Source organism: Carcharhinus amblyrhynchos, unplaced genomic scaffold (assembly GCF_965287045.1).
Source record: "Carcharhinus amblyrhynchos unplaced genomic scaffold, sCarAmb.v2.hapA scaffold_38, whole genome shotgun sequence".
NCBI classification, from domain to species: Eukaryota; Metazoa; Chordata; class Chondrichthyes; order Carcharhiniformes; family Carcharhinidae; genus Carcharhinus; species Carcharhinus amblyrhynchos.
In genome coordinates this window covers 7147510-7372009 of record NW_027649779.1, presented here as the reverse complement: position 1 = coordinate 7372009, position 224500 = coordinate 7147510, and the positions used below count along the sequence as shown (strand labels likewise).

The 224500-nt window shown below is 44.9% G+C and overlaps 14 protein-coding genes, 1 long non-coding RNA gene, 5 other non-coding genes and 1 gene segment (V, D, J or C); 11 read left to right on the top strand and 10 right to left on the bottom strand.

Annotated features, from left to right (window-relative positions):
• The first annotated feature begins 7343 nt into the window (after positions 1-7343).
• LOC145362539 (uncharacterized) lies at positions 7344-11201 on the top strand. The gene is made up of 3 exons (XM_080218561.1): positions 7344-7450; positions 9805-10539; positions 10619-11201. The coding sequence occupies exons 2-3, from the start codon at positions 10109-10111 to the stop codon at positions 11115-11117; spliced, it is 930 nt and encodes a 309-aa protein (XP_080074687.1). The 5' UTR covers positions 7344-7450; positions 9805-10108; the 3' UTR covers positions 11118-11201.
• Positions 11202-13402: 2201 nt separating this feature from the next.
• LOC145362489 (uncharacterized) lies at positions 13403-60216 on the top strand. 4 transcript variants are annotated; one of them, XM_080218504.1, is made up of 7 exons: positions 13403-13476; positions 14834-15510; positions 20420-20427; positions 33295-33528; positions 36619-37409; positions 44113-44118; positions 58856-60216. In XM_080218504.1, exons 2-7 carry the CDS (start codon positions 15009-15011, stop codon positions 59964-59966), a joined length of 2652 nt encoding a protein of 883 aa, XP_080074630.1. In that variant the 5' UTR covers positions 13403-13476; positions 14834-15008; the 3' UTR covers positions 59967-60216. The 4 variants fall into 4 exon arrangements, with proteins under 4 accessions (XP_080074630.1, XP_080074631.1, XP_080074633.1 ...); XM_080218505.1 differs by lacking the exons at positions 13403-13476; positions 14834-15510; positions 20420-20427; ... (1 more) ...; positions 36619-37409; positions 44113-44118 and adding an exon at positions 55301-55381 and having other exon boundaries at positions 58556-60216; XM_080218507.1 differs by lacking the exons at positions 13403-13476; positions 14834-15510; positions 20420-20427; ... (1 more) ...; positions 36619-37409; positions 44113-44118 and adding an exon at positions 55302-55344 and having other exon boundaries at positions 58556-60216.
• LOC145362491 (uncharacterized) lies at positions 21358-28067 on the bottom strand. Its single transcript, XM_080218510.1, has 2 exons — positions 26685-28067; positions 21358-22146 (listed from the first exon to the last, which is right to left on the bottom strand). Exons 1-2 carry the CDS (start codon positions 27782-27784, stop codon positions 21396-21398), a joined length of 1851 nt encoding a protein of 616 aa, XP_080074636.1. The 5' UTR covers positions 27785-28067; the 3' UTR covers positions 21358-21395.
• Positions 29949-32840, top strand: LOC145362548 (uncharacterized). The gene is made up of 3 exons (XR_013889999.1): positions 29949-30049; positions 30282-30404; positions 32820-32840. It is a non-coding gene; the product is annotated as an uncharacterized LOC145362548 (long non-coding RNA).
• On the bottom strand, positions 40832-42092 carry LOC145362310 (uncharacterized). Its single transcript, XM_080218391.1, has one exon. The coding sequence runs from the start codon at positions 41843-41845 to the stop codon at positions 40832-40834; it is 1014 nt and encodes a 337-aa protein (XP_080074517.1). The 5' UTR covers positions 41846-42092.
• LOC145362507 (uncharacterized) lies at positions 52560-53905 on the bottom strand. Its single transcript, XM_080218527.1, has one exon. It carries the CDS (start codon positions 53782-53784, stop codon positions 52636-52638), a length of 1149 nt encoding a protein of 382 aa, XP_080074653.1. The 5' UTR covers positions 53785-53905; the 3' UTR covers positions 52560-52635.
• Positions 60217-69312: 9096 nt separating the features above from the next.
• On the top strand, positions 69313-115691 carry LOC145362493 (uncharacterized). Of its 2 annotated transcripts, XM_080218513.1 has the most exons (8): positions 69313-70319; positions 72380-72847; positions 79338-80441; positions 98048-98830; positions 102217-103146; positions 103800-103805; positions 110583-111138; positions 114204-115691. In XM_080218513.1, the coding sequence occupies exons 1-8, from the start codon at positions 69313-69315 to the stop codon at positions 115005-115007; spliced, it is 5658 nt and encodes a 1885-aa protein (XP_080074639.1). In that variant the 3' UTR covers positions 115008-115691. The 2 variants fall into 2 exon arrangements, with proteins under 2 accessions (XP_080074639.1, XP_080074638.1); XM_080218512.1 differs by lacking the exons at positions 98048-98830; positions 102217-103146; positions 103800-103805; positions 110583-111138; positions 114204-115691 and having other exon boundaries at positions 69313-70010; positions 72575-72876; positions 79790-80639.
• On the bottom strand, positions 93456-94900 carry LOC145362309 (uncharacterized). Its single transcript, XM_080218390.1, has one exon. The coding sequence runs from the start codon at positions 94548-94550 to the stop codon at positions 93456-93458; it is 1095 nt and encodes a 364-aa protein (XP_080074516.1). The 5' UTR covers positions 94551-94900.
• A 2807-nt stretch (positions 115692-118498) lies between the features above and the next one.
• On the top strand, positions 118499-121633 carry LOC145362524 (uncharacterized). The gene is made up of 2 exons (XM_080218544.1): positions 118499-118572; positions 119658-121633. Exon 2 carries the CDS (start codon positions 119882-119884, stop codon positions 120716-120718), a length of 837 nt encoding a protein of 278 aa, XP_080074670.1. The 5' UTR covers positions 118499-118572; positions 119658-119881; the 3' UTR covers positions 120719-121633.
• Positions 121634-126068: 4435 nt separating this feature from the next.
• Positions 126069-128485, bottom strand: LOC145362497 (uncharacterized). The gene is made up of 2 exons (XM_080218517.1): positions 128420-128485; positions 126069-127695 (listed from the first exon to the last, which is right to left on the bottom strand). The coding sequence occupies exon 2, from the start codon at positions 127592-127594 to the stop codon at positions 126248-126250; it is 1347 nt and encodes a 448-aa protein (XP_080074643.1). The 5' UTR covers positions 127595-127695; positions 128420-128485; the 3' UTR covers positions 126069-126247.
• A 1974-nt stretch (positions 128486-130459) lies between these two features.
• LOC145362517 (uncharacterized) lies at positions 130460-132588 on the top strand. The gene is made up of 2 exons (XM_080218536.1): positions 130460-130513; positions 131282-132588. Exon 2 carries the CDS (start codon positions 131643-131645, stop codon positions 132579-132581), a length of 939 nt encoding a protein of 312 aa, XP_080074662.1. The 5' UTR covers positions 130460-130513; positions 131282-131642; the 3' UTR covers positions 132582-132588.
• Positions 132589-138292: 5704 nt separating this feature from the next.
• On the top strand, positions 138293-147978 carry LOC145362538 (uncharacterized). Its single transcript, XM_080218559.1, has 2 exons — positions 138293-139236; positions 146339-147978. The coding sequence occupies exons 1-2, from the start codon at positions 138638-138640 to the stop codon at positions 146925-146927; spliced, it is 1188 nt and encodes a 395-aa protein (XP_080074685.1). The 5' UTR covers positions 138293-138637; the 3' UTR covers positions 146928-147978.
• LOC145362532 (uncharacterized) lies at positions 147188-168503 on the top strand. The gene is given in 5 exon segments (XM_080218554.1): positions 147188-147270; positions 151890-153392; positions 161878-161884; positions 161964-162760; positions 166515-168503. Coding segments are annotated over 4 exon segments (3114 nt in total). The 5' UTR covers positions 147188-147270; positions 151890-152157; the 3' UTR covers positions 167590-168503.
• LOC145362525 (uncharacterized) lies at positions 155062-160252 on the bottom strand. Its single transcript, XM_080218545.1, has 2 exons — positions 159000-160252; positions 155062-155894 (listed from the first exon to the last, which is right to left on the bottom strand). The coding sequence occupies exon 1, from the start codon at positions 159764-159766 to the stop codon at positions 159008-159010; it is 759 nt and encodes a 252-aa protein (XP_080074671.1). The 5' UTR covers positions 159767-160252; the 3' UTR covers positions 155062-155894; positions 159000-159007.
• Positions 168504-173293: 4790 nt separating the features above from the next.
• LOC145362440 (uncharacterized) lies at positions 173294-183926 on the top strand. The gene is made up of 3 exons (XM_080218466.1): positions 173294-174376; positions 178663-178706; positions 182489-183926. Exons 1-3 carry the CDS (start codon positions 173706-173708, stop codon positions 183352-183354), a joined length of 1581 nt encoding a protein of 526 aa, XP_080074592.1. The 5' UTR covers positions 173294-173705; the 3' UTR covers positions 183355-183926.
• Positions 183927-187826: 3900 nt separating this feature from the next.
• trnat-ugu (transfer RNA threonine (anticodon UGU)) lies at positions 187827-187899 on the bottom strand. Its single transcript has one exon. It is a non-coding gene; the product is annotated as a tRNA-Thr (tRNA).
• A 1056-nt stretch (positions 187900-188955) lies between these two features.
• Positions 188956-189028, top strand: trnav-aac (transfer RNA valine (anticodon AAC)). Its single transcript has one exon. It is a non-coding gene; the product is annotated as a tRNA-Val (tRNA).
• A 747-nt stretch (positions 189029-189775) lies between these two features.
• trnan-auu (transfer RNA asparagine (anticodon AUU)) lies at positions 189776-189849 on the top strand. Its single transcript has one exon. It is a non-coding gene; the product is annotated as a tRNA-Asn (tRNA).
• Positions 189850-192981: 3132 nt separating this feature from the next.
• On the bottom strand, positions 192982-193054 carry trnaf-gaa (transfer RNA phenylalanine (anticodon GAA)). The gene has a single exon. It is a non-coding gene; the product is annotated as a tRNA-Phe (tRNA).
• Positions 193055-193315: 261 nt separating this feature from the next.
• Positions 193316-193397, bottom strand: trnal-aag (transfer RNA leucine (anticodon AAG)). The gene has a single exon. It is a non-coding gene; the product is annotated as a tRNA-Leu (tRNA).
• Positions 193398-196199: 2802 nt separating this feature from the next.
• On the bottom strand, positions 196200-223970 carry LOC145362439 (Ig heavy chain C region, secreted form-like). The segment is given in 8 exon segments: positions 196200-196294; positions 200098-200232; positions 206225-206413; positions 207444-207614; positions 208562-208867; positions 222208-222259; positions 223466-223791; positions 223925-223970. Coding segments are annotated over 8 exon segments (1320 nt in total).
• Between the last annotated feature and the right edge of the window lie 530 nt (positions 223971-224500).

Below are 224500 nucleotides of genomic sequence, written 5' to 3'. Positions count from 1 at the left end.
ATTGAGACGTATAAGATGATGAAAGGGATGGATAGGATAGAGGTGGAGAGACTCTTCCCACTCAGAAAGGACAGCTGGACTAGAGGGCACAGCCTCAAGATAAATTTAGATCAGAGTTGAGGAGGAACTTCTTCACTCAAAGGGTGGTGAATCTCTAGAATTCTCTGCCTGTTGAAGTGGTGGAAGCTACCTCGCTAAATATATTTAAGTCACGGGTGGATAGATTTCTGATAGACAGGGGAATTAAGGGTTATGGGGAGAAAGCGAGAAAGTGGAACTGATCCACTTCAGATCAGCCATGATCTTATTGAATGGCGGGGCAGGCTCGAAGGGCTAAATGGCCTACTCCTGCTCCTATTTCTTATGTTCTTATGTTCTTACTTCAACGGGCAGAGAATTCCAGAGATTCACCACCCTTCTCAACTCTGATCTAAACTGGTCCCCCCCCCCACCCACCTTATTTTGAGGCTGTGCCCTCCAGTCCTGCTATCCTTTCTGAGTGGGAAGAATCTGTCTACCTCTACCCTATCCATCCCCTGTAATACATATAAGTAATAGGTGTGTGGCCCAGTACATAACCTCTTATTCCTTTAGCACCTATGATACTCTCCTCAGTCAACAAGGGGGAGAAATATTCATTTAAAAACTCAGTGATCTCCTGTGGTTCCACACACAGATGGCCACGCTGATTTTTAAGGAGATCTATTCTCTCTGTAGCCACACTTTTATTCTTAATATAGCTACAGAGCCTCTTGGGATTTTCTTTAATCTTATCTGCCAGATCCATATCATACCCTCTTTTCGCCCTCCTGACTGCCCTCTGAAGTGTTCCCTTACACTTTGTAATCACATGGAGTGATTCACTTGTCCCTGTTCATCTAAACCCAACGTATGTTTCCTCTTTTATCTGAGCGGAGCCTCGATATTCCTTGTCAGCCAGGGAATCCCTGGCGACGTGACCTGATGTGGAGATGCCGGCGTTGGACTGGGGTAAACACAGTAAGAAGTCTGATAACACCAGGTTTAAGTCCAACCAATTTATTTGATAGTAAACTCACAAGCTTTTGAGGGGACTCCCTCTTCGTCAGGTGAATGGAGAGTTCCGGCCTCACACAGAGCATATAAAGCACAGACAGTTTAGAGATTACTGATTAGAATGCAAATCTTTACACCTAACCTGCTGTTCAAGTCTTAAAGAGGTTGACAATGTGTGTGGAAGGAGCATTGAGCACAGGTTAAAGAGATGTGTATTGTCTCCAGACAGTACAGTGAGTGAGGTTTTGCAAACCCAGGCAAGTCACGGGGGTTACAGATAGTGCAACATGAACCCAAGATCCCTGTTGAGACCGTCCTCATGTGTGTGGAACTTGGCTATCAGTCTCTGCTCAGCGACTCTGCGCTGTCGTGTGTCGTGAAGGCCACCTTGGAGAATGTCTACCTGAAGATCAGACGCCGAATGCCCGGCCTTCACGACACACGACAGCGCAGAGTCGCTGAGCAGAGACTGATAGCCAAGTTCCGCACACATGAGGACGGTCTCAACAGGGATCTTGCGTTCATGTCGCACTATCTGTAACCCCCGTGACTTGCCTGGGTTTGCAAAACCTCACTCACTGTGCTGTCTGGAGACAATACACATCTCTTTAACCTGTGCTTAATGCTCTTTCCACTCACATTGTCAACCTCTTTAAGACTTGAACAGCAGGTTAGGTGTAGAGATTCACATTCTAATCAGTAATCTGTAAACTGTCTGTGCTGTTCTATGCTCTGTCTGAGGCCAGAACTCTCCATTCACTTGACGAAGAGGGGAACCTCGAAAGCTAGTGAGTTTCCTATCAAATAAATCGGTTGGACTAAAACCTGGTGTTGTCAGATTTCTTACTGCCTTCCTGAACTGCTACAATGCCTGTAAATACACCCACAGTGCTGTTAGGGAGTGATTTCCAGCTACACGTTCCAGACTTTCACTAACTGTAGGTGGATACCAGATTGATATATTCCATTCAACCACACCCAAGCTGAGTTATCCCAATTATTGTCCAGGACAATATATTCACAATCCTCATTGATCCTTGGGAGTACTGAAGAGAGGCAGATATTTGTAAGAGGAGAGCTTGAGAGTAAGTTAGAGCGATTTTTAAAACTAACTTTGCTAGTTTTTTTCTCTTTAAATTTTATTCCAGAAACCAGAAGCAGTTTGCAAAGAGACTTGGGTAGTTTTTTTTCCTTATCATAAATTGGAACGGTGAGGAATCCCGATACTCTACACAGGTAGAGTATCCTACCCTCCCACCTCCTCTAACCCAAAAAAGAGAGAGAGAGAGAGAGAGAGGCTCAGAGTGAGAGCAGGAAAGTTTGTTTTCGTGTGAGCTGGAAGGGCTTTGACTCAGAGGGCCTCAGCGAAAAGGGTGTGGCAAGGTAAGTTTATAAGTATTTTTAATTACTGTTTTCTCTGTGTTTCTAAAAAGGGCAAGTATGAGTGTGAGGCCAGTATGTTGCTCCCAATGCAACATGTGGGAGGTCCTGAAGGCTCCTGGTCTTCCAGACATCCATACGTGTGCTCGGTGTGTGGAGCTGCAGTCCCTACAGGACCTGGTAAAGGAACTGGAAATGCAGCTCGAGGACCTTCATCTCATTAGAGAGAATGAGGAGATAATTGACAGGAGCTACCGGCAACTGGTCACAGCGGGGCAATGGGAAGAAGGCAAGTGGGTAACGGTTAGGAAGGGGAAAGCTCACGTGATGGAGAGCACGCCGGTGGATGTCCCCCTCTAAAATAAGTACTCCTGTCTGAGTACTGCTGGCGGGGACAGCTCACCTCGGGAAGGAAGCAGTGGCCAGGTCTCTGGAGCCGAGCCCGACCCAGTACTCCAAAAAAGTAAGGAAAAGAGCAGCAAGGCAGTGTTAATAGGAGACTCCATAGTGAGGGGATCAGACAGGCGTTTTTGCGGATGCAGATGGGAGTCACGGATGGTGGTTTGCCTCCCTGGAGCTGGGATCCGGGATGTGTCTGGACGCTTCCCAGACATCTTGAAAGGGGAGGGTGAGGAGCCGAAGGTTGTGGTTTATACAGGTACTGCTGACATAGGCAGGAAGAGGGAAGGGGTCACGAAAAGGGATTATAGGGAATTGGGAAGACAGCTGAGAAAGAGGAACGCAAAGGTAGTAATCTCAGGATTGCTGCCTGCGCCACAGAGTGAGAGCAGGAATGGAATGAGGTGGAGGGTGAGTGCGTGGCTGAGGGACTGGAGCAGGGGGCAGGGATTCCGGTTCCTGGATCATTGGGACCCCTTTAGGGGCAGGTGTGACCTGTACAGTAAAGACGTGTGGCACTTGAATCCCAGGGGGACCAATATCTTGGTGGGAAGACTGGCTAGGGCTACTGGGGGGACTTTAAACTAGAAAGGTTGCGGGGAAGGAATAGAGATGAGGAGACTGAGAGCGAGGAGGTTAGCTCCCGAGTAGGGAAGGACTGCAGGCAGTATGAGAGGGTTAGACGGGTGATGGAGAAGAGAAATGTCCAGACCGAGGGGCTGAGGTGTGTCTATTTTAACGCCAGGAGTGTAGTAAATAAGGTAGATGAGCTTAGGGCGTGGATTGCTGCTTGGGAATGTGATGTGGTGGCCATTACAGAGACTTGGATGTCTCAGGGACAGGACTGGGTACTTCAGGTGCCAGGATTCAGATACTTCAGGAAGGACAGCATGGCATCTATCCCAGGCTGCTAAGGGAGGTGAGGGATGAAATTGCTGGGCCTCTGACGCAAATCTTTGTGTCTTCTTTGGACACAGGTGAGGTCCCAGAGGATTGGCGCATTGCAAATGTAGTACCGTTGTTTAAGAAGGGTCAGAGGGATAACCCAGGGAATTATAGGCCGGTGAGCTTGACTTCAGTTATAGGCAAGCTAATGGAGAGGATCCTCAAGGATAGGATGTATGAACATCTGGAGCGCTGCAATCTGATCAGGGATATGCAGCATGGCTTCGTTACAGGGAGGTCGTGCCTTACGAATCTAGTGGAATTTTTTGAAGAGGTGACAAAAACGGTTGACGAAGGACAAGCCGTTGATGTCATCTATATGGATTTCAGTAAGGCGTTTGACAAGGTCCCTCATGGTAGGCTGATAGAAAAGGTGAAGGCTCATGGGATACAAGGCCAGGTATGTAGATGGGTGGAGAACTGGCTTGGGAGGAGGAGACAGCGGGTAGTAGTGGAAGGCTCCTTTTCCAATTGGAGGTCTGTCACCAGTGGTGTGCCGCAGGGCTCGGTACTAGGACCTCTTCTATTTGTGGTATATATTAATGACTTGGAAGAGGGGGTAGGTGGTGTGATCAGCAAATTTGCTGATGACACTAAGATGGTTGGATTGGCGGGTACTGAGGAGCAGTACTGAGGACATAGACAGGCTGGTAGATTGGGCAGATAGATGGCAAATGGAATTTAATCCGGAGAAATGCGAGGTGATGCACTTTGGCCGGAATAATGTGGAGGGGAGTTATACGATAAAAGGTAGAACTATCCGGAGTATAGATACGCAGAGAGACCTGGGGGTGCAAGTGCACAAGTCCCTGAAGGTGTCGGTGCAGGTGCAGAATGTGATGAGGAAAGCGTATGGTATGTTAGCCTTCATAGGAAGAGGTATAGAATATAAGAGTAGGAGTCTGATGTTGCAGTTGTATAGAACGTTGGTTAGGCCTCACTTGGAGTACTGCGTCCAGTTCTGGTCGCCGTACTACCGGAAGGATGTAGAGATCCTGGAGAGAGTGCAGAGGAGATTTACCAGGATGCTGCCTGGTATGGAAGGGCTGTCTTACGAGGAAAGATTGAATGAACTTGGGCTGTTTTCCCTTGAGAGACGTCGGCTGAGGAGGGATCTAATAGAGGTTTATAAGATTATGAAGGGGATAGATAGAGTAAATGGTGGTAAGCTTTTTCCGCTATTAGAAATGGATAGAACGAGGGGTCACGGGCTTAGGGTGAGGGGGGCTAGGTATAAGACAAATATTAGAGGGCAGTTTTTCACGCAAAGGGTAGTGGGGGTGTGGAATGCACTGCCGAGTAAGGTGGTGGAAGCAGGCATGCTAGGGTTGTTTAAGAGTCACTTAGACAGCCACATGAGCGGGCTACATATAGGGGGATATAGTAGGCCTTACTAAACATTGTAGGCTTGGGAATACGTTTTGCCTCAGGGATGTTACAGTCTTTGCCTGTTTAATAATGAATTTTTTTGTCTCCACAGGCATTTAAGTCCAGCAAGGGGCATGCATGCGGCAGGTTGTAGTGGGCTGCTCTTGGACGTTGCTTCGGGAGTTGCTTAAACTGGACCATCTCGAGGGCAACATGACAGCTCAGAGACTATCTCTGTTGCTGTGCAGACACATGGATTTGGGCCTGTGTCTGTGGGAGTTTGCACGTTGTCCCCGTGGTTGCGTGGGTTTCCTCCGGGTACTCCGGTTTCCTCCCACATCCCCAAAGATGTGCTTTTAGGCTGATTGATTGGGTACTAAATTGTCCCTAAATTGGACCTCCCTGATCCTCGCACATTAGGCGTAGACTAAAATCATGAATAGGTCACTGAGACAGTGGGATGGCGGCGCGGGCTCGTTGGGCCGAAGGGCCTGTTTCCCGTTCTGTGTTGTTCTTTTGTTTTTGACAGGGTTGGGGGCAAAAGAGGTGGCGGAGTGGCACTGTTGATCAGGGACAGTGTCACGGCTTAGAGAAGGAGGATGCCGTGGAGGGACTGTCTACGGAGTCTCTGTGGGTGGAAGTTAGGAACAGCAAAAGGTCGATAACTTTGCTGGGTGTTTTCTATAGGCTGCCCAATAGTGATAGGGAAGTTGAGGTGCAGATAGGGAAACAGATCCTAGAGAGATGTAGTAATACATGTAGTAATCCCAGCCTGCAGGTGCAGCAGGTGGTCAGGAAGGCGAATGGGATGCTGGCCTTCATAGCGAGGGGGATTGAATATAAAAGTAGGGAGGTCTTGCTGCAGCTGTATAGGGCATTGGTGAGGCCGCAGCTGGAGTACTGTGTGCAGTTTTGGGCGCCGCACCTGCGCAAGGATATTTTGGCCTTGGACGGAGTGCAGAGGAGGTTTACTAGGCTGATACCGGAGTTGAGGGGGTTGAGCTATGAGGAGAGGCTGAATAAACTAGGCTTGTACTCGTTAGAGTTTAGAAGAATGAGGGGAGATCTCATTGAGACGTATAAGATGATGAATGGGATGGATAGGATAGAGGTGGAAAGACTCTTCCCGCTCAAAAAAGACAGTAGGACTAGGGGGCACAGCCTCAAGATAAAGGGGGGGCGGTTCAGAACGGAGTTGAGGAGGAACTTCTTCACTCAAAGGGTGGTGAATCTCTGGAATTCTCTGCCCGTTGAAGTGGTGGAGGCTGCCTCGCTAAATATTTTTAAGAAGCGGGTTGATGGGTTTTTGATAAGAGAAGGGATTAAGGGTTATGGGGAGAGGGCGGGAAAGTGGAACTGAGCCACGACAGATCAGCCATGATCTTATTGAATGGCGGGGCAGGCTCGAAGGGCCAGATGGCCTACTCCTGCTCCTATTTCTTATGTTCTTATGTTCTTATGTTCTTATAACAGAGTTGTCGTGATGGGAGACTTCAATTTCCCAAACATCGACTGGAATATCCCTAGGGTAAGGGGTTTGGATGGGGAGGAGTTTGTTAGGTGTGTTCAGGAGGGGTTCCTGACACAGTACGTGGATAAGCCTACGAGAGGAGAGGCTGTGCTTGACCTGGTGCTGGTGAATGAACCAGGACAGGTGACGGATCTCAGTGTTTTATTCTCAGATGTTGGAAACAGGAAGAATTTTCAATCTGTCTGTTGCCCCATCTTCATTCACCCAAAAACCCACGCTCTGATTGGCTGGAAGAACAGCGACCTTCCGGTCCTCCAATTCTTCCCATTGGCCAGAGCTGGTGAGGGGGCAGTGAATCAAAGGTGCGCATGTGCGGGTGTTTGGAGTGACTTCGCATGTGCGGATTTTTGGAGTGAATGCGCAAGTGCGGGTTTTTGGAGTGAATGCGCATGTGCGGTGGGGCGGGACCGGCGCCCTGACCATTGTCTTCCAGCCTTTCCCATTGGACAGCAGCTCAGCGCGACTGGGACGGCATGTCCCACCCCGCCCCCGCCAAAGCAGGCCTCCGCCCCCCCATTGTCTGTCTGCGGGTGGATTGGCCAATGGGAACTCTGGAGGACCGGAAGGACTGTGCTGCGATCGCTGTCTCTCAATCCTTCTGGCCAATGGGAAAAGCTGGAGGACCGGAAGGAATCTGGTCCTCCAGCCAATCAAAGCTCCGCCATTGTCTGAATGCGGAAGTTGGTCAGTGAGCTTGTTGAGCTGCTCATTCCTGCACAGGAAAGGTGCTGCTCTCTCTGAATAAAGATTGAGCTTCAGACTGAGTCAGACTTCCTCCTGTCTCCAACATCTGTGAGTAAAACACTTTCTTTTCTCCCCCCTTTCCATTCATTAGGAGTAATAGAAGCAGGAATGGCCACCAGGCCCTTCAAGCCTGTCCAGCCACTCAATCCGATCATTGGCTGAACCATACGGCCTTCAACTCCTTGCCTTTTCCCAATGATCGAGGAAAAGGCTTATCAACTATTTATCCACCTCCACTCCGAATGATCCAGCCTCCACAACCCCTCTGGGGCAGAGAATACCAGGGATGCAAGAAGAAATTTCTACACACCTCAATTTTAAATGACTGACTCTTTATCTTATTCGGGGCTATCTGAAAATATCTCATCGTCTACCCTGTCAAGCTCCTTCAGGATCTTATATGTTTCAATAAAGTCACCTCTTTATCTTCAAAGCTTCAAGGAATAAATAGACAATTTATTTGCTCTTAATAGGACAACCCGCTCATCCCAGGAATTAGCCTGGTGAACCTCTGTTGGACGACTTCTAATATTACTATAATCCTTGTTTAAGTAAGGGGGATCAAAACTGTGCGCAGTATTCCAGGCAAGGCCTCACCAACACCCTGTGCAGTTGCCACAAAACCTCCCTGTTTTTAAACTCCAATCCTTTGCAATAAAGGTCAAAATTCCATTTTCCTTTTTAGCGATTGTGGGACTTGGCTGGTAGCTTTTTGTGGTTCGTGCACAAGAACACTTCGATCCCTCTGTACTTCACTCACCCTGCAGTGTCTCCCCACGTAGATAATCTCCATTTTGATTCTTCCTGCTGAAATACATGACCTCACACTTCCCCACGTTGAAGTCCGTTTGCCAGGTTTTCATCACCCAATCTATCCATATCCCACTGCAGAATCAAAATATCCTCGTCATAACATGTCCATTCACCTATCTTTGTATCATTCTATTCCTTCTCCAGGTTTCCACTCTGAAAGTGACCCGTTGGTTCCAACTCCCTGTTTTCTATGTGACAGCCAGTTTTCAATCCATGTTAACACACTTGCACCAATTCCATTGGCCTTTACTTAATGCACCAGCCTCTTATGTGGCATTTTGACAAATGCCTTTTGGAAATCATAGAATCCCTACAGTGCAGTAGGAGGCTGTTTGGCCCATCTCGTCTGCACTGACTCATGAACAGAGCATCTTTCCCAGGCCCTAATCTCATCACCCTACACTTTTTCCCCACTAATCCCCCAATTCTAAATCTAAGGGCTAATTTAGTGTGGCCAATCAACCTGACCTGCACATTTTTGGACTGTGGGAAGAAACTGGAGCACTTGGTGGAAACGCACACAGACATGGGGAGAATGTGCAGACTCCACACAGACAGTGACCCAAGGCTGGAATTGAACCCTTGTCCCAGGCACTGTGAGGCAGCAGTGTTAAGCACTGTGCCAACCTATCTAAATACACAACATCTATAGATTACTCTCCGTTTACTTGACCTCTTGCATCCTCAAAGAAGTTGAGCAAATTTGTCAAACTTTCATAAAACCGCTGCTAAATTAAATGGGGCAGCACGGGATGGCTTGTTGGCACAGTGGTTGGCACTGCTGCCCCACAGCGCCAGGGACCTGTGGAGTTTGCATGTTCTCCCCATGTCTGCGTGGGTTTTCTCTGGGTGCTCCGATTTCCTACCTCATTCCAAAGAAATGCAGGTTAGATTGATTGGCCGTGATGAATTGTCCCTTAGTGTTGACACATTAAGAGGGTAAATACTTGGGGTTGCGGGAATCGAACCTGGATGGGATTGTTGTCAGTGCAGGCTTGATGGGCCAAATGTACTGTAGATTCTATGATTTTATAAACCGGTTTATAGTCCACTTCCTTCTGCCTTTCTCCCTCTTTGAACAAAGGCATCACATTGGCAGTTTTCCAATCTTCTGATACCCCCCCAGAATTTAACACGTTACAAAAAATTTTAACCAAAGTATCCACCATCTCTTCAGCAACCTCCAAAGAAAGCCTAGTGTGCAGTTCACTGGGCCCTGGTAACTTGTTTGTCCTTAGCCGCTGAAGGGAAAGGAAGTGAGTCCAGTGTGTATATTCCACACATTGTTAGTCCAGTCGTATGGGCATAGATCTGTCTGGCAGCCTGCCTGGAGATTTTCAGCTGTGTGTGTCCAGGACAGGAAGCAGTGAGCATGGATCTGTCAATCAGACTCAATCAGCACCTTCAGGAGAATTGGGAGGGTGAATATTAGATACAGCAGAGTGAGAGTGGAGGGAGAGTGTGTGGGATGGAGATTTATACCTTTTGGGGAATGAGAGAGAAAAGAATGTTCTACAGAAACTCAAATTGTCTGTTCTGTATTTCTATTCTGTACTGATACCAATCACTTTTGTAAACTCCTTTTACAGGATATTTGAAGGTACGGATTTACAGACAGAAATCTCAAACCAAATGTCCCATCAACATCTGACAGAGTCACTCAATCCATTGGGACCTCAATATCATCGGCCTTTAAATCTAGAAGGAGAAATGTTTCTCTGAGCTGCCTGTTTGTGGAGATTTTAAGCATCAGTGCAACTGGAAATGTACCAAGACACACACCTGAGTGAGTGTGTTCCAGAGTCTGAAAATACATGGCAGCGTTCACAGCGGGGAGAGAGTGTAGCCGTGTTGTGTGTGAGATTTAACTGATTGGAGAGTCACACCCGCACCATGGAGAAACCGTGGAAATGTGGGGACTGTGGGAAGGGATTCATGGTCCCATCTCGGCTGGAAGTTCATCAGCGCAGTCACTCTGGGGAGAGACCGTTCACCTGCCCTGTGTGTGGGAAGGGATTCACTGACTTACCGAATCTGCAAAGACACCAGCGAGTTCACACCGGGGAGAGGCCGTTCACCTGCTCTGACTGTGGGAAAGGATTCACTCAGTTATCCCACCTGCTGAGTCACAATGTCACTCACACCAACGAGAGACCCTTTAAATGTTCTGACTGTGGGAGTGGTTTCAAAAGCTCTGGAGAGCTGGTGTCCCACCAGCGCACTCACACTGAGGAGAGACCGTTCGGCTGCTCTCACTGCGCCAAGAGATTCAGAACATCGTCCAACCTGCAGACACACCAGCGAGTTCACACCGGGGAGAGACCGTTCACCTGCTCTGACTGGGATGGGATTTACTCAGTTATCCCACCTGCTGAGTCACAAAGTCACTCACACCAATGAGAGAAACTTTAAATGCTCTGAGTGTGGGAGTTCCTTCAAACATGCTTCAGATCTGAGGGTCCACAAGCGCATTCACACCGGGGACAGACCGTTCAGCTGCTGTCACTGCACAAAGAGGTTTAGAACGTCCTCGCACTTGCAGGTACACCAGCGCACTCACACCGGGGAGAAACCATTTATCTGCTGTGTGTGTGGGAAGGGCTTCACTCAGTCATCTGCCCTGTCGACGCACACAGTCACTCACACCCAGGACAGACCCTTTAAATGCTCTGACTGCGGGAGGGATTTCAAAAGCTCTCAGGAACTGTTGGTCCACCAGCGCGTTCACACCGAGGAGAGACCCTTCGGCTGCTCTCACTGCTCAAAGAGGTTTAGAACAGCGTCCAACCTGCAGAGACACCAGCGAGTTCACACCGGGGAGAGACCGTTCACCTGCTCGGTGTGTGGGAAGAGATTCACTGTTTCATCCTCTCTGCAGAGACACCAGCGAGTTCACGAGTGATAACAGGAGTTGGATTCTGCTGTTATTGTTTCTGCTCTGAATTATAGCAAGGTCTGCAATTTATTCATTCTGACAGTAGGTCACTGGCGAGGGTTTCTTTCTGCTGGACTGGCCGCTCTCATGACTTTGCTCCCAGTGGGCTGATGCTCTTTGAACCTGGGAGAGCACATTTCCCACTGAAATGATCCACAAAAGCTGATGAAGGACATTTGTTTTTTTTCCGGGTTAGTAAATAGCCTCTTCCCCTTAACTACAGCTAGATCAAAAATAAATCAGAAAGAACCGGAAAAATGCAGCAAGTCTGGCAGCAACAGTGGAGAGGGAAACCGAGTTAATGTTTCACGCCCAACGTAACTCAACCTCAGAACGAGAGGGGGAAATGGGATGGGTTTGATGCTGGTAAGAAAGAAGGGAGGGTCAGGGAGAACAAAAGGGAAAATCAGGGATTGGTTAGAGAGCGGGTGAGATTAAATGACAAAAATGTCCTAGAACAAAAGGCGAAGGGAGAGGTAATAGTTGTAATAAAGACACAAAGCATTGGTCCAGAGTAAGTGTTAATGGCAGAATAAAGGACAGCTCTGTCTGGAAGCAAAAAAAAGGAAAACAAGGACTTCAATGCGGATAAATGTGTAGTGGTCCATCTTGGCAGCTCCAATGGGATGCAGGAGTACAATATCAAGGGTAGGAGTCTTAGCTGTGTTGAAGAGCAGAAGGATCTTGGGGTCCGGGTCCATAGGACTCTTAAATCGGCCTCGCAGGTGGAGGATGTGGTCAAGAAGGCGTATGGTGTACTGGCCTTCATTAATCGAGGGACTGAGTTTAGGAGTCGGGAGGTAATGCTGCAACTTTATAAGACCCTTGTCAGACCCCACTTGGAGTACTGTGCGCAGTTCTGGTTGCCTCAGTACAGGAGGGATGTGGAAGCTATTGAGAGGGTGCAGAGGAGATTTACAAGGATGTTCCCTGGATTGGGGGGCATGCCTTATGAAGATAGGTTGAGGGAGCTAGGTCTCTTCTCCCTGGAGAGACGAAGGTTGAGAGGTGATCTGATGGAGGTTTATAAAATGTTGAGAGGAATAGATAGGGTGGATTCTCGGAGGCAATTTCCCAGGGTTTTATTTTACATGGTCTCCCCAATGTACGCTACGACAGCGACAACGGATGAATGAACATCGCTCGACAATCACCAGACAAGACTGTTCCCTTCCTGTTGGCGAACACTTCAGTGGTCACGGGCATTCAGCCTCTGACCTTCGGGTAAGCATTCTCCAAGGCGGCCTTCACGACACACAATAGCGCAGAGTTGCTGAGCAGAGACTGATAGCCAAGTTCCACACACATGAGGACGGTCTCAACAGGGATCTTGGGTTCATGTCGCACTATCTGTAACCCCCATGACTTGCCTGGGTTTGCAAAACCTCAGTCACTGTGCTGTCTGGAGACAATACACATCTCTTTAACCTGTGATCAGTGCTCCTTCCACACACATTGTCAGCCACTTTAAGACTTGAACAGCAGGTTAGGTGTAAAGATTTGCATTCTAACCAGTAATCTCTAAACTGTCTGTGCTTTATATGCTCTGTCTGAGGCCAGAACTCTCCATTCACCTGACGAAGAGGGAGTCCCCTCGAAAGCTTGTGAGTTTACTATCAAATAAATCGGTTGGACCAAAACCTGGTGTTGTCAGACTTTTTACTGTGTTTACCCCAGTCCAACGCCAGCACATCCACATCATGGGTTCAGTTCTCCAGTCTGCAGACTGACAATAAAACCAATGGGTCTTATGGGGGTGTTGCATCCTCCAGCGGGTGTTTGTGAATCCTCCCAGGGTTTCCTTCCCAGAGATCAGAGTCCTCATTGATTTGAGGCCAAAATGAAACCTCTTATTTACTGTCCCCCTCCCCCATCCTCTGATGTGAACCACCCTCCAGTGGCTGAGCCAAAATGGGGCCGTTAACCTGGGTCTGTTCCCAGGAGGGAGAGGCCCCGCAGCTGCAAACCAGGGAGCTGACAATGATTCTGAAGCGGATCCACAAAGTGTTTCCAGACCCGCCCAGCCACCGCCTAACGCTGACTCCGCTTCTCCGGGACAAACCAGCACCAAGGACACTGCGCATGCTGCACATCACAATGCCCGGGGAACTGATTGACGGCAGCTACGGACCAATAGGAAGAGGGGGCGGGGCTGGAGGACCGAGCGGTAGAGGCTGGTCCTCCAACCAATCGGAGTGAATGAGGGGCGGGGCTGGAGTTCACCGTACGGAAGGAATGCACATGCGCAGTCAGCAACGGCGTTTGCAGCACGCGCAGTGTGGGTGACCGCATTCGGAGCGAAGTTCCTCTGTCTCATCAGCAGCCGGTAAGGATGGGGAAATATAGAGGGAGCAATGGAACGGGCGGATGAACGTAAAGGGTTTCTAAATATCTGGTGAAGGTCTCAAACCTCGAATATGAGCCCGTAGGTCCCGTGTTTGCAGCTTCCGGTCTTTTTTCGGAGACGAATCTCAGGTTAACGGCCGCCATCTTGATTGAGCAAGGAGCAGAGCGCATGCGCTGGTGTCTTGGTGACGCAACCATGAGTGGGTGGGTCTTTGTGTTTCTGCTCCCACCGGGTCCTAGTGCTCGGGGTGCACTGGGCCATGAGTAACAGGTTTTCAAACAGCTTCACCCACTCCCAGGCTGCACCTGACATTTGCAGCCGGGAGAAGTTTATGGGTCATGTACATATTCAGTATGAGTGGTTGCATCCCTGTATAGTTACCTGAATCAGATATACGGCTTTTGTACTCGTTGGAGTTTAGAAGGATGAGGGGGGAATCTTATTGAAAGTTACAGGATGCTGTGAGGCCCTGGATAGAGTGGACATGGAGAGGATGTTTCCACTAGTAGGAAAAACTAGAATCAGAGAGGGCACAACCTTAGACTAAAGGGACAATCCTTTAAAACAGACGAGGAGGGATCTCTTCAGCCAGAGAATGGGAAATGTGTGGAACTCTTTGCTGCAGAGAAGGCTGGGTCATTGAGTGTCTTTAAGACAGAGATAGATAGGTTCTTGATTAATAAGGGGATCAGGGAGTTGTGGGGAAAAGATAGGAGAATGGGAATGAGAAAAATATCAGCCATGCCTGAATGGTGGAGTAGACTCGATGGGCAGAGTGGCCTAATTCTGCTCCTATGTCTTATGGTTGTTTTGGTTACACTTCTGCCCCAGGCTCTTAATGTTTACACAGAAACATAGATAGAAAATAGAAACGGAAGTAGGCCATTCAGCCCTTTGAGCATTCCCTGCCATTCATTATGGTCATGGCTGATCCTCAGATTCAATTCCTAATCCACCCCCCACCATTAAATCCCCTTAGCCCCAAGAGATATATCTAATTGAAACCAAGGTCTACTTCCACTTTTGAGGAACAGCGCTCCAAAGATAGCATTAACAACATAACCCAAATTATTTACCCCACTAATCTCCCTAACCTACACATCCTGGGGGGGAAATAATGGATAATTTAACATGGTCAATTCACCTAACCTGAATATCTGGACTGTGGGAGAAAACTGGAGCACCCGGAGGAAACCCACACAGACAAGTGGAGAATGTGTAAACTCCACACAGATAGGTAACCAAGGCTGGAATCGAACCCAAGTCCCTGGCACTGTGAGGCAGGAGTACTAACCACTTTGCCAGTCATGTAATTCTTTATAAACTAATTTTACAGGAAATAGAAGAGGGGGATTTGCAGTCTGGACAAACAAATCTCACGTCAGACAGAGTGAAGCAGTTCATTGGGATTTGTACATCTGAGGGGATTTAATTGACCATCTCAGTTGGAAACTGGTGAGAATCTGTTTCCTTTCTCCTCCTGTGGGAAGGGATTGATACAGCTGGAAAACATGCTGACACGACAGCGAGCTCGCAATAGTGAGAGTTCATTCACCTGCTCCGTGTGTGGGAAGAAATTCATGTGTTCGTCCAACCTGCTGGCTCACCAACTCAACCACATTATTCAAAAGCCTCTTCAAAGCTCTGACTCTGGGGAAAGCATTGAAACCTCTGAGGAACAGGCCCAACAGCAGCTCCTTCGCACTGCCGAGAGACCGTTCAGCTGCTCCCACTGCGGGAAGAGGTTCACTCAATCCTCCCGCCTCGCAGAGCACCAGCTCCTTCACACACACGAGAGACCTTTCAGCTGCTCCCACTGTGGGGAGTCGTTCAGTGACTCAGTGCATCTCACTGAGCATCAACAAGTTCACACCAAGGACAGGCCATTCAGCTGCTCCCAATGTGGGAAGAGATTCACTCAGTCCTCCCACTGCACCGTTCACCAACAGGTTCATTTTCAGAAGAGACATTTTAAATGCTTTAAATGTGAGAAGACCTTCAAAAGGAGGATTAGTCTGCTGATACACCAGGGCACTCACACTGGGGAGAGGCTGTACGTTTGCCCTGTGTGTGGGAAAGCGTTTCCTTCTTTACAGCATCTGCTAAGTCACCGGCGTATTCACACCGCGGAGAGGGCATTCATCTGCTCTGTGTGTGGGAAGGCTTTCACAGAGTCATCCAGCCTCCGGAGACACCGCCGCACTCACACAGGGGAGAAGCCATTCTCCTGTTCCATTTGTGGCAAAAGATTTGCTCAGTTTTCCTACTGCAATCAACACCAACACATTCACTCTGATAAGAGACCTTTTCAGTGCTCAGAATGCAATAAGAGCTTTAAAAGAAGTGATGATCTGCTGAAACACAAACGCATTCACACCGGGGAGAGACCGTTCCTGTGCTCTGTGTGTGGAAAGAGATTCGCTCAGTCGTCTGGCCTGCTGAGGCACCAACGCATTCACACCAGGGAGAAACCGTTCACCTGCTCTGTGTGTGGGAAGGGATTCACTGATTCATCCTATATGCTGAAACACCAGCGAGCTCACACTGCGACAGAACCGTTCACCTGTTCCCTGTGTGGGAAGGGATTCACTGATCCATCCCGCCTGCAGAGACACCAGCGAGTTCACACTGGGTCGAAACCGTTCAACTGCTCCATGTGTGGGAAGGGATTTAATCAGTATTACAGCCTGCTGAAACATAGACGACTTCATGTGTGACCCACAAAGCAGGATTCTGTTGTTCCTGCACCCTGAGATAAACAATAACAATTGGATCAATAGGGGAGGCAGTGACCCAGTGGAATTATCACTGGGCTCAGGGTAAGGCTCTGGGGACCCAGGTTCGAATCCCACCGCAGTCGATGGTGAAATTTGTGTTCAATTAAAATCTGGAATTAAAAGTCTACTGACAAACCTTAACCATTGTCAATTGTGGTAAAAACCCATTTGATTCAGTAACGTCCTTTAGAAAAGGAAAGCTGCCGTCCTTACCTGGCCTGATCTACATGTGAACTCCAGACTGACAGCAATGTGGTTGATTCTCAAATACCCTCTGAAATGGAGGGCAGTTAGGGACGGGCAAGAAATGCTGGCCCAGCAAATGAAGCCTACATCCCGTAACAATGAATAACAAAATATTCCCGTGGCCCTATTCCAGAGCCACTTAATCCTTTTGGTGATCTCCCAGTAGCTGTATATTTTGCTTTTGTTTTCAATTAATGTTACCCCCTCACACAGAGATATCTGTCTCGTGAGTTTTATATTGTCTATAGTTGAAGACTATCTCAAATTGTCAAATTACCCACAACATTAGTCATAATTTGGAAATTTGTAATCGATGATGTGTTTAAGTGAAATACACCTCAATTTCTTCGTTTCACGACATGATTTGTATATCTGTTCTGTATGTTTCCTCTATCCAGCTTGTGGTTTGCCTGTCTGGGAAGTATTTCATCGGATGACATAAAGAGAGATACAGTCTGGTAACCCACCCTATGGTGACACTGATAACAGTTTTCTATGCACTGCCTCTTGAAAAAAAACGATCTTCTGTCACACAGTGTCCTGCATTGGCCTCGAATGAAGATGACATTTTGCTGTTTAGGATTACCTGAAACTCGTCAGTGACAGACCAGTTTATGTGTGAAATCGCCGTGGTTCTCTGCATTATTCACTCACGTCTCTGGATTTTATCATGAAAAGGCAGAGATGAATGTGTATTTAAACGGATGGGTCACTGGGTGGCAGAGTGGCTCTTTCACTGAAGGGTCTTGAGTTCAACCACATGCCACACTTGACTGGGAAAAATCCCTGCCTGGGAAAGAGGGGAAAACCGTATAATAGGGAAAATGGGGCAGAGCTGATGGGTTTTGAAGAGAAAGGAATTAATCCAAGCCAGAGTAAGTTAAAATTTCATTCAATATTTATTTTAAAAATTCAGAGAATATTTTACAGCGACATTTGTTTTAAGCTAGAAAAGTGAACATAACTATCGAGCTTCACATTGAGAACAGGACACATGCACAGGGAATCCATCAATATTTGTACATCTGGTACATACACCAGAAAGAGGAAACAGGATCTTAATAGAAAGAGGAATTATCAGATGCGAATGAGGAATGAGAAAAGTTTCTTAATTATACATGATATTTAAACTATTAACCACAATTACTTTCTAACAAAAATGCCTCGTACATTTCACACTGGAAACTGAAATAATGTCTATCATTACCTCAGATACAGATTCAGAATGACAAGCTGAGAATTTTTTTTACTGATAGTCACTGAGAGCAGATATTGTATCTGTGTCATCCAAAGATTTTGATAATCATCTGTGGTAAATCTACTGCGTTCAAAATTCAACTCATTGTTTGATCTGTAAAAGAAAGATACAATATTGAAGCAGATGTTTATGATGCGGGATATTAATGTTAGAGTTTTTAATCAGTGAAACGTTGAGAGATTTTCAAATCCATTTCTGCCAGTTTGAAACGTGAGTGAATTGAATCATCTCACCTTCACCAGAGTGACGGCAGTGCAGTAGGACATGCTCAGGAAGAACAGGACGATGACTGTGGAAGCGGTTGTCCAGATGTTGCTGTTATCACCCTCATTGCCTTCAATCCAGATGTGATTGGTGAAGTCTAGGGGATGGACACCAGGAAATGAAATTAGATTACTTTATTGATCCAGGGAATCTTATTGTTATTTTTCTTTTCCCGTTCTCCTTCATAAACTGTTAATGTATTCTCTGTATAATTTTCGATATATATCTACGATTAAGTTCAGGGCACTCAGTAGCCGATCTCCATAATTATTTTCACAGCTGATCTTTCTTTACATTCCTTGGGCAGTCCATGTCAGAAGGACTGAAGATGTTTTCTTGAGTGTCAGTTCATTTTTGAACATTTCATAGCATTGAAGAATGTTATGACTGATGTAGAGGAATGTTCACTGATCAATGATTGTTTTCACAGATGTTTACTGATCTGTAAACAGTGAATGTTGCTGTTTAAGAGCCGGGATGTAATTTCCGATCTTTTCTCATTGGTGGAAATGCTTAGTAGATCATGAGCTTAAATTCAGTTTCTCAACGTGTTTATCGATGCAATTTGCGTTTGTGTGCATATGCATGAGAATCTCGTGGTCTGCATTAACGTTTGGTCCTGCGTTAATGTGTGTGCATGAGGGTTAATGAACATGTTCATTTTCTTGTGCTTGTTGATTTGTGTTGTTGTGTGTCTGCGTCTGTGTATATTTTATTTGGCTGATATTGTGGATGCATGGCTCTTATTGGGTGAAGTTGATACATATTTACTAATGTCACGCACAATGTGTGCATGCGTTCATGCCTACTTTAATATGTTGATTTCTGTCACACGGGGATGGTTTCCTTCCCATTCTGTGTGAGCCTGTTCCTCGGTCTTTTTGTGCGCATGTCTGTTAACATATTACTGTCTGTATATCCGTGTTGATATCTTCATAACGATGTTTGTGTTTCCGTGTGAAGCAATGTGTGCTATGGTGTTCTGTTCTATTTGAGCATGGTAATGTTTTGCGTGTAAAAGTTTGACTGTCTGGCCATCTGTGTGCAGTGTGTTAATGTGTACATATGTATTTTCCATGTTTGCGTGTTAATCTATATTCCTGTCAGTGTGAATATCTAATAACATGTATTCATCTGAATGTATGTATGTGTTTGTGTATGTATGTGGATCTGCATGTATGTGCTTCTGTCCGGAATGTGAATATGCATGTATCTGTTTGAGCTTGGATCTGTGTACCTATTTGCATATGTTTATGCGTGTGTTGTACTTGTGTGTTTGCATTTCTCTGTGTGTGTATGTGTGTTTGTACATATTTGATTATTTACGTGCATGTTGTTTTTCTGCCTGTTTGTACAAATTCATGTCAATGAGTGCATGTGTATATGTGTGTGTGTGAGTATGCGTGTGTAAGTGTGTGTGTGGTGAGGGAGAGAATGAATGTATGTGTGCCTCTATACATTTGTGCATGGAAGTATTTGTGTCAGAGCGTATTTGTGTGTGTGTGTGTGTGTGTATTTTTGTTCGCGTATGTGTTGCCCATGAGTGTATTTGCGTGTGTGTGCTTGTTTGTGTTCGTTTGTGTATATCTTGCATGAACTTATGGTGTATGAATACATATTTGTATGCATGCATGTTTCTCTGTGTTTTGTGAATGTATTTACGTGTGTTGTGCACGTGTGTGCCTTTGTGTTTGTAAGTGAATGTGCTTGTCCGTTTTTCTATATGTCTATGCCACCCCTTTTTTTAAATGACGAAGCTAGTCCCAATTGCCTGCATTTGGCCCATATCCCTTGATAGCAATCTTACTCGTAACAGTCTAAATGTTTTTCAAAAGACAAAATTGCACCCCCCTCGACTACTACCTCTGGCAATTTGTTCCAGACACTCACCATGCTGTGTCTGAAAAGTCACCCCTCTGGACCCTTTTGTATCTCTCCCCTCTCATCTTAAACCTATGGCCTCTAGTTTTAGACTTCCCCACCTTTGGAAAAAGATATTGACTATCTAGCTGATCTATGCCCCTCATTATTTTATAAATTTCTATAAGATCACCCCTAAGCCTCCTATGCGCCAGAGGAAAAACATCCCAGTCTATCCAGCGTCTCCTTATAACTCAAACCATCAACTCCCAGAAGCATCCTAATAAATCTTTTCTGCATTCTTTCTAGTTTAATAATATCCTGTCTATAATAAGGTGACCGGAACTGTATACAGTATTACAAGTGGTCTTAGCAATGTCTTGTGCAACTTCAACAAGACGTCCCAACTCCTGTATTCAATGTTCTGACCAATGAAACCAAGCATGCCGAATGCCTTCTTCACCACCCTGTCCATCTGTGACTCCACTTTCAATGAGCTATGAACATGTACCCCTAGATCTCTTTGTTCTACAACTCTCCCCAATTCACTACCATTAACTAAGCCCTACCCTGGTTCGATCTATCAAAATGCATCACCTCGCATTAAATTAAATTCCATCTGTCAATCGTCAGCCCACTGGCCCAATTGATCAAGAACCCACTGCAATCCGAACTAACCTTCTTCACTGTCCACTAAGCCACTCACCTTGGTGTTATCTGCAAACTTAGTAATCATGTCTCCTAAATTCTCATCCAAATCATTAATACAAATGACAAATAACAGTGGACCCAGCACCGATCCCTGAGGCACACCGCTGGTCACAGGCTTCCAGTTTGAAAAACAACTCTCTACATCTACCCTCTGGTTTCTGTCATCAAGCTAATTTTGCATCCATTTAGCTACCTCACATTGGATCCCGTGAGATTTAATCTGATGCAACAACCTACTATGTGGTATCTTATCAAAGGCCTTGCTAAAGTTCATGTAGACAACATCAACTGCACTGCCCTCATCTACCTTCTTGGTTACCCTTTCAAAAAACTCAAACTTCTGAGACATGATTTTCCACTCACAAAGCCATGCTGACTGTCCCTAATCAGTCCTTGCCTCTTTAAATGCCTGTAGATTCTGTCTCTCAGAATACCTTCTACCAGCGTAACCACTACAGATGTGAGGCTCTTTAAAGTGCATCAAGGTAGATAAATCCCCAGGGCCTAATGAAGTGTATCCCAGGACATTGTGGGAGGCTAGGGAGGAAATTGCAAGTCCCCGAGCAGAGATATTTGAACTGACATCCACAGGTGAGGTGCCTGAAGATTGGAGGGTGGCAAATGTTGTGCCTTTGTTTAAAAACAGGGAAGCAAAGTTGTGAGACCGGCCAGTTCAGCAGAAAGAAACTCACTGACCCTCCCACTTCAACTGTCAGAGTCAACATATTTCAGTGCTGGATGTGATTAACAGCAGCAATAACAGCAGAATCCAACGACTGGAATCAATTATGAACTCGCTGGTGTCTCAACAGGGTAGATGACTGAGTGAATCCTTTCCCACAGTCAGAGCAGGTGAATGGTCTCTCCCCAGTGTGGACTCGTTGGTGTCTTCTCAGGTTGGACAAATCTCGGAACTGCTTCCCACAATCAGAGCAGGTGAATGGTCTCTCCCCAGTGTGAACTCGCTGGTGTTTTTGCAGAGTGGATGAATCTTTGAATTTCTTTGTGCACACTGTGCAGATGAACGGCTTCTCCTCAGTGTGAATTCGTTGGTGTGTCAGCAGATGGGTTGAATTTTTGAATCCCTTCCCACAGTCAGAACAGATGAATGACCTCTCCTCGGTGTGAACCTGTCGGTGTCGCATCAGGTTGGATAACCATCTAAACCTTCTCGCGCAGAGAGAGCAGCTGAATTGTTTCTGCTCAGTGTGAACTCGCTGGTGTGTCTGCAGGTTGGATGACTGACTGAATCCCTTTCCACACTGAGAGCAGGTAAACGGCCTCTCCCCAGTGTGAGCTCGCTGGTGTGTCAGCAAATCGGATAACTGATTGAATCTCTTCCCACACTCAGAGCAGCTAAATGGCCTCTCCCCAGTGTGAATTCGCTGATGTGTCTGCAAGTTGGATAACTGAGTGAATCCTTTCCCACACTCAGAGCAAGTAAATGGCCTCTCCCCAGAGTGAACTCGCTGATGTATCTTCAGGGTGGATGAATGTTTGAAACCTTTCCCACATGCTGTGCAGGTGAATGGCCTTTCCTTCACGTGAATTCGCTGGTGTGTCAGCAGGTGGGATGAATTTGTGAATCCCTTCCCACAATCAGAGCAGGTAAACGGCCGCTCCCCAGTGTGAATACGTCGATGAGTTTCTAGTTTTGAGGGGGTTATGAATCTCTTTCCACAGTCCTCACATTTCCACGGTTTCTCCATGGTGTAGGTGTCCTCGTGTCTCTCCATGTTCAACAATCAAATTAAGTTTCCGCACACTGGACACACATAGGGTCTTTCCTAGCTCCAAACGGGAATGTTTTTTCAAGCTGTGTAACTGGTTAAGGCTGGAACAATCAGTTCAAAGTGTGTGTGCTGATGCTTTTCGAGTCACACTGAGAATTAATAACCGATGAAGCTGATAGAGCAGACAATTATTTCTCCATCTAGATTCAAAGGCCACTGATCTTCACTTTGCAATGAATCAACTGAAACTTTCAGATCCTGATGCAACGTTTGGTTTGAGATTTCTGGCTTAAATCCTCATTTCTAACATCTGTAAAAGAAGTTGACAAAAGTAATCAGCGTTAGTACAGGATAGACATTCAGAACAGGCAATTCTAGTTTCTCTGGAGCATTTTTTCCCCCTTTCATTCCCCAAAAGCTGTAAGTTTCCATCTCACACATTGAGAGGCAATTCCCTAGTGGTATTATCGCTAGACTATTAATCCAAAATTCAGCTAATGTTTGGGGACCCAGGTTTGAATCCTGCCACGGCAAATGGTAGAATTTGAATTCAATACAAACATGTGGAATTAAGAATCTATTGATGATTGTGAAACTATTGTAGATTGTCGGAAAACCCCATCACTCATGCTTTTTAGGGAAGGAAATCTGCCATCCTCACCTGGCATGGCCTACATGTGCCACCAAAGGCACAGTAATGTGCTGATTCACATTGCCCTCTGAAACGCCGCAGTAAACCAATTGGTTCAAGGGCACTGAGGGATGGGCAATAAATGCTGGCCAGCCAGCAATGATGTGGAGATGCCGGCGTTGGACTGGGGTAAATACAGTCAGACAATTCACAACACCAGGTTAAAAGTCCAACAGGTTCATTTGGTAGCAAAAGCCAGCTTGCTCATATCTCATGAATGAAGAAAAAATAACTCTCCTTCCATTCTCATTCTGCTGGATATAATACTGAGCCTCCACAGGCTGATTGACAGAGCTGGGCCAAACTTTCCAGAGCCTACAACCTCCCTAGATTCACTTCCTTTCCCTTTCGTTGCAGCAAGTCAACAATTCCCCCAGAATGAGAAGAAATAGAAAGTATTTTACTCACAGATGTTGGTCTCTTTTAGGTATGGCTTGTTATCCAACTGACCAACAAAAGAGGACATTTCAGTCTGTCTGAAGTTCAATCTGCATTGTCACAAAGATCGCGCTCTGATTGGCTGGAGGGCCACAGTCCTTCCGGTCCTCCAACTCTTCCCATTGGTCAACAATTCAACGTGAAGGTCAGAGGGTGGGCTCTCCCCGGAACACGCGCAGCTCCCCCCCCCCCCCCCTTGGACATGCGCAGCCCAGGGCCGTGGGGGAGGGGGAGATCACCGAGCGGCTTCTCGCTCTGGCCGGAGCCGCTTGTCTGGAAACCTTGGCTCGAGGAGAGGCAGGGGGAGGGGAGCAATGGGTGGGGGCGGGGCTCCCGGGTCCGCGCAGGCCCCGGCCTGCGCACTGGGACCCGCAGCCGTCACCGCGGAGCAGTGATTCCTATTGGTTGTTTCAGTGATGGCTCCGTTGTGACGTCACAAAGCGGAAGTTGGCCGGTGATGATGTAATTTAAACAATGTCTGAGATCCCCTTTTCAGCCCAGTGCAACTTGGAGCACACTGTGTGAGCAATAGGTAAAGATGCTGTTAACACATATATTTGTAGAGCATAGAGAAATAGCTTAAAGTTAAATAGATTGGATATAGTCAGGCACATTGATAACCCACTTTATGGAAACAACTGTGAGTTTAGTCACAAACATAGGACATAAGGTTCGATGCTGCTAACACAGCAATAATTAGGGATAATAAAAAGACTGCCTGTAATGTAGAGATAACATCAGAGATGCGATGTGCAGTGAAGCATACACCACATCCTGCAGGAATGTAAGAGGCCCACATTATAAAAAGCAAATGGTCTGCAAGATGTGTTGTTTCTACAACTAAGCATAAAAGGGGAAAAGGTCACTGAGATAGTCGGGACAGCAGTGATTAAGTTGGCAAAGGATTGATTACTGCCAATCTGAACTGGACATGTAACAGTGTTGGATAAGATGGATGAGTTTGCTAATGCACTCTTGTGATAACAGGAGACATGGTTAGATGGAGAGTAGAGGGGATGGGAACTTGGGGCACCTCGAGCCAATAGGGGAATGACAACACATAGATGGGACAGGGACCACCAATTAGGGGAGAACAACACATTGTAAAGCCATTACAATGCTTGTGAAAAAAAGTATAAAATGTGCTGCAAATCTATGCAAGGTGTGCCTATTTCGCTAGAAACCCGGTCTTGCAAGAACGTCAAATAAAATCTTGCTCCTTCAGAACTTGACTTGACTAAATTGTTTAACTGTGAGCTGTGTTTCTCACAACTGTTAATTCACCGGCTGCTGGGTTACAGGTCCTTCACAGCTCTTACCACAAATTCATGATGAAATAATTTAAATAATGCCTGAAAACACTTTACTTCTTGCTCTGACCCCTTTTTCAGCGCAGTGCTATTTGGAGTATACCATCAGTGCATCGACTCTTGGGTTGCAAGTCCTTACAGTTCTTATCACAAATTTATGATGAAATAATTTAAACAATGCCTGAAAACACTTCTTCTTCATCAACTACCTACCACTGTTTCTTGATTGATTACAGCTTTGGGTATCTCAATCGCTGAACACCAGCCAGTCCTGGAATAAGTTTAATTCTAACTCATTCTAAGTAAATATTCTCACCCGGCCCTCTGTTGAGACCCTGCTAAGCAGCTTTAATGGTTCATTGTAGCACAAACTGAGCAGTCATAGGAATGTGGTCAAGATAGTCCAGTCCCATCATGCCTCACATTCAATCTGCAGTCCTTCAGTTATGACAGTATATGTGCCTGTATGTAGCTGTCTTGGCTATTGTCAATCCCGACACTGCCATTTCGAACGACTACAATGCGTGAGATGTAAATACGCCCACCGTGTTGTTAGGGAGGTATTTCCAGCCACACATTCCAGATTTCCTCTGGACTGTAGGTGGATACCAGATTGATACATTTCATTCAACCACACCCAAGCTGAGTTATTCAAATCTCTTTATTGTACAGAACAATATATTCACAATATCTTTAACACAGAATTTAAACATTCCAGTTTTGATTTCAAGTATTAAGATATTCTGTTAGTTTTTTTTATTGTCGATGTCAGGCCTCTGTTGTTCTCCTTGGAACAAAGGAGGTTGAGGGGAGATTTGACAGAGGTGGACAAAATTCTGACAGGTTTAGATAAGGTGGACAAAGAAAAGCTGTTCCTATTAGCTGATGGGAAAAGGACGGGGTGGGGGTGGGGGTTGGGAGGCTGGGAACACAGATTTAAGGTTTTGGATCAGAGATACTGGGGAGGATGTGAGGAAGAATATTTTGATACAGCGAATTGTAATGACCTGGAACTCACTGCCTATGAGGGAGGAGGAAGTGGAGACAATAAACAATTACAAAGGAAAGTGGATGGGCATTTGGGGGGTTTGAAACAGAAATGCTGACTATCTCTGAACTTCCTAATACCCTGTCACTCTGTGATCCTTGTGAAATTTGAAACCAGGTGTTCGCAACAAGACTCAAAGAGCATCAGCTCACTGGAGGCAAAGTTGTGAGACCGGCCAGTCCAGCAGAAGGTTGTGAATCTGTGGAATTCCCTGCACAGTGAGCAGTTGAGGCTACCTCATTGAATGCTTTTAAGGCAAGGATTGATGAGATTTTAACAGTAAAGGGATTAAGGGCTATGCTGAGCAGGCAGGTAAGTGGAGTTGAGTCCACAGAAAGAACAGCCATGATCTTATTGAATGGCGCAGCAGGCTCGAGGGGCCAGATGGCCCACTCCTGCTCCTAGTTCTTATGTTCTTAAAGTCACCCTCTGCCCCTCCCCAGTGACCAACTGTAAGAATGAAAAAAAAGCAGCCCTTGACATAAGACAGCAGAAACAATAACTGCAGAATCCCACCCCTGGAATCACTCATGGTGTCTCAGCAGGGCGGACAAAGTTCTTAATCCTTTCCCACACTGACAGCAGGTGAATGGCCTCTCCCCACTGTGAACTTGCTGGTGTTGCAGCAGGCTGGATGAGTCAGTGAACCCCTTCCCACACTAACAGCAGATATTTTTAAGACGCGGGTTGATGGGTTTTTGATAGGAGAGGGGATTAAGGGTTATGGGGAGAGGGCGGGAAAGTGGAACTGAGCAGCGACAGATCAGCCATGATCTTATTGAATGGCGGGGCAGGCTCGAAGGGCTGGATGGCCTACTCCTGCTCCTATTTCTTATGTTCTTATGTACAGCCTCTCCCCAGTGTGAACTCGCTTGTGTGACTGCAGGCTGGATGACCGAGTGAATCCCTTTCCACACTGAGAGCACGTGAATGGCCTCTCCCCAGTGTGAACTCGCTGGTGTCTCTGCAAGTGGGTTAACTGACTGAATCCGAATCCACACTGAGAGCAGGTGAATGGCCTGTCCCCAGTGTGAACTCGCTTGTGTCTCTGCAAGTGGGATAACTGGTTGAAACTCTTCCTGCACTGACAGCAGGTGAACGGCCTCTCCCCAGTGTGAACTCGCTCATGTATCTGCAGGCTGGATGAGTCAATGAATCTCTTCCCACACTGACAGCAGGGGAATGGCTTCTCCCCAGTGTGAATTCGCTGGTGTCTCCGCAGATGGGATAACACAGTGAATCCAGTTCCACACTGAGAGCAGGTGAACGGTCTCTCCCCAGTGTGAGTTCGCTGGTGTTTCTGCAAAGTGGATAACAGAGTGAATCCCTTTCCACACTGAGAGCACGTGAATGGCCTCTCCCCAGTGTGAACTTGCTGGTGTCTCTGCAAGTGGGACAACTGAATGAATCTCTCTCCACACTGAGAGCAGGTGAATGGCCTGTCCCCAGTGTGAACTTGCTGGTGTCTCTGCAAGTGGGACAACTGAATGAATCTCTCTCCACACTGAGAGCAGGTGAACGGCCTCTCCCCAGTGTGAACTCGCTCATGTATCTGCAGGCTGGTTGAGTCAATGAATCTCTTCCCACAGTGACAGCAGATGAATGGCCTCTCCCCAGTGTGAATTCGCTGGTGTCTCTGCAGTTGGAATAACACAGTGAATCCCTTTCCACACTGAGAGCAGGTGAACGGTCTCTCCCCAGTGTGAACTCGCTGGTGTCTCTGCAAAGTGGATAATCGAGGGAATCCCTTTCCACACTGAAAGCAGGTGAATGGCCTCTCCCCAGTGTGAACTTGCTGGTGTCTCTGCAAGTGGAATAACTGGTTGAATCCCTTCCCACACTGAGAGCAGGTGAATGGTCTCTCTTCAGTGTGGATGTGCCGATGAGCATCCAGCAGAGATGGGGCTCTGTATCTCTTCCCACAGTCTGCACATTTCCATGGTTTCTCCATGGTGCAGGTGTCCTTGCCTCTCCCTTGGGTGGACAATCAGGTGAAGCCTCGCCCACACACAATACGTGTACAGTCTCTCCCCACTGTGAATGGTGTGATATTTATTCAGGCTGTGTAACTGGTTAAAGCTCTTCAGTCAGTGCTCTGGAACACATTCACTTGAATTTGGCAGTGTGTTGATGCTTTTCCAGTCACACTGATGTTTGAAATCTTTTCAAATCTCTTTCCGGATTCAATGGCCGATGATATTCAGATCCTGAGGAATATGACTCTGCCAGATCTAGATGTGATGTTTGAGATTACAGCCTATGATTCCTCTTTCAATATCCTGTAAAACAAATTGATACAAGTCATCAGTGTCAGTACAAGATAGAAATTCAGAACAATTCTAGTTTCTATGCAATTTTTTTTTCCTCTCTCATTCCCCAAAAGCTGTAAATCTCCATCCCACACACTCTCCCTCCATTCTCACTCTGCTGTATCTAATATTCGCCCTCCCAATTCTCCTGAACGTGCTGATTGACAGATCTATGCTCAATCAGGCTCACTGCTTCCTGTCCTGGAGACTCACAGCTGAAAATCTCCATGCAGGCTGCCAGACAGATCTACGCCGATATGACTGGACTGAAAATGTGTGGAATATACAGACTGGATTCACTTCCTTTCCCTTCAGTTGCTGCAAGTCCCCAATTTTTCCCAGAATGAGAAAAGAAATGGAAAGGGGGAAACATTGATTTCCTCCCAGATGTTGCCCAGAGGAGGAAGTTTCACTCTGAAGCTCATTGGCTGACTTCTGCATTATGACTCTTTCTCAAAGACATTGACATCCTTTGCTCCCTCAGCTTGACACATTTATTTGTCTGGCTAAAAGGATGGTCTCTTTCCTAATGTTCACAATTAAAGGGCTGGTTTCCCTCGGAGATGGCTGACATTTGAGAGAATAATAAATTATTAGAGGACAGAGATATGCCGAGTGTTGTTAATATTGTGGATCTGATATACTATTTATGGTTCTGTAACAAAGTACATTTAGTATTTCTCATCTTGTAATGAGGCAGTGTAGCTCTGTATGTTTCCACTCATCGAGTCATTATAGCACAGAAGGAATCCATTCAGTAACTCAAGTCCATGCTGACTTCTGTCGAACAATCCAGTCAGTCCCATTCCCCTTCAAGTTTATGTCCTTCATGTGCCCATCTCATTTCTGAAATATATTAAAGGGGACAGTATACTAATACAGGACAGAGACGTGTCTGATATTTTTATATGGCAGAGATTAGATATATTATTTATGGCTCTGTAATAAAATGCACTTATCTGGTTGTATAACATTGGACTGGAGCGACATTATATATTTGGACAAATCTCTTCCCTCAGAGAATTGTTAGTATCTGGATTCCTCTCCATGGGGACCAGTGGAGGCATTGAATATCTTCAAGGATGAGTTAGCCAGTTTTTGAATGACAAGGGAGTCAAGACTTATTGGAACAGGCTGGAAAATGGAGAGAAAGCTCAGATGAGGAAGGATTTCTTCACTCAAGGATGTGGTGAAGTTTTGGATCCCATTTTTGCAAATCCTTCCACGACATTATTGTTTCCTATTTCCAGTCACACAAGTGTTTGGATCTTTTTTCTACAGACATACTTACATTCAGGTTCTGATGAAAGGAGTGGACTCTGTCAGGTTTTGATCTGATGTCTGGTTTGAGTTTGCCTTCAAATTTTGTCATCAAATTTCCTGTAAAAGATCATCACCGTCAGTCAAGAATGGAAATTAAGCGAGGAACGTTTCTCTTGGGGTTGAGTTTTCTGTGTGTAAATCCTCCCCCTCTAACTCCCTGTAAAAGGAGGTTCCAAACAAAGTCCCTCCCTGTCAGTCCCGGATAGAAATTCACAACATTCTCTCCTCCTGCTGGCAGGGAGCTCCGCGCATGCGCAGCGCTTCCCTCAGGATGACAGCCGTTAACTCGGGGCCTCCAACTCCGGCATCTGTGCTCGCGGTCCCCAATGGGACGAAGGCGGCACCCAGCAGTTATTACTCGGGGTTTCCTGTCTCCACTGGGTGCTGATGAAGCCTCCCCACCCACCCCACCGCCTCCATTACCCTCCAGAATCAGCCGTTTCCCTGGAAACCCGGAGCCGATAAAACCGCCTTCCCGCGAGCGCAGCAGCAACACCCACTGCGCATGCGTTTCAGATCTACAGTGCGCATGCGCAAGACCTGTCCCGGGACGAGGTCTTATTCTGGTTCCCTGTGAATGCTGGGTAAGATAGCCGCCATTGAAGGGTGCTATTGCATCAAAATAATCATGTTTTGTGATTCAATTACAATTGAAGCTGAAGCACCAAGGTATAAAATTTAAATAACTAACGCAGTAGCTAGTGTCAACAGGCAGCACAGCTCTGTCCTGAGTTTAGTTAGTTGTGAAACAAGCGTCTACACCTGAAGATGAACTTCTATCCTGGACTGACAGTGATGGTTTCTGTAAATTTACAGGGTGCTGGAAGTGGAGAATTGACAGACGGGAAACACAAATCAAACATCACATTGTGATCTGACTGAGTCATTCAACACAACAGGACCTGAATGTCAGCAGAATCTGAATGTGGAATGTTACAGGTTTGTTGATTCTGTCAGAGAGAAAATTTCAGGTCTTTCTATGACTGGAAAAGCCCAGAGATTCACAAATCCTGGTTAAGAAGCACCTCTACTCAGGATGGTAGAGGTTTAGAACTCTGTCCTACAGAAGGCAGTTGATGTTAAATTAGTTGCTCCCTTTAAATCTTGAGATAGATAAATTTTTGTCAAACCCTCTTCAATCCCTCTTCAACTCCCCCTCAGCCCCGTACCCCCCTCACTGCCCAAACCCTCCTCACTGTCCAAACCCTCGTCAATTCCCCTCCAAATCCCCCTCAGCCCCGTACCCCCCTCACTGCCCAAACACTCCTCACTGCCCAAATCCTCTCCAATTCCCCTCCAAAATCCCTCTCAGCTCCGTACCTCCCACCACTGCCCAAACCCTCTTCAATCCCCCTCCAACTCCCCCTCAGCCCCGTACCCCCCTCACTGCCCAAACCCTCCTCACTGTCCAAACCCTCGACAATTCCCCTCCAAATCCCTCTCAGCTCCATACCCACCACTGCCCAAACCCTCTTCAATCCCCCTCGAAATCCCTCTCAACCATTCAAAATAAAACCTCACAATCAAAAGAGAAATGAGAGAGGGAGAGCACGAAAATCCACACTCCCATCCTGAAGTGGCTGCTGCACAGTTTATTGAACCACGGAATCCAGCCACTTAAACCCTGGTGGGGAATGCAAAAGGGCTCCTGAGAATTAGTCCTTGAAGTGAGGCCTAGTCACAGAGGCTGCATTATACCTCAGCTAGAAAGAACAAATCTCCCTCTCCCCAGTTAACCAGAACAATCCTCTCCATCCACACCCACAAATCCCAGCGCCCTGTCTAAAAACACAAGCAGGACTCTGGGATTGAGACCAAGCCTTTCCCCCAGGCTCAGGAATTTGAATTTCAGCTCCCTCTCCCTCCTGAGTGCTTTACAGTGAGAGGGAGAGAGAGAGAGAGACTGAGAATGTTACAATCCGGATCCCACAAGGAATCTCACACTGCAGGAGGACACCCCCACCCTCAGAGCCTCTGTCTCTGTCCCCAACCCCCGTTCCCTGACCCCCCAACACTCCCCACCCCTTCTCCATTCCCCCTGTTTCTCTCTGCTACCCCACCCTCCTTCTTCTTCTCCATCTTTTTTACATTTAAATTGTGGGGCATAGTCACAGTGTGAGAAATGTGGAGGGGGAGGGGGGGAGAAACACAGAACATGAGTGCACAGCAAGATCCCACACAGCCTGAACAGGGCCAGATACAAAGTAATATTGTCAGGATTGGGGTCAAGTGAGTGGGAAATAAGGGAATCAGACATCTTCCTCTCTCTCCCTCTCCACACGAGACCCCACCCCCAGATTCTGTATCTCTTCTCACCCCCTAACCGCAACCCCCACAAGCCTCACCTTTTGCTGTCTTTTCCTATTTTCCCCTCACTCTGCCCTGCCTTTTTCCCATGTCTCTTTCTCTCTCCATCTCTCTCCCTGCCTGTCTGTCTCTTTCCCCCCCATCAAATATTGTAATGAAGTTGCATATATTAGGAAAAAAATGTGGTGTTTGCCCCATATAAATATTGAAAGGAAATGCTGAGAAAACTAAAATAACCCATCCAGCGTTGAGTCTTTCGAAAGCCTGTGTCTTTGGGATTTTAAACTGCAGAAAGCAGGCTGCAGAAGACAACTTTATAACATCTGTGTCCAAAGCAGCAGCCAGAATCCCAGCAGCAAAACAGGCTTTCAATTGGACCAATGGTTTTAAAACAAGCTCTCAAACACACATAACCAACAGACAGTTTCATTTTACAGATATTTAATTTACGCTTTGCCACCCACCAAAGGGTTAACCTGTTTGTGACTAATTACAAAGCCGGGCTATTTTAACCCCAGGGTTTCCGGCTCCAGGCCCCCCCCCAGCCCACAATCTAACCAGAACTGGTTCATCCGAGAGCCGGGGGAAAGGACAGAGTCTGGAAGCACACCCCCCCCCACCCCACCCTACCTCCCCTTCTCCCTCCTCCAGTCCCTGGAAAGAGCTAAACTCCCCTCTTTAACCTGGTAACAAGCTGTGTCCATCCCCTTAGGGAGAGACTTTCTAAAATCACCCTCCCAGCATTGATTTATTTTTATCGATCAGTCACACCATTGTGGGCTTCCTGAGACTTTTCTCCAGAGACTGGGAGCTGGGCACTGACTCCACACGAGAGACCACTCCCACCCCCTCCCCTCACCCTCCCCCAGATCCTGTGTCTCTTCCCACCCCCTCACTGTCACACCCCACAAACTTCACTTCTTGTTGTCTTTTGCTCATCCTCAGTGGGGAAGAAGAGAGGAAAAAATGTCCTTAGAAACTAGAATTGTCTGTTCTGGATTTCTATCCTGTTCTGACACTGCTGACTTGTGTCACCTTGTTTTACAGGACATTGAAAGAGGAACCAGAGGCTGAAATCTCAAACGTCAAGTCTAGATCTGGCAGAGTCATATTCCTCGGGACCTGAATATCATTGGCCATTGAATCTGGAAGAAGATTTGAAAAGATTTTAAACATCAGTGTGACTGGAAAAGCATCAACACACTGCCAAATTCAAGTGAGAGTTTTCCAGAGCACTGACTGAAGAGATTTAACCAGTTACACAGCCTGAATAAATATCACACCATTCACAGCGGGGAGAGACTACACGTGTTGTGTGTGTGGACAAGGCTTCAACTGATTGTCCACCCAAGGCAGAGGCAAGGACGCCTGCATCATGGATAAACCATGGAACTGTGCAGACTGTGGAAAGAAATACAGTATCCCCTCTCTGCTGGAAGCTCATCGGCGCAACCACACTGGGGAGAGGCCATTCATCTGCTCTCAGTGTGGGAAGGGATTCATGCAGTTCCCCCAACTGCAGAGACACCAGCGAGTTCACACTGGGGAGAGGCCATTCACCTGCTCTGTGTGTGGAAAGGGATTCACTCGGTTATCCCACTTGCAGACACACCAGCGAGTTCACACTGGGGAGAAGCCGTTCACGTGTTGTCAGTGTGGGAAGGGATTCACTGATTCATCCAGCCTGCAGATACACCAGCGAGTTCACACTGGAGACAGACCATTCACCTGCTCTCAGTGTGGGAAGGGATTCACTGTGTTATCCACTTTGCAGAGACACCAGTGAATTCACACTGGGGAGATGCCGTTCACCTGCTCTCAGTGTGGGGAAGGATTCACTGTGTTATCCACTTTGCAGACACACCAGCGAGTTCACACTGGGGAGATGCCGTTCACCTGCTCTCAGTGTGGGGAAGGATTCACTGTGTTATCCACTTTGCAGACACACCAGCGAGTTCACACTGGGGAGAGACCGTTCACCTGCTCTCAGTGTGGGAAGGGATTCACTCGAATATCCGACCTGTGGATACACCAGCGAGTTCACACTGGGGAGAGACCATTCACCTGCTCTCAGCATGGGAAAGGATTCACTCGAATATCCGACCTGTGGATACACCAGCGAGTTCACACTGGGGAGAGGCCATTCACCTGCTCTCCGTGTGGGGAGGGATTCACTCTGTTATCCAGCCTGTGGACACACCAGTGAGTTCACACTGCGGAGAGGCCGTTTACCTGCTTTCAGTGTGGGAAGGGATTCAGAGTTTCATCCCAGCTGCTGAGACACCAACAAGTTCACGAGTGATATTCAGGGTTGGATTCTGCTGTTACTGTTTCAGCTCTCAATTACATCCAGGACTGCATTTTGTTCATTCTCATGGTTGGTCAATGGGGAGGATCAGAGTATTTCTGCTGGGGTGGCCGGTCTCACAACCATGGTATGGTACATTGGGGAGACCATGCAGACGCTACGTCAACGGATGAATGAACACTGCTTGACAATCACCAGGCAAGACTGTTCTCTTCCTGTTGGGGAACACTTCAGCAGTCATGGGCATTCGGCTTCTGGTCTTCGGGTAAGCGTTCTCCAAGGCATCCTTCACGATGCACGATAGCGCAGAGTCGCTGAGCAGAGACTGATAGCCAAGTTCTGCACATGAGGATGGCCTCAACTGGGATCTTGGGTTTATTTCACACTATCTGTAACCCCCATGACTTTCCTGGACTTGCAAAATCTCACAAACAGTCTGAATGGAGACAATACACATCTCTTTAACTTGTGCTCATGCTCTCTCCACTTACATTGTACCTTTAAGCTGTAAAGTCTGGTGTTTCAATCACTATTCTGTGATTGAGTTTGTGTCTTTGTATGCTCTGTTTGTGAAAAAATCTCCCAATCACCTGACGAAGGAGCAGCAAGCGAAAGCTAATGGTGTTTGCTACTAAATAAACCCGTTGGACTTTAACCTGGTGTTGTAAGACTTCTTACTATTGGAATATTTGATGCCTTAGCTAAAAAAGATATGTATCCCATATCCATTCTTAACCACTTTATCAGTCTGGTCCTGATGGGTTGATGGGTTTTTGATAGGAGAGGGGATTAAGGGTTATGGGGAGAGGGCGGGAAAGTGGAACTGAGCAGCGACAGATCAGCCATGATCTTATTGAATGGCGGGGCAGGCTCGAAGGGCTGGATGGCCTACTCCTGCTCCTATTTCTTATGTTCTTATGGTCCTGCTGTCTTCAGGATCCGATGGACATGCACCCCAAGATCCCTCTGCTCCTCTGTACTTCCTGGTGTCCTATTCTTCATTGTGTATTCCCTGCCTTGTAGTTCTTCCAAAATGCATCACCTCAGACATTTCGGGGTTAAATGACATTTGCCACTGTTCTGTCCATCTAACCAGCCAGTCATACCGTCCTGTAATCCAAGGCTTTCCTCTTCACTATTGACCACAACACCAATTTTTCTATCATCAGCAAACTTACTGATCGAACCCCCACATTCATGTCCACAGGAAGCTCCGCGCGGACATTGATACAAGACTCTGATTGGCTGGAGGACCAGCGCCACGCGGTCCTCCACGCGTTGCCATTGGTCAATCTCCCGCATGAGGACAATGAGGAGACGGAACCCGAACCCACGTGGCGGTGGGCGGGGCTTTGACCGCCAGCCCTGAGCTGGTGTCCAATCCGCAGTGTTTTGCTTCGATGACCTTTGCTCGACCGGGGGGGCGGGGGAGAGCGAGGGGGGCGGGGCTGCTGGGTTCGTGTGCCCGGGCGTGCGCACTGAAATCCTAGGACGTCACCGCGGAGTGATTCCTATTGGCTGATTCAGGCAGTGCTCGATTGTGACGTCACAATACGGAAGTTGGCCAATGAGCTTTAGAAGACACTTCCTCCTCTGGGAGGAAATCAGTGTCTCCCCCTTTCCATTTCTATTCTCATTCTGGGGGAAATTGGGGACCTGCAGCAACTGAAGGGTAAGGGAGTGAATCCAGTCTGTATATTCCACACGTTTTTAGTCCAGTCATATCTGTCTGGCAGCCTGCATGGAGATTTTCAGCTAGTGACGTTTGCTACCAAATAAACCTTTGGACTTTAACCTGGTGTTGTAAGACTTCTTACTGTGTTAACCCCAGTCCAACACCGACATCTCCACATCCAGGACAGGAATCAGTGAGTATGAATCTGTCAATCAGCCTCAATCATCAACTTCAGGAGAATTGGGAGGGTGAATGTTAGATACAGCAGAGTGAGAATGGAGGGAGAGTGTGGGATGGAGATTTGCAGCTTTTGGGGAATGAGAGAGAAAGAATGTTCCATAGAAACTAGAATTGTCTGTTCTGAATTTCGATCCTGTACTGACACTGATGACTTGTGTCAACTTGTTTTACAGGATATTGAAAGAGGAATCACAGGCTGAAATTTCAAAAGTCAGGTCTAGATCTGGCAGAGTCATGTTCCTCGGGACCTGAATATCATCAACCATTGAATCTGGAAGGAGATTTGAAAAGATTTCAAACATCAGTGTGACTAGAAAAGCATCAACACACTTCCACATTCAAGTGAGAGTGTTCCAGTGCACTGACTGAAGAGCTTTAACCAGTTACACAGCCTGAATAAATATCACACCATTCACAGCAGGGAGAGACTGTACATGTATTGTGCGTGTGAACGAGTCTTCAACTGATTGTCCATCCAAGGCAGAGGCAAGGACGCCTGCACCATGGAGAAACCATGGAAATGTGCGGACTGTGGAAAGAGATACAGATTCCCATCTCTGCTGGATGCTCATCGGCGCAGCCACACTGGGGAGAGGCCATTCATCTGCTCTCAGTGTGGGGAGGGATTCATTCGACTCCCCCACCTGCAGTCACACAAGCGAGTTCACACTGGAGAAAGACCATTCACCTGCTCTCAGTGTGGAAAAGGATTCACTGTGTTAACCACTTTGCAGAGACACCAGCGAATTCACACTGGGGAGAGGCCGTTCACCTGCTCTCAGTGTGGGAAGGGATTCAACCAGTTGTCCAATCTGCGGACACACCAGCGAGTTCACACTGGGGAGAGGCCATTCACCTGCTCTCAGTGTGAGAAGAGGTTCACTCGGTTATCCGACCTGCAGGCACATCAGCGCATCCACACTGGGGAGAGGCCGTTCACCTGCTCTCAGTGTGGGAAGAGATTCACTGTGTCATCCACCTTGCAGAGGCACAAACAAATTCACAATGGGGAGAGGCCATTCATCTGCTCTCAGTGTGGGAAGGGATTCATTCAATTGTCCAGCCTGCAGACACACCAGCGTGTTCATACTGGGGAGAGGCTGTTCATCTGCTCTCAGTGTGGGAAGGGATTCACTCAATTCTCCAGCCTGCAGACACACCAGCGAGTTCATACTGGGGAGAGACCGTTCACCTGCTCTCAGTGTGGGAAGGGATTCACTCGACAATTCCACCTGCAGACACACCAGCGAGTTCACACTGGGGAGAAGCCGTTTACCTGCTCTCAGTGTGGGAAGGGTTTCAGTCAGTTATCCAACCTGCAGAGACATCAGCGAGTTCACACTGGGGAGAAGCCGTTTACCTGCTCTCAGTGTGGGAAGGAATTCACTCAGTTATCCCACCTGCTGAGACATCAGTGAGGTTACACTGGGGAGAAACTGTTCACCTGCTCAGTGTATAAAAAGGGTTCAGAGTTTTATCACAGCTGCTGAGGCACCAACAAGATCACAGAGATTGGATTCTGCTGTTATTGTTTCTGCTCTCAATTACGTCCAGGACGGCATTTTGTTCATTCTCACAGTTAGTCAATGGGGAGGGCCAGAGGGTTTCTTTCTGCTGGACTGGCCAGTCTCACGACTTTGCCTCCAGTGGGCTGATGCTCTTTGAGTCTTGTTGCGAATACCTGGTTTTAAATTTCACAAGGATCACAGAGTGACAGGGTGTTAGGAAGTTCAGAGATATTTAGTCAATATTTCTGTTTGAAACCCCCCCCCCCCCAAAATGTGCATCCAGTTTCCTTTGTAATTGTTTAGTGTCTCCATTTCCTCCACCCTCGGAGGCAGCGAGTTCCAGGTCATTACCATTCGCTGCATCAAAATATTCTTCCTCACATTCCTCCCCCTACATCTCTGACCCAAAACTTTAAATCTGTGTCCCCCTCGTCCTTGTCCCATCAGCGAATGGGAACAACTTTACTTTGTCCACCTTATTTAAACCTGTCAGAATCTTGTCCACCTCGTTCAAATCTCCCCTCAACCTCCTTTGCTCCAAGGGGAACAACCCCAGCCTGACATCGACAATAAAGAACAAACTAACAGAATATGTTAGTACCTGAAATCAAATGGCAATGTTTAATTCCTGTTTTATAGATATTGTGAATATATTGTCCTGGACAATAATTGGGATAACTCAGCTTGGGTGTGGTTGAATGGAATATATCAATCTGTTAACCACCTACAGTTAGTGAAAGTCTGGAACGTGTAGCTGGAAATCACTCCCTAACAGCACTGTGGGTGTATTTACAGGCATTGTAGCAGTTCAGGAAGGCAGTGTTGGGGTTGACCATGGCCGAGGCAGCTACAGACAGACATATATTCTGTTATAATGGAAGGAGTGCAGATTGAATGTGAGGCATTATGGGACTGGACTGTCTTGACCACGTTCCTCTGACAGCTCAGTTTCTGCAATTACTGACCATTAAAGCTGCTGAGCAGGGCCCCCAGGGAGGACCTGGTGGGAATATTTACTGGGAATGAGTTGGAATTAAACTTATCCCAGGACCAGCTGGTGTTCAGTGGTTGAGATACCCGAATCTGTAAAAAGGGGAGTCTGACCAATTAACAAACAGTGGTAGGTAGTTGGATAAGAAATTAAGAAGCATTCTCAGGCATTGTTTAAATTAATTTATCCTAAATTTGTGATTAAAAACTGACTGATTTGTGACCCGATAGTTAGTGAAGTGATGGTATACTCCAAGTAGCACAGGACTGAAAAGCGGACCCTCTGAGAGATTCTAATGGTTATTATCTTACCCCATCATGGCCAGTGAAAAATCAGAGCTCAATTGGGTACCAGACAGGTCACTTACCTGCCATTTGGAAAGTAAGAACACAAAATCTATCAATAAAATAGAGCCATTTTGATGGCTCAGATTTGAGACATTGATTCTATTCTCTCTCCACAGATGCTGTCAGACCTGCGCAAGGATATTTTGGCCCTGGAGGGAGTGCAGAGGAGGTTTACTAGGCTGATACCGGAGTTGAGGGGGTTGAGCTATGAGGAGAGGCTGAATAAACTAGGCTTGTACTCGTTAGAGTTTAGAAGAATGAGGGGAGATCTCATTGAGACGTATAAGATGATGAATGGGATGGATAGGATAGAGGTGGAGAGACTCTTCCCGCTCAAAAAAGACAGTAGGACTAGGGGGCACAGCCTCAAGATAAAGGGGAGGCGGTTTAGAACGGAGTTGAGGAGGAACTTCTTCACTCAAAGGGTGGTGAATCTCTGGAATTCTCTGCCCGTTGAAGTGGTGGAGGCTGCCTCGTTAAATATTTTTAAGACGCGGGTTGATGGGTTCTTGATAAGAGAGGGGATTAAGGGTTATGGGGAGAGGGCGGGAAAGTGGAACTGAACCACAACAGATCAGCCATGATCTTATTGAGTGGCGGGGCAGGCTCGAAGGGCTAGATGGCCTACTCCTGCTCCTATTTCTTATGTTCTTATGTTATGTTCTTATGATTTTCCAGCATTTTGTGTTTTTGTTTCAGATTCCAGCATCTGCAGTATTTCACTTTTATGATAAAATGAGATTTGGAATCCCCACGACCCTCCCCCAAAACAGAGGGAGTGGTGGGAGAGGAAAATAAGGATAAGAATGAAGAAGTCTGGCTTCTGAGTCTCCAAGCCCATGTAGAATTAACAAAATGAGTGAATCAGTTTATAAAGCACAAAAGTTACCCATCCCTAACAATAACTGACCAAATTACAATAATTAGGTTGAAGAATGTAACAAAAAAATGAATAATGAAGTTTAAAATTGAGTTTGTTTTGTTAGAAAAGTTTTTTTTAAATCATGTAAAATGCCTTAATTGAGTGCCAAGTTTTTTTTTTCTCACTTGCTTTAGGCTCTGTACAAAAGGCTCTGTAGAAAAGTTAACCCTTTCAGCAATCAGTTGATTTATTTTTAAATCGCTCAGAAACTCATGTCTATTTTGGTTTATAATTGTGGATTTATTTGAACCAGTTAAATCTGGAAATTTTAAACGTAGCCTGGAGGAATTTGGAATAACTGAAGATTCTCTTGTTGTCACTTCAACCCCAGATAAAGAACAACAATCTAACAGGTGGTAATGGTAACTCAATAAACTGTTTGTTGATTGAATCCTTGAGTGTTGAATGATTCTTCTGAGTTCATTGCCCCCAACACACTGGGTACTTTACCACTGGAGACCAGGTATTACCAAAACCTTCAGACAATACAAAGACTCACGAAAGCCAGTGTCCCAGTTTACAGACTTATCTTTTATTTGACCAACGATCGCAGGGAAACATTATCGGACAGTGTAATAACTCTAAGAGAAGCGTTCTGATCTCTGCAATAACACTGACGTAAATGCTTAGGATAGATCAATTATACATTCTTCATGTCAAATTCTCCTGCCTTTCATTAGGTGTGAACCAATCATTTCCCATATAAAAAAATCATTAATTACGTTTGTCATTTATTTCAGCAAATTTCATTTTATCCTCTGACACAATGGGATTTAATTTGTCCATAGAATCCGGACACTTCCTCCCCCTATTGCTGACATCCTTCCCCTATTGCTTAGGTTTTGGGGGATGTGAGGAAAAATGTTTTCACCCAGAAGGTGGTGGGAATCTGGAATTCACTGTCTGGGAGGGTAGTAGAGGCAGGAAACCTCACAATCTTTAAAAAGCACATTGACAAGCACTTGAATGTTTTGACAGTTCAAACTCTATCAGCCAAGTGCTGGAAAATGGATTAGTGTAAATTTAGTATGGTGTTGTCAGTGCAGACTCAATGGGCTGAAACTATGACTATGACTTGTGAACTCGCTGGTGTTTCTGCAGTCGGGATGACTGAGCGAATCCCGTCCCACACACGGTGCAGGTGAACGGTCTCTCCCCAGTGTGAACTCGCTGGTGTTTCTGCAGTCGGGATGACTGAGCGAATCCCGTCCCACACACGGTGCAGGTGAACGGTCTCTCCCCAGTGTGAACTCGCTGGTGTTTCTGCAGTCGGGATGACTGAGTGAATCCCGTCCCACACACAGTGCAGGTGAACGGTCTCTCCCCAGTGTGAACTCGCTGGTGTTTCTGCAGTCGGGATGACTGAGTGAATCCCGTCCCACACACAGTGCAGGTGAACGGTCTCTCCCCAGTGTGAACTCGCTGGTGTGTCCGCAGGGCAGATGATGATCTGAATCTCTTTGTGCAGTGAGAGCAGCTGAACGGTCTCTCCTCAGTGTGAATGCGCTGGTGGGACATCATTAGCTGAGAGCTTTTGAAATCCCTCCCACAGTCGGAGCATTTAAAGGGTCTCTCCTGGGTGTGAGTGACATTGTGCCTCAGCAAGTAGGGCAGTTGACTGAAACCCTTCCCACACACAGAGCAAGTGAACGGCCTCTCCCCAGTGTGAACTAACTGGTGTCTCCGCAGACCTGATGCCACACTGAATCCTTTCCCACACTCAGTGCAGGTGAACGGCCTCTCCCCAGTGTGAACTCGCTGATGGCTCTGCAAATCAATTAACTGAGTGAATCCCTTCCCACACACAGAGCAGGTGAAAGGTCTCTCCCCAGTGTGAAATCGATGGTGTCTCTGCAGACTGGATAACCGAGTGAATCCTTTCCCACACACAGAGCAGGTGAATGGCCTCCCCCCAGTGTGAACTCGCTGGTGTCTCTGTAAATCAATTATCTGAATGTATCCCTTCCCACACACAGAGCAGGTGAACGGCCTCTCCCCAGAGTGACTGCGCCAATGAATTTCCAGCTGAGATGGAAAACTGAATCCTTTCCCACAATCACCACATTTCCATGGGTTTTCCATGTTGCAGGTGTCCTTGTGACTCTCCAGGTTAAACAATCAGTTAAATCTCACACAGATCATGGGTACAGTCTCTCCCCGCTGTGAATGCTGAGATGTATTTTCAGGCTGTGTAACTGGTTAAAGCTCTTTCCATACTCAGTGCACTGGAACACTCTGACTCAACTGTGTTTGTGCATCTCGCTGCTTTTCCAGTCACACTGATGCTTAAAATCTCCTTAAGCAGACAGAACAAAGAAACATTTCTCCTTCTAGATCCAAAGGCCGATGACATTGAGGTCCCGATGAATTGAGTGACTCTGTCAGATCTTGATGTGATGTTTGGTTTGAGATTTCTGTATATAAATCCTCACCTTCTGTTCCCCTATAAAACAAATTTACAAAAGTCATCTGTGTCATAGAAATTCAGAACAGACAATTCTAGTTTCTATGGAACATTCTTTCCTCTCTCATTCCCCAGAAGCTGTAAATCTCCATCCCACACACTCTCCTTCCATTCTCACTCTGCTGTATCTAATATTCACCCTCCCAATTCTCCTGAAGGGGCTGATTGACAGATCCATGCTCACTGCTTCCCGTCCTGGATACAGAGAGCTGAAAATCTCCATGCAGGCTGCCAGACAGATGTCTATAATACTGGATAAAAGTGTAATTATTAACTGAGATGTGGTAGAATGGGGATTTGAGGAAGATTTATATCTAGGTAGGGAGAGCACATATCTAGAACTCGCTGCCTATGAGGATGGTGGAACAGAAGATGTTCAATCATTTCAAAATGAAATTGGGTGGGCACTTGAAGGGAATAAACTTGCAGAGGAATATTGATAGAGAGAAAGAAAAGGACTGATTGGTTCGTTCTGCAGAGAATCAATCTGCAGTCTGTAAGGTGATGTGGAGATGTCGAAGGTGGACAGTGGTGGGCACACAACACCAGGTTCATCAGGTGAGTGGCCACTCCCCTGAAGGAGCAGTGCTCCGAAAGCTCCTGGTAACAAATAAACCCGTTGGACTTTAACCTGGTATTGTGAGACTTCTTACTGTCCATAAGATGTACAGGTTAGGTTGATTAGCCCTACTCAATTGCCACTCAGTGTCCCAGGATGTGTGGGTTGGGGGGATTACCAGGATAAATCTGTCATACTGCAGGGAGAGAGTCTCTGAAGAATGCTCTGTTGGAGAGTCAGTGCAGACTTGATGGGCCGAAAGGCCTCCTTCTGCACTGTAGGGATTCCATGACTCAAGTTGCCCAATAGACTCCTGTGCTGCAATGAGTTTATGACTGGAAATATATAATATGGCTACAGTAATATATTACAGAACTAGAAATAATAAGAAATGGAAAGGGGGTGGGGGAAGGAAAGTGTTTGACTCACAAATGTTGGAGACAGCAGCAAGTTTTAGGTTTTCTGAAGCTCAATCTTCACTCACACAAAGCCCGTGATTGGCTGGAGGACCAGAGTTCTTCCAGTCCTCCAACTCTCCCATCTAAGCTTGCTGGTCACGGAAGAGGTGGACACAGCCCCGCACATGCACAGGTTCCCCTCTCCCTTGGACATGCGCACTCCTGGGCCGGGGGGAGGGGTAGATCACCGAGTGGCTTCTCGCTCTGGCTGGAGCCGCCAGCCGCTTGTCTGGAAACCTTGGCTCGAGGAGGAGAAGGGGAACAGTGAGTGGGGGCGGGGCTCCCGGGAGGGGGAGGGGAACAGTGAGTGGGGGCGGGGCTCCTGGGAGGGGGAGGGGAGCAGTGGGTGGGGGGTGGGGATCCCGGGTAGGAGACTGGAACAATGGGTGGGGGCGGGGCTCCGGGGAGGGGGAGGGGAGCAGTGGGTGGGGGCGGGGCTCCGGGGAGGGGGAGGGGAGCAGCGGGTGGGGGCGGGGCTCCCGGGTCCGCGCGCCTGCGCACTGGAATCCGGAGATGTCACCGCAGAGCAGAGTGATTCCTACTGGCTGATTTAATTCGGGCTCCAATGTGATGTCACAATGCGGATGTTAGCCAATGAGCTTCAGGGTAAAGCTTCCTCTGTGCAACAAATGATCATAGAATCCCTTCAGTGCAGAAAGAGGCCCTTCGGCCCATCGAGTCTGCACTCACCACAATCCCACCCAGGCCCTACCCCTTCATCCCTACATATTTACCCGCTAATCCCTCGAACCTATGCATCTCAGGACTCGAAGGGGCAATTGTTAGCATGGCCAATCAACCTAACCTGCACATCTTTGGACCGTGGGAGGAAACAGGAGCACCCAAAGAAAACCCACGCAGACACAAGGAGACTGTGCAAACTCCACACGGACAGTGACCCAAGCCGGGAATCAAACCCAGATCCCTGGAGCTGTGAAGCAGCAGTGCTAACCACTGTGCTACCATGCAACCCATCTGGGGGGGAACATCTGGGAGGAAATCAATGTTTTCCATTTTCCATTTCTTTTCTCATTCTGGGGAAAATTGGGGACTTGCAGCAACTGAAGGGAAAGGAGGTGGATCCAGTCTATATATTCCACACATTTGTAGTCCAGTCATATAGATGTATATCTGTATGACAGCCTGTATGGAGATTTTCAGCTATGTGCCTCCAGAACAGGAAGCGTGGATCCGTCAATCAGCCTCAATCAGCACCTTCAGGAGAATTGGGAGGGTGAATATTAGATACAGCAGGGTGAGAATGGAGGGACAGTGTGTGGGATAGAGATTTACAACTTTTGGGGAATGAGAGGGGAAAGAATGTTCCATAGAAATTACAATTACCTGTCCTGAATTTCTATGCTGTACTGACACTGATTATTTCTGTAAAGCCCTCTTTCAGGATCTTATAAACTCCTATTAAGTCGCCTCTCATCCTCCTCCGCTTTAAAGAGAAAAGCTGCAGCTCCCTCAACCTTTCCTCATAAGACCTATCCCCCAAAGCAGGCAGCTTCCTGGTAAATCTCCTCTGCACTCTCTCAAATGTTTCCACATCCTTCTTATAGTGAGGTGACCAGAATTGAACACAATATTCCAAATGTGGTCTTACCAAGGTCCTGTATAGTTGCAGCATAACCCCACTGCTCTTAAACTCAAACCCCCTGTTAATAAACACTAACACACTATAGGCCTTCTTCACAGCTCTATCCACTTGAGTGGCAACCTTCAGAGATCTGTGGATATGAACCCCAAGATCTCTTTGTTCCTCCATATTCCTCAGAACCCTGCTGTTGGCTCTGTAATCCGCATTCAAGTTTGTCCTACCAAAATGAATCACTTTGCACCTCAGCCCAGCTCTGCATCCTATCAATGTCTCCTTGCGGCCTATAAGAGCCCTCCACCTCACCCACTACTCCACCAATCATGGTATCATCGGCAAATTTACTAACCCCCCCTTCAGCTCCCTCTTCCAACTCATTGATAAAAGTCACAAATAGCAGAGGACCCAGCACTGATCCCTGTGGTACACCGCTGGTAACTGGCCTCCAGTCTGAAAATTTTCCCTCCACCACCACCCTCTGTCTTCTATGAGATAGCCAGTTACTTATCAAACCAGCAAATTTCCTTCTATCCCACACCTCCCTATTTTCTTCATGAGCCTACCATGGGGAACCTTATCAAATGCCTTACTAAAATCCATGTATACGACATCAAATGCTCTACTTTTGTCCTCACACTTAGTTACCTACTCATAGAATTCAATCAAATTTGTGAGGCAAGACTTAGCCCCTCACAAATCCGAGCTGACCATCCCAGATTAAGCTGCATCTTTCCAAATGGTCATAAATGCTATCCTTCAGGAACTTTTCCATTAACTTACCGACCACTGAAGTAAGACTAACTGGCCTATAATTACAAGAAGAATTTTTTTTTTACTCGGTTTTGAACCGAGGACTTGCTGTGTGGGAAGCGAACATGATAACCACTACACCACAGAAATAGCTGACACTGTGCATGGATGTTAGGGAACTTGAGGAAATAAATAGTGATGTTTTGAGGAGTGTACATATAACGAAGAAGGAGGTGCTGGATCGCTTAAAGCACATCAAGATACATAAATCCCCTGGACGTGATGAAGAGTATCCCAGGACATTGTGGGAGGCTAGGGAGGAAATTGTGGGTCCCCTCGCAATGATATTTGGATCATCGATAATCATAGACGAGGTGCCTGAAGATTGGAGGGTGGCAAATGTTGTGCCTTTGTTTAAAAAGGGCTGCAGGGAAAAGCCTGGGAACTACAGGCCAGTGAGCCTTTCATCTGTAGTGGGTAAGCTGTTAGAAGATATTTTGAGACAGGATCCACAGGCATTTAAAAACGCAGGGACTGATTAGGGACAGTCAGCATGGCTTTGTGAGTGTCTCACAGATTTGATTGAGTTTTTTGAAGGGGTAACCAAGAAAGTTGATGAGGGGAATGCAGTTGATGTTGTCAACCTGGACTTTAGCAAGCCAAAAGAGAAAATTCTGGAAAATCTCAGCAGATCTGGCAGCATCTGTACAGATTAAAAGGACTTTAGCAAGGCATTTGACAAGGTACCGCATGGGAGGTTGTTGCACAAGGTTAAATCTTACGGGATCCACGATAAGGTAGCTAAATGGATACAAAATTGGCTTGATGACAGAAGCCAGAGAGTGGATGTTGTTTCTCAGATTGGAACTCTGTGACCAGCAGTGTGCCTCAGGGATCAGTGTTGGGTCCACTGTTATTTGTCATTTATATTAATTATTTGGATGAGAATATAGGAGGCATGGTTAGTAAGTTTGCAGATGACACCAAGATTGCTGGCATAGTGGACAGTGAAGAAGGTTATCTAGGATTGCAATGAGATCTTGATCAATTGGGCCAGTGGGCTGACGAATGGCGTGAGTTAGCCTTGATAAATTGGGGAGAGTTACTTAAACAGATGACAGTGGATAGGTGGCACAGGGAGCAATCCTGTGATTACAACCGAAGAGGTCTTGCTTTTTAACTTTCCACCTAACTCCCTTAACTGCTGTTGTAGGACCTCGTCCTACCTTTGTACCAATATGTACCATGACCACTGGCTGTTCACCCTCTCGTTTCAGAATGCTTTCTGCCCTTTTAGAGACTTCCTGGACCCTGACATCAGGGAGGCAACACAACATCCTGGAGTCTCTTTCATTTCCACAGATGCACCTATCTGCACCCCTAAGTATAGAGCCCCTTGTAATTATTGTTCTAGTGGTCTTTGTACCTCCCTGCCTAACAACAAAGCCAGCCGTGGCGCCAGGTCTCTGGCTGCTCTATTTATCCCCTGATAAGCTATACCCCCTCCCAATAGTATCCAAACGGTATATTTGTTAGAGAAGGAGACGACCACAGGGGATTCCTGTACTGACTGCCTGCCCCTTCTAGCAGTCACGCATCTATCTGCCTGCACCTTGAGTGTGACCATGTCTCTAACGCTCCTAACTGTGAGACTTTCCACCACCTTCATTCTCCAAAATGCATCCAACTGCAGCTCCAACCTATCCATGTGGTACGTAAGGAGCAGCAATTGGGTACACTTCCTGTAGACGTAGTCATCTATGACGCTGGAAGCATCACAGATCTCCCACATCTCACAAGTGCAGCTCTTAACCCCACAGACTGACATTTCGAGTACCAATTATTTAAGAAAATTTATAAAACTCTTACTTTCACTTTTACCTTGTTGCAGTGTCTTTCTTTTAAGATAAATCGGGGTTGTTTTCCTTGGAACAAAGTAGATTGATAGAGGTGTACAAAGGTACATGGAGGTGTGGAAGTTTACATGCTCTGTTTACACATGTACAAGCTTTAAGGATCATCCAGTCTCAAAACGTTGGTTCTATTCTCTCTGACGTGGAGATGGTGGCGTTGGACTGGGGTAAACCCAGTAAGAAGTCTCACTGCACCAGATTAAAGTCCAATGGGTTTATTTGATAGCAAAATCCACGAGCTTTCGGAGCGATGCTTCTTTGTCAGGTGAGTGGGAGTTCTGTCCACAAACAAGGCATAGAAAGACACAAACTCAATTCACAAAATAATGATTGGAATGCAAATTTTTACAGGTAATCAAGTCTTAAAGGTACAGACAATGTGAGTGGAGAGAGCGTTCTATTCTCTCTCCACAGATGCTGTCAGATCTGCTGAGATTTTCCAGCATTTTCTGTTTTTATTTCCCTTTATTTTTCCTTCCCTGTCACCGCTCTGCCTCATCAATGAGACATTGGGACTCAGAGGGTTGATGCAGTTTGATGGACAAGTTGTCTCCATTCTGAACAATGGGAAACAAGCTCCTCCCACTTAATGACATCATTGCCCTCGACAAACATGGCGGCAGAGCGCGCACCGCTGTGTGTGTGCGTGTGTGTGTGTTGCCCCCAATAAAGATGGCGAACGTTAACCCGGAGCGAACCAGAGGAGCTGCGGCCCTGCTCGGTACAAACTGGGTCCGGGAAGCTCTCTTCCGCGGTTTGCTGCTTACACCACATGCTTACGCAGCGTTTTCACCCACCTGGGCGATCCATTGCTCTCTCCGTACCGCCAATCACCTCTAACAGATTTCCGAGCCCAAAACAAAAGCCGATTTCCATCGCCATTACTCACACTGCGCATGCTCCAGTCAAAGTTGGCCCCGCCCCTCATTCCCTCCTATTGGTTGGAAGACCGATTGCTCCCGGTCGGTCCTCCAGCACTATCCCCTCTTCCCATTGGTCCAGGCCACCGTCAATCAGCCGGGCATTGTGACGGTGACTTGCTGCTTGTCCAATAATAAGAGTCTCAGTGTAACAATGACACATACACAGGCTCCAGTCCAATCAGAGTGGAGATGGAGCACAGAGAAAACCCAGCAAAACACTGACTGACTCTGAGTGTAACATAAACAGTGTTTGTTCACATAATAAGAGTCACATTGCAGTATGTTAGTGAACACAGCATTAGATCCAATGTAATGATAATACAGTCAGTATCCAGTGCACTATAACCAAAGTTTAGGTTTCATTTGATAGTGTGAGTGAGTCATGGTCTATTGATATAATGTATTTAAATTCCAGTGTGTGTTACTCTGCCACTGTCAGTATCAAACAATAACCTGTCTGTTATTCCAATTCTGCTGTATTTTACAACGTCGATGGTAGTCATGACTTAGAGATGCTGGCGTTGGACTGGGGTAAACACAGTAAGAAGTCTCCCAACACTAGGTTTAAGTTCAACCAGTTTATTTGATAGTAATCCCACAAGCTTTACTATCAAATAAGCTGGTTGAACTTAAACCTGGTGTTGTGAGACTTCTTACTGTATTTTACAACTGCAGCTCCTGGGGCTGACTGGAATCTGGTATAATAATAATCTCAAAGGTCGGTTTGTGTCCCTGAGGTCATTTGAACTGCAGGTAATCTGACCTTAAGGGAGACAAGAGGCCCAACAAACATTCGATTATAATAGGAGGACAAGATGTAAGGGAGCAATGATATTTTAAGGTGTCTGTGTTATGGTGAGTGTCACTGGGAGGTGAGTGATAAAATAGAAGTGGAAACATCGTAACAGAGACACATGTGACTGACTTGGCCTGACTGACAGCTGTTATATTTGAGAAGAGGATAATGAGGAAATGAGGATCTCCTGAGATTTCTGATATCTGAAGTGTATCTGTTAGAGGAATTGAAAATAATCAGTTCCTTTTCATGGTTATCTGCAGTTCTCAAGTTACAAAGATACATAGGAAACAGATCTGACAGCTCATCAAACCCAATGTTTAAATCTTCTGCTTGAGACACATGGTGACTGAAAAGATCAAATATCAAAACCTTAGGGGAGAAACATTCAGACTGTCATAAAGATGAATGAAGTATCTAATTAATCCCATTCACCATAACTCTGTCAGTATTTATCCAATTCCCTTTGAAAATTACTATTAAACCTGCTTCTAGCAACCAGTCAGTTTGTGCACTCCAGATCATTTCAATTTATTGTGTAAAAAAAATTCTCCTTTTCACCCCCTTCAATTCTGTTGACAATTATATCAAATCTCTGTGTCCTCTGCTTACAGAGCCTCCTGCACCTGGGAAATTGATTCTCTCCATTGACAGACCCTCCTGCTCCTTGGACATAGTTTCTTTCCATTGACATTTGTCACTTTAAACACCTTTATTAAATCTCCCCATCATATTCCCCAATCTAAGATGGATAACACATGTTTCTCTTGCCCTGAAGAATTATATGAACTCAAAATTATTATTTTATAATATGAACTGTTCCTCTCGCAACAGATGCCACGAGACCTGTTGGGCTTTTTTGCTTTTCTCCCTGTCTTTCCTTCTATAATCAATCAGAAACTCTCCATGATCTTGAACGTCTCGATTAAATAGGAACACACTCAGCCTGAGAAAGATACAGAGGAAAGGGGAGACAGAAAGACTGAGAGAAAAATTGAGAAATATTTTAAAAAGCAGAAAGATGGGGCGGTCAAAGATAAAAGCTGAGAAACAGCGGAAACAAGCAATACAGAGAGAATAATATAGAATATAAGGGAGCAGGCTATCAGTTCTTGGCTATGGGGAGTACAGGGAACTCAGCAATTGATCCACAGACACAGCTGGTTATATCTGTGAATGGAAACTCTGAACAGAAATAACTGGCTCATTTGTAAATGTCACCACAATGTGACCTGTGTGATTCTGCCCTGACCCTGTGAACAGATATAGGCTGCACTGACAGATGTTCTCACCAGATTGTGGTCCCTGGATTTATTTTCTGCTCAGAAGTGAGATGTGCGGTTTGGAACTGGCAGAGAAACAGGAAGTTGTGTTACCTGAGAATGAAACAGCTGAGGTCAGTTTGCTGTTATCATCGTGAACAGTCTTCCTGCCTGTGAGGGTGAACTCACTCTGACAGCATCAAGAACGACCACACAGATTGCTGCTGGTCTCAGCATTACATTCACCTCCATTCCTATGTTAAACAATCAAGAAAGGGGATAATTTGGATTTTTAACACAGTCATTGAATTGGGAGATGGATTGAGGGTCATCACTGGGAGAAATGTGGAGGAATTAGAGAACAAATGAGTTTTCCCAAAGAGAGTTATTAGAAAAGAGATTTAAAGTGAGTCAGGGCCTGTCGGAGGAAGTGGGAGAGAGAAACAGAGAAGATTGAATCTCCATCAATGGGATGTTTTCTCAGACATCAAAGTGATGAAGTGTTTGTGCTTTTTCAGAGAGGTAACGAGAGAGAGAAAACAATGATTAAGTTTAAGCATTATCTGAAATAGGAAGGTTAAATGAGAGAGTGTTTGAAAGAAAGATAGAGAGACATTAAGTGACAAAGACAGAACCTGAGAGGAGAGAGGTTGAGTGAATGTGAGAGAGGACCGAGGTTAGAGTGTGAGAGAGGTGGAAGGTAAGTGTGAGTGAATGCCTGGAGAGAAAGAGCAACGTTCAGTGAATGTGAAAGAGATGAGGGGTGTTAAATATTGAGTTTCTGAGAGAGAGATGTTAAGTGAGTGAATGTCTGAAAGAGAGGAGAACAGGTTCACATACCTAGGGATCACTGACAATGATCAAAATAAGGAGAAGACCCAGAAAACTACCAACAGGAAACTTCAGCTAAACAAGTCACTCATTCTTAAATGGTCAGTCAGGACTCTGATGCTGCTCAGCTTCTCTCTGTTCTGTTTATAATGGTTAAAGGCTATTAGGAGTGATGCTTATTTAAAACGATAGTGTGTGGGAAGCACACATCATCAAAACTGAGAATTCTTGGACACATACTGCAGCTCTTTCTCTATTCATCTGAGAATCAAAATTGTTGTCTAATTGTCCCAGCAGTTACCTGGCTCCTTTGAACTCAGTAAAAAGTCTGACAACACCAGGTTTTAGTCCAACCTATTTATTTGATAATATACTCACAAGCTTTCGGGGTTAGCCCCTTCGTCAGGTGAATGGAGAGTTCTGAGAGGATCTCCAAGAAGATTGCGCATATCGACACAGACATCAAGTTTTTACAGAGATGCAAGAAAGCAGAAGGATTCGCATTCTAATCAGTAATCTCTAAACTGTCTGTGCTTTATATGCTCTGACTGAGGCCAGAACTCTCCATTCACCTGATGAAGGGGCTAACCCCGAAAGCTTGTGAGTATATTATCAAATAAATAGGTTGGACTAAAACCTGGTGTTGTCAGACTTTTTACTGTGTTTACGCCAGTCCAACGCCGGCATACCCACATCATGACATCCTTTGAACTTCTCCACCTGCTAAGTTAATGCAGACTTCAACCAATTTATTTTAAGCCAGTTTCTGTTCAATAAACCATGACTGACACACACGCACACACATTAAAACGTTTCAGACTTTTTTGCATTTTTAGTCTGGAAACCTAAACCTGCCGTTTCATTCTCAGTCAGGAATAGATCCCAGTTTTACACCAATCTTTGACAGCATGTTTCCAGCATTCACCATTGTTCTTCCTGACTCTAAACACAGTTGTAAAGGAGCTTCTGTTCCACGTCCAGAGGCTCTGAACATTGGAAAAGAGCGACTGGGACACATTTCTTACATACCTCAGGATTCACCCACATGGGGACTCCGCTGTCAGGGAAAAGTGACGAGAAAGACCAAAGTGTTGTGTGTTCCCCTTAGCGTGACCATGGAGGACTGTGTCAAGAATGAAGTTCTGTTTACTGTATGATCCTCCCTCAGACTGCCCTTTCTGAGCTGCAGCTTGGTGATGTTGAACACTCAAATGGAAAAGACAAAAATATACAACAATAATTCAATCAAATGTCTATTTCACATTTATTCAGAATATCAAACCTCAATAGAAGAAAAAAGTCAGAGTGAACATAATTCAGTCCTGGGTATGATTAACAGCATCAATACGTGTAGAATCCAAACCTTGCAATCTCTTGTGAACTCGCTGGTGTGTTAGCAGGTGGGATGACTGAATAAATCCCTTTCCACAGACAGTACAGGAGAACGGCCTCTCCCCAGTGTGAACTCGCTGGTGTTGCAGAAGATAAGATAAATGAGAAAATCCCTTCCCACATACAGAGCAGGTAAATGGCTTCTCCCCACTGTGAACTCTCTGATGTGTCAGCAGGTTGGATGACTGACTGAATCCTTTCCCACACACAGAGCAGGTGAACGGCCTCTCCCCAGTGTGAACTTGCTGGTGATTCAATAGGTTGGATGAACGAGTGAATCCCTTCCCACACACGGAGCAAGTGAATGGCCTCTCCACACTGTGAACCTGCTGGTGAGTCAGAAGGTTGTATGAACGGGTGAATCCCTTCCCACATTCAGAGCAGGTGAACGGTCGATCCCCTGTATGGAGCTGCTGGTGTATCAGAAGATTGGATGAATTAATGAATCCCTTCCCACAGACTGAGCAGGTGAAGGGCCTCTCCCCAGTGTGAATTCTCTGGTGGTTCAGTAGGGCAGATGGACGGCTGAATCCCTTCCCACACACACAGCAGGTGAACGGCCTCTCCCCAGTGTGTGTATATTGGTGTGTTAGCAGATCCTTTTTGTTTTTAAAGCTCTTCTCACAGTCAGAACAATTAAAAAGTTTGTTGTCAGAGTGAACAAGTTGATGTGTCTGCAGGTGGGATGACTGAATGAATCCTTTCCCACACACAGAGCAGGTGAACGGTCTCTCCCCAGTGTGAATGCGTTGGTGTGTCAGCAGATCTTTTTCGCATTTAAAACTCTTCCCACAGTCAGAACATCTAAACAGTCTCTCATCAGTGTGAACAAGTTGGTGTGTCACAATGTGAGATGAACGAGTGAATCTCTTCCCACACACAGGGCAGGTGAACGGTCTCTCCCCAGTGTGAACTCGATGGTGTGTTAAAAGGTTGTACGAATGGGTGAATCCCTTCCCACAGACGGAGCAGGTGAATGGTCTCTCCCCAGTGTGACTGCGCCGATGAACTTCCAGTTGTGACGGGAAACCAAATCCCTTCCCGCACTCCACACATTTCCATGGTTTCTCCATGGTGCTGGTGCTCTTGTGTTTCTCCAGGTTGGATGAACAGTAGAAGCCTCACCCACACTCACATGTATATAGTTTCACGCTGCTGTGAATGGTGTGATGATTTTTCAGGCTGTGTAACTGGTTAAAGCTCTTTCCACAGTCAGTTCACTGGACCATTCTCACTTGGGTGCATGTTTGTCTTGATGCTTTTCCGGTCACAGTATGTTTAAAATCTTTGCCCACAGACAGAATAGACAAACATTTCTCCTTCCACATTCAAAGACCGATGATATTCAGCTCCTGATGAACCAAATGACTTTGTCAGACGTGATGTTCAGTTTCCGTTTTCCATCTGCCAATCCTCCACTTCCAATATCCTGTAAAAAGTTGAGAAAACTCATCACCGTCAGTCCAGGATAGAAATTCCGAACAAACAATTCTAGTTTCTCTGCAACATTTTTTCCTCACCTGTTCTCCCAAATCTGTAATTCCCCACCCCACAAACTCTCCCCCCTCCCTGGGCTGAAATCCAAATCTATCTCACCATCTCCACCATTTCTTTCCTCCACTCCCAGTTTTCTCCCTCCCTCTTCTCTGTCTGGGTTCAGTTCAGTAAAAAGTCTGACAACACCAGGTTTTAGTCCAACCGATTTATTTGGTAATAGACTCACAAGCTTTCGGGGTTAGTCCCTTCGTCAGGTGAATGGAGAGTTCTGGCCTCAGACAGAGCATATACTTTATATACTTTATATGCTCTGTCTGAGGCCAGAACTCTCCATTCACCTGACGAAGGGACTAACCCCGAAAGCTTGTGAGTCTATTATCAAATAAATCGGTTGGACTAAAACCTGGTGTTGTCAGACTTTTTACTGTGTTTACGCCAGTCCAACGCCGGCACATCCACATCCACATCATGGGTTCAGTTCTCCAGTTCCTCTCTGCAGACTGACAATAAAACCAATGGGTCTTATTGGGGGTGTTGGGGCCTCCGGTGGGTGTTTGTGAATCCTCCCAGGGTTTCCTTCCCAGAGATCAGAGTCCTCATTGATTTGAGGCCAAAGTGAAACCTCTTGTTTACTGTCCCCCTCCCCCATCCTCTGATGTGAACCATCCTCCAGTGGCTGAGCCAGGATGGGGCCGTTAACCTGGGTCTGTTCCCGGGAGGGAGGGAGAAGCCTCTCAGCTGCAAACCAGGGAGCTGACAATGATTCTGAAGCGAATCCACAAAGTGTTTCCAGACCCGCCCAGCCACCGCCGAACGCTGACTCCGCTTCTCCGGGACAAACCAGCGCCAAGGCCAGCAATGACACTGCGCATGCTCCACATCACAATGCCCAGGGACTGATTGACGGCGGCTCCGGACCAATAGGAAGAGGGGGGTGGGCCTGGAGGACTGAGCGGAAGAAGGGGCTGGTCCTCCAACCAATCGGAGTGAATGAGGGGCGGGCCTTCAGGATCGAGCTGGAGCGGCCGATCCTCTAACCAATCAGAGTGAAAGAGGGGGGCGTGACCTGAAGCATGCGCATTGCGGGTAATGGCGATGGATGGACAGTTTTAGTTTGGAAGCGAGATCGATACGAGGTAGAGGGTGACGTGCGGGGAACGATAAATATGGCGGGTGGGTGGAGAGGCTTCTTAAACTCAACTCCCGAAAAGAACTTTCCGGTCCCCTCCCCCCCGTTTGTATCAAATGGAGCCGCAGGTGGTAGTGTTGGGCCCGGGCTGACTGCCGCCATTGAGGCTGAATGTGGGAGGCCGGCAGATTGTGAATGAAGAGTGAAGCCCTGACGTCACAATGGAATGGGTGAGAGTGTGACGTCACAATGGAAGTGGGTGAGAATGTGCTGTCACAGTGGAATATAGAAGGGTAGGAGAAACTATGAAGCTGGGCTAGCGCTTAATATAAAAAAGGATAGCAAGAGTTTTTATAAATATATAAAAAGGAAGAGGCTGGCTAGGGTGAACGTTGGTCCTTTAGAGGATGAGAAAGGTGACCTAGTGGTAGGGGATGGGGATATGGCTAAGGTATTGAATAACTTTTTTGTTTCTGTCTTCACGGAGGAGGACGTGAATAATTTGCCGGGTGTTAGCGATGGAAAGGTGGTAGGACTGGAGGGTCTTAATGACATTACTGTTACTAGAGAGGCGGTGCTCGACAGACTGGAGGGGCTGATTGTGGACAAGTCCTCAGGACCGGATGGAATGCATCCGAGGGTTCTGAAAGAAATGGCGGAGGTGATAGTGGATGCCTTGGTGGTTATTTTCCAGACGTCGCTGGATTCCGGGGAAGTGCCGGATGATTGGAAAACGGCTAATGTTACGCCGTTGTTTAAGAAGGGTGCCAGGCAAAAGGCGGGGAATTATAGGCCGGTTAGTTTAACGTCTGTGGTAGGTAAAATGTTAGAATCTGTCATTAAGGAGGAAATTGCAAGGCATCTTGAAGGGAATTGCTTGATAGAGCAGACGCAGCATGGTTTCATTAAAGGGAAGTCGTGTCTGACAAATTTACTGGAATTCTATGAGGATGTGTCTAGGGCGGTGGATAGAGGAGAGCCGGTGGATGTGGTCTTTCTGGATTTTCAGAAGGCGTTTGACAAAGTACCTCACAAGAGGTTATTGCAGAAGGTCGAGGGACATGGAGTTGGGGGTAGGGTGTTAGCGTGGATAGAGGATTGGTTGTCAAATAGGAGGCAGAGAGTGGGGATCAACGGGTGCTATTCGGATTGGCGGATGGTGACTAGTGGAGTGCCCCAGGGGTCGGTGCTGGGGCCTCAGCTTTTTACCATTTATATAGATGATCTGGAGGAGGGAACCGAGTGTAGGGTGTCGAAATTTGCTGATGACACCAAGATTGGGGGAACGGCAAATTGTGCAGAGGGTGTGGAGAGTCTGCAGAAGGATCTAGATAGGCTGGGGGAATGGGCCAGGAAATGGCAAATGGAATTTAATGTTGGCAAGTGTGAGGTGGTCCACTTTGGTAGGAATAATGGTAGGAAGGACTATTACTTACGGGGCGAAAAACTGCAGCAGGCGACGGTGCAGAGGGACCTCGGGGTCCTTGTGCATGAGTCGCAAAAACCCAGCTTGCCGGTGCAGCAGGTGGTCAGGAAGGCGAATGGGATGCTGGCCTTCATAGCGAGGGGGATTGAATATAAAAGTAGGGAGGTCTTGCTGCAGCTGTATAGGGCATCGGTGAGGCCGCAGCTGGAGTACTGTGTGCAGTTTTGGGCGCCGCACCTGCGCAAAGATATTTTGGCCTTGGAAGGAGTGCAGAGGAGGTTTACTAGGCTGATACCGGAGTTGAGGGGGTTGAGCTATGAGGAGAGGCTGAATAAACTAGGCTTGTACTCGTTAGAGTTTAGAAGAATGAGGGGAGATCTCATTGAGACGTATAAGATGATGAATGGGATGGATAGGATAGAGGTGGAGAGACTCTTCCCGCTCAAAAAAGACAGTAGGACTAGGGGGCACAGTCTCAAGATAAAGGGGGGGCGGTTTAGAACGGAGTTGAGGAGGAACTTCTTCACTCAAAAGGTGGTGAATCTCTGGAATTCTCTGCCCGTTGAAGTGGTGGAGGCTGCCTCGCTAAATATTTTTAAGAAGCGGGTTGATGGGTTTTTGATAAGAGAGAGGATTAAGGGTTATGGGGAGAGGGCGGGAAAGTGGAACTGAGTCGCGACAGATCAGCCATGATCTTATTGAATGGCGGGGCAGGCTCGAAGGGCTAGATGGCCTACTCCTGCTCCTATTCCTTATGTTCTTATGAATGATTGAATGTGTGACGTCACAATGGGTGAGGTCTCCAGATGAGTTGAGACTTGGGTGGACTCGGGCGATGGCACTGACATGTGGCCCGGTGTCACAGTGGTTAGCACAGCTGCCTAACAGTGCCAGGGACCCAGGTGGAATTCCGGCCTCGGGGCACTATGAGGAGTTTGCACATTCTCCTTGTGGCTGTGTGGGTTTTCTCCAGGTGCTCCAGTTTCCTCCCATAGCCCAAAGATGTGCAGGTTAGATGGATTGGCCAGGCTAAATTAACCCTTGGCATCAACAGGATTAACAAGGTAAAAACATAGGATAAATGGGGATGATAGGGCTTGGATGGGATTGTTGTCAGTGCAGGCTCGATGGGCCAAATGGCCTCCTCACACTAGGGTTTCAATGAATGAAGATGGAAATAGGCAGTCTTGATGATGATGTGGATATGTGGCTGGGAGCTCCTCCTAGAGTGAAATATTTCACCAGGGTTGTGAACAGCCTAGTTCAGCCTCAGACAGTTGCCAGGAAGCAGGATAGAGTTGCTGGTGACGAAGTGGAGTTTGTGATAGGGACGGAACACAATGGGTTCAGTCTTCCCAGTATTGAAAGAAATTTCTGTTCGTTAATACTGGCTATCAGACAAGTCAAGACATGAGTTGGAGGGGAACTTGGAGTTGATGTTCACATCTACCTGCTATCTTGATCCTTTGAGATGGTGGAGGTTGAGGGTTTGGGAGATTCTGTCAGTGTTCTCATTGAGTTGTAGATGTATAAAATCCCTCTCCTTCATCCCCGATCTCTCCTATTTCTCTGTCTTTTTCCATAGTGCCCAGACTGGATGGTAGGTTCCCTTCCCTGAAGGACATAAGGAAATCAATTGGGTTTTTTGACAATCCAGCAGTTTTCATAGTCACCTTTTCCCAGTGCCGTCCCCACAAATTACCAGATTCTTTCAGCTCAGTTTCACAACTTGCCGTTGTGTTTTTGTGGGTTCACTCTCACTTCCTTTTTCTATTTTAAATCAATTTCACAGGGTATTAGAAGAGGAGGTTTTGCAGTTTGGAAACTGAAACCAAGCTTGGTATCAGCACCTTATGGAGCCAGCCAATTTATTGCAATCTGAATATCAATGTGTTTTGAACATGGAAGAAAATAGCATCATTCACAGTGGAGAGAAACTATACACGTGTTCTGTGTGTGGACAAGACTTCAGCCAATCATCTGACCTTTTGGAACATAATTGCAGTCACAACAGAGAGAAACTGTTGTGGAAATGTGGGGACTGTGAGAAGGGATTCAAATCCCCATCCTTGCTGGAAATTCATCTACGTAGTCACACTGGGGAGAGGCCATTCACCTGCTCCCAGTGTGGGAAAAGATTCACTCAATCATCCAGTTTACATATTCACCAGAGGACTCACACTGAGGAGAGGCCATTCACCTGCTCTGTGTGTGGGAAGGCATTCAATCGGTCATTCAGCCTAGCCTTGCACAAGCGAACTCACACGGGGGAGAAACCGTTCACCTGCTCTGTGTGTGGGAAGGAATTCAATCAGTCATCAAACCTAGCAAAACACCAGCGAGTTCACAGTGAGGACAGACCATTCACCTGCTGTGTGTGTGGGAAGGGCTTCAAAGCATCATCCATGTTAACAAAACACCACCGCGTTCACAATGGGGAGAGGCCATTCAGCTGTTCTCAATGTGGGAGGAGATTCGCGCTCTCAGCCAACCTGCTGACACACCAGCGAATTCACACTGGGGAGAGGCCGTTCATCTGCTCCCAGTGTGGGAAAGGATTCACTCAGTCATCCAGTTTACATATACACCAGAGGACCCACACTGGGGAGAGACCATTCACCTGTTCTGTGTGTGGGAAGGCATTCAGTCAGTCATCTAACCTAACATTACACCAGCAAGTTCACACTGGGGAAAAGCCATTCACTTGCTCCCAGTGTGGGAAGGGTTTTGCTCGCTCATCCAATCTCCTGATACACCTGCGAGTTCACACTGGGGAGAGGCCGTTAACTTGCTCCCAATGTGGGAAGCGATTCACTGACTCATCTCACCTGCTGGCACACCAGCGAACTCACACCGGGGAGAGGCCTTTCATCTGCTCCCAGTGTGGGAAGGGATTTGCACACTCAGGCAATCTGTGGACACACCAGCGAGTTCACACCAGGGAGAAACCGTTCATCTGTTCCCAGTGTGGGAAGGGATTTAGTCAATCATCCAACTTAGCAATACACCAACGGATTCACACTGGGGAGAGGATGTTCACTTGTTCCCAATGTGGGAAGGGCTTTGCTCACTCACACACGCTGCAGGCTCACCAGCGAGTTCACACTGGAGAGAAGCCATTCACTTGCTCTGTGTGTGGGAAGGGATTCAGTCAGTCATCAAATCTATTGAAACACCAGCGAATTCACAAGGAACTATTGTGATTGAATTTTGCTGTGAATCATATTCAGACTGAACCATGTCCATTTGGGTCAGTTCTGCTGAATTGAAAAGTGACTCCAGCCCTGCTACAGGTGTTAATATAGTTCGTCTGAGAAAGGGAGGATTTGGGGGTCAGGAAACTCACGGAAAATGTCAGATCAGGATTGGATGGAGCCACACAATTTATCGTAACCTAAACAGTGGAGAATTTTGAACCTGGAAGGAAACAACACCATTCACAACCACAGTCACATTAGGGAGACAGTGGAGGCAGAGAGTGGGGGTCAATGGGTGCTATTCGGATTGGCGGTTGGTGACTAGTGGGGTGCCCCAGGGGTCGGTGCTGGGGCCTCAGCTATTTACAATTTATATAGATGATCTGGAGGAGGGAACCGAGTGTAGGGTGTCGAAATTTGCTGATGACACCAAGATTGGGGGAAAGGCAAATTGTGTGGAGGGTGTGGAGAGTCTGCAGAAGGATCTAGATAGGCTGGGCGAATGGGCCAGGAAATGGCAAATGGAATTTAATGTTGGCAAGTGTGAGGTGGTCCACTTTGGTAGGAAGAATGGTAGGAAGGACTATTACTTACGTGGCGAAAAACTGCAGCAGGCGACGGTGCAGAGGGACCTCGGGGTCCTTGTGCATGAGTCGCAAAAACCCAGCCTGCAGGTGCAGCAGGTGGTCAGGAAGGCGAATGGGATGCTGGCCTTCATAGCGAGGGGGATTGAATATAAAAGTAGGGAGGTCTTGCTGCAGCTGTATAGGGCATTGGTGAGGCCGCAGCTGGAGTACTGTGTGCAGTTTTGGGCGCCGCACCTGCGCAAGGATATTTTGGCCTTGGAGGGAGTGCAGAGGAGGTTTACTAGGCTGATACCGGAGTTGAGGGGGTTGAGCTATGAGGAGAGGCTGAATAAACTAGGCTTGTACTCGTTAGAGTTTAGAAGAATGAGGGGAGATCTCATTGAGACGTATAAGATGATGAATGGGATGGATAGGATAGAGGTGGAAAGACTCTTCCCGCTCAAAAAAGACAGTAGGACTAGGGGGCACAGCCTCAAGATAAAGGGGGGGCGGTTCAGAACGGAGTTGAGGAGGAACTTCTTCACTCAAAGGGTGGTGAATCTCTGGAATTCTCTGCCCGTTGAAGTGGTGGAGGCTGCCTCGCTAAATATTTTTAAGAAGCGGGTTGATGGGTTTTTGATAAGAGAGGGGATTAAGGGTTATGGGGAGAGGGCGGGAAAGTGGAACTGAGCCACGACAGATCAGCCATGATCTTATTGAATGGCGGGGCAGGCTCGAAGGGCCAGATGGCCTACTCCTGCTCCTATTTCTTATGTTCTTATGTTCTTATGTTCTTATGAAATGTGGAGACTCTGAGGAGAGACTCAGTTACTTGTCAGAGCTAGAAACTCAGCAGTGCACTCACACTGGGGGGAGGCCATTCACCCGCTCTGAGTGTGGGAATGGATTCACTCAGTCTTCTGAGCTGACTACACACCAGTGAGTTCAGACTGGGGAGAAACCATTCAACTGCCCTGAGTTTCAGAAGAGATACAGTCGGCCATCCACACTGCTGAGTCACCAGCGAGTTTACAACTAACCACAATGATTGGATTTATCTGTTAATCACATCAAGGACTGAGCTGTGTTCAGTGTAAGTGAACCAGCAAATGAGGTTAAGGGACAGGTCAATAGAGGTGCAGTGGCAGATATTGAAAGGGATATTTCAGAAAACCCAGAACAGATACTGATTCCAATGAGAAAGAAAAATTCCAAGAGGAGGATCCACCGTCGTGGTTCATTAGAGAAGTTAAAGATAGTATAAAACTTAAAGAAAAAAGCCAAGAATTGCACAAAGACGGGTGGCAGGTCAGAAAACTAGACAGAATATAAACAGCAAAGAATGATAAAAAGATTAATAAGGAGAGAAGAATTTGAGTACGAGAGAAGGCAGTTAGAAATATAAAGATAGATAGTAAATGTTTCTCTGGATATTTAAATAAAAAAGAGTTAACAAAGTGAATGTTGGTCCAGGAGAAAGTGATTCTGGGGAATTAATAATAGAAAGTAAGGAGATGGAAGATGAATTCAACAGGCATTCTGCAACAGTCTTCACTGTAGTTTAATACTGTATCCGATAGGATATAACTTCTATCCTCGATACTATCAGGGTGTGGAAAGGAGGGAGAAACTCAGGAAAACTGCTGTCACTTATGAAGTGGTACAGAGCAAATGGTTGGAGCTGTGGGCTGACAAATCCTGGGCCTTGATGTACTCCATTCTAGGCTCTTAAAAGAAGTAGCTCATAAACTAGAAGCAAAGTACTGTGGATTCTGATAATCTTAATTGAAAACAGAAAATGCTGGAAAGACTCAGCAGGTCGGGCAGCATCTGTGAAGGGAGAAACAGAGTTGACGTTTTGAGGCCATGAGGCTGTTCTTCAGCTGAAGACGGGTAGAAATGACTGGTGAGATCATTGATGCATTGTTTTTAATTTTCCAAAATTCTCTGGTTTTGGTGGAAGTTCCATTAGATTGGAAAGTAGCAAATGTAACTCCTTTATTCAAAAGAGAGAGGCAAAAAGCAGGAAACTACAGAACAGTTAACATGTCATAGGAAAAATGTTAGAAGTTATTATTAAATATGTTACAGCATGGTAGTGAGAAAAAAATCTGGCTATGAAGGAGAATCAACACGGTTTTGAGACAGGGAAATCATATTCAATCTATTTTTTCAGTTCTTTGAAGGATTCACATGTGCCGTGGATAAAGGGGAACCAGAGGTGCGTAAAGGTGAATGTACTGAGATTTCCAGAATGCATTTGTAAGCTACCACATCAAAGGTTATTGTGGAAAATGAAAACTCCTCATGGGGCGGGGGGGGAATGGTAACATATTGACACAGAAAGAAGATTGGCTAGTTAATAGGAAATGGTTGGCATAAATGGGTCTTTTTTCTAGTTGGCTGTATGTGAAGAGTGGTGTGCCACAGGGATCAATGCTGGGACCTCAACCTTTTTACCATTTGTCTCAATGACTCCGATAAGGGAATTGAAGATATCGTTGTTAAATTTGCTGATGATATAAAGCTAGCTGGAAAAGTAAGTAATGAAAAGGATGGAAGGAGGCTATAAAGGGACATAGGTTAAGCGAGTGGGCAAAGAACCAGTAAATATAATATAAATGTGGACAAATGTGAAATTGTCCATTTTGGTAGGAAGAATAAAAACAAAGTATATCATCAAAACAGTGAAGGATTCAGAGGGATCTGTGTGTCTTTGTGCATGAATCACAAAAGGCAGGTCCAGCAAGTAATCAGGAAAGTTAATGGAATGTTATTGTTTATTGTGAAAAGAATTAGTTACAAAAGAAGAGACGTTATTCGTCAGTTATACAGAACACTGATGTGACCACAGTTGGAGTATTATTCATCTCCTTAAGGATATATATGTGTAAGAAGCAGTTCAGAGAAGGTCCACTGCACTAATACCTGGGATAGATGGCGAAAGGGTTAAAAATCATTCAATGCAGCAAAGTTCCTGAGAAACTGCTCGAGCTGCAAGATACAGCCGCAAAAACAATCGACATGGGGCCTTTGATGGACCACAGGAGGGCTGTAACTACAACATCATTGCTTTCAGATAACAGACTGCAGTGTATTTTGACAGAAATCATAAGTCACCACTCAGATTGCCAAACAGTCAAGGACCACATTCATGTGTTTATTGATAATGTAACTGTGTAGATGTGCCCTGTTGACTGAATATTGTAATTAGGCAACCGTAGGGCTGCTGTCATTGGTAAAACACTAATGTGGAAAACAAATGAAGTAATCAGAACTATTAGTTGGGATTGGATATTGAGTACATTTGAATAAGTTTACAACTTTGATTTGTGTGTTAATGACTCATAGTTGATGTTAAAGACATAATTGCTGTTGTATTCCTTTGCTCTGGGAGCCTGTATGTCACGTGTGGAATCAGGTTTCCCCTGCTATTAGATTGAATAAAGGCGAATTTTAAACTTTGAAAATATTTGTCTGGATTCTCGGGGGAGTGAAGAATGGGACAGTTAGTAAAGTTCCCTAACAAAGGGTATGGAGAAAAGGCAGGAGAATGGCAATAAGCCATAATGTTTGTTTGGAGGGCCAGTGTAAACATGATGGGCCAAGTGGTCTCCTGCACCACCATTCTGTGAAATTCAGGTCCTGGTGGATCGAGTGACCCTGTCGAATTTTGATCTAATGTTTGGTTTTAATTTCCTATCATTAAATCCTTCCCTTTTAATTTAAAAAAAGGAGTTGACGGTGTCAGTGTCACTGTCAATGCAGAATAGAAATTCAAAACAGATAATTCCAGTTTCTCTGGAACACTCTTCCCCCTCGTTTCCCCAAACTTATAGTTCAATCAAACTAAAAGACCAAAATCAACAACAAAGTCCCAACAGAATCTCCCTCTTCAGGGCCACCTGGGCACAGACAAAGACCACAGAAGATCAACCAGAGTGACCCCTGTCTCCCCCTTCAGCCCCTCCTATCCTGGATCTACAGATTACTGTTCTAACCAGGGTCCAGAGCAGGTCCAGGAGAACATGCTCCCACTCACCCACTCCCTCCACACTATACAGCCTTCAGGACTCAACATTCAGTCCATCAATTTCAGAGAGTAAACTCTCAGCCCATTCTGTTTCTTTGTCTTTGATTGTTTCATTTTTCCTCCTTTCAGTCAACAACCAACCCCTCCCCCCCCCACCCCCCCACTCCCCTGGTCCTGACACAGCTTTTGTTTTTTTTCCCACTCCATCTCCATTCCCTCTGGCTCTGGGGGATTTACTTTTCTCTCATTCAATCTCTCCTGTCTTCCACCCTGTCACAGACTTTCCTTTAGTCCATGTCACACTCCTCCGCTTTCTCCAAACCTGTTACATTTCTAACTTTTCCCAGTTCTGATGAGAGGTCACAGACCTGAAATATTAACACTGTTTCTTTCTCTGCACAGATGCTGCCTCACCTGCTGAGTTTTATTCCAGCATTTTTGTGCTTTTCAAGATTTCACAGAATCACCAAATAGCTTTGGTGCAGAAGGAGGCCACATGACCCATTATGTCTGCCCCGGTTCTCCGAACGCATAACTCAACTAGCCACCTTCGCCCTGTATTTCTGCACATTCTTCCTATTCAAATGATGTCACATTGCCCTTTGAATACTTCAATTGAATCTGTCTGCACCACACAATCAGAAGTGCATTACAGACCCTAACTTGTGTGTGAAGGGATTCGCTCAGTCATCCTGCCTCACTGAAATTCTTCACACTGAAAATAGTCCTCTTAAATGTTTTAAATGTGTAAAAATTTTAAAAGCAGACAAGAAGTGTTGAAACACCAACTCATTCGTGATTAATAAGGGAATCAAGGGTTATGGGGAAAAGGCAGAAGAATGGGGGTGAGAAAAATATCAGCCATGACTGAATGGCAGAGCAGACTTGATGGGTCGAGTGGCCGAATTCTGCTCCTATGTCTTATGATCTTATGCTCATTCATTCAAGGGTGATGTCATTCATCTGCTCCATATGTGGGAAAGGATTTGCCCTTTCAACCTGTTGAGACCCCAGTGAGCTCACACAGGGAAGAGCTTCATTCAGTCACCCAACCTGATTAAACACCAGTGAGATCACATGTGACTACAGAGATTGGCTTCTATTGACATTACTACTTTTTTTTAAGTTTATTTAGTAGTGTCACAAGTAGGTTTACATTAACTCTGCAATGAAGTTACTCTGAAAATTCCCTAGTTGCCCCACTCCAGTGTCCGGATACACTGAATTTTGGAGAATTTAGCATGGCCAATGCACCTAACCAGCACATTTTTCGGAATGTGGGAGGAAACCAAAGCACCCAGAGGAAACTTATGCAGATACAGAGAGAACGTGCTGACTCCATAAGACAGTGGCTCAAGCTGGGAATCGCACCTGGGTCCCTAACGCTATGAGACAGCAGTGCTAGCCACAGTGCCACCATGCCACCCAGTTGGACTGAACAATGTTCATTCTGAGAGTCAGGTTTTGTTTCTGACAGTAATAACCATCCTAACTTGACTGGAGAATATGAAATTAGTCAACTCTTTTTCAAAATTATTCTTCTGGATTTTTTCTTTTGGAGAGTTATTACATATTTCTGCTGTGAAATGAGAACTCCCACAACTTGCCTGGACTTGCAAAATCTCAGTAACTGTCCTGGCTGGAGACAATTCACACCTCTTTAACCTGTGCTTAACCCTCTCTCCACTCACATTGTCTGTACCTGTAAAGACTTGATTACCTGTAAAGACTCGCATTCCAACCGTTAACTTGTAAATTGAGTCTGTGTCTATGTTTGCCCTGTTTGTGAACACAATTCTTCACTCAACTGAAGGAAGAACACTCCAAAAGCTTGTGCTACCAAATAAACCTGTTGGACTTTAACCTGGTATTGTGAGACCTTTGTGCTCACCCCAGTTCAACGCCGACATCTCCACATCATAATTGAACCCAGCCAGAATCAACACAATCAAGGAAGGAGTGAGAGGGGAAACGTTAAAAAAAGCTTTGATACCTCTGTGTGATCCACAGCAGAACTTCCAGAAATGGAGCACAGAAGATCACCAATTCACAATATTTTGTTAATTTATCTCAAATGTTAACAATTTTATTTTGTATTAACTCTTTGAAATTTCAGTGGTGCAGTTATCACCCAGCATTCGCTGCGGGTGTGAAAGTCCCCTATTCACTCCACAGGTGGCCAGTACGCAGGCGCGGTGCTGCCTCTGGAGCATGCGCAGTGTCACTTTCCTCGGAGCTTGCGAGTGTGGGAGACGGTTTTTTTTAGCGGGTGAGAGTCGGTGGGGTGGAGGGAGAAATGGAACTGGGAGTCGAGGTGGGGAGGGAGCGGAGGCTTCACAAACACCCGCTGTAGACCGCAAGGTCCGAATCAGAGCCTGCGGGTCCCGGGTTTGCAGCTGCGGGGATTTTATCGGGGATTCGGCCCCGCGCCGCGGCCGCCATCTTTGTTCAGCGGGGAACAGAGCGCATGCGCGGTCAGTGGGCGGAGCTAAAGCAGACAATGCTGGAAAATCTCAGCAGGTCTGACAGCTTCTGTGGGGAGAAAATAGAGGTAATGTTTCCAGTCTGGATGATCCTATGTCAGAGCTAAGGGTAAAGAGAATCAAAAAAAATTATACTATGGGGTGGAATGGGTTGAAGGGAATGTAAGTGAGGATAAAGATGACTGAGAAGTTGCTAAAAATCAGAGAATCAGAATCTTACAGTGCAGAAGGCGGCCATTTGGCCCCCTCGAGTCTGCACTGATCACAGTCCCACCCAGCCCCTATCCCCATAAGCTCATGCACTTACCAAGCTAGTACCCCTAATACGAAGGGGCAATTTAGCATGGCCATTCCACCTAACCTGCACATCTTGGGTCTGTGGGAGGAAACCTGAGCACCTGGACAAAACCCACACAGACATGGGGAGAACGTGCCAACTCCACACAGACAGTGACCCAAGCTGGGAATTGAACCCTGGTGCTGTGAGGCAGCAGTGCAACCACTGTGCCACCATGCTGCCCACTGTGGCACAGTGGTTAGCAGTGACCATTAAGAGATCAGAATGTTTTGTTTGGCAGAGCAGAGGTATAGATGGTTAAGGCAGTTGGCCTGGAGTGGGGAGGCACAAGAAGGAGAGTGGGAATAGGGAAGTGGAAAAATGGAAGAGAGAAAGAAGAATGATACAAATGGATGAAAGAGATGAAAAAATGAAACAAAATTAAGTAAAACTAATGGAAATTCACTGGTGGTGGAGAGAGATCACACTGTAAAGTTGTTCACTCAATGTTCAGTTCAGAAGGCTGTGAAGTGCCCATTCGGAAGATGAGGTACTGTCCTTTTGGTTTGCTTTGGGGTTCAATTGAACATTGCAAAAGGCCAAGGATGGATGTGTGGACAGGAAGTCAGGGTGGTGTGTTCAAGTGGTAAGCATCTTTGTCTTAGAGCTTTATTTTTAAATGACCTGGTGTTCTAGATTCACCGTTGAGGAGAAACATCCTTTCAGGACTTATTTTGTCAAGCACCCAGATAATTTTATATGCTTCAATAAGTTAGAATCTCATTTCTCTAAACTTCAATGATTATAGATGCACCCTGCCCAAACTTTCTTCATAAAACAAACCCATCTGTGTCCCAAATCAGCTTAACGTACCTTGTCTGAACTACTCCCAATTTAAACATATTGATCTTAAATCATCCTACATTAGGAAACAGGAGGAGAGAATATTCCCTGTTTCTATCCTGGACTGAATGATGGATTTGGAAACTCCTTTTCCAGGGGTTTAGAAGGGGAGGATTTACACAGCAATCTCAAACAAAGAAAAATGTTTATCTCGTAATTTCAAACCACAGTTGACACATGACTCTTGTAATTTGCTTTTAAAGGGAGTGAGAAGATTTAGAGACTGCAATTTTTCTCTGACTCCAGTGCTTCTGACATCTTTCCAGCTGCAGGCTCCAGCAGCAAGTTTAAATTTGAAAATAGTGAAATTGTTCCAGAAGTGAGTATTATTGAACACTCATCTACAGTTCAGAGTTTTTAGTGCTGTGCTCTGTTATCTGTGTGAGATTCCATGGCTCTGGGGCTGGTGTGATTCACCAGCAAGTTCACACTGAGGAAAGGCTGATCACCTGCACTTTGTGTGGGGAGGGTTCAGTCGGTCATTCCACCTGCTGACACATTGGTGAGTTCGCGTTGGTGAGGGGCCATTTACCTGTTCTGACTATGGGAAGGAATTCACTCAGTCGTTCCACCTGCTGAGATACGAGCAAGTTCACAAGTGATGACAGGGGTTGGATTCTGCTGTTATTGCTGCTGTTAATTATGTCTAGGATTGAACCATGTTCATTCATCCAAGTCATCGGTGCAGACTTGATGCAGTTCCTGCACTGCAAGGGTTCTATGGATTCTAAAATTCTGTACAAATTGAACACAATTTCATTATTTCTGATTTCTGTACATCTGGAGATAAATTCTACTCCTATGTGAGCATTTTGATTGATTTGCTGACTCGCAGTGATGTTTTAAATTCATTATTCACTTTAAACCAGTGAAGGATATTCCACAGCAACTAGGGTTGCCTATTCTCAGTTTCTGAGCTGTACTGACTGTGATGACATTTGTAAACTCCTTTTACAGGATGTTAAAAGGGGAGGATTTGCCATCCGAAATCTCAAACAAAATTTCACGTCAAGCTCCGATAGAGTCATTCATTACATTGGGGAAACCATCAGAGTGACAGGAAAAGCACTGAGATGCAGACACCCATACCATGGGAAAACTGTGGAAATGTGGGGATTGTGGAAAGCGATTCAAATTCCCGTCTGGGCTGGAAACACATCAACGCCGTCACACTGGGGAGAAACCGTTCACCTGCTCCAATTGTGGGAAAGGATTCACAGATTCCTCCACCCTACTGGCACACCAGCGAGTTCACACTGGGGAGAAACCGTTCACCTGCTCCAATTGTGGGAAAGGATTCAATCAGTCTTCCAACTTGCTGAAACACCAGCGAGTTCACACTGGGGAGAGACTGTTCACCTGTTCCAGTTGTGGGAAGGGATTCACTCAGTCATCCCATCTGCTGACACACCAGCTCGTTCACACTGGGGAGAGACCGTTCACCTGCTCCGTGTGCGGGAAAGGATTCGGAGATTCCTCCAGCCTGCTGAGACACAAGAGAGTTCATACTGGAGAGAGACCGTTCATCTGCTCCAATTGTGGGAAGGGATTCTCTCGGTCATCCACTCTGCTGACACACCAGCGAGTTCACACTGGGGAGAGACCATTTACCTGTTCCAGTTGTGGGAAAGGATTCACCCAGTTAGCCACCCTGCTGACACATCAGCGAGTTCACACTGGGGAGAAGCCATTCTCCTGCTCTGTGTGTGGAAAGGGGTTCATTCGGTCATTCCACCTGTTGAGACACCAGCGAGTTCACACTGGGGAGAGGCCATTTACCTGCTCAGAGCGTGAGAAGGGATTCAGTGATTTATCTGCGCTGCAGACACACCAGCGAGTTCATACTGGAGAGAGACCATTTACCTGTTCTGATTATGGGAAGGGATTCACTCGGACATCCACGCTGCTGATGCACCAGCGAGTTCACACTGGGGAGAGACCATTCACCTGCTCTAACTGTGGGAAGGGATTCACTCAGTCATCCACCCTGCTGTCACATCAGCGAATCCACACTGGAGAGAAGCCATTTACCTGCTCTGTGTGTGGGAAGGGATTCACTCAGTTATCCACCTTGTTGAAACATCAGCCCATTCACAAGTGATGACAGGAGTTGGATTCTGCTGTTATTGCTGCTGTTAATCATATCCCGGACTGAAGCATGTTCATTCTGACAGTTGGTGAAGTGGGAGGTCAGAGGGTTTCTTGCTGTTGGACTGGCCGGTCTCTCAATTTTCATTCCTGTGGCTGATTCCCTTTGAGCGATGGCACATTCCCACTGAAATGATCCACGAAAGCAGATGTCAGATGAGACTGAGATGAGGAAAAAATTCATAATTCAAAGGACAGTGACCGTGGGGAATTCTCTATCACAGAAAGCTGTGGAATTCAAATTACTGAATATATTCAAGGAAGAGATAGTTTTTGTTTTAGATTTTAATGGCTTCAGGTGGTATGGGGAGGATATAGCATTGAGGTAGTGGATCAGCCATGATCATATTGAATGGTGGAGCAGACTCAAATGGCCTGCCCTTAGTTTCTATATAGTACATTAACTTTATACTGGATCATAAATAGTCTTTTTCCGACCACTACAGGTCGTAGAAGAATCGTAGAATCTCTACTGCACCAACCACAATCCCACCCAGGTCCTACCCCCATATCCCTTCATAGTTACCCACTAATTCCTCTAACCTACGCACCTCAGGACACTAAGGGGCAATTCTGTAGCATGTCCAATCAACCTAACCCGCAAATCTTTGGATTGTGGGAGGAAACCGGAGCACCCGGAGGAAACCCATGCAGACAAGAGGAGAATGTGCAAACTCCACACAAACAGGTGTGGTGTCTTTTATCCATCCTCATTCGGAGTGCGGAGTTGGCCGCACTCTGAACAATTTTTTCCAATTTATATTCTCTGGAATTTAGAAGAATGAGGGAAGATCAGATTGAGGTATACAAGATTATAAAAGGTGTGGATAAAGTAGATGTGGAGCAGATACTTTCTCTTGTGGGGCATTCTAGGATGAGAGGTCGTAGTCTAAGGATAAGGGATAGCAAATTTAAGATAGAGTTGAGGTGAAACCACTTCTCCTAAAGGGCTGTGAATCTGTGGAATTCACTACCCCAAAGTGCGATGGATGCTGGGATAGTGAGTAAATTTTAAGGAGGAGTTAGACAGATTTTTAATTGGTAATGGGTTGAAGGGTTATGGGGAGAAAGCAGGAAAATGAGGAGGAGGAGCATATCAGCCATGATCGAATGGCAGAGAAAATTCGATGGGCCGAATGGCCTAATTCTGCTCCTATATCTTACAAACTTATGAACACAGTTTTAAGATTTTGGAAAGAGAGACAGGGAAAATGAGGACTTCTTTTAAAAAGTAAATGGTAATGAGCTGGAACTCAACTGTTAAACTCAAAGGCTGATAATATCCAGACCCTGATGAATGGGGTTTGCCCTGAATGTTGAGGTCTCCCCTCCCACTTACTGCCCCTAACGCTGCCTCTGCTTAACCACCTCCTTCCCACCTGAAGGTGAAACTAACAAGTGTCTGTCCCTGGACATGAGCCGCACTGCACGTGCCCCGTGTCACAATGCCCGGGGCTGATTGATGGCTGATTTGAACCAATAGGAAGAGAACCGAGGGAGAGCGGCTCATCCTCCAACCAATCAGAGTGAATGAGGGGCGGGGTCTTAAGTGGTGCCCAGAGCTTTATAAATATTCAGAATAACTTCCCTGTTTATATATCAATATCACACTTTATGAAGCTCGGGGTCAAATTTGCTTTGCTGACTACTCTCTTAGTATGTCTTGTAGATATAAAAAATCTCTCTCCTTCACCTCTTTCTCTCACCTCCCATAGAGGCCAGTTGGGTTTTTGTGACAATCAAGCAGTTTTCATGGTCATTTTTTCCTACTGCCAGCTTCACAAATTACCAGATTCGTTCAGCTCGATTTCACAACCTGCCTTTGTGTTTTGTGGGTTCTCTCTCATTCCCTTTTTTTCTGTTTTAAATCAATTTCACAGGGGTATTGGAAGTTGAGGATTTACAGTTGGGAAATTTGAACATCATCTCAGGATCTGAGAGTCACCCAATTCATCAGAACTTCAGTATCATCAGAATTTGAACATGGAAGGTAAAAGCACCGTTAAGAGTGGGGAGAAACCGTACACGTGTTCTGAGTGTGGGCAAGGCTACAGCCGATCATCTGGCTTGTTGAGACACAAGCACGTTCACACTGGAGAGAGACCCTATAAATGTGGGGACTGTGGGAAGGGATTCAGTTACCCATTTGAACTGAAAGCTCATGGGCGAAATCACACTGGGGAACGACAGTTCACCTGCCCGGTGTGTGGGAAGGGATTCACTCAGTCATCCAGTCTGGTGACACATCAGCGAATTCACACTGGAGAGAGGCCGTTCATCTGCTCTGACTGTGGAAAGCGATTCACTCATTCATACAACCTGCTGAACCACCAGAGAGTTCACACCGGGGAGAGGCCATTCCTCTGCTCTGACTGTGGGATGGGATTCACTCACTCATCGAACCTGCTGGCACATGAGCGAGTTCACACTGGGGAGAAACCATTCACCTGCCCCGAGTGTGGGAAAGGATTCACTCGGTTAGCCAACCTGCGGAAACACCAGCGCAGTCACACTGATAAGAAATGTGTTTGAATGCTCAACTCCAGGAAGTGCCGTGGAAGATTGGAGGAACCGATGTCCTGTCAATGTGTTCACACTGATAAGAGACTATTCAGATGCTCTCGCTGTAGGACTGAGTTCAGACAATCATCTCAACTCACTGTAAACCAGCACACTGATGCTGGGGAGAGGCTGTTTACTGCTCAGTGTGTAGGAAGGGATTTATCTGTTTACCCAACCTATTGACAGACCTGAGAGTTCACATGTAATTACTGAGATTGGATTCTTCTGTTAATAACATCCAGGACTGAACTATGTTCTTTGGGTCTGTTTCTGATGTTAATGAGTTCCATTTCAGATAGAGATTAATATTCTGGATAAAGGACAAATAAATCAGCTTTGTGTTAAACATAGTGTGACAAGTCCTTTTATTGTCACCAACATAAGTTAGTTCCTTTTCAAATTCTCTCCCTCCCCCGTTTCCTCCAACAAGAGTGAGGAGCTCATGGAGCTTCTTTGTCACTAAGATTGAGACAATCTGATCAGCTGCCTCTGCTGATTCATTCCCTTCCATTGGGCCAAACTGTCTCTAAAATCTCCTTCTTCCCTGAGCCTTAAACTTGCCTGTTTCTTTAGTTTTTCTCCTATCTCCTCTCATCCCCTCTAGAGCTCGCCTTCTCCGTGAGACTCACCCTCTGCTCCCTTCACTCTATTCTCACTAGGTTGCTGACCATCACCTTCCCTGTCTGAGCTGATTGTTTTAATTGTTCCCTTGCCTCGGCTCCTGTCACTATCTGCAAAACTGCCAACATCACCCCCTCCTCAAAGAACCAGCTCTTGCTCCCACCGTCCGAGCAAACTACTACCGATTTTCAACTTCCCATTCCTCTCTAAAATCACTGAATGTCTTGGAAAATGGAGAATGCGGGGAAACTCACAGGAAAAAATTCAAATTAAAGTTTCTCCAAGTTTATAAAATGGGAAAGAGAAGCTGAAGTGAGCATTGGTTCCTTGGCAGGTGAGACGAAGCGGCGCAGTGGTTAACACTGTGCCTCACGCTGCCAGGAAATTGGGTTCAATTCCCGGTTTGGGTCACTGTCTGTATGGAGTTTGCACGTCCTCCCTGTGTCTGCGTGGGTTTCCTCCGGGTGCTCCGGTTTCCTCCCACAGTCAAAAGACCTGTTGGTTAGGTGCATTGACCTGAACTGGCACCATAGAGTGCCAACTAGGGGAATTTCACAGTAACTTCATTGCTGTGTTAATGTAAGCCTTACTTGTGACTAATAAACTTTAAACTTTAAGACTGAGCAATAAATGATGGAATGGCCCAGACTCTGAACAAATATTTGTTCCTGTTTTCAGTAAAAGGCACAAAATACAATTGTGTTGGAAACAGTTCAGAGAAGGTTCACTGGGCTGATTCCTGGGATGAAGGGATTATTTTATGTGGAAAGGTTGGGTCTGACCACAGAGTTTATCAGAATGAGAGATGATCTTATTGAAACCTAAGATTCTGAGGGGGTTTGACAGGGTGGATGCTGAGAGGATGTTTTCCCTTCTGGAAATCTCAAACTGGAAGCGCAGTTTAATAATAATTGGGGAGGTGAGGAGGAATTAAACGAGAGGAGAGGAGGAATTTCTTCTCATTCACTTTTGGAATTCTCTCTCCTTAGAGAGCAGCGGAGGCTGGGTCATTGAATATATTCAAGGCTGAGTTCCCCAGAGCTTTGATCAAAAGGGAGTCGAAGGTAACGGGAGCAAGGCAGGAATGTGGAGTTCAGGCTGCAATCAGCCATAATCTGACCAGCCACAATCTCATTGATTGGCAGAGCAATCTCGGTGGGTGAAATGGCCGAATCCTGCTCCTATTTCTTATACATATCTGAAAAGGAAGGAGCTGCAGGTTGTATCCAATAATTTCCTGTTTTAATGATGTGCCACCATAAATAAAATACAAGATGTGGAACATCCATGAGAATGCAATCCTGACAATTACTTACAGAAAGGATTGAATCAGGCATCTCATCTTCTGAGACACCAGTGAGCTCACATTTCACTTGTGATGCTACTGTGCATTTAAGGAATGTATTTTAATTCTATTTCTGTGTTTTTTCTTTCATTGCCTGATGTCTGATGAAAGCACAATTGGCCTTTTTATTTGTAATTTGGGCCTAATGGAATGTCCTGTAGTTTTCTGAGTTTACATCCCTTTTGAATTGTTGTGGGAAGATTGATTGACAGGTCAAGGTCAGGTGGTTCCTTCACAGAAGAATCCAAGGATTCACTTTCAGTTTTAGTTAAAAGCTATTGGACTCCAGACTGGGAAGCAGAACTTCTGTGTCTCTCCCTGGTATTAGAAATTCTGCTGACTAGATGGAACCGTAATAATTAACAATCATCTTTCAGCCCTGAAATTTAAACCCACTGTTTCACTCTCGGTCAGGAATAGATCCCAGTTTTACACCGATCTCTGATTTGTCAGCATGTTTCCAGCCTTCACCTTTGTCCTTCCTGACTCTAAGCCCAGATGTAAAGGAGCTCCTGTTCTGTGTCTAGGAGCCCAAAGCTTTGGGTGAAGTCACAAGGCACTGAGTGCTGGAGGGACAGTATTTCCAATATTCACTCCTCCAGTTTCCAGGTCGGATCTGTACCTCACTCAATGTCTGTTGTATCATTGTCCCAGCGGTTAACAGGCTCCGGTGAATTCCTCCATCTGATATTTTAATGCAGACTTTTATAAATTAGTTTGAATGGGTTTATTTTAAATTAGTAACATCAGCCTTAAAGTCACTGATTCAAGACAGTCACAAAAACATGTTAAATCATCAATGGCTACTGAGTACAACCAGGCCTGAGGCAAGGGTTTCAGAGTCGATTCTGTGCAATGGAATATCTTATCAGTGTTGCCATGGTGAGCTGTCTGCAGTAAAGAGCCTGTTTGACTCTCTAACTCAGACTAAACTATTTTCTCCCACAGCGCACAAAATATTACACCCTGTACCTCAATAAATTTCCACCAAGTTATAAAGGGTTTAGACACAGAAATCATTCAAGCTGGAGGGTGTGTTTAAAAAAATCATCTGACATTTTATAAAATAAACTTCTCAACAATGGTTCAGCTGCTGTTTGAGAATTGAGTCAGGTTTTGGGGATCTGACACCAGGAAGGCCATGACACATGGTGCAGAACAGATTCACCACAGCTCAGAAAGAAGCCACTCTACCATTGCTGTAATTATGATGTGGAGATGCTGGCATTGGACTGGGGTAAACACAGTAAGAAGTCTCACAACACCAGGTTAAAGTCCAACAGGTTTATTTGATAGTAAACCCACAAGCTTTCGGGGTTTGCCCCTTCGTCTGGTGAGTGGAGAGTTCTGGTCTGAAACAGAGCATATAAAGGCACACACAGTTTACAGAATACTGATTAGAATGTGAGTCTTTACAGTTAATCAATTCTTAAAGGTGCAGACAATGTGAGTGGAGATAGCATTAAGCACAGGTTAAAGAGATGTGTATTGTCTCTAGACAGGACAGAAAGTGAGATGTTGCAAGCCCAGGCAAGTCATGGAGGTTACAGATAGTGTGACATGAACCCAAGATCCCACTTGAGGCCGTCCTCATGTGTGCGAAACTTGGCTATCAGTTTCTGCGCAGCGACTCTGCGCTGTCGTATGTCATGAAGGCCACCTTGGAGAACATTTACCCAAAGATCAGAGGCCAAATGCCCATGACCACTGAAATCCCGAGGCATAGTACATTAAGGAGACCATGCAGACACTACGACAACGGATGAATGAACATCGCTCGACAATCACCAGGCAAGACTGTTCCCTTCCTGTTGGCGAACACTTCAGCGGTCAAGGCCAGATCCTGCCTTATTTTACTAAAATCCACTCTCCCCACCCGTCCCACATTTTTTTTGCAAGTCATTGAGTACTTTGTCCATAACAAACTTTTGTTCTATCTGATCCTCCCCCATCAACAAACTCACCACATTTCTCCTGCTCTTTAGTTCTGAAGTAGAGTTACATCATGAAACATTAACACTGTTTCTCTCTCCACAGATGTTGCCAAACCTGCTGCTTTTTTCCAGCTCTCTCTGTATTTATGGGTGGGAAAAACACTATTTACCATCCAGGATAACATAAATGTCCTTCTTCAGCTTCTGTGGATCATTTCAGTGGAAATGTGCTCTCCCAGGCTCAAAGAGCATCAGCCCACTGGAAGCAAAGTTTTGAAACTGCCAAGTCCAGCAGAAAGAAACCCTCCGACCCTCCCACTTCACCAACTGTCAGAATGAACATGGTGCAGTCTTGGATGTGATTAACAGCAGCAATAACAGCAGAATACACTCCTGGTCATCACTTGTGAACTTGCTGGTGTGTTACCAGGTGGGATGACTGAAAGAATCCCTTCCCACACACAAATGGTCTCTTTCCAGTGTGAACCCACTGGTGTGCCCGCAAGCTGGATAATCTTCTAAACTTCTTTGTGCAGTGAGAGCAGCTGAACGATCTCTCCTTAGTGTGAATGTCACAATGGGACACCAGTTGCCAATATCTTTTGAAGCCGCTCCCACTGTCAGAACATTTAAAGGGTCTTCATTGCTGTGAGTGACAGTGTGTTTCAACAAGTGAGAGTAACTGAGTGAATCCCTTCCCACTCACAGAGCAGGTGAATGGCCTCACCCCAGTGTGAATGCGTTGGTGAATTTCCAGTCAACATGGGTGTCTGAATCCTTTCCCACAGTCCACACATTTCCATGGTTTCTCCATGCTGTGGGTGTCCTTGTGACTCTTCAGATTAAACGATCAGTTAAATCTCACACAGAGCACAGGTACAGTCTGTCCTTGCTATGATTGCTGCAATGTATTTTCAGGCTATGTAACTGATTAAAGTTCTTTTTCCACATTCAGTGTACTGGAAAACTCTCACTTGGGTGTCTGCATATCTCGGAGTTTTCACAATCTCACTTATTTTAAAGTATTCTGAAGCAGACAATACAGAGCAACATTTTTCCTGCTTGATTCAACAGTCAATGATGGTCAGGCCCCGATGAATCAAGCGACTCTGTCAGATCTAGATATGATGTTTATTTTAGATTTCGGTCTGTAAATTGTCACCTTCTGATGTCCTGTAGAATGAGTTTACAAAAGTCATCGTGTCAGTACAGGATAGAAATTCAGAACAGACAATTCTAGTTGCTATGAAACATTCTATCCTCTCTCATTCCCCAAAAGCTGTAAATCCCCATCTCACACACTCTCCCTCCATTCTCACCCTGCTGTATCTAATATTCACCCTCCCAATTCTCCTGAAGGTGCTGATTGAGGCTGATTAACAGATCCATTCTCACTTCTTCCTGTCCTGGACACAGAGAGTTGAAAATCTTCAAGCTGACAACCATGTTAAAGTTTTACATTTGGACATAAATGAACAGACTAATCACGGAATCTTAGAATGCTTACAGTGCAGGAGATCATTTGGTCCATTGAGTCTGCAATGACTCTGACAGAGAATCCCACCTAGACACCATTCCTATTTACCCCGCCATTCCCTCTCACCTACACATCTTTGGAGGTAAGGGACAATTTAGCATGTTCAATCAGCCTAAGCTGCACATCTTTAGAGTGTGGAAGAGAATTGGAGCACCCAGAAGAAGTCCATGAAGACACAGGGAAAATCTGCAGATCTGCTCAGACAGTGACCCAAGCCGGAGAATCGAACCAGTGTCCCTGGATCAGTGAAGCAGCTGTGCCAGCCTCTGCCACGGTGCCGCTGCAACGATGTGTATAATACAAAGCAAGAGATACATGAAAAATGTAAGGAGGATCCTAATTTAGGCAACAAGTGATGATCAGGAAGTTAAAAATTAAAGACTAGAGAAAGAGAAAAAAAGTGTTTTATTCGCAAATGTTGGAGACATAAGGAAGTTTGAATCTGTCTAAAGCTCAATCTTCATTCAGAGAGAGAGAGCAGCAGCAGCTTTGCTGGCCAGGAGTGAGCCGCTGAACAAGCCCATTGTCCATTTCCGCATTCAGACAGAGGAGCGGTGATTGGCTGGGGGAACAGAGTCCTTCCGGTCCTCCAGAGTTCCCATTGGTCAATCCCCCGCATACAGACAATGGGAGGCGGAGCCCCACGTGGGGGTAGGCGGGACTTTGCCTTCCAGCCGCGCTGAGCGGCTGTCCAATGGGAAAGGCTGGAAGACCCGGACAGACAATGGTCAGTGCGCCGGCTTTGTCCCGGGCCCCGCCCCACACACCCGCACATGCGCATTCCCCAAATTCCGCCAATGTGCACTTCCGACTCACTGCCTCTCACCGTAGCTGGCCAATGGGAAGTGTTAGAACACCGGAAGGACTCTTGTCCTCCAGCCAATCAGATTGTCCACCCAAGGGAGAGGCAAGGACACCTGCACCATGGAGAAACCATGGAAATGTGGGGACTGTGGGAAGAGATACAGATTCCCATCAGAGCTGGAGGTTCACCGGCGCATCCACACTGGGGAGAGACCATTCACCTGCTCTCAGTGTGGGAAGGGATTCACTCAGTTATCCCACCTGCGGACACACCAGCGAATTCACACTGGGGAGAGGCCATTCACCTGCTCTCAGTGTGGGAAGAGATTCACACAATCGTCCCATCTACAGTCACACCAGTGTGTTCACGCTGGGGAGAGGCCATTCACCTGCTCTCAGTGTGGGAAGGGATTCACACAATCGTCCCATCTACAGTCACACCAGTGTGTTCACGCTGGGGAGAGGCCATTCACCTGCTCTCAGTGTGGGAAGGGATTCACACAATCGTCCCATCTACAGTCACACCAGTGTGTTCACGCTGGGGAGAGGCCATTCACCTGCTCTCAGTGTGGGAAGGGATTCAGTCAGTTATCCAACCTGCAGAGACACCAGCGAGTTCACAGTGGGGAGAGACCGTTCACCTGCTCTCAGTGTGAGAAGGGATTCACACAATCGTCCCATCTACAGTCACACCAGTGTGTTCACACTGGGGAGAGGCCATTCACCTGCTCTCAGTGTGGGAAGGGATTCAGTCAGTTATCCAGCCTGCAGAGACACCAGCGAGTTCACAGTGGGGAGAGGCCATTCACCTGCTCTCAGTGTGAGAAGGAATTCACTCATTTATCGAGCCTGCAGACACACCAGCGAGTTCACATTGGGGAGAGACCGTTCACCTGCTCTCAGTGTGAGAAGGAATTCACTCATTTATCGAGCCTGCAGATACACCAGCGAGTTCACACTGGAGAGAGACCATTCACGTGCTCTCAGTGTGGCAAGGGATTCAGTGATTCATCCAACATGCGGAGACACCAGCGAGTTCACACTGGGGAGAAGCCATTCATCTGCTCTCAGTGTGAGAAGGGATTCACTCAGATATCCAGTCTGCGGACACACGAGCGAATTCACACTGGGGAGAAACCATTCATCTGCCCTCAGTGTGGGAAGGGATTCACTGACCTATCCAACCTGTGCACACACCAGCGAGTTCACAGTGGGGAGAGGCCGTTCATCTGCTCTCAGTGTGGGAAGGGTTTTAGACTTTCATCCCAGCTGTTGAGACACCAACAAGTTCACGAGTGATTCCAGGGGTTGGATTCTGTTTATTGTTTCTGCTCTCAATTACATCCAGGACTGCATTTTGTTCATTCTCACAGTTGGACAATGGGGAATGTTGGAGGGTTTCTTTCAGCTGGACTGGCTGGCCTCATGACATTGCATCCAGTGGGTTAATGATCTTTGAGACTTGTTGCAAATACCTGCTTTCAAATTTCACAAAAGTATCATCAGTGACAGGATGTTAGGAAGTTCAGAGATAATTAGTAAGGATTTCTGTTTGGAACCCCCAAATGCCCATCCAATTTTCTTTGAAATTATTTATTGTCTCCACTTTCTCCACCTTCTTAGGCAGCGAGTTCCAGGTCATCACCATTCGCTACATCAAATTATTCTTCCTCACATCCCCCCCATCTCTGACTCAAAACTTTAAATCTATGACCCCGCCTTGTTCTTGTCCCACCAACGAATGGGAACAGCTTTTCTTTGTCCACCTGATTTAAACCTGTCAGAATCTTGTCAGGAATGTGTAGCTGGAAATCCCTCCCTAATAGCACTGTGGGCATACTTACACCTTAGGCATTGTAGCAGTTCAAGAAGGCAGTGTTGGGGTTGACCATGGCCGAGGCAGCTACATACAGCCACATATTCTGTTATAAAAGGACTGCAGATTATGGGACTGGACTCTCTTGACCACATTCTTGTGACTACTCAGTTTCTGCAATCACAGATCATTAAAGCTGCTTAGCAAGGCTCCAAAAGAGGACCTGGTGAGAATATTTACACAGAATGCATTAGCATTAAACTTACTCCATAAGTTTGAGCAGCATGGTAGCACAGTGGTTAGCACTGCTATCTCATAGGATTTGATTCCTGGCTTATGTCACTATCTGTGTGGAGTCTGCACATTCTCCCCATGTCCTCCTTTCCTCCGGGTGCTCCAGTTTCCTCCCAAAGTCTAAAGATGTGCAGATTAGGTGGATTGGCCGTGTTAAATTGCCCCTTAGTATCAGGGGGACTAGCTAGGGTAAATGCATGGGAGATAGGGCCTGGGTGTGATTGTGGTCGGTGCAGACTCAATGGGCCAAATGGCCTCCTTCTGCACTATAAGATTCTATGAATCTATGAATAACCAGCTGGTGTTCAGCGGCTGAGATGTCCGAAACTGTAAAAAAGCGGGTCTGACCAATCAACAAACGATGGTAGGTAGTAGATTAAGAAGCGTTCTCAGGCATTGCTTCAATTATTTTATCATAGATTTGTGATAAGAACTGCGAAGGTTTTGTTATCCGGTAGTCAGTGAAGTGACAATACACTCCAAGCAGCACTGGACTGAAAAGTTGACCTCTAAGAGTGGATTCTAATGGTTATAATCCGACCCAAGCGTGGACAGTGAAAAATTCACAGCTCGAGTGGGCACCAGACAGATTTCTTATCTGCGTTTTGGAAACTAAGAGCCAGAAACTTATCGATAAAATGATTTGAGAATAGAGCCAACATTTTGAGTCTGGATGACACTTCATAGGACCTCTCGTGAAGGGTCATCCAGACTTGAAAAGTTGGCTCTATGCTCTCATAAGAACACGGATCTTGCACCTCGACACGGATGCTGTCAGACCTGCTGGGATTTTCCAACATTTTCTGTTTTTGTTTGACTTTTATAATAAATGATTAAGTCTGATTGGAATCCCCACGACCCTCCTGCAATACAGAGAGAAATTGGTGACAAAAGGAGAAGAAGGATATGGATGATAAAGTGTGGGTTCTGATTCTCTGAGCCCGTGTAGAATTAAGAAAATGAGTGAACCAGTTGAGAAGAACAGAAATTACCCATCCCTAACAAAAACTGATCAAATTAAAATAGTTTGAGGAATATAACAAAAAAAATTAATAGATGAAGTTTAAAATCAAGTTTCTTTTGTTGTTAGAGAGGGGGTTTCTCACAATAACTTCATTGCAGTGAAGCCTACTTGAGACTAATTATAAGCTTTAAGTTTGTTAAAATTATTTTGTTATATGGGTTCAGAATACCTTGAGATTAAAAACTAATAAAGGCTATTGAAACAGGGTGGACTGACTTAGACTAACGTAGAATAAGGACCACAGTGTGCCTTATTTATATAATACAAAGGTACTGTCTGCATAGAGACACATAGAGAATTTAAACATGTATTTCAGATTTAAATATGTACTTTTTTTACTAAAATGTGTACCTTGGCCAAACTGCAGACCGCATAAAGTATAATGGGATAAAAACTGAGTGAGACAGGCCACATTCTTTCAGAATAGTGAAGCCACAGAACACAGTTTTTATCAGTATGAGTTATAAAAGTACACGCTTCCCAGACATTAGAATGAATAGAATTATTCATTTTTTACTGATAAGGGATGGCTAAGCAGGTAGTGGAAAGAAACTTTTGAACTCTATAAGCTGTGTAATAGAAGTTGCTGAGAATCAGTTAGAAAGCAACCTTTGAACCCTGTGGACCTCCATAAGTGAAAGTTGCAAAGTAACAGTGGGCAGGAACTTTCAGATTCTACAGACCAATGAATTCCCATTCTTCCAAAAGATGGAACGTTATTGGCCAAGGTAAATATTGTGCACGAACATGATTGGAGCATCCAGTTGGGATGACAGAGTGGGTGGGTGAAATGAACCTTCAAAATAGTATAACTATATGGCCAATGAATAACTTTATAAAGGAGTTGGACTGCCCAGCTGCCTTTCTCCCAGTGCGCGTTGGTCAATAAAGAATGTCTTAAACCAATACAGTGTCTTCCGCAAATCTTTGTATGAACTGGGTTCATCCCAACACTTGGCTTCTGAGAAAAACTCCCATCATATGTAAAGTGATGTAATTGTGTGCCAAGTTTTTTTTGCTCACTCCCCACCCCTTTAAGTTCTGTAGAAAAGCTAACACTTTCAGTGAACAGTTGGTTTGTTTGTAAATCACCTGGTAGTTTTTGATTGAGGATTTATGGGAACCAGTTAAATGTAGAAATTTTAAGCGTAGCCTGGAGGAACTTGGAATAACTGAGACTTTTATTGTGTTGTCAACCCAGTCCCAGATAAAGAACAAATATTTTACACCTGCAACATGTTTGGGATTTTAAATTAACAAAGACTAGATGTTGCCTCTAAAATCAGCCTTGGAGGTCGGCTTAAAAATAAGGTTGTTATAATGAAGGGGAATGAAGGATCTTACATCTTATTTAATCAAGGCGTTGTGAGCTTAGACCATAAGACATAGGAGCAGAATTAGGCCACTCAGTCCATCAAGTCTTCTCCACTATTCAATCATGACTGATATTTTTCTCATCCCCATTCCCCATAATCCCTGATCCCTTATTAATCAAGAACCTATCTATCTCTGTCTTACAGACTCTCGATGAGCTGGCCTTCACAGCTTTATGTGGTAAAGTGTTCCACAGATTCACCACTCTCTGGCTGAAGAAATTGCTCCTCATCTTTGTTTTAAAGGATTATCCCTTTAGCCTGAGGTTGTGCCCTCTAGTTCTAGTTTTTTACTAAGTTTCAATAAGATCCTCCCTCATCCTTCTTAACTCCAATGAATACAAACCCAGAGACCTCAACCATTCTTCACATAGCTCTTCATTCCAGAGATCATTCTTGTGAACCTCCTCCAGATTCTTTCCGAGACCAGCATATCCTTCCTTAGGTGTGTGGCCCAAAACTGCTCACAATACTCCAGATGGGGCCTGACCAGAGCCTTATACAGTCTCAGAAGTATATCGCTGCTCTTGTATTCTAGCCTTCTTGACATGAATGCTAACATTGCATTTGCCTTCCTAACTGCTGACTAAACCTGCATGTTAGCTTTAAAAGAATCTTGAACAATAACTCCCAAGTCCCTTTGTGCTTTTGATTTTCAAAGCATTTCCCCATTTAGAAAATAGTCTATGCCTCCAATCCTCCTACCCAAGTGTATAATCTCACGGTTGTCCAGATTGTATTCCACCTGCCACTTCTTTGCCCACTTTCCTAGCCCATCAAAGTCCTTCTGCAGCCCTCCTGCTTCCCCAGTACTACCTGTCCCTCCACATATCTTTGTATCATCTGCAGACCATCCAGTGGCACTGCTGCCTTAAAAAAGCAAATACAACAATGGTTTTGGCATATACTAGAAGGCAACAGTACCTTCTTTTCCATCTTCCAATCATTAAAGTATATTGTGAAATGTTTGTGGCGCTCTGTCACTTTAAGAAGCTAAAGCTGTGAGAGAAAATGCTGAGGATTCATTGTTTGAAATTTACGAGCTGTGAGAATTGGTGTGTTTTGTTTGTTTTGGTGGATGTTTGTAGATGTGTTTTATCATTGTTTTGGGCTACATTTGTTAAGGCTTATCTTTCAGGGGAATTAACCTTATCTTGAGTCTTTATTTAAAGGCATTCCTGGAAGTTTAGAAACAGAACCACAAGAACGTTTAAGGAATTCATTCTGGTTATTGTTGTTATACAGCTAATACTATGTTTCTCTGGGTAAGGATAATATTTGTGGGTTGAATGCTTCAAGCTTTGAGGTTTTCTGTCTGTGATTTAAGTCAAACAGATTTAAATAAAGGAAGTGTAATAAATAAAGCTTTTTTTTCACAGAAGTTGTGAACCTAGAGCCATATTCACTGGCCAGAGACATGATTCCAGGAGACTTTTCTAAATTTGTGGGGACTTTAATCCAGATCCAAACTCACACATGTGAGTATGAGAGAATTTTAATTGTAATGGTTATTTAAAATTTGGGACACGTGAAAAGATTACATGGAACAGCACAGCACAGTACAGGCCCATTGGCCCTCAATGTTGTGCTGAGCTATGTCCAAACCCAAGATCAAGCTATCCCACTCCCTATAATTCTGACCAATCCTGTGTTCATTGAATCATAGAATCTCTCCAGCGCAGAAGGGACCATTCAGATTATCCAGTCTGCTCCATCTCTGTAACAGAGCATCTTACACAGGCCCTGACCCTGCCCTGTCCCTGTAATCTCACACATTTACCATGGTTAACCTTTCTAACCCACACAGCTTGGGATACTAAGAGGGAATTCAACACTGCAAATCCACCAAACCTGGGCATCTTTGGTCTGTGGGTGGAAACTGGAGCAGCTGGAAGAAGCCCATGCAGACACAGAGAGAACGTGCAAACTCCACACAGACACTCACCCAAGGCTGGAATTAAATGCGGGGCATTGCGAGGTAGCAGTGCTAACCTCTTTGCAACCATATCACCCTATAGTTGAGGCCAAAACATTGTCTGATTTCAAGAAGATGTGATATATACTCTTGGGGCTAAAGGGATCAAGGGATATGGGAGGTGGTGGGGGTGGGGGAGAAACAGGATATTGAATTCGAAGGTCATGATCAAGATGAATGGTGTAGCAGGCGCAAAGGGCCAAATGGCCTACTCCTGCTTCTAGTTTCTATGTTTCTCTCCACTGTGCCAGCAATCCATCCAGTGGCACAGTGGTTAGCATTGCTGCCTTAAAAAAGCAAACACAACAATGGCTTTGGCATAAACTAGAATGTGACTGACAGTTTCACAATGGAGTCAAGGGCATCAGGAGCAAAAGATACCTTGGGAGGTGTAGAAGAAAGTGACAGAGATTACGAGTGGGTCCTTGGTAGGTTTTCTAAAGAGATTCCCAAAGGAAGTAGCAAGTTGGAAAAAGTCCAGAATAAATTAATCTACAGTTGCACTGGAAACTGTGCCTTACAACTGAATACAAAATACAAAGGGTTCAGGGAACTGGTGGATAAACTGCATAATGGACCTGATTGCTGGCAGGAGAGCATGTCTGTCCTGGGCAATCAGTTACATTGGGAACAGGGGACAGATGATAGGGTGAGTGGTGCTCAGAAAAACCTACTGCTGTTCGGCCAAACCTTGGAACAAGATATTGATTTACAGTCAGAAAATATCAGATCCAGTGAAGAGTTCGAAGATGGCATGGGGACTTTGAGGGAGCTAATTCAGCCACAAAGTGACACCTCCCTGAAGCAGTCCACTCCCTGTGTTTAGCTAAAACCAAACAACTTGAGACACAAATGAGTCACCAGCCAGCAGATGTAGTTGTTTTCTTCAAAAAAAGAATCACTAAAAGTACTCCCACCTCTCCTGTGTGATAAGGGAATGCCAGTGTGTGTGTGATTAGCCATGACTTTTGCACTGTCATGATCCACAACACTTACTCCAAGTTTGTTTGCTCAGCTGAAGGAATACCGTACATTTGAGTCATAATTGTTGAAGCAGAGTGTTGTTTGCAAGCATCGCAGATTTGAAGAATTAGTTTGGAAAGGGAATGAAAATTAATTTAATTTGAACTGCTGTGTGTTTCTATTTGAAATAAATACAGACTGTACCTAAATATAAAAGGAATGATTTGGGTTTGAAATTAAGTTGTTCAAGGTTAGGATTGTGAAGGCCAATTTTGCTCCCAAAACATGAAGATAAGGCTGCAAACCAGTTTCAACTTTCCAAAACATTTGAATTAAAATTGTTGAGATTCAATTAACAATACATTTCACAAAGTACTTCTTTCAACTTTGATTAAATAGCAAATATTGAAAATTGAAATTGGTGTTCAAAAAAGGATAAAAGAGATGAAATTTGAAGAAAATAACACGAGAGAAGTTTCTTAAATTATGTAATTTATTTGCATGCCAAATTTCCTCTGCCCACTCCCCACCTCTCTAGGTTCTACAGAAAAGTTAACCCTTTCAGTAGACAGTTGATTGTTATAAATCGACACACAGCCTTTGTTTTTTTTAATGTAACCTATGATTGGACACATTAACTCACTGAGATCTTGACCAGAGCCAGATGGATTGTTTGTGTTTTTTGTTTAAACAGGTGATGATGGTTTCCAGCTCTGAGTGAAGGCAGCAGTTTTGAGAATGAAAGCAGAGAATAAAAGACTTTACCTTTCAGAAAGCCAACAAGACTGCTTTTGGGATTGGAATTGATAAATATCTGACATGAGTTGCTATTTCAAGCATTTGAAATGGAAATTACCTGGTGTTTAAAGGAAAGAATAAAATTGATAATGCCTGGAATCAAATGGAAATGTTTAATTTCTGTAAAAACATATTATAAGAATACTTAATAATTTATTTGACTCTAAAGATTCTCCAGAACTCCTGAAAGTGTAGTTTAAATCCATACATTTGGGTGTTTATGAAGATTTGAGTGAAAGGGACGTCTCGATGAGATGAATGAGGTGACAGTTTTCTCTTGGAGATACTTGTTTCTTTGTCTATGAACTATTTGAGAAAAATGAATTTGATAATCTGGCCACCATCTAAAACACTGGGACTGTACAGGAGGAAACAAGTAAAGACATTGAGATGAAGGACACCTGTAAACCTGACTTTGGATTTTCTTTTGAAGACTCTGACAGAATTATTGAATGGTGCATCCTTTGTAAGACAGTGGAATCCAGGATGATGAAACTAATTGGTAAAATAGACAGCACAATCCCAAAAGACCTGATAATCCTTCCACAAATGCAAAACAATGATTTGTGGGAGAGGGCAGAGAGATGCCAACAAGTAGGGCAAAAGAACACTGTCTGGTTTGAAAGAAAATGAGTGACAACATTTAACAGGGAGGGAAATAAGTGAAGGTGAGATTCCAACAGAGAATTAAAGAAGAAATTGGAACACCGATGTGAGACTGCAGAAATGGTTTGTAAATTGGGAATTAACTTACATCCGAGAGTACACGGTGCAGCTGCACTGAAAAGTGAAGGGCAGTCCAGTGGCAGAGTGGTTAACACTACTCCCTTACAGCGCCAAGGACCTGGATTCAATTCCAGCCTTGGATGACTGCCTGTATAGAGTTTACACATTCTCCTTGGGTCTGCGTGGATTTCCTTTAGGTGTTCCAGTTTTTTGCCTTCATCCAAAGATGTGCGGGTTGATTGGCCATAGTAAATTGTGCCTTATTGCCAGCTGGACTAGCAGGGTAAATAAGTGGGGTTATGGGGATATGGCCTGGATGGGATTGTGGTCTGTGCAGCCTTGATGGGCCTCCTTCTGCACTGTAATGATTCTATGATTTAAATGGGACTTTCTCAGCTACTTGACCAACAGCATGACATGAAATGGTTAATATGGTCTGAAGAGTAAGAAATCACTTTGAAATGATAAAGGCACTGACACATACTCCATAGAGAAACTGATTGTAAGACCAAACTAAATGGAATTTTTGATTAGATCAAATGAAGCCGAGGGAGAAATAATAGTTAATCAGAATGAATTACAAGATGGATACAGGTGAAGGAACAGCTTTGAGAATTTTTTTTAAGTCTATGCAATTTGTATAGGAATTATATGTTATCACTGCTTTTATATCCAATTATACCGGTTCAATTATATCTAAAAATTAGTTATGAGAAGAAGATTGTAAAGGGAAAGGAAGTTGGCTATCTTGGACAAGGCCAATGAACAAAAGGGGGGAAATATCAGAGTGAATTAATAGATTTCATAAAAGAGGTGATAGATGTAATACCCCTGCATTCGAGTAAAATCACATGTTTGTCAAATGCTCTACGTCAAGGTTCTAATATCAGCAAGGTTGTTTACTTGTTTGAGGAACAAACAATTTCTAGATTACAGACAAGCCTTGGGTGAAGTTTTAATAATAAACCTACATTGGCAAGGTAGGAATTTTAGAACAATGTTTTGTGTTTTGACTAACAGTATAGCATTGATATCTGTATTGCAGCTGAGAGCGGTGTTGGAAAGCTCAGTGGGATTGGTGAGTGAATTTGGGCTTTGCAGGTTGGACTCTGGTTGTGGAGGTACTGAATGCCCCGGGGGCAGGATTTTGGGAAATCGCCTTTGGTTCAGGAACCTGAGGAAAATTCATATTTCTACAGGGATGGCCACCCAACTGAAGTGATTAAAGTCGCTTGTCTAGTTCACCATTGTACCTTAAAATAAATTTCAATTCATTTGCTGTTTCAGAGGCTTTTCTTGATGGTTAAGTCCCTTTCAAACTAAAGCATTTAGAGGGTCAATATGGAACTGAGTTACCATGCTGTTGTAACCAAATCAAATTGTGTCTAAATATTAATAGTATATCCCTGTAAAGCTGACAGAAAAGCTTTACGAAGGTTCAAATAAGATTCACAAGGATGTTAACAGAGCTGAGTGTGTTTAAGTCACAGGATAGATTGAATAGGCTGGGGATAATTTTGCCAGGAAAGAGAAGGCTGAAGACTGACCTGACAGAGATTTTAATGGGTGTGATAGGATTGATATCATCAAGTCATCACTGTGATTACAGGATAGAAATCTGGAACTGACAATTCTAGTTCTCACAGAAAATCGTTCTTCATCTCAAATTATAAATATATGTCCCCACACACTCCGTCTTTTCTGAAGTAAAGTTTATTTATCAGTCAAAAGCAAAGTTTACTTTAAGACTGCAATGAATTTGAGAACATAAGAAAGAACATAAGAAATAGGAGCAGGAGTAGGCCATCTAGCCCCCGAGCCTGCCCCGCCATTCAATAAGATCATGGCTGATCTGTCGTGGCTCAGTTCCACATTCCCACCCTCTCCCCATAACCCTTAATCCCCTCTCTTATCAAAAACCCATCAACCCGCGTCTTAAAAATATTTAGCGAGGCAGCCTCCACCACTTCAACGGGCAGAGAATTCCAGAGATTCACCACCCTTTGAGTGAAGAAGTTCCTCCTCAACTCCGTTCTAAACCGCCCCCCCCTTTATCTTGAGGCTGTGCCCCCTAGTCCTACTGTCTTTTTTGAGCGGGAAGAGTCTCTCCACCTCTATCCTATCCATCCCATTCATCATCTTATATGTCTCAATGAGATACAGTGAAATTTCCCTAATCGCCACATTACAGCGCCTGTTCGGGTCAATGCACCTAACCAGTACATCTTTCAGACTGTGAGAAGTAACCAGAGCCCCGGGAAAAATCCGTGCAGACCTATTGATTGTAAAATTACGTCATCCTACTATCCTCCTCTTGCTTTTTCTCCAATTTTCCTCCCCTGAAGGTGTTGCCTCTCGACTTCAGTCTCATACTCACCTATTGTCCTCCCCAATATGTCACCCAGTTCTCTAAGTCATTCCATCTAAATTTAACAACCTATTTTACTATAAGGTGACATTCCAATCCAATCCAGTGATATCCCATTGTACTTTATGAAAGGGCGGGGTCACTGCGCCCAACTTTCCATTCCAGTCCCAGGGTTTTGGATACTGCGGTCTGGATGCGTAATGGCGGCTGCATCTCCCACACTCCATCGCGCCGCAGAAACCACTCTATCCGCCGCGCAGGCGGGCGGTCTGGGACTGCGCATGTCCAAGGGAGAGGAGAAGCTGCGCGTGTGCCGATGAGCGCCCACCCCCTGACCCTCGTGCTGAGGTGTTGGCCAATGGAAAAAGTTGGAGGACCGGAAGGACTCTGCTCCTCCAGCCAATCAGTGTATGAGCTTTGTGTGACTGAAGATGGAGTTTCAGAAACATTAAAACTTCCTCCTGTGAGTAAAACACTTTCTTTTCTCCCCCTTTCCATTTCTTTTCCCATTCTGGGGGGTCAGTGGGGACTTGCAGCAACTGAAGGGTAAGGAAGTGAGTCCAGTCTGTATATTCCACACATTGTCAGTCCAGTCAGATAGACAGATATCTGTCTGCAGCCTGCATGGAGATTTTCAGCTCTCTGTTTGTCCAGGACAGGCAGCAGTGAGCATGGATCTGTCAATCAGCCTCAATCAGCACCTTCAGGAGAATTGGGAGGGTGAACATTAGATACAGCAGAGTGAGAATGGAGGGAGAGTGTGTGGGATGGAGATTTACAGCTTTTAGGGAATGAGAGAGGAAAGAATGTTCCACAGAAACTAGAATTATTATTGTAAAAGACTGAGTTTTATTTGCTGTAAAAATGTAAGAGTTTAATTGCTGTGTATGTAAAGAATGTGCAATGAAGATAAACGTACTGACAAGAGAGACCTTCAAACTCTGATTCGCCTGAACATTTAAAACTGTGTAAATAAGGGATTGTACAGAATCAGCTAAAGGGATATATTGAACCAGTTCTCTTGTATTCCTGTCTAAGATAATGAGAGAAGGTGGTGTGTCAGTAATTTAGGATCCAGTTAAATTAATCGACTGATCAAATGGACCAATAGTCACGTAACAACAGCCCCAACTCTGACATGAGGTAATCATCACTTTGGGGATAAAAGTAGAGATTCTGAAGGTCTTCCTTGCGAACCAAATATTGAAGACTCCCGAGGCTGAGTTCCAAGGAAATTCTTGTCAGAAAAGGAGTCAGACTCCCGAGGCTGAACTCCTGTGAAAGAAGGAGCCAGACAGGGGTACGCTTCTACAGACTGATCACCCACATGAAGTGGTAAAAGTCAATGTCTTGAAGTGGTTCAGTAAAACTTTTTCATTCAATAAACTTTTTTAAATTTACTAATTCACATTTGGACCTGATGTCCTTGACTCAGTTGTCATATTGTCAGTCACATTCTAGCACATAGCAAAGCCAATGTTGTATTTGCTTTTATAGTATAGAAACATAGGAACTATAAGCAGGAGTAGGAGAGTCTGCTCCACCATTCATCTTGATCATGGCTGATCACCAAATTCAATATCCTGATCCCCCCCTTTCTCCCATATTCCTTGATCCTCTTACCCCAAGAGCTGTATCTAATTTCTTCTTGAAATCAATCAGTGTTTTGGCCTCAACTATAGGGTGGCACAGTGCCAAGCACTGCTGCCTCACAGCGCCAGGGACCCACCTTCAATTCCAGACTTGAGTGACTGTGCGAGTTTGCACGTTCTCCATGTCTGCATGGGCTTCCTCCAAGTGCTCCAGTTTCCGACCACAGACCAAAGGTGTGCAGGTTGGGTGGATTTGCAATGCGAAATTCCATCTTCGTGTTCCAAGATGTGTAGGTTGGATGGATTAGCCATGTTAAGTGTGTGAGGTTATGGGCATAGGGTGGGACAAAGGGCCTGGGTAAGGTCACTGTTCGAGAGAGTCGGTGCAGACCTGATGGGCTGAATGGTCTTCTAGATTATAGGGATTCGATGATTTACTATCTACAATCTGGGGTGTTGTTAGAACATAGATCCATAGAACATTACAGCACAGAAACAGGCCTTTTGGCCCTTCTTGGTTGCGTCAAATCATTTTTCTGCCTAATCCCACTGACATGCACCTGGACCATATCCCTCCAAACCCCTCTCATCCATGTTCCTGTCCAAGTTTTTCTTAAATGTTAAAAGTGAGCACTCTTCATGGCACTCTATTCTTCTTTTCCTGATGACATTCTATCACTGCCCATCTCTGTGGAGTTTGACTTTGGACCTGAATAGTTCTTATCAACTTGCTTACATGCTGTTTCTTTTGGGTGTCTGGTCTCCCAGTGCAACTTTCTATAACTCTGCTATTTGTCTGGTACATCTATGATTCATTCACAATGTGACTTTAAGGCTATTACTTAACTATGTCCACCCAGGCATGCCAAATATTGACCCTTGCAACAGAGTCAACTAAGGACACAGGGACACTCACATGAGAAATTTGTGAGGGATTCATTTTCTGTTGAAGAACTTGCCAATTCGTCTCACTCAGTTTACAAACATTGCATCAATCTACTCTCTTTTTTTGGCCAAGTGGCAGCCTGCATCTTGTTTTCATGTTTTTTTGCTGCCAGATGGAGCTGTCCTTTGTTCTGCCACTAACACCTTATTCTGGACCAATGCTTTGTTTCTTTGCAACAACCATTACCTCTCCCTTTCGTTCCAGGACATTTTTGTCATTTGATCTCACTCACCCTCTCACCAATCCCTAACTTAAACATCAATCTACTGAAAGCAAAGTAGTGAGACCGGCCATTCCAGCAGAAAGAAACCTTCCGACCCTCCCACTTCACCCACTATCAGAATGAACATGGTTCTGTCCTGGATATAATTAACTGCAGCAATAACAGCAGAATCCAACTCCTGTCATCACTTATGAACTTGTTGGTGTCTCAGCAGGGCAGATGACTGAGTGAATCCCTTCCCACAGTCAGTGCAGGTGAAAGGCCTCTCCCCGGTGTGAACTCGCTGGTGTGTCCGCAGGGCGGATGATGTTCTAAACCTCTTTGTACAGTGAGAGCAGCTGAACGGTCTCTCCCCAGTGTGAAAGCGCTGGTGAATCATCAGTACCTGGGAGCTTTTGAATCCCCGCCCACAGTCGGTGCATCTAAAGGGTCTCTCGTTGGTGTGAGTGACTTTGTGTCTCAGCAGGGCGGATGACTGAGCAAAACGCTGTCCACACACAAAGCAGGTGAATGGCCTCTGCCCAGTGTGAACTCGTTGGTGTGTCTGTAAGGTGGATGAATCACTGAATCCCTTCTCACAGTGAGAACAGGTGAATGGTTTCTCCCCAGTGTGAACTCGCTGGTGCACCCGGAGGTGTGATGATGTTTTGAATCTCTTTGTGCAGTGAGAGCAGCTGAACGGTCTCTCCTCAGTGTGACTGCGCTGATGGGACATCAGCTCCTGAGACCTTTTGAAACCACGCCCACAGTGGGAGCATTTAAAGGGTTTCTCATTGGTTTGAGTGACTTTGTGCATCAGCAGATGGGATGACTGAGTGAACTCATTCCCACACTTGGTGCCATTGAATGACCCGACTCCAGTGTGAACCTGCTGGTGTGTCAGGAGGCTGGATGACCGCGTGAAGCATTTCCCACATTTGGAGCAGGTAAACGGTTTCTCACCAGTGTGAACTCGCTGATGTGTCTGCAAGTGAGATAACTGAGTGAATCCCTTCCCACATTGAGAGCAGGTGAATGGCCTCTCCCCAGAATGAACACGCTGGTGTGTCTGCATATTGGAAAACTGAGTGAATCCCTTCCCACACATTGTGCAAGTGAACGGTCTCTCCTTGGTGTGAACTCGCTGGTGAATCCGCAGGCTGGATGAATCACTGAATCCCTTCCCACACTGAGGGCAGGTGAATGGCCTCAACCCAGTGTGACTGTGCTGATGTGTTTCCAGTTTGGATGGATACTTAAACCCCTTCCCACAGTCCCCACATTTCCAACGTTTCTCCATGATGCAGGTGTCCTTGTGTCTCTCCAGGTCAGACAATCAGTCAAAGCTACAGAGGGTTACAGTTCCCCCCGCTGCTGGTAACCATGTGGTTTTCGTTCAGGCTGTAGAACTGGTTAAAGCTCTTTCCACAGTCAGTTCACTGGAGCACTCGTACTCGGAAGTGTATGTGTCTTGGTCCTTTTCCAGCCACACTGATGTTTAAAGCCTTCTGAAGCAAACAGAACAGACAAAGACATTCACCTTCTAGAATCAGAGGCCGTTGATATTCACTTTGCAATGAATCAAATGCAAATGCCAGATCCTGACATGACGTTTGGTTTGAGGTTTCTTGCTGAAAATTCTTCCCTTCTAATATCCTGTAAAAGAGTTTACAAAAGGCATTACTGTCAGTACGGGGTAGAAATTCAGAACAGACAATTCTAGTTTCTATGGAACATTTTTTCCTCATTCATTCCCCAAAAGCTGTAAATCTCCATCCCCCACCCTCTCCTTCCCTTCTCATTCTGTTGTATCTAATATTCACCCTCCCAATTCACCAAAGATCCTCAGACAGCACCTTCCAAAACCAGGACCATTTCCATCTGAAGGATAAGGGCAGCAGTTACTTGGGAGTTCCCCTCCAAGCCACTCACTATCCTGACTTGGAAATATATCGCCATTCGGAATGCCCTGCCTGCTGCAGTTGTAAATGCACCTAGTTTGGGGGCGTTTAAGAGATCTATGGATAGGTTTATGGACGAAAAGGGATTGGTATAGGCTAGTGGGTCATTGTTTTTGTAACTGGTCGGCGCAACATCGTGGGCCGAAGGGCCTGTTCTGCGCTGTAATGTTCTATGTTCTATTCCTTTTCAGTCACTGGGTCAAAATCCAGAAATTCTCTCCCTACCAGCAGTGTGGGTTAACACAGTGAGAAGTCTGACAACACCAGTTTAAAGGTGAGTGGAGTTCACTCTCCACACACCTGACGAAGGGGCAAACCCCTAAAGCTTGTGGGTTTACTATCAAATAAACCTGTTGGACTTTAACTTGGCATTGTGAGACTTCTTAGTGTGTTTACCCCAATCCAATGCCGGCATCTCCACATCATTGTGGGTTAACCCACAAATAGAGACTGTAGCGATTCAAGATTTTAGCTCACCATCACTTTCTCAATGGCAACTAGGGATGGGCAATAAATGCTGACCAGTCAGCGACATCCATGTCTCATGAATGAGTAAATTAAAAGATTTCCCTGAGGGTGCTGATTGAGGCTGATTGATAGATCCATGCTCACTGCTTCCTGTCCTGGACACAGAGAGCTGAAAATCTTTAAGCTGACAGCCACGTTACAGTTTTACATTTGGCCATTAATGAGCAGACTGATGATGTTTGTAATACACTGTATTACCTGGTTACAGACTCATGAAGAATGTGAGGAGGGTCTTTATTTAGGCAGCGAGAGTGACCGGGAAGTTAAAAAAAACTGAAGCCCAGAATGAGAAAAGAAATGGAAAGGGGGGGGAAAGAAAGTGTTTTACTCACAAATGTTGGAGACAGAAGGAAGTTTGATTCTGCCTGAAGCTCAGTCTTCATTCAGAGACAGAGCAGCAGCAGCAGCTTTGCTGGGCAGGAATGAGCAGCTCAACAAGCTCAATGTCCACGTCCGCATTCAGACAATGGGGAGCTCTGATTGGCTGGAGGACCAGCGTCCTTCCGGTCCTCCAGCTCTTCTCATTGGTCAATACCTCAGCGCGACGGCCGAGGAAGGGGGACACGCCCCGCACATGCGCAGTTTCCCCTCTCCATTGGACATGCGCAGTCCGGACCAGGGGGGCAGGGGGAGACCACCGAGCGGCTTCTCGCTCTGGGCGGAGCCGCCAGCCGCTTGTCTGGAAACCTTGGCTCGAGGAGGGGGAGGGGAACAATGGGTGGGGGCGGGGCTCCCGGGTCCGCGAGCCTGGGCCTGCGCACTGGAACCCCGAGACGTCACCGCGGAGCAGAGTGATTCCTATTGGCTGATTTGGGCTCTGTCGTGGCGTCACGAGTTGTCCACTGAGTTTCCGAGTGAAACTTCCTCCTCTGGGCAACATCCGGGAGGGAATCAATGTCTCCCCCTTTCCATTTCTATTCTCATTCTGGGGGAAATTGGGGACCTGCAGCAACTGAAGGGTAAGGGAGTGAATCCAGTGAGGCTGCAGACTCTGGAAACATTAAAGACGAACATTGGAATGAGGAGCAGGAGCAGCCCAGGCCCAGGTATCTCTCATTCTCTCTCAAAGACATTGACATCCTTTAGCTCTCTCACTGTGACACGTTTATATATCTGGCTAATCGGATGGCCTCTTACCCAATGTTCATAATTCAAGGGGGAGTTTTCCCAGGAGAGGGCTAACATTTTAATGAACAGTAAATTTGTATGGGAGAGAAATATGTTTAATGTATACGATATACATGGTATGTACTATGTTATTTACTATTCCCTATTTCTTGTCTTAAAATATGTAGCAGTGTATCAACATGATCTATTTCCAGTGATGGAAACATTACAACATGGAAGGCACCCATTTGGCAACTCAAATCCATGCCAATCTCTGTAGAGCAATTAGGTCAATCCCATTCCCTCTCTGTATCCCCATTCCCCCGTGTTTCATGTCACAATGGAAGTTCCAAAGGAGTGGAGTTGGGTCATGGCACTGAGGTGCAAATAGGTGGTCTTAATGATGTGGCAATGTGGCTGGAAGCTCAACTTGGGCTGAAATATTTTACCATGGTTGTAAAGAGATTGGTTCAGCCTCAGACAGCTGCCAGAAAGAGGGAGAGATTTGCTGATGAGGGAGTGGAGTTTGTAGTGGGGACTGAAGACAATGGGTTCAGTCTTCCCAGTGTTTATATGAAAGAAATTTCTGTTCTTTTGCTACTGGATGTCAGACAAGTCAGGATGGTGTGTGAGTTGGAGGGGAACTTGAAGGTGATGGTGTTCCCATCTGTTTGCTACACTGGTCCTTCTAGATGGGTGGAGGTTGAGGGTTTGGGAAACTTTCTGCCAAAGTCCTAATTGAGTTGTCAGTGTCCAAATCCCTCTCCTACTTCTCTCTATCTTCTCTCACAGTGTCCAGAGTCTTGTGTCCAGACCGTGTGGTAGATTTCCTAACCTGAAGGATATCAGTGAACCCACTGGGTTTTTATGACAATCCAGCAGCTTTTATGATCACTTTTTTCCTCGTGCCAGCCCCACAAATGACCAGATTCATTCACAATTTCACAACCTGCCTTTGTGTTTTTGTAGGTTCTCTCACTTTTTTTTCTGTTTTAAATCAGTTTCACAGGGTTTTAGAAGAGGAGGATTTGCAGTTGGGAAACTGAAACCAAATATTATATCAAAGCCTGGTGGAGCTAACCAATTTATTGTAACCTGAATATCAGTGTGTTTCGAACATGGAAGGAAATAGCACCATTCATAATGAAGCAAAACTGTACACGTGTTCTGTGTGTGGTCAAGACTTCAACCAATCATCCAGCCTTTCAGAACATAATTGCAGTCACAACAGGGAGAAGCTGTGGAAATGTGGGGACTGTGGGAAGGAATTCGATTATCCATCCCAGCTGGAGATTCATCAGCGCAGTCACACTGGGGAGAGACCATTCACCTGCTCCCAGTGTGGGAAGGGATTCACTCAGTCAAACAGCTTACATGTTCACCAGAGGACTCACACTGAGGAGAGACCATTCACCTGCCCCCAGTGTGGGAAGGGATTCACTACCTCATCCCATCTGCAGAAACATCAGCGAATTCACACCGGGGAGAGGCCGTTCACCTGCTCTGTGTGTGGGAAGGGATTCACTCAGTCTTCCAACCTCATGTTACACCAGCGAATTCACACTGGGGAGAGGCCATTCACTTGCTCTCAGTGTGGGAAGAGATTTGCTCAGTCAGCCACCCTCTTCACACACCAGCGGATTCACACTGAAGAGAGACCTTTTAAATGTCCAGACTGTGGAAAATGCTTTAAAAATTCTGTAAATCTGCACTATCATCAACGTGTTCACACTAATGAGAAACCATTCAGGTGCTCTCACTGTGGGACTGGGTTCAAGCAATCATCTCAACTGACTGTACACCAGCGCACTCACACTGGGGAGAGACCGTTCACCTGTTCCCAGTGTGGGGATGGATTTGCTCACTCATCCACTCTGCTGACACACCAGCGAATTCACACTGGGGAGAAGCCGTTCATTTGTTCCAAGTGTGGAAAGGGATTCAATCAGTCTTCCAATCTGCTGAGACACCAGCGAGTTCACAAGTAACTGTTGTGATTGGATTTTGCTGTTTTCATGTTCAGACTGTTGAACCTTTGGGTCTGTTTCTGCTGAATTGAAAAGCGATTCCAGCTCTGTTATAGGTGTTGTTATAATTGGTCTTAAAGGGGAGGATATGGGGTCAGGAAACTTGCACGGAACATCAGATCAGGATTGGATGAAATTGCACAACGTATTATAACCTGAACAGCAAAAAATTTTGAACGTGGAAGAAAATAGCACCGTTTTCATTATCTAAAAGTTGCAAGATCTGGGGAAGATTCCAGTAGATTGCAAAATAGCAAATGTAACTCCTTTACTCAAAAAAAGGAAGAAGGCAAAAAAGTAACTAAAGGCCACTTAATCGAAAATCTGATGTAGGGAAAATATTAAAGCTTTATTAAAGATATCATGAGAATGAGAAAAAGTCAGACAATAAGAGAGAGTCAACACGGTTTGAGAAAGGGATATCATATTCAACCTATTTACTGGAGTTCTTTGAAGGAGTCACATACGCTTTGGATAAAGGGGGTTAGTTGGCTGGGTGGCTGGTTTGTGATGCACAGTTTTACCAACAGCACAGTTCAATTGTCGTGCCAACCAAGGTTATTCATGAAGGTGCTGTCTCCTCAATTTTGCCCCTCACCTGAGGTGTGGTGATCTAAGATGATGAAAGGTATGGATAAAGTAGACGTGGAGCAGATGCTTCCTCTTCTGGGGCATTCTAGGATGAGCGGTCTAGTCTTAGGATAAGGGGTAGCAAATCTAAAACAGAGTTGAAGAGAAACTGCTTCTCCCAAAGGGTTGTGAATCTGTGGAATTCACATTGCAGTGGATGTTGGGACAGTGAGAAAATTTAAGGAGGAGTTAAACAGATTTTTAATTGGTAATGAGTTGAAGTGTTTTGGGGAGAAGGCAGGAAAATAGGAATGAGGAGCATTTCAGCCGTGACCGAATGATGGAATAGACTCAGTTGGCCGAATGGTCTAATTCTGCTCCTATATCTTATGAATTTATGATCCTCAGGTTAAGTGACCATCAGTCAGCTCTCCTTCTCAGTGAGACATCTGGGAGATGGTGACTTTATATATTGGTAAATGGGGCAGCAAAGGTGAATGTACTGTACTTAGATTTCCAAAATGCATCTGATAAGCTGCCACATCAAAGCTTAATACGGAAAATAGAATCTCACAGTGTAGAGGGGTAACATGACATGGAAAGATGATTGGCTAGCTAACAGGAAACAGAGTTGGCACACATGGATCTTTATCTGGTTGGCAGGATGTGACAAGTGATGTGCCAAAGTGATCAGACCTGGGACCCCGACTTTTAACAATTTATATAAATGACTTGGATGCAAGCATGGTCGTTAAATTTGCTGAGGAGAAAATAAGTTGTGAAGAGGATGTAAGGAATGTAGATAGGTTCAGCTAATGGGCAAAGATTTGGCAAATTGAGTATAAGATGGGCAAATGTGGAATTATCAATTTTGGCTGGAATTCCTGCCAAATTTTAAAAAAACATTAAATGGTGAGAGATTGCAGAACTCTGAGATTCAGAGGGATCTGGGTCTCCTAAAGCATGAATCACAAAAGGCTGAAACGCAAGTACAACAAGTAATCAGGAAAGTTAATAGAATGTTATTGTTTATTCTGAGGAAATTGGTTACAAAGGGAGTGAGCTTATGTTTCAGTCATACAGGACACTGGTGACACCACATCTGGAGTGTTATTAAAGTACTGAACTCCTTATTTAAGTAAAATGTAAATGCATTGGAAGCAGTTCAGAGAATGCCTACCAGATTAATACAATAAAATTGGCAGGTTGTCTTACGAGGAAAGATTGGAGTGTCTGGGCTTGTGTCCACCGGAGTTCAAAAGAGTAAGAGGTACTTTGATTAAAGCCCTTTAGGTTTGAGGGTTATTGACTGGGTTGATGTGGAAAGGATGTTTTTTTTCTTGTGGGAGAATCTTGAAGAAGGAGACACTATTTAAAATGTGTTGCTAATTTAAGACAGAGATGGGGAGAAATGTTTTCTTTCAGAGAATCATGGATCTTTGGAACTCTCTTCCTCAAAAGGCAGAGGAACCAGAATCTTGGAATATTTTGAAGACAGAACAAAATGATCTCCTAATTAACAAGGAGATGGAAGATTATTGGTGAGGGTAGTGGGCAGGAATGTGGGGTTGAGGTCATCCCCAATGTCGGAACAGGCTCGAGGGGTTGAGTGGCCTCTTTCTGTTCCTAATTATTATGTTTGAATGGGTCTGTTTCTATTAATAAACAGCAGTCCATTTATATGTCTGTTAATATTGTTAATAATAGTCAAATAAATTGGCTTTGTGTTAAACACATGGTGCTATGCCTTTTCAATATCTCTTACACAGAATAGTCCAAAGACATGTGAGTTACGTTGATTGACCATGGTAAAATTGACCCTAGTGTCTGTGGGAATAGGAAGGTTATTAAGTAAGGTTACAGGAATAGGGTCTGGGTGGGATTGTGGTTGGTGCAGACTGGATGAGATGAATAGCCTCCTTCTGCATTGTAGGGATTCTATAATTCTAGTCTTGTAATAGAATATTGTAACTATGTTAATATATTTCAAGGCATCGTTATTCTGATAGAGAAGGAGTGCATGTCAACTCCCCGTACAGCAATCCAGTTAGACCCATTGCCCCTCCATATACTCATTCTCCTGCAAGAGTATTTGCTTCAAATGCATATCCAATTTCATTTTGAAATCTTTAACTGCCTTCACTGCCACCAGATCCGTGGGCACCTAGTTCCAGATCATGACCACTTGCTGCACCCACCATATCTCCAACCAGGTAATGAGTGCCGCATAATGCACACATTTGAACAGGAAGTGATGAGCATTGATTCATTAACCAACATGAATTGGCACCTTTAGGAGAATTGGGAGGCTGTTTATTGGGATACAGCAGGGTAAGAATAGTGGGGAAAAGTGAAGCATTTTCTATAAAAACTGGACTGGTCTTTTCTGAATTTCTAAGTTGCACTGACAGTGATGAATTTTGGAAATTCGTGTTATAGGATATCAGAAGAGGATTTCCAGACAGAAACCTCAAAATAAATACTCGTGGTGATCTGACAGATTAACTCCATTCATCGGAACCTGGACAACATCAGTCTTTGGAATCTACAAAGGGAAATACTTATCTGTTCTGCCTGCTTCAAGAGATTTCAACCATAAGTGTGATTGGAAAAGTATGGAGTCACACAGATCCGAGTGAGAGTGTTCCAGTGAACTGACTGTGGAAAAAAACTCCAACACAGCTTGAAAAGACATCACCAGTCACATTTGGGGTGAGACCGTTCAGGTGTTTTGTTGTGGATGAGGCTTCAGCTGACTGTCAAACTGCGAGAGACACATGGACACCGGCACCATGGAGAAGCCATGGAAATGTGGAGACTGTGGTAAAGGATTCCATTTTCCACACCAACTGGAAACTCATCGATGTAATCACACTGGGGACAGGCCGTTCATTTGCTTGGAGTGTGGGAAGGGATTTGCTCATTCATCCTCCCTGCAGACACACAAACGAGTTCACACAGGGGACTGGCCATTCACCTGCCCCGAGTGTGGGAAAGGATTCAAAAGTTCATCCCACCTGCAGAAACACAATCGGGTTCACAGCGGGGAGAAGCCATTCACCTGCTCCGATTGTGGGAAGGGATTCAGTGAATCATCCAACTTGCTGATGCATCAGCGAGTTCACACTGGGGAGAAATGGTTCACGTGCTCGGAGTGTGGGAAGGGATTCACTCAGTTATCCCACCTGCAGACACATGAGCGAGTTCACACCGGGGAAAGGCCATTCCTCTGCTCTGACTGTGGGAAGGGATTCAGTAATTCATCCAACCTGCAGAGGCACCAGCGAATTCACACCAGGGAGAGACTGTTCAGCTGCTCCGAGTGTGGGAAGGGATTCACTGATTCATCCTATCTGCTGATACATCAGCGCGTTCACACTGGGGAGAGGCCGTTCATCTGCTCTGAGTGTGGGAAGCGTTTCCCTTATGCATCAAATCTGCAAAAACACCGCCGATTGCACACTGGGGAGAGACCATTCACCTGCTCCGACTGTGGGAAAACATTCACTCAGTCATCCCACCTGCAGACACACCAGCGAGTTCACACCGGAGGCAGACCATTCACCTGCTCTCACTGTGGGAAAGGATTCAGTAATTCATCCAACCTGCGGACACACCAGCGAGTTCACACTGGGGACAGACCATTTACCTGCTGTGTGTGTGCAAAGGGATTCACTAAATCTTCACAACTGCTGAGACACCAGTGAGTTCACAAGCAATGACAGGGATTCGATTCTGCTGTTAATCACATCCAGGACTGAACCATGATCTCTGACAGTTGGTGAAATGGGAGGGTCGGAGGGTTTCTTTCTACTGGACTGGCCAGTCTTGCTTCCAGTGGGCTGATGCTGTTTGAGCCTGAGAAAGCACATTTCCACTGGAATGATCCACAAAAGCTAAAGACAACATTTAATCTATCCTACACAGTAAAGAGTGTTTATCCTACCACTACAGGTTGATCTAAAATAAATACATTTGTCTCTGTTCCATTGAGTCTACAGCACAGGGCCAGGCCAGTCAGCTCAATTGGTCTGTGTCATGTTTCCAGTGTTCAAAGGCCGATGATATTCAAGTCCTGATGAATCAAGTGACTCTGTCAGATTTTGATGTTTAGTTTGACTTTCCTGACCGTGAACCTTTCAAATAAATAATCTGTAAAATGAATTTAAGACAGAATCAAAGAAATATAAAAGAGAATCCACAAAAACACACAGGCAGGTTGTGAAATAGAGCTAAATTAATCTTGGATCAGTACCTGGGACTTTGATGTTGTGGCCATTTCAGAGACATGGATAGAGCAGGGGCAGGAATGGTTGTTGCAGGTTCCAGGGTTCAAATGCTTCAGTCGGAGTAGAGAAGGAGGTAGAAGGGGGGGAGGGGTAGCATTATTAGTCAAGGATTGTATCACAGTGTCAGAGAAGAAGTTTGATGAGGACTTGTCTGTTGAGGTAGTATGGGCTGAGATTAGAAATAGGAGAGGAGAGGTCACCCTGTTGGGAGTCTTTTACAGACCTCCTAAAAGTTCTAGAGAGGTTGAGGAAAGGATTGCGGAGACAATCCTGGATAGGAGTGAAAGTAATAGGGTAATTGTTATGGGGGACTTTAACTTTACTAATATTGATTGGAATAGCTATAGCTCTAGCTCATTAGAGGGGTCAGTTTTTGCACAAAGCGTGCAGGAAGGTTTTTTGACTCAGTATGTAGACAGACCAACTAGAGGTGAGGCTATATTGGATTTGGTGCTGGGAAGTGAGCCAGACCAGGTGTTAGACTTGGAAGTTGGTGTGCATTTTGGTGATAGTGACCACAATTTGGTTACGTTCACCTTAGTGATGGAAAGGGATAAGCATGAACCTCGGGACAGTAGTTTTAGCTGGGGGAAGGGTAATTATGGGGCTATTAGGAGAGAATTAAGAAGCATAGGTTGGACTAGGAGACAACAAGGGCGGGGAACGTCTGAAATGTGGAGTTTTTTCAAGGAGCAGCTACTGCGAGTCCTTGATATGTATGTCCCTGTCAGACAAGGAGGAATTGGTCGAGCAAGGGAACTGTGGTGTACTAAAAAAGTTGTTTCGCTGGTTAAAAGGGAAAAGGATGCTTATGTCAGGATGAGACTTGAGGGCTCAGGTAGTGCACTGGAAAGCTTTAGATTGGCTAGGAGGGAGTTAAAGAGTGAGTTAAGAAGAGCTAAAAGAGGACACGGGAAGACTTTAGCTGATAGGATTAAGGAGAATCCTAAGGCATTCTATCGATATGTTAAGAACAGAAGATTGGTTAGGGCAAGATTAGGGCCAGTTAGAGACAGCAGTGGGAAGTTATGTGTGGAACCGGAAGAGATTGGAGAGGCATTGAACCAATAGTTCTCTTTGGTATTCACGCAGGGAGACATAAATGTAGCTGTGGAGAACACTGGGTTACAGGGTTGTAAACTGGATAGTATTGCAGTTGATAAGGAGGATGTGCTAGATATTCTTGAGGGCTTGAAAATAGATAAGTCCCCTGGGCCGGACGGGATTTACCCTAGGATTCTCTGGGAGGCAAGAGAGGCGATTGCAGAGCCTCTGGCTCTGATCTTCAGGTCGTCATTGGTCACAGGTATAGTGCCAGAGGATTGGAGGATAACGAATGTTGTCCCATTGTTTAAGAAGGGGAACAGAGACTTCCCTGGGAATTATAGACCGGTGAGTCTTACTTCTGTTGTGGGCAAAGTTTTAGAAAAAATTATTAGGGATAGGATTTATAGTTATTTAGAGAGTAATGAATTGATTGGAGATAGTCAGCACGGTTTTGTGAAGGGTAGGTCGTGCCTTACTAACCTTATTGAGTTTTTTGAGAAAGTGACCAAAGAGGTGGATGGGGGTAAGGCAGTTGACCTGGTATATATGGACTTTAGTAAGGCGTTTGATAAGGTTCACCATGGAAGGCTTCTGCAGAAAATGCAGATGTTTGGGATTGGGGGTGATTTAGTTAATTGGATCAGGAATTGGCTAGCAGATAGGAGACAGAGGGTGGTGGTTGATGGAAAGTATTCGTCATGGAGTTTGGTTACAAGTGGTGTGCCTCAGGGATCTGTTTTGGGGCCACTGCTGTTTGTAATTTTTATAAACGATCTGGATGAGGATATAGTTGGGTGGATCAGTAAATTTGCTGATGACACCAAAGTCGGAGGAGTGGTAGATAGTGAAGAGGGGTGTCATAGTTTACAGAGAGACTTGGACAAGTTGCAGAGCTGGGCCGAGAGGTGGCAGATGGAGTTTAATGCGGAAAAGTGTGAGGTAATTCACTTTGGCAGGAATAACAGATGTGTAGAGTATAGGGTTAACGGTAGGACTTTGAATAGTGTTGATGAACAGAGGGATCTAGGTGTATGTGTACATAGATCCCTGAAAGTTGGGAATCAAGTAGATAGGGTTGTTAGGAAGGCATACGGTGTCTTGGCGTTTATTGGTAGGGGGATTGAATTTAGGAGCCGCAACGTCATGTTGCAACTGTACAAAACTCTGGTGCGTCTGCACTTGGAGTATTGTGTGCAGTTCTGGTCCTCACATAATAGGAAGGATGTGGAGGCATTGGAGAGCGTACAGAGGAGGTTTACCAGGATGTTGCCTGGTATGGAGGGAAGGTCCTATGAGGAGAGACTGAGGGATTTGGGGTTGTTTTCGTTAGAAAGAAGGCGGCTAAGAGGGGACCTTATTGAAACATACAAGATGATTAGAGGTTTAGATAGGCCTTTTTCCTCGGATGGAGAAAGCTTGCACGAGGGGGCATAGCTTCAAATTAAGGGGTGGTAAATATAGGACGGATGTCAGAGGTAGGTTCTTTACCCAGAGGGTGGTGAGGGATTGGAATGCCCTGCCTGCTGCAGTTGTAGATGTGCCTAGTTTGGGGGCGTTTAAGAGATCCGTGGATAGGTTTATGGATGGAAAGGGATTGATTTAGGTTAGAGGGTCATTGCTTTTTTAATTGGTCGGCGCAACATCGTGGGCCGAAGGGCCTGTTCTGTGCTGTAATGTTCTATGTCATTTGTGGGGCCAGCCCGAGGAAAAAGTGACACTGAAAACTGTTGACTTCTCATAAAAACCCAACTGGCTCACAAATGTTCTTTAGGGAAGGGAACCTGCCACCCAGTCTGGGCTTACACAAGACTCTGGCTTCCATGGGAGGAAGCAGAGAGGCAAAGAAGAGGGTAAAAGAGATAAACTTCATAGATCTGCAAATGAATTTGAATTTCGAAAGAATCTCCTAAACCCATAACTCCACCCACTGGAAAGACAAGAGCAGCTGGTACCTGGGAAAACCATCACCTCCAAGACACACACCAGCGAGTTCAAGCTGGGGGGAGAACAGACTCCTGCTCCACATGTGAGAAAGATGCAATCAATCATCCAATAGGCTGACACATTGGTGAGTTCAGCAGTGATTACTGGGGTTGGATTCTGCTGTTCTTGCTGTTAATGACATTCAAACCTGAACTCTGTTCATCCTGATAGGTTGGGTTTGTTTCTGTTGATGTTTATAATCTCTGTAACTGGACTGGACATTTAATATTCTGGAACTTAGCTTGTAACTCTTACTCTTCTAATAAAGTATCTTTCTTTGATCCATAACAAATAGTGATTTATTTGTAAATTTTTCAACGGAGTCAGAGCAGAGGAATAACCTCATCCAGTGTGAATTTACTGGTGTACTGTGAGGTGAGATAATCGCCTGAACTCAGTTCCCAAGTGTGAGCATCTGAACGGTCTCTCGTCAGTGTGAATACATTGATGGGATATCACTTCTCTGGAACTTTTACAGCTTTTCTCACAGTCTGGGCAATTAAAAACTCATTCCAGAGTGTGAACTTGTTTGTGTGTCATATGGCAGGATGAGTGAATGAATCCCTTCCCACTTCTGCAGCATTTGCACCATCTGCCTCCAGTTTGAATATGTCAGTGAACCAACAGGTTGGATGATGGAGTGAATCCCGTCCAACACATGGAGCAGGTGAATGCACCCCCCCTGGTGTGACTACGCAATGAGTTTCCAGTTCAGACATGTAACTGAATCCCTGCTCACAGCCTTAACTTTTCCACAGTTTCTCTCCAGAATATATATCTCCACTTAAAACTGAGATGCGCAGAAATGTTTTCTCGCAGAGGGTGGTGAATCTCTGGAATTCTCTGCCCCAAAGGGTGATGGAGGCTGGATCACTATAAGTATTAATTGGAGGTAGATGAATATTTGATAGATTGGGAATAGAGGGCTATGGGGAAATGGCACAGTAAAAGGGTTGAAGCTGGCACAGATTAACCATGATCGGATTGAATGACGGGACCGGCTTGAAGGGTCTGGTGGTCACTCTTGCTTTTATTTTTCATGATCAGTTGCTGCAAGTCAACGATTTCCTCCAGAATGAGAAAAGAAATGGAAAGGGGGAGAAAAGAAAGTGTTTTACTCACAGATGGTGGAGACAGGAGGAGGTTTGGGTCTGTCTGATGCTCAATCTTCATTCAGAGAGAGGAGCAGCAGGTTTGCTGGGCAGGAATGAACAACTGAACAAACTCTTTTCTCCCCATTGTCTGAATGCGGAAGTTGGACAGAGTCCTTCCGGTGCTCCAACCTTTCCCATTGGTCAATCCCCGCAGACAGACAATGAGGGGCGGAGCCCCACGTGGGGGTGGGCGGGACTTTGCCCTCCACCCGCGCTGAGCAAGGCCGGCATCTCCACATCAAAGGCCGGAAGAGCCGGACAGACAATGGTCAGGGCGCCGGCTTTGTCCCGGGCCCCGCCCCACACCCGCACATGCGCATTCACACAAAATCTGCACATGCGCACTTCTGATTCACGGCCCCTCACCAGCTATAGCCAATGGGAAGAATGGGAGGACCGGAAGGGCTGTGGTCCTCCAGCCAATCAGAGCTTGGGCTTTTTGTGAATGAAGATTGCGCTTCAGGCAGATTCAAACTTCCTCCTGTCTCCAGCATCTGTGAGTAAAACACTTTCTTTTCTCATTCTGAGGGAAATTGGAGACTTGCAACAACTGAAATGAAAGGAAGTGAATCCAGGGAAGGTGCAGACTCAGGAAAGCTTGGCCCAGATCTCTCTCTCTTTCTTAAAGACATTGACATAGAAACATAGACGATAGGAGCAGGAGGAAGCCATTTGGCCCTTTGAGCCTGCTCTGCCATTCATTACAATCATTCCTGATCATCCAACTCACAGCTGAATCCTGCTTTCTACCCATAACTTTTGATCCCATTCGTCCCAAGTGCTATATCTATCTGCTTTTGAATAAATTCAATGTTTTGGCATCAACTACTTCCTGTGATCATGAATTCCAGAGGCTCACCACTCTTTGGGTGAAGAAATGTCTCCTCACCTCCATCCTAAATGGTCTACCCTGAATCCTCAGACTGAGACCCTTTTTTCTTGACCGCACCCCCCACCCCCGCCACCATTGGCACCATCCTCCCTGTATCTATCCTGTCTAGACCTGTTAAAATTTTATAGGTCTCTTTGAGATCCCCCCTCATTTATCTGAACTCCAGAGAAAATAATCCTAACTTAGTCAATCTCTCCTCATACATCGATCCCGCCATTTCCTGAATCAGCCTGGGAAACATCCTTTGCTCCCTCAGCTTGACAAATTTATTTGTCTGGCTAAAAGGATGGCCTTTTTCCTAATGTTCACAATTAAAGGGCATTTTCCCCAGGAGTTGGCTGACATTTAAGGGGACAGTAAATTAATATTGGACAGAGATATGTCCAGTGTTGTTATATGGTACAGGTTAGATATATTATTTATGTTTCTGTTATGAAGTGCATTTATTGTTATTTCTTGCATTGTATTCTAATGCTGTAGTATCTTATACATTTCCAGTCATTGAGTCATTACAGCACAGAAGGAATCCATTTGGTAATTCGAGTCCATGCTGACTCTCTGCATAACATCCTAGTCCCATTCCCCCTCTATATCCCATTCTCCTGAAAGTTTATTTCCTTCAAGTGTCCATCCAGTTTAATTTTTAAATAGAATCCATAGACTTGTAATATGGAACTGTAGCTGTGTTATATATTTCCAGACATCTCTTCACTCAGAGGGCTGTAAGTCTTTTGGATTTGTCTTCCACAGGGACCTGTGGAGGCTGAGGATCATTGAATATATTCCAGGATGTGTTGGACTGATTTTTGATTGACAAGGGTGTCAATGGTTGTGGGGAACAGACAAGAAGATGGAGCAAAAGCTAAGATGTGGGGGGATTTCTTCACTCAAGGATGTGGTGAAGCTTTGAAATTCTCAACTGCTGAGGACAGTGGAATCTCAGTCATCAAGTATTTTCAGGGGAGAGATTGATTCATTTCTAGATATTGAAGATATCAAGGGATATGGGTTTAGTGTGGGGAGAATGATGCTGAGGTAGATGAGCCAATGATTTCATTGAATGATTTAAAAGGCTCAATGGGCCAAATGGCCAACTGCAGCTCTTATTTGTTATGGTCTCTGTGTCCAGGACAGGAAGCAGTGAACATGGATCTGACAATCAGTCTCAATCAGCACCTTCAGTCGAATTGGGAGGGTGAATATTAGATACAGCAGACTGAGAATGGAGGGAGAGTGTTGGGATGGAGAATGAGAACGGAAAGAATGTTCCATAGAAACTAGAATTATCTGTTCTGAATTTCTATCCTGTACTGACATTGATGACTTTTGCAGACTTGTTTTGCAGGATATTGAAAGAGGAATCACAGGCAAAAATCTCAACTGTCACATCCAGATCCAACAGTCATATTCCTTGGGATCTGATTATCATTGGTCTTTGAATCTAGAAGGAAAAATTATTGTCTGATCTGTCGATTTGAATAGATTTCAAATGTCAGTGTGACTGGAAAAGCACCAACACAGTGCCACACTCGAGTGAGAGTGTTCCAGTGCACTGACTAAAGAGCTTTAACCAGTTACACAGCCTGAATAAATATTACACCATTCACAGCGGAAGAGACTGTACTCATGTTGGGTGTGTGTGTGGACGAGGCTTTAACTGATTGTCCAAACAAGGCGGAGGCAAGGATACCTGCACCATGGAGAATCCATGGAAATGTGCAGACTGTGGGAAGAGGTACAGATCCCCATCTCTGCTGGATGCTCATCGACGCAGCCACACTGGGGAGAGGCCATTCATTTGCTCTCAGTGTGGGAGGGGATTCACTCTGTCATCCAGCCTGCTGAGACACCGGCAAGTTCACACTGGGGACAGACCGTTCACCTGCTCTCAGTGTGGGAAGGGATTCACTCGGTTATCTACTCTGCAGATACACCAGCGCATTCACACTGGGGAGAGACCATTCACCTGCTCTCAGTGTGGGGAGGGATTCACTCAGTCATCCAACCTTCGGAGACACCAGCGAGGTCACACTGGGGAGAAGCCATTCATCTGCTCTGTGTGTGGAGAGGGATTTACTGAGTCATCCAACCTGCGGAGGCACCAGCGAGTTCACACTGGGGAGAGGCCATTCACCTGCTCTCAGTGTGGGAAGGGATTCACTCAGTTATCCGACCTGCAAACACACCAGCGAATTCACACTGGGGAGAGACCATTCACCTGCTCTCAGTGTGGGAAGGGATTTGCTTGGTCATCCAGCTGGTGGAGACACCAGCGAGTTCACACTGGGGAGAGGCCGTTTACCTGCCCTCAGTGTGGGAAGGGATTCAGAGTTTCATTCTTGCTGCTGAAACACCAACAAGTTCATGAGTGATTACATGAGGGTTGGATTCTGTTGTTACTGTTTAAGCTCAAAATTACATTTGGATTTTTTTCATTCTCACAGCTGGTCAATGGGGAGGGTTTCTTTCTGCTGGACTGGCTGATCTCACAACTTTGCCTCCAATGGGCTGACGCTCTTTGAGCTTTGTTGCGAATACCTGGTTTCAAATTTCAGAAGGATCACAAGAGCGTCTGGTGTTAGGAAGGTCAGAGATATTTAGTCAGCATTTCTGTTTGAAACCCCCGAAATGTCCATCCAATTCCCTTTATAATTGTTCAGTGTCTCCATTTCCTCCACCTTCATAGGCAGTGAGTTCTGGGTCATTAGCGTTCGCTGCATCAAAATATTCTCCCTCGCATGCCGCCCACCACCCCCACCCCCACCCCCACCCCCACCCCCACCCCCCTGCTACCGCACTTCTGACCCTTCAATCCGTGTCCCTCTCATCGTTATCCAATCAGCTAATAGGAACAGATTTTCTTTGTCCACCTTATCTAAACCTGTCAGAATCTTGTCCACCTCGTTCAAATCTCCCCTCAACCTCCTTTGCTCCAAGGGGAACAACCCCAGCCTGACATTGACAATAAAGAACAAACTAACAGAATATGTTAATACCTGAAATCAAATGGGAATGTTGAATTTGTTTTAAAGATATTGTAACATATTGTCCTGGACAATAAAAGAATTGGAATAACGCACCTTGGGTGTGGTTGAGTGGAATATATCAATCTGGAACTACCTACAGTCTTATGGAAGTCTGGAATGTGTGGCTGGAAATCCTTCCCTAACAGCACTGTAAGTTCACTCTGGGTATTGTAGCAGTTCAAGAAGACAGTGTTGGGGTTGACCGTAGCTGAAGCAGCTACATAAGCCACATATTCTGTTATCATTGAAGGACTGCAGATTGAATGTGAAGCATTATGGGACACTATCTTGACCACATTCCTGTGACTGCTCAATTTCTGCAATCATGGACCATTAAAGCTGCTTAGCAGGGCCCCTCTTATCAGCATGTAGGCAGCTGATCTGAGTAATTGACTGCTAACAGAATAGTCTGGGATGTGGTGGAGATCAGAAAGTCCTGAGTCTAGTGGTTCATTGTGATGGCATAAAGTCTGTTGTTATAAGGTGTCTGGTCCACATGATGAGATGGTCCAAAGCTGTCCATGAGCTGATCACACAGCCACATGATGCCTGATTGTTAGCTTAACTGGATATGTCTCTAATTGATTCATATTGTGACTGGTTTATAACCAGCCAGGATGGGCTGCAATAAATGAATAAGAACGATTTTCTAAGTTCAGGGTACAGTTTGCATGGTGAGACTATTTGATGTTTGGAACAGATCTGGGTGTCGAGCGATTTGTCTTCAATCATTCTTCATTAACATGGCCAAGTTTTAGACTGTAAGGTATATGTGCAGATTTAGGCCTGGGCACTAGGACCTGGAGGGGAGCAGAAACGTGAGGCCCCGCCCACTCGCGGTTGTGTCACCAAGACACTGCGCATGCGCTCTCCTCCGCTGACTCAAGATGCCGGCTTTTAACCTGCGCCTCGTCTCAGGAAAAAGACCGGAAGCTGCAAACACAGTTTCCGGGCTCATTTTCGAGACTTGAGGCCGTTACCAGATATTTAGAAACCCTCTACGTCCATACCCCGGTTTCATTGCTCTCGCTAAGTTTCCCCGTCCTTACTGGCTGCTGATGATACGGAGGAAATTCTCTCCGAAGGCGGTCACCCACACTGCGCGTGCTGCAAGCGCCGTTGCTTAGTGCGCATGCGAGCCTCTTCCCGTGCGTTGGATGAGGACGCCTCATCTCCGCCTCTTTCACCCCGATTGGTTGGAGGATCAGTGACTCTCGTTCTGTCCTCCAGCCCCGCCTCCTCTTCCTATTGGCCCGGAGCTGCCGTCAATCAGTCCCCAGGCATTGTGATGTGGATCATGCGCAGTGTCTTTGCTGTCCTTGGCGCTAGTTCGTTCTGGAGAAGCGGAGTCAGCGTTAGGCGGTGGCTGGGCGGGTCTGGAAACACTTTGTGGATCCGCTTCAGAATCATTGTCAGCTCCCTAGTTTGCAGCTGCGGGGCTTCTCCCGGGAACAGGCCCAGGTTAACGGCCCCATCCTGGCTCAGCCACTGGAGGATGGTTCACATCAGAGGATGGGGGAGGGGGTCAGTAAATAAGAGGTTACACTTTGGCCTCAAATCAATGAGGACTCTGATCTCTGGGAAGGAAGGAAACCCCTGGGAGGATTCACAAACACCCGCCGGAGGACCCAACACCCCCAATAAGAGCCATCGGTTTTATTGTCAGTCTGCAGACAGGAGCTGGAGAACTGAACCCAGACTGAGGAAAGGGAGGAATAAAACTGGGAGTGGAGGAAAGAAATCCTGGAGATAATGAGATGGGTTTGGATTTCAGCCCAGGGAGGAGGGAGAGTGTTTGGGACAGGGATTTATTGATTTGGGAATAAGTGAGGAAGAAATGTTCCAGAGAATTAGAATTGCCTATTCAAAATTTCTGTCCTGGACTGACAGTGATTAATTTTGTAAATTCCTTTTACAGGTGAGGTGAAGAAACATCACATCAAAATCAGACAGAGTCTCGATTCATTAGGACTTGAATATCCTAAGACTTTGAACGTGGAAGGAGAAATGTTTGTCTTCAGCCTGGAGGAGAAGATTTCAAACATCAGTGTGACTGATAAAGCACCAAGATACACACACACCCGAGTGAGAGTGTTTCAGTGAATTGACTGTGGAAAGAGCTTTATCCAGTTACGCAGCCTTAAAAAACATCACACCTTTCACAGCAAGGAAAAACTGTATACGTGTTCTGTGTGTGAATGAGGCTTCAACTGATCATTTAACCTGGAGAGTCACAAGGACACCACATCATGGAGAAACCGTGGAAATGTGGGGACTGTGGGAAAAGATTCAGTTACCCTTCCCTGTTGGAAAATCATCGGCGCAGTCACACTGGGGAGAGACCGTTCACCTGCTCTGTCTGTGGGGAGGGATTCATTCAATCATCTGGCCTTTGGTCTCACCAGAGAATTCACACTGAGGAAAAGCCATTCACCTGCACCTCCTGTGGGAAGAGGTTCAGGCATTCTTCAGCACTCGCTGTGCACCAACGCACTCACACCGGGGAGAGACCATTCATCTGCTCTGTGTGTGGGAAGGGATTCACTCAATCATTCCACCTGCTGTCACACCAGCGAGTTCATTCTGGGGAGAGGCCGTTCACCTGCTCCGACTGTGGGAAGGGATTCACTGGGTCATCCCACTTACTGTCACACCAGCGAGTTCACATTGAGGACAAACCATTCAGCTGCACTGACTGTGGACGGAGTTTCAGACAGGCATCCTCCCTCATTGCACACCAGAGAATTCACACAGGAGAGAGACCATTTACTTGCTTTGTATGTGGGAAGGGATTCACAGCTTTACCCACCCTGCTGAGACACCAGAAAATTCACACTGAAGAGAAGCCATTCAGCTGCACTGACTGTGGAAAGAATTTCAGGCAGTCGTCCAACCTCACTGCGCACCGACGCACTCACACTGCAGAGAGACCATTCACATGCTCCGTGTGTGGGAAGGGATTCAATCGGTCATCCAACCTCTCTGCTCACCAGCGAGTTCACACAGGGGAGAGGCCATTCACTTGCTCCATGTGTGGGAAGGGATTCGCAAAGTCTTTCAACCTGCTGGCTCACCAACGCACTCACAGTAAGAGGCCATTTAACTGCTCTGTGTGTGGGAAGGGATTCACTCAGTCACAATGGCTCCTGAAACATCAGCAAGTTCACAAATGACTGCAGGGGTTGGATTCTGCTGTTTTTGCTGCTGTTCAGTATTGATAGTCTGCCGATATTTTATGTCTGCTGACGTTACCAAACCTTGTAACTCGCTGGAATTTAATATTCTGGAAGTGTCACTGATTTTCGGGGCTGCAATGTCACTTTTTAAAAGTAACACCTGTGATCTTCCCTCTTAACTGAAGAACTCCCAACAGGAACCTGTTTAGAATAACATTAAGAACTTTCAGAGTCATAGAGGTTTACAGCATGGAAACAGGCCCTTCTGCCCAACTTGTCCATGCCTCTTTTTTTAAACCCCTAAGCTAATTCCAATAGCCTGCATTTGACCCATATTCCTCTATACCCATCATACCCATGTAACTATTTAAATGCTTTTTAAAAGATAAAATTGTACCCACCTCTACTACTACCTCTGGCAACTTTTGCTTCAATTCTAATTTGATCTCTGAGGCAAAATCTACAATTCATTCTCTGAAAGATCCATCTGCAGGGCACAAAGTATTTATTTTCAATGCTTGTATTGAGATTTTCTGGAAAGCTACTCTTTGATTTTTAAGGGCTATTTTTTGGTTTCCAGGGGATCATTTTCCATTCTCAGTAACTCCTCTATTAGTGATGGAGTCACATAGTAACATTACCTTTTGTGTTAGTTTACGTCTTTGGTTAAGATAGCACAAATACGAAGACTGTGTATATATTAAATCTTTTAAATTGAAATCTGTAAATAATATTTTTTGTAAATTTATTTTAAAAATACTCCCATACACTCTTTCCAAATGACAATTCTAACTGTTTGACACAAGGCAACTGAATCGGGGCAGATGTTTATTGGTTCAGACAGTGCAGCAGGAAAAAACTCTCCCAATTCTGATCTTCATTGTATATGGATTTGCATTCATAACCCATCAATAACCTCACTACAGCAGCTGAGATCAACTCTGACCAGGACTTCTGTGAGTTGTCTGTTAGCATTAAACTGCAAATAATAGCAGTTTAGAATATGAACCTGGATGAATGTACCTCGATTTCTAATGTGACGACCCAAGTGATTGGTATGTTCACAATATCTAGTTACTCAAATTCCTGAGCTGTACACCCCACCTCCTGAGATATATAAAAATAATCGAGACTTGTTCAGCAGAATGGGGAAAGCTCTGCCGATGGTTGGATCGCTCCTTTTGAGGCTCACACTGCTATGAAACTAGTTCTGTAGCAGGAAGACACAACTCCTCCACACATCACAGATGGGCTGCTGAGTCAGTGAACTTCCTTTCTCAAAATAGTCGGAAAGCTGTTCCTCCAATTTGACATCTGCCTCTGCAGATTTAGCAACATCAGGAAAGACAGTATCTGTGATTGGGGGAGATGATTCTCATAGTTTCTGTCTGTCCCATGTACAGGGTGATTTTTCTTCCTCCCATGACAAAATTTTCACGGGCTTTTTGGCAAATCATGTTGCAGTTTTATAGAACCTTAGGCTGCACTTGGGATACAGTGTTCAACTCTGGTCGCCACATTACCAGAAGCATGTGGAGGCTTTGGAGAAGGTACAGAAAAGATTTACCCAGGGTGTTGCCTGGCATGGAGGGCATTAGCTATGAGGGGTGGCACAGTAGCACAGTGGTTAGCACTGCTGCTTCACAGCTCCAGGGTCCTGGGTTCGATTCCTGGCTCGGGTAACTGTGCAAACTCCACACAGACATTGTTCTCGTGTCTGTGTGGGTTTCCTCCGGATACTCCAGTTTCCTCCCACAGTCCAAAGATGTGCGGATTAGGTTGATTGGCCATGCTAAGAAATTGCCCCTTCGTGTCCTGGGTAGCGGAGGTTAGAGGGATTAGTGGGTATAATATGTAGGGATATGGGGCTAGGGCCTGGGTGGGATTGTGTTCGGTGCAGACTCGGTGGGCTGAAGGGCCTCTTTCTGCACTGTAGGGTTCTATGATTGAGGAGAGGTTGGAGAAACTTGGTTTGTTCTCACTGGAACCACTGAGGTTGAGGGATGATCTGAGAGAAGTCTATAAAATTATGAGGAGCATGGACAGGGTGGATAGTCAGAAGCTTTTTCCCGGGTGAAAGAGTCAGTTACTAGGGGGCATAGGTTTATGGTGCGAGGGGCCAGATTTAAAGATGTATGAGGCAAGTTCTTTTACACAGAGGGTGGTGGGCGCCTGGAACTCGCTGCCAGGAGAGTTAGTGGAAGCAGATACAATAGTGACTTTTAAGGAGTGACTTGACAAATACATGAATAGGATGGGAATGGAGGGATATAGTCCCCAGAAGGGGTTTTAGTTCAGCCGGGCAGCATGGTTGGTGCAGTCTTGAAGGGCCTGTTCCTGTGGTGTAATTTTCTTTGTTTTGAGGGTGAATTCACCATCCACAGCCATTTATTTTGAACCCTGGTTCTGAAATATTCTCAGTCTGGATTTAAGGCTTCCTGGCATAATACACAGATTTAGGTCTTACCACCAAACACCAATTCATATCCTCATCTGAGTCCCAGATTTAAATGTGGTTGTCCAAACCAGAAAACATATACAATCTGACTCTTTTAAAACCTGATTCACTACACCCTGCCACACTAACTACAAGAGATTGTGTTTGGAATTAATTGTTCCATTAAAGCCTGTGTTGTTTTCAATGACAATATTTTTATTGAAACGTGGTGGGATTCAATCCCAGGTCCCAAAATCATTATAATAAAAACAGAAAATGCTGGATAAGCTCAGCAGGTCTGTTTCATTCAAAATTCCAGCATTTGCAGGATTTTGCTTTATCCCCAAAATCATGACCCTGGATTACTCCTCCTCTAATTCCAGTTACAAAATTCCACAACTCTCTATATTTTCCGGAGGAGAAATAAATGTTTTATTCACAGATGTTGGCCAGAGGAGGAAGTTTGAGTCTGTGTGTGAAGCTAAAAACAGAAGCTGTGCTGTTTCAAATCAAACTGCGGGACTTGGGAGAAAATGATGGGAAGAGATTTTGCAAAGTCCCCTCTCCCACTCCCTCAGCTGGCAGCCCAGCACGCAGGCGCAGAGAGCGCTGCCGAGCCGAGCTGTCCGGAGCAGGCGCAGTGCGGCTGCCGCCAGCGGTCGCTCTGGATGTCTTTTTGGAGCAGCCGGAGGGGGGGAGGGGGAGATCACCGAGCGGCTTCTCGCTCTGGCCGGAGCCGCCAGCCGCTTGTCTGGAAACCTTGGCTCGAGGACGGGCAGGGGGAGGGGAGCAGTGGGTGGGGGAGGGGCTCCCGGATCCGCGCGCAAGGCCTGCACAATGGAACTCCTAGGACGTCACCGCGGAGCAGACTGATTTCTATTGGCGGATATAGGCAGGCCTCCATTGTGATGTCACAATGCGGAAGTTAGCCAATGAGCTTTAGAAGACACTTCCTCCTCTGGGCAACATCTGGGAGGAAATCAATGTCTCCCCCTTTCCATTTCTCATTCTGGGGGAAATTGGGGACCTGCAACAACTGAAGGGTAAGGGAGTGAATCCAGGGAGGCTGCAGGCTCTGGAACGATTATAGACGAACATCGGAATTAGGAACAGGACTTGGCCCAGGTATCTTTCTCTCTCTCAAAGATATTGACATCTTTTAGCTCCCTCAGGTTGTCCCCTTTATTTATCTGGGTAACAAGATAACCTCTTAACTAACGTTCACAATTAAAGGGGGAGTTTTCCCAGGAGAAGGTTGTTTAAATGAACTGTAAATTCACCTGGGACAGAGATATGTTTAATGTAGTTGTATGTACGTGCTATGTTATTTATGATTCCCTATTTCTTGTCTTGAAAAGGCACTGTGTCAACGTTACCTATGTCCACTGATGGAGACATTACAACACAGAAGGAATCCATCTGGCAACTCAAATCCATGCCAACCCTCTTTGGAGTAATTCAGATGATCCAATTCCCCCTCAATATTCCCATTCCCCTGAGTTTCACATCACAATGGAATGGATGAGAGTTCCAGATGAGCTGAGACTGGGGTGGAATTGGGCGATGTTACTGAGGTGGAAATAGACAGTCTTGATGATGATGATGTGTGGCTGGAAGCTCATCTTGGGGTGAAATATTTCACCAGGGTTGTGAACAGCCTGATTCAGGTCAGATACGTTACTGGGAAGAAGGATAGAGTTGCTGGTGACAGAGTGGATTTTTTAGGGTGGACTGAAGACAATGGGTTGTCTTCCTAGTATTTATATGAAAGAAATTTCTGTTCTTTTAGTACTGGATGTCAGATAAGTCAGAATAGTGTGTGGTTGGAGGAACTCAGAGGTGATGTTGTTTATATCCATTTGCTATCTTGGTCCTTCTAGTGGAGTTGAGGGTTCGTGAGATTCTGTCAAAGTTCTTGTCAAGCTGTAGATGTATAAAATCCCTTGCCTTCACTACCGGCTACTCCTACGTCTCTCTGCCTCCTCCCAAAGTCTCGTGCAGACCCAGACCGTGTGGCAGGTTTCATTCCCTGAAGGACATCAGTGAACCAGTTGGGTTTGTATGACTATCCAGCAGCTTTTTTGGTTACCCTTTCCTCACGACAACTCCACAAATTACCAGATTTATTCAGTTCAATTTCACAACCCACCTTTGTGTTTTTGTGGGTTCTTTCTCACTCAATTTTTTTCTGTTTTAAATCAATTTCCCAGGGGTTTACAAGAAGAAAATCTGCAGTCGAGAAACTGAAACAAAACATGATATCAGAATCTGATGAGTCGGCCATTTATTGTAACCTGAATATCATTGTATTTTGAAATTGGAAGAAAAAAGCACCATTCACAGTGGAGAGAAACTGTACACGTGTTCTGTTTGAGGACGAGACTTCAACTAATCATCTGGCCTTTAGGAACATAATTACAGTCACAACAGGGAGATGGCATGGAAGTGTGAGGATTGTGGGAAGGAATTCAATTACCCATCCCTGCTGGAAACTCATCGACGCAGTCACACTGGGGAGAGGCCATTTACCTGCTCTCAGTGTGGGAAGGGATTCACTCAGTTATCCAGCTTAAATATACATCAGAGGACTCATGCTGAGGAGAGACCGTTCACCTGCTCCCACTGTGGGAAGGGATTCAATCAGTCATCCAATCTAGCAATACACCAGCGAGTTCACACTGGGGAGAAACCATTCACCTGCTCTGAATGTGGGAAGGGATTTTCTCACGCATCCACTCTGCTGATACACCAGCGAGCTCACACTCAGGAGAGGCCATTCACTTGCGCCCAGTGTGGGAAGGGATTTGCTGACTCATCTACTTTGTTGAAACACCAGCGAGTTCACACTGGGGAGAGGCCATTCACCTGCTCTGTGTGTGGAAAGGGATTTGCTCAGTCAGCCACCTTGTTCACACACCAGCGAATTCACACTGGGGAGAGGCCATTCACCTGCTCTGTGTGTGGGAAAGGATTCACTCGGTCATCAACTCTGCTGACACACCAGCGAGTTCACACTGGGGAGAAACCATTCATCTGCTCTGTGTGTGGGAAAGGATTCAATCATTCATCCAACCTAGCAATACACCAGCGAATCCACACAGAGGACAGGCCATTCATCTGTTCTGTGTGTGAGAAGGGATTCAGTCAGTCGTCTAAACTAGCAATACATCAGCGGGTTCACACTGGAGAGAGGCCATTCACCTGCTTGCAGTGTGGGAAGGGATATGTTACCTCATCGAATCTTCTGACACACCAACGAATTCACAACTAATTATTGTGATTGAATTTCAAACTAGGGAGAAACCATGAAAATGATTGTGTGGAGAGTTTCCGTTACCTGTCAGAGCTGGAAGTACACTGGGGACTGTTTGAAGATAGAAGGTTTCTGCAAGCTGCTCTAAGAACATAAGAAATAGGAGCAGGAGTAGGCCATCTAGCCCTTCGAGCCTGCCCCGCCATTCAATAAGATCATGGCTGATCTGAACAGGATCAGTTCCACTTTCCTGCTTTCTCCCCATAACCCTTAATTCCCCTGTTTATCAGAAACCTATCTTTCCGTGACTTTAATATATTCAGCGAGGTAACCTCCACCACTTCAACGTGCAGAGAATTCCAGAGACTCACCACCCTTTGAGTGAAGAAGTTCCTCCTCAACTCTGATCTAAACTGCACCCCCCCCCCCCCCCCCCGCTTATCTTGACGCTGTGCCCTCTAGTCCTGCTATTCTTTCTCAGCGGGAAGAATCTCTCTACCTCTACCCTATCCATCCCCTTCATTACCTTATACGTCTCTATAAGATCCTTCCTCAGCCTTCTAAACTCTAAGACTTGTCTTCTCTCTGAAAGCTCATTATAGCAAGTATATTTATGGTTTTTAACTGTCATTTAAGTGGGATCTAAATGTGAGGAATGTTGCATATTAGAACTGAAATTGTGCTAAGTTAGAAATTAAAGTAGTATCCTTTCACTTTTAAATACTGTTCAATTGTTATTAGTTAAGCTCCTTCATTTTTTGGAATTATATTTAAGCTGTTATTAAATAAAGTTTGTTTTACCATGAAAGATCCCTAATTTGTCATTGGAATTATTCCTGGAGTGAAGCATCCTATCCTCACATTTATGCCAAAATAGAAAAATTTTTTTGGATCTAATCTGGCTTCCTAACATAATTTAGGGGTTCTGGTTCAGGACCGTATTGGAAGGGATTCACTCAATAATCTACTCTCCAAGCACCCCTGCTTCCCACTGGGGAGGGACCTTTTAAATGCCCAGACTGTGAGAACTGCTATAAAAGCTGTGGAAAACTATTGTCTCATCAACATGTTCACACTGAGACACCATTCAGCTGCTTTTACTGTGAGACTGGGTTCAGGAAATCATTTCGACTGACTGTACACCAGCGAGTTCACACTGGGGAGAGGCGTTCACCTGCTCTGAGTTTGGGAAGAGATTCACTCAGTTTTGCAGTTCAATTTCCAGAATCTGCAGTATCTGATTTTGATCTGATTTTTTTGTTTGAGTTATTATTGTCACTTGTATTGGGATACAGTGAAAAGTATTGTTTCTTGTGCGCTTTACAGACAGAACATAGCATTCCAGCATTTTCTGATTTAGTTCCTTTTGAAGGGTTCTCCCTCTCTCCTCCATCCTCACCTCAACAAGAAGTCTGAGGAGCTCATGGAGCTCATTTTTCACTAAGATTGAGACAACTGATCAGCTGCTTTCCTGCCACTGGGTCAAACTGTGACTAAAAATTTGCCCAACCTTAACTCAGCTTTCCTTAGCTTCTCCCTATCGAGAAGTAGATTTAGTAATCTATATTTGTATTGTTGGATATTAGTAATACGGTATAGATTTAAGCGAGTTTAATTCAGTGTTTCTGTGTACAAAAGGGTTAAAACTTTCATAATGTTAAATAAAGGTGTTTGCATGTACAGGGTTTTGGTTTCATTCCAAACTGTGCCTGCATTGTGTTTGGAGAATTTACAATGTGAAAAACACGAGTGTAAAGAAAGACAAAGTTGTTACTTGGCGACCAGTGGCCATTTCTGGTTAGAAATAATTTTTGAGTTAGCTGAAGAGGAAACTGCCAGAAACATTAGGCAGAACAATGGAGCAAGGGCAAGAAAGAAAATCCCAGAAGTTAAAGAGCAGATAGTTCCAGAAACCAGGGAATTCAAAAAGTCTGAGGAAAACTGAAGTCAAAGGGAATCTGAACAAAATACTGTTCCCTGAAGTTAAAGAAAGGAGCAAAGAGAGGTTTCTAGTTAAAGACAACACACCTGGTGAAATTGGCTGGCAAAAAGACAGATCCTGAAATAATCCTAAGGTTGGGGACTTTGTACCACCTGTGAAACAGTAGTGTTCTGCTGGCATGGCTGGATACCAGAGAGATTGTGTGGAAGCTTGAATGCATGTGGTAATCTAATACAGAAGAATAGTGAAAGGAGGGATTGAAATCCTGGAAATGGATTCTTGCTTAAAAGATCTGAGAGAGAGTGTTGTTTGGGAGAAGATTCTCAGCCATGTCTTTTCGAGAGTGGATCTGGTTGATGAAAATTTCTGCTCATTGATTTCAATGACAATGTTACAATTCATAATTTTACAAATGACAATTTCTGTGGACATTAATGAGTACAGGAGCTCAGTGTGATTTCTCAGCATCAGGTTATACTCTGAACATGTGCAGTGCAAATGGTGGAAAATGCTGATCAGAGATTACATGAATTGTAGAGAATATCCAGTCTGGAAGGAGACTGTTCGGTTTAACTAGTCCGTGCTGATGTTTATATTTCACACAAGACTACTCCCATTCCATCTCCCTCATTTCAGCCTTTCATTTTTCTAATCTCCTTTCCCTCATGTACTCATCACGTTTTCTTTTTAAACTATAAGAATGAGTTGTCCAGCTAGTTTCTGTGGCACTGAATTTCACATTGTCATCAATCTCTAAGTATAGATGGTGAGTGACTTGGAGGGGAATTTGCAGGTGATGATGTTCCCATGTGTTTGCTGCCCATCTCTGAGGTGCTCGAAGTTGCGGGTTTGCAAGATGCTGTCAAAGAAGTCTTGGTGAGGGCTTGCAGTGCATCTTGAAGGTGGTACACACAGCTGCCATGTGAGTCAGTGTTGGAGTGAGTATATGTTTGTTGAGGGATTGCCAATAAAGCTACTTTGTCTTGAATGGTGTTGAGCTTCCTGAGTTGTTGGAGCTGCAATAATTCAGAAAATTGGAGCTTATTCAATTGGACAAGAGTTGTGCCTTGTAGATGCTGGATTTTGGGGAGAAGGGTTAAAGAGATTGTTTAAAGAAAAATTTACTTGATCTGGCCCATACACCATGAGGAGATGGAAATGGGATGTGTTATGATTCTCAATTGAAACCCTAACCTACTGAAAAGGTGAACATTGAAGACTCGAACACGGAGAGAGGGAGGTCTGTTAGTGTTCTTCAGCAGTGGAAGTGGGGATCAGGGATTGTGCTGGAAGAACAGGAGTGATGGTAAAATGAGTCAGCAAATAGGGAACAATTGTATTTCCACCAGCTCGGGTTACTGAAGGCTGAATATTGTGGGAGAGAAAAGGTGAGAGTGTTGCAGAGTTTAAAGTGGAACAGGAGAGCTTTAAGCTGGTGGTCAGTGAAATCTGACCCTCTTTTTTTGTCTGCTGTCATTTCACAGAGGCCCCGTTTGGCTGAAACTCTATTTCTACAGCTACAGAATCAGTGAAAGGACATTGCACCTTCTCCACAGCAGCATCAAACTCACACCGATTGACTGTTTCTCCATTCACCTCAAGGTTATCGACATCATCCCAGGATCCTCTCTCTCCATTCCCTTCCCTACTCCATTCCCTCTAATCTCCCTGAACTCACTGAACATCACCCCAGGGATCCTCACTCCCTGCTCCATTCCCTCTGTCAGCATTCCCCTGAACTCACTGAACAGAAGGAGTAATCCCAGAGTAACTGTTGGGATTGGAGTCAGGGGATGTTCCAGGTTTGTGTATTTTTAGTTATCCTGGTGTCAGAACACACATTTACATTAATAAAACAGGGCATTCCTGCAAACACACTGCAGCTCCTCATGTCTGTTGTCTCCAAGTTCCTGTGAATTCCCTCAACTAGTATATAATGTAGACTTGAATTGATTTATTTTAAAACAGTTTATTTTAAACATATTAACACCAGCCTGAAAGTTGTAGACTCAGGACTGTCACACAAATGCTCTCAATCTGATGGTGTGGTGGTATTGTCACTGGACTAGTAACCCAGAATCTGAGGGTAATGCTCTGGGGAGCCAGCTTCCAATCACACCACAGCAAATGGTGAAATCCAAATTTAATAAAAATCTGTAAAGGCCTAGTGATGACCATGAAACCATTGCTGTTAAAACCCATTTGGTTCACTGATGTTCATTTGTGCCCTTTAGAGAAGGAATTTATACAACTCCAGAATAAGACCACAGGATGCTGGAAAATCTCAGCAGGTCTGGTAGCATCTGTAAGTCTTTCATGTGCCTCCAGGTCCACACGATGTGGTTGACTCCAGAATGGCCGAACAAACAAGCCACTCAGTTCAAGGGCAGTTAGGGAAAGGCCACAAGCAATGAATTAAAAATAATCTTCACAAAATGTTGACCAGTCATTTAAATTTAAACCTGCTGTTTCACTCTCAGTCAGGAACAGATCCCAGATTTAAACCAATCTCTGATTTAACAGCACATTGCCAGCATTCACCAGTGTTCTTCCCAACTCGAAACACAGTTGTAAAAGAGTCTTTTGTTCTGTGTCATTGAACCCTACAGTGCAGAAGGAGGCCATTCAGTACATTGAATCTGCACTGACCACAATCCCACACAGGTCCTATCCCCACAACGCCATGAATTTATCTTAGCTCGTGCCCCGACACTAAGGGGCAATTTCGCATGGCCAATTCACCCAACCCTCACATCCTTGGACTGAAGCACCCAGTGGAAACCCACACAGACACAGGGAGACTGTGCAAACTCTGCACAGACAGTGACCCAAGCTGGGAATTGAACCCGGGTCCCTGGCGCTGTGAGGCAGCAGTGCCAACCACTGTGCCACAGTACAGACCATGTTGAGGAGCTCTGAACCATGGAAGAGAGTGGTTGGGATACAGTTCTTAGACGCCTCAGGAATATCCCACACAATTTTTCTTGAATGTGATAAACAGCAGCAATAACTGCAGAATGCAGCTCCTGAAGACACATGAACTCACTGAGGTGTCAGTAGATGAGGTAGGGCAGCACAGTGGTGGTACAGTGGTTAGCACTGCTGCCTCACAGCACCAGTGACCTGGGTTCAATTCCGGCCTCAGGGGACTGTCTTTGTAGAAATTGTCCATTCTCTTGTGTCTGCATGAGTTTCTTTCGGGTGCTCCTGTTTCCCACAAAAATCAATAGGTCAGGTGGATTGTCCATGGTAAAGACAGTTTGGCCGGTGGGCTAGTGGAAGGGAGGGAAGCAGCAGAAATAGCTGATCAGATTGTCTCAAACTTAATGACAAAGAAGGTCCATGAACTCCTCGCTTGTTGTTGGAGGTAATGATGGAGGAGACAAGGGCGAGGGAGAGACCTTCAATAGGAATTGACCCATGTTCAAGGTATTAAAAAGATTCAACACACTGTGTACTAAACATAAATCTGATTGATTTAACATTTATCTAGAATATTAACTCAGCTCCAACTGAGATGGAGTTTATGAACATCAGCAGAAACAGAGCCTGATCAACATGCTTCATTTCTGGATGTAAATAACGGCAAAATCCCATCACTGTAGTCATTTGTGAACTCGCTGGTGTGTCAGCAGGTTGGATGAAGAAACAAATGCCTTCCCACACACAGAGCAGGTGAATGGCCTCTCCCCAGTGTGAGTGCGCCGGTGCACAGTGAGATGAGATAATTCTCTGAACTTAGTCCCACAGTCAGAGCACCTGAACGGTCTCTCCCCAGTGTGAACACATTGATGGGACACCAGATTGCTGGAACTTTTAAAACGTTTCCTACAGTCTGGGCATTTAAAAGGTCTCTCCCCAGTGTGAACACGTTGATGACGTACCAGTTCCCCTGAACGTTTATAGCATTTCCCACAGTCTGGGCATTTAAACGGTCTCTCCTCAGTGTGAGTGCGCTGGTGTGAAGTGAGGGCAGATGATGTCTTGAACCCTGTCCCACAGTGAGAGCACGTAAAGGGTCTCTCGTCAGTGTGAACACGTTGATGGCGCATCAGTTCCCCAGAACTTTTATAGCTCTTCTCACATTCTGAGCATTTAAATGGTCTCTCAGTAGTGTGAACTTGCTGGTGTTTCAGCAGAGTTGATAGCTGAGTGAATCCTCTTCCACACTTGGAGCAGATGCAAGGTTTCTCGTGAGTGTGAATTCGTTGGTGTTTCTGCAGGGTACATGAATGAGCGAATCCCTTCCCACACTGAGAGCAAGTGAATGGCCTCTCTCCAGTGTGAGTGCGCTGGTGTTCAGACAGGTTACTCAATTGCCTGAATGCAGTGCCACACTGAGAGCACTTGAAAGGTCTCTCATCAGTGTGAGTGCGCTGGTGTCTAGATAGGGCATAGGATGACTTGAATCCACTCCCACAGTCAGAGCACCTGAACGGTCTCGCATTAGTGTGAACACGTTGATGGGACAGAAGTTCCCCAGAACTTTTAAAGCAGTTCCCACAGTCTGAGCATTTAAAAGGTCTCTCTTCAGTGTGAACTCGCTGGTGCATCAGCAGGTTAGATGACCTTGTGAATCTTTTCCCACACTCGGAGCAGATGAATGGCTTCTCCCCGGTGTGAACTCGTTGGCGTTTCATTGCACACTCAGAGGAGGCCAATGGCCTCTCCCCACTGTGAACTCGCTGGTGTCTCAGCAAGTTGGTTGACTGAGTGAAGCCCTTCCCACAGTCAGAGCAGGTGAATGGCTTCTCCCCAGTGTGACAGCGACAATGCTTTTCAAGGTGAGATGGGGATGTGAATCCCTTCCCACAATCCTCACATTTCCACGGTTTCTTCCTGGTGTGAATGCGCTTGTGTTTCGACAGGCCAGATGATTGGTTGAAGCCTTGTCCACACACAGAACAAATGTACGGTTTCTCCTCACTGTGAATGGTGCTTTTTTCTTCCATGTTCAAAATCCGATGATATTCACGTTGTGATAAGATGTGCAACTGTCAGATCCGGATGTGATGCATGGCTTGAATTTCCTGACTGCAAGTCCTCCTAAAACCTGTGAAATTGATTTAAAACAGAAACAAGAGAATGAGAGATAACCCACAAAAACACAAAGGCAGGTTGTGAAATTGAGCTGAATGAATCTGGTAATTTATGGTGACAGCACGAAGGAAAAATTCACCATGAAAGCAGCTGGGTTTTTGTTAAAACCCAACCAATACATTAATATCTGTTGGGGAAAGGAATCTGTCACTAAGCGTAGGTCTGCACAAAACATTAACTTCTAAATGAGGGGGCGGCACAGTGGTTGACATTGCTGTCTCAGAGTGCCAGGGACATGGGTTCGATTCCCAGCTCGGGTTACTGTCAATGTGGAGTTTACACTGTCTCTTCCTGCCTGCATGGGTTTCCTCCAGATGCTCCTGTTTCCTCCCACAGGTTAGGTGAATTGGCCATGCTAAACTGCTCCTTCTTGTCAGGGGGACTAGCTAAACTAAATGCATGGGGTTAAGGGGATGGGGCCTGGCTGGGGTTGTGGTGGGTACAGACTCGATGGGCCGAATGGCCTCTTCCCGCGCTGTGGGGATTCTCTGAGAATCACAACATTCTCTCCTCCTGCTGACAGGGAGCAACGCGCATGCGCACTGCCCGACAAAAGATAACTTCCCTTTATCCATGCTTGTTTCTGCAGAAGCAGAATGGCTCTGGACAAACCCCGGACTGGCCCAGGACCTTCCTGTTAGGAGATTGAAGTTCACGAACTGTTCATGAAACCTTACCGCCCTCTCTTTGCGCCCATCTCTCCCTCAGACACGCCGCTTCCTGACCCGCCACGGAGACAAGAAACAACAACCTCATGTCCCGAGCTCTCCCTCTGCGCATGCTCAGAACACGGGCACCACTGCGCCTGCGCGCTGGTGATAGCCTGGATAGAAGGCATTCCTCGTCGCTTGGGATGCTGGGTAAACGCCCCGCCATTGAATGGAAAAATGGTTTGTAATAATTTATTTGTTGTTATCGCGTGAAAGCTGGGGCTGAAGGGCCAATAATAAAACTAGGATACATATCATTTAGAGACCTGATTGCACAGACCATTATCTCAATTCAGAGAAGGACATTGGAATTGTTCAGAAATTGAAAGCCAAAGGTAGAAATAAGAGCAGAAACCATCTACTACAGTTATATATATCTCAGTAGCACATGAATATCAGGTATAATGCGATTAATTATGAAGATGTACAATGCGAATGGTGCCTGTTAGATAAAGTGCAATGTTCTAACACATTGGCGCAGCTATGATCAATGTTAAGAGAATATTGGATGACAGAGTTACAACAACATTATGCTCTGTCTCCTTGTAATCTATTTCAGATTTTCTTTCAATAACTAGGCCATTAATGTGACCGGAATTAGCATCTATGATCTGCCATAATTACAAGAGGAAAGTTAGTGACCGCAATTATCCCAGGATTAAATTATACACTGCATACTATCTGCAAATGGGGCTCGTAACACAATTTATTTTATTCATTAGTTTCACAACTGGGCTTACATTAACACTACAATTAAGTTCCTGTTAAAATCCCCTTGTACCCATACACTGGTATTTGTTCAGGTATGCTGAGGAAGAATTTAGCATGGCCAATGCACCCAACCAGCACGTTTTTGGACTGTGGCAGGAAACCAGAACACAGGGAAGGAAAACACACACAGACACGGGCAGGACATGCATACTCTGCAAAGACAGTACCCCAAGCCAGGAAACAAACCTGGGTCACTGGTGCTGTGAGGCAGTAATGCTAGCTATGGTGCTGCCCTTAGAATCTCAATTATTTCAGAAATTGATTTTATGGCATTGATTTACTGGAGGCTGTGGAAATAGTGAAATCTAAATAATGTACAGAAACAAGCAAGATACAGCTACTTTCTACACATTAGCTTTGCACATTTCCCTTAATCAGTTGGGTAGTTTGAAATTTTGAGGATTACTTCACAAGCTGTTAAAATGGGCAAACATGGATGTTCACTTAATATATGGGTGTGGCTGGCAAAAGCCACACTCCAAAATGGTGGTGAGCCACCTTTTTGATCAGCTGCCGTCCATAAGGTGTCAGTACACCATCCACTTCTCTTTGGGAGGTAATTCATGATTTCAATGCAGTGACAATGAAACAATGCAATATAATTCCAAGTCAGGATGGTGTGCAATTTGGAGGGGAACTTGAAAGCGGTGGTGTTCACAAACACACCAGCTGTCCATGATCTTTTAGGTTCAAAGTTCTATTCCCCAGATCCTTTCCTTTCCCATCATCTGCTTTAAGCCACAAACAGAAAGATCCAGTTTTTCTCCTGGAGTTTGACATAAAGCAGCTTTCAAAATGATGCAGTCTCCGCCAATGAGGGAGATCCGGTCTCAGATCTATCCCTTATTCAATCCGAATCCCGACAGTGCAGAAAGAGGCCCTTCAGCTTATCTAGTCTGCACCAGCATTCCACCCAGGCCCTCTCCTCTGCCCTATCTCCGCAACGCCACATATTCAACATGACTCATCCATCAAACCCGCACATGTTTGGGCTGTAGAAGGAAACCGGAGCACCCGGAAGAAACCCACGGGGAGAACATGCAAACTCCACAAAGACAGTGACCCGAGGCCGGAACTGAACCCGGGTCCCTGGCGCCGTGAGGCAGCAGTGCGAACCACTGCTCGGAGGACCATCCGCTCCCGAGCGGTCCTCCAGCCCCGCCCCCTCTTCCTATTGGTCCGGAGATTCCGTCAATCACTGCCCGGGCATTGTGATGTGGAGCATGCGCAATGCTGCTGGCAGCTCAGGATTGAGGCGGTGGAAATTCTCATCGCATCAGAAACCGGCGGGTGGGTAATGAGGGAGGGATGGAGCCGGCTGGTGGGTAATGAGGAAGGGATGGAGCCGGCGGGTGAGCTGGAGGCTTCAATAACACGCCGTGTCGATGCCAAGCCCCGAATACAAAGCTCGGGTGCGGGTTGTGAACAGGGGAAATCAGATCGGGTTTTCCCCGAGATAGGCCCAGACTCCCCGCCGCCATATTTATCGGGAGACTGTGCGGCCAATGGCATGCGCGCTGAGGGCCCCGCCCCTCATTCAGTCGGATTGGTTGGTGGGGGGGCCGCCAGGCCCGCCGCCTCTTCCTATTGGTCCGCACCTGCTGTCAATCACCCCGGGGCATTGTGAGGTGAGCGGGGAGGATTCCCCAACACCCGCTGGAGGCCCCAACACCCTCAATAAGAACCATTGGGTTTTATTGTCAGTCTGCAGACAGGCGCTGGAGAACTGAACCCATGATGTGGGTATGCCGGCGTTGGACTGGCGTAAACACAGTAAAAAGTCTGACAACACCAGGTTTTAGTCCAACCGATTTATTTGATAATACACTCACAAACTGAACCCAGACAGAGGAGAGGGAGGGAGAAAACTGGGAGTGGAGGAAAGAAATGGTGAGATGGGGTTGGATTTCAGCCCAGGGAGGAGGGAGAACGTGTGGGATGTGGATTTACAGATTTGAGGGACTGGAGAGGAAAAAAAATGGCCCAGAGAAACTGGAATTGTCTGATTAGAATTTCTATCCCATATTTAGTTAGCATTTTCCTGAATTTCTTTTGCAGTGTGCTATAAGGGGAGAATTTGCAAACAAAAAACTCAAACCAAACATCACATCAAGATTTAACAGAATCACTTGATTCACCTGGATCTGAATATGATCAATCTTACACTGTGGAAGGAGAAGAATGTTTGTTCTGTTTGTGGGAAAAGATTTCAAATGTAAGTATGACTGGAAAAGCACCGACAAACACACATTCAAGTGAGAGTGTTCCAGTGAACTGACTGTGGAAAGAATTTTAACAAGTTATACAGCCTGAAAAAAATCACACCATTCACAGCGAGGAGAACCAATACAAGTGTTGTGTGTGTGGATGAGGCTTCAGCTGATCATCCAACTTGGAGAGAGGCAAGAACACCAACACCATGGAGAAACCTTGGCAGTGTGAGGACGGTGGGAAGGGATTCAATTATCCTTCCCAGCTGGAATATCATCAACACAGTCACACTGGCGCCAGCATCACACAGAGGCCACTGAAATGTGGAGATTGTGGTAAAGTGATCAGATCCCCATCAGACCTGGAAATTCATCGATGCAGTCACACGGGGGAGAGACCGTTCACTTGCTTCAAGTGTGGGAAGGGATTTGTTCAGAAATCTACCCTGCTGAGACACCAGCGAGTTCACACTGGGGCAAGGCCATTTACCTGCTCCCATTGTGGGATGGGATTCACACAGTTATCTCACCTCACGGTACACCAACAAGTTCACACTGGGGAGAGACCATTTAGCTGTTGTGTGTGTGGGAAGGGATTCACCAGTTTAACTAATCTCAATTCTCATCAGCTTGTTCACACTGATAAGAGACTTTTCAAATGTTCAGACTGTGGTAAGAGCTTCAAAAGCACAAGAAATCTACAGAGACACCAATACATTCACTCTAGTCAGAGCCCATTCTCCTGTTGTGTGTGTGGTAAGGGATTCACTCGGTCATTCAGTGTGCTGCGACACCAGCGAGTTCATACCGAGGAGAGACCGTTCCCATGCACTGAATGTGGAAAGAGGTTCACTCGGTTGTGCACCTTGCAGAGACATCAACAAATTCACACTGTGGAGAATCCATTCACCTGTTTCATCTGTGGGAAGGGATTCACTCAGTCATCTGTCCTCCTGAGACACCAGCAGGTTCATACCGCAGCAAGGTCTTTCATCTGCTCTGAGTGTGGGATGGGATTCATTCAGTCATTCCAACTGTTAAGGCATCAGCGAATTCACACTGGAGAGAGGCCATTCATCTGTTGCCAGTGTGGGAAGGGATTTATTCAGTCCTATCACCTACTGAGACACCAGCGAGTTCATGAGTGACTGCAGGGTTGGATTCTGATATTATGGTCCCTCTTGATCGCATCCAGGACTGGATTATGTCCATTCTGACAGGGTTCATTCTTTTTCTGATGTGAATAATTCCTGTGACTGGATTGGAGTTTAATGTTTTATGCACTAAATCATACAGCGTTTTGATACTGTTGGGTAAAAGTTTAAAATTTTAAAGTTTATTTATTGTTGATTTCCCCAAGATAAGAGACTAATTGAAGTCCTTATTGTGATATCAAGTTGAGGAAAGATACATATGAACAAGTAACCGGGATGTAAAGCAGCATGTGACTGAAGTGTTCATGGGCAGCACTTTGGGACCAATGAGCATAATTCTATTAATTTTAAAATAGTTATGGAAAAGGCTAGGTCTGGTTCACAAGTTAAAGTTCTAAATCGGGGCAAGGCCAATTTTGATGATATTTAACAGGAACTTTCAAAGTTGATTAGGGGAGGCTGTTCACAGGTTAATGAATGTCTGGCATGTGTGAGACTTTCAAAAGCGAGATAGCGAGAGTGCAGAGCCAGCACATTCCTGTTACTGTAAAGGACAAAGCTGGCAGGAGTAAGTAACATTGAATGGCTAGAGATTTTGAGAGTCTGGTCACTAAAAAGGAAGCATATGTCAGGTATTGACAGCTGGGGTCAAGTGAATCTCATGAGGAGTATAGGGGGTTTCCTCCAGGTGGTCCGGTTTCCTCTCACAGTCCAAAGATGTGCAGGTTTGTTTGATTGGCCATGCTAAATTGCCCCGAGTGTCAGGGGGATTAGCAGGGTAAATATGTAGGGTTATGGGAGTAGGGCCTGAGTGGGATTGTGGTTGGTGCGGACTCAATGGGCTGAATGGCCTCCTCCTTCAATGTGGAGATTCTACAAAACTTTTATAGCAGTTCCACAGTCTGGGCATTTTTAAGATCTCTCTCCAGTATGAAACTGGGGTATTTGCAGAGTGTGTGAGTGAATCCCTTCTATTAGGGTCCTGGACTAAACCCCCTAAATTACATTCAGAAGTCAGGCTAGACCCCAGAATTTTTTTATTTTGGTATAAATGTGAGGATAGGATGCTTCTGATGAGGAGAAATTCCACTGACAGATTAGGAATCTTTTATAGTGAAGCTACGTTTATTTAATTACACCATTTAAATATAACTCTAACAAATGAATCAGCTTAACCATCAACAGGATGGTTTTCTGGACCAATACTTTTGAGGGACCAAGGAAACATGCCATCTTGGACTGGGTATTGTGCAATGACAAAGGACTAGTTGGCAAACTAGTTTTGTGGGATCCAGCTTTGTGAACATCGAGTGTGGGAGAAGCAGTTGGATCTTCAGGGATAGTCGAGCTTCCTCCTATCAGTATGAAAGTTGTTTCCAATAAAGCTCAGTGGCAGATGAGTAGTTAGTCCTGGCACTGGTTCAGTGATCTGTTCCCTGCCAGTCAAAACCCCAGGAAGGTGCCATCCATGCTTCTGGGAGGCAGTGACTGTTTCTCTGTCAGCCCCCAGGAGTTCACATTGTCGTCCACTTCTCTTGGATTGATCACTGATTTGAAAGTGTGGAGCTGATAGAGTTTCACTGATGAGTAAACTTTACCCTGTATCACACCTGTTAGTTAAGTGATAAAGAACAAAGAAAATTACAGCACAATAACAGGCCCTTCAGCCCTCCAAGCCTGCAGCGACCATGCTGCTTGTTTGAACTAACCCCCCCTGCCCTTTCTGGGACTATATCCTTCTATTCTGATCTTATTCATGTATTTGTCAAGCCACCCCTTCGAAGTCACTATCGTATCTGCTTCCACTACCTCCCCTGGGAGGAAGAGTTTCTAAGTGTTGCATATAAACAATAAACTTTGATAGTATTGACTGATTTGATATCTGAGTCTTTGCTTGATGGTTGAGTCAATGCAGACTCACTGAGCTGAATGGCCTCCTTCCGCGTTGGAAGAATTCTATGATTTTAAATTGAGATCACAAACACCTACAATAGCCCCAGTGTATTATAACCATGCTTCTAATCAAGTTGAACATAACCTCCCTGCTGTTCAATTCTGTTTCTCAAGAATGGAACCCTATATATGGGCCCCAGACTTTAGGAAAGATATGAAATTCTTAAAGAGGGTGCAGAGATTTACAAGAATGGTATCTTACAACATTTAAAAAGTACTTGTATCACACTTGGCAAGTCAAAACATTTAAGGCTATGGGCCAGGTGCTGGTAAATGGGATTAGGTGGGAGTACAGGTGTTTCTTGTGTGTAGGTGCAGATTCAATGGGCTGAAGGGCCTCTTCTGCACTGTACGATTTCATGATGAGGCACTTCAGTTAGTTGGAGAGACTGGAACAGCTGAAATTTCTCTCTTTACATCAGTCAGACATTCGGATCAAGAATGGAGTCATTCGTTCCACTGATTCAATGCTGGCCCTTTGCATATCAAACCCTTGCCCCGTTCTCTACATTGACAGATCCATGCTCACTGCTTCCTGTCCTGGACAGTAAGAAGTCTCACAATAACAGTAAACCCACAACTATCAAATAACTGGTTGGACTTTAACCTGGTGTTGTGAGACTTCTTACTGTGTTTACACCAGTCCAACGCCGGAATCTCCACATCCTGTCCTGGACACAGAGAGCTGAAAGTCTCCATGCAGGCTGCCAGACAGATAGAACATAGAACATTACAGCGCGGAACAGGCCCTTCGGCCCACAATGTTGCGCCGACCAGTCTTATTTTTAAAAAAAAACATTGACCCACTAATCTAAACCAATCCCTTTTCGTCCATAAACCTATCCACCAATCTCTTAAACGCCCCCAAACTAGGCGCATTTACAACTGCAGCAGGCAGGGCATTCCAGTCCCTCACCACCCTCTGGGTAAAGAACGTGCCCCTGACATCCGTCCTATAACTACCCCCCCTTAATTTAAAGCCATGCACCCTCGTGCTAGCTTTCTCCATCCAAGGAAACAGGCTATCACCATCCACCCTATCTAAACCTCTAATCATATGTTTCTATAAGATCCCCTCTTAGCCGCCTTCTTTCCAGCGAAAACAACCCCAAATCCCTCAGTCTCTCCTCATAGGACCTCCCCTGCATACCAGGCAACATCCTGGTAAACCTCCTCTGCACCCTCTCCAAAGCCTCCACATCCTTCCTGTAATGTGGGGACCAGAACTGCACACAGTACTCCAAGTGCGGCCGCACCAGAGTTGTGTACAGTTGCAACATGACGCTGCGACTCCTAAATTCAGTCCCCCTACCAATAAACGCCAAGACACCGTACGCCTTCTTAACAACCTTATCTACTTGATTCCCAACTTTCAGGGATCTATGTACACATACACCTAGATCCCTCTGCTCCTCCACTCTATTCAAAGTCCTCCCGTTAGCCCTATACTCAACACATCTGTTATTCCTACCGAAATGGATTACCTCACACTTCTCCGCATTAAACTCCATCCGCCACCTCGCGGCCCAGCTCTGCAACCTGTCCAAGTCACCCTGCAAACTTCGACACCCTTCCTCACAATCTACCACACCTCCGACTTTGGTGTCATCAGCAAACTTACTAATCCACCCAACTATACCCTCATCCAGATCATTAATAAAGATTACAAACAGCAGTGGCCCCAAAACAGATCCCTGAGGCACACCACTCGTAACCGAACTCCATGATGAATAATTACCATCAACCACCACCCTCTGTCTCCTATCTGCTAACCAATTCCTGATCCAAGTACCTAAATTACCACCAATCCCATACATCTGCATTTTCTGCAGAAGCATACCATGGTGAACCTTATCAAACGCCTTACTAAAATCCATATATACCACGTCTACTGCCTTACCCCTATCCACCTCTTTGGTCACCTTCTCAAAGAACTCAATAAGGTTAGTAAGGCACGACCTTCCCGCTACAAAACCATGCTGACTATCTCTAATCAATTCATTACTCTCCAAATAACTATAAATCCTATCCCTAATAATTCTTTCTAAAACCTTGCCCACTACAGAAGTAAGACTCACTGGTCTATAATTCCCAGGGAAGTCTCTGTTCCCCTTCTTAAACAATGGGACAACATTCGCTGTCCTCCAATCTTCCGGTACTATACCAGAGACCAACGACGACCTGAAGATCAGAGCCAGTGGCTCTGCAATCACCTCTCTTGCCTCCCATAGAATCCTAGGGTAAATCCCGTCTGGACCAGGGGACTTATCTATTTTCAACCCTTCTAGAATATCCAACACATCCTCTGTATCAACTGCAATACTTTCTATTTTACACCCCTTCACCCCAGTGACCTCCTCAGCTACATTCATATTGTCCTGCGTGAACACCGAAGAGAAATAATGGTTCAATGCCTCTCCAATCTCTTCCGGTTCCACACACAACTTCCCCCTACTGTCTGTAACTGGCCCTAATCTTGCCCTAACCAACCTTCTGTTCTTGACATACCTATAGATATCTGTCTATCTGACTGGACTGACAATGTGTGGAATGTACAGACTGGGGGAACAATGGGTGGGGGCGGGGCTCCCGGGTCCGCGCGCCTGAACCCGGAATGATTGCTATTGGCTGATTCAGGCAGGGCTCCATTGTGCCGTCACGATGACTCAGAGGGGCGTTCCCAGCACACAGTGTCCCATTAGCAGCAATATCACCCGTTACAGAAGCAAGACACTGCGGATTGGACACCAGCTCAGCGCGGCTGGCGGTCAAAGCCCCGCCCACCACCCCCTCATTGTCCACATGTGGCAGGTTGTCCAATGGCAACACGTGGAGGACCGGATGGACGCTGGTCCTCCAGCCAATCAGAGTCCGGGCCTTGTGTCAATGGCTGCGTGAAGCTTCCTTCATTGTTGTTGCTGCTGCTCCTCTCTCTGAATGAAGATTGAGCTTCAGACAGACTCAAACTTCCTCCTGTCTCCAACATCTGTGAGTAAAACACTTTCTTTTCGACCCCTTTCCATTTCTTTTCTAATTCATAAAATTGAATCCCTACAGTGCAGAAGGAGGCCATTCGGTCCATCAGGTCTGCACCGATCACAATCACATCCAGGCCTTATTCCTGTAACGCTACATACTTACCTTGCTAATCCTCCTGACACTAAGGGGCAATTTAACATGGCCAATCCATCTTTGGATTGTGGGAGGAAACCGGAGCACCTGGAGGAAACCCACGCGGACATGGGGAGAATGTGCAAACTCCACACAGACAGTGACCCGAGCCAGGAATTGAACCGGGTCCCTTGCTTTTGTGAGGAGTGCTAAATTTTGGGCTTCAATTTTTACCTTCCAGGTCATAACTCGCTGCCAAAATAAAAATCCTACTCACATTCTTCATGTATCTGTAACCAGGTAATACAGTGTATAACACACATCACCAGGCTATTCATTTACGTCCAAATGTAAAACTTTAATGTGGCTGTCAGCTTGAAGATTTTTAGCTCTCTGTGTACATGACAGGTAGCAGTGAGCATAGATCTGTCAATCAGTCTCAATCAGCACCTTTAGGAGAATTGGGAGGGTGAATATTAGAAACAGCAGAGTGAGAATGGATGGAGAGTGTGTGGGTTGGAGATTTACAGCTTTTGGGGAATGAGAGAGGAAAGAATGTTCAATAAAATTTAGAATTGGCCTCTAATTTTCTATTCTGTACTGACAAAAATAACTTCTGTCAACTCGTTTTACAGGATATTGAAAGAGGAATAACAGACAGAAATCTCAAACACCACGTCTAGATCTGACAGAGTCATATTCCCTGGAACATGAATACCGTCGGCCTTTGGATCCAGAAGGAGAAATGATTGTCCAGTCTGTTGATTTGAAAAGATTTCAAATTTCAGTGTGATTGGAAAAGCACCAACGCACTGTCACAGTTGAGTGAGAGTGTTCCATTGCACTCACTAAAGAGCTTTAACCAGTTACACAGCCTGAATAACTATCTCATCATTCACAGCGGAGAGAGAGTCCACACATGTTTTATGTGTGGACGAGGCTACAACTGATTGTCCACCCAAGAGAGAGGCAAGGACACCTGCACCATGGAGAAGCCATGGAAATGTGCAGACTGTGGGAAGAGATACAAAGCCCCATCTCTGCTGGAAGCTCATCGGCGCATCCACACTGGAGACAGGCCGTTCGTCTGCTCTCAGTGTGAGAAGGGATTCACTCAGTTATCTGGCCTGCGGACACACGAGCGAGTTCACACTGGGGAGAGGCCGTACATTTGCTGTCAGTGTGGAAAGGGATTCACTTGGCCATCTGACCTGCGGACACACCAGCGAATTCACACAGGAGAGAAGCCATTCACCTGCTCTCAGTGTGGAAAGGGATTCACTTGGTCCTCTGACCTGCGGACACACCAGCGAGTTCACACTGGGGAGAGGCCATTCACCTGCTCTCAGTGTGGGAAAGGATTCGCTCGGTCATCTCACCTGCAGTCACACCAGCGAGTTCACACTGGGGAGAGGCCGTACACTTGCTCTCAGTGTGGAAAGGGATTTACTCAGTCATCTGACCTGAAGAGACACCAGCAATTTCACACTGGGAAGAGACCGTTCACCTGCTCTCAGTGTGGGAAGGGATTTACTCAGTCATCTGACTTGCAGAGACACCAGCGAGTTCATACTGAGGACAGGCCGTTCAGCTTTGGGAACGGATTCAGAGCTTCATCTCAGCTGTTGAGACACCAACAAGTTCACAAGTGATACCAGGAGTGGGATTCTGCTGTTAATGTTTCTGCTCTCAATTACATCCAGGACTCTGTTTTGTTCATTCTCACAGTTGGTCAAAGGGGAGGATCAGAGGGTTTCTTTCTGCTGGACTGGCTGGTCTCATGACTTTGCCTGCAGTGGGCTGATGCTCTTTGAGTCTTGTTGCGAATACCTGGTTTCAAATTTCACAAGGATCATAGACTGACAAGATGTTAGGAAGTTCAGAGATAGTTGGGCCGAAGGGCCTGTTTCCATAGAGTCCATGACTCTATGGGTATGATGGGTATAGAGGGATATGGGCCAAATGCGGGCAAGTGGGATTAGCTTAGGGGTTTTGAAAAAAAGGGTGGCATGGACAAGTTGGGCCGAAGGACCTGTTTCCATGCTGTAAATCTCTCTGCTCTATGACTCGAGTCAGCATTTCTGTTTGAAACCCCTCCAAAATGCCCATCCAATTTCCTTTGTAATTGTTTATTGTCTCCACTTCGTCCACCTTTGTAGGCAGCGAATTCGCGGTCATTACCATTTGTTGCATCAAAATATTCTCTTTCACATCCCCTCCTGCGTCTCTGACCCAAAACCTTAAATCTGTGACCCCTCCCCCCACTTCCTTGTCCCATCAGCAAATAGGAACAGTTTTTCTTTGTCCACCTTATCTAAATCTGTCAGGATCTTGTCCACCTCTATCAAATCTCCCCTCAATCTCCTTTGCTCCAAGGGGAACAACCCCAGCCTGACATTGACAATAAAGAACAAACTAACAGAATATGTTGGTACCTGAAATCAAATGAGAATGTTGAATTTCTTTTATAAAAATATTGTGAACATATTGTCCTGGACAATAAAGGAATTGGAATAACTCACCTTGTGAGTGGTTGAGTAGAATATATCAATCTGGTATCCATCTACCGTCCAGTGAAAGTCTGGAATGTGTAGCAGGAAATCCCTCCCTAACAGCACTGTGGGTGTACTTAGACCTCAAGCATTGTAGCAGTTCAAGAAGGCAGTGTTGGGGTTGACCATGGCCGAGGCAGCGACATACAGACACATATTCTGTTATAATTGAAGGACTGCAGATTGAATGTGAAGCATTATGGGACTGGACTATTTTGACCACGTTCCTGTGACAGCTCATTTTCTGCATTTACGGACCATTAAAGCTGCTTAGCAGGGCCCTGACAGAGGACCTGTTGAGAATCTTTACTCGGAATGAGTTGGAATTAAACTTATCCCAGGACCGGTTGGTGTTCAGCGGCTGAGATATCCAAATCTGTAAAAAGGGGTGGTCTGACCAATCAACAAACAGTGGTAGGTAGTTGGTTAAGAAATTAAGAAGTGTTTTCAGGCATTGTTTAAATTAATTTATCCTAAATTTGTGGTAAAAACTGTGACCCGATAGTCAGTGAAGTGATGGTATACTCCAAGTAGCACTGGACTGAAAAGCGGACCCTCTGAGAGTAGATCCGAATGGTTATAATCCTACCCGATCACGGCCAGTGAAAAATCAGAGCTCGAGTGAGTACCGGACAGGTCTCTTACCTGCCATTTGGAAACTAAGAACAAGAAACTTATTGATAAAATGATTAGAGAATAGAACTAACGTTTCTAGTCTGGATGACACTTCATAAGAGCTCTTATAAAGGGTCAACCAGACTTGAAATGTTGGCTCTTAGACCTGCTGAGGTTTTCCAGCATTTTCTATTTTTGTTTCAGATTCCAGCATCCGCAGTATTTTACTTTTATGATAAAATGATTCGGTCTGATTGGAATCCCCATGAACCTCCCACAAAACAGAGGGAGTGCTGGCAAAAAAAAAGAAAAGGGTAAGGATAATAAAGTCTGGGTTCTGATTCTCGGAGCCTATGTAAAATTTACAAAATGTGTGAACCACTTTATAAAGAATAGAATTTAACCATCCCTAACAAAAACTGACCTAAAATAATTAGGTTGAGGACTATAACAAAATTAATAGATGAAGTTTAAAGTTAAGTTTGTTTTATTGTTAGAGAAGTTTTTTTAAACTTGTGTAGTTGTGTGCCAATATTTTTCTGCTCACTCCCGACCCCTTTAGGTTCTGTAGAAAAGTTAACCCTTTCAGCAGACAGTTTATTTGTTTCTAAATCACCCAAAAACTCATGTCTATTTTAGTTTATAACTGAAGATTTATTGGGTTTGGTTAACATAGGCTTTTGACATTTTTAAAGTATAATAAGTGAGAAGCCAATCGGACGGCATGGTTAACGGTACTGCCTCACAGCACCAGGGATCTGGGTTCAATTCCTGCTTCAGGTCAATGTCTGTGTGGAGTTTGCACATTCTCCCGGTGTCTGCGTGGGTTTCTTCCTGGTGCTTCAGTTTCCTCTCACAATCCAAAAATGTGCGGGTAAGGTTGATTGGCCATGCTAAATGAATCCTACTGTCAGGGGGATTAACAGGGTAAATATGTGGGGTTATGGGAATAGGGCCTGAGTGGGATTGTGGTCGGTGCAGAGTCGATGGGCTGAATGACCTCCTTCTGCACTGTAGTGATTCTATGTGTATATTTGGAATTTGGTAGAGAGAGGTGGAGAGATAGATGTTTACAGAGAGATGTTGACACCTGTTGGTTTTACAAGCTATCCACACTTTTGGAGCGGTCACTTCATGCCCTGGTCTGAGAGGGATGGAGAGAAGTCTGTTCAATTGTTATCAGTTGGTGTATGACCTTAGGTCCAGGGTGCGTGGGGTCCTTGATTATGCTGGCTGCTTTGCCGAGGCAGTGGAAAATGTAGACAATGGATGGGAGGCTGGTTAACAAAGTGGGGTCCATGAGTGAATACACAGGAACCCTCTCCCATCCCACCCTCAATCAATTGAGCCTGTGTTTAGCCTCTGTGTAAACAATTTCTTCCTTGGATCCCTGCCTCACATCTTCCCAAACCTTAAATCTGTTTCCCAAATCCTTGCCCCATCAGCAAATGGGCACAGTTTTTCTTTGTTCACCTTGTCTTAATCTCTCATACAGCTCTATGAATTCTGCCCTCAACCTGCTTTATTGCAAGGAGAACAACCCTAAACTCGCCAACTAACCATGTCACTAAATTCCCTCATCCCTGCAGCCCTTCTGGTAAATCTCCTCTGCACCATCTCATCCTTCTTCACATCCCCCAGCCACACATCCTGTATTATATAATCCTGTACGATACAAATTCTAATGCACAATATATACATACTTATAGGCTAGCAGTCTGCATAAAGATTGTCAGACGGTCTCTGTGTCCCGGACAGGACATGGTGAGCATGGATCTGTTGATGAACATTAATCAGCACCTTCAGGAGCAGTGGGAGGGTATATAATGGGCACAACAAAGTGAAAAAAAAGAGGGACAGAATGACAGATGGAGATTCACAGCTTTGAAGGAAAGAGTGGGGAAATATTGTTCCGTAGAAGTTACAGGGTCAGGGCCTGGGTGGGATTGCTGTCAGTGCAGGTTCATTGGCCAAATGACCTCCTGTACTGTAGGGTTTAGAAGAATGAGGGGAGATCTCATTGAGACGTATAAGATGATGAATGGGATGGATAGGATAGAGGTGGAGAGACTCTTCCCGCTCAAAAAAGACAGTAGGACTAGGGGGCACAGCCTCAAGATAAAGGGGAGGCGGTTTAGAACGGAGTTGAGGAGGAACTTCTTCACTCAAAGGGTGGTGAATCTCTGGAATTCTCTGCCCGTTGAAGTGGTGGAGGCTGCCTCGCTAAATATCTTTAAGAAGCAGGTTGATGGGTTCTTGATAAGAGAGGGGATTAAGGGTTATGGGGAGAGGGCGGGAAAGTGGAACTGAGCAGCGACAGATCAGCCATGATCTTATTGAATGGTGGGGCAGGCTCGAAGGGCTAGATGGCCTACTCCTGCTCCTATTTCTTATGTTCTTATGTTTCTTTGAACATTGCTGAATCATGCAATAACATTCAAATTGTATTTGAATATGCATGATAACTTTGTCGTTAAATAGCTCAGATAGTAAAAACAGGCTACACAAAATCACAAACATTTACCCCTCAGTATATTTGGCTCTAATTCCATAGTTCCACAACTCTCTGTATTCCCCAGGAGTAGAAAGAAAGTGTTTTACTCACAGATGTTGGCCAGAGGAGGAAGTTTGAGTCTGTGTGTGAAGCTAAAAACAGAAGCTGTGCTGTTTCAAATCAAACTGCGGGATTTGGGAGAAAATGATGGGAAGAGACTTTGCAAAGTCCCCTCTCCCACTCCCTCAGCTGGCAGCCCAGCACGCAGGCGCAGAGAGCACTGCTGAGCCGAGCCGTCCGGAGCAGGCGCAGTGCGGCTGCCGCGCGCGGTCGCTCTGGATGTCTTTTTGGAGCAGCCGGAGGGGGGGAGGGGGAGATCACCGAGCGGCTTCTCGCTCTGGCCGGAGCCGCCAGCCGCTTGTCTGGGAACCTTGGCTCGAGGAGAGGCAGGGGGAGGGGAGCAATGGGTGGGGGCGGGGCTCCCAGGTCCGCGCGCGTGGGCCTGCGCACTGGAACCCGAGGACGTCGCCGCGAAGCAGTCTGATTCCTATTGGCTGTTTCAGGCGGAACGCCAGTTCCACTGTGACGTCACATCCAGGAAGTTGTCCAATGAGCTTCAGAGTGAAACTTCCGCCTCTGGGCAACATCTGGGAGGAAATCAATGTCTCCCCCTTTCCATTTCTCATTCTGGGGGAAATTGGGGACCTGCAGCAACTGAAGGGTAAGGGAGTGAATCCAGGGAGGCTGCAGACTCTGGAAAGGTTACAGACGAATATCGGAATTAGGAACAGGACTAGGCCCAGGTATCTTTTCCTTTTTCTCTCAAAGACATCCTTTAGCTCTCTGTTTGACACATTTATTTGCCTGGTTAATAGGATGGCCTCCTATCTAATGTTCACAATTAAAATGTTTTCCCAAGAGATGGATGACGTTTAAAGGAATAGTAAATCAACTGAGGACAGAGATAGTGTGGTCATATGGTATCTACAAAATCTTTCATGATTCTCTAAAGTTCATTATAATTACTACTTGTCTTGAAACATATAGCAGCGTTGCTTTTTTTATATTTCCAGCCACAGAAACACTGGCACAAAATGAATCTATTTGGCAACTCAAATCCAGGCCAACTCTCTGCAGAGAAAGTCAGTCAATTCCACACCCCTCTATGTCCCCATTTCCTTGAAAGTTTTTCCTTCAAGTGTCCATCAAATTTCATTTTGAAATCACTGATCATCTCCAGTTACACCACGCTCATCAACAGCAAGTTCCAGGGCCTAAAAAAATTCTTCTTATGGTACCTTATGGTAAGGTTATATGTTATGGTAAGGTTATATAAGACATTGGTGAGGCTGAATTTAGAGTATTGTGTACAGTTTTGGTCACCTACTTTCAGGAAGGATGTAAATAAGGTTGAAAGAGTGCAGAGAAGGTTCACAAGGATGTTGCTGGGACTTGAGAAGCTGAGTTACAGAGAGAGATTGAATAGGTTAGGACTTTATTCCCTGGAGCGTAGAAGAATGAGGGGAGATTTGATAGAGGTGTATAAGATTTTGATGGGTATAGATAGAGTGAATGCAAGCAGGCTTTTTCCACTGAGGCTCGGGGAGAAAAAAAACAGAGGACATGAGTTAAGGGGGAAAGGAGAAAAGTTGAAAGGGAATATTAGGGGGGGCTTCTTCATGCAGAGAGTGGTGGGAGTGTGGAATGAGCTGCCAGATAAAGTGGTAAATGCGGGGTTACTTTTAACATTTAAGAAAAACTTGGACGGGTTCATAGATAAGGGGTGTGGAGGGATATGTTTCAAGTGCAAGTCAGTGGGACAAGGCAAAAAATGGTTCTGCACAGACATGAAGGGCCATAAGGCCTGTTTCTGAGCTGTAATTTTCTATGGTTCTTCACTAATCCTTATCTCTCCAATCACATAAGAGTGGTGTATATTGCACACATTTATTATCCATTAAGTAATAGATATATGGGCCATTTAGAACATCATATCTGTACCTGACTCTCCAAATGAACATTATGACTGAATGACATTCTCCTGTGTTTTTTCTCTAGCTGGGAAATACAGAGAATTATGGTAAATTGAATCACCGCCATGAATTCTAAGGGAGAAATTGCTGGTGATTTTGTGAAGGCTGGTTTTATTGAAAGTAAAAAGCATCCCATCTATTATTGTCTGTCAATGCCTAATTCATTTATGTTGCTTCTATTTTGATTTTTACATGAAACATTTTAAAAAGTGAAACCTCACTCATTTTATCCTTAGAATTGTCTGGGAATGTGCTTCTTGTAAGGTTATCAGTTGGCTTGGGACATAACAACAGAGATATATCCAGTGTTTAGGTATAATATTTATATTTCAGTAAAATAATTTATTTATTATTTCCTTTCTTGTAATCTAATACTGCAGCTGTGTTATACATTTCCAGTCATAAACTCGACAGTTTAGAAGGAACTTGAGTCCATGATGACTTTCTGCAGATCAATCCACTCAATCCGATTCCTCTCTACATCTCCATTAGTGCAGCATTTTCATTTCCTTCGTGTGCAGATCCAATCTCATTTTGAAACCATTTGTCTCCCGTTCCATCATCCTCATAGACATCGAGTTCCATAGAAACAGAGAAAATAGGATTAGGAGTAGGCCGAAAGGCCCTGCAAGCCTGCTCTTCCATCCATCATGATAATAGCCCACACCCCCAGATCCTTTGATCGCTTTTGCCTTTCAACTTTGTGTCTCTCTCCATCGATAAAATAATGTTTGCCAGTTGCATGAGGAGAAAATGAGTTTTTTTCTGTTCTAAATCAATTTCACACCCTTTTAGGATTTGCCATTGGTAAACAGAAATCAAACGTGATCTCAGACCTGATTGAGTTGACCAATTTATTGTAACCTGAAAATCATTGTATTTTGAATGTAGAGAAGAAAAGCACAGTGGCGAGAAAGTGTACACGTGTTCTGTGTGTGGACAAGACTTCAACCAATCATCTGGCCCTTCATAACATAATTGCAGTCACAACAGGGACATGGCATGGAAATGTGAGGATTGTGGGAAGGGATTTGAATACCCATCCCACCTGGAAACTCATCGAAGGAGTCACACTGGGGAGAGACCATTCACCTGCTCTCAATGTGGGAAGGGATTCACTACCTCATCCCATCTGCTGAAACACCAGCGAGTTCACACAGGGGAGAGACCATTCACATGTTCTGTGTGTGGGAAGGAATTCAATCAGTCATCTAACCTAGCGATACACGAGCGAATTCATACTGAGGAGAGGCCATTCACCTGCTCTCAGTGTGGGAAGGGATTCACTCAGTCATCCACGCTGCTAAATCACCAACGAGTTCACACTGGGGAGAGGCCGTTCACCTGCTCCCAGTGTGGGAAGGGATTCACTACCTCATCCATGCTGCTGAAGCACCAGCGAATTCACACTGGGGAGAGGCCATTCACCTGCTTTGTGTGTGGAAAGGGATTCATTACCTCATGCACGATGCTAAATCACCAGCGAACTCACACTCGGGAGAGGCCATTCACTTGCTCCCAGTGTGGGAAGGGATACATTACATCATCCAGGCTGCTAAAACACCAGCAAATTCACAACTAACTATTGTGATTGGATTTTGCTGTTAATCGTATTCAGACTTAACCATTTTTGTTTGTGTCTGTTTCCGCTGAATTGAAAAATAACTCCAGCTGTGTTATAGATGTCAATATAATTGGCTTAGAAAGGGAGGATTTGGGGTCAGGACATTCACAAAACATTTGATCAGGATTGGATGGAGCCACACAATTTATTGTAATATGAACAACAGAGAATTTTGAACATGGAAGGAAACAATATTGTTCACAACCACAGTCACATTCGGGAGGAACCGTGGAAACCGACTTTCAGAAGAAACTCAGTTACCCATCAGAGGAATCACAAAAGGCTGTACAGTGTACAGCAGGTAATTTAGAAAGTTAACATAATGTTATTGTTTATTGTGAGGGGAATTGAATTCAAAGGAGAGGTTATGCTTCAGCTATACAGAACACTGGATGTTTGGAATATTATTGAAGTATCTGTCTCCTTATTTGAAGAAGAATGTAAATATGCTAGAAGCAGTTCAGAGAAGGTCCACAAGACTAATAATGGAAATGGGAGGGTTGTCTTATGAGGAAAGATTGAATAGCCTGGGCTTGTATCTACTAGAGCTTAAAAGAGTAAGAGGCAGATTGAAATCTTTTTCAGTTCCTAAGGTATTTTCACAGGATAGATTTAGAGAGGATGTTTTCTCATGTGAGCGAATTTAATACAAGGAATCATTATTGAAAAATAAATGTTGCCCAGTTGACACAAAGATGAGCAATAAATGTTTTCTCTCAAATGACAGAGTGTCTTTGGAACTCTCTTCCTCGAAAGACATTGGAAGCAGAGTCTTTGTATATTTTGAAGGCAGAGCTGGATAGATTCTTCATTAACAGGGGATAAAAAGAATGTGGATTTGAGGTTACAATCAGATCAACCAGGGTCTTATTGAGTGCTGGAGCAGGCTAGAGGGGCTGAGTAGCCTACTCCTGCTGCTACTTTATGTCATATTTGTGTGTAAAGTTCTTACCTTATTGCTGTTAATAAACAACAGCATAGTTAGAAATGCTAATATTGTTAAGTCAAATAAATTCACTGTGTTAAGCATGAAAAGTGTTGAACTTTTTTAATATCTCAAACACAAAGATCTCTCTTTCCCCGTCTCCTCCATCTTTACCTCCAACAACAAGTGTGAGGAGCTCATGGAGCTTCTTTGTCACTAAGATAGAGACAATTTGATCAGCTGCATCTACTGCTCCCCCCCCCTCACTTCCACTCGCCCACCGAGCTAAACTGTCTCCAATGACCCTCCCTTGTTGTAGCCCTGAATTTGATCCTTTGTTTCATTTCACTCCTATCTCTCTTTGTATCCTCTCAGAGTTTATCTTTTCCAGTAATCCCACCTCCTCCCTCAACCTTATTCCCACAACACTGCTCATCACCCAACTTCCCCATGTTTACTGATATTGTTCATGGTTCTTTTCCTTCAGGTACTGCCCCTGTGTCCTTCAGATCTGATGTGGAGATGCCGGCGTTGGACTGGGTAAACACAGCAAGAAGTCTCACAACACCAGGTTAAAGTCTAACAGGTGTATTTGGTAGCAAATGCCACTGACGAAGGAGCAGCACTCCGAAAGCTAGTGGCGTTTGCTACCAATAACCTGTTAGACTTTAACCTGATGTTGTGAGACTTCTTACTGTCCTTCAAATCTGCCATCATCACCAGCCTCTTCCCCCAGTGAAACCAACCCTTAACTCCCAATATCCTTGTGAACTCCTGCCCCAATCTCCAACCATCTTTTCCTCTATAACTTGTTTGTTACTTCCCAATCCATACCCTTCTTTCCTGGAACTCCTTGTTTCAACCCTCCAATAGGATTTCTGTCTCTGCCAGAGTGCTGACACAGCTCTGTCTCATTTCCCTTCTCATTCTGTTTGCAATAAGCCAAATCCACCTGTGTTTGTAAACAATTCCCTCATTTATTTTAGTTTAAACAAGATTTTTAATTGTTGGTTAAGTTGGTCTCGCCATGTGTGCGTGAGTTTGCTATGAGTGGTCTAGTTTCCTCACGCTCAAGATGTGCAGGTTAGGTTGATTGGCTATGCTAAATTGACCCTTAATGTCAGGGGGATTAGTAGGGTAAATGGATTAAGGGGTTAGGCTTGGGTGGGATTGTAGTTGGTGCAGGCTCCATGGGCCAAATGGCCTCCTTCAGCACTGTAGTGATTCTATGACAGGAATCTTAGATAATCAATTGAAGAAAAATACTTGTCAATATAGAATGGAAAAATACACTTCACAGAACAGACTTATAATTTATGTTGGTTGATCAGGCTGAAGATGTGTAATTCCTTGTTTTCCTTTTTAACAACATTCCTGATGAGAATCTTGTTTTGTTGACTTCCAAAAACATAGAAAATAGAAACAGGAGTAGGTCATTTGGCCCTTCGAGCCTGCTCTGCAATTCAATATGATCATGACTGATCCCCTATTTCAACATCATTTTCCACTGATCTCCCCAAATTCCTTGAAGCTTTTAGAGTCCAAATAGATCTCAGAAAGAAACAGATGTATTTCTAATGTTTTGGCCTCCACATCCTTCTGTGCTGGCAAATTCCACAAGTTCACCACTGTCTGCATGAAGAAATTTCTCCTCAACTCTGAAACTTCCCCATATCATATTTCATATATTATAATCATGTTTGATTTCAGGCATTATCAAGATCTTTGTTTTAGATGGTCTTTTATTATCTAAAAATAACTCAAATTTTCTTTGACTCTTTTTCCTAAATTAACCCAAATTCAAGTAGAAGTATTAATGTGCAAAAGAAATTGTTTTTGACACTGAGGAACCACCTGACTGTTAGTTGTTAGTTTCTTTTTGTTCTGACAAAGTGATTATTCCCTTAAATTTCCCTTTTCATGTTCTAATCAGCTATTCATATCAATTTATTTTATCAATTTCAATTTGAGGAATAATCTCTTAAGATAAAAGCAAATTACTGCGGCTGCTGGCGTCTGAAACAAAAACAGAAAATACTGTGAAGTCTCAGCACGTCTGACAGTATCTGTGGAGAGAGAATAGAGCCAACATTTTGAGTCTAGATGACCCTTCATCAGAGCTCAACAATTGTACCCAGTCTTGTTGACTTTAAATGATGATTTACATCAGAGACATAAATGTTTGCAATCAGCTTTGAGGTAACTTCCAACAGCTGAACAGTGCAGTCACATGGGATCAGCATATTGAATTTGATGATCAGCCATGATTATAATGAATGGTGGAGCAGGCTTGAAGGGCCAAATGCCTAGTCCTGCTTCTCGTTTCTATGGTAGCGCATTCCACATCCAGAATTCAGCAGCATTCTGACTTCTGGGCCACTATTAATGCATGCCTGATAATACATTCATTGTCACCAGTTAGCAGCAAGGGCAGGTTGTAGACCTTCATTTTGCTGAATGAGTGCTGGAGAGTGGGATGTCTAGTGTCGAAAGCTACAGGCAGTGACCCAGAACAAGGTCAGGGCCAGCACTATTAAAGGCTCCCTGCATGGGACAGTGTCAGCTGGCTCATTGGATGATCATTCGAGTGAATTAACTATACAGAGAAAAGATGTGGGCATTTTCCAGTCTGTCCAGTTAAGTGCATTAAATTGTTGATCTCTGCAAACCATGCCAGTTTTCAGGGGCAATAATTTTAAAAACCAGCAATACCTTTTGGCACTGAGGAGCTGGACATTAGTTACAAATTTCCAAATGTCTGTGCCATTGGAGCAGGGGGAGAGGGGGACCAGAAGGCCAAACCAGCCCTGAGGCTGCCTTGGTGCCCTCCTGCATGACGTTCATCAATGATGGGGACAGCTCATGTCAACCGCTGGCAAGACAGGGAAGTCTTGTGGAGTGCCAGCATCGGACTGGTCTAAACACAGTAAGAAGTCTCACAACACCAGGTTAATGTCCAACAGGTTTATTTGGTAGTAAATAAAAGTTACCACCAAATAAATCTGTTGGACTTTAACCTGGTGTTATAAGGCGGGGAAGCCCAGTCCCTCACGCAGATTTAGAGAGAATGTACAAACTCCCTACAGACAGTCACCCAAGGCCGGAATTGAACCTGGGTTCCTGGCGCTGTGAGGCAGCTGTGCTAACCGCTGTGCCACCGTCCAAATCTTTACAGCTGTATTTAACAAACTCTTTTGTGAAAGGAGCGGCACAATCAAATCCCATGACAACCCACTTTGAATGGTCGCCTCAACCCACCTCAACCCAAGCCCACGAAGTTTTACCCACTCCCAGGAGTTTGGAGACTGGCTGAATAATGGCAGTCGCGTACCCACAATCCACGGCGCTGGGGAAACCGCTCTATTCGCCACACAGGCAGGAGGCCCGGAATGCGCATGTGCGGAGGTGGTCCTACCCATCATTATGTCACGTGAGATGTTGACCAATAGGAATAGTTGGAGGACCGGAAGCCCTCTGGTCCTCCAGCCAATCAGAGCGCGGGCTTTATGTGAATGCAGATTGAGGTTCAGACTCAAATTCCCTCCTGTCGAACATCTGTGAGTAAAACACTTTCTTTTCACCCCCTTTCCATTTCTTTTCCCGTTCTGGGGGAAATTGCGGACTTGCAGCAACTGAAGGGAAAGGAAGTGAGTCGAGGGAGGATGCAGACTCTGGAACGGTTGTCAATGTCTGTCTTAAAGACATTAACATCCTTGAGCTCCCTCAGCTTAATACATTTATTTGTCTGGCTAAAAGGATGGTTTATTTTCCTAATGTTCACAATTAAAGAGGTGGATCCCCAGGAGATAGCTGATATTAAGGAGACAGTAAATTAATATAGGATAGGGATATGTCTAGTGTTGATGTATGATGTATATTAGATGCAGGGTAAGAATGGCAGGAGAAAGTAAAGAATTTTCTATAAAAACTAGAATTGTCTTTTCTGAATTTCTAAATTGAACTGACAGTGATGAATTTTGGAACTCATTTTGCAGAATAACAGAATTGGACTTCACAAAACAAATACTCATGGCAATCTGACAGATTAACTTGATAAATCGGGACCTGAACAACGTTGGCCTTTGGAATCTAGAAAAGAAATATTTGTGTGTCTGTCTGCTTCAAGAGATTTCAAGCATAAGTGTGATTGGAAAACGTGGAGATACAGACACAAGTGAGTGTTCTGGTGCACTGACTATGGAATAAAACTTCAACAAGTTACACAGCTTGAAAAGACATCACTAGTCACTGTTCAGGCTTTTTATGTGTGGATGGGGCTTCAACTCACTGTTAAACTGGGAAAGACACATGGACACCAGTGCCATGGAGAAACCATGGAAGTGTGGAGACTGTGGTAAAGGATTCAATTTCCCATATCAGCTGGAAACTCATCGACGTAGTCACACTGGGGAGAGGCCATTCACTTGCTTGGAGTGTGGGAAGGGATTCGCTCATTCATCCTCCCTGCAGACACACAAACGAGTTCATACAGGGGAGAGGCCATTCATCTGCCCTGAGTGCAGGAAAGGATTCACAAGTTCATCCCACTTGCAGACACACAAGAGAGTTCACAGTGGGGAGAGGCCATTCACCTGCTCTGACTGTGGGAAGGGATTCAGTGATTCATACAACCTGCTGATGCACCAACGAGTTCACACCAGGGAGAGGCGGTTCACCTGCTCGGAGTGCGGGAAGGAATTCACTCAGTTATCCCACCTACAGTCACACGAGCGCATTCACACTGGGGAGAGACCGTTCAGCTGCTCCGAGTGTGGAAAAGCATTCTGTGATTCATCTAACCTGCTGAGGCACCAGCGAGTTCACACTGGGGAGAGGCCGTTCACCTGCTCCGAGTGTGGGAAAGGATTTACTGATTCATTCAATCTGCTGATGCACCAGAGGGTTCATACCAGAGAGAGACCATTCCCCTGCTTAACATGTGGGAAGAGATTCAGTGACTCATTCAGTCTGCTGATGCACCAACGAGTTCACACTGGGGTGAAACCATTCACCTGCTTTACCTGTGGGAAGGGATTTAGTCACTCATCCCATCTGTTGATGCACCAGCGAATTCACACTGGGGAGAGGCCATTCACCTGCCCCGAGTGTGGGAAGGGATTTACTGATTCATCCCATCTACTGACACATCAGCGAGTTCACACTGGGGAAAGACCATTGATATGTCCTGAATGTGGGAAGGGTTTCCCTGATGGATCCAATCTGCAGAAACACCGTCGAGTGCACACTGGGGAGAGACCATTCACTTGCTCCAATTGTGGGAAAGCATTCACTCAGTCATCCCACCTGCGGACACACCAGCGGGTTCACACTGGGGAGAGACCATTCACCTGCTCTCAGTGTGGGCAAGAATTCAGTAATTCATCCAATCTGCAGGCACACCAGCGAATTCACACTGGGGAGAGACAGTATATCTGCTCTGTGTGTGGGAAGGGATTCATTCAGTCGTCACAGCTGCTGAGACACCACCAAGTTCACAAGTGATTACAGAGATTGGATTCTGCTGTTAATCACATCCAGGACTGAACCATGTTCATTCTGACAGTTGGTGAAGTGGGAGGGTCAGATGGTTTCTTTCTGCTGGATTGGCCGGTCTCACAATTTTGCTTCCAGAGGGCTGGTGCTGTTTGAGCCTGAGAGTGTACATTTCCATTGAAATGATCCACAAAAGTTGAAGATGACATTTATTCTATCCTACACAGTAAATAATGTTTTTCCTACCACTACAAGTAGACCTAAAAGAAATATGTTTGTCTCTGTTCCATTGAGTCTACAGCACAGGGTCAGGGCAGTCAGCTGAATTGGTCTGTGTCAGTATTTAAGCTCCACATCAGACTTCACCCACCCTTCCTCATCTCCCCGCATCAGCATATCCTTCTATTCCTTTCTCCCTCATGTATGTATCCAGCTTCCCCTTCAGTGTATTCATGCTGTTCACCTCAACCACTGGCTGTGTAGTGAGTTCCACATTCTCACCACTCGCTGGGTGAAGAGGTTTCTCATTAAATCCCTATTGGATTATTGAACCCCTTCATAATCTTAAAGACATCCATCAGGTCACCCTTCAGTCTTCTCTTTAGTAAAAAGCAGCCCATCGTTCGAAATGTGTCAAATTTAGACTTAGCCTTTAACAATGACTTTGATGCGGGCACATTGTGGAAAACAAGAAAAAAATGCATTTTTATAGCACCTCTCACAACCACAGGGTATCAGATGAAGATATGAAACAGGAGCCTGTTCTGCCATTCAAGATGAGCAATACTAAGGAAATTTGGCATGTCAGATACCAACTTTTACAGATGCACCATAGAAAGCATTCTTTCTGGTTGTATCACAGCTTGGTATGGCTCCTCCTGTGCCCAAAACCACAAAGAACTACAAAAGGTCATGAATGTAGTCCAATCCATCATGCAATGGATGGATTGGGCTACATTCCTCCCATCCATTGACTCTGTCTACACTTCCCGCTGCCTTGGCAAAGCAGCCAGACACTCCTGTCATACTCTCTTGCACCTTCTTCAGTCAGGAAAAACATACAAAAGTCTGAGGTCATGCACCAACCAACTCAAGAACTACTTCTTCCCTGCTGCTGTCAGAATTTTGACTGGACTTATCTTGCATTAAGTTGATCTTTCTCGACTGTGACTATAACTCTGCATTCTGTACCCTCTTGTTTCTTTGTGAATGGTGTGCTTTGTATAGCACGCAAGAAACAATATTTTTCACTGTATGTCAGTGCAGACAATAATAAATCAAATCAAATCATGGCTGATCTGATTGAAACCTCAACTCCACCTCCCCTGATAATCTGGAATCTATCTAACTCTGCTTTTGTCCTGAAGCATTATACTTCATGAATGAAGTTCTGTGAATTGTAGTGACTGTTGTAATGGAGGAAACTGCAGGCCTGGGTAATCAAATTTAGTTTTATAATCAATCATTTTCATGCCATATTCATTGCTATTAGTAACAAGGTCAAGGAAGCCATTTTAAAATAGAACATGTGGCTTCTAACAATCGATTCACCTTCTGTCAGTTGTCTTTATTCGCTACAAATTGATTTTATATTAACAGTCAGTCATGAAGCATATGATTATTCAGTAATGAACCTTGTTTAAGGTATCGTTAGTGACTCAGTGTAAGAGACAATTATATCATAAAGGCGAGAGCTTTATTTTAAAATTTTAACACTGAATAACCTGAAATGTTTCCAGAAACTGCAGAGCTGGCAGAAATTGTTTAAAGAAAGAAAATATTTTCTAATTTTGATATGCTACAGGATATTGTATTCTTCCAAAGTCCAGCTGAAAAATAAGGTTCATTGTTCAGTCTGGTCAGGATTAGTAAGAAAGAAAGCTATTGTCTTTCAACAAACTGTTTTTTTGCACCAGTCTATCTTGCAGTAACCAAGTTTATTAATTAAAGATCACTGTATTAATTAGCTAGCAGTCAGTAACAAATAATTGGAGAAGTAGTGAGTTAATTGAGTTACAGTTAATAAATCTTTTTTTTGTTTATCTATTAGTGTCACAAGTAGGCTTATAGTAAGAAGCTGAGTTTTATTTGCTGTAAAAATGTATCATTTGAATTGCTGTGTAGTAAAGAATGTGCAATGAAGACAAATGTATTGGTAAGAGAGACCTTCAATCTCCAATTTATCTCAAAATTTGAAATTGTCTGACTACCTAATTGTAGAGAATCAAATAAAGGATTAGTATGAAACTGTGCAATTGTATTATTGTCTAAGTTAATAAGAAAAGGTGGTGTAAATAATTGGGAATCTAGTTAAATTAATCTGGTAACCAAATTCATCAAATGTCATGTCACAATCAGCCCAACTCTAATATCACTTTGGGGATAAACGTAGAGATTCCCACCATCTTCCTTGCCAGCCAAGTACTGAATATTCATGGGGTTGAGTTCCAGGTAAATTATAGTCAAAGCAGGAACCAGATTTCTGAGGTTGAAATCCACAAGAACTCCTGTCAAAGAATGAGCCAGAGAGGGTTAACCTTCTCCAGACTGATCACCCACGTCAAGTTGTAAAAGCCAAAGTTTGAAGTAAACGTTTCTTGTAGAATCTTGTAGGTTTGTGAGGAACCAGAAGAAATGGCAGAGGTGTTTAACGAGTACTTCGCCTCAGTATTCACAGTGGAAGCTGATCTGGGAGATTTTGTTATGGATTTGCAGCAGATAGAAAAGATTGAGTACGTGAATATTAAGGAGGAGGATGTGTTGGAACTTTTGAATTCTATCAAGGTAGATAAGTCGCCTGGACCAGATGGGATGTACCCCAGGATACTGTGGGAGGCGAGGGAAGAGATTGCAGAGCCCCTGGCGATGATCTTTGCGTCGTCAATGGAGACGGGAGAGGTTCCGGAGGATTGGAGGATTGCGGATGTAGTTCCTATTTTCAAGAAAGGGAACAGAGATAGCCCGGGAAATTACCGACCGGTAAGTCTGACCTCAGTAGTTGGTAAGCTGATGGAGAGGCTTCTGAGGGACAAGATTTATGAACATTTGGAGAGGTTTGACATGATCAGGAATAGTCAGCATGGATTTGTCAAGGGCAGGTCGTGCCTTACAAGCCTAGTTGAGTTCTTCGATAATGTGACTGAACACATTGACGAAGGAAGTGCCGTGGACATAGTGTACATGGACTTCAGCAAGGCGTTTGATAAGGTCCCCCATGCAAGACTTCTTGAGAAGGTGAGAGGGCATGGGATCCAAGGGCCTTTGGCCTTGTGGATCCAGAATTGGCTTGCCTGCAGAAGGCAGAGAGTGGTTGTGGATGGGGCTTTTTCTGAATGGAGGTCAGTCACCAGCGGAGTGCCTCAAGGATCTGTTCTGGGACCCTTGTTGTTTGTCATTTTCATAAATGACCTGAATGAGGAAGTGGAGGGATGGGTAAGTAAGTTCGCTGATGACACTAAGGTCGGTGGTGTTGTGGATGGTCTGGAAGGATGGAAAAAGTTGCAGCAGGACATAGATAGGATGCAGGACTGGGCGGAGAAGTGGCAGATGGACTTCAACACGGATAAATGTGTAGTTGTCCATTTTGGCAGAACCAACGGGATGAACGAGTACACTATCAAGGGCAGAAGTCTGAGTAGTGTTGAAGAGCAGAAGGATCTAGGGGTCCGGGTCCACAGGACTCTTAAATCGGCCTCGCAGGTGGAGGAGGTGGTCAAGAAGGCGTATGGTGTACTGGCCTTCATTAATCGAGGGATTGAGTTTAGGAGTCGGGAGGTAATGCTGCAACTTTATAAGACCCTTGTCAGGCCTCATTTAGAGTATTGTGCGCAGTTCTGGTCGCCTCACTATAGGAAAGATGTAGAAGCTATTGAGGGGGTACAGAGGAGATTTACAAGGATGTTGCCTGGACTGGGAGGCATGCCTTATGAACTTAGGTTGAGGGAGCTGGGACTCTTTTCCCTGGAGAGACGAAGGTTGAGAGGCGACCTGATAGAAGTTTACAAAATGTTGAGAGGAATAGATAGGGTGGACTCTCAGAGGCTATTTCCCCGGGTTGAAATGGTTGCTACGAGAGGACACAGATTTAAGGTGCAAGGAGGGAAGTTCAGAAGTGATGTTAGGGGTAAGTTTTTCACTCAGAGGGTGGTGAGTGAATGGAATCGGCTGCCGTCAGTGATGGTGGAGGCGAACTCGCTGGGGTCTTTTAAAAGACTTCTGGATGAGTATATGGGGTTTAATGGGATTGGGGGTTATAGATAGGTCTGTAGGTTGGTAGGTGTTGATGTGATCGGCGCAACTCGTGGGCCGAAGGGCCTGTTTGTGCTGTAGTGTTCTATGTTCTATGTTCTAATAAATTTACTTTTAAAATTTACTCAATGGAGAATCCTGCTGCTTCCTTACTTGATTAAAATATTCTTCGATTCAAGGTGAATTTATTAAATGGCAAGTTGGGGTGGCTGAAATCAATTAAGATTCAGATATCAAAAACAAGTAACACAAATTTGAAATTTGAAAACTCGCATTTAGCATTGTTCAGGACCAAAGGGTCTCCCAATGCACTTTCCAACTAATGAAGTATCTTTGAAGTGTGGTCACTGTTGTAATGCAGGAAATGTGGCAGCTAAAGTTTACACAGCAAGATCCCAGAAGCAGCAACATGATCACGAGCAGATGATCTGTTTTTAGTGATGTTGATTGATAAATATTGGCCAGAACTCCAAGGATAGCCCCTCCTTCAAAATCATATCTGTGAAAACTTCTATGTCCACTTGAAGATGCAGATGGGATGCCTGGGTTGGCACCTCATCCTAAAGACAGCAGCTCCAATTGTGCAGCACTCCCTCAGTGCTGACACTTTGAATGTTGGCCTCATGTCAATGGACTGGGATTTGAAAGAACAATCTTCTGATTCAGACCGGAGAGTTTGATTCTCTGAGCTGTGACTGATACAATGGGCAATAGAAAGTTAGAGAGGGGAAGTTACTTTTTGCCTCCACTGCCTAAATGTAAAAATAACAACTGGATACAAAAACAAATATTGAGTGCACAAATATTGAAGAGTTTGTTAAGAGCCACAAGCTTTGAGTTCCAATTTGAGCCTCAGCACCTTTCTATCTTTATTGCTCGTGTCAATGATAGCCAGACGATGGAGCTAAGGGCTGAATTTAGCTGAGAATAACGGGGCCTGAGCCCCAGTTGGGAAACTGCCTGGAGCATCGCACTGACAGAGAGACAGGAAGATGCTGGAGGACTGATTGGGAAATGGGCGTCCATGATGAGAAAGGAAGAACAACTGGAAACTTAAACCCGCTGTTTCACTCAGTCAGACGAGTTTACTATCAAATAAATCGGTTGGACTTAAACCTGGTGTTGTCAGACTTCTCACTCAGTCAGAAACAGATCTCAGTTTTACACTAATCTCTGATTTGGCAGCATGTTACCAGCATTCACGTTGTTCTTCCTTTCTCTAATACAGTTGTAGAGGAATTGCTGTTCCGTGTCTAGGAGCTCTAGGAATGGAGCGACAGGGACACATTTCTTACACACCTCAGGATTAACCAACACATTAAGGACTAAATGTGAAAGGCAGTAGAAATAACAGAAGAGCTAACCTCTGCAGTCACTTGTGAATTTGCTGATGTGTCAGAAGGTTAGAAGATTGAGTGAACTCCTTCCCACACATGGAGCAGGTGAATGGTCTCTCCTCAGTGTGAGTGCGTTGGTGTTTCAATAGATGAGATGAACAAGTAAATCTTTTCCCACACTCGGAGCAGGTGAACGGCCTCTCTCCGCTGTGAACTCGCCGGTGTGTCAGCAGTGCGGCTGATCGAGTGAATCCCTTCCCACATTCGGCGCAGGTGAATGGCCTCTCTCCAGTGTGAGTGCGTCGATGTCTCAGCAGGTTATCACTGTTTTTAAAACTGTCCTCACAGTCAGGACATTTAAAAGCTCTCGCATCAGAGTGAGTGCGCTGGTGTCTCAACAGGTTGGATGAATTAATGAACCCCTTCCCACACATGGAGCAGGTGAACGGCCTCTCCCCAGTGTGAGTGCGCTGGTGTACAGTGAATTCAGATGATTTCCTGAACCCAGTCCCACAATAAGGACACTTGAATGGCCTCTGGTCAGTGTGAACACGTTGATGAGACATCAGGTCTCCAGAACTTTTATAGCACTTCCCACAGTCTGGACATTTAAAAGCTCTCAAGTCAGTGTGAACTCGCTGGTGTTGCAGCAGGTTGGATGACTCTCTGAATCCCTTCCCACACGTGGAGCAGGTGAATGGCCTCTCCCCAGTGTGAGTGCGCTGATGAATTTCCAGCTGGGATGGCCATTTGAATCCCTTTCCACAATCCTCACATTTCCATGGTTTCTCCATGGTGCTGGTATCCTCATGTCCCTCCAGGTTGAATGATCAGTTGACTACACGCACTACACATGTACGGTTTCTCCCTGCTGTGAATGTTGTTATGTTTTTTCAGGCTGTGTAACTGGTTAAAGCTCTTTCCATAGTCAGTTCACTGGAACATTCTCACTTGTGTGTCTTGGTGCTTTTCCAGTCACACCGATGTTTGAAATTTTTTCCCAAGACAGAACAAATATTTCTCCTTCCACATTGATATTCAGGTCCAGATGAATGGAGTGACTCTGTCAGATCTCAATGTGATGTTTGATTAAAGTTTCCCACCTGTCAATCCTCCCATTCCTAATCCCCTGTAAAAGGAGTTTACAGAAGTTATCGGTGTAAATACAGGATAGAAATTCAGAACAGACACTAGTTTGGATGAAACATTCTTTCATTTCTTATTCCCTCCAATCATATGGTCCAAACGAATTGAATGACAAAAATCAACAACCAAGACTCAACAAAACCAAAGGGAATCTTCCTAACTGAATCAGACAGTTCTGACCAGTGTCTCTGGAAGGTTTGATGTGACCTCGGGCACTAGGACCCAAATAAAAACAGAAATCCTGAAGCCCGTCCACTCTCTGTTGTGTCACAATGGGCGTCACCAAGACGCCAGCGCATGCGCTCTGCCCTCCGCTGAACTGAGATGGCGGCTGGTAACCGGAGTCTTGGCCCCGGGAGAACAAACCGGAGCTGAAACCCGGAACCTGCAGCTCCGTACTCGCAGTTTGATGCTTTCAGCAGGTATTTAGAAACAGTCCCCGTTCATCCGCCGACTCTATCGGCCCCGCGCGTTTCCACATCTTTACCAGCTGCGGATGAGACAAAAGGATCCGCCCTCCCCTTCGCCATTACTAACAATGCGCATGCTCCATACCATGTTGGGTACTGCGCCTGCGCACTGTTCCCCTATGGTTATAGCTAGGGGATAAAGAACAAAGAACAGTCCAGCACAGGAACAGACCCTTCAGCCCATAGACCTGCTCCCATCACATTGTCCTGTCTAAACCAACCGCTTATTATCTCTCTAAACCCGTCTGTTTATTGTCTATCCAGATAAATTTTAAATATTGCTAATGTATCTGCCTCAACCACCTCACTTGGCAGTGGATTCCAGGGCCCCACCATCCTCTGTGTAAATAAAAACATTCCCCACACGTCTCCACTGAACCACTGATGGTGTGTGAGCTGAAAAGGAACTCGGAGATGATGATGTTCCCATAGCTTGCTTCGTTGGTGGTGCAGGTTGAGGGAGTTTGAAATATTTGAAATTCCTTTTTTCCTGTGCTGCCCAATTCTGTCTCACCCTCTCCTACTTCTGTCTCTCTGCCTCTTCTCCCCTTGATCTCTTCTCCCAGATTGTCCAGAGTCTTGTGTCACCGCTGACCAGCTCACAGGTTTCTTTCCCTGAAGGGCATTAGTGAATCAGTTGGGTTTTTTTTAAGTTAAAAATTTATTTATTAGTCACAAGTAGGCTTACATTAACACTGCAATGAAGTTACTGTGAAATTCGCCTAGTTGCCACATTCCGACACCTGTTCGGGCCAATGCACCTGTCAATGCACATGTCTTTCAGACTGTGGGAGGAAACTGGAGCAGCTGGAGAAAACCCACACAGACATGGGAAGAACATGCAAACTCCACAGAGTGACCCAAACTGGGAATTGAACCCAGGTCTCTGGTGCTGTGAGGCATCAGTGCTAACCACTGTGCCATCGTGCCGCCCACTGACAATCCAGCAGTTTCCATGGTCACTTTTTCCTACTGCCGGTACCACAAATTACCAGATTCACTCAGCTCAGTTTTACAACCTGCCTTTGTGTTTCTGTGGGTTCTCTCTCACTGCCTTTTTTCTACTTAAATCAATTTCACAGGATTTTAGAAGAGGAGGATTTTCAGTCAGGAAACACAAAGTGAACATCACATCAGGATCTGATGGAGTCACCCAGTGTAACCATTGTATCGTTATTGGATTTTGATCATGGAAGAAAAAGGCATCGATTGCATTGGGCAGAATCTGTACACATGTTCTGTGTATGAATCATCTGACCTCATGAACCACAAGTGCAGTCACACTGAAGAGAAGCCGTTGAAATGTGGGGACTGCGAGGAAGGATTCCATTCCCCATCTGACCTGGAAATTCACCAGCGAGTTCACACCGGGGAGAAGCCATTCACCTGCTCTGTGTGTGGGAAAGGATTCACTCAGTCGTTCAACCTGCTGAGACACCAGCAAGTTCACACTGGTGAGAGACCATTCATCTGCTCCAAATGTGGGAAGGGATTCACTCAGTCCTCCAATCTGCTGGTACATCAGAGAGTTCACACTGGGGAGAGGCCATTCACCTGCTCTCAGTGTGGGAAGGGATTCATTCACACAAGCAACCTGTTATCACACCAGCGAGTTCACACTGACAAGAGACCTTTTAAATGTCCAGCATGTGGGAAGTGCTTTAAAAGTTCCAGGGAACTGACACGCCATCAGCAAGTTCACACTGAGGAAAGACCTTTTTACTGTTCAGAATGTGGAAAGGGCTATAAAAGTTCCTGGGAACTGACGTACCACCAACGTGTTCACACTGAGGAGAGACCGTTCAGGTGCTCTCACTGCGGGACTGGGTTCAGGCAATCATCTCAACTCACTGTACACCAGCGAATTCACACTGGGAAAAGGCCATTCACCTGCACAGAGTGTGGGAAGGGATTTAGTCGGTCATCCCAACTCATGGTGCACCAGCGGGTTCACTCTGGAGAGAGACCTTTCAAGTGCCCAGACTGTGGGAATTACTATAAGAGTTCTGGAGAGCTGAAATCCCATCAGCATGTTCACACTGACGAGAGACCATTCAGATGCTCTCACTGTGCAATTGGATTCAGGCAATCATCCCATCTCACTGAACACCAGCGAATTCACACTGGGGAGAGACCATTCACCTGCTCCAATTGTGGGAAGGGATTCACTCAGTCCTCCCAACTCAGGGCTCACCAGCGAGTTCACACTGAGGAGAGACCTATCAAATGCCCAGACTGTGGGAAGTGCTACAAACGATCTGGAGATCTGAGGTCCCACCAACGTGTTCACACTGACAAGAGACCGTTCAGGTGCTCTCAATGTGGGACTCGGTTCAGTCGATCGTCGATACTAATTGAACACCAGCGAGTTCACACTGGGGAGAAACCATTCACCTGCTCCAAGTGTTGGAAGCGATTCACTCGGAAATCCAACCTGCTGACGCATCAGCGAGTTCATAAGTGAAGGCAGGATTTAGATTTTGCTGTAATCAGACCCAGGACTGAACAACATTCATTGGGGTCCTATTCTGCTGGTGTTCATAAACTGCAGCTCAGTAATAGGTGTTAATGTTCTGGATAAAATTAAACAAAATCAGTTTTGTATCAAACAAAATATGCTATAATTTTCTTTGTTCTTTGTTTTGTCTTTCGTACAGGAGATGTGAGGAATTATAGCTGTCACAAAGATGTGAGGAACCATAATTATACTGGCTGCTTTCCGAGATAGCGGGAAGAGTAGACAGAATGAATGAAAAGGAGGCTGGTTTATATGATGGATTCACGTTTCTTGCAGTCTTGGGCAGAGCAGGAGCCATGCCAAGCTGTGATACAACCAAAAAGAATGCTTCCTGTGGTGCATCTATAAAATTTGGTGCGAGTCATAGCTGACATGCCAAATTTCCTTAGTCCTCTGAGAAAGTAGAGGGGTTGGTGGGCTTTCTTAACTATAGCGTAGGCATGGGGGAACCAGGACTGGTTGCTGGTGATCTGTACAGCTAAAAGCTTGAAGCCCTCGACCGTCTCTCCTTTATCCCCTTTGTAGGTTATGTTCTCCAATGCGCTTCCTGAAGCCGAGGACAATATCCTTTGTTTTGTTGACATTGAGGGAGGGTTATTGGCGTCGCACCAGTTCTCAAGTTTCTCTATCTCATTCCTGTATTCTATCTCATCATTGTTTGAGATCCGACCCACTACGGTGGTGTCATCAGCAATAAGAGTGGCATTAATAAAGTAGCATAGCCTTCATGTAATAATGCAGTCATACAAACATAATGACAGACGAATATCGAATAGTATATTCGTCTGTCATTCGTATATTCACTCCACTAGAGGCTCAAACATCCTAGACCACCGCTACACCAAACATGCCTCCCACTCATTGACCCCTACAAAGCTGGCGGCCGCGCATGCGGTCTGCTGCACATTGCCCTCAATAAAGATGGCGATCGTTAATCTGGGCCGAACATGAGGAACTGCAGCCCGCTCATACAAAAAGGGGAACTGAGACGTTCTTGTTCGGGATTTGCATTTGCAGGACACGTTTCCAAAACCTCTTCACCCATCCGCCAGATCCATTGCTCACTGCGAACCTTTAATATCCTCTTGCCGAAAAAGCCGCTCTCTGTCGCCTTTACTCGCATTGCGCATGTCTCAGTAACAGCTAGGCCCCGCCCCTTCATTCACTCCGATTGGTTGGAGGACCAGCCGCTCCCGCTCGGTCTTCCAGCCCTGCCTCCTTTTTCTATTGGTCCAGAACTGCCGTCAATTAGTCCCCGGGGACTGATTGACGGCAGCTCCGGACCAATAGGAAGAGGGGCGGGGCTGGAGGACCGAGCGGGCGCGGCTGGTCCTCCAACCAATCGGAGTGAACGAGGTGGGGGAACCTGAAGCATGCGCAGTGCGGGTAATAACGGAAGACGGATGGTTTTAGCTTGGAAGCGAGATCAATACGAGGTAGAGGACGGCGTGTGGGGAAAGATAAACATTGCGGGTGGGTGGAGAGGCTTCGTAAACATCTTGTTCAAATCCAAACCCCGGAAAAGAATTTTCCGGTTCTCCCCGTTTGTACCAATGGAGCCGCAGCTTGTAGTGTTGGGCCCGGGCTGACTGCCGCCATTGAGGCTGAATGTGGGAGGCCGGCAGGGATTGTGAATCGAGAGTAAAGCCCTGACGTCACAATGGAATGGGTGAATGAGTGTGACGTCAGGACAGAACGGGCGAGTGTGTGACGTCACAATGGAACGGGCGCACGAATGTGACGTCACAACGGAATGGGCGAGTGTTGTATGACGTAACAATGGAATGGGTGAGAGTTCCAGATGAGGTGAGACTGGGGTGGAGTCGGGCGATGGCACTGACATGTGGCCCGGTGGCACAGTGGTTAGCACAGCTGCCTAACAGTGCCTGGGACCCGGGTTCAATTCCAGCCTTGGGTCGCTGCCTGTGCAGAGTTTCTACATTCTCCCTGTGTCTGTGTGGGTTTCCTCCGGGTGTTCCGGTTTCCTTCCACAGTCCAGACAGTGGAACTCCCTCTCTCTCCTCTGTCTGGGAGCACCAATAGTTTCAAAGCAGTTTTGGAAAAAGATAGGACAGGTCCACAGCTCAAGGCCCTAAACTGGAGCAGGGCCACTTTTATGGGCATTAGGCAGGATCTAGCAGATGTTGATCAGGTGAGTTTGTTTGAAAGGAAAGGAATGACTGGCAAATGGGAGGTTTTAAAAGTGTGATATCAAGAGTCCAGGGGCAGAAAATTCCTGTTAGAGTGAAGGGAAAGAATGGTAAATTTAGGATCTCTGGCACTCAAGGGACATTGAGGCTCTGGTCAGGTAAAAGAAGGAAGCATTTAGGCAATCGGTTTAGGCAATCGGGGACAAGTGAATCACTCTGACTATAAAAAGTGTAAGAAAATACTGAAGAGGGAAATCAGGAGGACAAAAAGAGGGTATGATATGGGTCTGGCAGGTAAGATTAAAGAAAATTCCAAGAGGTTCTCTAGCTATATTAAGAGTAAAAGGGTGGCTAGAGAGAGAATAGATTCTCTTAAAAATCAGTGTGGCCATCTGTGTGTGGAGCCACGGGAGATGGCTCAGATTTTTAATGAATACTTCTCCTCTGTGTTTACTGTGGAGAGCACCATGGGTGCTAAAGAAATAAGGGAAACAAGTGGTGATGTCACGGGCACACGCATGTTACGTGGGAGGAGGTATCTGCAGCCTTATAGAAGCAAATTACTGCGGATGCTGGAATCTGAAACCAAGAGAGAAAATGCTGGAAAATCTCAGCAGGCCTGGCAGCATCTGTAAGGACAGAAAAGAGCTGATGTTTCTTGTCTAGATGACCCTTTGTCAAAGCTCTGAAACACCAGTTCTTTTCTCTCCATACAGATGGCTGCCAGACCTGCTCAGAATGGGGAGAGTTGTGGGAAGAAATTTACAGCTTTTGGGGAATGAGAGAGGAAAGAATGTTCCATAGAAATTATCTGTTCTGAATTTCTATCCTGTACTGACACTGATAACTTTTGGAAACTCATTTTACAGGATATTGAAAGAGGAATCACAGGCTGAAATCTCAAACATCACGTCTAGATGTCACAGTCATATTCCTTGGGACCTCAATACCATCAGACTTTGAATCCAGACGGAGAAATGATTGTCCAGTCTGTTGATTTGAAAAGATTTGAAATGTCAGTGTGAGTGAAAAAGAGACAAAACATGCCACACTTGAGTGAGTGTGTTCCAGTGCACTGACTAAGGAGCTTTAACCAGTTACACAGTCTGAATAAATATCACACCATTCACAGCGGGTAGAGACTGTAATCTTGTGTGTGTGTGGATGAAGTTTCACCTAATTGTCCACTCGAGAGAGGCAAGGACACCTGCACCATGGAGAAACTATGGAAATATGTGGACTGTGGCAAGAGATACAGAACCCCATCAGAACTGGAAGCTCATCAGCGCAGCCACACTGGGGAGAGGCCGTTCATCTGCTCTCAGTGTGAGAAGGGATTCACTCGGTCATCTCACCTGCTGACACACCAGCGAGTTCACACTAGGGAAAGGCTGTTCACCTGCTCTCAGTGTGAGAAGGGATTCACTCGGTTATCTGACCTGCGGATACACCAGCGAGTTCACACTGGGGAGAAGCCGTTCACCTGCTCTCAGTGTGGAAAGAGATTCACTCGGTCATCCACCCTGCGGTCGCACCAGCGAGTTCACACTGGGGAGAGGCCGTTCGCCTGCTCTCAGCGTGGGGAGGGATTCACTCGGTTATCCCACCTGCAGAGACACCAGCGAGTTCACACTGGGGAGAGGCCGTTCGCCTGCTCTCAGTGTGGGCAAGAATTCATTGGGTCATCCGACCTGCAGAGACACCATCGAGTTCACACTGGGGAGAGGCCGTTCACCTGCCCTCAGTGTGGGCAAGAATTCACTCAGTCATCCGACCTGCAGAGACACCAGCGAGTTCACACTGGGGAGAGGCCATTTACCTGCTCTCAGTGTGGAAAGGGATTCACTCTGTCATCTGACCTGCGGATACACCAGCGAGTTCACACTGGGGAGAGGCCATTCACCTGCTCTCAGTGTGGATAGGGATTCACTCGGTCATCCACCCTGCAGATACACCAGCGAGTTCACTCTGGGGAGAGGCCATTCACCTGCTCTGTGTGTGGGAAGGGTTTCAGAGTTTCATCCCAGCTGCTGAGACACCAGCGAGTTCACGAGTGATGACAGGGGTTGGATTCTGCTGTTGTTTCTGCCCTCAGTTGTATCCAGAACTGCATTTTGTTCATTCTCACAGTTGGTCAATGGGAAGGGTCAGAGAGTTTCTTTCTGCTGGACTGGCTGGTCTCAGTGTCCAGTGGGCTGATGTTCTTTGAGTCTGGTTACCTGGTTACCTTGTTTCAAATGTCACAAGGATTACAGAGTGACAGGGTGTTAAGAAGTTTAGAGATATTTAGCGAGAAGAAAACAGAGGTTGGCAGTGCAAAGGTACATTTCTGAATGGAGGGCTGTGACAAGTGACATTCCTCAGGGATCAGTGCTGGGATTTTTGCTGTTTGTAATAGATATAAATGATTTGGAGGAAAATGTAACTGGTTTGATTGGTAAGTTTGTGGATGACACAAAGGTTGGTGGAATTGTGGATGGTGATGGGGACCGGCAGAGGATACAGCAGGATATAGATCAGTTGGAGACTTGGGCAGAGAGATGGCGGATGAAGTTTAATCTGGACAAATGTGAGGTAATGCATTTTGGAAGGTCTAATAGAGATGGGAAACATACAGTAAATGGCAGAACCCTTAAGGGTATTCATAGGCAGAGGGATCTAGGTGTACAGTTTCACAGGTCATTGAAAGTGGCAATGCAGGTGGAGAAAATAATCAAGAAGGCACACGGCATGCTTGCCTTCATCAGGCAGGGCATTGATTTTAAACATTGGCAAGTCATGTTGCAACTTTAAAGAACTTTAGACTACACTTGGAATCTAGTGTTCAATTCTGGTCACCACACTGTAACAGAAGGATGTGGAGGCTTTGGAGAGGGTACAGAAAATATTTACCACTATGTTGCCTGGTATGGAGGGCATTAGCTATGAGGAGATTGGAGAAACTTGGTTTGTTCTCACTGGAACAACGGAGGTTGGGGGGGGTGGTGGTGAGGGGGCTACCTGATAGAAGTCTACAAGATTATGAGCGGCATGGACAGAGTGGATAGTCAGAAGCTTTTTCCCAGGAATTAAGGTGCGAGGGGCAAGTTTTAAAGGAGATGTACAAGGCAGGTTCTTTACACAGAGGATGATGGGTGCCTGGAACTCATTGCTGGGGAAGGTAGTGGAAGCAGATATGATGGTGACTTTTAAGACGTGTTTTGATAAATATATGAATAGCATAGGAATACAGGAATATGGTTCCCGGAAAGGTTTTAGTTCAGATGGGCAGAATGGTTGCTACAGGCTTGAGGGGGCCAAAGGGTTTGTTTTGTGCTGTAATTTTCTTTGTTCTCTTTGGAACATCCCAGACACCCATCCAATTTCCTTCTTAATTGTTTATTGTCTCCACTTCCTCCACTCTCGTAGGCAGCAAGTTTCAGGTCATTACCATTCGCTGCATCAGAATATTCTTTCTCACATCTCCCCCCCTTACATCTCTGACCCAAAACAATAAATTTGTGCCTCCCCCCCCCCCGGCCCCCCTTCAGCTAACGGGACCAACTTTTCTTTGTCCACCTTATCTAAACCTGTCAGAATCTTGTCCACCTCGTTCAAATCTCCCCTCAACCTCCTTTGCTCCAAGGGGAACAACCCCAGCCTGACATCGACAATAAAGAACAAACTAACAGAATATGTTAATACCTGAAATCAAATAGGAATGTTTAATTCCTGTTTTAAAGATATTGTGAATATATTGTCCTGGACAATAATGAAATTGGAACAACTCACCTTGGGTGTAGTTGAATGGAATATATTAATCTGATATCCACCTACAGTCTGGTGAAAGTCTGGAATACGTAGCTGAAAGACCCTTCCTAACAGCACTGTGGGTGTACGTACACCTCAGGCATTGCAGCCGTTCAGGAAGGCAGTGTTGGGGTTGACCATGGCCGAGCTACATCCAGCCACATATTCTGTTATAATTGAAGGAGTGCAGATTGAATGTGAAGCATTATGGGACTGGACTGTCTTGACCACATTCCTGTGACTGCCCAGAAACTCGTGTCTATTTTAGTTCATAATTGAGGATTTCTGGGAATAAGTTAAATGCGGAAATATTAAGCATAGCCTGGAGGAATTTGGAATAACTGAGAATTTTATCCCCAGATGAAGAACAAAGATTTTGCAGGTGGTAACGTGTTTAGGATTTTAAATCAACAAAGATGTTGCCTCTAAAATCAGTCCTTGTAAGTTGGCTTAAAAAAGGTTAAGTTATAATGAAGGATCTTGTATCTTATTTTAATCAAGGAGTTGTGAGCTTGGAGTGCTCTGTCGCTTTAAGAAGCTGTAGTTACAAGAGAGAATGCTGAGGATTCATTGTTTGAAATTTACGAGCTGTGAGAGTCTGTGTGTTTTGTTTGTTTTATGTGGATGTTTGTGAACATGTTTTATCATTGTTTTGGGCTAAATTTTTTAAGGTTTATCTTTCAGGGAATTAACCTTACCTTGAGTTTTTAATTAAAGGCATTTTTGGAAGTTTAAAAACAGAATCATAAGAACACTTACGTAATTAATTTTGGTTATTGTTGTAAAGCACATGCTAAGTTTCTCTTATGTATGGATGATGTTTGTGGATTGAATGCTTTAAGCTTTGAGGTTTTCTGTCTGTGTTTTAACTAAACAGATTTTTAAAAAAGTGTAATTAATAAAGTTTTTTTTTCAAAAGTTATAAACTTGGAGCCATATTTACTGGACAGAGACATGATTCCAGGATATATTACTAAACATGTGGAATTTTAATCTGGATAAAACTCACACGTGAGAATGAGAGTTTTAATTTGTAATGGTTATTTAAAATTTGGTACATATGGAACGATTCTGACCAATCCTGTGTTGGATTGATCTTGGGTTAAACTTCCTGTAAGGTTAAGGAGAATTTAGAATGGCCAATGTACCCAACCAGCACATCTTTTGGACTGTGGGAGGAAACCGGAGCACCCGGAGGAAACCTGCACAGACACGGGGAGAGTGGCAAACTTTGCACAGCCAGCGACCCAAGCCAGGACTTGAAATCTCTGTTTGGCAGCAGTGCTAACCACTGTGCCCTACAGAGAGACCTTGAGAGCTGTTAGTTTTACAAGTTATCCACATTTTTAGAGCCATCACTTTATGTCCTGGTTTGAGAAGGATGGAGAAGTTAAAGCTAAGCTTTCTCCTTTTACTGTTGATTGATAGTTTACTTTTTTATCTTCCTGACTTGTTACATTTTTAATGGTTTTAAAAAACATTCTCTGAATTCACTATTTAAAATATCCTTTCTTGCCATATGGTAAGGTCACGAATGTGGAGTTATTTACGATTAGGGAAGTTATTGTAAACAAGAGAGCCCCCATAAATCTCAGTTCAAATAAATCAAAGTTCTTATAAATGGAATGCTATCCTTTATTATGAAAGAAATTGAACATACAAGTCAAGATGTTATGCTTCAGTTGTGCAGGGTGTTGCTGAGATTGCACCTTGAATACAGAGTCCAATTTTTGTTTCCTATTAAACAGAGGATATAAATGCATTGGAAGCAGTTCAGAGGAGGTTTACAAGATTGATTCCTAATCTAGTAGTGTGAAACATTAATACTATTTCTCTCGCTACAGAAACTGCAAGACGTGTTGTGTTTTTCCAGTGCTTTCTGTATTTATTTTAGATCTACCTGTAGGGGTAAGAAAAAAACTATTTACATCCAGGATAAAATAAATGTCCTTTCAGTGGAAATGTGCTCTCCCAGGCTCAAAAAACATCAGCCCAGTAGAAGCAAAGTCGTGAGACCAGCCAGTCCAACAGAAAGAAACCCTCTGACCCTCCCACTTCACCAACTGTCAGAATGAACATGGTTCAGTCCTGGATGTGATTAACAGCAGCAACAACAACAGAACCCACCCCCGTCATATTTGTAAACTTGCTGGTGTCTCCGCAGGCTGGGTGACTGAGTGAATCCCTGCCCACACACACAACAGGTGAACGGTCTCTTCCCACTGTGAACTCGCTGGTGTTCCCGCAGGTTGGATGATGTTCTAAATCTCTGTGCAGTGAGAGCAGCTGAACGGTCTCTCCTCAGTGTGAATGCTCTGGTGGATAATCAGTTCCCAAGAACTTTTGAAATGACTCCCACAGTAAGAGCATTTAAAGAGTTTCTCATTGGTGTGAGTGACTTTGTGTTTCAACAGGTTGGATAACTGTGTAAATGCTTTCTCACACACCAAGCAGGTGAATCGTCTCTCTCCAATATGAACGAGCCTATGGCGCTGCAGATGATATAACCGAGTGAATCTCTTCCCACACACACAGCAGGTATACGGCTTCTCTGCAGTGTGAGTACATTGATGAATTTGCAGCTCAGAAGAAGTTTTGCAACCTGTCCCACAGTGCCCACATTTCTACGATTTCTCATGGTGCAGGTGTCCTTGTGTTGTTCCAAGTTTGACCATCAGTAGAAGCCTCACACAGAACAAGATTATAGTATCCCTGCTGTGATGGTGCAATATTTTTTCAGGCTGTGTAACTAGGAAGCTCTTTCCACAGTCAATACAGGAGAAAGTCTCAGTTGATTGATATCCTTCTGGATTCAAAGGCCGATAGCATTCAGATTGCCATGAATTGAGTGGCTCTGTCAGATGTTGACATGATGTTTGGTTTGAGATTTCTGTCTGTAAAATCCTCACCTTCTGATAGCCTGTACAATGAGTTAACAAAATTCATGAGCTTCAGTATAGAATAGAAATTCAGAACGGACAATTCTAGTTTCTATGGAACATTCTTTCCTCTCTCATTTCCCAAAAGCTGTGAATCTCCATCCCACACACTCTCCCTCCATTCTCGCTCTGCTGTTTCTAATATTCACCCTCCCAATTCTCCTGAAGGTGCTGATTGAGGCTGATTAACAGATCCATGCTCACTGCTTCCTGTTTTGGATACAGAGAGTTGGAAATCTCCATGCAGGCTGCCATGTTATAATTTTACATCTGAACATAAGTGAAGAGGTTGATGATGGTGTGGAATACACTGTATCAGCTGGTGAGGAATACATGAAGAATGTGAGGCGGATTTTTATTTAGGCAGCGAGTGGTGACCTCAAAGTTAAAAATTCAACTCCAGAATGAGAAAAGAAATGGAAAAGGGGGAGAAAAGAAAGTGTTTTACTCACAGATGTTGGAGCCAGGAGTTTCTTTTCTCCCCCTTTCCATTTCTTTTCTCATTCTGGGGGAAACTGGGGACTTGCAGCATCTGAAGGGTAAGGAAGTGAATCCAGGGAGGCTGCAGACTCTGGAAAGATTGGCCCAGGTCTCTCTCTCTCTTAAAGACATTGATATCCTTTGCTCCCACAGCTTGACACATTTATTTGTCTGGCTACAAGGATGGTCTGTTTCCTAATGTTCACAATTACAGGACTGGTTTCCCCAGGAGACAGCTGACATTTAAGAGGACAGTAAATTAATATGGGAAAGAGATATGTCTCGTGTTTTTATATGGTCCAAATCAGATACATTATTTATTGTCTTGTAATAAAATATATTTAATATTGTCTCTCGCTGTGTAATGTAGCACTTTAGCTTTCTTATGTATTTCCAGTCATCTCTTCGATCAGAGATTTGTACTTTCTGGGTTTCTCTTCCTTAGGGACCAACGAAGGCTGAAGATCATTGAATATATCATTGAGGGAACAAGAGAGTCAAGAGTTATGAGAAAGAAGGCAAGAAATTTAAGATGAGGAGGGATTTCTTCACTTAAGGATGTAGTGAAGTTTTGGCATTCTCTACACCAGATCCTAAGTCATAAAGTATGCTCAAGTAGGGGATTAAATAGGTTTCTAGATATTGAAGATATCAAGAGATATGGGGGTTAATCTGGCAAAGGTAAATCGGCCAGTGAGCTCATTGAATGATTCAGCAGGCTCGATGGGCCGAATAGTCAACTGCAGCTCCTATTTCTACAGACCTGTGTCTAGGACAGGAAGCAGTGAGCATGGATCTGTCAATCAGCCTGAATTTACAGCTCTTGGGAAATGAGAGAGGAGAGCACATTCCATAGAAACTTGTCTGCTTTGAATTTCTATTCTGTACTGACAGATATTTTTAAAATTCTTTTTACAGGATATTGGAAGAGGAGAAATCACTGACAGAAATCTCAGACATGATGTGCACATTGAACAAAATCACTCGATTCCTTGGTACGTGAATATCGGAGAAATGTTTGACCGGTCTGTAAACTTCAAAAAGTTTTAAACATTAGTGTGGATGGGAAAGCACTGACACACACACACGCCCGAGTGAGAGTATTCCAGTGCACTGACTGTGGAAAGAGCTTTCACCACTTACACAGCCCGACATCCATTCACAGTGCGGAGAAGCCACACACGTGTTTTCACAGCTTCAACGGGTTGTCCAGACTTCAGGGATACAAGGAGACTCAAAACATGGAAAAACCGTGGATATGTGTGGACTGTGGGAAGGGATACAGAGCCCCATCAGAGCTGCAAGCTCATCAACGCATTCATACAGGAGAAAGACCGTTCACCTGCTCTTGGTGTGGGAAAGGATTCACTCGGTTATCCACCCTCCAGTCACACCAGCGGGTTCACACTGGGGAGAGGCCATTCACCTGCTCTCAGTGTACGAAGGGATTTACTCAGTTATCCAGCCTGCAGAAACACCAGCTAATTCACACTGGAGTGAAGCCATTCACCTGCTCTGAGTGTGGGAAGGGATTTACTCAGTTACCCACCTTGCTGACGCACCAGCGAGTTCACTCTGGGGAGAGACCCTTCATCTGCTCTGAGTGTGGGAAGACATTCAGTCATTCATCCAGCCTGCAGACACACCAGCGAGTTCACTCTGGGGAGAGGCCGTTCACCTGCTCTCAGTGTGGGAAGGGATTCAGAGATTTATCCAACCTGCAAGCACACCAGCGGGTTCACACTGGGGAGAGACCGTTCACCTGTTTTCAGTGTGGGAAGGGATTCACTCAGTTATCCACCCTGCAGTCACACCAGCGAGTTCACACTGGGGAGAGACCATTCACCTGTTCTCAGTGTGGGAAGGGATTTACTCAATTATCCAATCTGGAGACACACCAGCGAGTTCACAAGTGACTCAATGGGTTGGATTCTGCTGTTGTTTCTGCTCTCAATTACATCGAGGACTGGATTTTCTTCATTCCCATAGTTGGTCAATGGGGAGAGTTTCTTTCTGCTGGACTGGCTGGTCTCAGCCTCCAGTGGGCTGATGCCCTTTGAGTCTTGTTGCAAATACCTGGTTTCAAATTTCACAAGGATCACATAGTGACAGGGTGTTAGGAAGGTCAGAGATATTTAGTCAGCATTTCTGTTTGAAACCCTCCCAAATGCCTATCCAATTTCCTTTGTAATAGTTTAGTGTTTCCACTTCCTTGACCCTCGTAGGCAGCGAGTTCCAGGTCATTACCATTCACATTGCATCAAAATATTCTTCCTCACATCCTCCCCTATATCTCTGACCCAAAACCTTAAATCTGTGTCCCCCCTCGTTCTTGTCCCATCAGCGAATGGGAACAGCTTTTCTTTGTCCACCTTATTTAAACCTGTCAGAATCTTGTCCACCTCGTTCAAATCTCCTCTCAACCTCCTTTGCTCCAAGGGGACCTTCCCCAGCCTGACATTGACAATAAAGAGCAAACAGTATATGTTAATCCCTGAAATCAAATGGGAATATTGAATTTCTCTGTTAAAGATATTATGAATATGTTGTCCTGGACAATAAAGGAATTGATTAATTCACTTTGGATGTGGTTGAATGGAATGTATCAATCTGGAATCCAACTACATTCTTGAGAAAGTCTGGAATGTGTCGATGAATGAATAAATTGATCACTTTCTCTTGGAAATACTTACATCTTTGTCCATGAACTTTGTTTTACAGAAATCCACATTTGAAATCCTGGCCACTACATGAAATATCAGCACCATAACAGCAGGAGATAAGAAAGACAGACACTCACTTTGATCTTTAAGAATGTGTGAGATGATTTTGGGATTCGGGTGTGAGTGTGCAGATATGATTTGTTACATGTGAAAAATCACAAGCGTAAATTCATGGTGCATTGGAGTGAAGAGCAGGTCCCAGTGATCCCCAACATCTCTGCTGCCGGTCTCCAGCCAAGTCAATTCACTCCACATGATATCAAGAAACAGTTGGAGGCAGTGGATACTGCTAAGGCAATGGGCCCTGATAACATTCCAGACTTGTGCTCCACAATTGCCGGTTCCATAGCCAAGCTCTTCCACTACAATTGCAGCACTGGCATCTACCCGGCAATGTGGAAAATTTCCCTGTACACAAAAAGTAGGACAAATCCAACCCAGCCAAATACTGCCCAATCAGTCTACTCACAATCATCAGTAAAGTGATGGAAGGGGTTATCAACATTGCTATCAAGCAGCACCTGCTCAGCAATAACCTGCTCAGTGACTCCCAGTTTGGGTTTCACCAGGGTCAGCTCCTAATCTCATTACAGCCTTGGTTATATAGAACATAGAACATTACAGCGCAGAACAGGCCCTTCGGCCCACGATGTTGCGCCGACCAGTTAAAAAACAATGACCCGCTAACATAAACCAATCCCTTTTCGTCCATAAACCTATCCACGGATCTCTTAAATGCCCCCAAACTAGGCGCATTTACAACCGCAGCAGGCAGGGCATTCCAATCCCTCACCACCCTCTGGGTAAAGAACCTACCCCTGACATCCGTCCTATAACTACCCCCCCTTAATTTAAAGCCATGCCCCCTCGTGCTAGCTTTCTCCATCCGAGGAAAAAGGCTATCACTGTCCACCCTATCTAAACTTCTAATCATCTTGTATGTTTCAATAAGATCCCCTCTTAGCCGCCTTCTTTCCAGCGAAAACATCCCCAAATCCCTCAGTCTCTCCTCATAGGACCTCCCCTCCATACCAGGCAACATCCTGGTAAACCTCCTCTGCACCCTCTCCAAAGCCTCCACATCCTTCCTGTAATGTGGGGACCAGAACTGCACACAATACTCCAAGTGCGGCCGCACCAGAGTTGTGATCGAGTGCAGCATCAAGGAGCCCTAGTGAAACTGGAATCAGTGGGGTATCAGGAGGTAAACTGTCCACTGGGTGGAGTTATACCTGGTACATAGGAAGATTGTGGTTTTGGAGTGTCAGTCATCTCAGCTCCAGGACATCTCTGCATCAGTCCCTCGGGGTAGTGTTCTAAGTCCGACCATTTCAGCTGCGTTGTCAATGACCTTTCATCTATCATAAGGTTGGAAGTGGGGACGTTCCCCGATGATTGCACAATGTTCAGCACCATTCACGACCCCTCAGACACCAAAGCGGTCCATGTTCAAATTCAACATGATCTGGACAGTATTCAGGCTTGGGCTGACAAGTGGCAAGTAACATTTAATGGCAGGCAATGACTATCACCAATAAGAGACAATCTAATCATTGCTCCTTGACATTCAATGGTGTAACCACCACTGAATCCCCCACTGTCAACATCCTTGGGGTTACCACTGACCAGAAACTCAACTGGACTCACCACATTAACACAGTGCCTGCAAGAGCAGGTCAGACCTAGGAATACTGCAGTGAATAACTCATCTCCTGACTCCACAGAGCCTATACACCATCTAAAAGGCACAACTCAGTTGTGCGATGGAATATTCTCCACTTTTAAAGTCTTAAAGTTTATTTATTAGTCGCAAGTAAGGTTTACATTAACGCTGCATGAGTTGCTGTGAAATTCCCCTAATCACCACAGTCTGGCCTCTGATCGGGTCAATGCACCTAACCAGCATGTCTTTCAGAATGTGGGAGGAAACTGGATCACCCGGAGGAAACCCACGTAGACATGGGGAGAATGTGCAAGCTCCACACAGACAGTGACCCAAGCTGGGAATCGAACCCAGGCCCTGCAGCTGTGAAGCAGCGGTGCTAACCACTGCACCATCGTGCAGCCCATTAACTGGCACCACAGCTACAATCATCCACTCCCTTCACCGCTGTGCTCAGTTGCAGCAGTGTTTACTATCTGCACTGCAGCAATTCACCAAAGATCCTCAGACAGCACCTTTCAGATCCATGACCACTTCCATCTAGAAAGACAAGGCAGCAAATAAATGGGAACACTACCACTTGCAAGTTCCGCTCCAAGTCACTCACCATCCTGACTTGGAAATATATCGCTGTTTCTTCGCCGTCACTGGGTCAAAATCCTGGAATTCCGTCCTAATGGCATTGTGGGTCAACCCACAGTACATGGACTGCAGTCATTCAAGAAGACAGCTCACCACCACCTTCTCAAGGGCAACTAAGGATGGGCAATAAATGCTGGCCAGCCAGCGATGCCCATTTCCCATGAATAAATAAAAAAAACAGATGAGTAGTTAGTCCTGGGAATGGTTCAGTTATGAGTTCCCTGCTATTCAAAACCCCAGGAAGGTGCCATCCGTGTTTCTCAGAGGTAGTGACTTTTTCTCTGTCAGCCCCAGGATCACGGCCATTTGATCACGGGCATTCAGTCTCCGATCTTCGGGAAAGCGTTCTCCAAGGCAGCCTTCACAACACACGATAGCATAGAGTCGCTGAGCAGAGATTGATAGCCAAGATTCATGTCATACTATCTGTAACCTCCATAACTTGCCTGGGCTTGCAAAATCTCACTAACTTTCCTGTCTGGAGACAATACACATCCCTTTAACCTGTGCTTAATGCTCTCTCCACTCACATTGTCTGTACCTCTAAGTCTTGATTACCTGTAAAAACTCACATTCCAATCATTATTTTGTAAACTGAGTTTGTGTTTTTATATGCCCTGTTTGCGAATAGAACTCCCACTCACCTGACGAAGGGGCAGCAAGCAACCCGAAAACTACTGGTTTTTGCTACCAAATAAACCTGTTGGACTTTAACCTGGTGTTGTAAGACTTCTTACTGTGTTTACCCCAGTCCAACGCCGACATCTCCACATCATGAGCCCCAGAATTTCACGTTGTCACCCACTTCTCTTGGATCGATCATTGACTTGAAAGTGTGGAGTTGGTAGAGTTTCATTGATGAGTAAACTTGCCCCAATCAATTTTTAAAAGTTGCATATGATCAGTAAACTTTGATAGAATTAACTGATTTGGTGTCTGAGTCTTTGCTTGATGGTTATATCTCTCCAAATTCAAACGCTTCAAAAGGACAATTTGGGTTCCATAATTGGGCAGTGTACAGCCAAATTGGAACAATGTAACAGATTAAAAAAAAAATCTTTTTTAAACTGATAGTATCTTTGTAAAAGTCAGCAGCCCCAGCCTTCCCTGAGGGTTAAATGCTCTCAGTTCTGGGATTATTCTTGTGACTTTCTTTTGCTCCTTCTCCAGTGCCTTTATTTCAACACTGCTGCCTCACAAATCCAGGGAGACAGGTTTGATTCTGGCCTTGGGTGACTGTCTGTGTGAAGATTGCACATTTCCCTTGAGTCTGCATGAGCTTGTTCCAGGTGCTCCGGTTTCCTCCCACAGTCCATTGATGTGCAGGTTAGGTAGATTAGCTATGGTAAGTACATGGGGTTACAAGGATAGGGTGGAGTAGACCTGGCTGTGATGAACTTTCAGAGAGTTAGTACAGACTCAATGGGCTGAATGGTCTCCTTCTGCACTGGAGGAATTCTATGATTCTAAATGGAGATCACAACTGTTGACAGCATTCCCAGTGTATTATAATCACGCTTCTAATCAAGTTGAACATAACCTCCCTGCTGTTCAATCCCTTGGGAATGGAACCCTATATATCGGCCCCAGACTTAGGAAAGATGTGACGTTCTTAGAGAGGGTGAAGAGGAGATTTGCAAGAATGGCATCTCACATCCTTAAGAAGTACCTGAATCAGCACTTGGCGAGTCAAAACATTTAAGGCTATGGGCCAGATGCTGGCAAATGGGATTAGGTAGGAAGTCAAGTGTTTCTTGCATGTTGGTGCAGACTCAATGGGCTGAAGGGCCTTTTCTGCATTGTACAATTCTATGATGAGGCAATTCAGTTAGTTGGAGAGACTGGAGCAGCTGAAATTTCTCTCTTTTGATCAGTCAGACATCAGGGCTTGGAATAGGGCCGTTAGTCCACTGATTCAATGCTGGATCTCTGCAGGTCAAGCCCCTGCCCTGTTCTATATATTGACAGATCCATGCTCACTGCTTCCTGTCCTGGACACAGTAAGAAGTCTCACAACACCAGGTTAAAGTCGCAAAAGCCACTAGCTTTCGGAGCGCTGCTCCTTCATCACGTGAGTGGGATTTCAGTTCACAAACAGGGCATATAAAGACACAAACTCAATTTACAAAATAATGGTTGGAGTGCAAGTCTTTATAGGTAATCAAGTCTTCAAGATACAGACAATGTGAGTGGGGAGAGGATTAAGCACAGATTAAAGAGATGTGTACTGTCTCCAGCTGTGAGCAATAGGTAAAGATGTTGTTAACACATATATTTGTAGAGCATAGAGAAATAGCTTGAAGTTAAATAGATTGGATATAGTTAGGCATATTGATAACCCACTTTATGGAAACAACTGTGAGTTTAGTCACAAACATAGGACATAGGGTTCGATGCTGCTAACACAGCAATAATTAGGGATAATAAAAAGACTGCCTGTAATGTAGAGATAACATCAGAGATGCGATGTGCAGTGAAGCATACACCACATCCTGCAGGAATGTAAGAGGCCCACGTTATAAAAAGCAAATGGTCTGCAAGATGTGTTGTTTATACAACTAAGCATAAAAGGGGGAAGGGGTCACTGAGATAGTCGGGACAGCAGTGATTAAGTTGGCAAAGGATTGATTACTGCCAATCTGAACTGGACATGTAACAGTATTGGATAAGATGGATGAGTTTGCTAATGCACTCTTGTGATAACAGGAGACATTGTTAGATGGGATAGGAACTTAGGGCACCTCGAGCCAATAGGAGAATGTCAACACATAGATGGGACAGGGACCACCAATTAGGAGAGAACATCACATTGCAAAGCCATCACAATGCTTGTAAAAAAGGTATAAAATGTGCTGTAAATCTATGTGAGGTGTGCCTATTTCGCTAGACACCCGGTCTTGCAAGAACGTCAAATAAAATCTTGCTCCTTCAGAACTTGACTTGACTAAATTGTTTAACTGTGAGCTGTGTTTCTCACACAGCCAGGCCAGTTTGTGAGATTTTGCAAGCCCAGGGAAGTCATGCAGGTTACAGATAGTGTGACATGATCCCAAGATCCCAGTTGAGGCTGTTCTCACGTGTGCAGAACTTGGCTATCAGCGCAGAGACTGGGCTAACAATGTGTGGAATGCACAGACTGAGGAGAGACTGAGGGATTTGGGGTTGTTTTCACTGGAAAGAAGGCGGCTAAGAGGGGATCTTATAGAAACATATAAGATGATTAGAGGTTTAGATAGGGTGGATGGTGATAGCCTGTTTCCTCGGATGGAGAAATCTAGCACGAGGGGGCATGGCTTTAAATTAAGGGGGGGTAGTTATAGGACGGATGTCAGGGGCAGGTTCTTTACCCAGAGGGTGGTGAGGGACTGGAATGCCCTGCCTGCTGCAGTTGTAAATGCGCCTAGTTTGGGGGCGTTTAAGAGATTGGTGGATAGGTTTATGGACGAAAAGGGATTGGTTTAGATTAGTGGGTCATTGTTTTTTTTAAAAATAAGACTGGTCGGCGCAACATTGTGGGCCGAAGGGCCTGTTCCGCGCTGTAATGTTCTATGTTCTATGTTCTATGGGTGGGGGCGGGGCTCCCGGGTCCGCGCGCCTGAACCTGGAGACGTCACCGCGGAGCAGAGTGATTACTATTTGTTGATTCAGGCAGGGCTCCATTGTGCCGTCACGATGACTCAGAAGGGCGTTCACAGCACACAGTGGCAGCAAGATCACTGGTTACAGAAACAAAACACTGCGGATTGGACATCAGCTCAGCGCAGCTGGCGGTCAAAGCCCCGCCCACCCCCACGTGGGTTCGGGTTCCTTCCCCTCATTGTCTACATGCGAGACATTGACCAATGGCAAGGCGTGGAAGACCGGATGGGCGCTGGTCCTCCAACCAATCAGAATTCGGACTTGTGTGCATGGCTGTCTGGAGCTTCCTCCATTGTTGCCCAGCTAAACTACTGCTCCTCTCTGTCTGAATGAAGATTGAGTTTCAGACCGATTAATATTGTACTGGAGCTACCTTAGATATTTCCAGGCATTAATCTCTCGCGTATCAGGGTCATTAGCCTTTGGATTTCTCTTCCACAGGGATCAGTGGAAGCAGACGGCCATTGAATATATCCCAGGGTGAGTTACACTGATTTTTGATTGATAAACAAGTCAAGCGTTATTGGGAACAGGTAGGAAAGTGGAAAGAAAGTTAAGAGGAGGAGGGATTTCCTCACTCAAGTATGTGGTGTAGCTTTGGAATTATGCTATTCCAAAGTACTGTGGAGCCTCAGTCATCAAGAAATTTCAAGCCAGAGATTGATAAGTTTTGAGATATAGAAGATGTTGAGGCATCAAGCCATCTGGGGGATAGTATGGGAAATGGTGCTGAGGTAGATCGGCCAATTCTCAATCAATGGTTGAGGCTGAAAGGCCAACTGCATTTCCAATTTCTTATAATTTCTGTGTACTGGACAGGAAGCAGTGAGCATGGATCTGTCAATCAGCCTCAATCAGCACCTTCAGGAAAATTGGGAGTGTGAATATTAGATACAGCAGGATGAAAATGGAGGGAGAGTGTGTGGGATGGGGATTTATAGCTTTTGGGGAATGAGAGAGGAAATAATACTCCATAGAAACTGGAATTGTGTCTTCTGAATTTCTATCCTGTTCCAAAAGTGATGGTTTTAATAAACTTATTTTACAGGATATTGAAAGAGGAATCACAGGCCCAAATCTCAAACAACACATCTAGATCTGACAGTCGTATTCCTTGGGAGCTGGATATGATTGGCCTTTCAATCTAGAAGGAGAAATGTTTGTCCATCTGTTGATTTGAAAAGATTTCAAACATCAGTGTGACTGGAAAAGCTCCTACACTCAAATTAAAGTGTTCCACTGCACTGACTAAAGAGCTTTAAGCAGTTACGCAGCCTGAATAAATATCACACCATTCACATCAGGGAGAGTGTGTACTAATGTTGTGGACAAAGCTTCCACTGATTGTGCACCTAAGAGAGCGGCAAGGGCATCTACACTATGGAGAAACCATGGAAATGTGTGGAGTGTGAGAAGAAATATCGAACCCCATCTCAGCTGGAAGCTCATCGGCGCAGTCACACTGGGGAGAGGCCATTCATCTGCTCTCAGTGTGGGGAGGGATTCTCTCGGTTATCCATCCTACAGCAACACCAGCGAGTTCACACTGGGGAGAGGCCATTCACCTGCTCTCAGTGTGGGGAGGGATTCACTCAGGCATCCGCTCTGTGGAGACACCAGCAGGTTCACACTGGGGAGAAACCATTCGTCTGCTCTCAATGTGGGAGGGGATTCACTCGGTTATCCCAGCTGCAAACACACGAGCGAGTTCACACTGGGGAGAGGCCATTCACCTGCTCTCAGTGTGGTGAGGGATTCACTGACTTATCCAGCTTGCGGTCACACCAGAGAGTTCACACTGGGGAGAGGCCCTTCATCTGCTGTCAGTGTGGGAAGGGATTCGCTCAGTCATCCACCCTGCAGAGACACCAGCGAGTTCACACTGGGGAGAAACCTTTCACCTGCTTTCAGTGTGGGAAGGGATTCAGTCAGTCATCCAATCTGCAGATACACCAGCAGGTTCACACTGGGAGGAAACCGTTCATATGTTCTCAGTGTGGGAAGCGATTTACTCTGTCATCCACCCTGCAGAGACACCAGCGAGTTCACACTGGAGAGAAACCATTCATCTGCTCTCAGTGTGGGAAGGAATTCAATCAGTCATCCAATCTGCAGACACACCAGCGAGTTCACACTGGGGAGAAGCCATTCACCTGTTCTCAGTGTGGGAAAGGATTCAGAGTTTCATCCCAGCTGCTGAGACACCAACAGGTTCATGAGTGATTCTAGGGATTAGATTCTGTTGCTATTGCTTCTGCTCTCAATCACATCCAGAACTGCATTTTGTTCATTCTCACAGCTGATCAATGGGGAGGGTCAGAGGGTTTCTTTCTGTTGGACTGGCCGGTCTCAGCCTCCAGTGGGCTGATTCTCTTTAAGTCTTGTGAATAACTGGTTTCAAATTTCACAAGAATCACAGAGTAACAAGATGTTAGGAAGTTCACAGATATTTAGTTAGCATTTCTGTTTGAAACACCCCCAAATGCCCATCCAATTTCCCTTATAATTGTTTATTGTCTCCACTTCCTCCACCCTCTTAGGCAGTGAGTTCCAGATTATTACCATTCGCTGCATCAAAATATTCTTCCTCAGAACCCTTGCATTTCTTTTGAATAATTGTGTAAGCTGTCTGTATCTGTGAGTTGGAGCTGAGAGTTGTATTAGGGTGATGTCTCTATGATTACTGTATTAGAGAGCTGTGGCAGAGCTGTGACTTTGAGCTGTATCACAGGAGGGTGCTCTTCCAGAGCTTTCTCTGGGGTAGTTCCCTCCAGGCTTGAATCATGAATAAACTATTGTAACATGTTCCTGGGTTTCTGTGGTTAGTTGGAAGAAATACATCACAACAGGAAAATAAGGGAATTGAAATAACTGCCCTTGGATGTGGTTGATTGGAATATATCAATCTGGTGTCCAACTACATTCTAGTGAATGTCTGGAATGTGTAGATGGGGTGAGTAAGTTGATCACTTTCTTTGGGAGATATTCACATCCTTGTCCAGCAACTTTGTTTTAAAGAAATCAACACTTGAAAGCCTGGCCACTATGTGAAATATCAGCACCATAACAGGGGGAGATAAGAAAGACAGACACACTTTGATCATTTCATTCGTGCATCTGAGAGTTAAGAATGTGTGACATGATTTTGGGATACGGGAGTGAGTGTGCAGATATGATTTGTTACATGTGAAAAATAGCAAACCTAAATTCATGGTGAGATGGAGTGAAGAGCGGGTCCCAAACACACACAGCTACTTGAGACACAGCAGGAGATGAAATGGTTAATGTGACCAGGGGATTGAGACAACATTGTGACACCATCAAGGCATTGACACACACACCAGAGGGAAACTGAGTTCAAAACAATCAGGATCCAATTAAACATACTGCACATGCTCACAAAATGAGGAAAAACAAGAGAGCCTTGAATCCTAGATGTCACCTGGGTGTCAAGGCCACCATGTTTTCATTGTTTAGCATGGGAATGCTGACTCCCTGTGCCAGGGACAGAGCGTGGGAAGATAATTCTTTGAGAGTTTGACATGGCTCGGGTAGGTACAGATGGTTCAATGATAGGTTTTATAATTGGTCCATTCAAACGTTAGCTCAGCAATAGACTTTGTGGTGTAAAAAGTATAAGAACAGATTCCCCGAATGCAGAGATTTGTCAGAGTTTTACATTTTGCATTGACTGGTGCCATGGTATCTGGGGCAGAGCAGGGAGCATTTCCGTGGAGATGCTGCTTCTACCCAGAGTGTAATGGTAATGAACAAAGAACAAAAACAGCCCGGGAAACAGGGCCTTCGGCCCAACGAGCCCGCGCTGCCATCTCAACACCACCAGTCCCCCCCTCCACCCACGACCCTTGTCTAATGTTTTATGGCCATCCAGATTGAAGGAAACTGATTTAGGGACAATTTATTATTGCCAATCAGCCTAACAGCACATCTTTGGGGTGTGGGAGGAAACCGAAGCACCCGGAGAAAACCCACGCAAGCACGGGGAGAATGCGCAAACTCCCACAGACACCGGCCGAAATCCATGTGTCTGCACAGCAATCAGCGATGGTCACTGAGCTGTCGTCTTGCTGCTGCACTTTGATACTACGGCTCAGACATTAGCCTGTGTCAGCTCTTATTGATACTGAATAAAATCTAACCACTGTCACCAATAAGGATTATCACTGGGAATCATTTCAGAGTTTGGGAAAAGGGGAGAAAGGGTTAATTGACTCCCTGAACCCCATTTTCTAACATCACTGTGTCAAAAATACACAGGTCAAAAATGACCTGTGGGTCGTTTGCACCTTTTCCCCGTTTCTGTGTGGGTTTCCTTCCCCAGTCTGAAAGATGTGCTGGGTTAGGGGGCATTGGGCCGTGCTTAAATTCTCCCTCAGTGTTACCCCAACAGGAATGTGGAGACTAGGGCAATTCTCACAGTAACTTCATTGCAGTGTTAATGTGAGCGAACTTATCACTGACACTAATAAATAAATTTAAACTGAAGGTCTATCTGCCGCTGTGACATTGCACCCTATTGTTTAAACACTCTGCAATGCTGAGACTGGGGAGAGGAGTGAACACAGTGAAAAGTCTGACAACACCAGGTTTTAGTCCAACCTATTTATTTGATAATATACTCGCAAGCTTTCGGGTTAGCCCCTTCGTCAGGTGACTTTTTACTGTGTTTACGCCAGTCCAACGCCGGCATACCCACATCGAGAGGAGTGAACAACAGGGAGCAGCATTGCAGCTTCTCTCCCCCCATTGAAACTGGGATTGTTGCTCCATCTGCTGCACCATCCCCACCACATCCACTGGGGGGCAATCTGGACAATGGGCTGCAGGCAGACCTCACTGCGCCTGCGCCACAATCACTCACCGCCCGCGGCCATCTTGCGTTGCCAGGGGAGATGGCCAGCGGCCATCTTCCGTTGCCAGGGGAGACGGCGTCCCGCGCGCTGCACTGCGGGGGAATTCCCCTACCGCACATGCGCCCAGGCAGTTCCATTTTAATCTTTTAATACTTTGAATCTTGATGATTATTATTCACATCCTCACCCGTCAGACTTTCGGTTCCTTCTCCATTCGGGAACATCGTTTCTGTTTTTTATTCCGTCTGTTTTTCAATCACACCCGCGCGGTGCGCTCTGGGAAAATACTACAGCACATGCGCGGTTCCGCCACCTGCCTCTTTGTAAAAATATGTATTTTATTTAATTTTAATTCCGCACCGGGCGGGATTTCCGGGTGGGAATTTCTTTCACTTTCTACATTTCTGAACCGTCGCTTTTTCCTCGACGGGGGGAGGGGCTGATGGTGACATCACGGTAATATGGCGGCTGGCCCCGCCTCTCTTCAGGTCCCGGATGTTCCGCCAACGAGCAGCGGCTGGGCCGGAGTGGGCAAGAGGTGACACTAGGCGGAGCAGCGCCTGGGCGTGTTACAGCGACCCCCGGTGGCCAGGAAGGGAAATAGCAGCAGGACAGTCTCTGCCCAAAGGCTTCCCCAGTTCAGCTGCTCAGAGACACTGGGAACCTCTTCAACTGGAAACTTCAGCTTCTCACATTCACCCGCTGTGTTCAGTCATTGTTTAATAGACAAGCTCTGTAGTGAAATCAGAAACAACTTGTTCACATTAAAAGGGGATGGGAATAAGAACATAAGAACATAAGAACATAAGAAATAGGAGCAGGAGTAGGCCATCTGGCCCTTCGAGCCTGCCCCGCCATTCAATAAGATCATGGCTGATCTGTCGTGGCTCAGAATCTGGACCATTCTGCTCAAAAGGCTCTACATGCCTTGAAATTTCAATTGAAATGTTCAAGATGAGAATTTATCGATACAAGTCATGTTGTATGTGGAACGCTCATGATGCCACAGTAAATCAGTACAGACATCTCACAGAGTTGTGTGACTGGAGAAGATGTCAGAGATGGAATGGTTAAATATAGAGCTACAGGGTCTGAAGCTCAGTTTTGGGTAAAGAAAAATGGCAGTACAAAGAACAGAGAAAATTACAGCACAGGTGACCTTCGGCCCTTCAAACCTTCACTGACCATGCTGCCATAAGATAAGAACATAAGAAATAGGAACAGGAGTAGGCCATCTAGCCCTTCGAGCCTGCCCCACCATTCAATAAGATCATGGCTGATCTGAAGTGGATCAGTTCCACTTTCCCGCTTTCTCCCCATAACCCTTAATTCCCTTGTCTGTCAAAAACCTATCTACCTGCGACTTAAATATATTTAGCGAGGTAGCCTCCACCGCTTCAACTGGCAGGGAACCGCCAGATGCAAATGGTCACCAAAAGCACGTGATTTTTTTTCATTCAATGTGGCAGCAACAACAAGTAGGTCAAATGCTTTGAGTGATCATTTGCAGACACCTCGTTATTCTTGAACTCCAGTCTGCCGGCAAGAAAGTAGTTTCAAAATATAATTTTCCTTCCAATTATCTACTGCACCTACATGCTAACTTTAAGCATTCCTCATACAAACGCATCTATTATATTTTTAATATCAACATTTATATTTTTCAGCTCATCAAACATGTTCTGGTCTTTCTATGTTTTTCACGAAGAAGAATATCTTTTTGCTGTCCAATATTGCACCTGACCTGCCCCTCCACTCTGCTTCCTCGTCTTACTCCATCTGCTTTTTTCGTGCAGTTTATATTGGCTAAACTTTGGGGAGAGGCTCCAGCGAAAATTGAACTCGCGACCCCCGGTTTACAAGACCGGTGCTCTAACCACTGAGCTATGGAGCCAAATGCTGTCTACTCCGCGCGGTACGAGTAGCATTATCAGTGGATTGAGGAGCAGGATGGGGTTTCAGGTGGGGGATTTTTGATGAATGTGGAAATGTCTGAGGTGGAGAGCAGGAAGTTAAAAGACGCAACTTGAAAGTGACATGATTTGACATGTGTGCTGTGTGTGTATTTGACATGTATGTTGTGTATCTGACATGTATGTTCTTCAGAGTTTATCGTTAGTGTTACATCTCTGTCTTCTCCAGCTCCGATGCCAGTTCATCCAGCTGCAAGATTTAGATGTTGTTCCCTTCACAGACGCTGTGGGGCGTGTTTTCATTAAATGAAGAATTGAACAAAAAATGATTCACTCCGTGACTGGGAATCGAAACCGCGTCACGGCGCCGATCCTGATCACTGGACCTTCAGTGTTGCTGATGTGAGAGATTTGTAATGAATTGACCATCTCTGTGCCCATTGCTTTATTTCCAATACTTTTCAACAAAAATAAGTCACGATGAGAAATGACGGGAAGAGAAAATGACAGGATTTGAACCTCAGTTAGAAAGTCCCAATCCATCCTCTCGGCAGGGATTGCAGTCTCAATGTTGGCAATTCTGTCACTTATATCGACAAACAGCCATTCAGCCTGTGTTCCTGTCTGTCTTCTCGATCGGAGTAGCTCCGTTTGATAAAGTGTCATCTGGACTCGAAACGTCCGCCCTTTTCACCCCTTACAGGTGCTGTCAGACATTGGGAGATTTTGGAGCATTTCCTCTTTTCCCATCCGCAGTAATTTGTTTTTATCACTGAGTACAATTGATTGAGATTATTCGAAGAAAGTTGAAAATGATGCATTAATGAATGGGCAGAAATCATTGTTCCCTTAGATATTTGCCAGATGAACTCTTTTAAGTTTTGGTGTTCGGGACAAGTTGTACAATCAGATTGAAAGTAACGGTTATCTTCCTGAATTCAGTGACATGGGATCTCAGTCTGACTATCGGAACCTGCAGCAACACAGCGCAGCTGAACATTGCAGTCAGGCAGATTCGCTATGCTGAGCTTCCAGTTGTTTCTGTAGTGTAGTGGTTATCACGTTCGCCTAACACGGGAAAGGTCCCCGGTTCAAAACCGGGCAGAAACTGTCATTAAACTGTCTCGTGTGGTGGAAGAGAAAATTGTTTGATCTTAGTTTGTTGCTCAATATGAACCGACGTTCGATGTTAAACACGCTATCGTTGATCTGAAATCTCCCTACAATACATAAATATAAATACGCTATTTTGACGAAAAGACGGGGAAGTTCGATTTTGACACCGAGCATCTATCCGCATCTCGTTCAGTCTACAACAGATTTAATGGGTTTATAGGAGCAGACTAATATGGTTAATCACCATCTGAAATATCTGATAGTAGTGTGCGCTCAAAAAGACAGATACAAGTGATATTGTAAGTGAACTAGGGGAAATGGCGTGCATTTCACAGAAGAATTTTTTTTTCATTTATCGTTTTTCATCACTAAGAAACAGGAAAAACCGTTCAGACAGATGAGGGAATCGAGACTCAGTGCGGATCTACTGGACTTTCCTGTAACGGACCGGATTTATGTGCCTGAATGCTTCAATCCCATAATAAAAATGGTGATCAGTTCCTTTCCCTCCCGTGGAATTCCCCCCTGTGTAAGAGACGTGGATTTATTTTATCTGCCCGTTCATAGGAGAAAGGGAATAACCAACACACTACAGCAGTGCTGCGGGATCAACGGAACTAAAGAGACTTGTATAGAATTGTAAACAGTGCGGTCATGCTGCAGCTCTGGAGCAGGTTTTCAGAAATAGAATTGTGGTCATTGACAAACTAGTTTAGAATATACTTAAGACCTACTGTCTCAGTCTCTGTGGCGCAATTGGTCAATGCGTTCAGCTATTAACCGAAAGGTTGTTGGTTCGAGACCATCCAGGGACGGAGTTTTACTATTTTCTCACCATCAGCATTCACAGTAAACAGTTGCCTCTTGGCAATGGGTCCGTGGGTGCCAATAAAACATACCTGTCAATTGTTCCCGGCTGTACTGTTATCTGGTGTTACCAACATTATTTAATGACGATTGATTTCTATCACATCACATGTGATAGAGCCCGCGCCGCCATCTTAACAAAGCATTTTTCCTACACCTCCCTTGACCCGAGTCTGTGCTTATGGTACCCCCATTGGAAACCAAATTCAGGGGAGAATAATTTAGGGGCAATTTGTTACACCAATCAGCCTAAGAGCACATCTTTGGGGTGTGGGAGGAAACTGGAGCACCCGGAGGAAACCCACGCAACCACAGGGAGAATGCACAAACTCCCACAGACACTGGCCCAAATCCATGTATCTGCACAGCTAGCAGTGATAGTCACTGAGCTGTTGTGTTGCCCATCTGCTGGTCCAGTTTTAAGCACACACTTCGACGCGAAGTACTAGGCCACTCTCGAAACATCCAACAGCAGCCCACGCACGACCCACCGTGTGCATGCCCCTCGTTAGACAACAAGGTGGACCGATACACCTGCTGAGTAAAAGAGACAAAACATCAACACATGTAGCATTAGATTTCCAGTAATGTCCCGAGGCTCTGACCCTCATTTAAAACCGTCCCCTGTAACCCTCCATCCCTGTTTCACTCATGTGCCTATCTAAGTAAACCTTAAACAAGTCCAGCGTCCCTGCCTCCACCACCTTACTTGGTAGTGCATTCCATATCCCCACGACCCTCTGTGTGAAAAACCTCCCTGTAGTATCCAAATTGCACTTCTCCCCCCTCACCCTTAGCTCGCGACCCCTCGTGATATTTGTCTCCAATCGAGGAAAAAGCCGGCCACTGTTTATTCTATCTATACCCTTCATTATTTTATACACCTCTATCAGGTCCCCCCTTAATCTCCGTCTTTCTAAGGAAAACAGCCCCAGTTTACCCAATCTTTCCTCATAACCCAGTCCTTCCAAACCAGGCAGCATCCTGGTAAACATCCTCTGCACTCTCTCCAGGGTCTCCACGTCCTTCCGGTAGTAAGGTGACCAGAACTGGACGCAGTTCTCCAAATGCGGTCTAACCAACATTCTGTACAACTGTAGCATTAGGCGCCAGCTCTTATACTCTATACCCCTTCCTATAAAGGCTAGCATTCTGTAAGCTTTCTTCGCCACTTTCTCCACCTGTGTTGCCACCTTCAGAGACTTGTGCACCTGCAGTCCCAGGTCCGTCTGCATTTCTATACTCTTAATTGGTCTACCCTTTATCCCTGCATTGTTCCTTCCAAAATGCATCACCTCGCATTTATCAGGATTAAATTCCATCTGCCATCTATCTGCCCAGTATACCAGCCTATCTATATCCTGCTGTGTCACCTGATAATCCTCCTCGCTATCCGCCAATCCTGCCATCTTTGTGCCATCTGCAAAGGCTTATGGCTTAGTGACTTGTGCCCGTTTCCCTCCGTGATGAATTCCTGCCGTGTGTTACCTTCCAAGTTTCACAGGAGCCACAGTGATGAGGTTGGTGGGTTTTGGAAATTGAAAGTGTCACATGAGCAGTTTGTGGGACTATTTCACCTCACTGTCTATTTCCTGTTCCAGCTAACACTGCTTTCATTGGCTGAAACAGTCACTTGCGCGTGAAATAAACGTGACAATGTGCAAGAAACTTGCATTTGGTGAATAAGAATTCCGAAATACAATAAAAAGCAGGTGATTCGTGGATAAATGAACATTTTAAAGCGTTTGTATCAGCTTCCCTGGTGGTTTAGTGGTTAGGATTCGGCGCTCTCACCACCCCAGCCCGGGTTCGTTTCCCAGCCAAGGAATGTAGATTTATTGCTGCGTTACTTCCCGGTCTGCAACTGTCAGAATCAATATTAGGGAGATTTCCTTGTTTGCGTCTGAATTGGAAAAGTCACATGTGAAGAACCAAAAAGAAAAGAAGAGAGCGATAGGCTAGAAAGGGCTGATGACACAAAATGCTGATACGGGTTAAAATCTGGCTGTTAATAGGGGAAAGTTTGTTGTTTCTGCCGACACAAATATCTCGCAGATCTGGGTTCAAATCTCTGATTCAATGATAAGAAAACATTTACTTAAATGAAATAGTAAACTCTCCCACCTCCAGTGAAGTGGAGGCAGTTTTCACTCAGAAACCAGTAACTGTGAGTTTAACAATGTGGGAAGGAGAAAGACTCAGTTTGAGCGGTGACATTGCGGGAGGAATGGAGAGCTGGAGTTCACCCAGAAAAGCAGCAAAGTTTCAAATCAATGGCGTCCAACGTTGGATGGCCCATTAACGGTGATAATTTAATGTTATTCAGCAGAATCACCACAGGATGGTTTATCACAGATTGATGCTAATACTTTGAATGGAGTGAACTGCAGTAACATTGAATGCAGTAGAAAGGGCAGCACGGTAGCACAGTGATCAGCACTGATGTCTCACAGCGCCAGGGACTCAGGTCCTCGGGTCACTGTCTGTGCGGAGTTTGCACGTTCTCCCCGTGTCTCCTTGGGTTTCCGCCGGGTGTTCCGGTTTCCGATTCAAAGATGCGTGTTTTGGTTTGATTGATCATGCTAAATTGATCCTAGTGTCAGAGGGATTAGAAAGGTAAATATGTGGGTTTACGGGGAAGAGGGCGTGGGTGGGATTGTTGTGGGTGCGGACTCGATGGGCCGAATGGCCTCCTTCTGGAGGAATCGAAAGAGGTAATGCAAATATACATTGTTTTGGTTGAAACAGCAGGTCAACTAAATGTATTTTCACTGCCATGTAAAAGCGGACCTGACATCTGCACTGAAATGTGATGAGGTTGGAAAAACTCAGGACGTTACATGGAAACAAAGATAAACCTTCACCTCCATCACCTTTCGTTAACATTGGGAATGTTTAGAAATAGAGGAAGTTTTTAAAAAGTGAAATCCAACAAGCAGGAAATAGAACAACACCTGGCAGGGTGGAATTGCGATGGGTATTTGGCCTGTTGCAGTTTGTGTGAATTGATGTTTGAAGACAGTGCGAGACAAAACGCGGATTCCATTTGCCGATAGCACAGAAAACCAGCAAGAGATTCCTACCGAAACCCGGGATTGAACCAGGGACCTTTAGATCTTCAGTCTAATGCTCTCCCAACTAAGCTATTTCGGCGAGCTGGTAGGATGGAAGCTTCCGTCTCCCAAATCTCTAAGGGAGCAATGATTTGGAGCTCTGCTCCTTTATCCGAGTGTTTAACTCGGCAGTCAGCAATTCACTGTGTGTGTGCTCTCGAAAGGGGCCACTTGCACACACTGCTTTACCCCAGTAACTTGTTCAGTTGGTAATGTTTCTGTTCGTTGTTCTTGACGAAAACGACACAGTACACATTTCTGCATCCAATCTGAGCTGTGAGACCAAAACTCAAATCCATTCTGGCAGCGGTGGGATTCGAACCCACGCCTCCGAAGAGACTGGAGCCTTAATCCAGCGCCTTAGACCGCTCGGCCACGCTACCACATGAAACATAGTCACAATAATGTCATTTGATGATAATGTTACTGAAATTCATTAAAAGCAATGGAGCTTGGAAAGGCCATCAGGAGGATTGAGCCTGCTCCTTCACTGATTCAGGTAAGTCTGAACTTAGTAATAATCAGAAATCATCTCACATCAGAAACACAATGAGTTGCACACAGTAACATGCAGTGAAGGGCCGGCATCGTTTAAACTGTCTCTTCCCAATTTCCTGCCAGAAATGACAAGCGAACCTCCAGTTGAATTTGCTCTGAGTCTGCACTTCAGGACACGAGGCGAAATTATGCTTTATATGTTCATGCAGGTAACAACTCACATGTATTTTCAGAGTTTCGATGGGAGCAATAAATTTTCAATTTCAGATCAATGATCTGAACAGCAGGGAAAGAGTCAAACTCTAACCACCAGACCAGCAGCTTACAGCGTGTTCTAGAATTTACTTTATCCACGCTGCTTTTGTTACTTTAATTTTCACACCAGACCACTTTCAACACAAACTGCTTTCTCCCGCAAAATAGCAGCTTCTGATTCAACCATGTTGTGTTCGGCCATTGAAAACATTACATGAACACTCCAGTATAATTATCACTTTCGCTTCTGACAGTTCGAAACTGAACAGAAATATTTCCAAATGTTTTTCAATGCAGATGAGGGAAACGTTTCATTAGTCAGTGTGAATATAAACGGTGAAATCTGACTCATGAGCACACAGATTTTACATTGCATCATCTCAATCGTTAGTACTTTGCAGTCTATCACTGTCCTTCTCTTTCTTTGTTTGTTATTGAACTGTTGCACATGTGAAATTTCCAGCTCCGTTGGAATCTTGCAAATCTCACTCAGCAGATTCTAGTAGATCTACTTTCGAACGGAGAGTAAATCAGATTATCATTAATGGTTTGCTGAGATCAAATAATTGCATCTTGAGGGGAATTGCTTGATAGAGCAGACGCAGCATGGTTTCGTTAAGGGGAAGTCGTGTCTGACAAATTTACTTGAGTTCTATGAGGATGTGTCTAGGGCGGTGGATAGAGGAGAGCCGGTGGATGTGGTCTTTCTTGATTTTCAGAAGGCGTTTGACAAAGTACCTCACAAGAGGTTATTGCAGAAGGTAAGGGGGCATGGAGTTGGGGGTAGGGTGTTAGCGTGGATAGAGGACTGTTTGTCAAATAGGAGGCAGAGAGTGGGGGGTCAATGGGTGCTATTCGGATTGGCGGTTGGTGACTACTGGAGTGCCTCAGGGGTCGGTGCTGGGGCCTCAGCCATTTACCATTTATATAGATGATCTGGAGGAGGGAACTGAGTGTATGGTGTCAAAATTTGCTGATGACACCAAGATTGGTGGAAAGGCAAATTGTGCAGAGGGTGTGGAGAGTCTGCAGAAGGATCTAGATAGGCTGGGCGAATGGGCCAGGAGCTGGCAAAGGGAATTTAATGTTGGCAAGTGTGAGGTGGTCCACTTTGGTAGGAATAATGGTAGGAAGGATTATTACTTACGTGGAGAAAAACTGCAGCAGGCGACGGTGCAGAGGGACCTCGGGGTCCTTGTGCATGAGTCGCAAAAACCCAGCTTGCAGGTGCAGCAGGTGGTCAGGAAGGCAAATGGGATGCTGGCCTTCATAGCGAGGGGGATTGAATATAAAAGTAGGGAGGTCTTGCTGCGGCTATATAGGGCATTGGTAAGGCCGCAGCTGGAGTACTGTGTGCAGTTTTGGTCGCCGTACTTACGCAAGGATATTTTGGCCTTGGAGGGAGTGCAGAGGAGGTTTACTAGGCTGATGCCGGAGTTGAGGGGGTTGAGCAATGAGGAGAGGCTGAATAAACTAGGCTTGTACTCGTTAGAGTTTAGAAGAATGAGGGGAGATCTCATTGAGACGTATAAGATGATGAATGGGATGGATAGGATAGAGGTGGAGAGACTCTTCCCACTCAGAAAGGACAGTAGGACTAGGGGGCACAGCCTCAAGATAAAGGGGGGGGGGGCGGTTTAGAACGGAGTTGAGGAGGAACTTCTTCACTCAAAGGGTGGTGAATCTCTGGAATTCTCTGCCCGTTGAAGTGGTGGAGGCTGCCTCGCTAAATATTTTTAAGAAGCGGGTTGATGGGTTTTTGATAAGAGAGGGGATTAAGGGTTATGGGGAGAGGGCGGGAATGTGGAGCTGAGCCACAACAGATCAGCCATGATCTTATTGAATGGCGGGGCAGGCTCGAGGGGCCAGATGGCCTACTCCTGCTCCTATTTCTTATGTTCTTATGTTCTTTTGTAATCTTCCTCAGCGGAAATGAAAACCACGCATCAGTGGGGAAGTGCTGAACACAAACCACTGGACGACCAGGGAAATCGTTGAACAGTGTTTTTCAAACTGACTTAACACAAATCCCTTTGATTCTTATTTTCATCTCAGAACTTATTTTTTCACTTCTGACACGTTCCTATTTCAACATGTCCTGTTTGGATGGAACATTATTGCCTCCTTCAGCCAATGACAACACGGATTGAGCTGGGTCACGGAATTGATAGTGAGGTGAAATGGCCTCATAAACTGCTGAAGGGTAGAATTGAGGGGGGAATCTGATCGAGGTATATACAATTCTAGATGAATTGATGAAGTAAAGATAGACCAAAACTTTCTTTTTATGGGGTAATCTATAACAAGAGATCACGTGTATAATTTGAGGGCCGGTAGATTTTAAACTGAGATGAGGAGGAACCGGGCCAAAGGGTTGAATATACCTCCATCGGCTTCGAATTCCGTTGTTCCTATGTTTCGATTTGTAAGGTTCAATTCTCCAGCCGACCAATCTCATTACTGCGAACCTGGAATCTTCTAGATCCGTAGTCAGACGCGTTATCCATTACGCCACTGGCCCACATGACTACAAACGCCAGTTGTTACATGTTGTCGGATGCTTCGAAATTGGGCCGAAATTTTGTCAAAAACGAGTGCTTGTAAATAAAAGTTTCACCACTGAGATTGTCTTTATTTATTTACAATCATCCCTAATTGCAATAGAACTGAGTTGCTGTGTTCAACCGCTCTGTTGGAATTCAAACTGCTGGCTAAAGACGGTAAGAAGTCTCACAACACCAGGTTAATGTCCATAGTTTTATTTAGTATCACGAGCTTTCGGAGTGCTGCTTCCTTATCAGGTGACAGTAAAACAGTAAGACGACCTAACCACTCCCTCAGAGAGTCGGCAATCGAATATTACTTGAACACAATATTTTGCTTGCATATGCCATTAGATTTTACATGAGTCTCAGTATGCATTCAGAAAAAAAAAGTGTTGAAAATTCTCTGCACACTACGCAGGAAAGGAAACGCTCCTATTTTTCAATCAACACACATTTTATCAGTTTGTGCAGTGGCAGAGCTGATAAGAGGCTTGGAATCCTGCAGTGAATTACTCACATCCTGACTCCCTCGAACCTGGCCACCATTTCCAAGGAGAAGTCGGGAGTCTGAGTGAATATTCCCCACTTGCCTGATTAGTACACCTTAGATAGCAATTTCACCAAGTGCGCCAGAGATAACACTTTCCAAACTCAATACCGCTACCACGGGGAACATCCTCTCCAAAGCGATCAGAATCCTGCCTTGGAAAAATATCGCTGTTCTTTCTCTGTCACTGGTCGGGTGGAAACCTGGAGAAAATATATGAGGGAAACAGGGACAAGGTGCTTGGATAACGGCAAACGCCGCCCTCCCCCGACTTCCACCAAACACTAACAGCACTATGGATGTACCTATAACAATCGAATGCACCAATTCAAGAAGGCAGCTCACCACCATCTTCTAAAGGGTAATAAGTTATGGGTAATAAATGCCGGCCTGAACCGTGACAACAACATCTCATCTCGTTAATGAATGAAAAGAAACATTTGGCCAGCTGCCTAAACGGCCTATTATAGTGTCCCTTGAACAGGTGAATGTTGACAAAATAAAGGTCTCCTTCCAAGTCAGCCCTTTTGAAAATGTTTTCCAAGCGGGTTTGTTGTGCTGATGGATTACCTGCAGTTTGTGCTCAGATTCGCAAACCAAACCCCAAGTGAAACAATCCTGCCGCCTGCACTGGAATGACATGAGTAAACTCTGCGATTTGGGCAATGGGGAAATAACATGAAAGGGCTCAACCCTCTCACACTTTGACCAAAATAACCCAACGTGAGAATCATACCGCTAGAACAACCAGCCCACACTTTCGGATTCTTCACCAAAATATACTGGTTGAAAAAAAAACGCAACATTTGAAGACTGAAAACACTGGTAACTGAAAACACCAATGTCACTAACTCGACTGTTTGGAAATGGGCGGCGCTTTTCCGTCTGCAGCTCACATACTGCCCGCCATACATCACAAAGAATGCCGAGCGCCAAGCTCAATGAACGGGAATAGTTTCAGCAAATCAACAGTTTAACAACTCATAATAATATTTCCGTGAAAAAAATATTTACTGTCAAATCTAATGTAATATTTCTGTTTCAACATTTGTTCTTCTAATTACATTCTCTCAATATTGTTACTGGCCGTGCGAGTGAGTCTGTAATTCTCCCGACATTGGACCCAACAAGGAATCCTCCTGCCCTCTGGTGGCCGCGACATGGAACTAGAAAGTGCAGATTTCTACCACCTGTGAGCCTTTAGAACTCAAGTGTGTGAGTGCAGAGGAGGTTTACTAGGCTGATACCGGAGTTGAGGGGGTTGAGCTATGAGGAGAGGCTGAATAAACTAGGCTTGTACTCGTTAGAGTTTAGAAGAATGAGGGGAGATCTCATTGAGACGTATAAGATGATGAATGGGATGGATAGGATAGAGGTGGAGAGACTCTTCCCGCTCAGAAAGGATAGTAGGACTCGGGGGCACAGCCTCAAGATAAAGGGGGGGGGGGGCGGTTTAGAACGGAGTTGAGGAGGAACTTCTTCACTCAAAGGGTGGTGAATCTCTGGAATTCTCTGCCCGTTGAAGTGGTGGAGGCTACCTCGTTAAATATTTTTAAGACGCGGGTTGATGGGTTTTTGATAAGAGAGGGGTTTAAGGGTTATGGGGAGAGGGCGGGAATGTGGAACTGAGCCACGACAGATCAGCCATGATCTTACTGAATGGCGGGGCAGTCTCGAAGGGCTGGTTGGCCTACTCCTGCTCCTATTTCTTATGTTCTTATATGTTCTTATGTTCAAAGATTTCAGATCATAAGTTCTAACGCGATTTTATTTATGTTTTCTTTTTTCAACTTCTCCACTGCACTGGAGTGGAGAATCTTTTCTAACGACTCCACCTCCTCCGGGCCAAGACAACACTTATCCAAATATGGGCCGTAGAGATTCTGTCACTCAGCCGCTGTCATCAGCAGTTAAGACCTCTCCGTGCGACTTAAGGGTGAGGCCTACTTCACCAGCCTGGATTTCAATGACCTACACTTCATGCTCCAGTTACTCAGTTCATGCAAAAGCTCTTTTATCTATGCTGTAGCCTAAACGAAGTTCCGAAATGAACTGAAGAAGGCTCTGCTTTTCCCTTTCTCCACTTTCACCTCTAGCTTTCGGTTGAACCTGATTATATGATCCAGATACTGACTAGTAATGTGTTGTTTACAGAAGTCAAGTTTGAAACCCGACTTGCTTACACAGAGGATAACACCACAATGTCTCCCATTCTTACAAAGACAATAAATATTGCCATCTAACATCAGAACGATAGAGCCATTGACAACACCAATCTCATACAGCGACGTTCAGAATTAACATGTGGTATATGAGGAGTAACCGAAGAAAAGTTACCTACAAAACAGTATTGCACATTAAATTGCAGATGGGAACGAGGCAGATCCCATGGGATTTCCATGATTTCAGCTGGATGGTATCAGAGAGAACAGAACACAGAGAGAGGGTCCTAAGGTGATGTTCAGTGAATTCTGGGCATTAGTATCAGGGGGAATGAATCTGAGCAGGGAGAAATGCATACTAGAAACAGAAGGCAGTGGGGGATGTTTAATGGTTACAGCCAGAGAGTCACTGTGTTTTCTGGACAGTGGAGTCTTTTCCTATCTCATGGAGCAATAAGAGAAAAAAGTCTATCTGTGTTTGTTTTACCCGAATGTGAAGCTGAAATATCTTTGTCAGAAGGCCCCAGTCTCGGAGAATAAGTGGTTACTTGTATCCAATGGGCCCCAGCTTTTTGAAACGTCTGCGTTTTTGTTTCTCTGCGGTCAATTCCATAGATCCCAATCTAGTCATAATTGGAAAATTTGTAACCCATGATGTGCTTATCTGACATACGACTGAAGGGGGGAAATTGTTAACCAATTGACAAGGTTTTTGACATAACACATAAGACACTACAAAAAAAAACAAAATAAATCTTGAAACAATGATGATAAGGTAATGAAGAAAATACTTTACACATATGTGGATGCAATAGGAGAATTAAATAAACAGTTATGATTATAAAACATATATGCTCATATTTTAAATGTAATTTATGTATTGAATAAATTGTTGTTCATTTCAGCCAAAAGCAAGTCACTGTAAGACGTGATGGTAAAATTGAAGAGTTGAGAGCCAATGGCCTGGGAATCTTCGTAGTTAGCAAAATTATTATCTGAAAGTTTCTGGCGAGGGAATACATTTTGCAACTTTATGAATGGGGCACTCAATGTTTACACACAGAATAGATCGTACTGGGACCCAGGATCACGTGTTTGTCCAGTTTTGCGAATGAGTCAGCGGCTATTTTCACATTGACCTCTAAATGAGAGTTCTTAGCCACACAGCAGAGGGAAGTGAGTTCAACCAAAATGGGAGTCAGCATTGGTACTAAATGGACAAATTAGATCTCATTACGCAGGAATGTAAAATGCGATTGACTGAGAAATGTGTCAGGAATTATTATTGATGTATGTTGACAGAATGTAATTGGTTCTAATCTAATATGAGGTGGGAATGATCGGTAAGAACATCTATAATTGATCTGTTATTGATTGTACAAGTTAGATTCATAGGGAAGGTGCTGCCGCTCTATTCCAGAGCCACTTAATCCTCTTGGTGATCTCCAGGCAGCTGTATATTTTGCTTTTATTTTCAATTAATGTTACCCCCTCACACACAGATATCTGTCTCGTGAATTTTATATTGTCTACAGTTAAAGTCAATCTCAAATTGTCAAATTACCCACAACACTAGTCATAATTTAGAAATTTGTAATCGATGATGTGTTTAAGTGAAATACACCTCAATTTCTTCATTTCATGTCATGATTTGCATATCTGTTCTGGATGTTTCCTCTATCCAGCTTGTGGTTTGCCTGTCTGGGAAGTATTTCATCGGACGATATAAAGAGAGATACACTCTGGTAACCCACGCTACAGCGACACTGATAGCGTTGCTTTAAGAGGCAGTGCATAGAAAACTATCTTCGGCCACACACTATCCTGCATTGGCCTCGAATGAAGATGGTATTTTGCTGTTTAGGATTACCTGAAACTGGTCAGTGACAGACCAGTTTATGCGTGAAATCGCCGCAGTTCTCCGCATTATTCACTCACGCCTCTGGATTTTCTCATGAAAAGGCAGAGATGAATGTGTATTTAAACGGATAGGTCACTGGGTGGCAGAGTGGCTCTGTCACTAAAGGGCCTTGAGTTCAACCACATCCCACACATGACTGGGAAAAATCCCTGCCTGGGAAAGAGGGGAAAACCGTATAATAGGGAAAATGGGGCAGAGTTGATGGGTTTTGAGAAAGGAATTAATCCAAGCCAGAGTTGGTTAAAATTTCATTCAATATTTATTTTAAAAATTCAGAGAATATTTTACAGCGACATTTGTTTTAAGCAAGAAAAGTGAACATAACGATCGAGCTTCACATTGAGAACAGAAAACGTGCACAGGGAATCCATCAATATTTGTACATCTGGTACACACACCAGAAAGAGGAAACAGGATCTTAATAGAAAGAGGAATTATCAGATATGAATGAGGAATGAAAAAAGTTTCTTAATTATACATGGTATTTAATCTATTAACCACAATTACATTATAACAAAAGTGCTTCGTATATTTCACACTGAAAACTGAAATAATGTCTACCATTACCTCAGTTACAGATTCAGAATGACAACCTGAGAATTTTTTTCCTGATACAGTCACTGACAGCAGATATTGTTTCTGTGTCATCCAGAGATTTTGATATAATCTGTGGTAAGTCTATTGCGTTCAAAATTCAACTCATTGTTTGATCTGTAAAAGAAAAATACAATATTGGAGCAGATGTTTATGATACAGAAGTGATGTTAGGGGCAAGTTTTTCACTCAGAGGGTGGTGAGTGAATGGAATCGGCTGCCGTCAGTGGTGGTGGAGGCGAACTCGCTGGGGTCTTTTAAAAGACTTCTGGATGAGTATATGGGGTTTTATGGGATTGGGGGTTATAGATAGGTGTTGATGTGATCGGCGCAACTCGTGGGCCGAAGGGCCTGTTTGTGCTGTAGTGTTCTATGTTCTATGCAGTAGATTATTATTGGAGTTTTTAATCAGTGAAACATTGAGAGATTTTCAAATCCATTCTGCCAGTTTGAAATGTGAGTGAGTTGAATCATCTCACCTTCACCAGAGTGACGGCAGTGCTGTAGCACATGCTCAGGAAGAACAGGGCGATGAATGTGGAAGCGGTTGTCCAGATGTTGCTGTTATTATCCTCATTGTCTTCAATCCAGATGTGATCGGTGAAGTCTAGGGGATGGAGACCAGGAAATGAAATTAGATTAACTTATTGATCCAGGGAATCTTATTGCTATTTTCCTTTCCCCCATTCTCCTTCATAAACTGTTAATGTAATATCTGTATAATTTTCAACATATATCTACTATTAAGTTCAGGGCACTCAGTAGCCGATCTCCGTAATTATTTTCACAGTTGATTTTTCTTTACATTCCTTGGACAGTCCATGTCAGAAGCACTGAAGATGTTTTCTTGAGTTTCAGTTCATTTTTGAACATTTCATAGCATTGAAGAATGTTATGACTGATATGGAGGAACGTTCACTGATCAATGATTGTTTTCACAGATGTTTACTGACCTGTAAACTGTGAATGCTGCTGTTTAAGCGCCGGGATGTAATTTCCGATCTTTTCTCATTGATGGTGGAAATGCTTAGTAGATCGTGAGCTTAGATTCAGTTTCTCAAAGTGTTTATTGATGCAATTTGCATTTGTGTGTATATGTATGAGAATCTCGTGGTCTGCATTAACCTTTGGTCGTGCGTTAATGTGTGTGCATGAGGGTTAATGAACGTGTTCATTTGCTTCTGCTTGTTGATGCGCCTGTGTATATTTTATTCGGCTGACATTGTGGATGCATGCCTCTTATTGTGTGAAGTCTATACATGTTTACTCATGCCAGTCACAATGTGTGCATGTGTTCATGCCTATTTTAATACGTTAATTTCTGTCACACGAGGATGGTTTCCTTCCCATTCTGTGTGAGTCTTTTCCTCCATCTTTTTTCGTGTGTGCGATTCTGTTAACATGTTACTGTCTGTATATCCGTGTAGATAGTTCTTCATAACGATGTTTGTGTTTCCGTGTGCAGCAATGTGTGCTATGGTGTTCTGTTCTATTTGAGCATGGTAATATGTTGCATGTAAAGGTTTGACTCTCTGGCCATCGATGTGCAGTCTGTTAATGTGTTTATGTGTATTTTCCATGTTTGAGTGTTAATGTGTAGAACATTACGTGCCTCTGTATCTATATTCCTGTCAGGGTGAAAATCTGATAACATGTATTAATCTGAGTGTACGTAAGTGCTTGTGCATGTATGTGCATCTGCATGCAAGTGCTTCTGTCTATAATGTGAATATACACGTATCTGTTTGAGCTTGGATCTGTGCACCTATTTGCATATGTTTATGCCTGTGTTGTACTTGTGTGTTTGCATGTCTATGTGTGTGTGTGTGTGTGTGTGTGTGTGTGTGTGCGTGTCTGTGTCTGTGTGCCTGTGAGTGTGTGTGTGTGTGTGTTTGTACATATTTGATTATTTGTGTTCATGTTGTTTTTCTGCCTGTTTGTACAAGCGCATGTCAATGAGTGCATGTGCGTGTGTATGTGTGTGTGTGGGGGGGGGGGGTCTGTGTGTGTGTGTGTGTGTGTGTGTGTGTGCTTGTGTAACTGTGTGTGTGTTTGTGTGTGTGTGTGTAAATGTGTGGGTGTGGGTGTGTCTGGGTGTGTAAGTGTGTGTGTCTGGGTGTGTGTATATGTGTGTGTAAGTGTGGGTGCGTGTGTGGGTGTGTCTGGGTGTGTAAGTGTGTGTGCGTGTGTTGAGAGACAGAATGAATGTATGTGTGCCTCTATACATTTGTGCATGCAAGTATTTGTGTCTGTGCGTATTTGTGTATGTATATTTTTCTTCGCGTATGTGTTGCCCATGAGTGTATTTGCGTGAACGTGCGTGTTTGTGTCTGTTTGTGCATATCTTGCATGTACTTATGGTGTATGAATACATATTTGTATGCATGCATGTTTCTCTGTGTTTTTGTGTATGCATTTATGTGTGTTGTGCATTTGCGTGTTTTGTGTTTGTATTTGAATGTGCTTGTCCGTTTTTCAGTATATGTGTGTGTGTGTGTGTGTGTGTGTGTGTGTGTGATGGGGGGTGGGGGGGATCTGCATGCGATTGGGTGTATTTACTTGTGTCTTTCTGTATTTGTGTGCACATGTGTGAGTTTGTGTATTTGTGCGTGTATTTGTGCATTTGTGTCGATGTGTGTGTGTGTGTGTGTGCTTATAATTATGACACTCCTGCGCAGTATTGTCAGCCTGTGTACTTTTTAACTGTTGCTCCAAGTTTTACTGCAATCATTAACTGAACATGATCCAAACAATTCGAATAATGGACTATATCGTCAGTGTTTGCTGCATGAATTTATTTTATGTCAGTGCCACGGTGACATCAGGAGCGCGAATGAAATAAATCATTTATGGATCTCAGAAACCCAGGGACAGACAAGTGAAAATCGGTGAGGATTCTATTATTTGTTTAAATTTGTATCATGGGAAATCTGTGCCAAAACATGACTAACAGGAACAAGAGTATTGAATCATGTTTAAATCATGTTGCACAAGTACATACGTATTACAATGATTGAGATAATGGTATTTCAGCACCTGGAGCAAGTAAACCGGGAGCTAATTTGTGCTGTTGGGTCCTTATAGTAGATAGCCGTTCACTTTCAAACGCAGAGGTAGGAGAGTGAACTCAGAGTTTCCCTCTCTCTACCGGGTGAAGCAATGTCCCTGATGGTTCTAACCACTGAGGAAGTGGAGGTACAATGGATTAAACGTTCCTCCTCTTTTCATTGAGGAAGTAGTGGTACATGGGTTAGCTACTGCTTCTGCCCTCTCTTCTTGGGTGAGTAGGAATCCGGTATGTTAGCAATTTCACCCTCCCTCTCTCTGATGGGGAGATTATTACTACATGTTTCTGTGTGACCCTCACTTCAGTTCCCAGTGGGTGCGGTGCAGCAGCTTAACGCTGGTATCCATGGATAAAGACATGGACAATGAGAGAAGCAGGAACACCCAGATCTAAATGTCGTGCTTGTTTGTCAGAAGTGTTGAAATTGTTGGATTTTTCCTCAACGAGAGGAAAGTCAGTAAAGATATTTTGCAGGATCCTGTGATGAATGGGCTCTACTCTGTCTCGAACCCAGGGTCTATCTGAGCAGGGTGAACTGGTTCAACAAGACTTGGGCCAGAAACTGGAAACATCTGAGTCAAACCGAAGATATATAATGGAAGTAAAACTGAAAAACAATCAATTAAGCAATTGGGTATTTCATTTATCGTTAGGGGAAAATATTTTATTATTTTTGTTGAAGTTTTTAATGGAAACGATTGATTCTCAATCACATGCCTTAACGATTTCCTTCAGTGCAAGGGAAATGTCCACAGAACTGAGTTTACCGCTGGATTTGTCAACTGTCCTGTTGGTGATCTTCAAGGGGATGGCTTCATGTCCCACCACACAGGAGTAAGAAGCGCCGCTGGACCATTCCTCTGCTGCAATGGATAACAGGCTGTACATGAAGAAGGAGCTATTGCCGTTCTCCGCCACCACCTCGGTGTTCCTGTAGTTCCCGGGATTCACCAGATTGTCGTTGACGGTCCACTTGACGAAGATCTCTCGGGGGGAGAAACCTCTCACTAAACAGCTGAGGGAGACGAATCTCTGAGCGGAGACTTCTTCTGCCGGGGGCAGGAGGACAGAGACGACCGGTTCCCGCGGATTTGGATCTGCAGAAAATGTACAATAAATATCAATAAACTGGAGAATTCTGGAGACAATGAAACCGCTGGTTAGATATCAGGAAAATATGCTGCAATTTCGATTGTAAAATTTTCCATTTTTGATTTGCAGCTTGGAGGAGAGGTGAACACAATTGTTTTCTCAAGTAACTCAGGGGGGCGGACTGGCGAGTTTCAGAAAGTTTACAGCACAGATCTAAACCCAATAGCATCGCTTTCAGTTGACTTTTCATTCATCGACACATCAAATTTCCCCGTAACAATATCTATAGGCCCAGAGTCTTTAGTTAATCGAGTTTCTACTCAGGGGTGACCATTATTGCATTGACTGCTAAATATTGACCATTACTCGACACAGTAACACATTTATTCTTTCAATCTCTCAGCTCACCTGTTTCCTTGTGGATAGATGTTCTTAGAGGAGTCGGCAGATCCTGATGGCTCACCACGCACTCAAACACAGCCGCACTCAGCCAGGCTTGTGTCGAGATGTTTAGTTTGCTGATCACACTGTCAGGATCCGCTCCGGGCTTTTCGGCAATCTCTGATTTCAAATACTTCCTGTCTCGGATCCAGGACACGTTAACTCCATAAGGAGCATGAGAAATGATGCAGGTTAAGGTCGCAGTCGCCTCCAGTAAGACTTGCTCTATTGGTGGTGGCTGTATCTTCACTGTAGGAACATGGCACTGGGAAGGATCTGAGAATGAGAAATGAAAATCAAATCAAGCTCACCCTTCAGAAACAAGACACCAGTCCTCAGCCTGAAGAAGACCAAGTCACCTCCAATCTCTAACTATCGCCTTTCCGCTTCAATGGGCGATGAAAAACTAGCTTGTTCTATGAACTTATTCCCTTTATTAAAGTATTGTTGCAGCGGTACAATTTTCATGACTCAACATTGCAGGATTCCCAAACAAATACACCATCCTGAACTCAGGGGGAAAAAAAGTACTGACCATTGGTTTATAAATAGGGTGGATGCACTTTCCAATATTTTACCCCTATGCTGTGACCTGTGAAACAATCCGAACCTTCTGTCTCTCCAAATCTTACCAGCTGTCTCAGGAAAAAGCTGACAGCAAGGCAACCTCGCTCACTATATTACTTCAAACCAAAAGGGTTTAAGGGGAGGCAGTGGCATATGCTGTTGCCAATGGACTTGTAACCTAGAGCAAGACTCTGGGGATACAGATTCGAATCTCATCACTGCAAGTTTGGAATTTATGTTCTATAATTAAAAGTTCGAATGGATATCATAAAGCTATTGTTGTAAAACCCCTCCTAGTTCACAAATGCTCCTTAGAAAAGTAAATCTGCTGTCTTTATCTGGCCTGGCATGCATGTGACTGCAGATGCACAACAATGTGGTTGCCACTTAAGTGCATTCAGGTTTGGGAAATAAATGCAAATCTCACGAAGGAATAACAAAAAAATTGTTTTTTTCTGATGAAATTCTGAACGAGGCACTGTCCTAATGCAGCAAACTACATGCCAATAATTTAGTTGTTCTACGCTTTTAACCAAAATTAACAGATCCTTAATTCCAATTCACATTGGAATGATATATTTTATCCTCTGTTTGAGTCTCTTACCCCGAGATGCGCTGATATTCTGACTGTGAGTGTTTCCTTGGTGAGTGACCTGGCAGGTATAGACCGCTTTGCTGAACCATTCCCCAGCGGAGACTGTCAGCCGGCTGCTGGCCGAGAAGTTCCCGTTCACTTCACAGGGGAGAGAGGTGACAATTCCTGAATCCACGGGTTCCCCATTCTTCAGCCACTTCACCGTCAGTGGCCCTGGCTGGAAATCGATGATTGAACAGACGATGGTTGCAAATTTCCTGCTTGTGATTTCTTCACTGGAACTCACGGTGAGGATAACGGTTGGGGGGATGTCGCCTTCAACAAACACATGTTTAGACGTTACTTGAAGATTCAATTGACAACAATTAAAATTAGTTATTTTGTGTTAGCGCTAGAGCTGCCGATGTGAGAACTGTATCATGGTTTTGTTGAATTGGCAGGAAAATGGCGAATGGAATTCAACCGTCAAAAGTGTCACGCAATTCATTTGGGGAGGGCAAACAAAGCAAGGGAATGATCAACAAAATGGAAGGTTGAGAGAGATTGAGGAAATGCAAGACCTTGGAGTGTATGTCCACAGGTCTTTGTAGATAGTAAGGCAGCTGGACAAGTTGATCAAGAAAGCATTTCGCATTAGTTCCTCTATTATATGATGTATTGGATACAAAAAGTGTGATGCAATGATGGAGCTGCATAAAACACTAGTGAGATCACGTTTGAAGTTTGCACTACAGTTCTGGTTACGATGTAATGACTGCAGAGAGATGAGATTGCCAAGAATGTTGCCTGGACCTGAAAATTGCAGGTATGAGGCGAGGTAGATGTTGTTCTCTTAGAAAAAGAGGAGGCTGAGGCGTGACGTAATTGTGGTTCACAAAATTATAATGGACGTCGGTAGAAATAATTCATTCCCCATGAGGAGGGCTCAGTTACCAGGGAACATGGTCATTTCAAAGATATCTGGATCTGCATCTCAAGTGCTCCAACCTGCAAGGCTACGAAGCAAGGACAAGAAAGTGGGCTTAAAATGCATGGCTAGTTTATGTGTTCTCGCTTCTGGCCACACACACATGATGGGCTAAATGGTCTTTTTCTGCACCGTAACATTTCAATGGTTCTCTAATTTTGAACGACTTTTCAGTCGGTAGACACTTACTTGGATTTTGCACAATTTATATTTTTTCAGAGTGCTATAAATCAGTTATAACTAAGATCTTATACGGTCCAATCACAGCGCCCCTTACTTACCCAGGTTTCATAACACTTACATGGCATTTCAACGCTCTTGACTGAGTCACTGTGTCGAACCTCACAGTCAATTTTGGGGCATTCTTCCCCTGACTCGGTGATCGTTAACTGGCTGCTCAGGGTGTAGGTTCCCTTGGTGTTTCTCACTGAAGGATAAGTCTTAAACCCAGTGGTGATCTGCTGCCCATTTTTCTTCCAGGTCAGTTTGGCGACATCTGGAAGGTAATCCATCGCCAAACATCCATAGGTGACGGAGCCATCGGAGTTGTGTTGCTGACAGGAGGAGACCAGGCTGTAGAGAGTGGGCGGAGACGGTGTCGCTGGGAAAGAATAGCCAATTGAACAAGTTAGACTCTTATTTGTGTTTATTAAGTCATCAAACATGATGTTACAAATATGTTTCTGTATTAAATATAGCTCTTGGTGTTAAAGGGATCAGGGGATATTGGAAATAGGTATGATCAGGATATTGATGAGCCACGATCAAAGTCAATGGAGAAGCAGTCTCAAAGGGCCGAATAGCCCTATCCTGCATCTATTTGCTATGTTTCTATCTCGAACATTGACTAGAATTATGAATTTATCCTAATATCTCCGGATTAAAACCTACATCCACCTTTGAGATTGTGTTACTTCTATCATTTGGGAATTGTCACCTCTGTAGAAACTCATATCCCTGTCTCCACTTCTATCAGACTGGAAGTAAAGACACATTCAGGTTTCCTCAAAATTACATGTCATTCATTGGATTAACTGAGAAGAGCAAATATTTTCTCCATTATTGCTGCCGCTATTTATTTCTCAAACAACAACATTTTGTGATGAAGAAACCTCTCTTCATTCATATCATCCACTCACCTGATGAGGGAACTCCAAAAGCTTGTGATTCCAAATAAACCTGTTGGACTTTAACCTGGTGTTGTGAGAATCCTTACTGTGCCCACACCAACCTCACTCCGGCATCTCCACACTAGTTTTGGAAATTGCCTGTGTTCAAACTGATTGATGCCCCTTACTCTCTCCAACTCACTGCCTCTCACTCCACAAAATGGAGATTAGTGACTTTGCTTCAAAAATACCTTCGGAATGAATACTTACTGAATGATCAGGAAACTCTAAATGTGATTATAAATTCAAATAAATGCATCATTGACTCATTGAAGGATCACACATTAATAGCAAGAGTTGGCTGTTCGGGCGCTGAAATCTCCTCCATCATTCACTGAGATTACACATGTGCTGATTGTGGTGCTAGCTCTATTCTGTCCCTCCTCATTCATGATGTGGACTGGGGTAACCACAGTAAAAAGTCTGACAATACCAGGTTTATGTCCAACTGATTTATTTGATAGTAAATTCATAAGCTTTCGAGGTTTACCTCTTCGTCAGGTGAATGAAGAGTTCTGGCCTCAGACAGAGCATATCATTCAGCCCGTCGATCACCCACTCTCTGCCTATTTTCCCCGGCTCTTTGCCCTTTCCCCTGGCTCTCTGACATTCCACCTGTCCATATCTCTGGACAGGGCTCTTTTCCCCTTTCATCCTGCTCTCTGTATTTCCACCTGACTCTTTACACTTCCCTCCAGTTGTATGCCTTCTCCCCCGGCTCTTTGCGCTTTCCTTCAGCCCCTTACACTTTCCCGCAGCTCTCTACCCTCAGTCCCTGCTCCCTACCCTCCTTCTCCTTTCCCACATCTCTCGGCCCTTTCCGCCAGACTCTCTTGCCATTTTCCCTGGGCTCTCTGCCCTTTCCCGCGTCTGCCTGCCCTCTCCCTCGGCTCTCTGCCCTTTCTCCTGCCTCCCTGCCCTTTCTTCTAGCTCTCCCCCATTTCCCTGGTCTCTCTGTCCTTTCTCCCGTCTCTCTGTCCTTTCTCTTAGCTGACTCCCCTTTCACTGGTCTCTCTGCCCTTTCCCCTTGCTCCCTCCTCTTTCTCCTCTCTCTCTGCCCTTTCCCCCGGCTCTCTGCCTCCTGTTCTCCCCTGACTCTTTGCCATTGTCCCTGGCCCCGAGCCCCAGCGATTCCCTCCAGCTCTCTGCACTCCCAGGGCAGCTCCCAATTTTAAGCATCAAACTGCCGCTTGAGGTCATTCTCTTTCTCGTTGCAGACCTCCTTACACAGATTCAGTGAGTGTGAGTGAGAGAATGTGAGTGTGTGAGGGTGAGCGATTGAATGAGTGAGAATGAGAATGAGTGGAGCAGTTAGAATGGTGAGTCAGTGAACAGACCTTACAGGTAAGAGGGATTTTTACGGAACTATTATTTCGGAGTTTTGTTTTCTGAGCCTGGAGTGTAAAACGGAAGTGGGCCCCAGTGAGAACTGGGATTTGTGTTTCTCTTTTAGAAGAGCCCGAGAGCGTCCAACCTCATTATTTCGAGAGGAGCAGTTGGAGTTGGGGGGCGGGGGGAGTGCGTCGGCGCGTGAGTGAATGCGGGTGGGTGAGTGAGTGAGTGAGTGAGGGAGGGTGGGTGAGTGACTGAGTGGGGGTGGGTGGGTGAGTGAGTGAGTGGGGGTGGGTGGGTGGGTGGTTGGGGAGTGAGTGTCAGTGAGCCACCTCCTCCTCTCCCTCTCCATCGATCTTTTCCCGATTCTCTCCATTGATCAGCTTTCAGTAACAGGGCTGTGTAAAGTCAGGAATCAGTGTAGATCACCGGGCAGCTGCTTTAATGTCGGGGCCTTTCTTTCAGAAACACGGATCAGTGAACAAATAGACAGACTGAGGGAGCTGGAAGGGAAGCTTCCAGCAAAACTAGGGTCACACAGGAATCAAACACCAAGTTTACACCAGTATTGGGGAGCCAGGCGGACTGAGTCTCAGCCAGATCCCTTCTTATTGATTGTGTCTTTGTGTCCGGTGTAACACATGGAAATCCCTACTTCTGACCTCATGTTGGATGGAATGTGTCATTGATGAAGCAATAGAAGATTGTTGGTCCCAGAACAGTCCCCTGCCGAACTCCTGCAGTGATATCTCAACTTAGATGTTTGACCTTCAACAACCATTACCGTCTTGCTTTGTGCTAAATATGACTCCAGAAAAGAATTTCCCGCCGAAAGTTTTACTCGAGCTCCTCGATCAGACACTCATTCAAATTCAAATGGCGGGGGGTGGGGGAGGGTGTGTATGGGCGCGTTGGCATGGTGGCACAGTGATTAGCGCTGCTGCCTAACCGATATGGGTTACTGTGTGTGGAGTTAGCAAGTTCGCCCCGTGTCGGCTTGGGTTTCCTTTGGGCGTCCTTTTTCCACCCATTGTCCAAAAATGTGTGGGTTAAGTGGATTGGCCGTGCTAAATTGCCCCTTAGTTTCAGAGGGACTAGTCAGTGTGGTTATGGGCATAGGGCTTTGGGGGGATTGCTGTTGGGGCAGACTCGATGGGCTGAATGGCCTCCTTCTGCACTGTTGGATCCTGTGTTTCTATTCTATGATGTTAAGGACAGTCAGTATGACGTATGTAAGATGGAAGGTTTGTGAGAGGGTGTTTGGGTGTGTTGCGAGAGAGAGAGTAATGGTGAATGTGTTTGTGATGGTGCTGTGTGTGATAGTCTCTGTTTGCACATGTGCGAGACAGTGGGCTGCATTTGCAAGAGGGGACAGTGTTTCCCAATTGTGAAGCAAAATAATCTGTTCGTAAATGAGTGAAAGTGCGTGTGAAAGATATGTGCAATGTGTATGCGTGACAGAAGAAATGTGTTTGTGTCTGTGTTGTGTGTGTGTGTGGAGGGGCGGGGTAGAGTGTGTGTCAGCGAGAAAAAGTGTGAAAAATAGAGAGTAGATGTGTGTGTGTGTGTGAAATAATTGTTGAGAGAACATGTTTCTGTGATAGGTGGAGTGTTTAAGAGAGGTACGTTGTGCGTTTGTGTGTCAGAGAAAGAGAGACTGTGGGCATGTGTGGGGGAATGTTTGTGCGAGACTGTGCTTATGTGAGAGACTGTGTCTGTGTGTAAGCTAGAGTGTGTGCATGGGTCTATGTTTGTGAGAGAGTGTTTTTGAGAGAGCTGGTGTGAGAGAGCAAGAATGTACATGTGCGAGATACTGTGTGCAAGAGAGACAGAAATATATGTGTGTGTGAGAGAGAGATGCGTGTACAAGAGGAATTGTGAGAGAGTCTGAGTGAATAAATATGAGACAGCTTGAGCATGTGTGACAGAGTGTGGGAGAGAGAGTGTGTGAGCGAGACCGCGAGACTGTGCTTATGTGTGTGTATGTGTCTGCCTGTAAGAGAGAATGTGTGTGGGACTGTGTGCGTGTGAGAGTTTTTGTGCATGAGGGTATGAGAGACTGATTGAGAGAGCGGAAGAGTGTATGTATTTGTATTTGAGACAGTGCATGTAGATCGTGAGAGAAAGAGAATGTGTATGAGAGATATCGAATGAGAAAGAAAGTGTGCGCATATATGAGTATACGTATGAGAGAATATGAGAGTGTGTATGTGTGTATATATGTGTGAGAGTGTGTGATTTGTGTAAGTCTGTATCTGCCTGATTCAGTCTGGAAAAGCACCCTCACTCCACACATACTCACCCACTCACACAGTAAGTGGGAGTGACAAGTGAGCACAATATGGACTGTGGGGCAGGTGTTGGAAAAACATTGAAATCTTTCACAAGTCAGTCACAATTAAATAATTTCCTCTTTCCTCAATGAGTGAAACTTGTAAAATCTCACCAAATTTGACACAATCCAGGGCAAAGCCACCCACAAGATTACCCGGCCCCTCATTCACCCTATTCATTCTCTCCATCACTAACAAGCAGTGTCAGCAGTGTGTATTGTATACAACATGCACTGCAGCAACTCACCAAGGCTCCATAGAATACACTGTCCAAACCCGCTGCCTTTACATCCTAACAGGACAAGGGCATCAGTCACATATGAACACTATAACCAGCAAGCTCCCCTCCAAAACACACACCATCCTGACTTGAAACAACATCTCAGTTCATTCATAATCGCTGGGTCAAAATCCTGGAACTCCCAGCCTAACAGCACGGCAGGTGCCTGCAGCATATGGACTGCAGTTGTTCAGGATGCTTCATATCAACACTTTGTGAAGGAACAGTTAGGGAAGATTAAATATTCTGGCCAAGCAAATGACTTGAAAATGCCTTTAGAAGACTAAAAATAAGATGCAAATGAATTTGGCCCTTCAACGGTCATACTAAACAGTTCAGGGACTGCTGTAGCACGGAGCACAATATAGTAAATCTCACTTTGCGTTTTCTCATCGAACATTCCCAAGGCCAGTCCATCACTGCTTAAAAATCAACCAATTCTCTCTCCACGGACTGACGTTTCTGCTTCTCTGATGGTCACAATATGTTTCAGGGGATCTTATTTCAGAGACGCCGAGTCAAATATCAAGTCAAACTATCACATTTTTTTAAACAGATACACGTTTCTTGAAGAAATAAATCAAATTTCACTCCAAAATACAGCAGAAGGAACCAGAAGATTTACAACCAGTCAGGCAGATTCCTGGTCCTAACACAGTGACAACAACCACAGAAACAGAACAGACACATTCGGTGCAACAGTCGATTGCCCAGCAGATCCATCTGTTCAATCTTTCAATTTCATTCAAACTATTAAAGACTAATTTATCAACAGTCAACTTACAAAAACAGAAAGTCAATAGCCCATTTTAACTTAAACTGATATTCATTTTAAGTATTTCTCCGTCTGACATCTCAAAAACTATGTAAAAATGTAATTTCGCTGAAAAGGAGCAATCAAAAATAACAGATTCAGGACAGTTCAGTGCCCCTAACAGAGATGCAGTGACACAGTAACTGTTCAATGTTCCTAACAGAGATGCAGTGACACAGTAAGAATTAAACAAACCAAGAAACAGTTACATTGAAAATCATTACCGGATTCGAGTTAATTTCTTAATTAAATGTAATCAAGAAAATAATCAAGGCAAAATACTTTATCAAACTGACCATAGCTGAGTAAATAAATGTGTTGTTTCTGTACTCATTTTTGATATAAATAAATACTGTCTAAAACCAATAATATTTTGCAGGCCAGTGCAATATTCAAGGTCTTTTGCTTTGAATTAATCAGCACCAATGTTATATTTAACATTATTGTCCATTGCTAGGTAGTTTTCCTGTGAGCTGATTTGTACTCTGTAATAAAATGAGTTTTCAATCATTCAAAACGTGCTTCTGCCCCCAACATTGTGAAATAATTTGATAACAATTAAATCTTAGACAATGTAAAACAATAATTACAAATTACAGAATGGAAACATTCAGACATCTGTCATCCATTTACTTAAATCTAATCACATTGTAATGTGTCACTTTGACTACAAATGATTTATCATAACCTATAAACGTATTGAAAAAATGCATACTTCTGAGTTTGCCTAGACTGTAACGGCCTGGCAGTTTGAAATCATAATACTGCTTCCCAGATTTAGTAACTTAGTGCATCTAATAACTTAATTACTGAACACATTGTTTAATTAAAGAAGATCTGAATTAAACAGTGCCACACAAAAAGGACAATTGGTTCAATCCTCTGTAGCACTAAAACATGATGCAGAAATAAATCCAGACGTTTTCTTCATGGTAATATTTAATATGAATTTAACATAAGGTTCACATGGAATCAATTGTTCTGTCATGTATTCTTCCCATAATTCGAAACTGTGTTCAGCAGTAATGGGAGACATAATATCATACTATTTATATTTTTTTTTAGTCTAAATTAATCTTGTTGAATTTCAAGCATTAACTTGTCAATCTCTAGCCAGTTTCTGTTGACAATTTACCACAGCTCAAACACAATTATATGAACTATTACTTGAGTGTCAGCGAATTCCATCTCTCAGAAAACTCTGTTCACTCTGTCAAACTTATTTAAACTGTTCGATTCTAATCGACCAAAGGTCAAACTACAACAACAAAATAATCAATAATAAAATTAATTTAACCTGGTGTTCATTTCAAAACTCCTTTTGCATTTTAACTGTTTCTCCCTGTCAGTCTCAAATCCCCCCCTCCAAAAAAAACAGGGCAATTCTTTTTTCTCAAAATGAACGCATCAACATGACAGATAGTGTAATGTCTCTAACCGAGATACAATGTCAGTAAGAATGGTAATTCATCATTTATTTTAATATCCAAGAATTAGTTAACACGGATAAAAGCTGTAACATCTAATTATTTTATTTTCTGAACCCTTCTACTTTATCCCGACAAGAATTTTCAAACGCAGTTTTATTTTCTTTTAGCCTTAAAGCGTGTAACTACTCAGTATCACTGAGTTGAAAAAATACAGAAACAATTGAGAAACACCAAACCATTTCACAAATTTTGAGATGAAATTAGTAATTAATTATCTCGGTATCCAATTACAAATTACTTGGAAGGAATAATCTTATTGCGACTGCACTGAAAAAAAATAATCGGATACAAAAAATGCCAAAAATACAACGTTTTATTCTGCAAAACTCATATTCAAGTAAATGCGAACGTAATCTGGAATACAACGACTAATGGAAAGTACCTTGTTGAATTGAGCGCTGCTGTGGAAACAGCAAGTTGCCATTAAAATAATTCCTGGAATTATCACAAAAAATATTTGCAGCCTATAAACTTTCCCGGTCATTTAAGTTGTGTGTAAAGTGCAGCAGAACTATTAAAGGCGAATAATGAATAATGATATTAATATAGAATGATGTTTGGTGAATATGGAATAATATTAACGATCAATAATTGTTTGATTTGTATATATCGTATGATCAAATGTGTTAATGAGAAGTTTGTGATCGCAGTAGCGACTTAGTGTGGAAATGAACTTTGTAAGTCATGATTTATTTTAATTTGTAAACGGTAGTTCAAGATTATAAAAATGTTGTGATATCTTTATTTCATTTTTTTCCCCCCAGAACCTGCTTGTTTTCTACTACAAGGACTTTCAAATTCATAGATGCTTTGCATTCATCTAGAAAACGTGTAACCGCTCAGTGCCACCGAGGTTAAACAATGCCGGAATAATGCCGAAACACCAAATCACTTCGCAAATTTTACACACTTTCATAGTGGTCGAACCTTAATAGGGGGCAAACATAATGGCAGGGTCTAGGGTTACACGTGTTCACTGTGTTCGTTGTCATATGTGGACATTTCTGGAGACAGCACATCTCCCGAAAGCCCACATATGCGGGAAATGTCTAGAGGTGCAGAGATTAAGGGCCCGGGTGAGGCAGCTGGAACTGAGGCTGGAGGATATGTTTTTAGTTAGGGAAAATGAGGAAATAATGGATAGGGACAGTAACACTGAGCAGATACCAGGACCTGGGAGGAGAGATGGATGGGTTACAGTTAGGAAGAGCAAAAAGAAAAGGAGTCATAGCACTAGGACCGCCCCGGAGGAATTACCCCGGAATATTAAGGGTGGGGTGACAGCTGGGGTAGAGAAGGCAAGGGAGGGAGATCAGAATACCTCGGAGGAAGTGAAGAGTGCAGGGTGTGAGATAGTGGTGGGGGATGGGAGAGTCAAAGGGATTGACAGGCGGTTCTGTGGGCAAAAGCGGGACTCCAGGATGGTAGTCTGCCTCCCTGGAGCAGGGGTACAGGATGTTTCAGAAAGGGTAGAGGGAATTTTGAAGGGTGGAGGGACCGAGTCTGATGTGATAGTGCACGTAGGAGAGAAGGATGTAGGAACAAAGTGCAGGGGGGACATACGTAGGCAGTTCAGGGAGTTGGGGGCTAGGCTGAAATGTAGGGCCTCCAGGGTGGCGTTCTCTGGGCTGCTGCCGGTGCCTGGGGCTAGCAGGGCTAGAAATAATGAGATACTCCAACTCAATGCGTGGTTGAAGGATTGGTGTAGGGCAGAGGGTTTTAGATTCGTAGACCATTGGGAAGTCTTTATGAAAGAGGGGCAAATATATAAGAGGGATGGGGTACAGTTAACTGGGAAGGATGTGCATATCTTAGCTGGAAGGTTAGCTGGAGTGTTTCGGCAGGGTTTAAACTAATATGGAGGGGGGGTGGGGATGTGGACGGAACTGGGATTGGGGATAGGGTAAGCCCGGAGGGTAGGAAGAAGGATCGGATTGTTTCTGAGGGTCTTCGGTGCATGTGTTTCAATGCTAGGAGTGTGACTGGCAAAACAGATGAACTGAAGGCAATAATGTTCGAAAGGAAGTTGGAAGTGGTGGCGGTGACAGAGACTTGGTTAAAGGAAGGGCAGGACTGGCAGTTGAATGTTCCCGGGTATAAGTGCTTCAGGCGTGATAGGGGTGGGTCGCTGAGAGGAGGGGGAGTGGCGTTGTTAGTTAAGGATTGCATCATAGCAGTGCAGAGGGAGGGAGGTATAGAGGATATAGGAATCGAGTCGCTATGGGTGGAGTTGAGGAATAGGAAGGGAGATGTTACTATGTTGGGTGTGTGCTACAGACCACCCAACAGCCCGAGGGCTGTGGAAGAAGGGATAAGCAGGGACATTCTAGATAAGTGCAGGAAGAATAGGGTGCTGGTAGTGGGAGATTTTAATCTCCCCGGGGTAGACTGGAAGGTGCCGAGATCAGAGGCTGCTGACGGGGAGGAATTTGTACAGTGTGTAATGGAAGGATCCCTGGAGCAGTATGTGGATAGCCCGACCAGAGAGGGGGCTATACTGGACTTGGTTCTGGGGAATGAGCCTGGGCAGGTGGTTGACGTTGAAGTAGGAGAGCAGGTGGCTAACAGTGACCACAACTCTGTCTGGTTTAAGATATTAATGGATAAAGATGAAGCCTGTCCTAAGGGGAGGGTGTTAAACTGGGGGAGGGCTAGATACAACCGGATTAGACAGGATCTTAAAGATACGGACTGGGGTAAGCTGGTTGATGGCAGGTCGACGCTGGGTATGTGGGAGTCTCTCAAGGGAAAACTAAAATCTTTGCAGGAAAGGCACGTGCCGGTCAAGAGGAAGGATGGGAAGGGTAGGATTAGAGAGCCGTGGGTAACTAGGGATATTGAGGACCTGGTCAGGAGGAAGAGGGAGGCGTACATTAGATCTAGGCATTTGAGGACAGAGATAGCGTTAGAAGAATACAGAGAATGTAGGAGAGAACTTAAAAGGGGCATCAGAAAGGCAAAAAGGGGCCACGAAATGGCTTTGGCGGGTAGGATTAAAGAAAATCCTAAGGCATTTTACTCCTATGTTAGAAATAAAAGGATGGTTAGAGGGAAGATTGGTCCTCTCAGGGACAGAGGAGGGGAACTATGCTTGGAGCCTGGGGGAATGGGGGAGATCCTGAATGAATACTTTGCGTCGGTATTCACGCAGGAGAGGGGCCGGATGTCTGGTGCTGTGCTTGAGGAGTTTGAGGATCCGTTGAGGGATATAGTCATCACGAGGGAAAAGGTGTTGGGACTTTTAGACAGTATAAAGACGGATAAATCTCCGGGGCCTGATGGCATCTATCCCAGGCTGCTAAGGGAGGTGAGGGATGAAATTGCTGGGCCTCTGACGCAAATCTTTGTCTCTTCTTTGGACACAGGTGAGGTCCCAGAGGATTGGCGCATTGCAAATGTAGTACCGTTGTTTAAGAAGGGTCAGAGGGATAACCCAGGGAATTATAGGCCGGTGAGCTTGACTTCAGTTATAGGCAAGCTAATGGAGAGGATCCTCAAGGATAGGATGTATGAACATCTGGAGCGCTGCAATCTGATCAGGGATACGCAGCATGGCTTCGTTACAGGGAGGTCGTGCCTTACGAATCTATTGGAATTTTTTGAAGAGGTGACAAAAACGGTTGACGAAGGACAAGCCGTTGATGTCGTCTATATGGATTTCAGTAAGGCGTTTGACAAGGTCCCTCATGGTAGGCTGATAGAAAAGGTGAAGGCTCATGGGATACAAGGCCAGGTATGTGGATGGGTGGAGAACTGGCTTGGGAGGAGGAGACAGCGAGTAGTAGTGGAAGGCTCCTTTTCCAATTGGAGGCCTGTCACCAGTGGTGTGCCGCAGGGCTCGGTACTTGGACCTCTTCTATTTGTGGTATATATTAATGACTTGGAAGAGGGGGTAGGTGGTGTGATCAGCAAATTTGCTGATGACACTAAGATGGTTGGATTGGCGGGTACTGAGGAGCAGTGCCTGGCAATGCAACAGGACATAGACAGGCTGGTAGATTGGGCAGATAGATGGCAAATGGAATTTAATCCGGAGAAATGCGAGGTGATGCACTTTGGCCGGAATAATGTGGAGGGGAGTTATACGATAAAAGGTAGAACTATCCGGAGTATAGATACGCAGAGAGACCTGGGGGTGCAAGTGCACAAGTCCCTGAAGGTGTCGGTGCAGGTGCAGAATGTGATGAGGAAAGCGTATGGTACCTCTTCATAGGAAGAGGTATAGAATATAAGAGTAGGAGTCTGATGTTGCAGTTGTATAGAACGTTGGTTAGGCCTCACTTGGAGTACTGTGTCCAGTTCTGGTCGCCGTACTACCGAAACGATGTAGAGATCCTGGAGAGAGTGCAGAGGAGATTTACCAGGATGTTGCCTGGTATGGAAGGGCTGTCTTACGAGGAAAGATTGAATGAACTTGGGCTGTTTTCCCTTGAGAGACGTCGGCTGAGGAGGGATCTAATAGAGGTTTATAAGATTATGAAGGGGATAGATAGAGTAAATGGTGGTAAGCTTTTTCCGCTATTAGAAATGGATAGAACGAGGGGTCACGGGCTTAGGGTGAGGGGGGCTAGGTATAAGACAAATATTAGAGGGCAGTTTTTCACACAAAGGGTAGTGGGGGTGTGGAATGCACTGCCGAGTAAGGTGGTGGAAGCAGGCACGCTAGGGTTGTTTAAGAGTCACTTAGACAGCCATATGAGCGGGCTACATATAGGGGGATATAGTAGGCCTTACTTAACATTGTAGGCCTGGGAATACGTTTTGCCTCAGGGATGTTAGTCTTTGCCTGTTTAATAATGAATTTTTTTGTCTCCACAGGCATTTAAGTCCAGCAAGGGGCATGCATGCGGCAGGTTGTAGTGGGCTGCTCTTGGACGTTGCTTCGGGAGTTGCCTATTGCTTCATGTCGTTAGTGTGCTTAAACTGGACCATCTCGAGGGCAACATGACAGCTCAGAGACTATCTCTGTTGCTGTGCGGACACATGGATTTGGGCCTGTGTCTGTGGGAGTTTGCACGTTCTCCCCGTGGTTGCGTGGGTTTCCTCCGGGTGCTCCGGTTTCCTCCCACATCCCCCAAAGATGTGCTTTTAGGCTGATTGATTGGGTACTAAATTGTCCTTAAATTGGACCTCCCTGATCCTCGCACGTTAGGTGTAGACTAAAATCATGAATAGGTCACTGAGACAGGGGGACGGCGGCGCGGGCTCGTTGGGCCGAAGGGCCTGTTTCCCGTGCTGTGTTGTTCTTTGTTCTTTGTTGTTCTTTGAACCACAGAATCTCCTGAAGAGAAATTCTCCAAAGCACCTCACTGAGGGAAATAGCCCCTTTCATGAAGGAACAGTTCAATTATTCATTCAACATAATCAAATGCAACATTGCAAGAAAATCTCAATATCGAATCCAGCAAAACAGCTCATCACCAAATGTATGAATTATCAAACAAAACAGAAATCTGGAATAATAGCAATAGCATTGTGAAGAGATAGAAGATATCCAAGAATTTAGTATGGAAGCTTTACCACATTTTATTCATATTGGATCATATTTCAAACATGTTTAAACGTTTGGATGGTAAAAGCTGCAGCAATCACTGAAATTAAACATTGCATGTGACCCAAATAGTGAATGCAATGGCAAAACTGTATTCTGAAAAACAAAACGGCGTAAACTGTGATTTAGTTTCACCTGCAATTATCAATTATGATTTTCAAAAATACCAACGGAATAAAGCCTGCCTGATTTCAGCCAAAAATCATGCGTCAGACAGTTTCAGACGCGAAGGCTGTTTGTATTCAATCACAAAGTGTGCAACAGCTCAGTGTCACAGAGTTTTAATAATGCAGAATCGCCAAACCATTTCAAAAAATTTACTGATTCCAAGTCACACAGATCCACAATCACCTCAACAGAAAAAAAAGTGTAATTCACTGAACCCCGCTTAATGCAGAAGCAGCTGAATCATACAAATTCTTTCAACAAAATCAAATGTAATATTCACAGAAAATCACAAATTTAAATCCAGCCAATCCGCTCATCACCAAACTAATCCATAATTAAAATGAACATACACATGTCAGAACTACACCAGCATTGCGAGTAAGCGGTACATGATCGCTCAATTAATACAGAATCTTTAACAAATTTTGTTAATATTGGGTTCGATGTCAAATGCGTCTGCAGTAGGTGGTACAACCGGCAGCCGCGAGATGTCACCGAATTTGTACGTTGCAGGAATGTCGAACTGTTTCAGAGACAATAACTTTTAAAGTAACTCAGCCAAACAATGCCCTCAGCAGATAAACACCAAAATAGAACAACCAAGGATCGAATCCCTCAGCATCACCTTTTGCCAATTAACAGTAGAATTTTATAAGCCCACTTTAAGCAGAATCAAATGAAACATTGTTAAGATTTTTAGCACAGAATCCAGCAAACCACATTTCAGTAAACGAATGAATTAATAAAATCGATAAAAAATATAAAACAAGTAAAACAGTTACTAAATAATTGGATGGTTCTCACCTGCAGTCACCGTCACCACGGTCCCTTGTCCCCAGTACTCGAAGAAGTCACACTGTCACATTCCCTTGGCTGGGTCATACAATAACTGGGACTGCAAAACATAGACAGAAAAAAACTACCATTATTTTAAATATTCACAAACCAGAGGAAAAGCAAAGTCAATTAATGTTCATTGAATTATTATTATATTTGTGAATACCGTTCGCTCTCCATAAATAAACCTAATATTTTGTATTTCACAGAGCATCACATCAACATGTTGCTGAAAACACCAAGTGATAACTGAATAGTTATTATAAATTTTCCATTTGATTCTCGCTATTTGTGCAGTGCTGGACATAAATAATGCAGCATTGTAAATAATGTTGGATTGTAAAACAGAGCACTGACCCCGACTCCGTCAATTAGTGCTGAGGGTTTTTTGTATTGGCTATAACTGCTGTGTCACCCCCGCTTATCACTGTGAGTCACAGCATGACAGATACTGCGCCTGACTGCTAACTGTAAAATAGAGAGTTTTAATTTCACTGTTCTCTCAACAATCTCATTATGCCTCTCCTAAGAGCGAATGAGTGAGATATTGTAGCTTGCCTCAGTCATTCTATTTACAAAGGGTATCGGAATGCTTTTGCACCCTCTATGTGGATTTAGCATATCGTTCAACACAATTTTACCGGAAGATTTTTACACCTTTTCACAAACTAATATTGCTTCCTCACATTATTTCACTGAAGCCTCATTTACTTTGAAAATCCTGCTGTAGTACTAATCATCAATTTGAGCAATCTCTTTCCATGAGGTTTTTGTATGAGGATGTCGCTGTGCTCAGCATTGTGACCCCATCGAATCACAGTGGCATACAGCCACACAAAAACTGTGCTCACTCTCTGTTCAGTATTGCCGCTCAATGTTCACCTCAAATAGACCACTATTCTTGACGTAATTTACACTTCATGTAACAATTTACAAAACATAATCTAGAATCACCTCCTCCAAGCAGCAGAAATATAAGAACAAACATTACATCCAGGTGTGTAATTGCTGAAACAGTGAACAGTAAATATAAGCAAAGTAAAAAGCTCAGCCCACTAGGTCTGTGTGTTTTCTTGCTTTAATGTTTCAGTTTCACTAAGTTGGGTTTGTCAGAAGTGGTTTGTGTCTTGGTTCTGATCACAAGTGTTATATTATATTTAAAACAGATACTGACCTTCAGGTTATGGTGGAAGTTGTTGGATTCCCTCTCGAGCTGTTCTTGTACGGGTGCATCCCTGGTTTCTCTCAGTTTTGCACAGTAATAGATGGCGGTGTCTTCGATCTTCAACCTCATCAATTCCAAAGAGAAGATGTTGTTTGAAGTGTCTTTGGACGCAGTAAATCGATCCTTAATTGATGGGGCGTGGTTTTTTTTGGTTGAGCTATGGTAGCTAACCAGCCACTCCAGCCCCTGTCCGGGAACCTGTCGGATCCAGTTTATGTAAGCGCGGTCAATACTGAATCCGCTGGTTTTACAGGTCAGTCTCAGGGAGCCTCCGGGACGCCCGGTCTCTGTCTCTGGCTGGGTCAACACAATCTCCGACTGGACACCTGTAAAAATATATTTTTTAAAAAAACAGGATTTATCTTGGTGACATATTGCTGAGTCTGGAACATTCCGGAGACAGACTAACATTGAGACAGTAACAGTGAGAGACTTGGACAATATAAACAAAAAACTCACAAGATAAGAAAGTCAGCAACAAACTGAGAGAAATCGCCCAGCTCATCTTTCTGGTGATTTGGGGGAAATGGTTGTGTCAGGAACTCAGTGAACAAACCAGCTCCCGGGCTGTTGGATTCCGGTCCCAGTGAGCGGTATTTAAATACCCGGCAGAAGGGGGCGGCTTTCCAGGCGCCGCCTGTTGATTCCCTGCTGGAGGCGGCGTCTGGATCCACGTCCCACCTTCCACACCCCCAACAGAATGGAGTCCGAAATTTACAATTGGTTAATATTAAAATGGACATTTTATCTGTATCCGGTTATTAGTTTGGCTGAATCTGTTCATTGTATTGTCCGCATTATTTCTGATGGTGATATTACAGTTCATCATCTCTTTATTTAAATAACTAACTCCATTGTAAATATGGTGTTTTTATTACCACGCCCCTAACAAGAAAACAAGTCGAAAAATGATGAAATAACAGTTTCAGAAAATAAAGCGACCGTCAGTCTATTTTGCAACAAATCCGTGTCTCTGTTAGATTACAATAATAAAGTATCATCTATCAGATGAATTGTCATCTATTTATGTAACTA

Excerpts from the sequence above, each read along its gene's own strand:
- LOC145362493 (XM_080218513.1), top strand. The coding sequence starts at position 69,313 with ATGGGAAAACTGTGGAAATGTGGGGATTGTGGAAAGCGATTCAAATTC. Across the intron at positions 70,320-72,379 it reads AAACATCAGCCCATTCACAA|TGGGGAGAAACCGTACACGT; the intron begins GTGATGACAGGA and ends CACCGTTAAGAG. Across the intron at positions 111,139-114,203 it reads AGTGTGGGAAGGGATTCAGA|GGATTCATTCAATCATCTGG; the intron begins GTTTCATTCTTG and ends GTCTGTGGGGAG.
- LOC145362491 (XM_080218510.1), bottom strand. The coding sequence starts at position 27,784 with ATGGAGAAACCATGGAAATGTGCAGACTGTGGGAAGAGATACAGAGCC. Across the intron at positions 22,147-26,684 it reads CGAGTTCACACTGGGGAGAG|GCCATTCACCTGCACAGCAT; the intron begins GCTGTACATAAG and ends CGTGAAGGAAAG.
- LOC145362440 (XM_080218466.1), top strand. The coding sequence starts at position 173,706 with ATGGAAAAACCGTGGATATGTGTGGACTGTGGGAAGGGATACAGAGCC. Across the intron at positions 174,377-178,662 it reads ACACACCAGCGAGTTCACAA|TGCCTTTATTTCAACACTGC; the intron begins GTGACTCAATGG and ends CTCCTTCTCCAG. Across the intron at positions 178,707-182,488 it reads TCACAAATCCAGGGAGACAG|AGAGCGGCAAGGGCATCTAC; the intron begins GTTTGATTCTGG and ends TGTGCACCTAAG.
- LOC145362524 (XM_080218544.1), top strand. The coding sequence starts at position 119,882 with ATGGCATGGAAGTGTGAGGATTGTGGGAAGGAATTCAATTACCCATCC.
- LOC145362309 (XM_080218390.1), bottom strand. The coding sequence starts at position 94,550 with ATGGAGAAACGTTGGAAATGTGGGGACTGTGGGAAGGGGTTTAAGTAT.
- LOC145362310 (XM_080218391.1), bottom strand. The coding sequence starts at position 41,845 with ATGGAAAACCCATGGAAATGTGGTGATTGTGGGAAAGGATTCAGTTTT.
- LOC145362489 (XM_080218504.1), top strand. The coding sequence starts at position 15,009 with ATGCTGACACGACAGCGAGCTCGCAATAGTGAGAGTTCATTCACCTGC. Across the intron at positions 33,529-36,618 it reads AGTGTGGGAAGGGATTCACT|GGATTCATTCGACTCCCCCA; the intron begins GTGTTATCCACT and ends CAGTGTGGGGAG.
- LOC145362539 (XM_080218561.1), top strand. The coding sequence starts at position 10,109 with ATGGAGAAACCGTGGAAATGTGGGGACTGTGGGAAGGGATTCATGGTC. Across the intron at positions 10,540-10,618 it reads GTTCACACCGGGGAGAGACC|AAACTTTAAATGCTCTGAGT; the intron begins GTTCACCTGCTC and ends CACCAATGAGAG.
- LOC145362525 (XM_080218545.1), bottom strand. The coding sequence starts at position 159,766 with ATGGAGAAACCATGGAAATGTGAGGATTGTGGAAAGGGATTCAAATGG.
- LOC145362497 (XM_080218517.1), bottom strand. The coding sequence starts at position 127,594 with ATGGAAGAAAAAAGCACCATTCACAGTGAGGAGAAACCGTACATTTGT.
- LOC145362517 (XM_080218536.1), top strand. The coding sequence starts at position 131,643 with ATGGAGAAACCTTGGCAGTGTGAGGACGGTGGGAAGGGATTCAATTAT.
- LOC145362538 (XM_080218559.1), top strand. The coding sequence starts at position 138,638 with ATGGAGAAGCCATGGAAATGTGCAGACTGTGGGAAGAGATACAAAGCC. Across the intron at positions 139,237-146,338 it reads GTTCATACTGAGGACAGGCC|GGACATGGCATGGAAATGTG; the intron begins GTTCAGCTTTGG and ends CAGTCACAACAG.
- LOC145362507 (XM_080218527.1), bottom strand. The coding sequence starts at position 53,784 with ATGGAGAAACCATGGAAATGTGTGGAGTGCGGGAAGGGATTTGGTTTC.